General features: G+C 43.4%; 14 protein-coding genes and 1 long non-coding RNA gene across 31 annotated transcripts; 8 read left to right on the forward strand and 7 right to left on the reverse strand.

The window, feature by feature from the left end:
* The first annotated feature begins 3,811 nt into the window (after window positions 1–3,811).
* gpatch1 (G patch domain containing 1) lies at window positions 3,812–23,515 on the forward strand. 2 transcript variants are annotated; one of them, XM_063882218.1, is made up of 19 exons: window positions 3,921–4,133; window positions 5,184–5,318; window positions 5,992–6,077; window positions 6,268–6,428; window positions 9,075–9,172; window positions 9,266–9,306; window positions 9,392–9,631; window positions 11,088–11,238; window positions 11,368–11,447; window positions 11,746–12,241; window positions 12,822–13,009; window positions 14,651–14,778; window positions 14,930–15,018; window positions 15,429–15,610; window positions 16,463–16,766; window positions 17,278–17,346; window positions 19,668–19,765; window positions 19,849–19,937; window positions 23,398–23,515. In XM_063882218.1, the coding sequence occupies exons 1-19, from the start codon at window positions 4,070–4,072 to the stop codon at window positions 23,429–23,431; spliced, it is 2,733 nt and encodes a 910-aa protein (XP_063738288.1). In that variant the 5' UTR covers window positions 3,921–4,069; the 3' UTR covers window positions 23,432–23,515. The 2 variants fall into 2 exon arrangements, with proteins under 2 accessions (XP_063738289.1, XP_063738288.1); XM_063882219.1 differs by lacking the exon at window positions 17,278–17,346 and having other exon boundaries at window positions 3,812–4,133.
* Window positions 23,516–26,095: 2,580 nt separating this feature from the next.
* LOC134863641 (sialidase-like) lies at window positions 26,096–36,190 on the reverse strand. 2 transcript variants are annotated; one of them, XR_010165689.1, is made up of 5 exons: window positions 36,079–36,190; window positions 33,010–33,697; window positions 28,739–29,299; window positions 26,704–27,453; window positions 26,096–26,456 (listed from the first exon to the last, which is right to left on the reverse strand). XR_010165689.1 is itself a non-coding variant. In XM_063882271.1 (4 exons), the coding sequence occupies exons 2-4, from the start codon at window positions 33,194–33,196 to the stop codon at window positions 27,350–27,352; spliced, it is 852 nt and encodes a 283-aa protein (XP_063738341.1). In that variant the 5' UTR covers window positions 33,197–33,697; window positions 36,079–36,190; the 3' UTR covers window positions 26,096–27,349. The 2 variants fall into 2 exon arrangements, 1 of the variants encoding a protein (XP_063738341.1); XM_063882271.1 differs by having other exon boundaries at window positions 26,096–27,453.
* A 982-nt stretch (window positions 36,191–37,172) lies between these two features.
* On the reverse strand, window positions 37,173–40,446 carry LOC134863626 (uncharacterized). The gene is made up of 2 exons (XM_063882252.1): window positions 40,074–40,446; window positions 37,173–38,797 (listed from the first exon to the last, which is right to left on the reverse strand). The coding sequence occupies exon 2, from the start codon at window positions 38,742–38,744 to the stop codon at window positions 37,362–37,364; it is 1,383 nt and encodes a 460-aa protein (XP_063738322.1). The 5' UTR covers window positions 38,745–38,797; window positions 40,074–40,446; the 3' UTR covers window positions 37,173–37,361.
* Window positions 40,447–46,491: 6,045 nt separating this feature from the next.
* On the forward strand, window positions 46,492–55,660 carry LOC134863595 (oocyte zinc finger protein XlCOF7.1-like). The gene is made up of 2 exons (XM_063882186.1): window positions 46,492–46,670; window positions 51,491–55,660. The coding sequence occupies exons 1-2, from the start codon at window positions 46,649–46,651 to the stop codon at window positions 55,348–55,350; spliced, it is 3,882 nt and encodes a 1,293-aa protein (XP_063738256.1). The 5' UTR covers window positions 46,492–46,648; the 3' UTR covers window positions 55,351–55,660.
* A 4,821-nt stretch (window positions 55,661–60,481) lies between these two features.
* On the forward strand, window positions 60,482–62,601 carry LOC134863673 (uncharacterized). The gene is made up of 3 exons (XR_010165698.1): window positions 60,482–60,669; window positions 61,127–61,224; window positions 62,184–62,601. It is a non-coding gene; the product is annotated as an uncharacterized LOC134863673 (long non-coding RNA).
* Window positions 62,602–62,610: 9 nt separating this feature from the next.
* Window positions 62,611–74,276, forward strand: LOC134863613 (zinc finger protein 79-like). 3 transcript variants are annotated; one of them, XM_063882231.1, is made up of 3 exons: window positions 62,611–63,395; window positions 69,128–70,714; window positions 70,751–70,897. In XM_063882231.1, exons 1-3 carry the CDS (start codon window positions 63,209–63,211, stop codon window positions 70,780–70,782), a joined length of 1,806 nt encoding a protein of 601 aa, XP_063738301.1. In that variant the 5' UTR covers window positions 62,611–63,208; the 3' UTR covers window positions 70,783–70,897. The 3 variants fall into 3 exon arrangements, with proteins under 3 accessions (XP_063738301.1, XP_063738300.1, XP_063738299.1); XM_063882230.1 differs by having other exon boundaries at window positions 69,128–70,897; XM_063882229.1 differs by lacking the exon at window positions 62,611–63,395 and having other exon boundaries at window positions 70,267–70,714; window positions 70,751–74,276.
* A 186-nt stretch (window positions 74,277–74,462) lies between these two features.
* On the reverse strand, window positions 74,463–90,147 carry wdr59 (WD repeat domain 59). Of its 3 annotated transcripts, XM_063882201.1 has the most exons (27): window positions 90,068–90,147; window positions 89,017–89,066; window positions 88,114–88,249; window positions 87,937–88,022; window positions 87,164–87,244; window positions 87,044–87,081; window positions 86,559–86,647; window positions 86,272–86,388; window positions 85,872–85,949; window positions 85,523–85,679; window positions 85,275–85,354; window positions 84,970–85,099; window positions 84,756–84,859; window positions 84,483–84,647; window positions 84,132–84,227; window positions 83,944–84,048; window positions 83,700–83,821; window positions 83,325–83,478; window positions 82,411–82,467; window positions 81,206–81,339; window positions 80,648–80,729; window positions 79,498–79,610; window positions 76,897–77,044; window positions 76,677–76,758; window positions 76,392–76,512; window positions 75,869–76,011; window positions 74,463–74,860 (listed from the first exon to the last, which is right to left on the reverse strand). In XM_063882201.1, the coding sequence occupies exons 1-27, from the start codon at window positions 90,119–90,121 to the stop codon at window positions 74,625–74,627; spliced, it is 2,958 nt and encodes a 985-aa protein (XP_063738271.1). In that variant the 5' UTR covers window positions 90,122–90,147; the 3' UTR covers window positions 74,463–74,624. The 3 variants fall into 3 exon arrangements, with proteins under 3 accessions (XP_063738271.1, XP_063738272.1, XP_063738273.1); XM_063882202.1 differs by lacking the exon at window positions 82,411–82,467; XM_063882203.1 differs by lacking the exons at window positions 80,648–80,729; window positions 81,206–81,339; window positions 82,411–82,467.
* A 724-nt stretch (window positions 90,148–90,871) lies between these two features.
* nob1 (NIN1 (RPN12) binding protein 1 homolog) lies at window positions 90,872–98,329 on the forward strand. Its single transcript, XM_063882251.1, has 10 exons — window positions 90,872–90,982; window positions 93,036–93,168; window positions 93,865–93,998; window positions 94,283–94,360; window positions 94,444–94,566; window positions 94,804–94,941; window positions 95,047–95,286; window positions 95,405–95,502; window positions 96,980–97,124; window positions 97,203–98,329. Exons 1-10 carry the CDS (start codon window positions 90,914–90,916, stop codon window positions 97,470–97,472), a joined length of 1,428 nt encoding a protein of 475 aa, XP_063738321.1. The 5' UTR covers window positions 90,872–90,913; the 3' UTR covers window positions 97,473–98,329.
* A 737-nt stretch (window positions 98,330–99,066) lies between these two features.
* On the reverse strand, window positions 99,067–102,912 carry cog8 (component of oligomeric golgi complex 8). The gene is made up of 6 exons (XM_063882241.1): window positions 102,591–102,912; window positions 101,715–101,922; window positions 101,214–101,624; window positions 100,698–101,093; window positions 100,016–100,184; window positions 99,067–99,865 (listed from the first exon to the last, which is right to left on the reverse strand). The coding sequence occupies exons 1-6, from the start codon at window positions 102,899–102,901 to the stop codon at window positions 99,489–99,491; spliced, it is 1,872 nt and encodes a 623-aa protein (XP_063738311.1). The 5' UTR covers window positions 102,902–102,912; the 3' UTR covers window positions 99,067–99,488.
* A 909-nt stretch (window positions 102,913–103,821) lies between these two features.
* Window positions 103,822–111,896, forward strand: katnb1 (katanin p80 (WD repeat containing) subunit B 1). 2 transcript variants are annotated; one of them, XM_063882232.1, is made up of 20 exons: window positions 103,822–103,951; window positions 104,619–104,738; window positions 105,487–105,617; window positions 106,107–106,224; window positions 106,986–107,086; window positions 107,580–107,621; window positions 107,739–107,822; window positions 108,255–108,370; window positions 108,616–108,687; window positions 108,759–108,909; window positions 108,980–109,173; window positions 109,256–109,404; window positions 109,510–109,560; window positions 109,838–109,902; window positions 110,109–110,327; window positions 110,410–110,556; window positions 110,673–110,749; window positions 110,893–110,967; window positions 111,096–111,212; window positions 111,322–111,896. In XM_063882232.1, exons 2-20 carry the CDS (start codon window positions 104,699–104,701, stop codon window positions 111,461–111,463), a joined length of 2,091 nt encoding a protein of 696 aa, XP_063738302.1. In that variant the 5' UTR covers window positions 103,822–103,951; window positions 104,619–104,698; the 3' UTR covers window positions 111,464–111,896. The 2 variants fall into 2 exon arrangements, with proteins under 2 accessions (XP_063738302.1, XP_063738303.1); XM_063882233.1 differs by lacking the exon at window positions 106,107–106,224 and having other exon boundaries at window positions 103,835–103,951.
* Window positions 111,897–112,726: 830 nt separating this feature from the next.
* kifc3 (kinesin family member C3) lies at window positions 112,727–159,319 on the reverse strand. 10 transcript variants are annotated; one of them, XM_063882195.1, is made up of 24 exons: window positions 158,954–159,319; window positions 129,895–130,012; window positions 126,974–127,110; window positions 125,682–125,717; window positions 125,313–125,466; window positions 124,235–124,320; window positions 123,376–123,441; window positions 123,092–123,196; window positions 122,700–122,981; window positions 122,390–122,563; window positions 122,179–122,250; window positions 121,410–121,557; window positions 121,190–121,320; window positions 120,339–120,450; window positions 120,056–120,237; window positions 119,340–119,444; window positions 119,128–119,258; window positions 117,538–117,661; window positions 117,175–117,304; window positions 116,615–116,844; window positions 116,341–116,487; window positions 116,126–116,261; window positions 115,549–115,595; window positions 112,727–113,629 (listed from the first exon to the last, which is right to left on the reverse strand). In XM_063882195.1, exons 2-24 carry the CDS (start codon window positions 129,971–129,973, stop codon window positions 113,621–113,623), a joined length of 2,823 nt encoding a protein of 940 aa, XP_063738265.1. In that variant the 5' UTR covers window positions 129,974–130,012; window positions 158,954–159,319; the 3' UTR covers window positions 112,727–113,620. The 10 variants fall into 10 exon arrangements, with proteins under 10 accessions (XP_063738265.1, XP_063738260.1, XP_063738266.1 ...); XM_063882190.1 differs by lacking the exon at window positions 158,954–159,319 and adding an exon at window positions 146,806–147,756; XM_063882196.1 differs by lacking the exon at window positions 158,954–159,319 and adding an exon at window positions 133,543–133,640.
* A 3,320-nt stretch (window positions 159,320–162,639) lies between these two features.
* cngb1a (cyclic nucleotide gated channel subunit beta 1a) lies at window positions 162,640–195,242 on the reverse strand. Its single transcript, XM_063882187.1, is given in 40 exon segments — window positions 162,640–163,570; window positions 163,645–163,825; window positions 165,041–165,187; window positions 167,085–167,203; window positions 167,280–167,363; window positions 169,284–169,381; window positions 169,890–169,949; window positions 169,952–170,027; window positions 170,029–170,049; window positions 170,253–170,394; window positions 171,056–171,178; window positions 171,555–171,619; window positions 171,697–171,783; window positions 171,996–172,046; window positions 172,435–172,643; window positions 173,344–173,559; window positions 174,050–174,198; window positions 174,288–174,341; window positions 177,140–177,284; window positions 178,846–178,873; window positions 179,327–179,477; window positions 179,969–180,007; window positions 180,256–180,390; window positions 180,621–180,715; window positions 181,603–181,724; window positions 183,311–183,338; window positions 183,530–183,590; window positions 183,906–183,935; window positions 184,914–184,956; window positions 185,054–185,142; window positions 185,540–185,631; window positions 185,826–185,928; window positions 186,420–186,434; window positions 187,015–187,034; window positions 187,321–187,423; window positions 187,691–187,736; window positions 187,843–187,885; window positions 188,359–188,479; window positions 190,785–190,855; window positions 195,202–195,242. Coding segments are annotated over 38 exon segments (3,558 nt in total). The 5' UTR covers window position 188,479; window positions 190,785–190,855; window positions 195,202–195,242; the 3' UTR covers window positions 162,640–163,402.
* A 2,453-nt stretch (window positions 195,243–197,695) lies between these two features.
* On the forward strand, window positions 197,696–207,014 carry LOC134863639 (annexin A2-like). Its single transcript, XM_063882269.1, has 13 exons — window positions 197,696–197,845; window positions 200,965–201,026; window positions 201,505–201,598; window positions 202,359–202,453; window positions 202,828–202,941; window positions 203,343–203,433; window positions 204,180–204,259; window positions 204,469–204,528; window positions 204,787–204,880; window positions 205,784–205,879; window positions 206,020–206,078; window positions 206,287–206,409; window positions 206,789–207,014. Exons 2-13 carry the CDS (start codon window positions 200,976–200,978, stop codon window positions 206,846–206,848), a joined length of 1,017 nt encoding a protein of 338 aa, XP_063738339.1. The 5' UTR covers window positions 197,696–197,845; window positions 200,965–200,975; the 3' UTR covers window positions 206,849–207,014.
* A 6,175-nt stretch (window positions 207,015–213,189) lies between these two features.
* Window positions 213,190–220,389, forward strand: LOC134863597 (NLR family CARD domain-containing protein 3-like). Its single transcript, XM_063882188.1, is given in 13 exon segments — window positions 213,190–214,033; window positions 214,138–214,260; window positions 214,365–214,448; window positions 214,546–214,659; window positions 214,757–214,870; window positions 215,207–215,285; window positions 215,882–216,110; window positions 216,295–218,089; window positions 218,191–218,364; window positions 218,677–218,741; window positions 218,744–218,849; window positions 219,082–219,128; window positions 219,346–220,389. Coding segments are annotated over 13 exon segments (3,543 nt in total). The 5' UTR covers window positions 213,190–213,986; the 3' UTR covers window positions 219,912–220,389.
* Window positions 220,390–270,465: 50,076 nt separating this feature from the next.
* Window positions 270,466–271,494, reverse strand: LOC134863640 (forkhead box protein B1-like). Its single transcript, XM_063882270.1, has one exon. The coding sequence runs from the start codon at window positions 271,348–271,350 to the stop codon at window positions 270,466–270,468; it is 885 nt and encodes a 294-aa protein (XP_063738340.1). The 5' UTR covers window positions 271,351–271,494.
* Between the last annotated feature and the right edge of the window lie 16,094 nt (window positions 271,495–287,588).

Raw genomic sequence — 287,588 nt, forward strand, 5'->3', positions numbered from 1 at the left:
AGTAGAAGTGAAGATTAGATGAGGAAATAGTGAAGGAAAGTATTAGAGATGGGAAGAGAAACAGTCATAAAGACAGAACTAAGGAGGAAGTAAGGAAAGAGAGAAGTGGGAGGGAGTGAAGGAAATACAGAGACATTAACTTCATCTCTTTTACTGAACTATATTTATGTTGTTGTTTTTCAGACGGAGGCTGGCGACCTCTCAACAGGAAGTGAAGAAACTGACCAAGTGTTTCAGTCTGCAGGGCGATGAACTCCTGGAGTTAAAACAACAGAAACTAGAGACAAATAAATATAAATCCTCTGGAATGAGAGAGACTTTAGAGTTAGTCCCCGACAAGAGCTGCGCTTTAAAGAGTCCTCTCCTGCTGATGTTCAGGTGTATATCAGTATGTAGTGTCTCTACTTTAAAGAGTCCTCTCCTGCTGATGTTCAGGTGTATATCAGTATGTAGAGTCTCTACTTTAAAGAGTCCTCTCCTGCTGATGTTCAGGTGTATATCAGTATGTAGTGTCTCTACTTTAAAGAGTCCTCTCCTGCTGATGTTCAGGTGTATATCAGTATGTAGAGTCTCTACTTTAAAGAGTCCTCTCCTGCTGATGTTCAGGTGTATATCAGTATGTAGTGTCTCTACTTTAAAGAGTCCTCTCCTGATGATGTTCAGGTGTATATCAGTATGTAGAGTCTCTACTTTAAAGAGTCCTCTCCTGCTGATGTTCAGGTGTATATCAGTATGTAGTGTCTCTACTTTAAAGAGTCCTCTCCTGCTGATGTTCAGGTGTATATCAGTATGTAGAGTCTCTACTTTAAAGAGTCCTCTCCTGCTGATGTTCAGGTGTATATCAGTATGTAGTGTCTCTACTTTAAAGAGTCCTCTCCTGATGATGTTCAGGTGTATATCAGTATGTAGTGTCTCTACTTTAAAGAGTCCTCTCCTGCTGATGTTCAGGTGTATATCAGTATGTAGAGTCTCTACTTTAAAGAGTCCTCTCCTGCTGATGTTCAGGTGTATATCAGTATGTAGTGTCTCTACTTTAAAGAGTCCTCTCCTGCTGATGTTCAGGTGTATATCAGTATGTAGAGTCTCTACTTTAAAGAGTCCTCTCCTGCTGATGTTCAGGTGTATATCAGTATGTAGAGTCTCTACTTTAAAGAGTCCTCTCCTGCTGATGTTCAGGTGTATATCAGTATGTAGTGTCTCTACTTTAAAGAGTCCTCTCCTGCTGATGTTCAGGTGTATATCAGTATGTAGAGTCTCTACTTTAAAGAGTCCTCTCCTGCTGATGTTCAGGTGTATATCAGTATGTAGTGTCTCTACTTTAAAGAGTCCTCTCCTGCTGATGTTCAGGTGTATATCAGTATGTAGAGTCTCTACTTTAAAGAGTCCTCTCCTGCTGATGTTCAGGTGTATATCAGTATGTAGTGTCTCTACTTTAAAGAGTCCTCTCCTGATGATGTTCAGGTGTATATCAGTATGTAGTGTCTCTACTTTAAAGAGTCCTCTCCTGCTGATGTTCAGGTGTATATCAGTATGTAGAGTCTCTACTTTAAAGAGTCCTCTCCTGCTGATGTTCAGGTGTATATCAGTATGTAGTGTCTCTACTTTAAAGAGTCCTCTCCTGCTGATGTTCAGGTGTATATCAGTATGTAGAGTCTCTACTTTAAAGAGTCCTCTCCTGCTGATGTTCAGGTGTATATCAGTATGTAGAGTCTCTACTTTAAAGAGTCCTCTCCTGCTGATGTTCAGGTGTATATCAGTATGTAGTGTCTCTACTTTAAAGAGTCCTCTCCTGCTGATGTTCAGGTGTATATCAGTATGTAGTGTCTCTACTTTAAAGAGTCCTCTCCTGCTGATGTTCAGGTGTATATCAGTATATAGTGTCTCTACTTTAAAGAGTCCTCTCCTGCTGATGTTCAGGTGTATATCAGTATGTAGAGTCTCTACTTTAAAGAGTCCTCTCCTGCTGATGTTCAGGTGTATATCAGTATGTCGTGTCTCTACTTTAAAGAGTCCTCTCCTGCTGATGTTCAGGTGTATATCAGTATGTAGTGTCTCTACTTTAAAGAGTCCTCTTTATTTTTTTCATACTGCCTGAGCTGCAGCTCCTCTTTTCACCCTCTGTCTGAAACCAGAGCCCAGTCTGCTCTGATTGGTTAGCTGACCTGCTCTGTTGTGATTGGTCAACTGCTTAGAGATGTCCCGCCCCTTAGGTTAAGGGGTCCCTCAGTACTTTAATAAGGAACCAAAACTCAGGGAAGAGGGAACGGATAAAAATAAAGTGAAAGTGACAGAAAGTTAAAATAAGAACAATAAATAATGAATTTGGCCTTTTCCTATTTCTCACTCCCTACCTCCTCCTTTCCTTTCCTACAGTCTTATGTCCTTATGCAACTGATGCAGACTAAACTTTGGGGTCTCATCTCCTGGCTCACACTGCTGTAAAGGAACTATTACCCCCCACCTCCCTCTCCTGACTTCACCTCTTCTCTGCAGCCCTGTTCTCCACCTCCTCTTCCTCCTCTTCTTCCTCCTCTTCTTCCTGGCAGTATTTCGTGTTGTTGCCTCATGCAGCAGAGATCACTCGCCGCTCTAAACTCTTTAGTCATGACTTCTCTCCGGCTTTAATATTTCAGACGCTGCTGCCATGATGACATTCAGAGGAGAGGAGTGCAACGCTGCGAAGGAGAAGGAGAAGAAGAGGGAGAGGAAGAAGAAGAGGAGGAGGAGAAGAAGTCACATCAGGTCAAAATGCATCGTTCATATGTCATTAAAAAATGTATATATTTGACTTGTTGTTTATTTTATTGCATCACAAAGCATGCACCTGCAGGACAAACACATTCACTACGGTCATACAGTGTGCGTGTTGTGGGAGAGGTAGCAGGTGCTTTAGAGAATCATAAATGTATCACCTCCACACAATCTATGTCTCTTTACTATTTTGAATAAATAAAAAATAGTAAATTATATAAAATAATAAGATGTCAGAATATTTCGGCATGAAATTGAATATTTAGAGAAAAAAGTTGGAACATTTTGGGGGAAAATTTAATTTAGTAAAAAACAAATATTTTGTTAAGAAAGTTTGAATTTTGGGTAAAGGACAGGATAACACAGAGGGTGACAGACATACTTCTCACTCTGACTCGACCGGTTTATCTGTATAACTGCAGAGTAACTCCGGTCGCTCATCATGAACGAAGACTTTAAAAGGTCAAATAAACCAGAGCGTTAAATGTGCGCAGAGGGCGCCCCCTGCCGGTCACACCCGATACTACCTTCTCTGCGTTTCTAACTGTGTTGACTCCTAAATTCACTCATTCACATAGGACTCTGTTTAATGTGCAGGGGGTGGGATTCCCGAGGCTGTTCTACCACTTCAACGAGACACTTTAAAAAAAAACTGTCTTCCGTCCAAACTGAGTCCCAGATATCACAGCCCATCGAAACAAAGAATCACTTTCACTCTACTCATCAAAACTATCCGTGCATTTCATGAAAATATATTCCAGATACACTTTTAATATATGACAATACCTGCTAACATGACCCTCCGATGATCCAACCGGTGATGATTATGGAAGAAGTAGAAGATTAACCTTTCTTAATCCCCCAAATTCAGTTTTCACTTTGTTTTTCATGCAGTTCTACATTATCCACACACAGTACACAGGTGGGTGCACGCACGCACATGCATTTTTAAGTACACACAAGCTAGCAAAATAGGTTGGAAAATAAATGCTCTATAATTAACTGAGAAATTATGTTAACGTATAGATAATTGTTAACAGCGGCTGTAGGTAAAAAGTTGGATTTTTTTATTGACTAACTTTGAAGAATTTGTGAAAAAAAGTAAAACATTTTGAGAAAAAAGTTTAAAACATTTGGAGAAAAAAGTTTACAATATAATAATAATCATTAATTGTATCATCTAACAAACACTACCTGTCAACGTGGTAGTTCCAGTTCTCCTCCACCAGGTGTCGCCTTTTCGTCCACGCGACTGATTCCCCTTCGCGTTTCCCCTGTGAAGTGTGCCCCCCCGCGGCTCCTGTAGTCGTAGTAAACCATGGCGTCTGATAGTGAAGAGGACTTCGTGAGTTACGGGGTTCCTCTGGAGCCTCTGGAAGAAGGTACAGCATCACTGAGTGTCTTTATTAAACCTCCGTTTCACTACCAACACTTTCAACCTGTTTTCATCCGGAGGGAAATGAAACTCCGCGCGTTTAACGGGCACTTCAGAGGATGCTAAGCTAACGAGCTAACAACAAGCTAACAGACTCAAAGGGTTTAAATGAAACAGTAGTTTGTAACCCAGACTGAGTGTGTGGTAAATAACGCCTGCAGATATTTGATTGCAGTCTGGTTTAAAAACCATGACAGTAGTTTGGAGTTGTGTGTGAAAGAGTCTCTATTGAAGCTGTTTTATCCGTGGATGAATGAAAACAAGGCAATAATAGTGTCGTTGAAACGGCTGGAGTTATTTAGTGTCCGAGCCGTCAACAGGTTTTCTGTTTCAGAGGAAGGGTGAAGATGAAGAAGTGCAGTGAAAAGAGCAAATTAAACAACTAGAAGAAACACATATGTTCAAATAATGAACGTAAAAACAGTGAATAGAAACGTAGTTTGCGAGTTAATATTTCCCATTGTTGTGAATATTGCACATTGAAACAGAAAGGGTTCGTCATGATGGTAATGGTATTTATATTGCTCATATGGTGGTGTGTTCCCAGTTGTCCTGACTGAAGGGTGGGGGGTGTGATGGGAGGGAGGACCCCCAAACATGCAGTAGTTTTTCCTCGAGCTTGGTTGAGATATGGGTACTTATACCTCACTGTACTGCATTTTCTCATATAGATATTAAGATTCTTAATCCACTGATACATTTACCCGACAGCCTACAGCTACACGGACTGTTATTGCACATTTGAACGTCAACTTGTGTTTATAAATGTGTGAGTATATCTAATATGGTACAACCCTCACAAAAACGAACTCCAGGATCAATAAGAGCTTTGGTTAATTGATTGACACACAGCACTCATAATGAGATACTGAGCTAATTGAATTTGAAGGTAAATGATCCATTAAGAAGGCATTTTAATGTGTGAGGTACTCCGACCTAATTACTCTCTCCCCCAGTGAACATGTTGTGTGAATAAGAGGTGTTTTCTGTTCTGCAGACGAGCCGAGGAAGAAGCCGGTGCCGCTGCACGATCAGACGGTGAAGGACGAGAAGGGACGGTTTCAGAGGTTTCACGGGGCGTTCACTGGAGGCTTTTCAGCGGGATATTTCAACACTGTGGGCACTAAGGAAGGTCAGTGCTGCTTCACTCTGAGGATTACTGAGAAATCCGGACCCAAAGATCTCACGCAATTTGTTAAAATAGAAGTGTTTAAACATCACATTTAAATGAAATATTTTATAGTAAATTCAGGAGTATTTAGTCGGGGGATGTCTCGGCCTAGGGCTATAGATTATTTAATTAAATTATGGGATAGGAAATACTTACTACTAGCTAAGAGTTAATTATTAATATTCAAAACATTGAATTGTTAAGAAATAAATGTGTTTTTAATGAAAGTGCATATAATAATATTATCTGCTCAATTAAACAATTTAGTGGATTTTTGGTTCCAAATTAAATTCACACTTTTTTAATAAAATGTCAAAGAAATTATAAATAAATTCATTTAAATGTATTTTAAACCAAAAGGAGATGAAGTCATTATCAAATATAATAAAATATAATAAAAACACTGACTTAATTATATAATATAAATACTCAGAATAAAAGTAAAATAAATATTTCCAGAAGAAATGGATAAATAGTCCAAATGAAACAGAAAAATGTACCATAATACAAAATGTGTAAATCTGTATTTCTCTCCATCTGTGACACAAATATGAACCTAAATAACATCAAATATGAAGCTCCTGTTGTGTGTCTGCAGCTGTTTAAACATCAGTGTTTTGTTGTTGTTTTTAAGGCTGGGCCCCGTCAACATTTGTGTCGTCACGGGAACAGAAATCTGAGAAGCAAAATGCCCGACCGGAAGATTTCATGGACGAAGAGGTAACGAGGAAACATCAATTAGTGTCTGACGTACATCCGGATACCAGCAGGGGGAAATCAGCCTTAATCTGAACTCATTGTAATGAACATATTTATAGTTGTGTACATATCACCTTGACTTAATGTTGTTGTTGTTGTTGTTGTTGTTGTTGTTGTTGTTGTCGTTGTTGTTGTTGTTGTCGTGCATCAGGACTTTGGCGAGCACGGCATCGCCCCCAGTCAGATCAGCACTTCTCAGGAGTTCACGTCGAGCCGCAGAGACAAAACCAGAGAGACCGCGAGAGCCGTCAACGCTCAGAGCGCCCTGATCCCCGGAGACACCACGCTGAAGCAGCTCATCGCTCCCACACGGTACCTGAACGCACCACGCACCCTGAACACACCACACACTCTGAACACACCACACACTCTGAACACACCACTCTGAACACACCACACACTCTGAACACACCACACCCTCTGAACACACAACACACCACACACCCGGAACACACCACACACCCTGAACACACCACACACCCGGAACACACCACACACCCTGAACACACCACACACTCTGAACACACCACACACTCTGAACACACCACACACCCTGAACACACCACCACTCTGAACGCACCACACACCCTGAACACACCACACACCCGGAACACACCACACACTCTGAACACACCACACACCCTGAACACACCACACACCCGGAACACACCACACACTCTGAACACACCACACACCCTGAACACACCACACACTCTGAACGCACCACACACTCTGAACACATGGCCAGTCACTGAACGCACCACACACTGAACGCACCACACTCTGAACGCACCACACACTGAACACAACACACACTGAACGCATGGCCAGTCACTGAACGCACACCACACTCTGAACGCACCACACATTGAACACACCACACACTGAACACACCACACACCCTGAACACACCACACACTGAACGCACCACACACTGAACACAACACACACTGAACGCACCACACACTGAACGCACCACACACTGAACACAACACACACTGAACACATGGCCAGTCACTGAACGCACCACACACTGAACACCAACACACACTGAACGCACCCCACACTGAACACAACACACACTGAACGCACCCCACACTGAACACACCACACACTGAACACATGGCCAGTCACTGAACGCACCACACACTGAACGCACCACACACTGGAACGCACCCCACACTGAACACACCACACACTGAACACATGGCCAGTCACTGAACACACCACACTCTGAACACACCACAACATTGAACGCACCACACATTGAACACACCACTCACTGAACACACCAGACACTGAACAACGCCACACACTGAATGCACCACACACTGAACACATGGCCAGTCACTGAACGCACCACACACTGAACGCACCACACACTGAACACATGGCCAGTCACTGAACGCACCACACACTGAACGCACCACACACTGAACACACCACACATTGAACGCACCACACATTGAACACACCACACATTGAACACACCACACACTGACACATGGCCAGTCACTGAACGCACCACTCACAGAACACACCACACACTGAACACACCACACACCCTGAACACACCACACACTGAATGCACCACACACTGAACACATGGCCAGTCACTGAACGCACCACACATTGAACGCACCACACATTGAACACACCACTCACTGAACACACCAGACACTGAACACCACACACCCTGAACACACCACACTGAATGCACCAAGCCCACAACGCGGGACCCTCCCCACACCTGAACGCACCACCCCAGAACCTGGCCGTCACTGAACGCACCACACATTTAAACAAAAATGCCCCCCCCTGAACCACCACACACTGAACACATGGCCTGCATAAACCCCAAAAAACACATTTAAACCCAAAATTGACAACCCACTTGAACCCCCACACACTGAACACATGGCCGTCACTGAACCACCACCACTGAACCCCCCCACATTTTTGAACGCACACACCTGACAACCACACACTGAACGCACACCCCACTGAACCCACCACACACCTGAACACATGGCCAGCACTAAACACCCACAAAACTGAAAACCCCACGGGGGGAACACACCACACTGAAACCCCCAAACCCCGAACACAGGCCGTCACTGAACCACCACACATGAACACACCCCCAACTGAACGCACCCAAAACCGAACCACCACACACGAAACACCCACACACTGAAGCACCACAACTGAACACCCCATACGAACCCCCACCAAAAACACCCCTGAACGAAACCACACAGAACAAAAACACCACTGAACACCCCCACACCTGAACACACCACCCTGAACACACCCCTTTGAACACACCACACACTGAACCCCCCACAATTGAACCACCACCACTGAAACCCACACACTGAAACAAACCTGTCCCCCCTTGAACAACCATATGAACCCCCACCCACACTGAAACAAAAATTGCCCCAAACCCACTGAAGACCACACACTGAACACAACAACAAAAAACCCCCTGCACACCACACCGGGAAGCAAAAATGCCCCACTTGAAACACCACCACAAAAACCACCCACACTGAACACACCCACACTTTAAACACACACCAACCTGAACACACCAACACTGAAGCACCCCACACTAAAAACACCAGGGGCCCAACCCCTGAACACACCACACCCTAAACAAAACCCATTACTGAACACACCACACATTTGCACCCCCAAAAAAACACACTGAACACAACACACATTGAAGACACCACACACTGAACACACCACACACTGAACACACCACACACTCTGAACACACCACACATACTGAACACACCACACACTGAACACACCACACACTCTGAACACACCACACACACTGAACACATGGCCAGTCACTGAACACATCACCTGTCTCTGAACACAATTGTAACCAAAGGAAGATGTTTGAAAATAAGAAACTTAATGTAACGTGTGTTTCTCCGTCAGGTCATCCGTCGGGGTGGAGCTGCTGCGCAGGATGGGCTGGAGGGAGGGGCAGGGCGTCGGACCGCGGGTGAAGAGGAAACCCCGTAGGCAGCTGACGGGTACGTTTGATTAGGAGCAGGTATATAATGTGTTTTAACTTGACTCTAATCTTGTGAATGATTCAGTGTTTCTCCTTTGTGTGGTCCTCACAGACGGCTCTCTGCTGCCTCCTGCTGGATCAGAGGAGTCTGATGTAAGGCTAATATTATAACTAAAAATATAATATACATAAATAAACTCCACCCTTCATATTCCCATCACCTCCCCCCTCGCTGCAGGATGACGATGAGTTTGCCCCGGAGAACGTGACCTTTGCCCCCAAAGACGTGACCCCGGTAGATTTCAGGCCCCGGCTGGGGGTGCAGGGTCTGGGTTACCGGGGTCTGGACCCGGGCCGGGCTCTGCAGGGCCGAGCGGCGCCGGATCACATCGACCTGTTCAGACCTCAGTCTGAGGCCAGGAGTCGGCTGTTCGGAGGAGCCGAGAGAGGAGCGAGGAGAGGAGGCGTCGCCGGACAGGTGAGTCACACCTGAAATAATCTCAGGGAGAAACGTCAGAAAGTTATTAATTAATTCAGTAGAAAATAAGATAAAATAAATTATATTTATTAACAAATTAAAACATTACCAATATTTCTTCCAAGAAATATTATTCAAATTCATTTAATAGAATCTAACTTTTAAAAATAGCAGATTTCTTTATTAAAACCTAAAAGAATAAAAAGAATGTAATAAAAAACACTACATTTTATTAAAAGTTAAGTAATATAAATAAAAAACAGTCAAAAGATAAATAACCACATTTGGAAAAAAATAAATGTAAATAAAGTTTTAAAAATCATGTTTTTATTTTATTACCACATCAGTAAAAATGTCGATGATTTCTGGCAACCTTGTTTTAAATTGCTTTTATCTATTTATTTTAAATAGGAATAATTATAAAACAATACAGTCGTGTTACTCCTGTGTCCTTACACTAGAACATAATGTTTAGACAATGAAATAGGAAATAATACTTACCGTATTTTCCGGACTATAAGGCGCACTTAAAAGCCTTACATTTTCTCAAAAAACAACAGTGCGCCTTATATATGGATTACGATAATTCTGGTTGTGCTTACTGACCTCGGAGTGATTTTGTGTGGTACACAGCGCTCACGGCGCTCTGTCAAAATGTTTTAGTACGACTTTGGTAAACTACAAAGCCGCACCGCTTGCAGCATTACGGCTACCGTAGTCAGGAGCGTCGCGGAGTTGCACCAAATGGCACCGGTCAAGAGACACGCTTACGACGCGGACTTCAAACTCGAGGCTATCAGTCACGCAGTAGAACATGGGAATAGAGCAGCTGGGAGAGAATTCAACATTAATGAATCAATGATACGTATTTTACGTGTTATAACTGAACTTATTACTGACTTATCTGACTGTTTTGTTTCTGTTATATAATTAATAATTATATAATATGTATCCGTTTTACGGCATGTAGAAAAGGAGTGTGTAGGAGAGCGACATGCGGGGTGGGCGTGTGTGTGCGGAAGAAGTAGTTTTGGGAAAGTGAAGTTGTTGCCAGGTTGGCTGCGTTGTCGGCGAAGACAATAAAAAAGGATTACTCCAGCTCCGCTGTTTCCCCCTCCTCTTTCCTCAGAGAGTGTCACATACCCAGCTGCTCTTCACTACGGTATAGAGCATAACAACGCTGAAGGTAACAACATTTCGCTTAATGCGCCTTATAGTCCGGTGCGCCTTATATATGAAAACATTTCGAAAATAGACCATTCATTGACAGTGCGCCTTATAGTCCGGAAAATACGGTACTTATTTTAACCCTTTGAATGCCAGGTTTTAAATTGTTTTAATTTATAATTTTCCGTTCATTAAATTCTATGTTCTTTACTTTAGTTTCGCAGTGCATCATATGTCACTGTTACAATGACGCTGGTTTTGATGTCCGCTGCTGCCCTCTGTCCTGCAGGCGTTTGGCATCGGGGCTCTGGAGGATGACGATGATGAAGAGGTGTATCATCGGGACTCCATGTCCCGGTACGACACGGTGCTGGGGGGGGAGGAGCCGGGCGACGGCCTGTACGGCTGGACGGCTCCGCAGCAGTACACCAAAAAGAGAGGTAACACCTTTACTGACGTGATGAAATACTTTTGATAAACACAGACGCTGAGGAAGAACCGTCGGTAATAAAGGAGATGATTCACTTTATATTTATAACTTTGTTTTATCACTTCTGATTTGTTCACAGACAAAAGCAAAGACGCAGCGTACCTGGGAAAAATCCTGGAGGGGTTTACTCTGGCCCAAAAAACCCAGGAGCTGAAAACAGTGAGTCAACAATGAAGAGGCAACTCCAGATTTAAAATAGAGTCCTTCATGAAAACAGTATTCAAAAATAATCATATTTATAAATCTTATCTTATTTGTATTAATAAATATAAAACATTTATTTGTATCTTATTGTTTAAATAAGCTGTGATTAAATAAAGTGTGAAGAAATGTTTTTATTTTTATTAATAAATGTAAAAATAAATGCTTCATTATTTGTCATTTTTAAGAATTAGTATTCAAAGTAAAAATGTGTCTCTGAATCTGAAATAAACTCCTTATCCACTGTTCCCTGCAGATCTTCCCCCCGCCCTCCCTGCCTCGAGACTTCCGTCCCGTCCATCGTTTCCGTCCCGCTGTGGACGTCTCCCACCTGTCGGGGGTGAGTCCGGCCCTGGCTCAGGCTCTGAGGGCCTCCAGGGGCCACATGGTGACAGAGGAGCTCCAGCAGGGAGGCCGTCACCAGCTGGACTCCGGCCAGAGGAGGGCGCTGCTGGGGGAGGACGCCCTGCAGGGTCCCAGTTCAGTCCTGGAGCTCCTGAAGCCTGAAGACAGGGAGCGTCTGCTGTCCCTCCGAGCCTCCGCCGGCGTCCTCCCCCCCAACCCCACCCCGCCAACCTTTTCCCATGATGCCTTGCGGCCTCCGGCTGCGGGGGGCGGCCTGCAGCAGGAGGCTCTGACGGCATGGAGGGGGGCTCAGGCGTCCAATCAGACCTTCAAACCGTTTGACAAGAACCCGAGCAAGCAGGCACGCTACGAGCTGTACGTGAACCGCCTCAAGCAGGGGGACAAAGGTACTATATGTCCCAGCATGCACTCTGATCCTCAGCACACACAACACTGAGCTGCAGGGCTTCTGTCGGCAGACACATATGTTATTTATCCCAGGTTTGTCACAGCAGCATTTTGTCAGTGTACAACCATAACATCATTTCTTATAAATAGAATAAAATTTAAATAAATATTACAAATGAAAAACCCTGTATATATGACAGAAGAAAAAACACACATTTAGAAGAGTATCTACACTAAAACACTCTCTGATATACCCGATCTACTAAACTAAGTGTACTATACATTTAGAATTATGTGCACAGTAGTTTTTAATTAAAGTAATATATATATGGGTGGGCCCTGAAGGCAGCATCTCCCTGGTTCCCTCCACATGAAGCAAATTGGATTTTTGAGTCATGTCAGACGTATAGGAATCCTTCCTGCAGGATTCTGTAGAGAGTTTATTTTAATAAATGATTTTGCTTCAAGGCAAACATTTAAAACTATGAAATATAAAATAATAATAATAATAATAGAAATAAAAAGCTGCTCACGGCGAGGACATCCGCACTCGAGACAGAACTTGCTCTCTGTGTGCAGACGGTCTGGAGCAGAGTCTCGACCCCGGGATGACGGAGTGGGAGCGCAGCAGGGAACGGGATGAGTTTGTGCGAGCCTCCATCCTCTACCGACCGTCCTCCTCCTTCCTGTCGTCCCGCTTCACCAGAGCCAAGAGCGGGGAGGAAGAGGAGAAGGAGGAAGGTGTGGAGGTCAGCAAGGACCATGAGGTACAGCAGGGGGCGCTAATACATGGAAACATACTGTGTAACTGATTCAAGAGCTTTAAAATGTGCAGAAAAACTCATAAAATACTGTAATGCATGCAGTAATACTTGTTAGGTGCTGTAATGCATGCAGTAATACTTGTTAGGTGCTGTAATGCATGCAGTTATACTCATTAGGTACTGTAATGCATGCAGTAATACTAGTTAGGTGCAGTAATGCATGCAGTAATACTCGTTAGGTGCAGTAATGCATGCAGTAATACTCGTTAGGTGCCGTAATGCATGCAGCAATACTCGTTAGGTGCCGTAATGCATGCAGTAATACTCGTTAGGTGCCGTAATGCATGCAGTAATACTTGTTAGGTGCCGTAATGCATGCAGTAATACTCGTTAGGTGCCGTAATGCATGCAGTAATACTCGTTAGGTGCCGTAATGCATGCAGTAATACTTGTTAGGTGCCGTAATGCATGCAGTAATATTAGGTGCCGTAATGCATGCAGTAATACTCGTTAGGTGCCGTAATGCATGCAGTAATACTCGTTAGGTGCCGTAATGCATGCAGTAATACTTGTTAGGTCAGTAATACTCGTTAGGTGCCGTAATGCATGCAGTAATACTCGTTAGGTGCCGTAATGCATGCAGTAATACTCGTTAGGTGCCGTAATGCATGCAGTAATACTCGTTAGGTGCCGTAATGCATGCAGTAATACTTGTTAGGTGCCGTCATGCATGCAGTAATACTCGTTAGGTGCAGTAATGCATGCAGTAATACTCGTTAGGTGCAGTAATGCATGCAGTAATACTCGTTAGGTGCAGTAATGCATGCAGTAATACTCGTTAGGTGCCGTAATGCATGCAGTAATACTCGTTAGGTGCCGTAATGCATGCAGTAATACTTGTTAGGTGCCGTAATGCATGCAGTAATACTTGTTAGGTGCCGTCATGCATGCAGTAATACTCGTTAGGTGCAGTAATGCATGCAGTAATACTCGTTAGGTGCAGTAATGCATGCAGTAATACTCGTTAGGTGCCGTAATGCATGCAGTAATACTCGTTAGGTGCCGTAATGCATGCAGTAATACTCGTTAGGTGCCGTAATGCATGCAGTAATACTTGTTAGGTGCCGTCATGCATGCAGTAATACTTGTTGGGTGCCGTCATGCATGCAGTAATACTCGTTAGGTGCAGTAATGCATGCAGTAATACTCGTTAGGTGCAGTAATGCATGCAGTAATACTCGTTGGGTGCCGTAATGCATGCAGTAATACTCGTTAGGTGCCGTAATGCATGCAGTAATACTCGTTAGGTGCCGTAATGCATGCAGTAAACCTGGTATACCTCTAAACTTCTAGACCACATACTGAAATGCGTATAGAAATGATTTTATTAACCAACACTATTTCTAGTTAAATAAAAGCCTTTCTTTTAAATTGGTTGAATTAGTTTTTATTTTTTAACTTAATTTTCTTTTAATATTAAAATGTTTTGATTATTTTTCAATAAAAATGCAAACCTTTGATGTTTTAAAAAGGCACTTTAACATTTTGGACAACATGAGTTAAACGTCAAAAATATTTAAAATCTTTATTGTTCAGCTGTGTAGTTATAAATCTGTGTTTGTTTGTTTGTTTGTTCATTGTCAGGTTGTCGTGGACGACCAGCAGGCGGCGGTGAACATGAAGATGTTCGGGAAACTGACGAGAGAAACGTTTGAGTGGCATCCGGACAAACTGCTCTGCAAGAGGTTCAACATCCCAGACCCTTACCCTGGGTAACACTCACACACACACACACACGCTCACACACATGCTCACACACACACACACACACACACACACACACACACACACACACACTAGAAATGTGGATTATAAAGCTGGTTTTATTGTGTTGTTGTTGTTGTTGTTGTTGTTGTTGTGCAGCTCTGGGTTTGTGGGTCTCCATAAAGTGAAGAGGGACAAGTTCTCGGTGTTTAACTTCCTGACGGTGACGGAGAGCAGAGACTCAGCAGGTAAACTCCTCAGAAAATCACACCTGGATATAAATCACAGCTATCAACATACACTGTTCCCTCATGTGATGAAACTTCGGTCAGAAGGAGGGACTTTTCTTTACAGGAAGCTCAGGATGAGGCTTATTTTCAAAATAAAACCCAGAAACTTTTAGAGTGTGTTTTGATTGAGGACAAATAGAGCAAGATGGCGCCGAGGATGGCTGCCGTGTCTCGAGCTCCTCACCGCACCATGTATGTGGAGTTGTTGGAGGAGCACGCGACATAAGATTTTCATTGCCAACATATACGCTGTATCTGCTGTGCATATGACAAATAAAACCTTGAAGCCTTGAAGCCTCTGCCATTTATGCGTGTTACTGGACGACATTTTCATCCTCCTCTGTGTTCACTGCTTTCCTCTTTCTCAGCTCCTCCTAAGCCTCCGGACTTGGGGAGGAGGTCCAGGTGGGACGTGTCGCAGCAGAAGAAGGAGGAGCAGAAGCAGAGCGACCCGCTGACAGAGCTGCTCAGCGCCGCGAGAAACCAGACGGAGAGCCGAGCAGATCTGACCTCCGGCACCGAGAGACGGCCTGCAGAGACAGAGGCCGAGGTAACAGCCTCCAACAAATCCATGAGATAAAAAGCTCCAACAGCCTCAGAACAGTGTTCATTTTGGCAGCTATTTTAGATTTAGTCTTAGTCTTTAGATGAAAATGGTTATTAGTTTTAGTCCTTTTCATCCTTCCTGGTTTCAGTCAAAATGTTTTCTCTCTATAAACTAATTCAGTTAGGCAGATAGCGGTATCTGAAATTGGAATCAAGTTGACGGTATCAAGTGTTGAAATTGTAAAGCAACATCTCCCTCTCTCAACACTCTGATACCTGGTGTTCTGCTGTAAGGGTCATACAGAGGAAGAGCGCCCATCCCTTTAAGAGAGAGAGAGGGGCGTGGCGCTGCGTGTGTGTGTGCACGGTAGAGCGAGCGAGAGTGAGCACAACAGCAGCAGATGTGTAACAGGTTTTAATAAATACAACGGCTTCCACAACAAGAGCCTGTCTACCTTATTTTGACAAGTGGGTTATTGAACCCGAAGCCGGAAGGGGAGAATAAAATACCCTGCGTTCTGAATGTCCACCATGAACACTTCAGTCCCGTAAATGAAATAAATGTAGATTTCGTCTTAGCCGTTATTATCAAAAATCTATTTTTAGCTCGTCATCGTCTCGTCTAAGTCACGGTAAAAAGGTCGTTGACAAACTTTTTTCGTCATAGTTTTGGTTGACGAAAAAAGTCTCAGAAATGGGAAATCCAAACATAACCGTCGATGTTTACGGTACAAATGAGTTCTGACCCAGCTAGAATCAAACGGGAAACACCAGAGGTGGCAGGAATAATATATCATGGCTTTCCTCAGACAGAAGTGGAAATAACTGACAGTTTATCACCTCCTATGCTCTTCAGAGGAAGTCAGAGGATCCAGACGAGAAGAAAGCAGGAGGAGAGGAGGAAGAGGAGGAACAGGAGGAGGAGAGCCGGCTTCCATTGGATCTGTTTAAAGCCATCTTCGCCAGCTCCTCTGATGAATCCTCTTCTTCATCAGAGGAGGAGACTAATGAGGAGGAGCAGGAGGGAAGAGAGGAACCGGAAGTAAAGGCTGAGACGCAACTCTTCAACATCAGCTCCTTTTCCTCTTCCATCACCTCCTCCATCACCCCCTCTATCACCTCCTCCATCACCTCCTCTACTTCCAGTCAACAGCAGCACGGTAAACAAGACACTCCTGATTATTTCAACCTGGGTCCTCTACTGGGACATGTCTCCATGCTTAGAGTCTCTACTGGGACATGTCTCCATGCTTAGAGTCTCTACTGGGACATGTCTCCATGCTTAGAGTCTCTACTGGGACATGTCTCCCTGCTTTAATGTCTCATCCTGCCTGTGCTGCAGCTCCTCTTTTCACCCTCTGTCTGAAACCAGAGCCCAGTCTGCTCTGATTGGTCAGCTGTTGTGACGTACGGTCTGCTCTGATTGGTCAGCTGTTGTGACGTACGGTCTGCTCTGATTGGTCAGCTGTTGTGACGTACGGTCTGCTCTGATTGGTCAGCTGTTGTGACGTACGGTCTGCTCTGATTGGTCAGCTGTTGTGACGTACGGTCTGCTCTGATTGGTCAGCTGTTGTGACGTACGGTCTGCTCTGATTGGTCAGCTGTTGTGACGTACGGTCTGCTCTGATTGGTCAGCTGTTGTGATTGTAACTCTGTGTTTTTTTACTAAAGCTTCGTCTCAGAGTGTGAAACAGGAAGAGGAGGAGTTTGGTCCGAAGCTGCCGCCTCCTGCAGCGCTCGGTGAGTCACTGTAAATATAAGAAATACAAATATCTGAGACGTATAATATTCATTAGAGAGGAGTCCGTCCAAAGGTGCAGCAAATACTCAGAGATAAGAAGATTAAAACCATCATTCAAACACTTGCACCCAGAGATGTAATGTGAGAGGGACTCAGACCTCCTGTAATGTGAGAGGAACTCAGACCTCCTGTAATGTGAGAGGGACTCAGACCTCCTGTAATGTGAGAGGAACTCAGACCTCCTGTAATGTGAGAGGGACTCAGACCTCCTGTAATGTGAGAGGGACTCAGACCTCCTGTAATGTGAGAGGGACTCAGACCTCCTGTAATGTGAGAGGGACTCAGACCTCCTGTAATGTGAGAGGGACTCAGACCTCCTGTAATGTGAGAGGGACTCAGACCTCCTGTAATGTGAGAGGAACTCAGACCTCCTGTAATGTGAGAGGAACTCAGACCTCCTGTAATGTGAGAGGAACTCAGACCTCCTGTAATGGGACTCACATATATATGTGAGTCCCTCTCATGTATGTATGTATGTATGTATGTACAGTGGGGCAAAAAAGTATTTAGTCAGCCACCAATTGTGCAAGTTCTCCCATTTAAAAAGATGAGAGGCCTGTAATTTTCATCATAGGTACACTTCAACTATGAGAGACAGAATGAGAAAACAAAATCCAGAAAATCACATTGTAGGATCTTTAATGAATTCATTGTAAATTCCTCGGTAAAATAAGTATTTGGTCACCTACAAACAAGCAAGATTTCTGGCTCTCACAGACCTGTAACTTCTTCTTTAAGAGGCTCCTCTGTCCTCCACTCGTTACCTGTATTAATGACACCTTTTTGAACTCGTTATCAGTATAAAAGACACCTGTCCACAACCTCAAACAGTCATACTCCAAACTCCACTATGGCCAAGACCAAAGAGCTGTCAAAGGAGACCAGAGACAAAATTGTAGACCTGCACCAGGCTGGGAAAACTGAATCTGCAATAGGTAAGCAGCTTGGTGTGAAGAAATCAACTGTGGGAGCAATTATTAGAAAATGGAAGACATACAAGACCACTGCTAATCTCCCTCCATCTGGGGCTCCACGCAAGATCTCACCCCGTGGGGTCAAAATGATCACAAGAACGGTGAGCAAAAATCCCAGAACCACACGGGGGACCTAGTGAATGACCTGCAGAGAGCTGGGACCAAAGTAACAGAGGCTACCATCAGTAACACACTACGCCGCCAGGGACTTAAATCCTGCAGTTCCAGACGTGTCCCCCTGCTTAAGCCAGTACATGTCCAGGCCCGTCTGAAGTTTGCTAGAGGGCATTTGGATGATCCAGAAGAGGATTGGGAGAATGTCATATGGTCAGATGAAACCAAAATAGAACTTTTTGGTAAAAACTCAACTCGTCGTGTTTGGAGGAGAAAGAATGCAGAGTTGCATCCAAAGAACACCATACCTACTGTGAAGCATGGGGGTGGAAACATCAAGCTTTGGGGCTGTTTTTCTGCAAAGGACCAGGACGACTGATCCGTGTAAAGGAAAGAATGAATGGGGCCATGTATCGTGAGATTTTGAGTGAAAACCTCCTTCCATCAGCAAGGGCACTGAAGATGAGGCGTGGCTGGGTCTTTCAGCATGACAGTGATCCCAAACACACCGCCAGGGCAACGAAGGAGTGGCTTCGTAAGAAGCATTTCAAGGTCCTGGAGTGGCCTAGCCAGTCTCCAGATCTCAACCCCATAGAAAATCTTTGGAGGGAGTTGAAAGTCCGTGTTGCCCAGCGACAGCCCCAAAACATCACTGCTTTAGAGGAGATCTGCATGGAGGAATGGGCCAAAATACCAGCAACAGTGTGGAAACCTTGTGAAGACTTACAGAAAACGTTTGACCTCTGTCATTGCCAACAAAGGGTATATAACAAAGTATTGAGATGAACTTTTGTTATTGACCAAATACTTATTTTCCACAATAATCTGAAAATAAATTAATTAAAAATCCTACAATGTGATTTCCTGGATTGTTTCCCCCATTCTGTCTCTCATAGTTGAGGTATACCTATGATAAAATTACAGGCCTCTCTCATCTTATTAAATGGGAGAACTTGCACAATTGGTGGCTGACTAAATACTTTTTTGCCCCACTGTATGTATGTATGTATGTATGTATGTATGTATGTATGTATGTATGTATGTATGTATGTATGTATATATGTGTATGTATGTATGTATGTATGTATGTATGTATGTATGTATGTATGTATGTATGTATGTATGTAAAGGTAGATGGATATATGTTATGTGAGTTCCTTTTGCTCCTGCAGTCAGGGGACGAGCCTCCCGGGAGGAGAAGGGCAGCCAGAGGAGCAAAGACAAGAAACACAAAGACAAGAAGCAGCACAAACACAAGAAGGAGAAGAAGGTAGGAATAAAATCAACAACAACAACAACAACATAAACGTCCTCACTGTCTGGTGCTCTAACGGGACTGTACTTCCACCACAGAAGAAGAAAGGGAAGAAGCAGAAACACAAGGAGAAGAGGAAGGAGGACAGCGACGAGGACACAGTGTCGACTCAGGAGCTGCTCCGGAGGTAACGTTGTTGTTGTTGTTGTTGTTTATAATGAAACTGTCTCAGGGGTTTTCTGTTTTTCATACATAATATCTTTTATATTTTTACTTTTGTTATTATACATTTTTATTTCAGAACCAATTAATATTTATTTGTATTTAAGAAATTAATATTTATTTGTATTTAAGAAATTAATATTTATTTGAATTTAAGAAATTAATATTTATTTGAATTTAAGAAATTAATATTTATTTGTATTTAAGAAATTAATATTTATTTGTATTTAAGAAATTAATATTTATTTGAATTTAAGAAATTAATATTTATTTGTATTTAAGAAATTAATATTTATTTGCTTTTTATTATTTCGCCTTTTTTTTCATCTCATGGCCATCTAGAGAAAAACAAATAGAACGAGGCCACGCTTTACTCATTTGTGCGCTCGAGACATTATTTGAGGCCTCGATTGAATTAAATTGGCTGCTGGGAGTGATGAGAAAGGAAGGGGTTGAACGTTCAGTAAAGTTAGAAAGATATTGACAGATTCGGATCAATAACTCAGGAACATAACGTTTTAAAAATACTAACATCGTGATTTTACAGCCATAGCGGTCGGAACGAGCTACAGATCAGTCTCTATCAGAACAGTTCAGACGCTCCGTCCTCCATTCAGTCCATTCAGTGGTTCTGTCTGCGGAGGACAGACTGTAGGGACCGTCAAAGAACCAACAAACAAACCGGATATTATGATCATCAACTGTTGCTTTTTTTATTTCAAACTATTTTCAATTACTTCCACAATAATGTGGTTCAGCCCAACCCCTGACATCAGAGCAGTTTTATGGAAATACAGTGGGGCAAAAAAGTATTTAGTCAGCCACCAATTGTGAAAGTTCTCCCATTTAAAAAGATGAGAGAGGCCTGTAATTTTTATCATAGGTATACCTCAACTATGCGAGACAGAATGAGAAAACAAAATCCAGGAAATCACATTGTAGGATTTTTAAAGAATTTATTTTCAAATGATTGTGGAAAATAAGTATTTGGTCAATAACAAAAGTTCATCTCAATACTTTGTTATATACCCTTTGTTGGCAATGACAGAGGTCAAACGTTTTCTGTAAGTCTTCACAAGGTTTCCACACTGTTGCTGGTATTTTGGCCCATTCCTCCATGCAGATCTCCTCTAAAGCAGTGATGTTTTGGGGCTGTCGCTGGGCAACACGGACTTTCAACTCCCTCCGAAGATTTTCTATGGGGTTGAGATCTGGAGACTGGCTAGGCCACTCCAGGACCTTGAAATGCTTCTTACGAAGCCACTCCTTCGTTGCCCTGGCGGTGTGTTTGGGATCACTGTCATGCTGAAAGACCCAGCCACGCTTCATCTTCAGTGCCCTTGCTGATGGAAGGAGGTTTTCACTCTAAATCTCACGATACATGGCCCCATTCATTCTTTCCTTTACACGGATCAGTCGTCCTGGTCCCTTTGCAGAAGAACAGCCCCAAAGCATGATGTTTCCACCCCCATGCTTCACAGTAGGTATGGTGTTCTTTGGATGCAACTCTGCATTCTTTCTCCTCCAAACACGACGAGTTGAGTTTTTACCAAAAAGTTCTATTTTGGTTTCATCTGACCATATGACATTCTCCCAATCCTCTTCTGGATCATCCAAATGCCCTCTAGCAAACTTCAGACGGGCCTGGACATGTACTGGCTTAAGCAGGGGGACACGTCTGGAACTGCAGGATTTAAGTCCCTGGCGGCGTAGTGTGTTACTGATGGTAGCCTCTGTTACTTTGGTCCCAGCTCTCTGCAGGTCATTCACTAGGTCCCCCCGTGTGGTTCTGGCATTTTTGCTCACCGTTCTTGTGATCATTTTGACCCCACGGGGTGAGATCTTGCGTGGAGCCCCAGATGGAGGGAGATTAGCAGTGGTCTTGTATGTCTTCCATTTTCTAATAATTGCTCCCACAGTTGATTTCTTCACACCAAGCTGCTAACCTATTGCAGATTCAGTTTTCCCAGCCTGGTGCAGGTCTACCATTTAGTCTCTGGTCTCCTTTGACAGCTCTTTGGTCTTGGCCATAGTGGAGTTTGGAGTATGACTGTTTGAGGTTGTGGACAGGTGTCTTTTATACTGATAACGAGTTCAAAAAGTTGCCATTAATACAGGTAACGAGTGGAGGACAGAGGAGCCTCTTAAAGAAGAAGTTACAGGTCTGTGAGAGCCAGAATCTTGCTTGTTTGTAGGTGACCAAATACTTATTTTACCGAGGAATTTACCAATTAATTCATTAAAAATCCTACAATGTGATTTCCTGGATTTTTTTTTCTCATTTTGTCTCTCATAGTTGAAGTATACCTATGATGAAAATTACAGGCCTCTCTCATCTTTTTAAATGGGAGAACTTGCACAATTGGTGGCTGACTAAATACTTTTTTGCCCCACTGTACACTTTTAAAACATTGTGGAGATTCTGTGATTGATTTACTGATGAACCGTTAACCTGCACTAGTATCATATTGCAACTTATTTCAGACATCAGTAATCTGCTGCTGGTGGCACTAACCCAGCAGCTTTGAAGGAATAGAACATTTTTACTTTGAAGGGCATCCAAACTCCTCCCACATTATGAGACTCCTCCACCTTTATGAGACTCCTCCACTCCTCCACCTTTATGAGACTCCTCCACCTTTATGAGACTCCTCCCACATTGTGAGACTCCTCCACCTTTATGAGACTCCTCCCACATTGTGAGACTCCTCCACCTTTATGAGACTCCTCCCACATTGTGAGACTCCTCCACCTTTATGAGACTCCTCCACCTTTATGAGACTCCTCCACCTTTATGAGACTCCTCCCACATTGTGAGACTCCTCCCACTTAGCTTGAGCTTCACTGCTTTACCGTGTAGCGCAAAGTCCTTTCACACATTAAGGGATCCTGGCTGTTTGGTCTGGTTGAATATGTGCAGTTCTTTGACGGTCCCTACAGTCTGTCCTCCGCAGACAGAACCACTGAATGGACTGAATGGAGGACGGAGCGTCTGAACTGTTCTGATAGAGACTGATCTGTAGCTCGTTCCGACCGCTATGGCTGTAAAATCACGATGTTAGTATTTTTAAAACGTTATGTTCCTGAGTTATTGATCCAAGTTCGAATCTGTCAATATCTTTCTAACTTTACTGAACGTTCAACCCCTTCCTTTCTCATCACTCCCAGCATCTCGTGCGCACTAATCAGTAAAGCGTGGCCTCGTTTTATTTATTTCTCTCTATGGACACTCCCGGGCTCCGTAGTTCTCATATTAATCCTTATTTTGACTTTATCAAGTTCTTTATTTTTTCATGTCTTTAATATATTTACTGTGAACGTAGAAGTGTGTTCAGTTTTAGTAACGTGCTGATAAATCTCCTTTCTTGCTTTCAACTCAATCGTCAGGGATTACTGAAGGTTCATCTTTTTTATTTCATCTGCAGACTGAAGAACGTGAAGTCCCGTGAGACCTGGTGACGAAATGAAGCGTCCTCTGTGAGGACCTCAGGCCTCATTTTACACAACATGTTGTGTTTGAATCAATAAAACTGTTGTCATTAACTGGGATGGTGTGTTTGGTGACTGAGGTTTTTTCCCCTCAGAGGATAATTATTTTCCTGTCATTTAACTGTGAAGATAGCACATCTCTTATAGCTTATTCAAAATAAAGACCTGTGCACACGGGAACACAGAGAGGACCATGATGCATGCAATGTTTGTCGGGGAATTAACTACAATTAAAAGATATCTAAAATGAACAAAAAAAATTCAACTTTTTTTTCCGATCACAGCACTTACTGTAAAGTACAATTTACACTTGGTCATGCTTTACGAAACGTGTTTGTTTTAGGCTCGACACATCAGTGGTGCCATAACGGTTGAAGTGTTATGCAGCTTTGAGAAACAACATTCTTCTGGAGCATCTGTTTGGTCTGTCCGCCCGGGCTATGTTTCTATGTAATCTATGTGAATTTAAATTGAGGTTGTGACCAAAAAAAATGAAAGAGAAGGAGTTCAGACCATGATGCATGCAATGTCAACAGGACTGAGGAACAGAGGCTGCTTTGAGAACCCGACTGAGCGACACTATCCACGTATTGATGATGAAGGCTGTCCTTAATGAGCGTCTGCTGTGGGGAACTACAGCTCCCCTAAAGCTACTGAGAGCCTCTCCTCTGCACCGTGCTCTCTGATGGTGCTGTTTCTGCTTTATGAACCAGGACAGCAGAGAGACAGATACCCCCCCCCCTCCGGTCCTCACGTATTAACCCACATGAATCCAATAGGTATGATTATATGACATATTTATAATAAATACAAATGTGTTATAATAAACTAGTGATGCCTTCAGCTATCACTTTGGATATCACAGTTCAACATGTTGTAAAGGCTTCAGAAACCCCACACAGCTCAGAGACTCTATTGGATCCTTTCAGTAAAAGTACCGTTCATATTTCTCCTTTTGATGAATCCAGAGCTGAACGTTCAGAACAAAGCTCTTTGGAAAGTTACGGTATAAGTTTTAGACTGCTTCATCAGCACCGTAACTTTCACCGAACGCATTTCTCACGATCGGCTGTTTCCGTGAACCGCCGGATGCTGTGTCACGGCAAATGTTGCGGCCGCAAGGCATTGTGGGACAGCATGTTCTCCTTTCCTCTCCTAAAGGAAGGTCCAGTGTTTCCTGAAGGAGGCTATAAAGGAAGCTTCAGAGCTCCTTTCCTATCATCTACTAGAAAACCAGAACAGCTCTTATCATCGCGGCCGCTGAGGTACTTCCGGGTCATTTCACTCCGTTAGGAGTGCCCGATCCGTCCCCCCCGGCTGCACGTGCGCGTAATGACGTAGCGAAAACAACGTTTTCCTGCCCGATTTGTTCCACGCATGTCTACATTTTATGGTACTTGACCAGAGCCAGTGAAAAAGAGAGTTACGAGACTGCATTGACTTCTAGCGGCCAGTAGTTCCACACACTGGAAGTTCCAGCCTTGAACCACATTCATTGTCAGTGTTTCTGAGGCACGAGCCCTGGTAAACGGACGAAATCAGTACATTTTTTAGAATTTTTTGCGGACCTCAAATGAATTTAGTTAATAGCAGTATTTTATATATATAATATATATATATATATATACGTATATATATTATATATATATATATATATATATATTATATATATACGTATATATATATATATATATATATATGTATATACGTATATATATATATATATATATACGTATATATATATATATTATATATATATATACGTATATATATATATATATATATATATACGTATATATATATATATATACGTATATATATATATATAATATATATATATATTATATATATATATATTATATATATAATATATAATATATATATATATACGTATATATATATATATATATATATATATATATATATATATATATATATTATATATATATATATATAATATATATATAATATATATTATATATATATATATATAATATATATATATATAATATATATACATATATATATTATATATATATATATACATATATATATATAATATATATATGTATATATATGTATTTGTTTTGCTTCTTTGTATTTCGCTGCTGCAACGAAAACATTTCCCAGTTTGGGATAAATAAAGTACTTCTGATTCTGAAGAAAAAGGCAATTCATATTATGGGAAATACAGGAATACATTGAAAACACGAGACCCATTTGATATCTAAAAAATATTTTGAAACCTTTTTACTCCAATTTATATTTTGGGAAAGGAGTAATATATCCAGCAAGAGTTTCAGAATCTTGGGAATTGATTGTTAAAAATGTCATAAGTGGGTAAGAAAATGTCCTCTGATTCTGGAAAGACCCAGAAGTTTTACCCCCCACACGCACGCACACGCACACGCAAACACACACGCACACACACACAGTACTGGCAGAGCTCAAAGTCCTCAGAGAGTGAGCCTCTTAATTCTGTTCTCAAACTGCACCAGATGGATTTAACTTTAAAGTGTAGGAGGGGTGCAGCAGTAGCTACATCGGGTCAGATTCTGATCCCAGCGAAACACATTTCGGGACAGAGCAGGAAGAAGTTGTAAGCAGTAGAAAGAGAACACAGCGAGTCCTTCCTTTCAGCAACAGTTCAGTTTATTAGCAACGATTCCTCAAAAGCATCACGTGTCTCATGATTACACGGCAGGATATATCTAGAGGCCATTAAAAGACAGAAATAAAAAAGGTCTGTAAAATTAATTAGACTTGAACCGCAGTATGAAGAATAGTGACATCAACTCAACAATAAGAACAAAGCCGTTGCTTTTACTTTCTCTACAAGTTGGATGCAAACTTCTCCACCATGTTGTGTTGAAAGGAGAAACCACATCACTGTTCAGTGAAAGCTGTGCCTTCCAACTCAAGATACGCTGTCATCATCCCAGGACTCAGCATCCAGTTAGAAGAAGAATTTAGAGGCAGAACATGCGAGGACTGGCTGTGGATGAGATGACAGTTGTGTATATGAACATTAAACTAAGTCAGAAATGTATTTAAGATTTAATCAAGTCACATAAAATAACTACAACCAAAGGTTAGCTGGAATATCACCAACACAGATCCAACACATAAGATCCTCCTGTATGTCTAAAAGGAAACTCTGAGCCCTTAAATCCACAGCCAGTGGTTGTAGTATAAATCAGAGAAGCAGTAAGACACAAACATTAGACATGTTGTCCACTCACAGTATGTTGATAGAGATGGAGGTCACATGGAGTCATGAATATTGTCCAACAGAGTTCATACAGTCAGGCAGGTTTCCTCATCTGAATATTCAAAGTTATAGGAATTGTTGGTTTTTTGGTTCACATTCAGATTTAACTCACAGGTATCACGTTACACACTGACAGGGTCTTTACCACAGAGTTAATCCTGACCATCAGCACTGTCCTCAGTCTCAGGTTCAGAAGAGTCTCCACTGTCCTCAGTCTCAGGTTAGGAAGAGTCTCCACTGTCCTCACTCTCAGGTTCAGAAGAGTCTCCACTGTCCTCAGTCTCAGGTTCAGAAGAGTCTCCACTGTCCTCAGTCTCAGGTTCAGAAGAGTCTCCACTGTCCTCAGTCTCAGGTTCAGAAGAGTCTCCACTGTCCTCAGTCTCAGGTTCAGAAGAGTCTCCACTGTCCTCAGTCTCAGGTTCAGAAGAGTCTCCACTGTCCTCAGTCTCAGGTTCAGAAGAGTCTCCACTGTCCTCAGTCTCAGGTTCAGAAGAGTGTCCACTGTCCTCAGTCTCAGGTTCAGAAGAGTGTCCACTGTCCTCAGTCTCAGGTTCAGAAGAGTGTCCACTGTCCTCAGTCTCAGGTTCAAAAGAGTCTCCACTGTCCTCAGTCTCAGGTTAGGAAGAGTCTCCACTGTCCTCAGTCTCAGGTTCAGAAGAGTCTCCAGGGTTGTCCTCAGTCTCAGGTTCAGAAGAGTCTCCAGGGTTGTCCTCAGTCTCAGGTTAGGAAGAGTCTCCACTGTCCTCAGTCTCAGGTTCAGAGGAGTCTCAACTGTCCTCAGTCTCAGGTTAGGAAGAGTCTCCACTGTCCTCAGTCTCAGGTTAGGAAGAGTCTCCACTGTCCTCAGTCTCAGGTTAGGAAGAGTCTCCACTGTCCTCAGTCTCAGGTTCAGAAGAGTCTCCACTGTCCTCAGTCTCAGGTTAGGAAGAGTCTCCACTGTCCTCAGTCTCAGGTTAGGAAGAGTCTCCACTGTCCTCAGTCTCAGGTTCAGAGGAGTCTCCACTGTCCTCAGTCTCAGGTTAGGAAGAGTCTCCACTGTCCTCAGTCTCAGGTTAGGAAGAGTCTCCACTGTCCTCAGTCTCAGGTTAGGAAGAGTCTCCACTGTCCTCAGTCTCAGGTTCAGAGGAGTCTCCACTGTCCTCAGTCTCAGGTTAGGAAGAGTCTCAACTGTCCTCAGTCTCAGGTTAGGAAGAGTCTCCACTGTCCTCAGTCTCAGGTTAGGAAGAGTCTCCACTGTCCTCAGTCTCAGGTTAGGAAGAGTCTCCACTGTCCTCAGTCTCAGGTTAGGAAGAGTCTCCACTGTCCTCAGTCTCAGGTTCAGAAGAGTCTCCAGGGTTGTCCTCGGTCCCTGGTTGTAAATGTCTCTCTGGATCTGAGTTCCTGGCTGGTTCTGGTCCTCCACAGTCCTCTCCAGCAGCTTCAGTTTCCATGTGTTCAGCTGAGCTGCTGGCTGGAGGATGTGCCTCAGTTTGAGTTTGATGAAGCTGTGAGGACTGACGACCAACACACTTATGGCGATTGACATGATGACTGTGTGTAAATGTTTTGTCACAAACACTGCAGCTGAACGGTTTCTCTCCCGTGTGGATTCTCATGTGTTTCTTTACATTTCCTCTCTGAGCAAAATATTTCTTACAGACTATACAGCTGAATGGTTTCTCTCCCGTGTGGATTCTTGTGTGTTCCTTCAAATCTCTTCTCGATGTAAAAGGTTTCTTACAGACTGAGCAGCTGAATGGTTTCTCTCCTGTGTGGAGTTCTCATGTGTTTCTTCAAATTTCCTCTCTCTATAAAATATTTCTTACAGACTGAGCAGCTGAATGGTTTCTCTCCAGTGTGGATTTTCATATGTCTACTCAGACTGTTTCTGCTTAATATTTTCCCACATTCATAGCAGCTTATTGTTTTCTCACTGGCACTATCACTGACAGGGTCTTGATTCTTTTTCTGAGAGTCTGAACCTGGTTTTCTGGTCTCCTTCCAATCAGCACTGTCCTCAGTCTCAGGTTCAGAAGAGTCTCCAGGGTTGTCCTCAGTCTCAGGTTCAGAAGAGTCTCCAGGGTTGTCTTCAGACTCAGGTTCAGAAGAGTCTCCAGGGTTGTCCTCAGTCTCAGGTTCAGAAGAGTCTCCAGGGTTGTCCTCAGTCTCATGTTCAGAAGAGTCTCCAGGGTTGTCCTCAATCTCAGGTTCAGAAGAGTCTCCAGGGTTGTCCTCAGTCTCAGGTTGTAAATGTCTCTCTGGATCTGAGGTCCTGGCTGGTTCTGGTCCTCCACAGTCCTCTCCAGCAGCTTCTGTTTCCATGTGTTCAGTTTGTCTTTGATGAAGCTGTGAGGACTGAGGTTTCTCTTCATCATCTTCACTCTTCACAAGGACAGGAGTGAATGTGGACTGGGTGATATCAGCCTCCTCCAGCCCTTGAAGCTGCTCTCCCTCCTGACTGCTCCAGATTTCCTCCGGTTCCTCTTTAATGTGTGGGCGGGGCTCTGGGTCCTCCTGGTCCAGACTGGAGTGCAACTCCTCCTGCTCAATGGGAACCTCTTCTTTAACCACCACCAGCTGCGGGGCGTCTGCAGGAAACAGGAAACACACAGTCAGGGAAACTGTAGAGTATGAGAGTTTGAAATCTAACCACCATTCTCTTGGACTAACTTTGCAGTCCTTATCCATTCCTTATTCTAAATGCTCAGTCCCGCCCACTGTGTTCTTCTGTTGGCTCAATAGTCTGTCAATTACACCTTTTTTCCATTCCCTATCTCTCACACTTTACAAAATTCAGAATTTTCAGAAAATATCAGAATTCATGCACTAATACGTGACATGCATACCATCGGTCCACTAATACATGCATGTCTGTGGGAAACACTTCATCCCCGATAAAGATGCTGAAGAGGCTCATGTTCAGTCACAGTAGTTGCTGCATTAAAACATAAAACCCCCAGTACCAGTTTCAGTGCCACTCGTCCACCGGCAGAAACGATCCCCTATTGGTTTAAATCTAAATGTTTTTGTTCAGGAACTCCTGAAAGTCTCAGAATTCTCACTTCTTTCTCAAAATCTCCAAATTATGACCTTTTAATAAAATGTTAAATTTGACTTTTTTCTCAAAATCTTAAAAGATAATCATAAAGAGTCTGTAGAGTGAAAGGTAACCTAATATACAAAATGCACTTTTTGATGTGTTTTATACATAAATATAAAGCAACAATATATGAAGATATGGCGGCACGCACCGGTGCAGCGGCCTTACGCACTCCAGTTCGGTGCAGTGTGTTTTTGTCTGTTTACTCGCTAATGTCATGTTTAGTTGGGCGAACCCAAACTACAGTCGAGTGGATATTTTGAATATCGGACTTGGAAGAACGCAGGCAATTACAAACTAATTACTGAAGCCAAACAGCATACCGGAGGAGATAACCAGAACACCCGGAGGAGATACCCAGAACACCGACTCCGCGGATTATTATCGGCTCAGGCAAGCGACGAAGGCCGTGGGGTCAGAGGAAGCATAAGCGGGGAGGCCGGTCGGGGCTACATGCTATGCTAAAGAAACAAACACAAACAACACACTTCCCAGTGTCTTTCTCACCAACGCCAGATCCATAACCAACAAAACGGATGAACTACACCTACGGACTGCAACAAAGAAACCAGCCATCAGCGGCCTCAACGACTACCGCACAGTTGCACTAACCCCAGTCATCATGCTTTGAGAAGCTGGTCCAAAAGCACATCAAAGCAAGCCTCCTGGACACCTTCGACCCACACCAGTTCACCTAAAGATCTAATAGGTCCACCGAGGACGCCATTACTACAGCCCTACTCACCGCATTGCCCCACCTCGAACGGCAAGGCAGCTATGTGAGAATGCTCTCCATAGACTGCAGCTCCGCATTCATCCTCCCAGACAGACGGGACTCCAAAATGTCTGACTCAGGACTCCAGACTGTCTGACTCGGGACTCCAGACTGTCTGACTCGGGCCTCCAGACTGTCTGACTCGGGCCTCCAGACTGTCTGACTCGGGCCTCCAGACTGTCTGACTCGGGCCTCCAGACTGTCTGACTCGGGCCTCCAGACTGTCTGACTCCAGACTGTCTGACTCAGGACTCCAGACTGTCTTACTCAGGACTCCAGACTGTCTGACTTGGGACTCTCCACAGGAGTCTCCCAAACCACATTTCCTCCACTTTCACACTCAGCACTAGTGCCCCACAAGGCTGTGTGATGAGCCCCCTTCTCTACTCACTCAACACCCACGACTGCGGCCCACTCATCCTACCAACTCCATCATCAAGTTTGCGGATAACGCGACTGTGGTTGGACTAATCTCAGGATATGACGGGACAGCCTACAGAGACGAAGTCCCAAAACTGACTGGGTGGTGTGAGAAACAATCAGGCCCTAAACCCTACAAGAACAAAATAACTCATAACAGACTTCTGGAAACACAGCATGGAGCATTTACCACTACATATCAACGGAGTCTGCGTTGAAAGGGTCCCGGCCTTCAACTTCCTGGGCACGCACATCGCTGAAGACCGCGCCTGGACCACTAACACCACAGCATATAATACATACAGTATAATGGCTGTTGTAGTGGTAAACACTGGAGAATTATGGTCTGTGTTTACATTAGCAAGCAACGCTAGCACTCAGAGCTAACGCTGTACTGGAGAGACTGTGTGTAATATAAAGCTCCTGTCCTCGTGGTAAACCGAGAGAGAAACGTTTGAGCTCCAGACTGTTTCAGAAATAATGCTGGATGTGGTTTGGAACATAATATGGTGTGATAAATAAAGACTGTAAAGAGTGAATACAGAGTGAATACAGAGTGAATACAGAGTGAATACAGAGTGAATAAAGAGTAAATACAGAGTAAATACAGAGTGAATACAGAGTGAATACGGAGTGAATACGGAGTGAATACGGAGTGAATACGGAGTGAATACAGAGTGAATACAGAGTGAATACAGAGTGAATACAGAGTGAATAAAGAGTGAATACAGAGTGAATACAGAGTGAATACAGAGTGAATACAGAGTGAATACAGAGTGAATACAGAGTGAATAAAGAGTGAATACAGAGTGAATACAGAGTGAATACGGAGTGAACACGGAGTGAATAAAGAGTGAATACAGAGTGAATACAGAGTGAATACAGAGTGAATAAAGAGTGAATACAGAGTGAATAAAGAGTGAATAAGGAGTGATACGGAGTGAATACAGAGTGAATACAGAGTGAATACAGAGTGAATAAAGAGTGAATACAGAGTGAATACGGAGTGAACACGGAGTGAACACGGAGTGAATACGGAGTGAATAAAGAGTGAATACAGAGTGAATACAGAGTGAATAAAGAGTGAATACAGAGTGAATACAGAGTGAATAAAGAGTGAATACAGAGTGAATACAGAGTGAATACAGAGTGAATACAGAGTGAATACAGAGTGAATACAGAGTGAATAAAGAGTAAATAAAGAGTGAATACAGAGTGAATAAGAGTGAATAAAGAGTGAATACAGAGTGAATAAAGGGTGAATAAAGAGTGAATACAGAGTGAATAAAGAGTGAATAAAGAGTGAATAAAGAGTGAATACAGAGTGAATACAGAGTGAATAAAGAGTGAATACGGAGTGAATAAAGAGTGAATACAGAGTGAATACAGAGTGAATAAAGAGTGAATAAAGAGTGAATAAAGAGTGAATACAGAGTGAATACAGAGTGAATAAGAGTGAATAAAGAGTGAATACGGAGTGAATACAGAGTGAATAAAGAGTGAATAAAGAGTGAATACAGAGTGAATACAGAGTGAATACAGAGTGAATAAAGAGTGAATAAAGAGTGAATACAGAGTGAATACAGAGTGAATAAAGAGTGAATAAAGAGTGAATAAAGAGTGAATACAGAGTGAATACAGAGTGAATACAGAGTGAATAAAGAGTGAATACGGAGTGAATAAAGAGTGAATACAGAGTGAATAAAGAGTGAATACAGAGTGAATACAGAGTGAATAAAGAGTGAATACGGAGTGAATAAAGAGTGAATACAGAGTGAATAAAGAGTGAATACAGAGTGAATAAAGAGTGAATACAGAGTGAATACGGGGTGAATAAGAGTGAATACAGAGTGAATAAAGAGTGAATACAGAGTGAATACAGAGTGAATAAAGAGTGAATACGGAGTGAATAAAGAGTGAATACAGAGTGAATAAAGAGTGAATACAGAGTGAATACAGAGTGAATACAGAGTGAATACAGAGTGAATAAAGAGTGAACTGACCTGCTCTGTGTATCTGAAGCTGAGGCTGTAAAACAGCGTGCAGTATTTTCCGGTTTCTCTCGTTCTCCTGTTTTGAGCGAGACAGTTCCTCCTCGTACTCTGCTATCGTTCTTTCAAACAGAACAAAGACCTCTTCAGCAGCCGCAGTGAGGCGCTGCTTCACCACCGAGAGCAGCACCTCTCTCATGTTTCCTGAAGCTTCAGTCTCTGTTGAACACTCTGTTTCTCTGAAGCTTCAGTCTCTGTTGAACACTCTGTTTCTCTGAAGCTTCAGTCTCTGTTGAACACTCTGTTTCTCTAAAGCTTCAGTCTCTGTTGAACACTCTGTTTCTCTGAAGCTTCAGTCTCTGTTGAACACTCTGTTTCTCTGAAGCTTCAGTCTCTGTTGAACACTCTGTTTCTCTGAAGCTTCAGTCTCTGTTGAACACTTTGTTTCTCTGAAGCTTCAGTCTCTGTTGAACACTCTGTTTATCTGAAGCTTCAGTCTCTGTTGAACACTCTGTTTCTCTGAAGCTTCAGTCTCTGTTGAACACTCTGTTTCTCTGAAGCTCCTGAGCTGCTGTTCAGCCACATGAAGCAGAGGTCTGGGTGGATGAGGTCTCTGATACTGTTCTGCTTCTCCAGCACCACGGGGGGTCCTGTGTGGATGGCAGCTCCTTCCCCAGCGGATCCAGTCCTCCAGAGTTGTCTAATCCCAGAAAAACCAGAGGATCATATTAAACACAGGGTTGATAAATGATGCTGCAAAATGTAACTCAGCATTACAGACAAATCAATCCCTGAAGGACTATTTCAAAGGACGTACTGTTTAGGTTTTCAAGAGAAGAGAAGTGAACGTCACAGCTCGCATCCCTTTGACAGCACTACAAAAACTAAACCCAAGCAAAAGGCTTCTGCTCATTTCTGACGGTCTTATTATTATGGGATGGGATAAATGAGGTCACTTAACTTTAACATAAGATGATCTAATCAAGTGGGTATCAAATAGTCTTTATTGGCCCTGCCTCAGAGCTGCATGAGCTGAAACAAGAGGTTGTAAAGCTCATCAGCTCACACGTTGCCCCTTTCCCACCAAAGTGGTTCCAGGGCCGGTTCCGGGCTACAGCCTGATTAAGCACCGGTTCTTCCTGTATCTACCCCAACACGGCCGGATCTTGGTCCCAAAAACCGGTTCTTAGCTGGCCCAACTCAAATGTTTGTCCAGAACCAAGAACCAGTACAGGGTGTAGTGCCCTTTAAAACACTGAGGGATGCAAACGGGAGAACTTCTTCCGACGCACGTTCCAGTCCAATAAAACAATATCCATTCAGCAGACATCTTTGAATCTGTCAATCCATTTATTTATAGTTGAACATAATCAGCATTGTGAAGGTAACATTGCTCGGCCTGTTTCCATTCAGTGAACAATGTCTCTGGTATTTACAATTTACTCCATGACACTGTCTTGACATGGTCAAAAACTGTTTGCGTTCCCGTTACACACACACCTGACTCTGATAACCAGGTATTACATTTATGCACTTTGGATGGTCTATCTTGTGGTCAAAAGTCAGAACTGCAGTGAGTGGGCGAGCGAGCGAGAGAGAGAAAGAGAGCACTGGTACTGGTGATTGAATTGTTGTTGTTAGCATCTGGAGCTAGCGGAACTAACAGGTATGAGCTGTTTTATACCAAAGGTTCGCTCCGGTACTTACTTTAAAAAACAGTACTACACTCCTGGTTGCGCGTCACAAGGCCACACAATGAACCCCGGTGTTACGGATTAACGTGTGGCTCGATTAACTGGTGATCTTCTATATGTTACGCAGATGTGTCGGGGGCGTGTTCTTTGAGCAGCCCATGTCGACTAACCAGGAAATACACACTAAATAAAGTAATCAGTCTGGCAACAATAACTGGTTTAAATACTCGCATTGATTGAGCATCAAAGTGTTGATATGGACCCAAATATAGCAGAAGATAAATGTGAGCGACAGAAGAAACGAACCCCCACACATCTTAATCACCAGTTAATCAAGCCACACGTTAATCCGTAACACCGGTACCGTGTTTCCTGGGGTTAGAGCGGTACCGTGTTTCCTGGGGTTAGAGCGGTACCGTGTTTCCTGGAGTTAGATCGGTACCGTGTTTCCTGGGGTTAGAGCGGTACCGTGTTTCCTGGAGTTAGATCGGTACCGTGTTTCCTGGGGTTAGAGCGGTACTGTGTTTCCTGGGGTTAGAACGGTACCGTGTTTCCTGGGGTTAGAACGGTTCCGTGTTTCCTGGGGTTAGAGCGGTACCGTGTTTCCTGGGGTTAGAGCGTTTCCTGGGGTTAGAACGGTACCGTGTTTCCTGGGGTTAGAACGGTTCCGTGTTTCCTGGGGTTAGAACGGTTCCGTGTTTCCTGGGGTTAGAGCGGTACCGTGTTTCCTGGGGTTAGAGCGGTACCGTGTTTCCTGGGGTTAGAGCGGTACCGTGTTTCCTGGGGTTAGAGCGTTTCCTGGGGTTAGAGCGGTACCGTGTTTCCTGGGGTTAGAGGGTTTGTTTACAAACACCGATACTCACATGTGTTTGTGATTCCTCCCGTTGTTGTTGTTGTTGTTGTTGTTGCTTCTAAATACACAAATGGTGATATGTTAAAATCATAGCTTCAAATGCGGGAAAGAAAGCCTCAATCGGAGGAGTCTTTAGGGCACATCTCTCTACCGAAGTGACTGATTCAGTCTCGACGAGACGCCATCTTGTTCCAAATTAGAAACAATGGCGACGGTCACTTCCGGTTTAATCGAGCCACACGTTAATCCGTAACACCGGCTCTCTGGAGAGAAGGATGAGGTTGGTGAAATAGTTCTCTCATTTAATCTGGCTACACCAGCATCGACCCGAAGCAGTCCGCCATTGTTGTTGTTGTGAGCGGAGTTGCTGAGAAAATCAGCCCGGTAAACGGTGGTGTCTGTCTGTCTGTCTGTCTGTCTGTCTGTCTCGTCCGTCCGTCCGTCCGTCCGTCCGTCCGTCTTATAACAGCTTTGAACCGAATAACACATCGCCATCTCCAGACAGAAGGGAGACAGACCTTCAGGAATACTCACATCAGTTTCTCCTCCTCGCGCTGCTGGTTTGTTCTCCTTTGAACAAGAACTCACTCGTCACCGGTTCGCATTGCATCCTGGGAAGCGCTGGGCCGGAAGGGTATGAGAGGATTTCAAAATAAAAGCTGCAAAGGTTCCCTGAGACAGCACGGATATGTTTGAATGGGTTTCTTTATCGACTGATTGTTTTTTAATCAGCCATTCGTTTTTACTCTCGAGCTGCTGCTACTGAGGCTCGCAGCAGAGGACCGTTTATAAATGATTACTACTTTTAAAAACCTCTAAATGTGTGTGCAGGATATCTATATTTTATATGTGATTTTTCAACTCAAACCCTCTGCATCACCAGTGGTATGTCCACCTCGCAACATCCCATATGCTCTGTGTGACAGGCTCAAGGAAGGGTAAGCAGAGACACCAGTAGGGTCCTGCAGCATCTGCCTTGAGCGACGCAGCTCACTCCCAAAAGAACCTATGATGTCACACCCAATCCCAGAACAACCTTGGCAGGTAATAGACACTGATATATTCACACACACTCACAGTAATGACTATAAAGTTGACCATAGATACAAACAATCACCAGCCTCACATCCTCAATAGTCATCCAAAAGCTGCAGGCCATGTCCGCTCACTTTGGAATACCACAGACACTGATCAGCGATAACGGACCTTACACAAGAGTCCAGAGCTTTGTCTCATGCATGGGACTTGCAACACTGAGAATGCACTGTGATTTCTGTTCTGTTTACAGGGATTAAAGCAAAAAAAAATCCTGAGCCTGAACTTTTTAGACTCATGCAAACAACTATATACATGTATGCAGATTATTGTATAGTGTTCACAATGGTTCCCAAACTGGGGGCCATGGCCCCCTTCCGTGGCCGTGACCCCCCTGGTGCCCCCCCTTTTGATAAAAACACTCTTAAATAGTGAATTTTGAGCATGCTGTAGTAAATGCACTCTGAAATTTAGGGTACATTAAAAGGACTGATTTACTTTTCAAACAGTTTTAATAAATCAAATAATTCAACAATTTCAACATTTCAATAACTTTGAACTTTGTTCATCAGAAATAAAATTAAATACACAGATGTTAATAAAACCAATAGAAAGTTATATCAAGTAATATCAAAACAAGTAATCAAAAACATTAACTCCTACATGAAATGATAACTTAAATCAAATAGAAAGAAATAAACAAAGTGCATTTGTATCTCCAAAGTACTTTTTAGTGGGGTTTAAGTTATCAAAACTAGATTCAAAAAATGAAACAAAGTGCTCTATTTTTTCCTCTTTTTTCCGGGTTCTGAGTCATCCGAACTCTTCCTTTTTCCAGAGGTAGTTGAGGCTATTGAAGAGGATTTCTTGGCTGGACCATGAAACAGAGAAAATAACTTTGGTTGCCCAGAGGATGCAGTGGATGGCCCAGAGGAGGAGGCAGAGGGCCCAGATGAGGAAGCAGAGGGCCCAGATGAGAAGGCAGAGGGCCCAGATGAGGAGGCAGAGGGCCCAGATGAGGAGGCAGAGGGCCCAGATGAGGAGGCGGAAGGCTTATTAGTTGCCCCAGACGAGGAGGCAGAGGGCCCAGAGGAGGAGCTGGATGGCTTTTTAGCTGCCCCAGAGGAGGTGGTGGAGGGCCCAGTGGGTCGAAAAGGTCTTGTTTTTGCAGAGGAGATGGTCTTTGGTGAAGGTCTGGTTGGTCTAGGTGAGGCAGCTGGCCTAGTGGAGGAAGAGGATGGCCCTTTTGATTTCTTCGCCTGGGTCACTATTCTGTTTGCCACCGCTGTAGACCTCACCCTCATGGCCTCACTCATCCTTTTCTCCCTCATTCCCTGTTCTCTTGCCTTCTTTTTCTCTAGGTGGAGTTGGTATGTTTTATAGGAGGAAAGGCAAGAATTCCTTAAAGGCTGGTCAATTAACATTGTTGAGGCCGTCCACTTCCTGGCTTTCATTGTTGACTTAATTATGGCGAGGCTCTCATACGTTTCCACATTCATCCTGCACCTGTCTGCCTCCAGTATGTCATCCATTATGTTGAAAGACCCCTCCACCAGCGGGCCTGTGAAAATTGAAAGAAGGGCTTTCACAAGTTTGATCAGGGTTGGGTATCTCACACCTCTTTCTGAATTTCTTAGAAGTGCCACCTGACTCCACCAGTCCACATCCACTCGGCTGTTTTCTTCAACATAGGTATTGGCCAGAGGTACCAGGTCAGCATCTATTTGGTATGCACGAACCTCCTCCCGCAGTGGGCCGAGTGCTTCAGGTGGAACCACATTAGGCAAGGCCTTCCCTAATGCCATGAATGCTGAACCTAAGGAGTCACACTGTATGAGGGATGGGGTCAGAGCCGAGAGTGAGGTGACCATGTGGTTGTCGAGGGGAAGGTTTTTGAGTAGAAACTCTGCTGCCTTCATGTAGCCCTCTCTGAGGGAGTTGTACAAGTTTCCAACCCACAGTGTCTTCGCCACACGGGCCTTGGTCATGGCAGAGTATCCATATTTTCCAACACACAGGGATTTGTTAGGCAGCTGTAACGCTGCATCCCGTACATTGATCTTGAGGATCTCTTTGACACTCAGGGGGATAGCTCCTGGCTTCATGAATTTGCTTAGCAGCTCTCTTACCAGTGCCAACATTTCAACATGCAACAAGTGCACCATTGGTTTCTCATGTTGCAGTTTTTTCAGAAATGCCTGAAATGTTGGAAGGACACCTGTAAACATACAAAAAACATTTAGGCATGTTTCCATTAGTTGTAATTAAAACTTAGAACAAGACATCAGTTACTACTATGCAACTAGGTAATTACAGTACAGTTACTAACTATACAATGCTGTAAGGAATTCTCTTGAGGTGGATTACTTTTGTTGAAAAATAGACCTAACTGTTCCATTTGCACCTTGTCTTAACTAAAAAGCTATGCCATCCAGGAGAGCTGGGCCATTACCACCAAGTAATAAATAAATGTATGTAAACTAGCCATGGATTTTCCTACTCATTCAAGATACCTCTGAACAGGTCAATCAAGACTGTGAGCCTATCAAAATCTGTGAATAGCACAGAGATGCGTTCCTTCCGGCTCTGGTTTGTTTGGGTCCTGGATGCTGTGGCCTGTTCTCCTTGCAGAACCTCTATTCTGGCCCTTTCCTGAGGCGAGACCTCGTGCCTTTCAAGGACTTGTTTGAGTAACTTTCTGGAGTGCACACACACACACACCCACGTTATGCTCCCTCTTATAAAACCATATGGGGATTAAGGCTGCATGTTATAACATACAGCATTATAGACAATACACTAATACATCCCTATTTTATTTTTTTAATGAAAGAAAAACTGTCAGTAATGCAATATTTTTATCATATCATCATACAGCATATAGCTGGCAGTTTCATGTGTTGCATTAACTACAGCAATACTATAAAGCCGTTATAGCCACTATTAAAAAAAAACAGCTTGATTCTGCACTACAACACATTTTCTCATAAGGGAAGGCTATAGGCCAGAATATAACACATGTTCAAAAAAAGAAAAGAAAAAAGCTCCTTAAAAAGGAAGGTCGTTTTATTTTCGCGCAAGACAAAATAGTTATATATCAACTATCAATCCCAACGGGGTGCTGCTGAATGACAGCGCAAGGGATAAGACGCGGCTCGTAGGTGTAGGTTTCGGATGTTGTCAACATTTAAAAGCACGCATGTATGCCAGGTAACCGCACGGGTGAGCAAATAGAGAGGACCTCTGCTGTGTACTCTGTGTTATTTTGTGAAGAGTGCTCATAGAAACGACTAGGCTAAAACTACAGAAGTCCCGACTTTGTGTCCGACTTTTACATTGGGTTTCGCCGCACACAAAGACAATCGCAATTGTCGTAAGGGGGGGTCTCAGCCGAGAATCGGACACGATAGTCGCGTATTTTGAGCCAGGCTGAGAGGCTATACTGTGACAAATACGATTTAATTCACACACATTTTTAAATGCTTTGTACCTACCTGTATTTATGCTCTTCGCCCGGATCCAGTAGGTTGTAGTAGTGCACAATCAGGACATCCAGGAGTTCTCTCACCCTATTGCACACCTCCAACATCTGCAGGAACCTGTTACTGATGGGCCTGATCAAGCTCTTCGGTGTAAGATGGAGTAATCTCTGGAATTCCGAAAATATTTCTTTCTGTTTCGGAGACTTCTCTATGTCATAAAACACATCCGAGCAGAAATCTTCCACCTCTGCCTTGAAAGGGCTCATCATGGCTTTTGCACCGTTAGAAACCATATGGACTGTGTCGCCAGATATATCCAGCAGGTGCGGGTTCTCCCTGCGCAACTGTGTCTCGAGACCGGACTTCTTTCCCCGCATAACCGCACAATTGTCCAGTAAACTACTGGTCACCTGCTGCAGCCCTAAACCATAGGACTGCAGCACATCCTTCAATTCCTGGGTAAGTGCTGCAGCATTGGCTATGTTCATTTTTCGACTAGCGAGGTGTTGCGTTTTAACAGCATTTTCCTCATTGTCAAAAAAACGAACAAGAACATTGAGGACTTTATCCATGTTATTATTGGTGGCCTCGTCGACGTTCAGGGAAAACATGTTGTTTTTCAGTTTGGTGGAAATTTGCCTTTTAAACTCAGGTGTTATCCCGTGAGTGTTGAAATAGCTGGCCAGCTGATTTGAAATGGACATTTTACTTAGTGCAATTTTATCTTCCGCTACTTTTTTACACAGCTCGACCAGGGGTTGTGATAGCGTGAAGGAGAGGTCGTGTTCTGCGAGAAATGCACACACCCGTATTTTTAACTCACACACACGGTCAGTTATGGAAGCCGGTACATCAGATGTTGTTGTTGCTCCTGGTAAACGCGTCGTGTGTGGGATAGCACGAACAGCAGCTAGGTGACGAGGGTCTGATTCGTGTTTACGAAGAACCTTTTTGCCGCTGGATGCATATATTAGCCTCCTGGAGCACAGCGTGCAGAAGCAAGCGCCTGTCTCACTCAACTTCTTACACCAACTGCTAAATGGTTTGCCATCTCGTCCAGCCATACCCAGCGCCATTTATTTTTCAGACCTTTATCTATCTCGAGGGTATTTTCCCCTGGTTTCATGTACTGCATCGCGCCTGCTCCTATGCCCCTCTCTCCATTAACTACAGTCACAGCCTTCGTAGTAAGAGAGTAGGCCTATCTGTGCTACAGTTTAGTTGATCGAGGCGCGTTGTGTTAAGGCCCGCCCCGTTTTGCTTCTGATTGGCTAACACTGTTTAACATCAGAACTGGACAGCGGCGCTTCTTCCCTACCATTGGCAGAGAACGAACAGACTCGAAAGCCGTGGAGTTATCGCGTTTTGGGTTTAAAAAAAAAAATATATATATTTTTTTTTTCCACTCCAAGTCCTGCAGGCCGGAAATCCGGCCCGGGGCCGGAATACTTTAATCCATGTGTTTAGAACCTGAATGAACCCTTTGGTTTCACAGGTTTCATGTTTCATGGTTCATGCTCTGTGGAGTTATTTCCGGGTAACTGTTATGTTCAGAAGGCTAAAGTCATACTGAAGAAGAGTTTGACTAAATGTTGATTAACCAGCCTTATGTTTTCCCTCAGTGATGTGGTACCTGATCACAATTAGTAAATCTAGTGCCTTCAGACTTCCATTTGTTTTGAATGCTTTGAATGCATACGGTTCTTTGGCAGCTCGACTTAGATTTTCTAAAGAAGAAGTTTTCACTGTATCAATAACAAACTGTCTCCGGTCGCCAATATCAAGAAATAAACTCTACAGACAGTTTCTGTGAACTATCAGCTGTTTCCCGTTAGGTAAACTAACTGGCTGCCGTCAAGTAGCGTAAAATGTAGACATGCAAATCAGGCAGGAAAACGTTGAGTTTCCGCCTACGTCCTTACGCGCATGTGCAGCCGGGGGGGAACGGATCCGGCACTGACACGAATTCCTGGGTACGGTCGAATCATAGACTGTATATATATACAGTCTATGGGTCGAATAGTCAGTTTATCCAGAGAACTTTTAATATTGACGAGAACGTTCACTCTCAAAACCGTTCCGGTATGGTACTGCACCTGGGGGGCGCTGGTGGGCCAGTGCAGAATGAATGTGGTCCTAAACGACACATAGCTAGTATTTTATATTCGCTTGATTTTGACTAAAATTAGGTTTTTGTAAATCGGATGACGTCATGCGTGATAAATTGCTTTACGGCACCTTGTGTCTCTCCTTCCCTTTCCTTTCCCTCGCAGCAACAGCTGCATACGATCAGCTGATTTGGCTCCGTGGGACTGATTTGAACTCGGCTCTACATGTTTTGAAAAGGTGTGACATTATTTGATACTCATAATTTACAAATCGTTGTTGATGTTCTGTGGACAGGTACCACAAAGCGTATTCTTCGGTCGTAACCAGTCGTGAGTTCTTCATTGACCAATCGGCTTTCATTAGCCAGATGCTAGCAGAACCTGGGTCGCAACTGCCCAACCTGTAAGAAAACAAAAGGCTATGACCCCCAGATTATTCCACTTTTGACGAAAAATCCCTGTCGACCTCTCGGAAACCACAGTAGTATTTTGGATTTTGTAGACGATATGCTAGGAGAATGATGTAGCTAGCCGCCTAGCTCCATAGGGGTCCATGTATTCTGCACTCGCCCGCGATCGCCCCCTAGGTGAACTGCAGCCAAATTCGGTACAATGGGGGTGAATAGAGAGTGAAGGGGCTTTCCGTAGACGGGCTTTGGTTTATCTAAGGAAGGTTCCAAACGGAGCGAAATGACCCGGAAGTAGCTCAGTGGCCACCATGATAAGAGCTGTTCTGATTCTCTAGATCAGGGGTGTCCAAACTACAGCTCGGGGGCCAAACTACGGCCCGCAGGCCATTTTGAATCGGCCGACTGCACATTCAGTATAATGCAATAAGGCCCACAAATTAAACTTTTGCTTGTCATATATTGTACTTCTCAAATACATATGTTCAGATATATACATTTTTGTTGACTTTTTATTGTTATGTTTGATTAATTCATGTTAACAGAAAAGAGCATGTATACAGATATCGTTTTAAATTAAACTTAAATAGATTCATGGTATATTGTGCATGTACAAACACCCGGTAATTTGCAAATAATATCCATATATACATATATACATTAACTTAGATTGGCATTACATGCACAAGCATACAGACGTACACAAAACGTAATCCTATATCCTTATAAACATGCATGCACACACACTTACATATACACACACGCACGAACGTACGCATGCACAAAAGCATCACGCACACACATATATAATATACTATATTCAGTACCCTTATTTCCCTCCCTGGTGAGTGATCTTCTTGGTTTGATGATTAGGATTCTTTGAAGCTTGTTTTACGCGATTCCAAATAGTTTTCCAAGCTATTTCGGGAGAAATCGAGCTATATTCATTTAGCCAATATTTTGTATTATTTGGGAATACATTGTTGATACGGCTCCCTTGGTATTGTTAGTATTGTACAGTTGTTTTGTAAGGTCATATTTAGGAAGTTCAGAGTTCCTTTCAGGGCGGAACGGAGCTGCAGTTATAGAAAAGAGGAAAACCCTGGTAGATTACACTGTAGCTGCAGTTCCTGGAATGTACGGAGACCATTATTATTGAAAAGCTGTCCAAGTAGATGGATTCCATTATTTGACCATACTGGGTAGGCTACTGTCCGACTGCCAAGCAACAAATTATGGCTGTGAAATATCGGAGTATGGTAATGCCACTTGATTTTTTATTTATTCACTAGTTTCCAAGTTATTAGAACATTTGCAATCATAGGACCCAAACGCAATTTAGCTTGTTTGAGAGGGACATGGAGCGCCAGGATGTGGGGTTTGTGGGGTCCAACCAAGATTTTATAGTACGCAGTACAGAAGACCAATAGTATATTTTAAAATGTGGGACCCCCCCCGTCCTCCAGCTGATTCCTCTCTTTGAAGAGTTGTAAATGTAATCCTTGGTCTTTCGGTGTTCCAGATTAAACTAGTGACTAAACTATGTAATGTATCCCAATAATCAACTTTTGAATTCAAAGGGAGCATAGAGCCAATAAATGTATTGGAGGTAATCCCATCATTTTAATGACTGAGATCCTGGCATCCAGAGATATCGCTCTCCACATTCACTTCCCCAAATCTACTTTGATCTTATTTAAAACTGTACTATAATTATTGATAACTGTGGTTTCTAGAGTTGGGCAAATATCAATTCCAAGATATTTAAATTGATTTACAACTGGAATATTGAATTGGGTCAAATCATCACCAGAGCTGCTTAGAGGTAGAAGAGCAGATTTGTGCCAAGTTATTTTGTGTCTTGAGACGCTACTGAAATCAGAAAATAAGTTTCTGATTTGATTAAGTGACTGAGAGTTTACTAATGAAGAGAAGTACGTCATCTGCATAAAGTGATATATGGTGAATGGTGGAGTTTATTGTAATAGGTGCAATATTGGTGGATTGGCGCACGTTTTGAGCCAGAGGCTCTAAGGATAAAACAAACAACAGGGGAGACAGTGGGCAACCCTGGCGACAACCTCTAGAGATTTGAAAATGTGATGAACAAGTATTGCCTGATAAGACCATTGCGAGTGGGTGTGCGTAGAGCACTTTAATGTATTTAATAAATTGTTTGCCGAGACCCATGTGACCTAATAGGGCCCAGAGATAATCCCATTCTAGTCTGTCCAATGCCTTTTCCGCGACAAGAGTTAAGACTCCACATGTAATAAGAAAGTGTGGCGAGTCTGGAGTGGAATATAGAATATGTAATAATCTCCTTAGATTGTCTGAGCTAAAGCGACCTTTCACAAAGCCTGTTTGATCACGGTGAATACGTTTCCCTAGGTATTTGTTAAGGCGGTGTGCTTTAGCATATATCTTCATGTCTCCATTAATGAATGAAACAGGCCGGTAGCTCGAACATAATGCTGGGTCTTTATGTTTTTTAAGAAGCAATGATATTAATGCTGTATTTGTTTGCTTTAGGAAAGAGCCCTTTCTAATAGAGATACTTATCATTTCCAGAAGCATGGGACCCAATTCAGACGAAAAATGAATATACATCTCAATGGGAATACCATCTGGGCCACGAGATTTAGCTAACTTCATTTCTTGTACTGATTCCCATAATTCATTTAAGGAAATGTCTGCCCCTAAATCTGCTGCTTCTGTTTCAGATAATAATCAGTGAGAAAAGTATTATATCTGTCTTTACTGAAATGTATTTCAGATTTGTAAAATGTCTTATAGAAACATGAAAAAGCTGCATTAATTTCAGCTGGAACAGTTACTATATTGCCGCCTGGAGATTGTATTGCAGAAATACATGCCCGCCGCGCATTAGAGCGGAGCCGAAGGGCTAATTGGTGTGGGGGCCTACTACCAGTAAAAAACTGATGTTCTCTAGACTGCTGAAGGAAGAACTCAGCTTTTGTTCTAAATAATGCATTTGGCTAATTTTTCACCGTGCTAAACTATATAAACTATATTAATGAGCCCAATTTAAAATAAATTCAGTCATTCAGAGTTTAAAACATTTTCTAACAAATGATTTTATTAGAAAAAAACGTTTGATAAAAAAACCCCAATAATTTATTTCTATAACCAGCTTTACATTTAACCTTCATCTTTCCTCTTTTCTCAGCACTCTGAGGCTCCTGTTTTAAGGGATGTAACAGAATAACTTAACCCTAAAGACAAACGGGATGTAGGCTGTTCTTTCTGAAAGCGTTTTCAGGTATCGCACATTACTCTACATTTGATTTGTGTTGCTAACTTATAACTTAACTTATGAGGCGATATCAACCTCTAGAAGTGTCCCAGCTCTCCGTATATTGTTCTGTATGTGGCCCTGTGAAAAAGGTTTGGACACCCCTGCTCTAGATGACAGGAAAGAAGCTCTGAAGCTTCCTTTATGACCTCCTTTAGGAACCACTGGACCTTCCTTTAGGAAAGGAGAGGAGGAAACTTACCGTGACACAAGGAAAAGACGCAAGTGAGGGACGCAGGGATGCAAGTTCAAAGAACTGAGAAGTACCCAAGATCTTTGAGCTGATGGGCTCACGTTGAAGACGTAATGGATGTGCGCAGGTTTATGCAAGGAAATAAAGATGGGCACGCTGAACGAGAGCAGGGTGACACAGTAGTCCGACTCGTCTGTTTATGTAGACAATTACAGGTCCATAGAACAGAATAATACAGATATTAAAAGAAGGTGAACACAGCTGGCGATAGGAGGAGATGGTGACACACTCTGCTGTACAGTAGGTGGCGGTATGCAGCTGAAAGAGGTTTGTAATCCGCCGGTAACCGAGAGAAGAAGAAGAAGGTTTCCGGGTCACCGTTAGCATGTGTGGCTGCGCTAGCATGTTAGCTGCGTGTAAATAAGGACAGGAACACGGTGTACATGCATCCTCCTTTGACTCGATCAGTGGAAAAAGTGTTCGTGTTAAACATCTGTTCGAAAAGCGGCTGATTGGACTTGTATAGACTAAATACCCGGATGTGAGAGGAGCTGTTTGTTTACATGGAGCTGCAGAAAGAGACGGGTCGGTTCCTTTATAATACCAAATACTCATATTATTACTCATACTATTCCATATTACTCCATATACTCATACTATTACTCATACTATTCCATATTATTCCATATACTTATACTATTCCATATTATTCCATATACTCATACTATTCCATATTATTCCATATACTCATACTATTCCATATTATTCCATATACTTATACTATTCCATATTATTCCATATACTCATACTATTCCATATTATTCCATATACTCATACTATTCCATATTATTCCATATACTTATACTATTCCATATTATTCCATATACTCATACTATTCCATATTATTCCATATACTCATACTATTCCATACTATTCCATATTATTACATACTATTCCATATTATTCCATATACTCATATTATTCCACATTATGACTCATATTTAAACTGCTGTTTGTTAACATGGCGCTGAATAGAGAGACTGGTCGGTTCTGCTGAGACACTTTATAATCCGTGCTAAGCTAACGTTAGCCCCACAGCCTGTTAGAAGTGCTGTGGGGCTAAGCTAACGTTAGCTCCACAGCCTGTTAGCTCCTGTTAGCTCCTGCTAACTGCTGGGTGTTTATCAGGCTTTTTGCAGACACTGAATACTCTTAAAAAATGCCCGTTTTAAGGATAGAGTGTCCATGTTTACTCTTTGCGGCTGATTTGGATTAATGTTGAAGGGGACTCTGGGTCAGGTGCCTTTTATTCTGAAAGTAATTGTCCACAGTCTGGTGGACATTGTTCTTTCACACAGCAGACTAAACAATACAATTTAACAGACTGTCTGCTGCGTCCTGCAGGCTTCTCAGGGACAATGTAGGATTCACATCATAATTAATGTATTGCTTCAAATTTAAGGCCCAATCAATGTTTGTTTAGAAAGGATTTCAAACTGTTATTCACTTTTTTACATCCATTCATACACATTTAAAATACAAGTGTTTTTAAACATTGTTTGAGCTCCTTTTCAATCTGAGTTGCATCTTTAATATCTTTGAATATAAAGGACACTTTGATACCGTCTTGTTGTAATAAATATAATATGGTCCTAAAGAAAAGCCCCAACTCTTCCACCAAGCAGCAGTAGGCTCTAACTGCTGGAAACAATCAGGAAGTTTGAATCAAATCAAAGTTATTTATTAAGCCCGAGTTTGACAGACTTTACAGAATAAAACAACAACATTGTAAACAATACAATTACAGGAAACAATGAAAGACTGGATAGAGTGTAAAATGGAAAAAGAATGAATAAGATACAAGACAAAATACAATAAAACTATTAAATGAAATACCATAAACTGTAGGAACAGGGGAACGAACACAGATAACGCTAATGAACTAAAGACTTGATTTCTGAAAACATCATTGTCCTTACTTTAGGATTCCTGCCCCGTGTAGAGAGGGTGTTCAGGTACCAGTACCAATATTCAGAGTGCTCTTTGGACTTCTGAACAAGTTGCTGGGAGAAATGATTCAAAACTTGTAAACTTGAAGTGTTTCAGGCTCAGATCCATTTACTGGTCCCACAGAAGGGAAATGTATGCGCTACAGCAGCAACAGAGCCAGATTTACAGAGCCAGAGACAGATTTACAGAGCCAGAGACAGATTTACAGAGAGACAGATTTACAGAGACAGATTTACAGAGACAGATTTACAGCGACAGATTTACAGAGACAGATTTACAGCGACAGATTTACAGAGACAGATTTACAGCGACAGATTTACAGCGACAGATTTACAGCGACAGATACAGATTTACAGAGACAGAGACAGATTTACAGAGCCAGATTTACAGCGACAGAGACAGCGTTACAGCGACAGAGCCAGAGACAGATTTACAGAGCCAGATTTACAGAGACAGAGACAGATTTACAGAGACAGAGACAGCGTTACAGCGACAGAGCCAGAGACAGATTTACAGAGCCAGATTTACAGCGACAGAGACAGATTTACAGAGACAGAAACAGATTTACAGCGACAGAGACAGATTTACAGAGACAGAGACAGATTTACAGAGACAGAGACAGCTTTACAGAGACAGAGACAGATTTACAGAGACAGATTTACAGAGACAGAGACAGATTTACAGAGACAGAAACAGATTTACAGAGACAGAGACAGCTTTACAGAGACAGAGACAGCTTTACAGCAACATAGACAGATTTACAGAGACAGAGACAGCTGTACAGAGACAGAAACAGCTTCACAGAGACAGAGACAGCTTCACAGAGACAGAGACAGCTGTACAGAGACAGAGACAGCTTCACAGAGACAGAGACAGCTTCACAGAGACAGAGACAGCTGTACAGAGACAGAGACAGATTTACAGAGACAGATTCACAGAGACAGATTCACAGAGACAGAGACAGATTTACAGAGACAGATTCACAGAGACCGAGACAGATTTACAGAGACAGATTTACAGAGACAGAGACAGCTGTACAGAAACAGACAGCTTCCCAGAGACAGATGTACAGAAAGTATGAAGATAATGAAAAACACACGTCCTGAAGGAGATATGCAGCCACGTAAATACTGCAGTTATTGATGATGGCATATTCATGTTTATACTAGTCCGTTTTTTGTTGTATGTGTGGGGGGGGGGGGGGGGGGCATGATGGTTATAGAGTCTGACCGCTGCAGGAAGGAAGGTATCTCTCCCTGAGACACCGCGTGTGCAGCAGCCTGTCGCCGAAGGAGCTGCACAGTGCGGACAGGGTGTCTTGGAGGGGGTGGGACACATTGTACAGCAGGGAGGACAGCTTGGCTGCCATTTTTCTGTCTCCCACCACCTCCACGGGGTCCAGAGGACTCCCCAGGACAGAGCTGGCCTTCCTTATCAGTCTGTTCAGTCTCTTCCTGTCAGCAGCCGAGATGCTGCAGCCCCAGCAGACCACACCATAGAAGGTGGCTGATGCCCCCACAGAGTCAAAGAAGGTCTGAAGAAGTGCCCCCTGCCCCCCTAAAGACCTCCGTCTCCTCAGCAGAAACAGTCTGCTCTGTCCCGTTCTGTAGAGAGCAGCAGAGTTAGTTAGTTTTCTGCTGATTCAGTCTCCGTGTGTCAGCAGTCTCTGCCATTAGAACAGAGGTTCTCAAAGTTTTTCCTCAGCCCCCCCTTGGGTAATGGAAATATTTCCGAGCCCCCGAATATATATCGTGGATTCTGGGTGGCTAGCACACATATCATACCTGCAGCCACTAAGTACACTTACTAAGTACAATTTTGAGATGCTTGTACTTACTTGAGTATTTCAGGTTTTGCTACTGTGTACTTCTACTCCACTATAATTCAGAGGTAAATGGTGTATTTCTACTCCACTACATGTATTTAATCCCTTTAGTTACATTTTTGATTAATGATGTGAAATATAATGAACCCTCAGACTTTAGTTCTTCTCCCACCTTACCCGTAATTGGGGCCACAGAGCTTCGACCTGTGGCAGACAGCTGTGCTTCTCTCCGTCTGAATGATGCCTTTTGGCCAGCTGATGGACAGAGTGCTCCCTGTCCCTGCAGATCTCTGTGTGCACCGGGCTGCAGCGTGTCTGTGAGCGAGCAGCCCCCCCCCCCCCCCCCCCCCACACACACACACACACACACACACACACACACAAGTGAAGAGAGCGGAAATAATGATATTGCAAGAAGTTAGAAACGTATTTGGTTCGATAAAATGTGCAGCAACACTTTATGTAGCAATAAGACATCGCGCCCCCCAGTTTGAGAACCACTGTGTTAGGACAACACATCTGTCCGAGTCAAACACACACACACACACACACACACACACACACACACACACACACACACACACACACACACACACACAGAATGCGTATATACATCCAAGTTTTTATTAAAGTAAAAATAAGTTTTTTTTGTATCTAGAAAGTGTCGCCCGTTGGAAACAGTAATAAGTAAAACCGATTTTCTTATATGTAGCATATTCATTATGTAGAGGATAACTGCTAATGTGTATTATTCAGAAAGAGCTGATCAAAGCATCCCTCCATAAAGTTATCCTTCAGGTAGCTCTCTGTGTCCAAATGGTTTCTGACCCCTGGTCTCAGTTGTCTCAGGGGCTCTCAAACGGTTTTGTCACCATTTATGTTAACAAGTATTTCCAAGGCACACCTTGATATGATCTTTATAGTCAGAGAATAAATGAAAACAGGAATGAAATGATTCAAACTCACAATATATGACACTAAAGTCCTGGTGTGTCTGGTCCCATTACCGGAGTTAATTTTACCCCCCTAAAGGATGTTGGGCCTACCCCCACCTAAAACATGTTGACATAGAAAGGATACCGAATACATTTGCACACTTTTGATTTAGTGACCTAAGTACATGCTTCTGTTTTGTCGTGTGCATGGAAGAATACGCTAGTCGTAGGTGCGCTCCGGTACTTATAAAAATAGGTCTACACCCCTGGTTGCACATCACAAGGCCAACCCTGCTAACTAACATGAGCATGAAAGACATCCAGCAGCTCATATCTGCAAACAGAAAAAGTGAAACTACACCCCCCCCCCCCTCCCTGTCCAAACTACGCAGTGTTGCTCGGTTTTAGATCAGCTACAGAACCAACTCACCTGTTGTCCTGAAACTCTCCAGAGCAGCTGAAAAAAGGTGTAATTGACAGACTATTGAGCCAACAGAAGAACACAGTGGGCGGGACTGAGCATTTAGAATAAGGAATGGATAAGGACTGCAAAGTTAGTCCAAGAGAATGGTGGTTAGATTTCAAACTCTCATACTCTACAGTTTCCCTGACTGTGTGTTTCCTGTTTCCTGCAGATGCCCCGCAGCTGGTGGTGGTTAAAGAAGAGGTTCCCATTGAGCAGGAGGAGTTGCACTCCAGTCTGGACCAGGAGGACCCAGAGCCCCGCCCACACATTAAAGAGGAACCGGAGGAAATCTGGAGCAGTCAGGAGGGAGAGCAGCTTCAAGGGCTGGAGGAGGCTGATATCACCCAGTCCACATTCACTCCTGTCCCTGTGAAGAGTGAAGATGATGAAGAGAAACCTCAGTCCTCACAGCTTCATCAAAGACAAACTGAACACATGGAAACAGAAGCTGCTGGAGAGGACTGTGGAGGACCAGAACCAGCCAGGACCTCAGATCCAGAGAGACATTTACAACCTGAGATTGAGGACAACCCTGGAGACTCTTCTGAACCTGAGACTGAGGACAACCCTGGAGACTCTTCTGAACATGAGATTGAGGACAACCCTGGAGACTCTTCTGAACCTGAGACTGATGAAACGACTACAGACTTTGCAGAATCTGAGACAGAAAAAGACATGAATGATCCTGATGGAAAACCTTTTCGCTGTTTGGTGTGTGCTAAAACATTTAAACACAGGGGAAATTTGAATATACACACGAGGACTCATACAGGAGTGAAGCCTTTTAGATGCTGTTTGTGTGGTAAAACGTTTACTCAAAAAGGAGGACTGGACTACCACTTGAAGATTCACACAGGAGAAAAACCGTTTAGTTGCACACTGTGCGGTAAAACATTTAGACACAAAGGAGCTGTAACGTACCACATGGCGACCCATATGGGGGTGAAACCCTACAGCTGCAGCATTTGTCAAAAAAGGTTCAGGGCCACATCTCAACTCAAACACCATAAGTGTATTGGCGAGTTCTCACATCTTCACAAAAGCAAAAGCGATAAATACGACAAACCACTGAGCTGCTCCGAATGTGATGCCACGTTTCCCAACAATTACCTCCTGGTGACCCACATGAGAATGCATAAAGGAAAGAAACTGTTCACTTGCTCCATTTGTGGTCAAAAGCGACAGTTTAGTTCACATCTGGACATACACATGAGAACCCACACAGGAGAGAAACCGTACAGCTGCTCCGTGTGCGGTAAAAGATTTTCTCAAAGAGGAATAATGTCACAGCACATGGCAGTCCACTCAGGGGTGAAACCATTCAGCTGCACTGTGTGTAGCAGGAGATTCTTCTGGCATTTTCAGATCAAAAAACACAAATGTCTTGGTGAGTCTTCACAGCAGAGCAGAACCGGCTTTAATGGAGAGGACTGTGGAGGACCAGAACCAGCTGACTCAGCTCCGGATAGACATTTCCTACCAGAGACTGATAAAGGTGATGAACCCTCTCTGGAGCCTGACGACCCTGTTGACATTGAGTTTTGGAAAGACACTAGGCAACATCAGTCTGGGTTCACTTATCGAAGAAATAAAAAAGTATCCATAAGTAAAGGATATATTACCAGTGAGAAACCAGTCAGCTGCTCCGAGGACCAGGTTCAAACTGATCCCAGGACCGATGACGGTATTTATCTGTCTACACGGGCCAGGAATTCTCCTTCAGGTCCAAACCATTTGAAAACTGAGGACGTTCCCAGCAGCGAGAAACCATTCAGCTCCTCAGAGCGTAATGACCAATATGACGACGGACAGCTGACACACAAAACAGCTCCCACAAGAGAGGAACCACTCAGTTGCTCAAGTTGCGGTAAATGTTTTGCAACAGCAGGACATCTGACAAGACACATATCCGTCCACACAGAAGGGAAACCAACCAGATGTGAAGTGTGTGAGAAAAGTTTCCCGCTGGAGTCGCAGCTCCTGAACCACGAGGGTGTTGGCGAGCTGTCGCAGCTTCACAATTCCAACACACTGATCGACAGCTCTCAGTGTGGAACGGTATTAGACCGAAAGCACCAGCTGCCGGTTACCGTCAGAATTCAGAAAAGACTGAAATCACACGATGGCTCACTTTGTGGTATCGCTTTCGCCAATTTTGAAAGTTCTCACCTGACGGGCCAATCAGGGGAGAAACCTTTCCGCTGCTCGGTGTGTAACTCAGGTTTCAGTGACAGTGAGGCTTTAGTACAACACATGAGGATCCACACGAGACAGACCCAGTTTACTTGCTCGCTTTGTGGCAAAGAATTTGCCTGGCGCAGATATCTGACCAAACACATGGAAGTCCACAAAGGGCAGAACACTTACTGCACATATTGTAACAGAATTTTCCTCTCGTGTTTTCAGCTGAAACACCATCACTGTGATGGTCAGTCCCCACAGTCTCACCAAACAGAATATGTAGAAACAGAAGCTGATGAGGAGGACTGTGGAGGACCAGAACCAGCTGACTCAGCTCCGGATAGACATTTCCTACCAGAGACTGATAAAGGTGATGAACCCTCTCTGGAGCCTGACGACCCTGTTGACATTGAGTTTTGGAAAGACACTAGGCAACATCAGTCTGGGTTCACTTATCGAAGAAATAAAAAAGTATCCATAAGTAAAGGATATATTACCAGTGAGAAACCAGTCAGCTGCTCCGAGGACCAGGTTCAAACTGATCCCAGGACCGATGACGGTATTTATTACTATGAATGTGATGGTCAGTCCTCACAGCCTCACCAAACTGAATATGTAGAAACAGAAGCTGCTGGAGAGGACTGTGGAGGACCAGAACCATTCAGGAACTCAGAACCAGAGACACATTTACAACCTGAGATTGAGGACAACCCTGGAGACTCTTCTGAGACTGAAGACAGTGGAGACAGTGATTTTTGGACACAGAGCAGTGAACGCCTGTCCGAGTTAAACTCTGTGAAACAAGAGTTTGCCCAGAGTGGTGAAACGTTTAACAACAATCACCAGCGAGACGAACTGCTTATAGAAGGTAGGACTCAAAACCAGTATATGCCAAACCAGGAAGAGCCCGAGCCAGCACCATGCATTAAAGAGGAACAGGAGGAACTCTGGAGCAGTCAGGAGGGAGAGCAGCTTCAAGGGCTGGAGGAGGCTGATATCACCCAGTCTACATTCACTCCTGTCCCTGTGAAGAGTGAAGATGATGAAGAGAAACCTCAGTCCTCACAGCTTCATCAAAGACAAACTGAACACATGGAAACAGAAGCTGCTGAAGAGGACTGTGGAGGACCAGAACCAGCCAGGACCTCAGATCCAGAGAGACATTTACAACCTGAGATTGAGGACAACCCTGGAGACTCTTCTGATGATAGTGTTGATAGTGATTTTTGGAAGGAGACCAGGAAAGGTCCGTCAGGTTTAAACATGTTGAAACAAAATGAAATCACTGACAGCGACTCTGGAAACAAAGTGTTGATCTACCCTGGAGCTGAGAGTGACGACAGTGATTTCTGGAAAGATGACAGGAAACCTCAATCAGGTTTAACGTGTTTAAACGAAAATCAAGTAGCTGAAAGTAAAATGTTCCGTAAAACATTCATGAAACCATACAGCTGCCCCGAATGTGGGAAAAGGTTTCCCCACAATGCCAGCATGAAGAGCCACATGAAGTTGCATACGGGCGAGAAAACTTTCTTCTGTTCTGTTTGTGGTATGCGATGTCTTTACAAATCCCACATGAAGATACACATGAGAATTCACACCAGAGAGAAACCATTCGGATGCCTAGTGTGCGGGAAGAAATATGCACACAAGGCAAGTCTGCAGACCCACATGAACATCCACAATGTGGAGCAACAGTACAGCTGCAGCCAGTGTCACCAAGGCTTTGCCTGGCATTCAGAGCTGAAATACCACCAGTGTGTGGGGGGGTCATCACAGGAAAACACACACAGGGAAACCTCATCTTTAAATGTGATGTTTAAAACTCAGAGAGACTCTGCTGACTGAAGACAAAATAAAGCAGCTAGATCATATTTGAGGATTTGTGAAGCTGTGGATGTTTTTCAGTTTATTCTTAAAGAAAAGGATAGTTCCAAATGTAATTCTGTTTCTCTCTTTTTTCAGTTGAGACATCTCAGCCCTAGGTATTCTCTTAAGTGGTATTATTTGTAAGCAATTTTGTGTTGAATTTGATCCTTTTTGTCATGCTTCTTTCTGTGCTTTATGAAATAATACATGTGTGAAGTACTCATAAACTTTTCATCACAATGGATCTCATTAAATCTACAGAGGCCCATTCAGGGGATTCTGGACTACAATGAAACTGTTTGGTGATCTTCCTATCCGTCTCAGTTTTCTGACCACATGTTACATAAGTTATATTCTTCAGTGTTGATCAATCGAACGGTTTGATTACAGTTCCAGTGTTTTTGGTTCACACTCTCCCCTAAAGGTCAGAACCTGAACTGTAAAGAAGCTTTCAGATTGTGCTGTATTTTATCTGATTTATTTTTTGTAATTGATTTATTCATTTATGTAGTTGGTAGGACGGTGCTCATTGATTAACAGACAAGTTGCTGTAAATAAGCCAGAGTTAGCTGCTATGCTAATTTCCAACTGTTGTCCCTAGCCAGATCTTAAAAGGCACCCTAAGATATAAAAATACATAAACTGATACCAAATAAAACCTTAATTAAAAGACATAAGCACACCCTCAAACAGACACAGGCAATGCACGCCTCTCACTAACCCTCCACATAAAGGTTACAGCATACAGTAGGTTACAGAGGAACAACATCACATGGCTTTAAGCATTTGGTATGTGGTTACAGATGTGATGTTCCCAAATCCAAAATTTGAGTTTGCTTTTGAAAGCTGTAAGGCTGTTACACTCCCTTAATTTATTGGGCAGACCATTCCAATAATTGGTGGCTCTTATTGAGAAGGCTGTGTGTCCAAACTCGCTCTGTCTGTACTGCACTACGCAGTCCCCTCTGGCGGTTGATCTGGTTACTCTATTGACGCTATCTCTCTGTTTTATGAATTGGTACAGTGGGGGTGGAGCAAGCCCATGAAGTACCTTAAAGATGAGACAGGCATCAGAGAATTGTACAAAGTTTTCAAAGTTAAACAAGTTGTGCTTTTTCACTACAAGACAATGGTGATAACTATTTGCCTTACGGTCCAGTGTTTTTAGTGCTTGCTTATAGAGAGATTCAATTGGTTGCAAAGTTGTTTTATTGGCTTGCGAGCAGCTAGTTAAGCATTCAGACAAATGAGAGAAGAGCTCTGCAGCCTTCATTGGCAGGTATGGTCTTATGTGCCTAAAATTTGCCAGGTTAAATTTGCCAGTATTGGCCAGCTTTTTTGAATGCTTTTGAAAGGAGAGTTGTGAGTCTAGGATGATTCCTAAATATTTAAAGTCAGGCACCACTCTGATCTTCTCTTGTTTAACTAGGACAGCAGGGTTATGAGACACAGTAGATTGTTCTGAAAAATACACACAGTTTTGCTTATGTTCAGCTGTAAGCATGAATTGGTTAGCCAGTTGGATACATGGCCCATGGCTTCAGTCAGTTGGTGTGCATGCACATAGAGGACCGTGTCATCTGCATACATTTGTATGTGCACTGATGGACAGACTGTGGGCAGGTCATTGATGTATAGACTGAACAAAAGAGGGCCCAGTATAGATCCTTGAGGGACACCTATTTTACAGGTTAGGTATGTAGACCGGGTGTTATTTATGTACAGTGGGGCAAAATAGTATTTAGTCAGCCACCAATTGTGCAAGTTCTCCCATTTCAAAAGATGAGAGGCCTGTAATTTTATCATAGGTACACTTCAACTATGAGAGACAGAATGGGGGAAACAATCCAGGAAATCACATTGTAGGATTTTAATGAATTTATTTCAAATGATTGTGGAAAATAAGTATTTGGTCAATAACAAAAGTTCATCTCAATACTTTGTTATATACCCTTTGTTGGCAATAACAGAGGTCAAAGGTTTTCTGTAAGTCTTCACAAGGTTTCCACACTGTTGCTGGTATTCTGGCCCATTCCTCCATGCAGATCTCCTCTAAAGCAGTGATGTTTTGGGGCTGTCGCTGGGCAACACGGACTTTCAACTCCCTCCAAAGATTTTCTATGGGGTTGAGATCTGGAGACTGGCAAAGCCACTCCAGGACCTTGAAATGCTTCTTACGAAGCCACTCCTTCGTTGCCCTGGCGGTGTGTTTGGGATCATTGTCATGCTGAAAGACCCAGCCACGCTTCATCTTCAGTGCCCTTGCTGATGGAAGGAGGTTTTCACTCCAAACCTCACGATACATGGCCCCATTCATTCTTTCCTTTCCACGGATCAGTCGTCCTGGTCCCTTTGCAGAAGAACAGCCCCAAAGCTTGATGTTTCCACCCCCATGCTTCACAGTAGGTATGGTGTTCTTTGGAGGCAACTCTGCATTCTTTCTCCTCCAAACACGACCAGTTGAGTTTTTACCAAAAAGTTCTATTTTGGTTTCATCTGACCATATGACATTCTCCCAATCCTCTTCTGGATCATCCAAATGCCCTCTAGCAAACTTCAGACGGGCCTGGACATGTACTGGCTTAAGCAGGGGGACACATCTGGAACTGCAGGATGTAAGTCCCTGGCGGCGTAGTGTGTTACTGATGGTAGCCTCTGTTACTTTGGTCCCAGCTCTCTGCAGGTCATTCACTAGGTCCCCCCGTGTGGTTCTGGGATTTTTGCTCACCGTTCTTGTGATCATTTTGACCCCACGGGGTGAGACCTTGCGTGGAGCCCCAGATGGAGGGAGATTAGCAGTGGTCTTGTATGTCTTCCATTTTCTAATAATTGCTCCCACAGTTGATTTCTTCACACCAAGCTGCTTACCTATTGCACATTCAGTTTTCCCAGCCTGGTGCAGGTCTACCATTTAGTCTCTGGTCTCCTTTGACAGCTCTTTGGTCTTGGCCATAGTGGAGTTTGGAGTATGACTGTTTGAGGTTGTGGACAGGTGTCTTTTATACTGATAACGAGTTCAAAAAGGTGCCATTAATACAGGTAACGAGTGGAGGACAGAGGAGCCTCTTAAAGAAGAAGTTACAGGTCTGTGAGAGCCAGACATCTTGCTTGTTTGTAGGTGACCCAATACTTATTTTACAGAGGAATTTACAATGAATTCATTAAAAATCCTACAATGTGATTTCCTGGATTGTTTCCCCCATTCTGTCTCTCATAGTTGAAGTGTACCTATGATAAGAATGACAGGCCTCTCATCTTTTTAAATGGGAGAACTTGCACAATTGGTGGCTGACTAAATACTTTTTTGCCCCACTGTATGTGCTTTGCTTTCTGTCTATGATTTCATCCATTTGATGGGATCCCCAGAGAAATTAAAGTAAGAAAGTTTTGACAAAAGAACTTCATGATTGACAGTGTCAAAGGCCTTTAACTTTAAAAATACTGCACCCACAATGTTCCTTTATCTAGTTTCATTTTTATATTCTCAGTGAAAAAGCAGTTGGCTGTTTCTGTGGAGTGGTTACTTCAAAAGCCAAACTGCGTTGGGTGCAGTTTGGCCTTTGTTAAAATGAGTGGTCAGCTGCTTCGCCACCCATTTCTCGGCTACCTTGGAGATCACAGGTAGGATACTAATGGGTCTGTAGTTCTCCACCAGTGTTTGATCTCCAGCCTTGAAGATGGGGGTTACCACAGCTGTCTTCGAGGAACTGGGAAAAATGCCTTGTTTTATTGATGAGTTAATTAATTGGGTGATAGGCTGAATTAACGGCTGTATATGAGTTTAAAAAATGTTGAATCAAAGCCATAGGCATCTTTAACTTTTGAATTTCTTAAGGTGTTTATGGTGTTCTCCACCTCTAGTGCACTGATTTCCGCAATTCTGAAAATTGGTTTATCATTATCAATAGGAATGCTCACTATTTTACTAATGTTAAAATTCTGTGCCAATTCCTCAACTGATTGGATACAAGAATTATTAAAAGTGCTACCTATACTGTCATCTTCTGTGGTTATGATTCCATTCAATTTGAGTTCAAGTGCCTTTAAGCAACGTTGAGTGTCTTTTCCAATTAATTTATTGAATTCATGGAAACTGAAGCTGATGGAGAGGACTGTGGAGGACCAGAACCAGCCAGGAACTCAGATCCAGAGAGACATTTACAACCAGGGACTGAGGACAACCCTGGAGACTCTTCTGAACCTGAGACTGAGGACAACCCTGGAGACTCTTCTGAACCTGAGACTGAGGACATCCCTGGAGACTCTTCTGAACCTGAAACTGAGGACAACCCTGGAGACTCTTCTGAACCTGAGACTGAGGACATCCCTGGAGACTCTTCTGAACCTGAGACTGAGGACAACCCTGGAGACTCTTCTACATAAGACTGACTCACTCACTCACTCACTCACTCACTCACTCACTCACTCACTCACTCACTCACTCACTCACTCACTCACTCACTCACTCACTCACTCACTCACTCACTCACTCACTCACTAAATCACTGACTGACTGACTGACTGACTGACTGACTGACTGACTGACTGACTGACTGACTGACTGACTGACTGACTGACTGACTGACTGACTGACTCACTCACTCACTCACTCACTCACTCACTCACTCACTCACTCACTCACTCACTCACTCACTCACTCACTCACTCACTCACTCACTCACTCACTGAATCACTCACTCACTCACTCACTCACTCTGCGAGTTTCCAGGTTTCCCAACGGCACCATCATCATACTTGAAGTTGTACATAAGTTACAGTAGTCAAACCCCAGGATGACATCCACTTCTGCAGACAGAACTCATGGACCCTATTCAGTGATTCTGCCTCGCAGTGTGAACAGTCTTTGCCATCCAGACCAATTTTAATTGGTGGTTCTGTCTGTCTGTCTGTCTGTCTGTCTGTCTGTCTGTCTGTCTGTCTGTCTGTCTGTCTGTCTGTCTGTCTGTCTGTCTGTCTGTCTGTCTGTCTGTCTGTCTGTCTGTCTGTGTATCCATCTCATCAGGGAATCCTTGCAGCTTTTATTTTGAAGTCCAATAATTCAAAGAAACCGGAAGTGGCCGTTGCTATTGTTTCTAACTTGGAACAAGATGGCGTCTCGTCGAGACTGAATCAGTCACTTCGGTAGAGAGATGTGCCCTAAAGACTCCTCCGATTGAGGCTTTCTTTCCCGGATTTGAACCTATGATTTTAACATATCACCATTTGTGTATTTAAAAGCAACAACAACAACAACAACAACAACAACAACAACAACAACGGGAGGAATCACAAACACATGTGAGTATCGGTGTTTGTAAACAAACGTTCTAACCCCAGTAAACACGGTACCGTTCTAACCCCAGTAAACACGGTACCGTTCTAACCCCAGTAAACACGGTACCGTTCTAACCCCAGGAAACACGGTACCGGGGTTACGGATTAACGTGTGGCTCGATTAACTGGTGATCTTTGTAGTATATCAGGGGGGTCCAAACTACGGCCCGGGGGCCACCTTGTATCGGTCCCCTGCACATCCTAAAAGTATAATGGATACGGCCCACAAATGAAACTCCTGCTGCTCTTATTTTGTACTTCTCAGATATATATGTTCGGATATATTAATGAGCCCAATTTAAAATGAATTCAGTCATTTAGAATCTAAAACATCCTCTAACAAATCTGAGTTGATAAAAACCCATCATTTATTTCCATAACCAGCTTGAGATGTGACCTTCATATTTCCTCTGATTCTCAGCACTCTGAGGCTCCTGTTTTAAGGGATGAGCTGCAGCAGAATAAATGAACCCTGAAGACAGACGGGATGTAGGCTGTTCTTTCTGAAAGCGTTTTCAGGTATTGCACATTACTCCCCTACATTTGTATGTGGCCCTCTGTGAAAACAGTTTGGACACCCCTGTGTTACGCAGATGTGTGGGGGTGTGTACTTTGAGCAGCCCATGTCGACTAACCAGGAAAAACACTGTGGTCGTTTCTTCTGTCGCTCACCTTTATCTTTTGCTATATTTGGGTCCATAAGAACACGTTGATGCTCAATCAGTGCGAGTATTTAAACCAGCTATTTTTGCCAGACTGATTACTTTATATCTGAATATGATGCCAGGTCCGCCTGAGAGCTGTACACCTTACAGGTGAGGCACACAGAGAACTCACAGTAAGCAGCGTGGAGAGTCTTCAGCTGTGGAGCTGGGATCCGTTTCATTGAGATACTACAGCGCTGAAATGTGTAGAGGATCCCTGAGCCCTCGTCTGTCCTCAGGGAGAAACCCCTGTAGTGACTTGCGTGGAGGACGGTGCCTATCAGAGTGTTTGGTAGCTCTGTTTCTGTAGCTTGTTGTCTACCTTACTATGAATGTAAAGTCACATTTCTCCTTTTTTGAATCCCTTTAGTTTCTTTACAGATCTGGATTAATGCTGTGAAATATAAGCAGCCCTTAAATCAGACTTTAGTTCAGCTGGAGTAAATTCAGCAGCTACCCTGCAGTATACAAAGGGATATGGATACCCACTTGATTAGATCATCTTATGTTAAAGTTAAGTGACCTCATTTATCCCATCCCATAATAATAAGGCCGTCAGAAATGAGCAGAAGCCTTTTGCTTGGGTTTAGTTTTTGTAGTGCTGTCAAAGGGATGCGAGCTGTGACGTTCACTTCTCTTCTCTTGAAAACCTAAACAGTACGTCCTTTGAAATAGTCCTTCAGGGGTTGATTTGTCTGTAATGCTGAGTTACATTTTGCAGCATCATTTATCAACCCTGTGTTTAATATGATCCTCTGGTTTTTCTGGGATTAGACAACTCTGGAGGACTGGATCCGCTGGGGAAGGAGCTGCCATCCACACAGGACCCCCCGTGGTGCTGGAGAAGCAGAACAGCATCAGAGACATCATCCACCCAGACCTCTGCTTCCTGTGGCTGAACAGCAGCTCAGGAGCTTCAGAGAAACAGAGTGTTCAACAGAGACTGAAGCTTCAGAGAAACAGAGTGTTCAACAGAGACTGAAGCTTCAGAGAAACAGAGTGTTCAACAGAGACTGAAGCTTCAGAGAAACAGAGCTGTTCAACAGAGACTGAAGCTTCAGAGAAACAGAGTGTTCAACAGAGACTGAAGCTTCAGAGAAACAGAGTGTTCAACAGAGACTGAAGCTTCAGAGAAACAGAGTGTTCAACAGAGACTGAAGCTTCAGAGAAACAGAGTGTTCAACAGAGGCTGAAGCTTCAGAGAACAGAGTGTTCAACAGAGACTGAAGCTTCAGAGAAACAGAGTGTTCAACAGAGACTGAAGCTTCAGAGAAACAGAGTGTTCAACAGAGACTGAAGCTTCAGAGAAACAGAGTGTTCAACAGAGACTGAAGCTTCAGAGAAACAGAGTGTTCAACAGAGACTGAAGCTTCAGAGAAACAGAGTGTTCAACAGAGACTGAAGCTTCAGAGAAACAGAGTGTTCAACAGAGACTGAAGCTTCAGAGAAACAGAGTGTTCAACAGAGACTGAAGCTTAGAGAAACAGAGTGTTCAACAGAGACTGAAGCTTTAGAGAAACAGAGTGTTCAACAGAGACTGAAGCTTTAGAGAAACAGAGTGTTCAACAGAGACTGAAGCTTCAGAGAAACAGAGTGTTCAACAGAGACTGAAGCTTCAGAGAAACAGAGTGTTCAACAGAGACTGAAGCTTCAGAGAAACAGAGTGTTCAACAGAGACTGAAGCTTCAGAGAAACAGAGTGTTCAACAGAGACTGAAGCTTCAGATAAACAGAGTGTTCAACAGAGACTGAAGCTTCAGAGAAACAGAGTGTTCAACAGAGACTGAAGCTTCAGGAAACATGAGAGAGGTGCTGCTCTCGGCGGTGAAGCAGCGCCTCACTGCGGCTGCTGAAGAGGTCTTTGTTCTGTTTGAAAGAACGATAGCAGAGTACGAGGAGGAACTGTCTCGCTCAAAACAGGAGAACGAGAGACACCGGAAACTACTGCACGCTGTTTTACAGCCTCAGCTTCAGATACACAGAGCAGGTCAGTTCACTCTTTATTCACTCTGTATTCACTCTGTATTCACTCTGTATTCACTCTTTATTCACTCTTTATTCACTCTGTATTCACTCTGTATTCACTCTTTATTCACTCTGTATTCACTCTTTATTCACTCTTTATTCACTCTGTATTCACTCTGTATTCACTCTGTATTCACTCTTTATTCACTCTGTATTCACTCTTTATTCACTCTGTATTCACTCTGTATTCACTCTGTATTTACTCTTTATTCACTCTGTATTCACTCTGTATTCACTCTTTATTCACTCTTTATGAACTCTGTATTCACTCTGTATTCACTCTTTATTCACTCTGTATTCACTCTTTATTCACTCTGTATTCACTCTGTATTCACTCTTTATTCACTCTTTATTTACTCTTTATTACTCTGTATTCACTCTGTATTCACTCTGTATTCACTCTGTATTCACTCTTTATTCACTCTTTATTCACTCTTTATTCACTCTGTATTCACTCTTTATTCACTCTGTATTCACTCTGTATCACTCTTTATTCACTCTGTATTCACTCTGTATTCACTCTGTATTCACTCTTTATTCACTCTGTATTCACTCTGTATTCACTCTTTATTCACTCTGTATTCACTCTTTATTCACTCTGTATTCACTCTGTATTCACTCTGTATTCACTCTGTATTCACTCTTTATTCACTCTGTATTCACTCTGTATTCACTCTGTATTCTACTCTGTATTCACTCTGTATTCACTCTTTATTCACTCTGTATTCACTCTGTATTCACTCTGTATTCACTCTTTATTCACTCTGTATTCACTCTGTATTCACTCTTTATTCACTCTGTATTCACTCTGTATTCACTCTGTATTCACTCTGTATTCACTCTTTATTCACTCTGTATTCACTCTGTATTCACTCTGTATTCACTCTTTATTCACTCTGTATTCACTCTGTATTCACTCTGTATTCACTCTGTATTCACTCTGTATTCACTCTGTATTCACTCTTTATTCACTCTGTATTCACTCTGTATTCACTCTTTATTCACTCTGTATTCACTCTGTATTCACTCTTTATTCACTCTGTATTCACTCTGTATTCACTCTGTATTCACTCTTTATTCACTCTGTATTCACTCTGTATTCACTCTGTATTCACTCTGTATTCACTCTTTATTCACTCTGTATTCACTCTGTATTCACTCTGTATTCACTCTGTATTCACTCTGTATTCACTCTTTATTCACTCTTTATTCACTCTGTATTCACTCTGTATTCACTCTGTATTCACTCTGTATTCACTCTTTATTCACTCTGTATTCACTCTGTATTCACTCTTTATTCACTCTGTATTCACTCTGTATTCACTCTTTATTCACTCTGTATTCACTCTGTATTCACTCTGTATTCACTCTTTATTCACTCTGTATTCACTCTGTATTCACTCTGTATTCACTCTTTATTCACTCTGTATTCACTCTGTATTCACTCTTTATTCACTCTGTATTCACTCTGTATTCACTCTGTATTCACTCTTTATTCACTCTGTATTCACTCTGTATTCACTCTGTATTCACTCTGTATTCACTCTGTATTCACTCTTTATTCACTCTGTATTCACTCTTTATTCACTCTGTATTCACTCTTTATTCACTCTGTATTCACTCTGTATTCACTCTTTATTCACTCTGTATTCACTCTTTATTCACTCTGTATTCACTCTGTATTCACTCTTTATTCACTCTGTATTCACTCTGTATTCACTCTGTATTCACTCTTTATTCACTCTGTATTCACTCTTTATTCACTCTGTATTCACTCTGTATTCACTCTGTATTCACTCTTTATTCACTCTGTATTCACTCTGTATTCACTCTTTATTCACTCTGTATTCACTCTTTATTCACTCTCTATTCACTCTTTATTCACTCTTTATTCACTCTGTATTCACTTTTTCACTCTGTATTCACTCTTTATTCACTCTTTATTCACTCTTTATTCACTCTTTATTCACTCTTTATTCACTCTGTATTCACTCTTTATTCACTCTGTATTCACTCTTTATTCACTCTTTATTCACTCTGTATTCACTCTGTATTCACTCTTTCACTCTGTATTCACTCTTTATTCACTCTTTATTCACTCTGTATTCACTCTTTATTCACTCTGTATTCACTCTTTATTCACTCTTTATTCACTCTGTATTCACTCTGTATTCACTCTTTCACTCTGTATTCACTCTTTATTCACTCTGTATTCACTCTGTATTCACTCTTTATTCACTCTGTATTCACTCTGTATTCACTCTTTATTCACTCTTTATTCACTCTGTATTCACTCTGTATTCACTCTTTATTCACTCTTTATTCACTCTGTATTCACTCTGTATTCACTCTTTATTCACTCTGTATTCACTCTTTATTCACTCTGTATTCACTCTTTATTCACTCTGTATTCACTCTGTATTCACTCTGTATTCACTCTGTATTCACTCTGTATTCACTCTTTATTCACTCTTTATTCACTCTGTATTCACTCTGTATTCACTCTTTATTCACTCTGTATTCACTCTGTATTCACTCTGTTTTCACTCTTTATTCACTCTGTATTCACTCTTTATTCACTCTCTATTCACTCTTTATTCACTCTTTATTCACTCTGTATTCACTCTTTATTCACTCTGTATTCACTTTTTCACTCTGTATTCACTCTTTATTCACTCTGTATTCACTCTTTATTCACTCTGTATTCACTCTTTATTCACTCTGTATTCACTCTTTCACTCTGTATTCACTCTTTATTCACTCTGTATTCACTCTGTATTCACTCTGTATTCACTCTTTCACTCTTTATTCACTCTGTATTCACTCTGTATTCACTCTTTATTCACTCTGTATTCACTCTTTATTCACTCTGTATTCACTCTGTATTCACTCTTTATTCACTCTTTATTCACTCTGTATTCACTCTGTATTCACTCTGTATTCACTCTTTCACTCTTTATTCACTCTGTATTCACTCTGTATTCACTCTTTCACTCTGTATTCACTCTTTATTCACTCTGTATTCACTCTGTATTCACTCTTTCACTCTGTATTTACTCTGTATTCACTCTTTATTCACTCTTTCACTCTTTATTCACTCTTTATTCACTCTTTATTCACTCTGTATTCACTCTTTATTCACTCTGTATTCACTCTGTATTCACTCTGTATTCACTCTTTCACTCTGTATTTACTCTGTATTCACTCTTTATTCACTCTTTCACTCTGTATTCACTCTGTATTCACTCTTTCACTCTTTATTCACTCTTTATTCACTCTGTATTCACTCTGTATTCACTCTTTCACTCTGTATTCACTCTTTATTCACTCTGTATTCACTCTGTATTCACTCTGTATTCACTCTTTCACTCTGTATTTACTCTGTATTCACTCTTTATTCACTCTTTCACTCTGTATTCACTCTGTATTCACTCTTTCACTCTTTATTCACTCTTTATTCACTCTGTATTCACTCTGTATTCACTCTTTCACTCTGTATTCACTCTTTATTCACTCTTTATTCACTCTTTATTCACTCTGTATTCACTCTTTATTCACTCTGTATTCACTCTGTATTCACTCTGTATTCACTCTTTCACTCTGTATTCACTCTTTATTCACTCTTTATTCACTCTTTCACTCTGTATTCACTCTTTATTCACTCTGTATTCACTCTGTATTCACTCTGTATTCACTCTGTATTCACTCTTTCACTCTGTATTTACTCTGTATTCACTCTGTATTCACTCTGTATTCACTCTTTATTCACTCTTTCACTCTTTATTCACTCTGTATTCACTCTTTATTCACTCTTTCACTCTGTATTCACTCTTTATTCACTCTTTCACTCTTTATTCACTCTTTATTCACTCTTTATTCACTCTGTATTCACTCTGTACTAACTCTATAGACCATTTATCTGACAGAATCCATCATTTTAAGATTTTTTGAAAGTCCCAATTTTGAAACGAAAGTCCAGAATTTTGGGGAAAAAGTAATAATCTCAGATCTTCTGAAAGGTCTGAGTTCCTGCCACTGCAATAACACTTCACAATAACTCCCCTCTGGCTGGCAGACTACTCACGGCTCCGTAGCCTCTCTGTGAACTGGACATAACATGCACACTTTACTCTATTATTGTTTTGCTTCATATTGTATTTTGCTGCTGTAACGAAACAAGTTCCCAGTTTGGCATGAATAAATAATTTCTGATCTGAACAATATTCTTTTTTTTTTAAAGGTCCAGAAAACAATCTTAATTTTGGGGATATTCCAGTATTTTAAGATCTTCAGAGAATTCAGACTTTTGAGGATAATGCTCAGGATTTTGAAGAAAAAAAGTCTGCATTGTTTTAAGTCATCATTTCATGAAAAAAATCATAATTTTGAGAGTCCCGAAATGTTTGAATTTTTATAATTACTTTTCATAAAAAACCCTTTTGAGAGTTATTGAACATTCCAGCAGTGTTAACATATTGTAGCAGTCCCCAAACGTACATCTAAATCAATATGGTCTGCTGGTGGACCAGTGGCAAGCTTATATTGAAACTGGTTCAGTGTTTGAATCCTTAGCATCACTAGCCTCATTAGCTCTGATGAAGTGTTTGCCACAGCCAACATGTATTCACTGACCGTCTCCCGTCGGTCCAACTACAGTTTCTACATTGACTTTGACATTTGAGAAAAGACTACTAAAATAGTGTTTTGAGAAAGTCGGGATTTTAATAAAAAGTCTGAATTGTGACAGTTTAAATCAGTAGGGGAGCAGTGCATGGAGCATGCCTACACTTAAACTGGTTCTAATAATTACATTTATGGCCCGAGAGAGATGAAACCCGTCCAGTGTAGCATTAGTGTCCGGGGTTAGCTCCGTTAGCTCCGTCTCTGTAAACACCATGATGCTGCTCTCCTGATACCCCCTCTGATGCCGGGTCAACGCCGCTAGCTCGCCCATCTTGTTAGGGAGAGATCTTGCGTTCCCCATGATGACGGAAGGACGGACAGGTCTGTATCGTCTCCTCCTTGCTCGCAGGGAACAACGGGTCTATCGCCGGTTAGCATCGCCATGCTACAGGAAGCTAACAGCTAACAGCGAGTGTAAACAATGGGACGTTCACTGCACGAGGAAATCCCGGACACCGTAGTGAGCAGAAAAAACAAAAGTGATGTGCTTGGCGTCCATTATGTGAAAAAGAAAGCGCTTTATACAATAAAAAAACAAAAGAGTTAAATAAGTAAATATAAGGAAACTACTCAGGGATGAGTAGGAGCTGCTGGAACAGGCTGCCACTCCGTGCGGCGCCGGAACCCTACTTTCAAAACATCCCCATAAAGGTATCAGCTCATTCAGCCAGTAAATATAGAGCTAACACGACTAACTAACATTAGCCTGAATTAGATCCAGTAACTCATGAAGACTATGCCCCCCCCTCCCTGTCCAAACTACACAGTGTTACTCGGTTTTAGATCAGCTACAGAACCAACTCACCTGTTGTCCTGAAACTCTCCAGAGCAGCTGGAAAAAAGGTGTAATTGACAGACTATTGAGCCAACAGAAGAACACAGTGGGCGGGACTGAGCATTTAAAATAAGGAATGGATAAGGACTGCAAAGTTAGTCCAAGAGAATGGTGGTTAGATTTCAAACTCTCATACTCTACAGTTTCCCTGACTGTGTGTTTCCTGTTTCCTGCAGACGCCCCGCAGCTGGTGGTGGTTAAAGAAGAGGTTCCCATTGAGCAGGAGGAGTTGCACTCCAGTCTGGACCAGGAGGACCCAGAGCCCCGCCCAGACATTAAAGAGGAACCGGAGGAAATCTGGAGCAGTCAGGAGGGAGAGCAGCTTCAAGGGCTGGAGGAGGCTGATATCACCCAGTCCACATTCACTCCTGTCCTTGTGAAGAGTGAAGATGATGAAGAGAAACCTCAGTCCTCACAGCTTCATCAAAGACAAACTGAACACATGGAAACAGAAGCTGCTGGAGAGGACTGTGGAGGACCAGAACCAGCCAGGACCTCAGATCCAGAGAGACATTTACAACCTGAGATTGAGGACAACCCTGGAGACTCTTCTGAACCTGAGATTGAGGACAACCCTGGAGACTCTTCTGAACCTGAGATTGAGGACAACCCTGGAGACTCTTCTGAACATGAGATTGAAGACAACCCTGGAGACTCTTCTGAACCTGAGACTGAGGACAACCCTGGAGACTCTTCTGAACCTGAGACTGAAGACAACCCTGGAGACTCTTCTGAACCTGAGACTGAGGACAGTGCTGATTGGAAGGAGACCAGAAAACCCCGTTCAGACTCTCAGAAAAAGAATCAAGACCCTGTCAGTGATAGTGCCAGTGAGAAAACAATAAGCTGCTATGAATGTGGGAAAATATTAAGCAGAAACAGTCTGAGTAGACATATGAAAATCCACACTGGAGAGAAACCATTCAGCTGCTCAGTCTGTAAGAAATATTTTATAGAGAGAGGAAATTTGAAGAAACACATGAGAACTCATACAGGAGAGAAACCATTCAGCTGCTCAGTCTGTAAGAAACCTTTTACACATAATAGAAATTTAAAGGACCACATGAGAACTCATACTGGAGGGAAACCATTTAGCTGCTCAGTCTGTAAGAAAGCTTTTAGACGGAGTGGAAATTTAAAGGAACACATGAGAATTCACACAGGAGAGAAACCATTCAGCTGCAGTGTTTGTAACAAATCTTTTACACAGAGAAGATGTTTAAAGATACACTTGAGAATCCACACGGGAGAGAAACCATTCAGCTGCTCAGTTTGTAAGAAACCTTTTACACAGAGTGGACATTTAAAGGAACACATGAGAACTCATACTGGAGGGAAACCATTCAGCTGCTCAGTCTGTAAGAAAGCCTTTACACGGAGTGGAGATTTAAAGATACACATGAGAAAACACACAGGAGAGAAACCATTCAGCTGCTCAGTGTGTAACACATCTTTTACTCAGCGAGGATGTTTAAAGCAACACATGAGAATCCACACGGGAGAGAAACCGTTCAGCTGCAGTGTTTGTGACAAAACATTTACACGTAGTCATCATGTCAAACGCCATAAGTGTGTTGGTCGTCAGTCCTCACAGCTTCATCAAACTCAAACTGAGGCACATCCTCCAGCCAGCAGCTCAGCTGAACACATGGAAACTGAAGCTGATGGAGAGGACTGTGGAGGACCAGAACCAGCCAGGAACTCGGATCCAGAGAGACATTTACAACCAGGGACCGAGGACAACCCTGGAGACTCTTCTGAACCTGAGAGTGAGGACAACCCTGGAGACTCTTCTGAACCTGAGACTGAGGACAGTGGAGACTCTTCCTAACCTGAGACTGAGGACAGTGGAGACTCTTCTGAACCTGAGACTGAGGACAGTGGAGACTCTTCCTAACCTGAGACTGAGGACAGTGGAGACTCTTCCTAACCTGAGACTGAGGACAGTGGAGACTCTTCTGAACCTGAGACTGAGGACAGTGGAGACTCTTCTGAACCTGAGACTGAGGACAGTGGAGACTCTTCTGAACCTGAGACTGAGGACAGTGGAGACTCTTCCTAACCTGAGACTGAGGACAGTGGAGACTCTTCTGAACCTGAGACTGAGGACAGTGGAGACTCTTCCTAACCTGAGACTGAGGACAGTGGAGACCCTTCCTAACCTGAGACTGAGGACAGTGGAGACTCTTCCTAACCTGAGACTGAGGACAGTGGAGACTCTTCTGAACCTGAGACTGAGGACAGTGGAGACTCTTCTGAACCTGAGACTGAGGACAGTGGAGACTCTTCCTAACCTGAGACTGAGGACAGTGGAGACTCTTCCTAACCTGAGACTGAGGACAGTGGAGACTCTTCCTAACCTGAGACTGAGGACAGTGGAGACTCTTTTGAACCTGAGACTGAGGACAGTGGAGACTCTTCTGAACCTGGGACTGAGGACAGTGGAGACTCTTCTGAACCTGAGACTGAGGACAGTGGAGACTCTTCCTAACCTGAGACTGAGGACAGTGGAGACTCTTCCGAACCTGAGACTGAGGACAGTGGAGACTCTTCCTAACCTGAGACTGAGGACAGTGGAGACTCTTCCTAACCTGAGACTGAGGACAGTGGAGACTCTTCCTAACCTGAGACTGAGGACAGTGGAGACTCTTCTGAACCTGAGACTGAGGACAGTGGAGACTCTTCTGAACCTGAGACTGAGGACAGTGGAGACTCTTCTGAACCTGAGACTGAGGACAGTGGAGACTCTTCCTAACCTGAGACTGAGGACAGTGGAGACTCTTCTGAACCTGAGACTGAGGACAGTGGAGACTCTTCCTAACCTGAGACTGAGGACAGTGGAGACCCTTCCTAACCTGAGACTGAGGACAGTGGAGACTCTTCCTAACCTGAGACTGAGGACAGTGGAGACTCTTCTGAACCTGAGACTGAGGACAGTGGAGACTCTTCTGAACCTGAGACTGAGGACAGTGGAGACTCTTCCTAACCTGAGACTGAGGACAGTGGAGACTCTTCCTAACCTGAGACTGAGGACAGTGGAGACTCTTCCTAACCTGAGACTGAGGACAGTGGAGACTCTTCTGAACCTGAGACTGAGGACAGTGGAGACTCTTCCTAACCTGAGACTGAGGACAGTGGAGACTCTTCCTAACCTGAGACTGAGGACAGTGGAGACTCTTCTGAACCTGAGACTGAGGACAGTGGAGACTCTTCCTAACCTGAGACTGAGGACAGTGGAGACTCTTTTGAACCTGAGACTGAGGACAGTGGAGACTCTTCTGAACCTGGGACTGAGGACAGTGGAGACTCTTCTGAACCTGAGACTGAGGACAGTGGAGACTCTTCCTAACCTGAGACTGAGGACAGTGGAGACTCTTCCGAACCTGAGACTGAGGACAGTGGAGACTCTTCTGAACCTGAGACTGAGGACAGTGGAGACTCTTCTGAACCTGAGACTGAGGACAGTGGAGACTCTTCCTAACCTGAGACTGAGGACAGTGGAGACTCTTCCTAACCTGAGACTGAGGACAGTGGAGACTCTTCTGAACCTGAGACTGAGGACAGTGGAGACTCTTCTGAACCTGAGACTGAGGACAGTGGAGACTCTTCTGAACCTGAGACTGAGGACAGTGGAGACTCTTCTGAACCTGAGACTGAGGACAGTGGAGACTCTTCCTAACCTGAGACTGAGGACAGTGGAGACTCTTCTGAACCTGAGACTGAGGACAGTGGAGACTCTTCTGAACCTGAGACTGAGGACAGTGCTGATGGTCAGGATTAAACTCTGTGGTAAAGACCCTGTCAGTGTGTAACGTGATACCTGTGAGTTAAATCTGAATGTGCATCAAAAAACCAACAATTCGTATAACTTTGAATATTCAGATGAGGAAACCTGCCTGACTGTATGAACTCTGTTGGACAATATTCATGACTCCATGTGACCTCCATCTCTATCAACATACTGTGAGTGGACAACATGTCTAATGTTTGTGTCTTACTGCTTCTCTGATTTATACTACAACCACTGGCTGTGGATTTAAGGGCTCAGAGTTTCCTTTTAGACATACAGGAGGATCTTATGTGTTGGATCTGTGTTGGTGATATTCCAGCTAACCTTTGGTTGTAGTTATTTCATGTCAGTATTTTATGTGACTTGATTAAATCTTAAATACTTTCTCCTTAAAAAAATCATAATGTTGTAAGTAGAGCTTAAAACTGCAAAAAGTAGAAACAGGAGCAAGAGACCAAAAATACGCAATTGATTGAAAACTGAATTTAAGCTGCAGGCTGTTCATCAGCTGGTCAAAAGTTTAAGACCACATCTGAAAAAAAACAGAACTCAAAGGTTAGTATTAAGTGGCCCCACAGTTCTTGTTGATAACGTGTTTGATGCGAGTGTTTCCAGGAGGCTGGCTGGAAAGTTCCTCCATGGCTTCACTAAGGGCTCCCACGGTCTGCAACTGGGAGAGTAAAATAATTTCCCACCTAATTTCAAACAAATCCCAAGGTGTTATTCAGTAGCGTTAACTCTGGCCCCGCCCCCAGGACCAGCATCCACATGTCTCCGGCTAAGTGTGACTCATTTTTACATTTCTTTATTAGCAAAGTTCAGGATGTTAGATTGAACATCATCCTCCATCATTTTCCAGTATCGTACCATTACCAAAATCAAGCCGTTTCTCTCCTCCATTGACCTTTATCTCGTCCTGTTTAGAATACTGCGACGCCTTCTATACTGGGTCAGTCATCCCTGTCCCACCTGCAACTGGTCCAGAACGCAGCCAGGCTCCTCACAGGAAAAGGGACCATATTACCCCCAATCTGGCAGCCAGTGCGCCTCAGAATTGATTTTAAACTTGTCCTGTTTGTGTTTAAAGCCCTAAATGGGCAGTGCCCCTCTTATGTTGCAGACCTCCTTATCCAGTATTCCAGCTCCAGGCCCCTCAGGTCGACTCACCTGGTTGTCCCACGCTCCAGACGTAAACTCAGGGGCGACCGAGCCTTTTCTATTGCAGCCCCAAGACTGTGGACCAGCCTCCCCCTCCCTGTCAGATCAGCCCCTCCATTGACTGCTTTAAATGCTATACACACACTTTTATACTATTTGGTGTCTTTAAATGTGCTTTATTAATAAATAGGATTGATTGATTGATTATCGACCACTTTTGTGAACTTCCCTTTGCCGTCCAACCCCAAACGTTCTCAATGGGATTAAGATCAGGGGAACCCACAGGTCCAAAAGAGCGACGTCTTTGATCATATTAACTGTCCAAAAATCTGCCAAATAAACACATTTATAAACAACAAACTCATTTCTTTATAATAACAATTTAAAGAGCAAAAATCTAACCGAGTTCCCGAGTCGCAAAAGTCATCCACAGTGCACGTGACTTTGTTTATGGACACACGTTTGCTCTTTTTCGTAACAATTCTTAGTTATTAGTTACATTTTCTAAATATCTTTTATATAAAACTGCCAAAATAAAGTAAAAGGGAACGACCCATTTCAGATACTCTTATGATTTTATTTTGAACTTAAATTAGAAGACATCAGATACTCCAATTCAGCAGAAGGTGTGTTTGTTTCCGTCCCGGGGCCTCCCTGTGCTGTCAGAAAGTTCCTCCCTGCAGGATGGGGTGCATTTGTTTCCGTCCCGGGTCGTCCCTGTGCTGTCAGAAGGTGCTCTGCAGCAGGCAGTGGCAGCCGCAGCCGGCCGGACACTCGTCCTGCCGCCTGAACCAGTCCATCATGTGACTCGTGTGTCCGCCATGTCCGCAGCTCAGGCAGAAGTTGGAGGATCCCCGAACGGCGACGTGGCAGACGGCGCACTGGAACGTGAGGCGTTTACAGACGGCGCACTGAGTCCCACGAGCCTGACTGCGGCAGTGACAGCAGTACACACCGAACTCTGCAGAGGGACAACACACACTCTGGTTCTTTAAAAAAAATACTATTGTATAAAAACCAAACATAAGAATTACCCAGCTTAGTTAAATTCCTGATCCTGATTGGTCTGATTCAGACCTTCAGAGGTTGTTAATACTCAATAATGTAACTCAAAATAAAGGTTAAAAGACAGAGACGTCAGAAAAATCACCAGAAGAAGACAGACAGGAAGTCAACACAAGGGAACAGCAGAAGAAGACAGACAGGAAGTCAACACAAGGGAACAGCAGAAGAAGACAGACAGGAAGTCAACACAAGGGAACAGCAGAAGAAGACAGACAGGAAGTCAACACAAGTGAACAGCAGAAGAAGACAGACAGGAAGTCAACACAAGGGAACAGCAGAAGAAGACAGGAAGTCAACACAAGGGAACAGCAGAAGAAGACAGACAGGAAGTCAACACAAGGGAACAGCAGAAGAAGACAGGAAGTCAACACAAGGGAACAGCAGAAGAAGACAGACAGGAAGTCAACACAAGGGAACAGCAGAAGAAGACAGACAGGAAGTCAACACAAGGGAACAGCAGAAGAAGACAGGAAGTCAACACAAGGGAACAGCAGAAGAAGACAGACAGGAAGTCAACACAAGGGAACAGCAGAAGAAGACAGGAAGTCAACACAAGGGAACAGCAGAAGAAGAAGACAGGAAGTCAACACAAGGGAACAGCAGAAGAAGAAGACAGGAAGTCAACACAAGGGAACAGCAGAAGAAGACAGACAGGAAGTCAACACAAGGGAACAGCAGAAGAAGAAGACAGGAAGTCAACACAAGGGAACAGCAGAAGAAGAAGACAGGAAGTCGAGTCGTTACTTGGTTTAGTATGTGGCTGAGTCATAAGTGGGACTCAGGCTGATCAAGACTCCACTTCCTGTGGATTCTTCTTCGTTTAAGGAGGGATCGCTGCACATCTATCTAGATATATACTATAGGACAAACAGGACGTCTCTGCAGCAGAGCTAGAGGGACGTACCGATGCCTTTGTGGGGCTCGGGGGGGCAGGAGGCGAACTTGAGGACGTCGGCTCTCTTCTCCCTCAGACCCCAGCGGTGAAGGATTTCTCCGTAACACTTCTTGAAGTCGTCGAACTGCAGCGTGTTGGTCGGGTCCAGCAGTCTGGTGAGGAGGGGACGTCACAAAGCAAACTGTATTACACATCGCACCTTAGGACAGGCGGTTCTGGATGATACATCCGTGCTATTTCAAACCTTACATAAAAACCACAAATGCTCCAGGAATGAACCATGTTTGTTAAATAAATGAATTCATATAAAATACATATTTAAAAATGTGAACACTAATAAAGAATATATACACACTTAAATATCACTTGGCCGAACAAACAGAAACCTCCAAAGTGATATATTCAAACTCTTCCAAAGATATATGTGAAAATGTTAAATGCTTTAATATTTCTTTAGATATAAATATATATATTTAAAACTCAAAACTTTTGGCACATTATTTGTGACAGAAACGTCCGCTATGTTTCCCACCTCTTGTTCATGTCGTGCTGCTCGCGCTCTCGTTCCCGGGGGTCGCTCGGCCCAAGGGAGCCAGAGCGGTGATCGTCTGGAGAGGACTCGCCCCACAGGTTGACCTGCTCACAGTCTCTACCTGCAGACGGTTATAATATATCCATGGGTAAAGAATTGAACACTGAAAATAAAGATATGCATATTCACAAATAAACACTTGAAATAAAATGTTTAAAAAGTCAATCAATAAATAAGATGAATACATTAACAACCAAACGGCTTTATGTCAACATGGAGACTCACCTGTGCTCCAGGGGACGGCAGTGATGGAGTCCGAGGTGCTGGAGCAGGAGCCAGAGGTGACGGAGCTGGACGTATAGCTGGACTACAAATACACAACAGTTATTAGACTGAGAAACACCAAGGGAACTGACAGACCACGTTATAAATACTGCCCAGCGGTCAACGTGTGGAGGTATCAGGATAACTGAGGAGGGGAACTCAGGGGGGCCGGTACACTCACATATCGACAGTGGTGAGCGGGGAAGACGGTGGGTCGTGAGGGGTGATGTCCGTACAGAGAGTAGGCGTCAGCGGGGGTCTGAGCTCTGAACACACTGCACAGCATGGCCAGAGTCTGCACGTCACTCATGTGGCTGTAGTGATCCAGACTGCAGAGAAACACACACACACACACACACACACACACACACACACACACACACACACACACACACACACACACACACACACACACACACACACACACACACACACACACACACACACACACACACACACACACACACACACACACACACACACACACACACACACACACACACACACACACACACACACACACACACACACACACACACACACACCAGCTTTACAGCCACACATCGACCCTCTCTTTGTTCCTCTCCAGCTGTGAGTAAAGTCTCACCAAAACTCAAACTCTCCGTCTCTGAGTTTTATTTGTTGAGTTTGTTCGTTTAAGTAAAACGCTCCCGTCTCTTTCCTAAAGTCTTCAGTATTAATGTACATATTTGGCCTCAGAAGAGACAAAGTGCAAATAACTCCAACAGTTGCAAAGACACATCCACAAGCAAATAGCAACATACAGATACCAGCTGCTCAACACGCTTCCTGTTTCCTCCCCTCCAGATCTACAGTCTGAAGATGGGTGTGACTAACACGCTGCTGCAGGAACAGAGCTGCACACACATGCTGTTCAGATCAGAGCTCAGTCTGGTTTCATAGTTCAGGGAAACCCTCTCTGTCTCTCTGGATCTACCGAAGGTGGTTATACCCTGACCTTATCATTAAACACCTGAAGCATCCACAGAAGCGGTGGTGGAGGTTTTAATATCAACTTAGTTGTGTTTTGCTCATTCAAGTGTCTTAAACATGAGGGGGGGGAGTCCTTCTTCCTAGCACAACACACCGATATGTTTTAATTAACAACCAGATGTGTAGCTCTGTATCACCACAGAGGGAGCTGGTTTTGCAGCGGGTCGGCAGGGTCTCAACGAATCCATGTTAACCAGATGCAACCCGAGCAATCCTCATTCAGGCTGTGAGAAGCGTACTTAATATTAAAAGACAATCTGTTGATTTGAATCTCTATCCAAAGGAGATATTTCCACCACAGAACACTGATCCGTATCATGAAGCACTGAGAAATCAGTGGAAGCTCTTCAAAGCTTGGCTGTTGCGAGCTGAAAGTCAGATGTAAGAGGTCAGATTTTGTTTCCTGCGATGTAAGGACTGATGTGCTGCGATGTAAGGACTGATGTGCCGCGATGTAAGGACTGATGTGCTGCGATGTAAGGACAGATGTGCTGCGATGTAAGGACTGATGTGCTGTGATGTAAGGACTGATGTGCCGCGATGTAAGGACTGATGTGCTGCGATGTAAGGACAGATGTGCTGCGATGTAAGGACTGATGTGCTGTGATGTGCTGCGATGTAAGGACTGATGTGCTGCGATGTAAGGACTGATGTGCTGCGATGTAAGGACTGATGTGCTGCGATGTAAGGACTGATGTGCTGCGAGGCCGGCATTATGAAGGGAACACCACCTCATCACGATAGGAGCTCCATGATCATGAAGGACCGCCCGGTTGCACTTTATCCTGCGGAATTATTGATTATGGCTTCCATGGAAAACATAGTCTGTTACTTCCTGTCTCTCTTCTTCTGCTGTTCCCTTTAGAGTTTACTTCCTGTCTCTCTTCTTCTGCTGTTCCCTTTAGAGTTTACTTCCTGTCTCTCTTCTTCTGCTGTTCCCTTTAGAGTTTACTTCCTGTCTGTCTTCTTCTGCTGTTCCCTTTAGAGTTTACTTCCTGTCTGTCTTCTTCTGCTGTTCCCTTTAGAGTTTACTTCCTGTCTGTCTTCTTCTACTGTTCCCTTTAGTGTTTACTTCCTATCTCTCTTCTTCTGCTGTTCCCTTTAGAGTTTACTTCCTGTCTGTCTTCTTCTGCTGTTCCCTTTAGTGTTTACTTCCTGTCTGTCTTCTTCTGCTGTTCCCTTTAGTGTTTACTTCCTGTCTGTTTTCTTCTGCTGTTCCCTTTAGTGTTTACTTCCTGTCTGTCTTCTTCTACTGTTCCCTTTAGTGTTTACTTCCTGTCTGTCTTCTTCTGCTGTTCCCTTTAGAGTTTACTTCCTGTCTCTCTTCTTCTGCTGTTCCCTTTAGAGTTTACTTCCTGTCTGTTTTCTTCTGCTGTTCCCTTTAGTGTTTACTTCCTGTCTGTCTTCTTCTGCTGTTCCCTTTAGTGTTTACTTCCTGTCTGTTTTCTTCTGCTGTTCCCTGTAGTGTTCACTGCACTACTTCCTGGATCGTGTTGAATGCACTGGAGAAATCAAAGAGGGTGATTCTCACAGTGCATCCCGACCCCTCCAGGTACGAGTGAGCACGCTGCAGCAGGTAGATAATGGCATCGTCCACCCCCAGGTGAGGCTTGTCGGTAAAACTCGGCATAAAAATGGATTTTCTGAGTGTTTGATATTTTACTCTGTAGTTCTAGAACTTTTTTCTGAAGATATTGATCTGAGTACTTCTGCCACCTCTGCACAAAGCTGCAGAATAAACGTAATTGTTGGAAGTACGTGAACTCACAGTGTCTCCAGCAGGTGGCGCCCGAACGGGTGTCTGGCCCATGGCGTCTCAGTGTCCGGGTCCGAATCCGGACTCAGGTCCTTGCTGGTGGCTGCAGACGCCAGGGCCCAAACCTGCAGCACAAAAGAAAAGGAAGTGGAAGGGGTCTCACGTTGCTCATAAAAGCCTAAGGTTTATTGAGCGGCTCTCAGTGTTTTACAGGAGACTCTCGGTTCTGTAGGCTCAAATATTTTCTAGTTTTATGGCTTCTTGTAGAAAAAAGGTAAGAAATTAGTAAAAAAATGTTCCGTTTATGAAAGTACGTGACATTGAGAGAAAAGGTTTGAAATATTACGGTGATACCGTGAAAGGCAGAATAACATGAAGGATTATAATTAAAATGGTTGGAGATTATTTTCCCGCTGAGAGAAAAGTGTCTAAAATCTGTCTGGAAAAATGTCCCAAATATATATAAAATGTCGGAAAAGGGCCCCTGCCCCGGCGCGACTGTCTGGGGCCCCTGCACCGTACGCTGGTGACCCGGGTTCGATTCCCGACCCCTGGTCCTTTCCGGATCCCACCCCGACTCTCTCTCCCACTCGCTTCCTGTCCTCCACTGTCCTCTCCGATTAAAGGCAAAAAACCCCCAAAATATCTTTAAAATGTCCAGTAAGTAAATTTAAATGAAAACCACAGAACATATCTTTAAAATGTCTGAGAAGCATTTGATAAATGTCCACTCCAGTGTCTCAGAGTCCATGGTGTCTAAAGATATTCCCTCTAACATAAACAGACAGCAGATCTTCAGATGAGGACATTTCTGCAGGAAAAACTACAAAGATTATTAGTGATTATTTATTTGTGTTTCAGTCTTTTCTATTTATGTCATTTAAAAAGTGGATCACAAAATGAGACAGAATAAGAGATAAGCAAAAACATAAGTGCAAAATCTACGTTACCCTTCAGAAAGGTTTGAAACTTCTTTCTTTCAGAAACTTTAAACCTTTCGTTCTTTTCACATAACATCTCAAGGGCGTTCGATATCTCATAGGGGAGTTTTAAATAATGAATAAAATAGCTGTTTAAAAATATGTCCACTGGTTCTGATTTCAAAATATTCTGAAACGCCACAAAAACAAAAAGGAAGGAAACAGAAAGATGAAAATGAAACCTTGGCCACGTCTCTGCGTCCGACAGTCAGCGACGCCGCTGCGTTCTTCTGACACGTTTCCTGGATGTCGTTCATGTTCAGGCTGGGGGGGGGGGGGGGGGGGGGGGGGCATCGGCAGATATTACATACATAGAAACACTGCACACACATCAAGGTGGGTGTGACTTCATGCAGGCAGTATCACTCTCTCTTGAATATACGACTTTCAACATTTGAACGACTTTGAATGTTTTTAGGTCTTTTTCTTCAATGTGTGTGTTTCCACAAAGTCTGAATGAATTGAGTCATTCCTCTCAGAACTCCTTGGTGAGTTTGGTTCATTTAGGAGCTTAACCTGAGTTTCAAAAAACTCATGGAGTTGAAATGTTAAAATTCCAGGTTTATTTTTGAGGTGTTTTTCTGTTTCTGGCGCGTTCCATTTGTTGTTGTAGTCTTTCTGTTCAACGTGTTGTAGGATGTTGATGCGTGTTGAAGCGTGTTGTAACGTGTTGTAGCGTGTCACTGCGTGTTGAAGCATGTTGTAGTGTGTTGTAGCGTGTTGAAGGCAGCGTGTCTCACATGTAGCTCTCTCCCAGGGCTTTGTGGACGGGCAGCAGGCAAGAGATCTCCTGAATGATCACTTTCCCCGCCAGCTTGATGGGGCGGTGACCGTAGTCCATCCCCTCTCTCTTTGTCTTAAAGCGACGGGATTTCTGACAGACAGACAGACAGACAGACAGACAGACAGACAGACAGACAGACAGACAGACAGACAGACAGACAGACAGACAGACAGACAGACAGACAGAACCACTTAATTAAAAGTGGTCTGGATGGCAATGACTGTTCACACTGCGAGGCAGAATCACTGAATAGGGTCCATGAGTTCTGTCTGCAGAAGTGGATGTCACCCTGGGGTTTGACTACTGTAACTTATGTACAACTTCAAGTATGATGATGGTGCCCGTTGGGAAACCTGGAAACTCGCAGAGTGAACATGGTGAGTGTTCGGTTTCTCATATGGAGCCTGAACAGCCAAATTACCTTCAAAATGTTTAAAATGAAGCTCTGAAATGTTGGGGACTTACCTGCAGGGTTAAACGTTAGTGAACATTAGAGCGCAGAGCAGACAGGAGGTCAGTTATCGGTTCTGAATTTGAAGTCTGATGCTCCTCAAAGTATCCGCGCTGAAATGTGTAATAATTACTAGTTATATATCTGTTGGTCATTTAAATAACGGTGCGTTTCCTCTGGTCTCCTAAGATGGTGCAGATCTCCTTTGAGCATCTTTCAGCGCTTTCTGTCATCAACTGAATATTTATTCACTTTAAAGCCATGTTCACCACACACTCTTTTGCATGTTGGTGCTTTAAACAATATTTAACATGATGAAGGATGAAGGAATGTAGTGATGCTACATCTGGATCTGAAGCTCTACAGGAACAAGCTGAGCGAACGATTGTTAGCTGGAAGTCACTTGGTCAAGTTTCCACCAGAAAAACAGATTTCTCAACAAAAAAAACTGAACACTGAAACAATCTTTAACGGAGAACGCTTAAGACTACAACTCCCATGATGCACCACACTATCGTCTTCATTCAGACACCAACGACATCGATTGCTGTTTCAAATTCAGAACGCAGGTCAGTTCACTGTTAGTGGCGACGACGGCAGCCAATCAGAGACATGCAAAAAAACACAATCATAAACGGTGTGACGAGGAACAGCCCAAAGAAGAAGAAGAAGAGCGACGGAGAAAAAGGAAGCAGGGTCAGTTTCAGTACCGGCCAATCACGGAGGGTTTGGACCGACCAGCGGCGGGAGGCAGAGATTGGGAGCTTCTGATTGGAGGAGAATAGGAAGGAGGCGTGGCCCACAGCAGGGGATTGGCAGGTGAAATAAAACAACACAATAAAATAAAACAAAAACAAAACAAAAAAAGAGGCTCGTCAGGGAGACGTACAATCACACCACATCAGACGTTAGGGTGAGCGCTCCACATTCCCAGGCCCCCTGAACTACCCTCAGTGTATTTGGGAATGTGCCTTTGTATGGAAGCTGGTTCAGGACCAAACTAATTCAACTTTCTCCATGTTGTCTTTATTAAATATTAAAGGTTAGACTTCCTGCCACACATCTCTCCTGTTGTTGGTTTAACAGAAGATTATTCAGCTGTTTAAAAAGGTATGTCCTTTAAAACTTGATCAGCTTTTTAACCAAACAGGTTTAAAAAGAATATGTGTTTTTAAACATCGAGAAAAAAGGTTCATTATAAAGTTAAAAAGTAATGGCTGCAATTTTGCTATTTATGTCATTTAAAACTGGATCACCAAATAAGCCATAAAACCAAAACAAATATAATTATTTTTATAAAAAGAAAATCTATTTATAAATGAATCTCAAAAGTTCAGCTTTTTCATAGATCAAAGAAAATAAATCAGTAAAAATATAATCTAAAAAGGACTTCTCTACAACTATTTAAAGCTTTCGCTCTTTTGAAATACTTCACACCTCAAGGACTAACGACGTGAAGGGGCGTAACAAAGGAAGGGTACCCGCTCTCATCAGCAGCTCAATGAACTTCCATACAGTTCACACGTTTCCAGAAGTACAGAAAGAGACAAACTGACGAAAACACACCAGTGGGGATAGACCAGTATGTGTGTGTGTGTGTGTGTGTGTGTGTGTGTGAGTTTACCCGCTCTTTGTAGTAGAAGGAGGAGATGGACACAGTGTCTTTGTCGGAGCGCGTCGGACTGCCGCTGTAGAGCCGCAGCGTGCTCTGAGACTCTGAACGCATCTTCATCGGAGTCAGCACTCCGCTGTGATAGGCCGACAGAGCTGACAGAGACCTGACACATACACACACACACACACACACACACACACACACACACACACACACACAATGAAATACATGTTTAATAAATATTGATATAATTTAAAACTGAATCAATGTGTGTGTGTGTGTGTGTGTGTGTGTGTGTGTGTGTGTGTGTGTGTGTGTGTGTGTGTGTGTGTGTGTGTGTGTGTGTGTGTGTGTGTGTGTGTGTGTGTGTGTGTGTGTGTGTACCTGGGGGTGGGCTCAGTGGGTGGGACTGAGCGGTGCATGGTGATTGGTCGGGTGAAGTACACCAGGCAGCCGGTGCCGCAGAACCGAGCGCCGGAGGTCCGAGGGAATGGGATGTTGGCGTCCTGCGGGAAAACGTCCGGAGTTTAAGATGTCAGTTGAAACAGAGTAGCATGTGTGTGTTATGCAGGTGTGTGTGTGTTATGCAGGTGTGTGTGTGTGTGTTCTGCAGATGTATGTTTGTTACCTGGTAGGACCCGTAGGTGTTGGTGACCCGGGGGAAGGCCTGCATGGCGGGAGTGACGGGGTTAGAGAGGACGAAGGGTCCAGAGGAGGGACCGTCCTCCTGAGTCTGAGAGAGAAAACACACTCTGTCAGCTGTGTGTGTTACAGTGTGGATGTATGTGTGTGTGTGTGTGTGTGTGTGTGTGTCACCATGTCTGAGTCCAGGCAGGACACCAGTTGTCGGACACACGGCTCCAGACAGTTCTGGTTCCTCTTCACTTTCTGCAGCGACGTGTCCGTCAGAATCTGAAAAGAACCACAAATATTTGACTTCACTCTGGAAAATAAAATACAGCGGATGTGTTTGAATTATTCTCTAAAAATGTAGGCAAATCATTATTTATATAGAAACAAAAAGTAAATCTGGGTTATTATCTGTTCATTTTGCACAGAATAAATACGTATGTATGTTGATGTCAGTGGATCTCTGCAGGGAGTTATTCCAGGGAAAATTCTGCCTGTGTTTTGTGTCTGCCGTGGTGCGTTCAGGAGCGTCGGTACCTTCTGGATCTTGGTCTTCATGGCGGAGGGGATGGTGGTGGGGGGCACAAACAGGAAGCTGGGGGCTGCGTTGTTGGGATACTGAGCGGGAAACTTGACCACCAGGTGGACCTGATGGCTGCCGCAGTGAGCCGACACCATGCAGCTGCGGTTCACCGCGTCCATCTGCAAAACACAGCGTGATGTCACATCCTGTTCCCGTATATCGGACGTCCCTGAACACAACGTCCTTCTTTGACCTCACAGCGTTTCTGTTACAGGCTTTATCTTCACCTCCACGTTGACGTTTCTGATCTGCAGATTGACCAGAGAGAATTCCTGCTGTAACGTCTGAGGGACGCCTGAACCCCCCGCGGAGCTCAGAGCGCCATCCTGATCTGAGAGACGAGCAGCAAACATTATTTACTTCACATCGAGTCGTCATTTTGTCGTTTATTTCTTTGATTCTTATTCATTTCTGTTGATTTTCTGCTGAATTGTTTCTCACCCGTCAGGTTTTCTGCAGCGAGGCCGACGCTGTACTGACCGTCCGGCTCCCGAGAGGACAGAGACTTCTCCGACTCCACGGTGAGAGACATCCCCTCCATCAGCTCCTCCCCCATGTCACTGACACATAGCTGCACACACACACACACACACACACACACACACACACACACACACACACACACACACACACACACACACACACAGGACTTTACCATTTGAATATTGATTTCTATTATTTTTCCAGTTCATTTCTCTTGAGTTCACATGCTTTGTTTGTTATTGATAATAAAATGTGAGGCTGACCTTCTGCAGCTGAGGGTCCACCCTCCAGATCCTCAGAGTCTGATCTCTGGACCAGGTCACCAGCTGGTAGTCCTTTGAGCCTGGAGAGGAGAAAACACATAAATTAACAACAAGAAGAAAATGCTGCAAACAACACATGAACAAAAACCTCCAAACAGGAAGACAAACACTGTGTGTGTGTGTGTGTGTGTGTGTGTGTGTGTGTGTGTGTGTGTGTGTGTGTGTGTGTGTGCGTGTGTGTGTCCTGCCTTCTTTCTGCGGCCTCCACTGGAACTCCAGCACCACGTCGTCGTGTCCCACGAAGGCGTGGACCGGACTGTTGAGGTCGAGTGACGACCAGAGCAGCAAACTGTTCTCTCTCCTCAGCTGAGGAACCATCACTGTAACCAGACCGTTAGAGAAGGGCTACACACACACACACACACACACACACACACACACACACACACACACACACACACACACACACACACACACACACACACACACACACACACACACACACACACACACACACACACACACACACGAAATTGTAAGATTGAAAGCTACTTGCATTTTAAGTATCTAAATAAAGTTTTGAGAGTTTGAACTCACGGTGTACCGGGCTTTCCACACAGGCACTTGACAGGAGAGGATGTTCAGGTACTTCCTGGGCTGTCGGTAATCCCAGAACTGAACACAAAGCCAAGAGAAAACACTTCTGACTGAGACAACACCTTTCATCAGAGCAAGCCATTGAACGCATCACAGTCAGTGAGAGATTGCATCGCATAGAGAGCAACACAGAGACATGAATGCATCGTAGACAGTCAGTGAACGCATCACAGAGTCAGTGAACGCCACAGAGACAGTGAATGCATCACAGAGTCAGTGAACGCATCAAAGAGTCAGTGAACGCCTCACAGAGACAGTGAACGCCTCACAGAGACAGTGAACACCTCTGATTTGGATAGGTTTAAAGTCTCCTCCCTCGGAGTGCGTTTGTTTTCCTCACCCTGACGGAGTTGTCCTGGCTCGACGTGGCGAAGACGAACTCATTATCGGGATGCCAGTCGAGGCCGTGGATCTTTGAGAGGTGAGCTGCCACGTACTCTACCGCCGTGCTCGGCTTCTGAAGCACAGAAACACACTCATCTTTATTTCCGCTGACAACAACTTCTTTCTTGCCGCTACATAAACAAAGCTGCAGTGTGTGTGTGTGTGTGTGTGTGTGTGTGTGTGTGTGTGTGTGTGTGTGTGTGTGTGTGTGTGTGTGTGTGTGTGTGTGTGTGTGTGTCTCACTCTTTTATCCCAGATGCGAACGTCTCCATCATGACTCGACCCCAGCAGGTTCTGGTTCTTCTTGTTCCACTTCACCTGAGACGCCCCCGCTGCAGAAACACATTAAATTAAATAAAAAATATAAACTTTAAAAATGGCACTAAATAAATAAATACATGTGAATCATTTAAGTAAGTTCAAACTCAAATACTAAATTCAATGTAAATAATTGAAGTGTGTGTAATAAAAGAAAACATCTATAGAAAACACAAAAAGTGAAAAATATTCTCAAACATTCTAAAGTGATTTATAATATCTGAGTACAATTTCAAAAGCTCTGCGATATTTAAGAGTTAGTTTTGTGCAGAAATAGTTTTAAATGAATGAATGGAAAAGTAATGCTTTGGAGGAATTTCTGGATCAAATTCAATAAAGAGAAATAAAACACTGACAGGACGGAGGAGAATTTCATTTCAAATATTCAAACACCGTCCTTCAAAACTCACCGACAGCAGACAGCGCCACCGTGGGTTTCCTCGTGTCTCTGTGGAGGTCGATTCAAATCCTCTTAATATCTCTTTCATTTAACATTAAGTATCTAATACTGAGAGAGTGTTCCCGCTGACCTGGTGTCCCAGATGTAGATGTACGTGTCCACTGAGCTGGTGACCAGAAGCTCCGGTTCAAAACAGGACCAGTCCAGATCACTGAGGACATGAACGCACCACAGAGTCAGTGAACGCGTCACAGAGAGTAAGTCATTGTTCACAGAGTCAGTGAACGCATCAGAGAGTAAGTCATTGTTCACAGAGTCAGTGAACGCATCAGAGAGTAAGTCATTGTTCACAGAGTCAGTGAACGCATCAGAGAGTAAGTCATTGTTCACAGAGTCAGTGAACGCATCACAGAGTAAGTCATTGTTCAAAGAGTCAGTGAACGCATCACAGAGTAAGTCATTGTTCACAGAGTCAGTGAACGCATCACAGAGTAAGTCATTGTTTACAGAGTCAGTGAACGCATCACAGAGTACGTCATTGTTCACAGAGTCAGTGAACGCATCACAGAGTAAGTCATTGTTCACAGAGTCAGTGAACGCATCACAGAGTAAGTCATTGTTCACAGAGTCAGTGAACGCATCACAGAGTAAGTCATTGTTCACAGAGTCAGTGAACGCATCACAGAGAGTAAGTCATTGTTCACAGAGTCAGTGAACGCATCACAGAGTAAGTCATTGTTCACAGAGTCAGTGAATGTTGCAGACAGCAGAGGAATTGCAAAATCAAAAGAAAACAACATTTGGAGATGGAAAGTGTGAACTTATAAAGAAGATGATTAGGGCCACAGGAAGAGTTAGAATAATGAGAAAATAGTGGGACATTTTTGCGTTTGTTTCTGTTACCTGATGACCCGGGTGTGTCCCTGCAGGGAGGAGTGAATTTCTCCACAGCCGTCCCTCCACGAGTACAGGTCCACGCGCTGGTTACTCTGAAAACACACAGAGACAGTCGTTGTGTGGAGGATTTATTTGTGTCAGACCTCTCAGTGTTTGCTCTCGATGGCGAGCAGTAGAACTCACGGAGGCGGCGAAGACGTGAGCCTCGTCCCGGTGAGGCTTCCACTGGACCGTCCCCACGTCCCACTTACTCTGACGGCCGATCTTCCTCGGCTGCTCGGACGGAGCCTCCAGGTTCACCATGTACAGGAACCGCCGCCTGAGACGCGGGACACAGACGCTTAAGCTCAAACTGACACATGATTTTATATCTGTGGTGCGTTCAGGGACACAGACGCTTTAGATCAAACTGACACATGATTTTATATCTGTGGTGCGTTCAGGGACACAGACGCTTTAGATCAAACTGAGACATGATTTTATATCTGTGGTGCGTTCAGGGACACAGACGCTTTAGATCAAACTGACACATGATTTTATATCTGTGGTGCGTTCAGGGACACAGACGCTTTAGATCAAACTGACGCATGATTTTATATCTGTGGTGCGTTCAGGGACACAGACGCTTTAGATCAAACTGACACATGATTTTATATCTGTGGTGCGTTCAGGGACACAGACGCTTTAGATCAAACTGACACATGATTTTATATCTGTGGTGCGTTCAGGGACACAGACGCTTTAGATCAAACTGAGACATGATTTTATATCTGTGGTGCGTTCAGGGACACAGACGCTTTAGATCAAACTGACACATGATTTTATATCTGTGGTGCGTTCAGGGACACAGACGCTTTAGATCAAACTGACGCATGATTTTATATCTGTGGTGCGTTCAGGGACACAGACGCTTTAGATCAAACTGACACATGATTTTATATCTGTGGTGCGTTCAGGGACACAGACGCTTTAGATCAAACTGAGACATGATTTTATATCTGTGGTGCGTTCAGGGACACAGACGCTTTAGATCAAACTGAGACATGATTTTATATCTGTGGTGCGTTCAGGGACACTTAAACTTACCCGGAAAGCACGGCGTGAGAACCCAGGCAGTCCACTGACATAGCGGTAGCCTGAAAACATAGAAGGAGGAGAAGAGGAGGAGGAGGAGGAAGAACAGGCAGAGGAGGACGAAGAAAAGGGAGGGGGTGGAGGAGGAGGAAGAAAAAGAGGCAGAGGAGGAGGAAGAGGGAGGGGGAGGAGGGGGAGGAGGAAGTGTTATATTTGTGATGTTGAAATTACCTCCAAAATGAATTTGGATAATAACGGCATCAAAGGTTTCAAATAAAAATTGACAAAATAATTGGGAATCAATATTTAATGGAGACAAATTCACTGACTGATTTTGTAAGAACTGTTTAATTAATTACAAAAAAACAACAACACATTTTATGCATTCCTTCAAATGTTTGTGTGCAGAAATCTAACATACATCATTTTGTATGTATGTTAGATTACTGTTGAATATTTAAATAAAGGCAGTTAAAGTAGAAATAGGGCTGCAAATAAAATACTTGTTTACTTCTTAATTTTGCATATCACTATCATAAAGGCAGTAAATGACCTCACACTGGAAAAGTAACTCCTGATTCATATTTTACTTTAATTCATCGATGAAATCACTTTATGTAATGCTACTTAATATTCCGATAATGCATTCAATACAATAATCAAGTTTTAAATCTGTAGATTAAATGTTGTGTCCTTAAAAAAGTTGCAAATCACTTTTATTAACATTATGAACTATCTCTTCATTTTGGATTATTTTCTCCAATCTGAAATAATTAACTCTTAATTTCAGAACAAAGCTGTGAACATTATTTGTGTAATGTTCCTTTAAAAACTGTAATTAAGGATAAATGAACTTTTAAATTGACGCAAAACTGAAATTAAAGTGTGATTAATGTAAAGTATTTGGGAGTGAACTCTGAAGGTGTCCGGCTCCCCTCCTCCGGCTCCCCTCCTCCGGCTCCCCTCCTGCGGCTCCCCTCCTCCTGCTCCCCTCCTGCGGCTCCCCTCCTCCTGCTCCCCTGTCCGTCTCTTTAGTTTCTTAAAGTCTCTAATGTTCTAATACCTGAGCATCTCGGAACTCCACCACCACAGTCTCGCTGCTCCAGCGCGCCGCCATCTCTCCTTCTTCTACCGTCAACAACCCATCACGTGATTCAAATGTCACGTGGGGCCGCGTTCAAGGTCCCCGGGAGATAAAGATTGGTCAAAACAATTCATGAGAAATAAGATGATTCTGTTTACAAATTAAAAATAAATACATAATAATAAATAACAGTAATAATAATAAAAACAACAGTAATAATATCAATATTGATCATGTAAACATCGAGTGAATAACAATGCATCTATCATTGTCATGTTCATGCTATTATATTTAATTTGTATTGTATGTTCATATGTTATTTAATAATCAAATTAATGCAACTAATAATATGAATAGTAACGATAATGATGATAATCATATTTGTATTATTTATTTATGATTGATTGAAAAAGCACCTATTATTGTTTTTATTTGATTTGTGCTGCTGTATTTAATAATCAAATAATCGATAATAATAATAATACTATTAATAATAATGATATTATCAATTTATTTTTGAGTGATTGAAAATTGAAACATATACTCTCATGTTTATTTATTTTTATATTTATTTATTAAAAATCAAATTGGAAAAGAATAGACATTATTTTTATTTTTACCATATTATCATCCTTATTTAATAATGTTTTCTTAGATTTAAAGTATATTTTTTGACAATGAACACAATAAGAAATATTACGTTTATATCAGTAAAAACATTTAAACAGTTCTTTTTGATAAATCTCCGAAAGTTAGAGAGTTCCTGAACGCATCAAGTTTCCTCTCTTCTGATTGGTCGGCCCTGTCCGGCGTCACAGATCCAAGATGGCGCCTACCTTGGTTGCGCATGTTGTCGCAGATGCTGGAGCGTTCCTGAAGAAAGCTCCTCTGCAGGTGAGACAGACTTTAAATCAGATCCAGAAACACCTTTACATCAAGACCCGACCCCCCCGGTGAGAGGGGATCCGGTAGAGACCCGGGTCTGAGGCCGGAGAGGAGAGAGCTAAAGGCCGCAGAGGAAGAGGAGGCATGGTGGTGGGGGGGGGGGGGTAAACATCCAAACATCCAAACATCCAAACGGGATAAACATTGAAACTGAGACTTCATTTTGTTATGTTTGACTTTAGACAGGATTTATAATGTTTATAATTCTCTAAATGATGTCAAAATCCAAGTTTACCTTCATGACGTCATTTTGCACTCGAACAGGAGGATGGTGATCATTAAAACTGAGTCTTTACTTCATTATAGTGTTGCTATATTTACCTTTAGAGCGCATTCATTACAGGGGCCTGTACTACGAACGGAGTTCAACCTACTTAGAACTAACTCAGGGTTTCCGCGGTAACCCGGGGTTGACTAAACCTGGACATCTTGATTGGTCTTAAACGGTACTACGACGCTGATTATGAAGTTGATCAGCTGAACCTGTGTTCACTCAACCAGAGTTACTGCGCGTTCACATAAAAGGGGTGGTACCAGCGCAAAAAAACACTCTCGATCATGGCGCGCTCTCCCTATTTCACAGAAGAGGAATGCGAGATCATAATGAGGAGTTATGAAGAGTATAAACCGACCCTGGCTGCTAAATCCAACACCGCGGCAGCAAACAAGGCGCGACTGGGGTGCACTGATAGGAATGTGCGTACAATCAATGGCTCCAATTACTCTTGGGAAACCTAGATATTTTGTTAGTCAAATCAGTTGCCAGTCACAATTATGAAATGTGCAAATTACCTATTTTTAGATTAGTGGCATATTACCAGCGATTGCATAGAACCCTTCTTTTATCTGACGTGCAGGCAAATGGCCAGGGAATACAACAAATGCATCCACCAGTTTAGTGAGAGCAAGTACCACCTTCCGTATCACCCGGCATACAGTGTTCTTACTCAGGTTTTCAGCATCACCGATGGAATACATATATTGTCCGCTGGCGAAATAGCGCAATGAAAGACATAACATTTGCTCGATTGTGAGGGCCTGACTTCGGCGGGTTACATTAGAGACGTCCGCCTCGAGCAGCTGGCATAGGTAACGAATTCCCTCAGCTGAGAATCTATATCTTTCATGGAGAACATCGTCCGGGTACGCCAGCGGATTGTGGCGGTCTCTAAATACCCTCGCCCTCCGAAGAGAGCCCCTCACAATCTGCGCGCCTATATCGTACGGATCGTCCAGGTATGCTGGCATTGTCTTTAGGGGACATGTCGGTGGAGGAGTGGTGTCTAAATAGGGTGTGGTTAATCGGAAAGCTAGGGTTAACCAAGAACTAAAACTGGGAAGACCAGTTTTGGGATCCTACGTATGTTGCCATGGCAGCATACCTCGGTTTTAACATATCCAACTTTCGTAGTATGGGTTAACCAGCAACATACGCTGCACGTGACCAAGTTACTCTCGAAGTTACCCCGGTAAGCCAGAAAACCAGCTTCGTAGTACAGGCTGCTAGGGTTAACCAAGAACTAAAACTGGGAAGACCAGTTTTGGGATCCTACGTATGTTGCCATGGCAGCATACCTCGGTTTTAACATATCCAACTTTCGTAGTATGGGTTAACCAGCAACATACGCTGCACGTGACCAAGTTACTCTCGAAGTTACCCCGGTAAGCCAGAAAACCAGCTTCGTAGTACAGGCCCCAGGTCTGTAAATATGTCAAAACAAACACGTGTTTACATTTGTGACGTCACAACAACAGAGCGCTTTTTAAATGTATTATTATTGTTGTTGTTGTTGTTGTTGTTGTTGTTGTTGTTGTTGTTGTTGTTGTTGTTGTATAAAAACCCTTATTCCGGATATATAATAATTGATTTGACTATATCCAAGTTTACAACAGAGGGTCTTAGTCATGATGGTATGATGCACCCTGAACTGAGACCTCTGTCAGGTCTTCGGTTTACATTCTTAATTGTATTTTTGAAAGTTTATTTTTTAATTGTTTTTAGGAAATCGGCAGCACAATCTACACCCTGAAGGACGTGGTGGATGAGATCAGAGACAAACCGACTAGGAGGAGTTTAGCCTTCCTCCCGTACCAACTGCACTTCAAAGAGCCGCACCCTGAACACATCAGACATGGTAAACACAATGTCCCTGAACACATCACACTGTGACACTGAACATATCAGACTGTGTCCCTGAACACATTACACTGTGTCCCTGAACACATCAGACTGTGTCCCTGAACACATCAGACTGTGTCCCTGAACACATCAGATTGTGTCCCTGAACACATCACACTGTGTCCCTGAACACACCACACTGTGTCCCTGAACACATCAGACTGTGTCCCTGAACACACCACACTGTGTCCCTGAACACATCAGACTGTGTCCCTGAACACACCACACTGTGTCCCTGAACACACCACACTGTGTCCCTGAACACATCAGACTGTGTCCCTGAACACACCACACTGTGTCCCTGAACACACCACACTGTGTCCCTGAACACATCACACTGTGTCCCTGACACATCAGACGGGTTGAGTCATGGCTTTCTAATAAACTGTATTTTTTAATGTTTTGTTCTTTTTTAAACTGTTTTTAGTTTTATTCCGGTAGCTTTTCTTCCAGCCTTCAGATAATACGATTGTATTCCTTAAATTTGGAAGCCGTTTTTTCTGTGAGAATGAAAAATAATAAAAGATTTGATCTTTTTTTAATAAATAGATTTTGCTAATAAATTGGTGTTATTGTTTGAGGATCTCATTCCAGCTTTAAAAAACCCAGATCTTTCCAACAGATTTGATGAATTCTCTGTTTCCTGTTTCAGTGACGGAGTTCTCTAAGAAGACCGGAGATTACCCGAGTCTGTCGGCGACCGACATCAAAGTCCTCGCTCTGACCTACCAGCTGGAGCTGGAGCACGTCGGGTCCAAACACCTGAAGAAAGAGCCCGAAGTTAAGGTACAGAATTATGAAGAACATTTGTCGTCTTATTTCTAAATTATTTAAAAACCCTTTTCACAATTTCCCCCAAAGATGCAGAATTTATTGAAGTTATTGAAGTTATTGAAGTTCTTTGCAGAAAATGGTCAAAACCTCCTATAAGATGCAGTGGCTTCAGACCTTAAATAATGCTAATAAGTTCAGTATTGAGTAGGAGTCTGTATTTGCTGGACAGCCCAGATGTTATGTTTTACAGCCTGTTCCAGACCTCTGTGGTCTAATGTGGATATTTTGTGTTCCAGGTGAACATCCACAGCACTCAGCGCCACCCGGAGACTCCGGTCAACGTCGCCGGGTTCTTCTTACCCTCCAAAGAAAAGGTAAGCGACGCTTTCTCTCGAGGATCTGAAGTCTGATCTGAAGTCCTGTTTGGGTCGTTCCTCAGTTCCTTTCTCCTCTCCAGAAGTCTTCAGAGAGCGATACTGTACGACAGACTCGCACGTTTCCAGACGGAGATCCCTTCAACAGCTTCCAGTTCTGGAGGCCGACGCTGCCGACCGTGGACCGAGAGCTGCTGCAGCTGCTGGTGAGCGCACACACACACACACACACACACACACACACACACACACACACACACACACACACACACACACACACACACACACACACACACACACACACACACACACACACACACACACACACACTCACTCACTTTCAGATCTTGAAATGAAAAGGCCCTGCAGAAGCTTCAGGTGAAAGGTGTGAGGCTGTTGTTCAGATGACTGTGAAGCCTTTGACTTTGTCTGTCCTCCTGCAGGATCCTCAGGAGGTTTCAGATCCAAAGATCAGAGAGAAGCAGACGGACAGACAGACGGAAACATCTTCAGAAGCCTTCAACGCCTTCCAGTTCTGGAGGCCGCCGCTCGCCTCCATCGACTCCCTGATGCACCTGCTGGTGAGGATTAGTAATAACACCCATTTATCCGATGGCATCAGGCTGCTGAGTCATGTCAGGGTTTAGGACTCTGGTGCTGACTGGGATTCTGTGGTTTTCCTGCAGAATTTGGACGATGTGTCAGATCACAGAGGCGACTCGTCTCTGCAGACGGAGGACGAGGACAAAGAGAACGAGCCTGAAGAGGAGGAGGAAAATGAAGATGAAGAGGAGGAGGAGGATGAGGATGATGGTGGAGGATGGATCACTCCCAGTAACATCAACCAGGTGAAGTTGGAGTCCTCTGATTGGACGGCTCCCGCTGATGTCACAGTCGGGTGTCTGACCACCGACTTCGCCATGCAGGTAACACCTCAGTGAAGAGGCATCGTGTCTGGAGCGAGGACTCCAACAAATCACCGATTGTTGCGGTGAGACTTTTCTGCACATTGAGAGATAAAGGATTTATGTTTCATGTTTCCAGAACGTTCTGATCCAGATCGGGCTTCACGTTCTGTCCGTGAACGGCATGCTGATCAAACAGGCGAGGAACTACATCCTGAGGTGCCACGCCTGCTTCAAGTGAGTGGAAAGCATGAAGTCCCCCAGCAGACTTTAATATCTTTTACGGTTTGTTTCAATCGCTAAAACGCTGTGTGTGAAAGCAGCTCATTTTCTCAAAGCACTAAACACAATTCACAAAACCACACTCTCAAAGTGCAAAACGAAGCACTGCACCAGCCCTCCGTCCACACTTAACAAAACCAGACGTTAGCACCAAACGGCACACACTGCATTTATAGTAAAGGCACTCTGTCCAACCAACTCCCCACGGATGAGATCGGTCTGAAGCACTCATCTTGATGGGCTCTTTCTGTGTGGGGAGGATTCTGCACCAAAGAAAATGTGCAGAAACACAAATATTCAGTTGAAACCAACCTTTTTATTTTGCATGCATGCACTGCACATTCAGGTACAGTTGTGTGAACGAATCTGTGCTCAACGTCAAAGACAGGAAATAGAAAGAAAACTTTGAGGAAAAATCCAAAAACCTTTCTCTAAAAGATGGAGAAATGTTTAGGCTGCCTTTGACCTCCTGGCTGGGTCTGGCCTCATCATCAACAGGAACATCTTCCCTGCAGACATGGAGGGAAGAAGCTAGATCTGTCACCATCTACACACTGCTGCTCTCATTCTGAAGACTCTCATCTGGCTGGCAGATGGCTCAGTGGTTAGCGCTGGTGGCCTGTACACAGAAAACTTTAGCCCAGTAGGCTGGTTCCAGTACCGAGCCGGCTGGACATTTCTGGCGACGACCTCCCTTTTACTCTAACATCTCCAGCATTTTCATATTGGTTTTGTTCTGAAAATCTTTGTGGAAATATGTGCAGTAACCCCGATATACAGCTGGAACTAAACACACCACCACGCATCCTCAGGGAGAGTTGTGAGAACACAAACACGCTTTCTATCAAATACAGTCAATTGAAAAGTAACTTTGAGCTAAAAATATAGAGATGTTTTTATTCAAGACATTTGTGGCCCAGCACCTCCTCCCCCTCACAGAGGATATCTCCCCTCTCTCCCACTGCCCGTAGAAGAGGAGGAACACTGGGCGGACGCTCATACAGCTCCATGCTGAAAACCTCCATCACTAGATCTCCCTCTCGCTCTTCCTCTCGCTGCGATGTCCATATTTCCATTGTTGCTGTAAAAAGTTATGACCTGAAGTCTTTTCCAGCGTCCTGATTATTGTGTCCAGAATAAAGCGGTGTTATGGTCATTTGGTGCGTGTGTTTGTTAACTGGTTCATGTGTGTCGCATTTTTAATGGCAGGGTTTTGAAAATGGCAAACAAGTGAATCAGATTTCTGTCTTCCTGAGAGAACTGTGTGCAGTGTTTTACAAAAAGTCCCAAGGTGAATTCAGAATGGAGTGCAAAGCTGAGAATGTGTTCAGAGTTTTGGAGACTTGAGCTGAGGTCTTTCTCTTTGAGTGTGAGATAAAAGAAATGGTGTCATTTTAGTGTTAGCAGTGGATAACATCTGTAAATCTTTCAGGACGACGAGCAACATGAGTAAAGTGTTCTGTCCTCACTGCGGGAACCGGACTCTGAAGAAGATCGCAGTCACCATCACCGAGGACGGCAGCAAACAGATGCACTTCTCCAAGAACCCAAAGGTGCTGAACAGCAAAGGACTGAGGGTGAGACTGACACACACACACACACACACACACGATTTGCTGTATTACATTTATTTTACGTTGTTGTTGTTGTTGCAGCACTCTCTGCCGCTGCCTCAGGGCGGGAAGCACGGGAACAACCCTCAGCTGGTGGAGGATCAGCGCTTCCCGCAGCAGAGACTCTCCCGGAAAGCCCGGCAGAAGACGAACGTGTTCGACCCGGACTACGTCTCCGGAGCGTCGCCCTTCAGCCAGAACGACATCTACAGCCGCGCCGCTAACCTGCAGATCCGCGACGGGCAGGGGGGCGGCGGCCGGCGGCGCGCTAACCCCAACGCCGCGCACAAGAAGTTTGTGAAGAAGAACTGAGAGACACCGGGCTGCACATTTAATTAATGGGCCCAAACACCACTGCACATCTGGGACATTAGAGGGCTGGGCGATGGATGCTATAACCATTTGACTTAATATCCGGTTATACTTTGGATATGGTAATGTCTTAAAGTCAGTCATTTCACATAAATGATCATTCATCCCGAAACTCAGCGTGTTAATATTCTCTTAAGGCACTAAAAACCTATTCATTGGCAATATCACAATGTGTCTCAGGAATTACGTTTTCATTATTTTCAAATATTAACTACATAAAGTGGTTAAATAATCTATAGTTATATATTGCTTCATTATACTACCATATATAATAGAAATCATGGCTGCAGGATATGAAGTCAGATATCGTGATCATTTTTGAGAGAATACTTCAAATCCAAAACGGTTGGATAACCCCATTATCAGATGTAGTGGCTAAAGGGTAATTGATAACAAGGCAATAACAGTCTAGAGAATGACATGCTATAACTGTCATTTAGTTTAAAACCAGGAGAAGACGTGGATGTTATCAGAAACCTATGAGTTGATGTGTTATAAATAGTGCCCAGCCTGGTTGCGGGTAAAGAGTGTGCTACAGAGCCAGGGGAGCTGGGTATATGAAACAAGAAGGTCACAAGTTTGTTAGAAACACGTATTTTTGTCAGGGAACCGAATAATCTAAATTATATATTTTAACCCCCCCCCCCCCCCCGGCTCTGTGATGTATTTTTAAACCCTAATAAGCGGTTCTGCATGTTCAGTATAACACAGTAAAGCATGCGACCTGCAGAACGGCCCGGTACCAGCAACAGAAACATGATCCATTCTACACCAATAAAGGTTCCAACTGCATCTGATGCTGAGCTTCTCCTTTGTGTCCACGCTTTGATACTTCAATCCCAGGGAGGAACTTTTGGAGAAGTCTGTCTGTTTTTATGCTAAGCTAGGCTAACAGTTTCCCCCTGATTTCAGCCTTTGTGCTAAGCTAGGCTAACAGTTTCCCCCTGGTACCAGCCTTTGTGCTAAGCTAGGCTAACAGTTTCCCCCTGATTCCAGCCTTTGTGCTAAGCTAGGCTAACAGTTTCCCCCCGATTTCAGCCTTTGTGCTAAGCTAGGCTAACAGTTTCCCCCTGGTACCAGCCTTTGTGCTAAGCTAGGCTAACAGTTTCCCCCTGATTCCAGCCTTTGTGCTAAGCTAGGCTAACAGTTTCCCCCTGGTACCAGCCTTTGTGCTAAGCTAGGCTAACAGTTTCCCCGATTTCAGCCTTTGTGCTAAGCTAGGCTAACAGTTTCCCCCTGATTCCAGCCTTTGTGCTAAGCTAGGCTAACAGTTTCCCCCCGATTTCAGCCTTTGTGCTAAGCTAGGCTAACAGTTTCCCCCTGGTACCAGCCTTTGTGCTAAGCTAGGCTAACAGTTTCCCCCTAAGCTAGGCTAACAGTTTCCCCCTGGTACCAGCCTTTGTGCTAAGCTAGGCTAACAGTTTCCCCCTGATTCCAGCCTTTGTGCTAAGCTAGGCTAACAGTTTCCCCCTGATTCCAGCCTGTGTGCTAAGCTAGGCTAACAATAATAAGACAGAAGTACGAGTCCTCAGGCTGTGAGTTATTGCCTTTTTTTTTTTTACTTGTTTGAAAGTGTGAACACCTGCTGAGGATAAATCCAGTCAGCTAGGTTTCCAAAACCCTCCAAACAGAATATAATCATGAAAATGTACAAATAAATTGCATTGAGAATAATTTGGTCATTCATTACTCGTTAAAGTCACATCTTTTATCCAAACACCAACTTCACACCTCAGCCAAAAGAAAAACACTTTATAAAAATATCTCAAGATGATCTGGAACTTCAGGGCAGGTGCATAAAAAGAGGAAAACAGACTCCCCGTTACCTTAAATAAGAGTCTTTCATTTCCAATAAATCATTCAAATGTCCCGTCACCACAGCAGGAAGTGATTCGTCTCCGAGTTCCTCCCGGCTGGAGATTATTATTATTATACGAGTGATTTAAGTCATCGCCGTCACTCCAGAGAAAAGCTTTCGTCCTGATACTCAGCATCTCCCGTTTCCTCTCCCTGCGTCTCCACTTCCTCTCCCTGCGTCTCCACTTCCTCTCCCTGCGTCTCCACTTCCTGCTGCGGTGTCTCCACTTCCTCTCCCTGCGTCTCCACTTCCTCTTGCTGCATCTCCACTTCCTGCTGCGGTGTCTCCACTTCCTCTCCCTGCGTCCCCAACGTGAGGCCGCTGAGTTCGGGAGCGATATCGGAGGAGATGTCTGGGAGTTGGCTCTCCGGCAGCGGCTCGGTGAGCGGCAGCAGGAAGCTGAGAGGCTGCAGGACGTCAGCGAGGTCGATGCTTCCCAGACTACCGAACCTGTGCAGCTGAGAGACGGGCACTCCTGCAGAGAGACAGTCACACCTCGTCAGTAACAGACTGTGGAGTTTATTCAAGCTGCTGTGAGATACGAACAGTTCCTAAAGTATCATAAAGCCAACATGTGAGTGTGTTGTGATATCTAACAGGAGATGTGATTGGACGTCCTCCTCACCCAGGATGAGGGCGATCTGAGCGGGGGGGAAGAGCAGCTGCAGGCAGCGGTTGATGAAGGGCAGCAGACTCTCGGCGTAGGAGCAGCAGAACGACAGGAAGAGGTCCTTCTCTCGCCCGCTGAACGCCGACTCCTCCGCACGGTGGAACAACAACACCTGCCGCGTCACCTGACAGGAAGTAAACACATCACGGTTAACACAACAACAACACCACCTGACAGGAAGTAAACACATCACGGTTAACACAACAACACCTGACAGGAAGTAAACACATCACGGTTAACACAACAACAACACCACCTGACAGGAAGTAAACACATCACGGTTATCACAACAACAACACCTGACAGGAAGTAAACACATCACGGTTAACACAACAACAACACCACCTGACAGGAAGTAAACACATCACGGTTATCACAACAACAACACCTGACAGGAAGTAAACACATCACGGTTAACACAACAACAACACCACCTGACAGGAAGTAAACACATCACGGTTAACACAACAACAACACCACCTGACAGGAAGTAAACACATCACGGTTAACACAGCAACAACACCTGACAGGAAGTAAACACATCACGGTTATCACAACAACAACACCTGACAGGAAGTAAACACATCACGGTTATCACAACAACAACAGCTGACAGGAAACAGGAAGTGGGACTCACGGTGCTCATGGCGTCCTGCAGGCAGGCACTGACGTCCTGAGCCAGGCCGATGGGGCAGCACAGCCTCAGGTCGTTGAAGGCGCTCAGGAAGTTGTTGAGGAGGCAGGCCAGCGGCGTGAAGTCCAGCAGGGACATAGGGGGCTGCAGGGTGCCGGGCTGGGGGGTCTGCTGCGGGGGGATGGAGCCCCCCAGCACGGAGGGCATGGAGATCAGGGTGTAGACGTTCATGTCCTCCTTGAACCGCTCCACCGCCTCCGACACGGCGCTGCGGAACGTCTCCGCTGCCGTGCGCTGGAACAGGGGGGCCAACTGGCCGCGGAAGTCCGCCCCCACCCGGCTGAAGGACAAGCCGAAGTACATGCACTGCCCCAGCAGGGAGTCCAGGCGCCCCCCCACCTGACAAACATCAAGAACATTAGAACCAAACATGCCGTCAGATAGAGGGGGTCCTGTGTGTGTGTGTGTGTGTGTGTGTGTGTGTGTGTGTGTATGTGTACACACTCAGAGCTCACTGACCCCCCGCTGCAGGTCCCTCTCCAGCGTCTGCAGGAACTCGGACACCTTCTGCACCACCCAGCCGTGGAAGATGGCCGCCTCGTTCACCTGGCTGGTGGGCAGCGGGTCGTCGTCGGAGAAGACGGCGCGGTATTGCGTGATGATGTCGAACAGGTGCACGCGGCACGCCTCGATAGTCTTGGTGACGTGGAAGTAGGGGTCGTCATCGGGCACGGCGGCGAGGATGGAGCTCAGCCAGGAGCCTCGGGCCTGCAGGAACTTCACCCGGAGCTCCGCCTCCGTGAACACGTCCATGCGCCGCAGGTAGCCAATCACACGCAGGCAGACGGGCAGCTGGGAGTTACTGCGCAGCTGCTGCAGGAGCTGGTTCAGCATCAGAGAGGTGGACTGACGCACCTCACGCACGATTCCCTGAGGGACGGGAAGTACATGACATGAGAATAGATCAGAGAATTTGGTGCTTTACTCCGAGTCATCCAGGTGTTTGAGGCGCTATCTCACCTGGATGACGGGCAGAGACGAGTGTTTCCTATCCAGCCTCTTCACGTACGCTGCCAGCTCCAGAGCCTCCTCGTAGTATCCGTTACGGACGCAGGTGTCCATGAGCTGAGGGATCTCCAGGATCTCCAGGATCTCCGTGTGCCGGTTCAGCGTCAGGCTGTTCATCCGCCGGCTCGACCCGATCTCCTCTGCCTCCTTCATGAAGCCCCTACACACACACACACACACACACACACACACACACACACACACACACACACACACACACACACACACACACACACACACACACACACACACACAATAACACTGCCTGTAAATAAAAACGCTGTGCAATTCAAACTTTCGATTCACTTCACTGCGTTTACAATCTGCACATTAGATAAGCACTGGTTGTTGTTTACTGGTTAGTTACTGGTCTCTAATCTGCCCCTCCAGGCAGCTTGCTGATCAGCCGGTTCTCTCTAGTTACTGGTTGTTAGTGATGGTTTTTGTTAGTTAAGACTGGTTGCTGGTTGTTAGTTACTGGTTCTTGGTTGTCACTGGTTAGTTATTGGTTGTTACTGGTTATTGGCTGTCACTGGTTAGTTATTGGTTGTAACTGGTTAGCTATTGGTTGTTAATGGTTGTCACTGGTTGTTACTAGTTAGTTACTGGTTATTGGTTGTTAGTTACTGGTTGTCACTGGTTAGTTATTGGTTGTCACTGGTTAGTTATTGGTTGTCACTGGTTAGTTACTGGTTGTCACTGGTTAGTTATTGGTTGTCACTGGTTGTCACTGGTTAGTTACTGGTTGTCACTGGTTGTCACTGGTTGTCACTGGTTGTCACTGGTTAGTTATTGGTTGTCACTGGTTAGTTACTGGTTGTCACTAACCTGCATCTCTCCCCCAGCCCGGGCAGCTTGCTGATCAGCCGGTTCACACTGCCCTCCACCCGGCTGAAGTCCCGGTAGATGAGCTCCGTGCAGTCAGCGGTCCGGATGAAGGTCTGGTAGTTCCTGAAGGCCAGCTCCCGGGTCTGCTGGAGGATCAGAGCCCGGTCCTCTTGCAGACGCTCCGGCTCCCGGACCAGCTGCTCCAGCCTCAGGGAGCTCAGCTCGGAAAGATAGGAGTTGCAGTCAGGGGAGAAGCGGTCCTTAAAGATGGAGGCCAGGAGACTCTCGTCCTCCACGTCCACCGCCGCCATGTTTGTTTATAGTGTCCTTCTTCTTCTGGCGGTCTAATAGCGGGTGACAAACAGCGTGACGGTGCATTAGCGCCACCTGCTGGAGGGGGTGTGGACCGGAATGATCAAAATATACACACCAGTATGTTTTGATCTAATTGAGCCATAGTGCACTGGAAACAAAACTACTGGAAACCCAAATAGATAAGATATATAGAAATACAAACATTTAACATATTTCTCACTCATTTCTTATGTTTCCTTTTTTTAAATATACAAAACTGATTTAGTCACAGCACAATGAAAAACCCCCTCAAATAGATAGTCCCACAGAGGGGAAATATGCATTATTACTGCAGAAAGAGCCAGAGACAGCTTAATGTTTCACACACATACTAAATATATATACAGGAATCACACAATTTACCAAATACACAAAAATAAATGTATAGTATATATACAGTATATATTTTACTGTACTCAGTTTCTTACATATGTGTGTTTTGTATAAAACAGCTTTAAGTGACTTAAAGCTGAGTAATAATAATTATAATAATACTTGTTATTTATATGGTGGTTTTCCTGGGGCTCAATGCGCTTTACAAGCAAGTAAAGAAAAATAACAACAAAAGTCAAAAGTGCTTAACCAGTGAAAGAGGTGTGAGAGGACTGGAGTGTGGATCAACACGGTCCAACCCTACATCCATAATGTAATCCCTGTCCTAATACCAAATTAAATATTTCCAATTCATATATTTTATTGATTAATAAGATGTCATTCGGAGAAAGTTCCTTTGGTTGGCCCTTGTTTTTAAAAACATGAAGTGAATAATAATAGATGAGGAACTGGGGTGGTCTAAGGGTCTTCGGGGTCCCCCTTCTCTTTTGATTAGTTGTTTCTCAAACATAAAAATGTTCCAGCGGAAATGTGTTTACGTGATGACGTCACCGGAATTGACGCCAGTTTGTTGCTAAGCTGCAGCGGAGCAGCGACCGTTCAACAAGGGAGCGAGACAGTTTACGGTTTAACGGTGTCCGGTCTCGCAGAGGATCACCGACAGACAGACGGAGGTAAACGGACCGCTCAGTCATTTCTAACGGATCAGATATCAACTGGTGTTAGCTTAGCGTTCATTAGACCTGCTAACTGACAGCTAGCCTTGAAGCTAACGATAACGACTGTAAGTCACCCGGATGTAAGGCTAACTAGCTCGGGTTAAAGTTTGTTTATCAACTTTATTCTGCAGGATTTCACTACGAAGAGTCGTGTAAAGTAACTAAGTACATTTACTCAAGTACTGTACTCAAGTACTGATTTTGAGGTACTTGTACTTGAGTATTTCCATTTTATGCTACTGTGTACTTTTACTCCACTTCATGTATTTAATACCTTTAGTTATTTACAGATCTGGATTAATGATGGTAAATATAATCTCCCTTAAATCAGACTGTAGTTCACCTGCAGTAAATCCAGCAGCTACCCTGCAGTATACAAAGCCATTCAAACTAGCTGCACCTTTACCAGCTCTGAGAACACTTTAATGATCAATCATTATAAAACATATCAGAGATATTATTCTGAAATTGACCAATCAAACAATGACTACTTTTACTGTCACTACTTCAGCTTGTGTGTATAGGGCCTGTATGTCTACCACAGGGAGCTGCTAGCCGTGTTTCTGGTGCTGGAGTTTATGTCACACACCTTTAATCTGCAGGTGTGTGTTGTGTCTATCAGGGCAGACGGTGGAGCAGCAGCCGATGTCTGACCTCACCGATCCGGACTGAAGTGGATGAATTAACGTCAGCTCGGGTCCAATGGCTGCATCCAGCAGCACCAAGATCTCATGGAGACTGCGTGAGTTTATCTGAAATATCCTCGCCGGTTCACACCGGAAACACTGATAGACTGAGCATCCTCACCTGATGGGAAGAAATGCTACTTGATTTGTTTTGGACAATTGTTATACTTCATTAACCTCTAATCCTCCGATTTCTGTCCCTAGCAGTGACTACTATAAGACTTGGTAGGTTCAGCTCTGAGGAAAGCTCTCACAGGCATTTAGGGGTGCTATAGGAGAGGCTGACCATATATTAGACCTAGCTGACGGTGTGCAGCTGCGTCTCAGTGGTGTGTTTGTGTGTCTGTATTCCCAGGTGAGCAAAGGTAATAAAAGACAAGTAGTGACACAGATGTTAAATAAAGGTGTCAGTTTATCAGACTCCTGTCAACCAGATGTGAGATTTGAAATTGCAGTGATGAAGTTTCTCACCATAATAACAATCAGTTGTGTATCTGTAGTTTTAGAACTAAACGAGGTGAAAGGTATATAGAAAAGAACGTTCATATTCATGCCCTAATCACCTCTAAGTCCAATTCAAAGTTTGAATGATGAGTGAGAGGTACGCAGACACCACAGTATCCTCCTGACAGAGACTTTAAATCTCTAAAAATGTTCAGTAACTCATCAATCCCTGTGCTGCACCAAAGTGGTTGAGGGAAGTTATCTTGAGACTAACACCAGATTAGACAAATGCTTCATAAGTAATAGAAGCAGCATGTCCTCAGACAGAGCTAAAAGTGTCCCTCCCTTGTTGCCGTACAGAGGAGTTCGAGGCGCACTCCAGCAGCGTGTCCTGCCTGTCTCTAGGGAAGAGTTCAGGCCGCCTGCTGGCAACAGGAGGGGAGGACTGCAGGGTGAACATCTGGGCTGTGAGCAAGGCCAACTGCATCATGGTGAGACCCCCCCCCACGCACTTTACACACTGAGACACTCCTCTGATCTCATCTGAGACCACCCCTCCCTCTTAAAACTGCTGCAGCTCTGCAGGGTGTGAGCCAGAGGCAGGCCGTCCTCTTACTGTAGAAGAACTACGCTTGTTCAAAAGGAATGCAAAGATGTGAATACTCTCCCCTTTTCCCTGCCGGTCGCTGTGGTCTCTGCGGTGTGTTCACTGACAGTTGGTTGATATTGATCTGGTGTGTGAGCCTTAGAGAAGAAACACTGTGGGACTGAGGATGAAGTCTTATTCTGGCCTCTAATTTTAAATTGTAGGCGACAAAATCTTAAATATGTCATGTTTCCAAAGTCGAGGAGTGATCCCGAGCGGCAGGGGTGACGTATTCCTGTGTTGGTCCCTGAAGGCAGCGCCTCCCTGCTCCAATGGATCCTGTCAGAAATGGATCTCTGTGGCATTATGGTGTTCACATGTTTTGTTCTACCAGAGTTTGACGGGCCATAAGACCCCGGTGGAGTGTGTGCAGTTCAACATGTCTGAGGAGCAGGTGGTAGCCGGATCCCAGTCTGGATCCATACGAGTCTGGGACCTGGAGGCTGCCAAGAGTGAGACCTCCTCTCTTCTTTAACATCTGTACACTCCTGTCTCTCCACAAACACACACTCATACACCCACAAACATTTCAAACATGTGTGTGAACTAGGGATGGACCGATTCAAAAAATGTTGGTCGATGTCAATGTTAAGACTAACAGACTGCCAGTACCGATGTTTTACTATGTAAACGGTAAAGGTAGCATAATGCAGATAAGGCAGCCTATCCCTTTAAGAGAGAGGGTGGGGGTACCTGTGTGCATGTTTAAGAGCGAGTGAGAGGTTGGGCGAGCGAGAGAGAGGTTGAGCGAGCCATAGCACATTTCTGGGAGTTAACGGGAGTAGCAGCAAGTATAACAAAGTCACAGATATAAACGTCTCCCAAGAACACTGAAGGATGGATTTAATTACCGATCCTGCAGACACCCGTACAGTCACTGATATAATCCTTGAAATGATGCCCTGACTTCAAATTTGGTCCATCAGATAAAAAAAACCCGACACTAACGCGTTTCTCCCGCTCACATAGCAAAACATAAACATCGGCGATGTCTCCTTTTTTACCGATGTGCCGATGGTGGTAAAGAGGACTAACATCGGCCGATGCCTCACCGATGTATCGGTGCATCCCTAATGTGAAAGCTTCAGAGTAACTGTGTGTGTGTGTGTGTGTGTGTGTGTGTGTGTGTGTGTGTGTGTGTGTGTGTGTGTGTGTGTGTGTGTGTGTGTGTGTGTGTGTGTGTGTGTGTGTGTGTGTGTGTGTGTGTGTCCAGTTTTAAGGACTCTGATGGGACATAAGTCCAACATCACCAGTCTGGGTTTCCATCCCTTCGGAGACTTCCTCGCCTCCAGCTCCACCGACACAAACATCAAGGTGTGTGTGTGTGTGTGTGTGTGTGTGTGTGTGTGTGTGTGTGTGTGTGTGTGTGTGTGTGTGTGTGTGTGTGTGTGTGTGTGTGTGTGTGTGTGTGTGTGTGTGTGTGTGTGTGTGTGTGTGTGTGTGTGTGTGTGTGTGTGTGTGTGTGTGTGTGTGTGTGTATTATTTGATAAGACGTTAATATGACTTTTAATTTGTTCCTTTTTATATTTTATAATCTCTTTATTTCGTTTAGCAGAGTTCTTTTGTTTCATCAGAATGGAATAATATCTTTCAGTTGACACATTTTGATTTTATTAATTGATTATTTTACCTCTGCATTATTTTACCTCTGCATTATTTGCTCATTTATTTTCTTATTAAACTCATTCATTGAAGTATACATTTATTTCAGCATTTCTTCCTCCTGTTGCAAATGAAGGGCTCTGACGTGTGCTGTTTGTGTTTAAAAGTGCACTAATGAAATCTCTCTTATCTGAACGTGTGAAAGCTGTGGGATGTTCGGAGGAAAGGATATGTGTTCAGATACAAGGTAGGAACTCTGGACACAATGAAATATTTCTGAAGACAAAGAGTCTCCCCACAGCTTCCTGTGTGAGAGGACATCCTGCCAGGTTTCAGAATAAAAGCTTCTGTGTTCGTGCTTCAGGGTCACACTCAGGCGGTGAGGAGTCTGGCCTTCAGTCCCGACGGGAAGTGGTTAGCTTCAGCCAGCGACGACTGCACCGTCAAGGTAACAACAACAACAACAACAACAACAACAACAATAAAAAAACATTACAAAAATATGACATTTACAAGTTGAGGATCAGAAACTAAAGTACTAAAATAATACTTGGTATTTATAAAGCACGTTTCCCTGGTGCTCAGAGATGCTTGCTTGGCAACAAAATGTTAAAATAGGGTAAGAGTATTTCTGTAAACCTCAGCTTTAAGGATAAAATGTGCAATTAGAAAATAGAAATGCATTAAAATCTTTATGTGAAATCAGAAGTAAAATATAAAGATAAAGTATTTATATAAAGAAATATATAAAAGCAACAGGTTTAAAATGTGCTCATTACATTATACACAGCATTAGTAATCATTCTGGGGATGTTCCCTCTGCAGCACTTAATATGTATCAATCCGCCGCTGAAAGTAGTCCCTCTCTGTTGTCCCTCAGCTGTGGGACCTGACGCAGGGGAAGACCATCACCGAGTTCAAGTCTCACACCGGCCCTGTCAACATCGTGCAGTTTCACCCCAACGAGTACCTGCTGGCCTCAGGCAGCTCCGACAGGTACACACACACACACACACACACACACACACACACACACACACACACACACACACACACCCCCACACACACACTTTAATCTCTGACAATATCAAGGTGTACTATTTTAGTGTGTGTGTGTGTGTGTGTGTGTGTGTGTGTGTGTGTGTGTGTGTGTGTGTGTGTGTGTGTGTGTGTGTGTGTGTGTGTGTGTGTGTGTGTGTGTGTGTGTGTGTGTGTGTGTGTTTGCGTGCGTGTGTGTGTAGGACGGTGAAGCTGTGGGATCTGGAGAAGTTCAGGATGATCGGCTCGTTGGAGGGAGACACATCTGCAGTGCGGTGAGTTCCTCAACAGGCTGCATGCCTCTGACCTCTGACCTCTCTGACCTCTGACCCCTGTTTGTGTGCAGGTGTGTGTCCTTCAGCACTGACGGCAGCTGTCTGTACAGCGGGGCCACAGACACTCTGAGGGTCTTCGGCTGGGAGCCCGACCGCTGCTTCGACGTGGTGCCGGTGGGCTGGGGGAAGCTGTCAGACCTGGCCGTCTGCAACCAGCAGCTGGTGAGAACTGCTCTCTGGCTGATCAGTCCTGCTATGGATCAACAGCTGATTGTGTGTGATCCCCCGTTAGATCGGCGTCTCCCACCAGCTGTCCAGCGTGTCGTCCTTTGTCGTGGATCTGAAGCGAGTGAAGAAGAGCGCCGGCGCTGCTCTGCAGGGAGTCATCCAGGACAACCAGCCGATCCCGGAGCACAAAGATCCCAAATCTGCCGCCCTGCGCAGGAACTACGAGCGCCCCTCCACCACCTGCAGCCCCTCCCAGAGGTACCAGGGGAGAGCAGTGACTGCTAGGAGGAATACGCCTGCTCTTCTTGTCGACATTACCTCTCGTTTTCTCCCCCCTCAGGGTGAAGCAGCACTCTGAGGCTGAGAGGCGGAGCCCCGAGGGCGAGAGGCGGAGTCAGAGCGATGAGGAGGCGGACGAGAAGCTGTCGTCAGCGGAAATCCACAACGCTGAAGACTTCAAGGAGATCTTCCAGCCCAAGAACGCCATCTGTAGGTCCACACACACACACACACACACACACACACACACACACACACACACACACACACACACACACACCTGAAGCTCTGGTCTCACATTGTTTCTGTGTTCAGCTCGAACTCCTCCAAAGATATCAGAGCCATTCCCTGCTCCTCCAGAGGACGGTGAGTTCACTGACACTCATCAGGCAGCATCTATATAATGACAGCTGTGTGTGTGTGTGTGTGTGTGTGTGTGTGTGTGTGTGTGTGTGTGTGTGTGTGTGTGTGTGTGTGTGTGTGTGTGTGTGTGTGTGTCTGATACACACTGATCAGCTGACTCTTTATAGTCTCAGCTCTTTGTGTGTTTCCACTTTAGGTCAAAGGCCTTCATATATTCTCATTTCATTTGGAAATTGTTGTTCATCATCATCCTCTTCCTCCTCCTCTTCCTCCTCCTCAGATACAGTGTTAGCGGTCGGCCGTCAGCTGAAGGACCTCGTGTCTCCTTTTCCAGAGAAGATGCCGGTCAGTGAACGCAGCAGCACTCAGTATTCAGCAAGGTGAGATGCTCAAGTGGATCTGAGATAACTGTGTGTGTGTGTGTGTGTGTGTGTGTGTGTGTGTGTGTGTGTGTGTGTGTGTGTGTGTGTGTGTGTGTGTGTGTGTGTGTGTGTGTGTGTGTGTGTGTGTGTGTGTGTGTGTGTGTGTGTGTGTGTGTGTGTGTGTTGCAGGCTGCTCCTCTGGCCTCCTCCACCCCGGTGCAGAGGGTGGAGCCTACGGTGGTTTCATGTGTGAAGCGTTCGGCTCCTCCCTCCGTCCCCGCCACCTCCTCCTCTTCTGTACCCCCCCTTCCTCCCTCTCAGCCCCCCCTCAAGTCCAAACCGCCCCCTAAAATCATCCCGAGCAACAGGAACGAGCCGATCGGACTCAACGTGGCCGACTTCCTGCCTGTGAGTATGACGACTGCAGCTTGGGAGAAACACGTCAGTGTTTATAATATCTAAACGTGTGTGTGTGTGTGTGTGTGTGTAGTCCTCTCCTAACCGGGGGGGTGCTCTGAGTGATGATGAGGCTCTCTCTCAGCTGAAGAAGGGTCACGACACCATGTGTGTTATGCTGCGCAGCCGACACCGCAACCTGGAGACGGTGAGGGGGGTGTGGGCCCGGCAGGATATCAAGGTGAGACACAATAACAACAACAACAACAACAACAACAACAACAACCTTATTTTCAACACTGCTCATGCACAGACAAAACTAGCCGATAATAACCAGTGAGCTCCTCCTCCTCTCAGAGCGCACTGGACGCTGCCGCCTCCATGAACGATCTGTCCATCGTCGTGGACATCCTGAACATCATCAACCTGCAGCCGTGAGACACACACACACACACACACACACACACACACACACACACACACACACACACACACACACACACACACACACACACACACACACACACACACACACACACAGATTATTGTGATGATTATGATGATGTGTTTTCTCCAGGTCTCTGTGGAAGCTGGACCTCTGCACCACGGTTCTCCCTCAGATCGAGCAGCTGCTGCAGAGTAAATACGAGAGGTGACGAGCATCCCCTCTCCTCTGAACAACGAGGCTCTTATTCAGGGCTTTATAAGGGAAGCTGGTGTTGAACTGTGTGTGTGTGTGTGTGTGTGTGTGTGTGTGTGTGTGTGTGTGTGTGTGTGCAGCTACATTCAGACAGGCTGCTCCTCCCTGAAGTTGATCATGAAGCATTTCTGGAAGCTGATTTCTGAGACGCTGAGAGCCACGCCGTCTGTGGGGGTGGACATCACACGAGAGGAGCGGTGAGGGGGGGGGGGGGGGCGTCATCACTTCTGTTTGTATTTATTGGTTTACTTTACACCCTTCATACGTGTGTGAAACAGTCCTGATGCTGTGTGTGTGTCCCTGCAGACACCAGAAGTGCAGGCTCTGCTGCCGGCAGCTGCAGAACCTCAGCAACATGGTGAAGACCCGGGCGGGGGGGGTGGGTCGCCACGGCAGCACCTTCAGGGAGCTGACGCTGCTGATGGCGCCGCTGGACGACGACATCTGAGGCTCCGTGACCGACTCCACGCTGCAGATCTGAGGAGTGTTATTAAAGACGCCCTGCAGGAAATCCCTTCGCCCACACTGAGGCGGGTCGGAACACGTCTTCAAGGCAGCACAGTGCACCTGAAAACCACACACACACACTGTAGGTGTGTGAGTGTGAAGACAATCAGCTGCATCCCACCTGCAGAACAAACTGATTTAAAGGAGCAGTCTGACATCCTCCTGTCACTAACACTACCGTTGTGCAATAAACACGAAGCTGCTGCCGGTTAGCTTAGCTTAGCATAAAGACTGGAAGCAGGGGGAACAGCTAGCCACCAGACTCCACCAATCAGCACTTCTGAAGCTCAGAGACGACCTATTTGTTTCTGTTCTCTGAATAGGGCATCTGTTCTTCTGTTCTGGCTGTCGATGTAAATAAAGTTGTGATTCAACAGAGTCTCCTTTGTACCAGCAGGGGGCAGCATCTGCTTTCTACCCTCATCAACACCTGTACCAAATACAATCAGTTATTTTACTGTGGGACGGTTTCATTTGAACTTCAGTTAATTACAAACGATGAATCTTGACTTCATGGCATCCTGGCGTACATGTAGATGCTCGGCAACCTTTGGAGCAACTCTCTCCGGCAGAAACAGGAATGCTGTAACTTCCTGAACGTCGGTTTCAGATCAGCATCTCTTGCAGAAAAATAACAATAATTCAAATCTTTAATGCTGTTTCTTCATTGGCAAGCCTCTTTTGTTTTTAAAATATGACGTTCACAAGCTGCGCAATTATTAAACTCACACCGGCCTCAGAGACGGGGCCTGCCTCTACCCTTTCATCGGTAGGACGACGTTAAGGTGTCTGTTGTTCGACGCAGTTTACCAGGAGAACTGAATGTTTGCAGGAACTCTTTTCGACATACTTTCTAAAAAACCTTTGAGGACTTTCACAAAAAACTATACTTTCTTTATGACATACAATACTATCAGTGTTCTCTCTCATGATGTGAGGACTTTACACAACACGCTTTAATAGACTCTACGACAAACTGTACCAGGACTCATTCTCAAATACTAGACCATGAATGTTCATAACACATGAAACCTTTATGACGTACTATACTCTGACTTATAACACAATAAGCCATCAGTTGTTATGTCTTATGTCGTAGGACTTTAAGGACTTTATGACATACTATATTTTTTTCTCTACTATGCGTCTAAAATACCTTCGACAGGTTTCCAGAACTTTGTCCAAAGGAAACGGGGCGACATGATGTTTGTTTTGGATGATCTTTATTTAAAAAGGGAATACAAAAACAACAGCGTAGAGATGTAGAGACAAAGCAAGCAGACATGTTCATCAACGACACAGCAGCTCAGCGCCTTTTAGCATTTCCTGTTCACTACGACTACGGCTAACTACTGGCTCCAGCTACACACCTGTCCCAGGTCAAAGGTCACCTGTGGTTTCCTACGGTTGTTTTCTAACAGAGGTGACTCAGCCGGAGCTTAACGAGAAACAAAGTAAAGATTTTACTTTTTGTTCGGCAAGCTTTAGGAAGACTAAGCCTCGTTAGCATGAAGAATGTAAAATGTGTGGAGCACCCTGATTGGATAAAGGACACAAAGCCTTCGTTAGAAAACTACAGAAGGCGATAAATACGTGATGAAAGGTTCATTTATACATCCTGAGAGTAAAAGAAAGGAAGCGCTTTCATCTCAGAATGTTCAAATTAACCCCTCATCACGGGGTCCACATCTTCAATCAAAGAGGGCAAAAAAATCCCTAAATAAAACAAGATTAAAGCGAGTCAAACATAAATACATAACCATATTATGCATATATTATAAATCAACCACATCTGGAACTGTGGGTTAGAAAATAATCTCAAAATTTAAAGTGCGACTTTACAAAGAAACGATAGAGAAATACTGAGATTGGAAAGCGTATACTGTCGGGATCATCAGAGAATCAGTCCAGACGGGAGGAGCGAGAGCTTTGAGATGTCCATCAACACGGCAAGAAAAAACGTTTAGCGCCAGGCCATGTTGGGATCAACCCGTGAAGGTCCCAGCAGTCTCAGCTCCTGCCTCCCGTGGCTGAAGAGGGAATCATGGAGAACCGAGCGTCTAACGGCACCGCCACCGGGTTCCTTACGCCGTCATCTTCAGTCGTCCTGCAGAGGAAACCAGAGCTTCAGACAGCAGCCCAACACATCCTTTACTCAGTAACTTCCCCTTAAGTCTTTTTAAAGCAGGGGTGTCCACACCTTTTTCACTGAGGGCCACATACAGAACAATACACAGAGAGCTGGGCCCCTGATATGGGCTCTTCTAGAGGTGAATATCGCCTCATAAGTTCAGTTATACGTTAGCAACACAAATCAAATGTAGGAGAGTAATGTGCGATACTCTAAACTGCTTTCAGAAAGAACAGCCTACATCCCGTCTGTCTTCAGGGTTCATTTATTCTGCTGCAGCTCATCCCTTAAAGCAGGAGCCTCAGAGTGCTGAGAATCAGAGGAAACATGAAGGTCACATCTCAAGCTGGTTATGGAAATAAATGATGGGTTTTTTTATCAACTCAGATTTGTTAGAGGATGTTTTAGATTCTAAATGACTGCATTCATTTTAAATTGGGCTCATTAATATATCTGAACATATATATCTGAGAAGTACAAAATAAGAGCAGCAGGAGTTTCATTTGTGGGCCGTATCCATTATACTTTTAGGATGTGCAGGGGACCGATTCAAGGTGGCCCCCGGGCCGTAGTTTGGACCCCCTGCTTTAAATCCTATTCAGTCCACCTCTTCCTCAGTGATACAATACACGGTTCATTTCCCTCAGTTCTTATATTTTAAGGCCTATATGTTTTCATGACAGTCTGGTCATTTCTAAGGGTATTATCAACCTTTATTGCTCCCACCACGTATCAAAGCAGAGCGTGTTACTCTTATGACTGAATTACTGTGATTTTATCTGACTGCGGGTCCATCGGAGAGCAGTCCGGACCAGATGTTCTTTATTGTTAGTCTTAGGGAAAGGAAACTGCTTTAAATTCTGGGCATGGTTCTTTGTTTTGGTGAAGAGAACCAGTCCATCAGACAGCAGCCCCAACACAACTTTTCCACCCTAAGTATTAGTTTTGAATCATAACTACTAACCTCATTTCTTTTTTAAAGTCACCTCATTTTGAGTCTCAGCGAAGCTTCATTTGATAAAGAAGAAGAACTAAGAAGCTGGATTTCTCTTAATGAGATGAGCATAGAATTTACAATCAATCATTCTCATCTTAGCCAGAGAGAACCGTCAGAGAGCAGCCCACCGTTAATGGCACCAGAACAAACCCATATCTTTCCAGATCTTTGTTCTCCACCTGAGTATTCTTTAAGCTACACAAACCTTTACTTATCAAAAAAAATCCAGCAACGTAAGGACACCAACTCAACCACAACGCCCCATCGCTGTGAAGTCACAAGGAGAGGATTCAAAGCGCCCGCCTTACTTCAGGGGCTTTCTAATCCGAGTTGTTTCGGATGGGTGGAGTCAGGAGTAGTGAAAGTCAGCTCCGATAATTAAGTGTTTATCCAAAAAGGTCCCGATTAAAAGCCAGATTTATTAAAGTCCTTTTCAAATGACATTAACTTGACATTTGGACGTAAACTTTGAACGGTTTACTTTTTTTCAGATTGATTTGAATGAGTTAGTGTTGAATAACCAAGGATACACCGCCCTTGTGTTTTCGGGCATTTATTTTCAAAGTGAGGCACAAGGGTTAAAGAAAGCTATTAAAAGAGCTCCAGGAAGGGACGAGCCTAGCTTAGCACAACATTTGTATTATATCGTTAGGCGCCGGACCGCTACTCCCAACGAGGAGAGGGTTCATTGGAGTTTAATGTCCTTGTGACTTGACCTCGGAGACGATGGGGAACAGGAGACACAAACAGCACGCAGCCTGCAGGCAGAAGCAGCTCTGTGGCCACAGGTGGGGTGGGGGGGAGGGGTTATTGAGGGGGGGAGGGGGGGGGGGGCACCATGCCATGCTGAGCGCTTCCATGCCAAGCTGTCCACCAATCAGCATTCACCCCCACCTACCTGCCCACCGTCCCCCACCAATGGGCTGGCTCTGTCTACCTGCCTGTCTGCAAACCAACCAATCACAGCACAGCGTGAGGACACACAGGAAGTGGAAGGAGGGTTCCTACATTTCCCACAATGCCTTTGGTCAGACTCCAGAAAACTGGTGAGAAGAGTACTGAATACCAGAGGGCATCAATATGTGTATTTATACTTGGAATGTACTGCATGTGTTCAGCTGTGTGTATTTATATTGAGTGTATGTAGTACCTGCAGACAGCTGTGTGTACTGTGTGTATTTGTACTGCTGTACTGTGTGTACTGGTGTACCTGCAGACAGCTGTGTGTACTGTGTGTATTTGTACTGCATACTGTGTGTATTTGTACTGTGTACTGTGTGTATTTGTACTGCATACTGTGTGTATTTGTACTGCGTACTGTGTGTACTGGTGTACCTGCAGACAGCTGTGTGTACTGTGTGTATTTGTACTGCGTACTGTGTGTACTGTAGTACCTTCAGACAGCTGTGTGTACTGTGTGTATTTGTACTGCGTACTGTGTGTATTTGTACTGCGTACTGTGTGTACTGGTGTACCTGCAGACAGCTGGGACTGGGATCTCCTCCTGGAGCTGCTGGGAGTTCTGGAGTTGGAGGAGAGAGAGAGGGAGGAGCCAGCGCTGCTCGCCCGAGAGATGGGGAGTGGGAGGGGGGTCACCGGGGGGGAGTCCAGCTGAGGAGGGGGACACGACAGAGAGACTTAATAAAAAAAATTGGAAACAGTAATCTTCGTTTCTCTGACGCCGCGTTACCTCGACGCTGTCGTGCGTCGGCGAGGACGAGGTGGACGAGTTCTCGTGTTTCCTGGAGGACGAGGCGCTGAGCTCCACGCTGCGAACGCGCTGAGCGAACTTCAGCGAGCAGACCGACTCGCTCACGTTCACGGGCAGCGGAGACACCTGAACGCACCACAGGGAGACATTTGAACAAGTAACATTTTGAAGCATTTGGGTTTGGTTTTTCAGTTTCCTATTCCGTTTGAACTGAAGCCAAGACCTGGTCCTTTAATGGTCCTCAGGGTCTCACCTGCACCATCATCAGGGTCTTGCTGTCTCCGTTCAGAGAGTCCTGCAGCAGGTAAGTGAGGCGGGAGTTCCTGAAGGGGACGTGGGAGTGTTTGCCTCGCAGAGCGTTGATGACGTCACCGAGAGCCGACAGTGATTTGTTGATGCACTGCGCCTCCCGCAGGCGGCTGCCCTCAGCGCCAGACTTACCGATCCGCTCCGAGCCCGCCAGGTCCACCAGGTTCAGCTTTCCTGCAGCAGAAGACACACTCAGATATTCAGTCATTTGGAGAGCGTCGGTACCGTTAGCATGTGTGGAGGTACCACACGGCTCTGTACTGGGTCCTGTAATATTTATATTTGATAACATCCGCTTTAACGCAGATGATAACAAATCTGAAACAAAACCGTCCTTCTTTGGACCTCCCAGCAGAACCTCAGACACAAAATGGGTTTTATTTTGAAGGGCCCCGAATAAAAGATAACTTAGTCAAATAAATAAAAAAGGATTTAGATTTCTAAACAAACAAGAACCTCTGAGTGTGTGTGTGTGTGTGTGTGTGTGTGTGTGTGTGTGTGTACCCAGTGTGCGGTTCCCAGTAGCGGCGTTGAATCCCGACACGGTGATGATGAGCAGAGCGTGGGAGCGAGAGCTGTGTTCGTTCAGGTTGGTGCAGGCCGTCGCTCTGTTCATGTGACCCAGCTCAAACACCTGACACACACACACACACACACACACACACACACACACACAGTATTGTTGGGTGTTCTATAGGTTTTTGTGGATGTAAACGGTTTGCAAGGGCTGAAAAAAAAGACTGTCTCCCACACTAATAATACAAACAACAACAACAACAACAACAACAACAACAACAGTAATAATGATAATAATAAGCAGCAGCTGGCCGGAGCCGTTTTACTCTGAAAGGGACAGGAAGTGCTCACCTGGTTGATGTCCTCGGGGCTCTGGACGGTGAACTCGGTCAGACCGGGGACGTAAAGCTGTCCGCTGCCGTCAGGATTCAACTTAATGTCCAACTTATCGGAGGGGTTCTCCCCCAGCAGGTTCCTGATCAACCACAGACAGAGGGGGGGCGTCAGGATAACTGAGGGTCTGTAATAATACTTTAATGTAGCGCTCCTCTAGGTACGTAAAGTCTCAGACTGTATCTGACTCAGAGTTCAGGTCCAGATGTTCAGGCTTTACACAGATGTTACACAATCTGGAGATCAACACATGACTTTAATATGATCCCCTTCACATACCTGCTCTGATCTGCAGGAGGTCTGGATCCTGCAGCAGGGAAACACCTCTCTCTTTAACCCGTTTCTCTTCTGCTCTCGTTTACTATTTTCACAGTTGTACAAATTCACCAACCAGCTTATATTGGGAGTTTGTTTTCTCTGTATTTCAGCAGGATTTCTGAAAAACTACCGTCCTGATTTACACGACCCTTGGTGGAAGGGTGAAACTTGGACCAACGAGGATACTCTGATTATATTTCACTTTGTTAAGTTGGCGGAGGACTGTGACGCGTTCCTGTCTATCGGAGCTCATCCCGGTCTTTGTGCTGTCGTGGATTTCTTAAGGACTTTTTATCACACACACATCGTGCATCATGTTGACGCAGCTTCAAGCCACAGACTCCATGTTTCTCTCTTACGTCACAGAGAATATTCTGCACGTTTCACAAACTTTAAACCAAAACTCAGTTAGTGGTTTGTAAATGTATCATACCTAATGGTCTGAGAAATGTCAATAAAAAACATCTAAAAAGTTTTGGAAAATATCTGAAAATATCTGAAAATATCTGAAAATATCTGAAAATATCTGAAAATATCTGAAAATATCTGAAATATCTGAAAATATCTGAAATGTCGACAAAAATATCAAATATTCCCAAAAATGTGTGAAAAATAAAGATGTTTAAAAAAAGTGAATGGCACAAAGATTGTGCGTTATGTTTTCTCTCCATGTTTCTGTGTGTTTGCATCATTACGTCCGATGAACGTATTGTACATCTATCCAAAACTCTGTTGATTAATCATAGCACATTTTTAGAAATTAGCCGAAAATATCTAATGTTTCTGAAAAGTTTAAATCTCTTAAAATAATTAGAAAAATGTCCACAAAAAATATCAAATAAATGCCCAAAATATATGAAAAATACATTGACATTTCTAAAAGTCCATAAAAATATCTTGAGTATGATGTTATGACTCCATCGTTTCCCACACATTCACCCAGAACCTGAAGTACTCAGCACCACGTCGCTGTTGATCTTTTTACCTTTTCTTTGAAATCCCTTCCTCACTCGACGTTCAATCAAGGTTTCATCCACAGAACGTAACAACACGTGCATCAACCATGAAGTGGGTGTGGCTCAGTGAGTTAGCTTCCAATCAGCCGGACCCTTTCAATAGCTGGAGCTCGTTCCACTAATTCTAAACCAGTTTAGAGGACGTCCTTCAGATAGGTGCAGGATCTTTGGGAACCTTGAGATCTGGACCAGGTGTTGATATAAAGTTTCTCACCGCAGCGTCTCGTTGTAGATCTCCACCATGCTGACGGAGATCTTGTAGTCCCAGTCCGGAGCTTTCTCCGTCACCTCGGAGAAGAGCAGGCGGAGAGCGCGCTGGTTGATGCCGGGGTTATCCCCCGCCCCCTGAACACACCACACAGATACAGGTTTAACACCACAGAAGAAGAAGAGGAGGACCACATGTTCCTGGGGAAACCACTGTACCTCCATGGTGTAGGTCTTCCCCGAGCCCGTCTGCCCGTAGGCGAAGATGCAGACGTTAAAGCCATCGATGCAGGAAGTGACCAGAGACTGGACCTCCTGGAACACCTGAGCACCAATCAGAGAGGAGATAGACAATCTGTTCATGATGATGTAAAACTACAGCTTCCAGAGGTGAATGCTGGGAGTCGAAGGCATTTCTGCTTTCAAAACGTGTTGATTATCAAAACTGTTGGATAATTGTTCAGTTGATTAATCGTAGCAGCTCAGTACCAATGTCTAAAACCTTTTCTGGAAAAAAAGAGGAAAGATGTCCGAAGTTTATTGAAAATGTCCCAAAACGAAATAAATAAAAGAGGCAGAGAATTAAGTTAAACATGCACGGAAGAAATATCTGAAATATATCCAAAATATGTAGATTGTTTTGTGGTTGGTTGAGTAATTGTAGCAGCTCCATTAAAATGTCCAAAAATGTTAGGAAAAGTAGCGTCTGTCAGGAAAAAATCCCCAAAATGTCCGAGAAATATATTAAAATGTGAAAAAAAAAATATCTGAGAATAATATACGGAAAATGTCCAGAAATGATATTAAATATATCTGGAACGCAGGAGAAAAACTATTCCAGAACCCAACCCTTTGATTGCTACAAATCAGAGAAAAGCAGCAAATCCAAAATCAAACAATATTTAACCCATCACCGTTCATGACCCCCTCCTCACCTCCTCCTGCGTGGCGTGCGGAGCGAACACCTTGTCCAGGTCGAAGGTCATGGTCTTGCCCTTGCTGCAGAGGTAGAGCACGGCGTCGTCCTCCGAGTCGAAGCTCAGCATCGTCTTGGAGTCGGCGGAGTCCTGCTCCTCCTGACTGACCGGACGCACCCGGCAGAACACCCGGATGTTACCTGGCAGGCGGAGAGAGGGGCAGCGTTAACGCAAACGCCTGGACGTCCCTGAAGAGACAATAATAATCAGAAAGTCAGATTTTCTTTTGAAAGCGTCCGACCTTTGAGCCGCACCAGCTCGTTGTGGCACTTCTTCCTCAGGTTCATCTCTCGTTTGTATTTCCGCAGCAGCTCCTCGTTGGTGCTGCTCACATCGCTGATCACCTGGCAGATCTGACACACAAAAGACCTTTCAGAATAAAAGCTCAAACTGAAAGAATGAAAAACATTTATTTTGAAAGTCTTTTTTCAGGAATTTATAAAAACTTCTGTGTTATTAAATGTACCTTTTATAAACTTCACATATTCCTGAATTTCACTTCAGTATTTAATTATTGTTCATGCAATGTGTTGGTTTTGCTCTGTTTTGAAATGATATGAAAATGTCTAAAAATACATCAGAAAATAATTGGGAAATATTTGAAAAAAAGTCCAAGAAAAAGAGAGACGTGTGTGTGTGTGTGTGTGTGTGTATTATTTGATAAGACGTTAATATGACTTTTAATTTGTTCCTTTTTATATTTTATAATCTCTTTATTTCGTTTAGCAGAGTTCTTTTGTTTCATCAGAATGTGATAATATCTTTCAGTCACATTTTGATTTTATTAATTCATTATTTTTACCTCTGCATTATTTTACCTCTGCATTATTTTACCTCTGCATTATTTTACCTCTGCATTATTTTACCTCTGCATTATTTGCTCATTTATTTTCTTAAACTCATTCATTGAAGTATACATTTATTTTGTGTAAACAAAACCGTTGTATCTCCTCTGCTTCGGACATTTAAATATGTCCTTTAAATTCCTCTGAAACTATGACTGGTTGCAAACATGTCTTCTGTCTTCAGATTTTATTCTACAGTCATCTCCCCTCCCCCTCCCTCCCTCCTCCTCCCTCGCTCCCCCCTCACCTCCTGCTTGGCCTCGCTGATGGCCTTCTCCAGCATGAAGGGGAACTCCTGCACCTGCCTCTTCAGACTGTTGTAGTCCGAGGTGAGGGTCCGGAGCGCCGGCTGCAGACTCAGCAGGTTCATCCGGACCCCTGCAACACAAACACCGTGAGAACACACACACACACACACCAGACACACACACACACACACACACACACACAGACACACACAGACAGACCGGCCAGGTTCTCGTGCACGGCCTTCATCTCGCTCTCGGCCCGGATGAACGCCTCCTCGATGACCCGGTTCTTCTCCTCCTCCAGATTCTGCATCTCCACCTCCAGCTGACCCTGAGCGCGCTCCATCTCCCCCTCGTACACCAGGATCTGAGGGACACACACACACACAACACACACACCAGTGAGAGGACGGACCCTGATCTCTGCGTGGCGGTACTTTTTTCCCCCTTCTGTTTTGAGAGAGTTTGTGTCTGATTAAGGATCATTACCTTCTCAGGTATGACGCGACTCACGCTCCGGTTTATGCACACACTGTGAGAGGCACTATGATAGCGTCAGGGTGTGTTCACCTGGTAAATGACGTGCTTCTCCAGGTTGGAAGAACCCCTTTTATCTCAGTAAACTGTAAACTGGCCGTAGCACAGAATAGGATTTACAAACGCAATCTCAGAAAGTCAGTCCAAAAAGAACTTTGTCCATAATCTGCATCGATAGACATTTGAGATCAAATCCAGACCATAAACTTCACCCCACCAACACAAACAGCAGCTACTACAGGAACCAGATCAACACAACGGAAGATCTAACTGCAGGTGAGCGAGGATCAGGAGGAGGGCAGGGACCACTAATGAATCAGCTGTTAGTCACAGAGCCTCGGTGCTGCTGAGGGACCTGCTGGGAGTTCTGGGAGTCTTTACTGGGTTTGTATCACAGCGCAATCTAGCAACTCTAACACTGATGATGTCACAGGGAGGGGGCGGGGCCAACCTTAGGCGGTGTGCAAACCGCCTCGTCGCCGCCGGAGAGGAAGTCACCGAGACGTTGGTGATCAGAGATCATCTGCAGCCGAGCGCCAGAGAGCAGAGTTAGTGGGGGGGTCAGTCCTGGGGGCATTTTCCCCATGGGTAGCGTGTTGTGTTAGCATGTTGTTACCGGTGTTAGCGTGTTGTGTTAGCGCGTTGTGTTAGCGTGTTGTTACCTGTGTGCGCAGCTGGGCGCAGGTCCTCTGTGAGTCGTGCAGCTGCGTCTCCAGCTCCCTCAGCAGCGCCCTCTGCAGGCCGAGCTGCTCCTGCAGCCCGAAGCTCTTCTTCTGCAGCTCCAGCAGCGCCTGCTGGGACTCCGCAGACTCCACCTCCACCGTCTGCGTCACCAGCTGCAGGAGGAGCACGTCATACTGGTTTAATACTGGTGTAATCCTGGTGTAATACTGGTGTAATACTGGTGTAATACTGGTGTAACTGCAGCTGATCTCTGGCTTTGGTTCATGCTGTGTCTCTGATTCTCCTCACCTTGACCCTGGGGGGCGTGGCTGCCTGTCTGCAGAGCTCCTCCTCACACTCTTGCAGCCGGAGACAGAGTTTCTGCTCGGTCTCCTGCTGCCTCCTCCTGGCCTCCTCCTGCAGCCGGGTGGAGTCCTCCAGCTGCCGGGTGGAGTCGTCCAGCTGTCGGCGGAGGCTCTCCACCCTGGAACTCTTCTCCAGCAGCTCCCGCTCCAGCTCGGCCAGCCGGCGCTCCCTCTGCCGGGCCTGGCTCTCCCAGCGGGACACCTCCCTCCGCAGAGACTCCGCATCCTGCAGCAAAGAGGGGGGGCTTTCACTGAGAGGACGGAGGTCCCACAGAGGCATGCAGCTCCCCGTATATATGTACATGCAGTATTAGTATACAGAGTGTGTATTAGTACCTGACTGTGGGCGCAGTGGGGGCTCCTGCAGGAGTTGAGCTCCTGCTTCAGACGCTGGTTCTCCACCACCAGCAGCTCCAGCTGCTTCTCCAGGTCTGTCGCCCCCTACAGGACACAAAGAGATGTAATTCAATTACTTTTAATTTCCAAAGTCTGTGTGTGTGTGTGTGTGTGTGTGTGTGTGTGTGTGTGTGTGTGTGTGTGTGTGTGTGTGTGTGTGTGTGTGTGTGTGTGTGTGTGTGTGTGTGTGTGTGTGTGAGGAATGTGCTGCAGCAGGCTCTCACCAGCTCAGAGCGAAGTCTCTCCACCTCCTGGGTCTGATCCACCAGCTTCTCCTCCAGCTCCTCCACCTGCACACACCAACCGTCAGCACAACATTTGTTAGGAGCATGGGGACCCCACGTCACCGGGTTGAGTCCCAGTAAATCCCTTTTTAAATAAGAAACATCTTACTCTAAGCGTGTTAAATAACTCCGCAACGCTTTCGTTTCTAAAACATCTTCGTGTTTTTGTTTCATTTCTCTTTCTTTGTGTGTTGCATTGAATGCATTGTTTTACCCATAGTGTTGTTTAACAGAAGGGAGGTATGCAACATCTTTTCAGCTCCCTTCAGTGACCCCCCCTCACTCCTCACAGCTGATTGGAGCTGAGCGCGCTGACAGCGGAGTCTGTGATATAATGAATCTGTCACACTGGTTTCACACGCTGCGGCTGAGAGGAAGCTGCTGCACAGCGCTGAGAATAAAGAGCGTCTGAGCTTCAGTCAGCAGGGGTCACTGCAGCACAGGGGGGCAGATATTCAGAGAGAAAAGGGAAAGACATGCAGCTGTCTCTAATTTGACCAAAGACCAAAAGATTACAATCAGAGTCAATGGTATGAAGAAGTGTACGCCTCCTCTCCTGAATGGGCGTGGTCTAATGGACTTATTTCCATTAAGCTAACATTCAATCAACTCACTCAAAGTTATTCGTTACCTCGGGGATTTGTTGAACGTTGGTTGACGTAAAGCTCCCAAAAGGTTGACAGTTTAGCTAACGTTAGCGCCTAAACAGACTAACTGTCCGGATGTTTTGAGGATGTGTGTCTTGTGGTAAATGTGTGTTTGTGTTCCCGTTCACTCAGGACCGGCCCGTCTGACGTACCTTTTTTTGCAGCCGTGTAACGAGCTGCCCTTCTTCTGGACTTCTGGAACAATCTGACGGTTGTTCACCAGGCAACACCCTCACACCTACACACATTACATTATTATTTTTGAATGATCTGCAAAATCTCTGATGTTTGCCATGTGTGTATCTGTGTAATGACTCAAGATCTACCATCTGCAATCTACCATCTGCAACGTATCTGACATCTGCAACCTCGCTTATTCCTCCGATGTCCCTAACGTCTGCCATGTCTCTCATCACACCTGCAACCACTACGTATCTGACATCTGCAACCTCGCTTTATTCATTTATGTAGTTGGTAGGGACGGTGCTCATTGATTAACAGACAAGTTGCTGTAAATAAGCCAGAGTTAGCTGCTATGCTAATTTCCATCTGTTGTCCCTAGCCAGATCTTAAAAGGCACCCTAAGATATAAAAATACATAAACTGATACCAAATAAAACCATAATTAAAAGACATAAGCACACCCTCAAACAGACACAGGCAATGCACGCCTCTCACTAACCCTCCACATAAAGGTTACAGCATACAGTAGGTTACAGAGGAACAACATCACATGGCTTTAAGCATTTGGTATGTGGTTACAGATGTGATGTTCCCAAATCCAAAATTTGAGTTTGCTTTTGAAAGCTGTAAGGCTGTTACACTCCCTTAATTCATTGGGCAGACCATTCCAATAATTGGTGGCTCTTATTCCTCTGATGTCCCCAACGTCTGCAATGTCTCTCATCACACCTGCAACCACACAGTATCTGACGTCTGCAACCTCTCTTATTTCTCCAACAACTAAAACCCCTTTCACTCTGTTTCTCCCCTGCATAACTGCAATCACTGCAACATGTCTAACGTGCAACGTCTCTTATTTCTCTAGGGTCTCTCATGACTGCAAGGTAGCTCACATCCCAAACACTTGCAACCCATCCCTAACGTCTGCAACCTCGCTCACGTCCCTCTCGTCTGCAACACGCCATCTGAAATGTCTACCCTCCCTTTGTGTGGTCTGCAAAATGTCTCATGTCTGTAACATCTGAAACAGCTGTTGCTCTGTCTCACCGTTGGGCGGGGGTTGCGGCCGCTCCTCCGGCGGCTCCTGAACGTTCGTCTTCTCCTGATCGCTCTGCTGCTGCAGCTGCTGGAGCAGGAGGTGACGAGAGACTTCCTCAGAGCGAAGACGAGCCTGAAACTCACACACTTTGTCCTGTAGAGTCTACACACACACACACACACACACACACACACACACAACCATCATTTAGTGATGATGTCATCTGGCACTAAGGAGCTTATTCTAGGGAGAGGAAGCTGCAGAAATCACATCTACATCTGTGGGGGACTGAAGAGAAGAGGACGGCTAGACAGATAGAGGAAGAGGAGGCTGTGAGTGAAGGCAGCAGGAGCTACGGGGCAGATTCATGTCTTTACGTTGGCAGGAGTCCAGCAGCAGGACCAGGTGACCCTCTGCAGCCCGGGGAGAGACGCAGCACAGATGGAGAACGAGGCAGTGAGAGAGGAAGCAACAGAGACTTAATGACAGACAGGAGGGGGGGGAGAGAGAGAGAGAGAGAGAGAGAGAGAGAGAGAGAGAGAGAGAGAGAGGGAGAACGAGACAGACAGACAGACAGAGCATTCAGACTCCCGCCTCTAATCCTGCCTATCATTTCTGCTTCACATTGTGATGTCATTACAACCTTCACCAAGGACCTTAGGTTTATGGTTTGGCTCGTTTTTTGCTCCCTCTTAAATGGTAGTGTAACAAGTGTGTGTGTGTGTGTGTGTGTGTGTGTGTGTGTGTGTGTGTGTGTGTGTGTGTGTGTGTGTGTGTGTGTGTGGGAGAGACTTGCAGACTAACTGAAACATCAGGGTGGATCAACAGTGAAGTGTCTGATTTGACGAGCATGTCGACAGGAGGTCCCGGTCCCCCCCCCCCCCCCCGGGGTGTAAACACAGTTTGTGCTGAGTCAGCAGTGAGTCAGCAGTGAGTCAGCAGTGAGTCAGCAGTGAGTCAGCAGTGAGTCAGCAGTGAGTCAGCAGTGAGTCAGCAGTGAGTCAGCAGTGAGTCAGCAGTGAGTCAGCAGTGAGTCAGCAGTGAGTCAGCAGTGAGTCAGCAGTGAGTCAGCAGTTTTCACTTTTTTTTTATCGTCTGCAATAAACAGAAAACTATAAGCAGTCACGTGCACTTTGTTTCCTGTCACAAAGATAAATGATGATCAGGATATTTGAAGTCCTTCATTAGACCTGGTCACCTGCTCGTTAACACATCTAATCAGCCAATCACAGGGCAGCAACTCAATGCATGTAGACATGGTGGAGAGGACAGAGCATCAGGAGGGGGGAGGGGTGCTCTCTCTCTGTCTCTTAACTTCTATCTTTTTCAATTAGGGGAGAAAAAGTGCTAAATTAAACGTTTCATTTTTATGTTTCATTTCTCTTGGTTTCATCTTTGTTGCATTGAAATGAAATGAATGCAACATCACTATTCCATACTTTGGTTTTCTAGTGCTTTAATAACTAGCTCTTCACAGAGGCTGGTTCTCTGGGGAAATGCCAGAGGTCAGTGGTCAGAGGAGAGTGGGCAGACTGGTTCAGGATGATAGACAGCCAGCAGCATCTCAAATAACCACTCGTTACAGCCAAGGTGCAGGAGACCCTCTCTGATGATGTCATCACTCAGGTATAATCTCACACACACACACACACACACACACACACACTACCTGTATGAGCAACTGCTGGCTGGGTACGCTTGTTTCGCTCAGCTCTGCACTCAGAGAGGGGCGGTGCGAGAGGCTGGGCAGAGACAGGAAGGAGGCGTCGTCTTCACCATCACTCATCAGGAAGTCCAGAGAGCTCGCTGCAACACAGAGAATCAGAAGTGTGTGAAGGTGGAGCAACCTGCAGACACTCTCAGCATCTTTAGCATTTGGGCTGCACTGGAGAGCAGGAAACCGTTCATTATTTGAATCTTAACTCTCAATTTAAGACTGAAGCACCAACCCTGGTGTAATGTAAGAGCTAAATTAAGGATGGAGGTTCCTGGAAGCACAGCTCTGTTTAATCTTAAAGTGAGAGGCAAACATTTTGAGATGAAATCCAATCTAAAATGTTTCAGCTTTCTGGAATACAGATGAGCCAGAGGTCCTTTTCATTTAGTTCTTGTATGTATTTAAATGAGGTGTAGCGCTTTGAGTAAAGAGGAAGCGTCTTAGGAGAAACTTCAGGAAACAAAGAACGTCAAAGTTAAGTTAAAATAATGCATTTAAATTCTCTCTAAAACTGAGGTTTTGGTGTGATCATAAATCCATTTTATAAAAATCACGGGTACGACCGGGATTTACATCATCACACATTATATAGAGACAGCTGCTCAGACCCCCTGATGTATGGAGGAGTGGAAATCCCTCCAGGAGAGCAGAGTTAGTGAGTCAGCAAATTTAGTGAGTCAGCTGCTTTAGTGAGTCAGCAGATTTAATGAGTCAGCAGATTTAGTGAGTCGGCTGCTTTAGTGAGTCAGCAAATTTAGTGAGTCAGCTGCTTTAGTGAGTCAGCAAATTTAGTGAGTCAGCTGCTTTAGTGAGTCAGCAAATTTAGTGAGTCAGCTGATTTAGTGAGTCAGCTGCTTTAGAGTCAGCTGATTTAATGAGTCAGCTGCTTTAATGAGTCAGCTGCTTTAGAGTCAGCTGCTTTAATGAGTCAGCTGCTTTAGTGAATCAGCTGCTTTAGAGTCAGCTGATTTAATGAGTCAGCAGAGTTAGTGAGTCAGCAGAGTTAGTGAGTCAGCAGAGTTAGTGAGTCAGCTGATTTAATGAGTCAGCTGATTTAGTGAGTCAGCTGATTTAATGAGTCAGCTGATTTAGTGAGTCAGCTGATTTAATGAGTCAGCTGCTTTAGTGAGTCAGCTGATTTAGTGAGTCAGCTGATTTGATGAGTCAGCTGATTTAGTGAGTCAGCTGATTTAGTGAGTCAGCTGCTTTAGTGAGTCAGCTGATTTGATGAGTCAGCTGATTTGATGAGTCAGCTGATTTAGTGAGTCAGCTGATTTAGTGAGTCAGCTGATTTGATGAGTCAGCTGATTTAGTGAGTCAGCTGATTTGATGAGTCAGCTGATTTAGTGAGTCAGCTGATTTAGTGAGTCAGCTGATTTAGTGAGTCAGCAGAGTTAATGAGTCAGCTGATGTAACGAGTCAGCTGATTTAGTGAGTCAGCTGATTTAGTGAGTCAGCTGATTTGATGAGTCAGCTGATTTAGTGAGTCAGCAGAGTTAACGAGTCAGCTGATGTAACGAGTCAGCTGATTATCAGTCACCGCAGAAAGAGAACACAGAGAACCTGAAACACGTTCCTCCTAATGGTCCCGAGGTCACCTGAACGCCTCACCACCATGAGAACCAGTCCGACCAGACAACAGGTGATAGCAGCTGAGTGTGTGTGTGTGTGTGTGAGGAGGGGGGTCACATTTTCAACTAGGCCTCACCAAATCTTATCGACCTGAGAACAATCTGCACTCTGTGAGAGAAATCTGAGCTTTACACAGACTTACCCCACGCACACACACACACACACACACACACACACACACGTGGACAGAAACACAATGTAGAGCTGAGGCGACACACTGACAGACCAGAGAACAGGATTACAAACACACATAGTTGCATTAAAAAAAAAGTGACGCGTGTTAGCTTTTTCAGGAAAGTTGACGCTGCTGAACACACACACACACACACACACACACACACACACACACACACACACACACACACACACACACACACACACACACACACACACACACACACACACACACACACACACACACACACACACACACACACACACACACACACACACACACACACACACACACACACACACACACACACACACACACACAGTATATATGGATAAAATAACACGTGTTGTGAGTTGTGGTCTGTTTACGGAGTCTCTGTTTCTGTTAGTAAATGAATGTGTTCATGAATTCAACCTGCTTCAAAGGGACTGACAATATTTACTGTTCCCAGCTTCAGGTGTTTGTAAAGGTTTGCTGTTTCTATGATTTTCAAACTGATATTTTGGGGCTTCTTTGGTCAAGAATAGAAAACGTCCAACGACTTATTTCTTCGATTAAATCCCCAGAAATGCAGATGAATAAAAAACTAATTATAAAGTTTACAGAGGAATACAAGGGAGTAGGTAGAAAGCTAATCTGCTTTTTCTCGTCTAATCCTTTAATCGTTATGTCAGGAAAAATTCTGAAATGCCTCGTCTGTTTTCGTCCAGAATGGAAAACAGAAGAAATATAGAAACGGTTTGGAGAGAAACTGACAGAAACTGGTTATCAAATCAGCTCCAGCAGGACCAGCTCTCAGGATGAGAGGACAAGCCTCGGTGGTGAACCTGATCCGTCTCCAGGGACGAAAGACAATCCGCTGGGAAACATGCGGAGAGCGCACAACAACAACACATAAATAATAAACAAATAAAAGGTGACATTTTCTGCTCACCTGTGTGCTGGAGCTCAGGTTCCCTCTCACTGTCGAGCTCCATTCATCACACACACTCACACACACACAGCTGTCATCCCAAAAATGCAGCCATGCTGGTGTTTTGTGAAGCCCCGCCCCCCTCTGACTCACCGTCCAATGAGATGTCTTTCTTCCAGAGCTCCAGGCAGGGGGCGTGGCCGAGGTCCCAGGTCTTTCTGGTGCTGAACATGGCCGCCGGGCTGAGCAGAGCGCAGGACCGCGGCACCGGCTGCACACACACACACACACACACACACACACACACACACACACACACACACACACACACACACACACACACACACACACACACACACACACACACACACACACACACACACACACACACACACACACACACACACACACACACACACACACACACACACACACACACACACACACACACACACACACACACACACACACACACACACACACACACACACACACACACACACACACACACACACACACACACACACACACACACACACACACAAAGACAACAGAGTTACTCCGGGATTTTCAGAATAAAAGAGGATTAGGGGAATGTTGTTCTTCATGTGCAAATTCAAGATGTTCAGGATCACACACACACACACACACACACACAGTTTTTCAGAATAAAGGACCTCTCAGGAAGCTCAACCATGGATGTACATCAGTGGTGCAGGAATTGTGCTTAATCAAAGCCACGTACAATAAATCCACTAAACCATGAAGAACCGACTCAAGAGAGCAATGCTGCAGGTCTCCATCAGCAGAACCTCTGCACCTCCTCGTTTTAATTGGCCACACCTTTGTGACCGCTTGGTACAGGAGTTCTTACGTCTGTATTTATTGACAAAGCCTTCAAAACTACCCCTAACCGTGTTGGTGCCGTCCTCAAACGCGCTACCCCCCGCTGCCCTGAAGCTTTGGTCCGAAGAGACAACAGGGGAGCAGCCGCGAAGAGGGAGCTGTTCAAACTGCTGTCAGAATATCTGAGAGCGCCTCAGCAGCCCCTCACCTCTCTAGACTCTGTCCTCGCCCGTCCACCGCAAGGCTTCCTCTCCGGCGGGGGGGCGTAGCGCTCCCTGTCCAGCCAGCTCTGGTTGAGCAGCGTTCCCACCCAGCACAGCATGCTGCCTGCTCTGCAGCCTCACATCCTGCAGACCCACAGCCAGCCGGACCCTCACCTGCAGGATTACCCGCACCTGATCCCGGGCGTAAGCTGCTAATCCCCGGGCAGAGGGCGTCTTTAACCCCCCGCTGACCGCAGCGTCAGACTGATCTACTCACAGCACACCAACAGGGTAATGAAGGCAACCTATAACTCTCTCTGTGAGGACTCAGACTCACTTTCCACTCAAATCAGGTCTGAACCTGGTACACACACACACACACACACACACACACACACACACACACACACACACACACACACACACACACACACACACACACACACACACACACACACACACACACACACACACACACACACACACACACACACACACACACACACACACACACACACACACACACACACACACACACACACACACACACACACACACACACACACACACACACACACACACACACACCCCTGCATCACTTCCTCTCTTTAGATCCTCCTCCTCTGAAACTGGGTCAAATCTTCCCTTTCTGTTTTTATTCAGTCTCCATGTGCTCACAGTCACACACAGAGTCACACACAGAGTCACACACACACACACAGTCACTAACGAGGAGGGAGTCGGATCTTTTGTGTTTTTTCTCCACAACACACACCCTGATGCAACAAGAGTCCGTGCATAAAAGGGTCAATAAAAACAGGCTAAAAATGGAGATACTGCTTATTTTTTCCCCTGAAATATACACAAAAAGGTCCAAAAATTGACCCCAGTTTGAAGCAATAACCGACTGCTGTTTGAGAAGCTGATGAAATCCAGAGGAGACCTTATCCCCTCTTCACATTTTGAACAGCCTCTGTAGCCAGATTTAGTCTAGAATATCAAGAAATAAAGCCCCTACTGACACAGACATCCATCGGACCCTAAAGGCATCATACTGCTTGCAATAAATAAAAAATGGACGTCAAATTCTGTCTGGTAAAGACAAAGGTCACAAGAGAGAGTTTACCCAGCACACTGGAGGAGCTGGAACCAGTGTGTTTGGTTCTTTATCTGAAGAATGACTTCAATATGTTTCATATTCAGGTATTTATCACTGACTTTCTACTGTTCAAAGGAGGTAAGATGCTGCTGGAACAACCAACCCGTGTCCTGTGTTTAGGCTTTAAGGACGTAAAGAAGTCCCACACACACTTTTCTACAAGGAAACATCCTGGGGTCAGCTCAAGCACACCTGAACACCCGGGCTGCAGACCCTCCTTGTCTTCTACTACATAGGAGTCGTGCAGCCCAACACACCACTTCCTGTTATGGAGTTACGGCCGGAGACATGTGCTGCAGACACGCGGAGACATAACGGGTTACCGGACCAATCCTGAAGATCTCTTCCTCAGTCGGAGGTTTTAAATAGTTCAGAGTGTATAACCAACAAGACGAAACACACGGGGCACTGAACCTAACTAAAGAGGTCATCCGTGGCCGAAAGAATGTACGACAGCAGGACCTACGCACCCCATAGGAAGGACTCCCAGAGGTCCACGAACATTAGACTCAGGGCAGGTGGTGCTCCGTCACAAACTGGAAAGCCAGAGCAGCTCCTCCTAAAGAGAGGTAGCAGCCATGGGTAAAGACAGAGTGATGGATGGGTTGAAGGTATCAGAAGGTAGCTCCACACTGTGCTGAAATGTCGATCATCCATCCTCACGTGCACTGAGACCCTGTTTCTGTCAGGCGTGGCATCCACCGTATGGTTCAATACTGAAGCTTTAAATAAGGGAAAGCTTTCTGCAAGTTGGAGGAGCTATAGGTGATGACTATTAGGACAGGACGTCAGAGACTGTATACCAGCAGCTCTTAAGGACAATCTGTGTCTGAGGATGAGGATGAGGAAGAAGAAAGGTCATTCTCACCAACAAATCTGGAGAAACACAGCAGGAGACCCTCAGTGTTTCCAGGGAGAGAGACAGCAAGAAGGTAAGAAAAATCAAGTATGCAAGGGTGAAGAGGAAGAGTGATGTGCACCACGATGGCAGAGAAAACCCTCAGACAGATTCCAGGTACGCAGAGAGACGCGTTACGGCTACGTGAGCGGGGTCTGATCGGAATATTTCCAGGAAGTGGAAACGCTTCTGACGTGGAGGATCTGCTGCTCTGCGCTACAGGAGAGAGAGAGGGAGCGAGAGAGAGAGACCCTGCAGACCTGATCCTTCAGAGGCAAGATATAGATATTCAATGAGATGAATATTTAAAAAAGGATATTAAAAATCCAGTCAGAGGACGACATCCATCAGATGAGCTCACTGCCCAGCCCTAGCATCAATGAGCCTTAAAGCGGCCGTTTGTCCTGCACCTGAACGCATCATCTGGTGCAGGATTCCACAGAAAAAGGCCAACGGGAAGATAAAAGCAGAATACATTCAGACCTGTCAGAGCGCCACATCCAGAGCCCCCCGCAGCGTGAGCAGATTACCGTCCAGACAGGAAGCCGAACAGAGTGAGAGCCCGGCGCTCTGACACACGGCAGTATCCAGGTCATCGCTCTGCATCAGGTTACAGACCTCCACCCAACACGTCTCCCTCCCTTCCCCCCCTCACAGGACCTCCATACCTCCCTCTTTGTGTCCCCCGTCCTTACCTCGCCGTCCGCATCATCGCTGCATCCTCCCGCTGCTGCAGCTTCACACTCTGCAGGATCAGTGTCCCCACACACACACACACACACACACACACACAGCTTCCTCCCTCTCTGTTCCCCTAGCAACAGCACAGCAGCATCACACCTCCTCTAGCACCGCCTCTCCACCCATCCTCCCTTTCTCCCCCCTTGCCGCCAACGGATAAATATTTCAGCCTCAACTGAAGCGTAAGAGCGGCTCCTCCCCCCCTGCAATATGCAACAGCAAAGTGTGTGTGTGTGTGTGTGTGTGTGTGTGTGTGTGTGTGTGTGTGTGTGTGTGTGTGTGTGTGTGTGTGTGTGTGTGTGAGCATGCAATTAGGGGCATAGTGAATTGCTCGATAGCTGCAGCCAAAATGTCCACAATAATAATAAAGGAACAAAACGTAAAAAGGCTAAAAATCGCCTAAAACAGCAAAACAAAGAAAATATTCGACTTCCTGTTGGTTCAGAGTTTGTCTCCAAGAGGCCGTCTGACCACGACACACAGAGTGTGTACCATAATAAGTGGAAGTGAAAGTTACATTTGGGGGCTTTTATTTTGAAAACCGTTAGGGGAGGGGCTTATGCATTTTTTGTTAAATCAAATTCCAGCAGATTTAAAGGATTTAAGAAATGATGCAACTCTTTGAGTATCCAAAAGACCCAAAAAATGTGAGGAAAAACAAGAATCAGACGAATAAAAATAATGACTAACTAATTGTTTTATTCATTAGCTTTTTTAATTATGGTCTGCTAACTTCTGCCTCTTCTTTAAAAACAACAATGAACCTGATTTTCAATGAAACACTTTAGTTTGATAACATTTACAGTTTGTTTTGTTTACAGATTATAACTTATTCAATTCAATCCGTTTCAGATTGTTGTTTTATCTGAAGTTTATGTTTGAATTCTTTTCATGTTTAGTAACTGCAGCGTCATTTTCTTATCGGATTAAAAAAGTTCAATAAATCAAAAAAAACTGTTCTTAAATATTTAAAACCAAACTTCTGTTCATTATAGTTCACATTTGACTGTTTCAAATTAAAGTCTACCGTCACACAAAATTTCAAGTAAGTTTAAAACCTTTTAAAAAGGTTAAAATTTTGTAAATGACTTAGAACGTTCAATTTACAATAAAACTTAAAACTATAAATAAAGGTTTAACACCTTGTGTTCAAATAAAGTTCCTAAAACAGACTTTTCTAAGTAAATATTCCACCTAGACGTCTAAGAATACATCCTCTTGCTGACGCAAATAAAGTTTAAACTAGACATGTCGTATTCTCCCACACCTAGATTTGTCTTCTTTAAAAATAAAAGGGAAAGAAAAAATCACTAACCTCTTGATGTAAGTAAAACAATCCATTAATTTTAAAGTAAAATTTACTAAAACCAAGACGTTCAAATAAATTACAAAAAAGCCAACGAAAGTAGCTAAAACCCTTAATCAAATAAAGAACAAAGGGCCACTTAAAACTTTCAAAAAAAGCCCAACACAAGGCCCAAGTTAAATTACAATAAACAAGACGCCCAAATAAACCTTCCATAAACCCCCAAAGAAAAGTTCACATAACCTTCAACATAAAGAAACAAACCACTAAACCTCAAATAAAAGCCAGACAAGGTCCGATCCCCCCCCCCCCCCCCCCCCCCCCCCCCCCCCCCCCCCCCCCCCCCCCCCCCCCCCACTTAACTGTACTAAGTAAGTTACAAAACGCTTAACTGTCAACAAGTAAAATTACTTCATTTAGAGTTTGTCTCCAAGAAAGCGTTACAACACACACAGAGTGTTCTAAAGGGAGTAAAGTTACTAATAAAAACTTAGGAGCTGTTTTTTAATCAAATTACTAATGGATTTGTGAGATTTTGGTATCAAAGTAAATGTTAGAAACACTTAGACGTATAAAGAAATTACTAACAATTGTTTTAGCATGTTTTTAATTATGGTTGCTAATCAGCCTCTTCTTTAAAAAACAAAAACCTGATGTTCAATGAAAGTTGATCATTTACAGTTGTTTTGTTTACAGATTATAAATTCAATTAACTGTTTCAAATTTTTGTTATAAATTAAGATTGTTTGAAGTCTTCATTTTTATAATGCACTTAGATTTAAAAAATTTCTGCCAGGTTAAATGCAAATATAGACAAGTCTGTTTTTAAATCATTAAAATCCAAAGTTCAGTTCTAAGTTATATCGTTAACTAAGAGCATTAGTACTGTTCTTAACAAGTTACAGATTTACTATTCTTAGACTTTCTAAAAAGGTCAGCCTTGGATTTGTAATAACGATTTTGAAACGGATCTTTCCTTCAAAGTAATATAACAACGTTAACTGTCAGTAAAGTTATAATACACATTAGACTGTTCAAAGTAAAGTTTACTATACACTTAGACTGTCTACGTATAGTTACAAGACCTTAGATTTCTAAAGTAAAGTTACTAACACTTGACTGTTTAAAGAGAGTTACAATTCACTTAACTGTTCTAAAGAAGTACAACACTTAGACGTTCTAAAGTAAAGTACTAATCACTAGACTGTTCAGGTAAAGTTACTAAGCCTACGTTCCAAGTAAGTTACTAACACACTTAGCCAAGTAAAGTTATAACACACTTAGACTGTTCTAAGAAAGTTACTAATGCACTAGAAGTCAAAGAAATTACAAACACTAACGTTCTAAAGTATGTTACTTAACAACTTAACGTTTAAATAAGTTACAACACTTAGACGGTCTAAAGTAAAGTTACAATAAAAGCATAGACGTAAAAGTAAAGTTACAATCACACAGACTTTCAAATAAATACTCCAACGACATAGACTGTTCTACAGCAAATTACAACAACTTAGACTCTAAGTAAAGTTACTAACACTGAGAGTGTTCTAATAATTACTGAACACCTTAGACTTCAATTTATAATACCTTAGACGTTTAAGTAAAGTTATAAACCTTGACGTAAAAAAGACCAACAAACTGTTAAAGAAAGTTACAAGCATTAGACGTTCAATAAATAAAACCTAACTGTTCTAAAGTGTTTACATACACTTCTTTCTAAATAAAGTTACTAAACACTTAGAGTTCTAGTAAAGTTACAATCATTAGCTGTTCTAAGTAAAGTTACAATCACAACTGTTCAAAGTAAAGTAAATGACTTGACTTCTACGTAAAGTTATATGCCTTAACTGTTCAAAGTAAAGTTTATAAACCATAGTCTTTCTAAGAAGTTAAAGCACAACGTCTAAAGGATAAAGTTATAATAATAGAACTTTCTGTAAATTACTAAAACTTAGATGCTAATAAAGTTACTCATTTAGACTGTTCTAAAGAAAGTTACTATACCTTAGACTGTTCTGTAAAGTTACAACATTAGACGTTCTAAGTAAGTACAAACTGATGTTCTAATAAAGTACAAACACTTAGACTGTTCTAAAGTAAAGTTACTAATGCACTTAGGATGTTCTAAAGTAAAGTTACTAACACACTTAGACTGCCTTCTAAAGTAAAGTTAACTAATACACTTAGGACTGTACTAAAGGTACAAGTTACTAACAGCACTTAGACTGTATCTAAAGGTAAAGATACTAACAGCACTTAGACTGTTCAAAAGTTAAAGTACTATGCACTTAGACTGTTCTAAAGTAAAGTTACTAACACACTTAGACTGTTCTAAGGTAAAGTTACTAATACACTTAGACTGTTCTAAAGTAAAGTTACTAACACACTTAGACTGTTCTAAAGTAAAGTTACTAATACACTTAGACTGTTCTAAAGTAAAGTTACTAATACACTTAGACTGTTCTAAAGTAAAGTTACTAATACACTTAGACTGTTCTAAAGTAAAGTTACTACACACTTAGACTGTTCTAAAGTAAAGTTACTAACACACTTAGACTGTTCTAAAGTAAAGTTACTAATACACTTAGACTGTTCTAAAGTAAAGTTACTAATGCACTTAGACTGTTCTAAAGTAAAGTTACTAATACACTTAGACTGTTCTAAAGTAAAGTTACTAATACACTTAGACTGTTCTAAAGTAAAGTTACTAATACACTTAGACTGTTCTAAAGTAAAGTTACTAATACACTTAGACTGTTCTAAAGTAAAGTTACTAATACACTTAGACTGTTCTAAAGTAAAGTTACTAATACACTTAGACTGTTCTAAAGTAAAGTTACTAATACACTTAGACTGTTCTAAAGTAAAGTTACTAATACACTTAGACTGTTCTAAAGTAAAGTTACTAATACACTTAGACTGTTCTAAAGTAAAGTTACTAATACACTTAGACTGTTCTAAAGTAAAGTTACTAATACACTTAGACTGTTCTAAAGTAAAGTTACTAATACACTTAGACTGTTCTAAAGTAAAGTTACTAATACACTTAGACTGTTCTAAAGTAAAGTTACTAATACACTTAGACTGTTCTAAAGTAAAGTTACTAATACACTTAGACTGTTCTAAAGTAAAGTTACTAATACACTTAGACTGTTCTAAAGTAAAGTTACTAATACACTTAGACTGTTCTAAAGTAAAGTTACTAATACACTTAGACTGTTCTAAAGTAAAGTTACTAATACACTTAGACTGTTCTAAAGTAAAGTTACTAATACACTTAGACTGTTCTAAAGTAAAGTTACTAATACACTTAGACTGTTCTAAAGTAAAGTTACTAATACACTTAGACTGTTCTAAAGTAAAGTTACTAATACACTTAGACTGTTCTAAAGTAAAGTTACTAATACACTTAGACTGTTCTAAAGTAAAGTTACTAATACACTTAGACTGTTCTAAAGTAAAGTTACTAATACACTTAGACTGTTCTAAAGTAAAGTTACTAATACACTTAGACTGTTCTAAAGTAAAGTTACTAACACACTTAGACTGTTCTAAAGTAAAGTTACTAATACACTTAGACTGTTCTAAAGTAAAGTTACTAATACACTTAGACTGTTCTAAAGTAAAGTTACTAATACACTTAGACTGTTCTAAAGTAAAGTTACTAATACACTTAGACTGTTCTAAAGTAAAGTTACTAATACACTTAGACTGTTCTAAAGTAAAGTTACTAATGCACTTAGACTGTTCTAAAGTAAAGTTACTAATACACTTAGACTGTTCTAAAGTAAAGTTACTAATACACTTAGACTGTTCTAAAGTAAAGTTACTAATACACTTAGACTGTTCTAAAGTAAAGTTACTAATACACTTAGACTGTTCTAAAGTAAAGTTACTAATACACTTAGACTGTTCTAAAGTAAAGTTACTAATACACTTAGACTGTTCTAAAGTAAAGTTACTAATACACTTAGACTGTTCTAAAGTAAAGTTACTAATACACTTAGACTGTTCTAAAGTAAAGTTACTAATACACTTAGACTGTTCTAAAGTAAAGTTACTAATACACTTAGACTGTTCTAAAGTAAAGTTACTAATACACTTAGACTGTTCTAAAGTAAAGTTACTAATACACTTAGACTGTTCTAAAGTAAAGTTACTAACACACTTAGACTGTTCTAAAGTAAAGTTACTAATACACTTAGACTGTTCTAAAGTAAAGTTACTAATACACTTAGACTGTTCTAAAGTAAAGTTACTAATACACTTAGACTGTTCTAAAGTAAAGTTACTAATGCACTTAGACTGTTCTAAAGTAAAGTTACTAATACACTTAGACTGTTCTAAAGTAAAGTTACTAATACACTTAGACTGTTCTAAAGTAAAGTTACTAATACACTTAGACTGTTCTAAAGTAAAGTTACTAAACACTTAGACTGTTCTAAAGTAAAGTTACTAACACACTTAGACTGTTCTAAAGTAAAGTTACTAATACACTTAGACTGTTCTAAAGTAAAGTTACTAATACACTTAGACTGTTCTAAAGTAAAGTTACTAACACACTTAGACTGTTCTAAAGTAAAGTTACTAACACACTTAGACTGTTCTAAAGTAAAGTTACTAATACACTTAGACTGTTCTAAAGTAAAGTTACTAATACACTTAGACTGTTCTAAAGTAAAGTTACTAATGCACTTAGACTGTTCTAAAGTAAAGTTACTAATGCACTTAGACTGTTCTAAAGTAAAGTTACTAATACACTTAGACTGTTCTAAAGTAAAGTTACTAATGCACTTAGACTGTTCTAAAGTAAAGTTACTAATACACTTAGACTGTTCTAAAGTAAAGTTACTAACACACTTAGACTGTTCTAAAGTAAAGTTACTAATACACTTAGACTGTTCTAAAGTAAAGTTACTAATACACTTAGACTGTTCTAAAGTAAAGTTACTAATACACTTAGACTGTTCTAAAGTAAAGTTACTAATACACTTAGACTGTTCTAAAGTAAAGTTACTAATGCACTTAGACTGTTCTAAAGTAAAGTTACTAATACACTTAGACTGTTCTAAAGTAAAGTTACTAATACACTTAGACTGTTCTAAAGTAAAGTTACTAATGCACTTAGACTGTTCTAAAGTAAAGTTACTAATACACTTAGACTGTTCTAAAGTAAAGTTACTAATACACTTAGACTGTTCTAAAGTAAAGTTACTAATACACTTAGACTGTTCTAAAGTAAAGTTACTAATACACTTAGACTGTTCTAAAGTAAAGTTACTAACACACTTAGACTGTTCTAAAGTAAAGTTACTAATACACTTAGACTGTTCTAAGTAAAGTTACTAATACACTTAGACTGTTCTAAAGTAAAGTTACTAATACACTTAGACTGTTCTAAAGTAAAGTTACTAATACACTTAGACTGTTCTAAAGTAAAGTTACTAATGCACTTAGACTGTTCTAAAGTAAAGTTACTAATACACTTAGACTGTTCTAAAGTAAAGTTACTAATACACTTAGACTGTTCTAAAGTAAAGTTACTAATACACTTAGACTGTTCTAAAGTAAAGTTACTAATACACTTAGACTGTTCTAAAGTAAAGTTACTAATACACTTAGACTGTTCTAAAGTAAAGTTACTAATACACTTAGACTGTTCTAAAGTAAAGTTACTAATACACTTAGACTGTTCTAAAGTAAAGTTACTAATACACTTAGACTGTTCTAAAGTAAAGTTACTAATGCACTTAGACTGTTCTAAAGTAAAGTTACTAATACACTTAGACTGTTCTAAAGTAAAGTTACTAACACACTTAGACTGTTCTAAAGTAAAGTTACTAATACACTTAGACTGTTCTAAAGTAAAGTTACTAATACACTTAGACTGTTCTAAAGTAAAGTTACTAACACACTTAGACTGTTCTAAAGTAAAGTTACTAACACACTTAGACTGTTCTAAAGTAAAGTTACTAACACACTTAGACTGTTCTAAAGTAAAGTTACTAATACACTTAGACTGTTCTAAAGTAAAGTTACTAATACACTTAGACTGTTCTAAAGTAAAGTTACTAACACACTTAGACTGTTCTAAAGTAAAGTTACTAACACACTTAGACTGTTCTAAAGTAAAGTTACTAATACACTTAGACTGTTCTAAAGTAAAGTTACTAACACACTTAGACTGTTCTAAAGTAAAGTTACTAATACACTTAGACTGTTCTAAAGTAAAGTTACTAATACACTTAGACTGTTCTAAAGTAAAGTTACTAATACACTTAGACTGTTCTAAGGTAAAGTTACTAATACACTTAGACTGTTCTAAAGTAAAGTTACTAACACACTTAGACTGTTCTAAAGTAAAGTTACTAACACACTTAGACTGTTCTAAAGTAAAGTTACTAACACACTTAGACTGTTCTAAAGTAAAGTTACTAACACACTTAGACTGTTCTAAAGTAAAGTTACTAATACACTTAGACTGTTCTAAAGTAAAGTTACTAATACACTTAGACTGTTCTAAAGTAAAGTTACTAACACACTTAGACTGTTCTAAAGTAAAGTTACTAACACACTTAGACTGTTCTAAAGTAAAGTTACTAACACACTTAGACTGTTCTAAAGTAAAGTTACTAATACACTTAGACTGTTCTAAGGTAAAGTTACTAATGCACTTAGACTGTTCTAAGGTAAAGTTACTAACACACTTAGACTGTTCTAAAGTAAAGTTACTAATGCACTTAGACTGTTCTAAAGTAAAGTTACTAACACACTTAGACTGTTCTAAAGTAAAGTTACTAATGCACTTAGACTGTTCTAAAGTAAAGTTACTAATGCACTTAGACTGTTCTAAAGTAAAGTTACTAATGCACTTAGACTGTTCTAAAGTAAAGTTACTAATGCACTTAGACTGTTCTAAAGTAAAGTTACTAACACACTTAGACTGTTCTAAAGTAAAGTTACTAACACACTTAGACTGTTCTAAAGTAAAGTTACTAATGCACTTAGACTGTTCTAAAGTAAAGTTACTAACACACTTAGACTGTTCTAAAGTAAAGTTACTAACACACTTAGACTGTTCTAAAGTAAAGTTACTAATGCACTTAGACTGTTCTAAAGTAAAGTTACTAACACACTTAGACTGTTCTAAAGTAAAGTTACTAATGCACTTAGACTGTTCTAAGGTAAAGTTACTAATGCACTTAGACTGTTCTAAAGTAAAGTTACTAATGCACTTAGACTGTTCTAAAGTAAAGTTACTAACACACTTAGACTGTTCTAAAGTAAAGTTACTAACACACTTAGACTGTTCTAAAGTAAAGTTACTAATGCACTTAGACTGTTCTAAAGTAAAGTTACTAACACACTTAGACTGTTCTAAAGTAAAGTTACTAACACACTTAGACTGTTCTAAAGTAAAGTTACTAACACACTTAGACTGTTCTAAGTAAAGTTACTAATGCACTTAGACTGTTCTAAAGTAAAGTTACTAATGCACTTAGACTGTTCTAAAGTAAAGTTACTAACACACTTAGACTGTTCTAAAGTAAAGTTACTAACACACTTAGACTGTTCTAAGGTAAAGTTACTAATACACTTAGACTGTTCTAAAGTAAAGTTACTAATGCACTTAGACTGTTCTAAAGTAAAGTTACTAATGCACTTAGACTGTTCTAAGGTAAAGTTACTAACACACTTAGACTGTTCTAAAGTAAAGTTACTAATGCACTTAGACTGTTCTAAGGTAAAGTTACTAATGCACTTAGACTGTTCTAAAGTAAAGTTACTAACACACTTAGACTGTTCTAAAGTAAAGTTACTAATGCACTTAGACTGTTCTAAAGTAAAGTTACTAACACACTTAGACTGTTCTAAGGTAAAGTTACTAATGCACTTAGACTGTTCTAAAGTAAAGTTACTAATGCACTTAGACTGTTCTAAAGTAAAGTTACTAACACACTTAGACTGTTCTAAGGTAAAGTTACTAATACACTTAGACTGTTCTAAGGTAAAGTTACTAATACACTTAGACTGTTCTAAAGTAAAGTTACTAATACACTTAGACTGTTCTAAAGTAAAGTTACTAATACACTTAGACTGTTCTAAGGTAAAGTTACTAATACACTTAGACTGTTCTAAAGTAAAGTTACTAATACACTTAGACTGTTCTAAAGTAAAGTTACTAATACACTTAGACTGTTCTAAAGTAAAGTTACTAACACACTTAGACTGTTCTAAAGTAAAGTTACTAATACACTTAGACTGTTCTAAAGTAAAGTTACTAATACACTTAGACTGTTCTAAAGTAAAGTTACTAATACACTTAGACTGTTCTAAAGTAAAGTTACTAATGCACTTAGACTGTTCTAAAGTAAAGTTACTAACACACTTAGACTGTTCTAAGTAAAGTTACTAATGCACTTAGACTGTTCTAAAGTAAAGTTACTAATACACTTAGACTGTTCTAAAGTAAAGTTACTAATACACTTAGACTGTTCTAAAGTAAAGTTACTAATACACTTAGACTGTTCTAAAGTAAAGTTACTAATACACTTAGACTGTTCTAAAGTAAAGTTACTAATGCACTTAGACTGTTCTAAGGTAAAGTTACTAATGCACTTAGACTGTTCTAAAGTAAAGTTACTAATACACTTAGACTGTTCTAAAGTAAAGTTACTAACACACTTAGACTGTTCTAAAGTAAAGTTACTAATGCACTTAGACTGTTCTAAAGTAAAGTTACTAATGCACTTAGACTGTTCTAAAGTAAAGTTACTAATGCACTTAGACTGTTCTAAAGTAAAGTTACTAATACACTTAGACTGTTCTAAAGTAAAGTTACTAACACACTTAGACTGTTCTAAGGTAAAGTTACTAATGCACTTAGACTGTTCTAAAGTAAAGTTACTAATGCACTTAGACTGTTCTAAAGTAAAGTTACTAACACACTTAGACTGTTCTAAGGTAAAGTTACTAATACACTTAGACTGTTCTAAGGTAAAGTTACTAATACACTTAGACTGTTCTAAAGTAAAGTTACTAATACACTTAGACTGTTCTAAAGTAAAGTTACTAATACACTTAGACTGTTCTAAGGTAAAGTTACTAATACACTTAGACTGTTCTAAAGTAAAGTTACTAATACACTTAGACTGTTCTAAAGTAAAGTTACTAATACACTTAGACTGTTCTAAAGTAAAGTTACTAACACACTTAGACTGTTCTAAAGTAAAGTTACTAATACACTTAGACTGTTCTAAAGTAAAGTTACTAATACACTTAGACTGTTCTAAAGTAAAGTTACTAATACACTTAGACTGTTCTAAGTAAAGTTACTAATACACTTAGACTGTTCTAAAGTAAAGTTACTAACACACTTAGACTGTTCTAAAGTAAAGTTACTAATACACTTAGACTGTTCTAAAGTAAAGTTACTAATACACTTAGACTGTTCTAAGGTAAAGTTACTAATACACTTAGACTGTTCTAAGGTAAAGTTACTAATACACTTAGACTGTTCTAAAGTAAAGTTACTAATACACTTAGACTGTTCTAAAGTAAAGTTACTAATACACTTAGACTGTTCTAAGGTAAAGTTACTAATACACTTAGACTGTTCTAAAGTAAAGTTACTAATACACTTAGACTGTTCTAAAGTAAAGTTACTAATACACTTAGACTGTTCTAAAGTAAAGTTACTAAACACTTAGACTGTTCTAAAGTAAAGTTACTAATACACTTAGACTGTTCTAAAGTAAAGTTACTAATACACTTAGACTGTTCTAAAGTAAAGTTACTAATACACTTAGACTGTTCTAAGGTAAAGTTACTAATACACTTAGACTGTTCTAAAGTAAAGTTACTAACACACTTAGACTGTTCTAAAGTAAAGTTACTAATACACTTAGACTGTTCTAAAGTAAAGTTACTAATACACTTAGACTGTTCTAAAGTAAAGTTACTAATACACTTAGACTGTTCTAAAGTAAAGTTACTAATACACTTAGACTGTTCTAAAGTAAAGTTACTAATGCACTTAGACTGTTCTAAAGTAAAGTTACTAATACACTTAGACTGTTCTAAGGTAAAGTTACTAACACACTTAGACTGTTCTAAAGTAAAGTTACTAACACACTTAGATTGTTCTAAGGTAAAGTTACTAATGCACTTAGACTGTTCTAAAGTAAAGTTACTAACACACTTAGACTGTTCTAAAGTAAAGTTACTAATACACTTAGACTGTTCTAAAGTAAAGTTACTAATACACTTAGACTGTTCTAAAGTAAAGTTACTAACACACTTAGACTGTTCTAAAGTAAAGTTACTAATGCACTTAGACTGTTCTAAGGTAAAGTTACTAACACACTTAGACTGTTCTAAAGTAAAGTTACTAACACACTTAGACTGTTCTAAAGTAAAGTTACTAATACACTTAGACTGTTCTAAAGTAAAGTTACTAATACACTTAGACTGTTCTAAAGTAAAGTTACTAACACACTTAGACTGTTCTAAAGTAAAGTTACTAATACACTTAGACTGTTCTAAAGTAAAGTTACTAATGCACTTAGACTGTTCTAAAGTAAAGTTACTAACACACTTAGACTGTTCTAAAGTAAAGTTACTAACACACTTAGACTGTTCTAAAGTAAAGTTACTAACACACTTAGACTGTTCTAAAGTAAAGTTACTAATGCACTTAGACTGTTCTAAAGTAAAGTTACTAATGCACTTAGACTGTTCTAAGTAAAGTTACTAATGCACTTAGACTGTTCTAAAGTAAAGTTACTAATACACTTAGACTGTTCTAAAGTAAAGTTACTAATACACTTAGACTGTTCTAAAGTAAAGTTACTAATACACTTAGACTGTTCTAAGGTAAAGTTACTAATACACTTAGACTGTTCTAAAGTAAAGTTACTAATACACTTAGACTGTTCTAAAGTAAAGTTACTAATGCACTTAGACTGTTCTAAAGTAAAGTTACTAATACACTTAGACTGTTCTAAAGTAAAGTTACTAACACACTTAGACTGTTCTAAAGTAAAGTTACTAACACACTTAGACTGTTCTAAAGTAAAGTTACTAATACACTTAGACTGTTCTAAAGTAAAGTTACTAACACACTTAGACTGTTCTAAAGTAAAGTTACTAACACACTTAGACTGTTCTAAGGTAAAGTTACTAATACACTTAGACTGTTCTAAAGTAAAGTTACTAATACACTTAGACTGTTCTAAAGTAAAGTTACTAACACACTTAGACTGTTCTAAAGTAAAGTTACTAATGCACTTAGACTGTTCTAAGGTAAAGTTACTAATGCACTTAGACTGTTCTAAAGTAAAGTTACTAACACACTTAGACTGTTCTAAAGTAAAGTTACTAACACACTTAGACTGTTCTAAGGTAAAGTTACTAATACACTTAGACTGTTCTAAAGTAAAGTTACTAACACACTTAGACTGTTCTAAAGTAAAGTTACTAACACACTTAGACTGTTCTAAAGTAAAGTTACTAACACACTTAGACTGTTCTAAAGTAAAGTTACTAACACACTTAGACTGTTCTAAAGTAAAGTTACTAACACACTTAGACTGTTCTAAAGTAAAGTTACTAATACACTTAGACTGTTCTAAAGTAAAGTTACTAATGCACTTAGACTGTTCTAAGGTAAAGTTACTAACACACTTAGACTGTTCTAAAGTAAAGTTACTAACACACTTAGACTGTTCTAAAGTAAAGTTACTAACACACTTAGACTGTTCTAAAGTAAAGTTACTAATGCACTTAGACTGTTCTAAAGTAAAGTTGGCTGCATGATTTCATTTCTTCATAAATGTGTAACTTGTTGGGTAAAACACTGAAAATAGAGAGACGGTGTTTTTTTGCCTGAACCTGATCTCCATCTGCTCACCTGCCCTGGCCTCCTGCTGTCGTTACCTCCTCCTCTTCCTGCTCTTCCTCCTCTCCTGCAGATCCTAGGTCTCTTCTTCCCCAGAGACCCTGCCTCCCCCCCACTCAGCTCCCCGGGCTCCACCTCCCTGTGGTTCCAGCGCCGGAGGAGGCCATGCAGGGTGAGGACAGCCAGGGTGCATAAAACGAACATCCCCACGAACAGCGTGAGAAACAGGGTCACTGTGAGGCCTCCAGAGGAAGGGGGCTCAGCTCCACGACCCCCCCGACGAGTCAGAGTTACATCTTCTCAGAGAGAAGCCAGCTGTGTGTTTAATCCGCTCTTTATGCAACGCTCTACCTGCTCTCCTCACCTCTGAGTCCCTGTTCCACAGAGCTGATAACCGCTGGACTTTGTCCTCGTCACGTCCTCAGCTTTGATCTGAAAGCAGAGCCGGCAGCTCCAGTTTCTCTACGTAAGTCAAGACTCCCCTGCACACCCCGCTGAGTCTGAGTGTTTTAATTTAATGAAAGACAAACTCGGGGACAGTACTGTTTGACTTTACTTAGTGCCAATAAAGGTTCCCCACAAATTGTGTGACATTATTATTCTACAAGTTTCTGCCGGGATTTGGTGACTTCTGTTCCATAAACACTAATTATCTTAATAAAACCGACCACTCCGATTTAAATCACGGATATAAGAATCCAAAGAGAGAGATGAGAGCGTGACGGGGAGAGCCAAACTCTAAATAATCTGTAAAGTCAACTTCCCTCCGCGGTTCTCCCATGCCTCGTTAGTCCATCGGTTTATCCTCGTTATAGTCCATCATCAGTCCCCAATTTGATCCTTGTTGTTGGTCACACATTGGTCTCTCGTTAGCCCCTCTTCAGTTTCTCGTTAGCCCCTCTTCAGTTTCTCGTTAGCCCCTCTTCAGTTTCTCGTTAGCCCCCCTTCAGTTTCTCGTTAGCCCCCCTTCAGTTTCTCGTTAGCCCCTCTTTGGTGAAGTTTTCGTTCCGATAGGAGCAGGAACTGTCCTCTCTCTGCGGCGTCATGCTGTGACAGTCCAGCAGATTAAATCAGAGCAGGTCTTCACCTCCATCAGGGGGAGAGAGAGAGAGAGTGTAACCCCCCCCGCCCTGGGACCATCTGTTGTTCCAGGATAAAACTCTGATTATGTAACGTGGAGATAGTCCCTCATGTGTTCATGGGAGAGTTTAATATCTGCACGACAGGAAGGCTTTCAGAGAACGCCATGTCAGAGTCTCCATCACTTTACATCATGGAGATAAATCCAATCACTCATTCAAATCACTTTCACCTGCTCTGATGTTTTACTATCTGAGGTTCTCACTGTTGTTGTCGTTGTTGTTGTTGTTGTTGTTGTTGTTGTTGTTGTTGTTGTCATTATTTGTATCAGATATGCTTCTGTTTGTAAACATGCATTTCTATATTTGAGTTATTCCTTTATGGACACACCTGCATATTGGGATGATTCCTAACAGTTTCTCAGCACTATGAAACGGAGAAGGAGAATGGATCAGGACTCAGGATGCAAACAGTTTCCAGGACAGACCCTCGTCTCAGCGTAGGGCTGATACTGGACTCTCGTCTCAGCGTAGGACTGATACTGGACCCTCGTCTCAGCGTAGGACTGATACTGGACTCTCGTCTCAGCGTAGGACTGATACTGGACCCTCGTCTCAGCGTAGGGCTGATACTGGACTCTCGTCTCAGCGTAGGACTGATACTGGACTCTCGTCTCAGCGTAGGACTGATACTGGACTCCCGTCTCAGCGTAGGGCTGATACTGGACTCTCGTCTCAGCGTAGGGCTGATACTGGACTCTCGTCTCAGCGTAGGACTGATACTGGACTCTCGTCTCAGCGTAGGGCTGATACTGGACTCTCGTCTCAGCGTAGGACTGATACTGGACTCTCGTCTCAGCGTAGGGCTGATACTGGACTCTCGTCTCAGCGTAGGGCTGATACTGGACTCTCGTCTCAGCGTAGGGCTGATACTGGACTCTCGTCTCAGCGTAGGACTGATACTGGACTCTCGTCTCAGCGTAGGACTGATACTGGACTCTCGTCTCAGCGTAGGGCTGATACTGGACTCTTGTCTCAGCGTAGGGCTGATACTGGACTCTCGTCTCAGCGTAGGGCTGATACTGGACTCTTGTCTCAGCGTAGGGCTGATACTGGACTCACGTCTCAGCGTAGGACTGATACTGGACTCACGTCTCAGCGTAGGACTGATACTGGACTCACGTCTCAGCGTAGGACTGATACTGGACTCACGTCTCAGCGTAGGACTGATACTGGACTCACGTCTCAGCTTAGGACTGATACTGGACTCTCGTCTCAGCGTAGGACTAATACTGGACTCTTGAAGACTTTAACTCTTCTACAGGAAGCTGAACCGTTTTGTAGATGATTGAATTAAGTTTTTGTTCTCCTGGTCCTGGTTGATCAGTGTCCTCTATACGTGACGGAACAAGTGGGGCGGGGGGGACCCGGGGTCTCAGTGGGGGGTTCCGACATTCTGAATCAGGATCCATCGCTCACTGTACATCCAGTAAAGCAGATCTCCAGGATTTCTGGAAACCGTCCGGCGGAAACAAAAGAAGTTTCCGGTCCACTGAGCGCTTTCAGGGTCCTAATGAGGGGGCGGAGTCACAGCGGGGGTCACATGGTGCAAAGCATCCAATAAGATGCCAAACTCCCATTTACAGGGAGGGTCCTGGAGAGAGGGTACAGAGTTCCTGAGGGGATTCAACGGTCTCTAACGAGTGGTAGGGATGTGGAAGTCCTTAAATGCTCAACAGATGAACAAGAAAGTCCCTGAGTCAGGAAATGTGGTTCAACTTAACAAACACACTGCTTATCGTAGGCTTAGTGGAAGGTATCACGTTTTATTATACATCTGCTTCTTCAGTACGCTGTCAACCCCTCACCGAGTACAGGAGACGCACAACACTTCTCCAAAACTGTGAACAACTAATCTGTGTACAATCTGCAGGATAGCTTCGCTTAGATCTTAGCTAGCCGTGGAACACAGTTCTATAGCGGTACACTGTGAGGTGTTCTTTGGTCTGTTTAGTAAGATTGAATTGTGTGCATTTATGAGTTACAGCCACAATAAAAGCCCAACAACAAAGGTCCAGCATCAAAACCTTCACAATAAAAGCCCAACGATAGAGGTCCAGCATCAAAACCTTCACAATAAAAGCCCAACGATAGAGGTCCAGCATCAAAACCTTCACAATAAAAGCCCAACGATAGAGGTCCAGCATCAAAACCTTCACAATAAAAGCCCAACGATAGAGGTCCAGCATCAAAACCTTCACAATAAAAGCCCAACAACAAAGGTCCAGCATCAAAACCTTCACAATAAAAGCCCAACGACAGAGGTCCAGCATCAAAACCTTCACAATAAAAGCCCAACGATAGAGGTCCAGCATCAAAACCTTCAAAGGTCCAGCATCAAAATCTTCACAATAAAAGCCCAGTGAAACTCACCGGCAGAATATGACGCGTTCATGCTCTATGAAAGTACAAAAATACTACTTTGTGAATGTAAATTACAACCTCTGTGAAACGTAGTTTCTTGAATACATCCTGATGTTGTCAGCGCAAAACAAACGAGATGTTAGTGGGATTATGATCTGTTTAACGGCCTGACGGAAACCAGCGTGCTACTGTTGAAGTGCATGGGATTTAGTCTTTCCTTTTTAGTTTTGGTGACGACTACTATATTCTGGATTCCTGACATGCCTAATCTACACCATGTGACTGACACAAAGGCTGATAACACATAGATGTTCTCTAATTTAAGTTTAATCAAAAACACATCACCAGCAGTTCTGAGAAGGGAATGAGCTTTCATTGTAACCCAGGAGTGGTTTGTTTTTAGGGTTATGGTTATATTCCCCCCCGACTCAGCGTGCACAGCCAGTTCACAGTCCCTGATAAAGTTCCAGAGAAAGTAAACAAGGTCTGATTCTGGTTAAAGTCCAACACAGGTTATCAGATCAGACTGATCTCTGAGTCACATTTCAAGGTAGATGTCTGGCTGCAGGTGTGTGTTGGATCTGAAGGCATCAGGTGTGTTGAGTGAAATATAAAAAGCTCTGAAGACTTGGGATTAAAAACATGTTCCTGTTTATATTTAAGGAGCTTTTAGGAACTACAATCTGACAGGAAATGTCCCCACATTTATTTTTCCTCTGGAGATCACCTCAGATTTATACCTGTTGGGATTTAATGGGGTCTATAAATCATTCCTCCAGCTGATTGATAATTCATACCATCTTTTTTCTAAACGTTGGGTATCTCTACAACTCTGAAATGGTTAAACATTTGACAGAATGCTTGTATCTTATAATTAATTAAAGCTGTTGTGAAAGTAAACATCTCAAAATGTGCACATTTGCATAGTTTGCAGGATATGTAAAAGGGATTAATAAAAAGGACCAAAACTCTTCCATCAGCAGAGAGACTCTGCAGCTTCAGAGAAGAAGCAGATATAGAAACACACATCAGAAGTCTGCAGAAACATCTACAGCAGCTCTTCAACACATGCAGAAACATCTGCAGCAGCTCTTCAACACATGCAGCATCTAGAGAACATTCAGCAGAGGAAACATGAGCAGTTTACTAAAAGCTGCAGAAACCAAACGCTGCAAGAAGCTCCAACACAACGGAGACCAGGGGACACTAAAGAGAGACGCACACAGCTGGAGACCAGGGGACACTAAAGAGAGACGCACACAGCTGGAGACCAGGGGACACTAAAGAGAGACGCACACAGCTGGAGACCAGGGGACACTAAAGAGAGACGCACACAGCTGGAGACCAGGGGACACTAAAGAGAGACACACACAGCTGGAGACCAGGGGACACTAAAGAGAGACGCACACAGCTGGAGACCAGGGGACACTAAAGAGAGACGCACACAGCTGGAGACCAGGGGACACTAAAGAGAGACGCACACAGCTGGAGACCAGGGGACACTAAAGAGAGACGCACACAGCTGGAGACCAGGGGACACTAAAGAGAGACGCACACAGCTGGACACTGTGTGCGTCAAGGGGACACTAAAGAGGAGACCAAGGGGACACTAAAGAGAGACGCACACAGCTGGAGACCAGGGGACACTAAAGAGAGACGCACACAGCTGGAGACCAGGGGACACTAAAGAGAGACGCACACAGCTGGACACCAGGGGACACTAAAGAGAGACGCACACAGCTGGAGACCAGGGGACACTAAAGAGAGACGCACACAGCTGGAGACCAGGGGACACTAAAGAGAGACGCACACAGCTGGAGACCAGGGGACACTAAAGAGAGACGCACACAGCTGGAGACCAGGGGACACTAAAGAGAGACGCACACAGCTGGAGACCAGGGGACACTAAAGAGAGACGCAACCAGCTGGAGACCAGGGGACACTAAAGAGAGACGCACACAGCTGGAGACCAGGGGACACTAAAGAGAGACGCACACAGCTGGAGACCAGGGGACACTAAAGAGAGACGCACACAGCTGGAGACCAGGGGACACTAAAGAGAGACGCACACAGCTGGAGACCAGGGGACACTAAAGAGAGACGCACACAGCTGGAGACCAGGGGACACTAAAGAGAGACGCACACAGCTGGAGAACAGGGGACACTAAAGAGAGACGCACACAGCTGGAGACCAGGGGACACTAAAGAGAGACGCACACAGCTGGAGACCAGGGGACACTAAAGAGAGACGCACACAGCTGGAGACCAGGGGACACTAAATAGAGACGCACACAGCTGGAGACCAGGGGACACTAAATAGAGACGCACACAGCTGCAGACCAGGGGACACTCAAGAGAGACGCACACAGCTGGAGACCAGGGGACACTAAAGAGAGACGCATACAGCTGGAGACCAGGGGACACTCAAGAGAGACACACACAGCTGGAGACCAGGGGACACTAAAGAGAGACGCATACAGCTGGAGACCAGGGGACACTAAAGAGAGACACACACAGCTGCAGACCAGGGGACACTCAAGAGAGACACACACAGCTGGAGACCAGGGGACACTAAAGAGAGACGCACACAGCTGGAGACCAGGGGACACTAAAGAGAGACGCATACAGCTGGAGACCAGGGGACACTAAAGAGAGACACACACAGCTGGAGACCAGGGGACACTAAAGAGAGACGCACACAGCTGGAGACCAGGGGACACTAAAGAGAGACGCACACAGCTGGAGACCAGGGGACACTATAGAGAGACGCACACAGCTGGAGACCAGGGGACACTAAAGAGAGACGCACACAGCTGGAGACCAGGGGACACTAAAGAGAGACGCACACAGCTGGAGACCAGGGGACACTAAAGAGAGACGCACACAGCTGGGGGACACTAAAGAGAGACGCACACAGCCGGAGACCAGGGGACACTAAAGAGAGACGCACACAGCTGGGTGACTATCAGGATCAGAGCTGTTTCTAAGACCTGTAGTCTAGTGTAGAAAAAGAGGTTTGGATTGAGTGGTTTTCAAAAGTCCCACAATGCATCTCACACACTCATTACAGCAGAGCTATTCTAGGAGGAAATTACAGTACACACACACACACACACACACACACACACACACACACACACACACACACACACACACACACACACACACACACACACACACACACACACACACACACACACACACACACACACACACACACACACACACACACACACACACACACACACACACACACACACACACACACACACACACACACACACACACACACACACACACACACACACCTACCTTCTGGTTTAAAGACGCCCCTCACACGGTTCCACCCCCCTGAAATGCGCTGTGGAATATTACATTAATGGATAAATAGTTCCATTGTTACAGCTGCAGGGAGAGGGGCTGCAGGGAGAGGGGCTGCAGGGAGAGGGGCTGCAGGGAGAGGAGAGGGGCTGCAGGGAGAGGGGCTGCAGGGAGAGGGGCTGCAGGGAGAGGGGCTGCAGGGAGAGGGGCTGCGCCTCAGGAAATAAACACAAACATTTTGTCGGGGTTTTCTTCAGCGACGGCTCCCCCTGCTGGACACCCAATCAGTGTGCAGCGTCTGGTTTTAATCACACACACACACAGCCTACATAACAGCTGAGTGAGACACACACACACTCCCTGCACCACAGTGACTCACACACACTGCACAGTGTTCTGGTGGAACTGGTTCCCTACAGTTACAGTGATTTTCCTCTGGATGAAGAAGATCTGACGTCAGGATGATGGAGAGTAAAAAGACGTTGAGTTTAAAGAACCACACCCACACCCACACCCACACCCACACACACACCCACACCCACACCCACACACACACACACACACCTGACAGACTTAAATCAAACACACTTCAGTGGGAGGAATCTGTAGAGCTTCAGGTGTCAGCTTTATAAAGAGAGTTTGAGCTCTGTACTGGGACATGTCTCCATGCTTTAGTGTCTCTACTGGGACATGTCTCCATGCTTTAGAGTCTGTACTGGGACATGTCTCCATGCTTTAGAGTCTGTACTGGGACATGTCTCCATGCTTTAGAGTCTCTACTGGGACATGTCTCCATGCTTTAGAGTCTCTACTGGGACATGTCTCCATGCTGTAGAGTCTCTACTGGGACATGTCTCCATGCTGTAGAGTCTCTACTGGGACATGTCTCCATGCTTTAGAGTCTCTACTGGGACATGTCTCCATGCTGTAGAGTCTCATACTGCCTGTGCTGCAGCTCCTCTTTTCACCCTCTGTCTGAAACCAGAGCCCAGTCTGCTCTGATTGGTTAGCTGGCCGGCTCTGTTGTGATTGGTTAACCAGCTTACAGATGTCCCGCCCCTTAGCCTATCACGTACAATGTGTTGGAGCGCTAACCAATAGGAGTGTGAGTGTTAGAAGTGAGGCCAAGATTATTTTCCTGGCGTGAGAATATTGATTAGTCGGGTCATTGCACCAGGTCCAGATAAATGTGGCTGAAAGGATTTGAAAAATGTCCAAAATAAGTCATCACAGTCTGTTAGAGTCAAAGGTCCAGGGTTCAGTCCAAGACCCAGAGATAGTCCCACTGAATGAATCCTCACATCTCCACAGCTGAGGGAACCTCATGATGCTGCTGATCAATCTGAACGAGCGTTAGTGAGAAACTCCGGCCGCTTTTCTGCACAGATATCAGCACAAATATTAGCTCTCAGCAGCGGTGACCCTGAACGCAGCACACACCGTTAATCTTTAACAAACCACTGCAGGAATGTGTTTGTAAAGCAGCAGGAACTCTCTGTCAGTGAGGGAGGGGTTTCCATCCAATAAATACGGAGCTGTAAAAAAAACAACCCAATCTACGTTAACGCATTTTGATCCAATTCTGCTACTCATGACCTTAACTCTAGCAAAGGAGTTAAACTGATCCTCCTCAGAAACGGGTCGATAACATACAAACTAAATGAAATATTAAATACTATTGTTTTCCCTTTGATATTTCCTTAGGACACACGAGACAAACCCCAGAACCGCTCAGCTCAGCATGAAGTCCAGCTTCTGTTTGAAGTGGAAACACAAACGCACCGTTTTTAAATTCAAACATTATTTTCGGTTCGTTGACTTACACTCAGTAACCCTCCTATCAGATCGAAACATTTAAATCAGTTTGAAATTTACGAAAAGTGTTCATTCAGTCAAAGTGTAGCTGAATGACCAAAGGGAAAAATGTCCATAAAGCATAACAACAAAATCCAAGCATACATGGAAACACTTTGAAATACACGTGGGAAATGTGCAAAAGGTATCTAAACGGCCTGTAAAAAAACTGTGAAAATACACGGAAATATCTGTAAAGGAAATGTGGATTAAATGTTGGGATTTGAAAATGAAATGTCGGAAATATTTGTGGAAGATGTCACAAAACGTACGAGTAAAATGTCTGAAAAAGTTTCAAAACGATGAAACTACACATTCAATAATCATTTGGGCTCCTCACACTGTAGCTCACAACCTGGTTAAAAAAGGCCCGTTTCAGACACCCTTTCCTCCTGCACGGATAAAAGTGTTTGCACTAAAATGTGTTTCTTAATGATTCTAAAATAAAGAAAGTTCTACAAATAACTGGCTCTGATCAAACTGTGTGCAGGATAACTGTCCCTCAGCAGCAAGCTCGCGCTGCTGTTGGAGACTAAATAAAGACTTTCTTTCGAGTTGTTTCTGAGGTTCTGATAAAGCTAGAGAGGAGCTTTGGTTCAGAGAGAGATCCTCAGCTCCACGTCACTAAAACCTCTGGCGGGTGATGTGGCCACTGCAGCAAGAAACTGCCGACAAAACCAGGATTATTTATAGAAAAGTCCCTCTGCAGACACACCCCACACACACACACACACACACACACACACACACATTCTTACACACAGCAGGAACAGGAAACAGGGAGAGTGTCTGCGTCCCAAATGTCCTCACAAGGAAAGAGAAATAAATCCTGCAGAGAGAGGACAGCTTCTCCAACGTGCCGTCTTCAGTTAGAAGCTGGAATAACTCAATAATTAACGGAGGGACGCAGGAGAAAGCCAACAGGAAATAACCCCCACCATCTCCCCAGTCCTCCAGGTTTCCTTTAAAGCAAGAAAAGACAAATATCGGACGATTCTAGCTTCTTAAAAAGTGGGGACCGGCTGCTTCTCCTTCTTCTAGGTTGAATATACTCTGTGTTTTGCAACTTTGGACAGAAAACCAAAGACATTTACAGACATGACTTTAGTTTTTTGGAAACTATGATGGATATTTTAAAGTCTTCTGGGAATGAACTAGTAGGACTTGCCTCTGAGACACACTCAGCATGAACAGGAAACAGGGAGAGAGTCTGTATCCCAAATCTCCTCACAAGGAAAGAGAAATGAATCCTGCAGGGAGAGTAGTACACCAATCCACAACTGAATAAACGTTGTGTTTTGGATCTTGGGTTGGAAGACATTTAAAGACGTCACTTAAGGTTCTTGGAACTCTGATGGACATTATTCACAGTTTTCTGAGACCTTATAGGACAAACTCGCTCAGCACAGGACAGGAAACAGGGAGAGGGTCTGCAGGGAAACCAAAACATCCTCTGGACCGCTTTCAGTTGACTGTTGAGTTCAGGGTCTGTGTTTTTAATCAGGAGCGTGCTGCTGGAGCGTCCTCCGAACATCTGCTTTCTACAGACGTGTTTTGACTCCGCAGGATCTCAGCTAACAGCGCTTTGCTTTGTGAGGACTCAGTTCATGCAGAATGCGGAAAGACAGCTGCAGCTGGAAACAGACAGGAAGTGAGCAGCAGAAACAAACGGGCGGCAGGATTTGGATAAAAACCACTGAATGTGATGATTGAGTCTGATCGTGCACCTCCTTCAGATTCTTATTATGGTGCAGCATTAATTCAAACCTAGCTGCTCAAAGAGAATAAAGCGCTGCCATCACTCTGCTGGGTTTGTCTCTGAGCAACATTTTTACAGATTCTTCCAGAACAAATCCTATTTGTGTGCAGCTTCAATGCATGTTGAACACTTGGCCTTAATGCTGAGATAATTAGCCAATCATCAACTGTTTATTTGCAGACCTGTTTAATCAGTTTGTCCTAAATTAAGCAATAAATGATAACTGTGATTATTTGATTGATAGATATTGACAATATTGGAGCTTTTATTGCTTTTTAACCTTTTGTAAATGTGATTTAGGTTTGAGGCTGTTGGCCGATTGAGGACTTTCACAAACTTTTGGGACATTATTTTATTATTATGGAAACACGGCTGAAATACCTATTGATGACACACCTCGACATTAAGACGATAGTTTAAGGTTAACCGTCGATGCTTTGACTCAATATTTATACAACAAGACATTTAGATAAATAACTATCAGTCATGTGGATTTATTGACCAAGTAGAGGAATAATAAAAACCGTTTGTTCAACTTTTGTACGAAAAGTATACCGTGACGTGAATGTCCAAAAAGCAAACCTGAAAACACTGCAAAAGATACGGCCAAATATCTACACAGTGTTTCTGGAATCAGTGGAAACGTACGTAAAGAAGTCAGAATATTTTAAATGGAAACAGACAAACATTGCTGAAAGAATGTGTGAAAGTTGTTCGAACAATAGACGTGATGACAGCCGGAAAAATTGTTCAAAGAGTAAGTGAAACAGTGGTAAACATGCTTCAATAGTATGTGGAAATTAAATCAGACGTGATGAATCACAGAAGTATCACAGAGCATTAATAATATATTAGCTATGTGGATTCAATTAAGAAAACGGTCATCATGTTCTGTTTCACTGCCTTCAAACCCAGAAAATACCCCTTTACCAAAGATAGAATGAATCATGCAACAACATAATATTGATGTATTGCCAAATTTCACAAGGACACGGAGATATCGTCCACAATGATTGCAATACGTCTTCAAAACCAGGAGAACACACCTACAATATTATAGGGTCCAGTCTCATATCGCGGTATACTGGGACAGCTGGAAGCCAGGGCCGATAACCAATACATATTTTCCACCAGCACTGGCAGACAAACACCAACACGTGTGTGTGTGTGTGTGTGTGTGTGTGTGTGTGTGTGTGTGTGTGTGTGTGTGTGTGTGTGTGTGTGTGTGTGTGTGTGTGTGTGTGGACCAGGTGAGGCTCCTTTGTCACACACAGAAAGGCTTTGCGCGGTGGAAGCTGCTGGACGGCCGCATGAAAAGAGTGAGAGGTGAATCAGATCTGCACTGTGTGACAATTTCACCCGCTGGTTCATTTAGAGGACACACACACACACACACACACACACACACACACACACACACACACACACACACACACACACACACACACACACACACACACACACACACACACACACACACACACACACACACACACACACACACACACACACACACACACGGACAGTCCCTCATGTGGGGGTCAGTGTCCCTGTAACCCACATAAACCCGGCAGTGTGTGTGTGTGTGTGTGTGTGTGTGTGTGTGTGTGTGTGTGTGTGTGTGTGTGTGTGTGTGTGTGTGTGTGTGTGTGTGTGTGTGTGTGTGTGTGTGTGTGTGGAGGGACAGAGACACAAAGTTTCAAGACGCAAAACTGTTCCTCACCTCCGGTCCGAAGCAGCGACTCCTCTGCCTCCTCTTCCCCCGCCTCTACACGCTTCTTCCCCGCAGTAAATCCTTCCAGTGTCACCCGGGTACAGAGTTCAGATGTTCCACAGTGACTTCAGAGTAAAAACCCCTCCAGTTGTCAGGCTGTTTCTGGAGGTTTTTCGGATGTTTCTGAGAGTCTCCGCCGCGGAGGAGTCACTGCTGCCTGTCTGAGCTGCTGCTGCCTTCACGGACTGTCGGACGTGTGGGGATTCAGCTGCGCATGGGCGGGGAGGAACAGAACATTTATAGACCGGGTCGGATCCGCGGACTCGGACCACATGAGACAAATGTTCCAGGATTCAAACGAGGAGAAACATGTGACCAAGGCATGACACTGATCTATGTTCGCGCTGACTCCGTGCACCTGGATGTCAGCAAACTACACATTCTGTACACACATTAAACTAGATAGACCAGATGTAAACTGTGTGTGTGTGTGTGTGTGTGTGTGTGTGTGTGTGTGTGTGTGTGTGTGTGTGTGTGTGTGTGTGTGTACTTGTATTGCACTTCTCAATTATCATAATGTATACATCTTATTTGTGCAAACATATTTTCATTATTAAATCAAATGTAATGATCGGCATGACAACATATTGACAATGTTAGAGGTTTGATATCTTTACAGGGTCGGTAAATATGACTTAATTGGGGTTTTTTTTGGCTTGTGAACTATAGACCTTCTGGTTCCCAAGCTCAGTCCCTATGTACTTTGCCCCCCGCCCTAACATATTATGCAGATCGTTATCATTATTCTGATAATTTAACAGCTTTTTGTGCAATAAAACTATCATGTTTATAAAGTAAAATATATATAGTTATTTGTAAATCTTATTTTCATGAGTCCATTTGATTGTATAGCTGTGTGTGTGTGTGTGTGTGTGTGTGTGTGTGTGTGTGTGTGTGTGTGTGTGTGTGTGTGTGTGTGTGTGTGTGTGTGCTCTCTTGTGCACAAATATTCCCAGAATGAATCAAACATATTATCTATACAGCTTATAACCCTACACTAATAACCTGCTCATATTTCAGTATCACAACTCTTCTCTTTTCCTGACACACATCATTCGGTGTTTGTTGAAAGTGTGATGAAAAGGTGAAAGCAGTTTATCTACCGGGGAGTTATCTGCTGGATCTATTTTATGACGATTAATCGCGTATCCATCCGCCAGTGCAGGTTACTCCCAGTGAATTGCTTGGTAATGTGTGACCCCTGTTGGTCAGTGTAGCATCATCAGAGATGTTCATTAGTTATATCTGTCAAATGTTCCCATTGGTCTTGAGCCCCTCGCCTCCTTCTTCTATTCTGCGGTGATGAGGAAGCTTCCTGTGTCAGCTCTGCGTTGTTTTTATTTCCCAGCCTTTTCTTATTTTCTCTCCTCAGTCTGTCTTCCTCTTCGGCTCAGACGGACACAATGAGAGTTCCCTGGACTTCCTGAAGCTTTTCCTGCATTTCTGAATGTGTGAGGCCCTGTGTCTGCAGACCGACAGCGCCCCCTAGCTGCAGGCAGTGCAGCATACCTGCACGTGTATACAAATAAAACTATACTTTTTATGAAAGACATCACACACAATCATACAAACAAACACACGTAACCAGTTCTGGTGAGGTGACAGACAGTTTAGAAAAGGTAAGCATCATCAGCTAAACGCACTGAAAGTCAAAGTTATCATTCTGCAGATAAATGCCTAAAAAACAGAACAGAACAAATGTTATTTACGAAGAATATTTTTTAGAAAAGAAGCAAACAGGAGCCTCCCATAAAGGGTGATTACTGACAAGCTGCCAGGCGGATGCTGTTAACCTCGTTAGCTAAATTAGAAACGCTAACCGGCGTCTGCAGATCATCCTCACGCACTTCTTAATCTCTGAGTCTGAGCGGAGTTTGGAAGATCATCAGAAGCAGACTTTTCCTTAATATGGACTTTTAAAAATGTCCCACTATCTTCTCATTATTCTATTTCCTTCATGTGGCCCTCATCATCATCCTCATCCTCATCCTCATCCTCATCATCATCCTCATCATCCTCTTTTAAAAACTCACAGTTTTTGTTTTTACCCCAAATTTCCACTTTTTTTAATTTCCGACTATTTCTTCAAAAAGCTGTTCTGATCTGTTCTGATCTGTTCTGTTCTGTTCTGATCTGTTCTGATCTGTTCTGTTCTGTTCTGATCTGTTCTGATCTGTTCTGATCTGATCTGATCTGTTCTGATCTGTTCTGTTCTGATCTGATCTGATCTGATCTGATCTGTTCTGTTCTGATCTGATCTGATCTGTTCTGTTCTGTTCTGTTCTGATCTGATCTGATCTGTTCTGTTCTGATCTGATCTGATCTGTTCTGTTCTGTTCTGTTCTGTTCTGTTCTGTTCTGATCTGATCTGATCTGATCTGTTCTGTTCTGTTCTGTTCTGTTCTGTTCTGTTCTGTTCTGTTCTGTTCTGATCTGTTCTGATCTGTTCTGATCTGATCTGTTCTGTTCTGTTCTGATCTGTTCTGATCTGTTCTGTTCTGATCTGATCTGATCTGTTCTGTTCTGTTCTGTTCTGATCTGATCTGATCTGTTCTGTTCTGATCTGATCTGATCTGATCTGTTCTGTTCTGTTCTGTTCTGTTCTGTTCTGTTCTGTTCTGATCTGATCTGTTCTGTTCTGTTCTGTTCTGTTCTGTTCTGTTCTGTTCTGTTCTGTTCTGTTCTGTTCTGTTCTGATCTGATCTGTTCTGTTCTGTTCTGTTCTGTTCTGTTCTGATCTGTTCTGATCTGTTCTGATCTGATCTGATCTGTTCTGATCTGTTCTGTTCTGTTCTGTTCTGATCTGATCTGATCTGATCTGTTCTGTTCTGTTCTGTTCTGTTCTGTTCTGTTCTGTTCTGATCTGTTCTGATCTGATCTGTTCTGTTCTGTTCTGTTCTGTTCTGTTCTGTAGGCTCAAATAAAAAATAAAATTCTATAATGTAAAAAGCACCAGAAAACACAAACTTTCCCTTTAACACAGACTGTGAAATAAACACACACACACACACACACACACACACACACACACACACACACACACACACACACACACACACACACACACACACACACTGACCTGGAAACAGCAGAGTGAAATCATTGAGTCGTTAGAGCTCAGCCTGAGTTATTGAGCAGTGGAAAACCAGAATCAGGAGACAGCTCCATTGACCTCTTGACCTCTGCAGAGCTGTGTTATCTGTTTATTTATTACTTACCTTTACAGATGATGAAGATGGTTTTAGAAATCAACAAAAGGATACATCCTCACCATCAAATGTAAACACGAATCTGCTCCTTAAAAAAAATAACCACCTCAAATAGGCCACAGTGCTGAGCAGAAGGGATTCTGGGAAATGTAGTTTCATAAACATGTTGATCTAACCTTGCTTCTTACTAAATCACATTCCTTTGCCACTAACCCGTTTTCTTTGTGAGGTTTCAGGTAAACAAACTGCTGCTGATTCAGCATTCAAGTGGTGCTAATGCTGCATTCAAGTGGTGCCAAAGATAAATGGAAAAATGTGTTTCTGACTCGTAGGCTAAAGTCCAAACAACTCTAAGCGTTGGTGAAAATGTAGCTACAAGACTTTCTGAGTTCACGTCACGTTAAGCAGAAACATGAAGGACGCAGATTAAAGTTTGGTTCCTACATTTTTATTATTTCATAAACTGCATATCAATCTGTAATAGATTTAAATAAGTAATTGATGTCCATGTAACACGAGCAAGATGAGTAAGAAAGGTTATCTGTAAGCATTGATGCTGGAAGAAGATGTGACTACTTGAGCAGTAGATCAAATATGAAGTGCATGACGGAGCGGGGGAGGGGCAGCTAGAGTCCAAAATCACTCCCTGATTTTAAAATGGTAAATAAATGAGAAAAAACGATGAAATTCACGAAAACAAATAAATATTCTCTGAGAGGTAGATTCATGAAGAGAAACCCAGGAATATATGAGAACAACCCTCTGTACTGTGAAGTAGTAAACGAACTAATGAAGTCGCTATTTAACGAAAACAAACCTGGATATTCTCTGAGATCAGAGGATCCTTCACACACTCCTGTGTATTAACCTTTGATGTTCAGTTCATCACATTATTATTAAATGCAGAAAATGTCATCATCATTAGAAAAACTGACGCTCATTTCACTAAGTAATGTTCCCTAATGAGAAGGGTCCGCTGAGGAAAGGGATTCAGTAAATCAAGAAAAGGTTTATCATCACTTATGAATTCAAAAGGTGTCGAACCAAGGAGGATGAAGAAGAAGCAGAGAGCAGTTTGTACACAGAGACCATAATGCACTGGGGTTTGTAGTCTTCCTCTCGAGGTCTGAAAGCCATGTCACTTCCCTCAAGGTTGCTGAAATGCATTGTGGGAAACAGAGTCTTTTCCTCAGTCTTTCTTCGGCACCTCCACAGACAGCGTCTCCTCGCCCTGCAGCCGCGGCGTCATCCGGATGGTGATCGATGCGTCGGGCGTCTCCGACACGGCGTCCTCTCCGTCCTGCACCGTGACACGTGGGATCGGACTGCGGCGGTGCATCGGAGAGGGGGGGGGCATCTGAGAAAGAGGAAGAAATAAGTATAGAAAGAAAGACAGACAGGAAGTTAAATAAAACTATAATGATGTCTCACCTCGGCCGTTCCTTCCGAGGTTTTGTAGGTTTTCCTCAGAGTGGAGAAGGTTCCCTGTAGTCCCTGCTGCTGCGACATCTTCAGTGCCGCCGTGAACATTTTGGGGGTGTCTGCTCGGGGTGGGAGGACCTCTTTGACCGCCACCTTCTCGTCTGGCTTCTTATCCTTGGACAGCATCGTCCTGGACAAACACAGAGACACAGGGACGGGTTGAAGCAGGATATAAAGCAGAAACACAGATCACATAATACTGCTGCAGAAACAGATGTGTACATGTCACCCACAACGACTATGATAAGGGGCATTACAACTACAAATACCGACAGGAAATACACAAGATAACCTCAAAGAGACACTAGATGTCTTCGAACAGATACAACAAGACCTCAAAGACACACCAGACAACCTTTAGAGACATCAAACTACTTCAAAGAAAACCCTCAACCACCTCAGAGACACAACACTATTACACAGACACTCAAAATGACACGCAACAACCTCAGAAACACATAGCAGCCACTAAAGGACACAAAAGACCTCAAAGAACCACAGAATAAAGACAGAGACCCACAAGAGCTATGTCACGGCAAACAACCACGAAGAGACTCCACGAAACTACAAGGAAACAAATAACCACTTAAAAAGACCTCAAATTAAAACTCAATGTTTAAAATCACAAAAGCCAGTAGAAAGAGACACAAACAACTACAGACACACAAGCTGTTCCACTACACAGCTCTGCCAAAGGTCCTATAAACCCATAATCTGCCCTTGTTAAGAACATGTACATTTACAACCTCTCTTCCTCCACAAACAGCCACACAAAGACTACATTTAAATCCCTGGAGGTCCCGTACCAACAACCGCTCCAGGTCCAGCACATCTAGCCGCTCTGCTGCAGCTCCATGACGGATCTGACCTCCTAACGCAGGGCCACCTGAGAGAGGATTACCGAGACCTGACTAATCCTGTCCAGAGAGATCTACCGGGAGGGGCACGAGTCCGAAGATTTTCAATCATCATGGACTAAAGACTGTGCATGTTGCAGGACAGCCGGTTTATCTTTAAACTAGCTGTTGCAATCCAGTGCAATACCCCTGCAACGTGCGACCCTGTTTTATGCATTGTGTTGTGCAATAATCACTGTTATGTGAAAAACATGCATTTGATGTCTCAACACCAGAATATGTGACTTAGTTTTTTAATTGCTTCTCCATGGTTGTCTACTTGTTTGTAGGGTGTGCCTCTTTGTCCTCTATACTAATACGTTAGCTTCGTCTTTATCACTCCGGTTCTGATCGTATGTCATGAACAACACAGTTTAGCCGCTTCCCTTTTTCTCTATATATTCAATATACACTTTATTGCCCAGTGACCCATGAAAGGACTCTCTTACTTGGCCTTCTTGCGCAGGAGTTTCTGGGACTCGGGGTAGTGCACCAGGATCTCTGCCAGGTCCTTCTTGTCCAGGATGAAGAGGTTAGCGAAGCCGTGCGCCCTCACGTCGGCCGTACGCCGGTTTCCACCGCCGCCCGCCAGCAAACTGACCAACCACAGAGGAGGGGGTCAGCAGGTTTCAGAGAAAATAATTTAGATTTTCAGAGTTATGGAGTTTGTGCAGTAAGTATTTCTGTAGTGGACCCTGAAGGCAACATCTCCGTGGTAATCCACCAGTGGGGTATTTACTGATTTCTATGTGGTGAAACAAAACGTTAAAATCTCTCCAGCTTGTGTCAACCACCATCTTTAATTTTGTATTATTTATTTAAGTAAATATTATACTTGAAGTATCACTGTATGTAACATGTAACATTTAGCACATGTGCAAGCAGACCATTAGCATGTTAACATCCTTACAGTTGACATGCTCTTTACCAATTAAAGGATTTGGATTTGCAGCCCCGTTAGCAAGTGAAGGATAACTTTACAACATTTAACATACTAGCTAGTTAACACGCTAACATTAACAAGTTACAATAGTTTTCTCTCTGCTGTACCAGAGTTCCTTTATAGCCCAACATTAGCCTCCTTTAGCTTAGCGGTGGAGACGTGAAGTCATGTGACCGTACTGTAGTTCCTTTATAGCCCAACATTAGCCTCCTTTAGCTTAGCGGTGGAGACGTGAAGTCATGTGACCGTGCTATAGTTCCTATATAGCCCAACATTAGCCGCCTTTAGCTTAGCGGTGGAGACGTGAAGTCATGTGACCGTACTGTAGTTCCTTTATAGCCCAACATTAGCCTCCTTTAGCTTAGCGGTGGAGACGTGAAGTCATGTGACCGTGCTATAGTTCCTATATAGCCCAACATTAGCCTCCTTTAGCTTAGCGGTGGAGACGTGAAGTCATGTGACCGTGCTATAGTTCCTATATAGCCCAACATTAGCCTCCTTAAACTTAGCGGTAGAGACTTGAAGTCATGTGACCGTGCTTTAGTTCCTATATAGCCCAACATTAGCCTCCTTTAGCTTAGCGGTGGAGACGTGAAGTCATGTGACCGTGCTGTAGTTCCTTTATAGCCCAACATTAGCCTCCTTTAGCTTGGCGGTGGAGACGTGAAGTCATGTGACCGTGCTGTAGTTCCTACATAGCCCAACATTAGCCTCCTTTAGCTTAGCGGTGGAGACTTGAAGTCATGTGACCGTACTGTAGTTCCTTTATAGCCCAACATTAGCCTCCTTTAGCTTAGCGGTGGAGACGTGAAGTCATGTGACCGTGCTGTAGTTCCTTTATAGCCCAACATTAGCCTCCTTTAGCTTAGCGGTGGAGACGTGAAGTCATGTGACCGTGCTATAGTTCCTATATAGCCCAACATTAGCCTCCTTTAGCTTAGCGGTGGTGACGTGAAGTCATGTGACCGTGCTGTAGTTCCTTTATAGCCCAACGTTAGCCTCCTTTAGCTTAGCGGTGGAGACGTGAAGTCATGTGACCGTGCTGTAGTTCCTTTATAGCCCAACATTAGCCTCCTTTAGCTTAGCGGTGGAGACGTGAAGTCATGTGACCGTGCTGTAGTTCCTTTATAGCCCAACATTAGCCTCCTTTAGCTTAGCGGTGGAGACGTGAGTCAGGTCACCGTGCTGTAGTTCCTTTATAGCCCAACGTTAGCTTTTTACTTCAGAAATCATGAAGAGGTGTGAGAGAAGAGAAGATGTAGAGATTTTCCTGCTGAACTAAACCTGTAAATATCATCAACAGTTTTTTTTAAACAGAGATTATTTTCTCCAATCATCTAAAACCTCATGGAGGAATCCCATTGGACCAGGGAGATGCTGCCTTCAGGGTCAAAGTTATTTCCCCTCCAATAAAGGACTCTGATATTGTGTAGACTGCAGTTCACTGATCTCTGCAGTGCACTCTGGGAACTCTCTCTCTGTACAGTGTCTTTAAAGAGGTAACAGGATTACAGGACATTACTGTGACGCACACAGGGACCGGCTCTGACCTGATCTCCCCGAACACAGCACCCGCTCTGATGGTGACAAACACCGTCTGCAGGTCCGGACCCCCCACCACCTGCACCGCCCCCTGCTGGATGATGTACATCTGCCGGCCTATCTCCCCCTGCAGAACACACACAGGTTAATACACACAAGTATACACTCATACACTCACACACTCACAGAAAGGTGTGTGTTACCTTCGTGCAGACGAAGTCTCCAGGCAGGTAGACGACAGATTTGAGTCTCGTCAGCAAGTCGAACATCATCTGTCTGTCACAGCCCTTAAAGGCAGAACAAAATGTATAGTTAATAAATATTTAAATAAAAATAAATATTTAAATAAACAGTTAAATAAATAAATATTTAAATAAATAAATAGTTAAACAAATATTTAAATAAACAGTTAAATAAATAAATAGTTAAATAAATAAATAGTTAAATAAATATTTAAATAAACAGTTAAATAAATAAATATTTAAATAAATAAATAGTTAAATAAATATTTAAATAAACAGTTAAATAAATAAATATTTAAATAAACAGTTAAATAAATAGTTAAATAAATAAATATTTAAATAAACAGTTAAATAAATAAATAGTTAAATAAATATTTAAATAAACAGTTAAATAAATAAATATTTAAATAAATAAATAGTTAAATAAATATTTAAATAAACAGTTAAATAAATAGTTAAATAAATAAATATTTAAATAAACAGTTAAATAAATAAATAGTTAAATAAATAAATAGTTAAATAAATATTTAAATAAACAGTTAAATAAATAAATATTTAAATAAACAGTAAAATAAATAAACAGTTAAATAAATATTTAAATAAACAGTTAAATAAATAAATATTTAAATAAATAAATAGTTAAATAAATATTTAAATAAACAGTTAAATAAATAAAAATTTAAATAAATATTTAAATAAACAGTTAAATAAATAGTTAAATAAATAAATATTTAAATAAACAGTTAAATAAATAAATAGTTAAATAAATATTTAAATAAACAGTTAAATAAATAAATATTTAAATAAATAAATAGTTAAATAAATATTTAAATAACAGTTAAATAAATAAATAGTTAAATAAATAAATAGTTAAATAAATATTTAAATAAACAGTTAAATAAATAAATATTTAAATAAACAGTAAAATAAATAAACAGTTAAATAAGTATTTAAATAAACAGTTAAATAAATAAATATTTAAATAATAATAAATATTAAATAAATATTAAATAAAAATTAATAAATAAATAAATATTTAAATAAACAGTTAAATAAATAGTTAAATAAATAAATATTTAAATAAACAGTTAAATAAATAAATAGTTAAATAAATATTTAAATAAACAGTTAAATAAATAGTTAAATAAATAAATATTTAAATAAACAGTTAAATAAATAAATAGTTAAATAAATAAATAGTTAAATAAATATTTAAATAAACAGTTAAATAAATAAATATTTAAATAAACAGTAAAATAAATAAACAGTTAAATAAATATTTAAATAAACAGTTAAATAAATAAATATTTAAATAAAAATTTAAAAAATAAATATTTAAATAAATAAATATTTAAATAAAAATTTAATAAATAAATAAATATTTAAATAAACAGTTAAATAAATAGTTAAATAAATAAATATTTAAATAAACAGTTAAATAAATAAATAGTTAAATAAATATTTAAATAAACAGTTAAATAAATAGTTAAATAAATAAATATTTAAATAAACAGTTAAATAAATAAATAGTTAAATAAATAAATAGTTAAATAAATATTTAAATAAACAGTTAAATAAATAAATATTTAAATAAACAGTAAAATAAATAAACAGTTAAATAAATATTTAAATAAACAGTTAAATAAATAAATATTTAAATAAAAATTTAATAAATAAATAGTTAAATAAATAAATATTTAAATAAACAGTAAAATAAATAAATAGTTAAATCAATATATACTTAAATAAATAAATAGTTAAATAAATAAACAGTTAAATAAATAAATAGTTAAATCAATAAATATAAAATAATCCCCTTAATATTTTCCCCTTTAAATAAAAATGCTAAATTATTAAATCGCTTTTGCGTTTCACATTGAACAGAAACATAACTTCCATGCTGTCCCAAAGCAAATGTAAATATTTATTTAGTTTATTTTTATGACAGAGATTCTGTCTGCTGACCTGGAACAGAGCCACTTTACTAACGATGGCATAGTTGACGTCCACAGCGATGTCCAGCCTCATCTTGACAGGAAGCTGCACCAGGAGCTCCTGCTCATCTGCAGAGAAAACATCCAAACACTCTCAGTGTCCCTGAACGCACCACGAGACCTTTAGGGACACATTAACTTCTGTATATGTCACTTTCTTTAAATAAAACTGCTAAAATCTTCAACTGCAGTACTAAAATTATGAGGTACTATACTTTAATATTTACTACAATTTGAATTTTCACATAAGTCTTTACATAATATTTATGATTTAACACTTTATACTTTATAACACATATTTAGCTTTTCTTAATATGTTGAAGAGTTGATTATTCAGGGAGTACACTCCTGTACTCAAAACACACATCAAATATTTAAATGAGCACCATTAAACCAACATTAAATAAAGAGTACATGTAAATGCATCATTATTAATAATTCAAACGTAAACTATTGAACATTTAAAACTACAGATCTCCATTTCCCATAACTTCCCCTTTGATATTTTAAGAATGATTTGACTTTAAGTCTTGCGCTGTGCTATTACTCATGCATAGTTTTTAATGATGTATGTTACCCAGCATGCCCTGGCTCTTCCAGGTGTAGTCGTACCAGGTGCGGATGCGGTTCTGGACTTCTGGGGGATTTTGTAAGAGTTCATGTACTTCATCGTGCTGTCCATACACGCTCGGTAGTAATTCTCCCCGGCCGTCGCTGGCCCCGACCACATCTCTCATCTGAGACAAAGAGGGGCCGTCTCAGGAATCCTGATTCTAGTAGTTCAGACTCTAGGATTTAGGTGGGGAGTAAAACAAAACGTGGTTTTGGAAAGAATAAAGAACAAATGAATAAAACCGTTCTTCAGCCCTGATCTTTACGGACATGTTCCCTTTTACTAATCTGAATACATATATCTCAGACAGGAGGAAGTGGGTCCGACCTGCCCGATCATGATGGAAAACGCAAAGACGCCGACAAAGTAGTTGAGTAGCTGGAAGCAGATTTCGAAGACGGTGGTGGGGTCGGGCAGTCCTCCGATGGTGATCAACGTCTTCACCGCAAAGTAGTAGCAGCGGATATAACTGTAAAAAAAACATGTGGAATCACCTTAAACCTGGTGTCAGACAGAGGGGGAGAAGAGGAGCTGCAGCACAGGAGAGGACTCTTTAAAGTAGAGACGCTATACTGATATACACCTGAACATCAGCAGGAGAGGACTCTTTAAAGTAGAGACACTACATACTGATATACACCTGAACATCAGCAGGAGAGGACTCTTTAAAGTAGAGACGCTACATACTGATATACACCTGAACATCAGCAGGAGAGGACTCTTTAAAGTGGAGACACTACATACTGATATACACCTGAACATCAGCAGGAGAGGACTCTTTAAAGTAGAGACTCTACATACTGATATACACCTGAACATCAGCAGGAGAGGACTCTTTAAAGTAGAGACACTACATACTGATATACACCTGAACATCAGCAGGAGAGGACTCTTTAAAGTAGAGACTCTACATACTGATATACACCTGAACATCAGCAGAGAGGACTCTTTAAAGTAGAGACTCTACATACTGATATACACCTGAACATCAGCAGGAGAGGACTCTTTAAAGTAGAGACTCTACATACTGATATACACCTGAACATCAGCAGGAGAGGACTCTTTAAAGTAGAGAGGACTCTTTAAAGTCACTGTTTATGTTTATAACGATGGTGACGGTGGGTTCTTACGCGTTGCCTTTCCCGTTGTAGACCCACTTGGTGGAGCCCAGTCCTTCATAGTCGGAGCCCCAGTAGAAGAGGCAGGCGTTGATGTGCAGAGAGTACAGCAGGTAGGTGGAGGTTCGGATCACCCTGACACACACAACAACAACAACAACAACAACAACAACAACAACAAAGGACAAACATTTAGTTGTTTGAAAGCAACGTAACACATGCACCAACAAAAATACAAGAGTATATCGATATCAAGTGTGACCAAATGTAAACGATAAGGAGCCTCACAAAGTTAGTATTGCCTCCGGTCGTTATCGAGCTACACAGATCACACACTTTATAGTAAACGCCACAAAGCAGGATTTTCTAAATCATTTTATGTGAAAAGCGGTGGAGGTACCAAACATCCAATTCAAATACATTGTTTTGTAAACTGTGTTTCTGTTCACCAATAACAGATAACAGCTCCACCAGCTGTTGTGAGTTTGGGGTATTAACGAGATAGTCTCACCTGTAGATGTACGCTTTCTTCATCACAGCCTCCATTCTGTCGTTGAACTCAAAGAAAGCCATGTACTGAGGGAGAGGAACAAGGAAAGAGTCAGTGTTTGTCTTTATGATCGGGCTAAACATAAAGACAAACACCTGCAGACCTTCAGCAGGCGAGGGAATCTGAGCAGGGAGTTCACTCCGGTGAAATAGTAAAATATCTCCATGGGAAACAGACTGCAGACGTCCATCTGAGGACACAGAGAAAGAGGAAGAGGACCCTTTAATAATCCCCGGGGGGAATTCAGCTGTCCTCTACACACAGCAGACATGTTGTAGGAATGAAGAAGCTGCCCGGTTCTCCTGTACCAGGGAGAAGTTGGAATTTCAGTGCCTAGCTCAAGGACGTGTCGGCAGAACCAAGGAGGTAAACTGGCATCAAGTCGGGTATTTCTGGTCTTACCTTGAATCTCTCGGTCTTCATGTAGTTTTCTCTCATGTCCTTTTTTTCACACTGAAATAAAAAAGGTTCCACGTTAAAAAAGCGTCCTCGGCCCCGGCCGTTGTGCAACTGGCTGGGGCCGACCCGTGGTTCTTTCCGGATCCCACCCCGACTCTCTCTCCCACTTTCCTGTCACTCTCCACTGTCCTCTCCGATTAAAGGCAAAAAGCCCCAAAAATTTACTTAAAAAAAGAAAAGCGTCCTCCAGTTTTGTCAGTCCAACGACCATCCATGGGATTTCATAAATCACATGTTGAGCTGTCAGTTTCCTTATTTGAAATGATGTTTAAAAGGATTATTGCTCTAACTGATTTATCAAAACATTATTGGGATATTTAAACTTAATTTTGGATTGAGTTTAAATATCCCAAACATTTTAAGAAAGTCATGGAAAGTTTACCACGATGTCTCCTCCACGGACGAACTGCAGGCGCGGCTGGAAGACGAGGATGTCGGTGATGTAGATGAAGTCGCAGGTGTAGTCGGCCAGCAGCCACAGGTGGACGTTATCAGGGGTCTGGTACGGAAACGCCCAGCGGACCGGGATCAACCAAACGTTCCAGTTCCACGCCGCCACCACGAAGAAGAGCCAGATCACGTAGATCAGATCTGAGGAGATGAATCAGTTCAATGCAAGGTGGCGTTTCAACAAGAACAGGAAATACGTCAGAAGCCCGGACGGGACGTATGCAGCAGCCAGTTCAGAAGAAGGAGTGAAGTTTAGAAAGCTGTTACCGCACATTTCAACGTTTTTACAGAAGAACAGAATGTTGTTGGAGAAACGTGGGAAGATGAGAAGAAGAGTAGAAACTGGAGGAAAGTAAAACGTAATTTGAGAATGGAAAGAAGAAGTGATTAGAGAAGAGTAGAAAGAGGCTAGAACGTGAGCAAACATTAACCAGGCATACACACACACACACACACACACACACACACACACACACACACACACACACACACACACACACACACACACACACACACACACACACACACACATATGCACTTCACAGCTCACTGTGGGGGCTCTCAGGGATTCATACCGGGGCCCTTCACCTCTCATTTAGAAACAAGTGAAAGTCCAGCAGTTCAAAAAGGATTGGGTGCCAGACACTGTAAGAATGCCTCTCACACACACACACACACACACACACACACACACACACACACACACACACACACACACACACACACACACACACACACACACACACACACACACACACACACACACACACACACACACACACACACACACACACACACCTGGATGATTACGGACTTTAATTTTGATGCGTATTTTCCTCACCGGTGAAGGGGTCGATGCTGGAGGGGAAGCGGTACTCCACGATGGGTCGGAGCCAGTCCGGCATCGCAGGAAGTTTGGGAATTTTCACCGAATGTCCCAAAATTTCAAAGGGGAGTAAAAAATCCTCCTCATCCTCCTCCTCTTCATCTTCATCTGCAGGAGAGTCCTTCTTCTCCTCTGGAGGAGGAGGAGGAGGGGGAGGGGCTTTGCTCGGAGCTGCAGACATCATTTAGATTTGGAATATTTCACAATTAGAGTTTGCATTCAACATTTCCTTTTTCACTTCTCCATCACCAACCACTTTGTATATTGTGAACATGTAAGTTTAAAATGTAAGTTAACCTTTAATTTATGCATTTATGTAACATTTAAAAAATACAACACTTTGGTTTAACATGTATATGGTTTTGCAATAGACAATGCATTTCAAATAACAATTGAATGTGTAGAGTTAGCATTTATATTTCACATGAAGACGAAACAATTTGCATTTATTTTACATATCACATTTCTGTCTAAATATGAGAACAATCGTCAACTTTTGGGGAAAGAGAGCTAAATATTTACAATTTCAGCTAGAAAAGTGTACCCACATATTCACATTCAACACCTCATAGAAAAAACTCAACACCATGACAACAAGAGGAAACACGAGAGAAATGTATTAAAATAAATCTAAATAAAGGACAGTCTTCTCCTCACTCACTGGCTGCAGGACTGTCCTCCTCGGAGTCGTCGATGTCCATCAGACGCTCCTTCTGACGCTCCGTTCGACCTTTGAACATCTGGACCAGCTGCACCAGACGGTCCTGCAGCGCCATGCTGCTGACGCTAGCTGCAGACAGAGGACGCATCCTGCAGGACAGACGGCACAGCACGAGTCAACACGGAGGACGGACGGGACCAGAGGAGAGGTGTTTGTTTGTGTGTGGAGTTTCTCTCACTCATTGTCTTTGAGACCATCCTCCATTCCTTCCTCTCTGTGGTCACCTGCAGCACTGAGGGGACACCAAGACATCAAGAAATGAGGAAAAGAAGTTGATGATGTGAAGGCCTCTGTTTTACTGCCGAAATGTAGCCAGTTTGGGGTTTTTCAGGGGCTGGGAATATAGCGGTTCAGGAATGTGGTATTTCTGTGTTGCACCCTGAAGGCAGCGTCTCCCTGGTTCAATGGGATTTTTCGATGGGATTTTAGATTATGACAGAAAATAATCTCTGAGTCAAACAGACGTTTATGATACTATCTACTATAGTTTTGTTCAGCAGGAACTACAGCACGGTCACATGACTCCACGTCTCTAGACAAGTACTTTATTGATCCCAATTTGGGAAATGTTGCAGCAGAATAAAAACAGAAGGCGTTGTACGGTCAAATTAAAAGACTAGAAATAAACAATTCAAAATGTTCATCATCTAGAAATAAAATATTAAAGAAAAAGTAGAAAATGTAGAATATAAGACTTTAAGCAGAGTATACAGCAGAGTATAAAGCAGAGTATAAAGCAGAGTATAAAGCAGAGTATACAGCAGAGTATATAGCAGAGTATACAGCAGAGTATACAGCAGAGTATACAGCAGAGTATAAAGCAGAGTATACAGCAGAGTATAAAGCAGAGTATACAGCAGAGTATACAGCAGAGTATACAGCAGAGTATAAAGCAGAGTATACAGCAGAGTATAAAGCAGAGTATACAGCAGAGTATACAGCAGAGTATAAAGCAGAGTATACAGCAGAGTATAAAGCAGAGTATACAGCAGAGTATAAAGCAGAGTATACAGCAGAGTATACAGCAGAGTATAAAGCAGAGTATACAGCAGAGTATACAGCAGAGTATACAGCAGAGTATACAGCAGAGTATACAGCAGAGTATACAGCAGAGTATAAAGCAGAGTATACAGCAGAGTATAAAGCAGAGTATACAGCAGAGTATACAGCAGAGTATAAAGCAGAGTATACAGCAGAGTATAAAGCAGAGTATACAGCAGAGTATAAAGCAGAGTATACAGCAGAGTATACAGCAGAGTATAAAGCAGAGTATACAGCAGAGTATACAGCAGAGTATACAGCAGAGTATACAGCAGAGTATACAGCAGAGTATAAAGCAGAGTATAAAGCAGAGTATACAGCAGAGTATAAAGCAGAGTATACAGCAGAGTATACAGCAGAGTATACAGCAGAGTATAAAGCAGAGTATAAAGCAGAGTATACAGCAGAGTATAAAGCAGAGTATAAAGCAGAGTATAAAGCAGAGTATAAAGCAGAGTATACAGCAGAGTATACAGCAGAGTATACAGCAGAGTATAAAGCAGAGTATAAAGCAGAGTATAAAGCAGAGTATAAAGCAGAGTATAAAGCAGAGTATAAAGCAGAGTATACAGCAGAGTATACAGCAGAGTATAAAGCAGAGTATACAGCAGAGTATACAGCAGAGTATAAAGCAGAGTATAAAGCAGAGTATACAGCAGAGTATAAAGCAGAGTATAAAGCAGAGTATAAAGCAGAGTATACAGCAGAGTATAAAGCAGAGTATACAGCAGAGTATACAGCAGAGTATAAAGCAGAGTATAAAGCAGAGTATAAAGCAGAGTATACAGCAGAGTATACAGCAGAGTATACAGCAGAGTATAAAGCAGAGTATACAGCAGAGTATACAGCAGAGTATAAAGCAGAGTATACAGCAGAGTATTAAGCAGAGTATACAGCAGAGTATACAGCAGAGTATACAGCAGAGTATAAAGCAGAGTATAAAGCAGAGTATAAAGCAGAGTATAAAGCAGAGTATAAAGCAGAGTATAAAGCAGAGTATAAAGCAGAGTATACAGCAGAGTATACAGCAGAGTATACAGCAGAGTATACAGCAGAGTATAAAGCAGAGTATACAGCAGAGTATAAAGCAGAGTATAAAGCAGAGTATACAGCAGAGTATACAGCAGAGTATACAGCAGAGTATAAAGCAGAGTATAAAGCAGAGTATACAGCAGAGTATACAGCAGAGTATAAAGCAGAGTATACAGCAGAGTATACAGCAGAGTATAAAGCAGAGTATACAGCAGAGTATACAGCAGAGTATAAAGCAGAGTATAAAGCAGAGTATACAGCAGAGTATAAAGCAGAGTATAAAGCAGAGTATACAGCAGAGTATAAAGCAGAGTATAAAGCAGAGTATAAAGCAGAGTATACAGCAGAGTATAAAGCAGAGTATAAAGCAGAGTATACAGCAGAGTATACAGCAGAGTATACAGCAGAGTATACAGCAGAGTATAAAGCAGAGTATACAGCAGAGTATAAAGCAGAGTATACAGCAGAGTATACAGCAGAGTATAAAGCAGAGTATAAAGCAGAGTATACAGCAGAGTATAAAGCAGAGTATAAAGCAGAGTATACAGCAGAGTATACAGCAGAGTATAAAGCAGAGTATAAAGCAGAGTATACAGCAGAGTATACAGCAGAGTATAAAGCAGAGTATACAGCAGAGTATACAGCAGAGTATAAAGCAGAGTATAAAGCAGAGTATACAGCAGAGTATACAGCAGAGTATAAAGCAGAGTATACAGCAGAGTATACAGCAGAGTATAAAGCAGAGTATACAGCAGAGTATAAAGCAGAGTATACAGCAGAGTATAAAGCAGAGTATACAGCAGAGTATACAGCAGAGTATACAGCAGAGTATACAGCAGAGTATACAGCAGAGTATAAAGCAGAGTATACAACAGAGTATACAGCAGAGTATACAGCAGAGTACACACCTGGCTAAACAGATCTAAGGTCTGTCATCAGCAGATGAAAGCCTGTTACCTGAGCAGTGACATAGGGGCGGTGACCTCTGGTTCTGGAGTATTGATCATTTCAGGGATGTTCAAGCTTCTTTCCTGCCCTTCTTCCCAGTCCACATCCTCCACCCTCAGCAGCGGAGCTCCAACCAAACCATGAGCACAGCTTCCTGCAGGACAGAGCAGAACATCTGCGGCTTCAGGTACCGTCTGCAGTGTGAGGTCCTTTATAGTCTACATCTCAGAGAGACATAACGTACTTTCTGCTGACTGCATTCATTTGGTTGCTACCAATGAATATGGTGAACTTAATGGTTTAATTGTCAGCTAGCGGCCCCTTATTTCTGTAACCAGGGTAAAATGAAAGCAAAGAACAAAAATACATTCAGAGAACCATTGACCTCCAGACCAGGGGACAGGAAGTGGTATACAACTGATCATTTCCGAGGTTTAAGGACTCGCTCCTGCACCCCTTTATAGCAAACAGAAGCACAAACATCCACTTCCTGTAGGATCACCTGTTCAGCCCGTGGTGAAGCCGTGCAGAGCAGCAGTGCATGATGGGAGTGATGATAATAAGGATCACTGGTTTATTTTGGCACTTAAAGGTTCTGTATCTACTTCCAATGAGGCGGCTATAAGGTTTCTCTAGAGGGTGTGCTGCAGGAGGAGGTCGGGGTTAAGGCTGCTGAGGATGCTGGGAGTTGGGGTTAAGGCGTGCGAGGCGGCTGGCGATGCTCGTGCAGCACTGCCGCGCCTGCGTGGAAAGCTGCTGCAGCTCCTGGGTCAGCATGGCGAGCTCCGGTGGCGGGGTCGGCATGGACAGCGCAGGGGGGGCCAGGTTATGGTCGTGCATCAGCTTCCTGCCGCGCTCCAGGCACTCAGCAGCGAGCGGGAATCGAAGCAGAAAGCTCTTTATCGGGATACAAACTTCGGGAACTGCACGGAGAAACAGTCAAGATTCAAAGGACACTCATTCGTTTAGAGAGACACTTTAATATATGGCCACATGTAAATATGAACTTTATGTAAAGATAGGTTGACAAACTACGCATTTGATTGATTGCTGAAATAGAACAGGTAGCGGACCCTTATTTATGTAACCACTGTAGCATGAAAGCATGGCGCCATTAGCAAGCTAACCATCCAGCTGCTTAACAAAAAGCTTCTTCATTCTAGGGGTTAGAGCTGGCAGCCCCTGATAGAAGACGAAGAAGACATACTTTTATTACTCCCTTACAGGGAAATTGCTTTCTCTACTCTGTTGTGTTGACACACATAGGATATACATGCACAAACACCACATGCAGAGGAGAGGTGGCAGAGCAGAGAGGCAGCCAGGTACCCGGCGCCAAGGGAGCAGATAGAGGTTAGGTGCCTTGCTCAAGGAGGAGAACTGGCACCTCTCCAGCTACCAGCTCACTCCATATTTATATTGGTCCGATCGGGACGTGAACCGGCGACCCAAGTCCCTACTGACTGAGCCACTGCCGCCCCCAAATACTATATATACTGTATATATATTAGAATCCTGAACCAGTCGAGCAATTAAACAATGTCCTCCATTCTGTCTCCCCTTCTCACTCTAACATCTCCTATGAAGACCCTCTGGCCCAAAAAACCTTTAAATAAACCAGTCAGGATTCAAGGAAGAGGCATTTAGGTTGGAGAACCCTCCTCTGGTCTGTGTTATTCATTAGTGATGAGGCTGCTCATATTCTCTCTCCTTACCTCCACATTCACTTTCTGCTGCCTCGACCTAAAGAAGAAGAACAAACATACAGACTTGTTAAAATGCTATTAGAGCTGCCGACCCGTGGCTTAGTTACTATTATTACTGCTTACACAAGTGTTTCAGGCGATAGACGTTCGTTAATTGTAACTACAGTAAGCTGCATTCCATTTGATTGAACAGTTCTGTTTGATAGTGTATTTGAACTCTAGACAGAACGTTCATTTGATTGTAGGGAAAGGCCTTTGAAATAGACAATAAAATCCAGTCAATAGCAAAGCAGCAAATATCAATCAGGTGCTAATCTGTAAAACAACATAAACCTGTGCAATGGTTTTATAACTGATGGGAAAAGCAATGAGTTAAAGTCTTAATGATCCAGAATGATCCTCGATCTGTTGCGTTGTCAATGTCTTCTTTAAACCAAGATACGACGGGAACAGTAAGAGGAGCTGCTGCTGGATCCACAGACTGCCATACCTGATCTGTGGTGGTGGTTTCTGCTGTTGGTGACTCTGGTTCTGGGGGGATGGTTTTGGGACTCTCCAGGTCTCTCTTCTCCGATGCTGGCTCCACATGAGTTGAAGGAGGAGAGGTCTTTTCTTCAGCCGGACTGTCCTCCTTCACACTCCTGGTGAAGAAGAGGCAGAATGAACCTCGTGAGGAACTGTAGCTCAGGTCCACTTCTGGATCCACCTTGATTGGCTTTCTTGTATAACTGATAAGGTGTGTTCAATTACAGTAAGTAAAGCACAATTAAGAGGAGTTGCAAATGAATACAAAGAGAAGTAGGTTCAAACAAGACAAGGCGAATAAACACAACTGAATTGATGATACTCTACATTTCTTGACAAGGCTTTTTGGAAATGGAAGCTCAGGAAATATTCTGAGGGTCCGAAAACAAGGAAGGAAAAGTAAGGTATCAAAGAAATGATCCTCTGATGGAAAAACTCCTCTTCTTGTGTCGACAGGAAATGCCTTTCTAAGCATCATGGTGTCACGTGAAAGTAGTCCACTCCGAAGACTTGAGTCAAAGACTTGCGTTATTTCTCTGGGCTTTCTTAAGAGCAGCTTCTCTAAATCGAGAGGGCGATGGTGTGTGTTTCATCAAGACGGACTTACTTCAGGTCTTCGTTCTCCTCCTCCTGGATGTTGGGTAGTCTGTAGAGAAGACAGTGTCTCAGATCAGTGTGTTTTAATCTGTACGTGTAGCATTTAGTGTATGTGCACTGTAAGTATTATTTGTCTTAAATGAATCCGTTTCAGATTAAGCCTTTCCTGAAACAGAAAACCAAATCAGCCTTTGCAGTGAGATACTTACTTGAGACTCAGGCTCATAATAAGGGTCTCTCCGTTTGAGATGCAGGGTTTAAACCGGACATATATATATCTGCTGTTCCGTGACTTACTGCTCGTGGCACACTGGCAGCATTTCCATGCTTTTGGCCGACTGCTCCATCTGCAGCTGCCGGACTGCTTCCTCCGCTGCCCTCCTGGCGATCTCCTCTGCGATGCGGGCCGCCTCCAGCGGATCCTGCTGTGGTCTGCAACACAGGGAAGAGCTCGGATACTCACCAGGGAATTGCTCTTTTGCATAAAGAGTCGACTCAGACAAAAGAAACCATGCTGGTGTTCAATAAGCTGCACATTTGATGACGTCGCTGACATGTCCCATATGGACCAACGCTTTTAAAGCAACCGAAAGCAGACGTTTCATTCTGAGTGGACAGAGAGGAAGAAGGGAGTCATTTATCCAGAGAACATAGTAACTAACCGTTCCTCCAGGTTAGCCTCTTCAGCCTCCTTCTTGGCGCTGTGCATCACTGGAGTGGATTGATCCATCTGGGTCTCTGCGTCTCGACTCTGCAACTATCCACAGGATGTCATTTACTTCACAAGCACTGTTTAAAAGGATCAGTAAGGTATGCTCAGATGCTCCTTTCTCAGATGTCAATACAAATGTTCAGAGTAACTTTGCCTCTGCCGTTATTTTTGGGCTTATTTTATTACCTTTTGATTCAGGGAAAGAAATACATCTTGATCTTAATCTATTCCTCTCATCCAAATCATTTTCGGTACCAAAGTCCCTACCTGGTATTACCATTGATCCCCGCTAACATGAAGCTTTCCACAGGATCTTTTCTGGTGGCACTAAGGGATGAGCATAGTATCCCTGAGCCAAAATGCTATATCCAACAAGTTAGTACCCTTTCAGCTACTCTGGAACTCCCTTAGTACCCTTTCCCACAGTATTATCTGATTCACCAAGGTACACACACTGTTTTTTACCTTGCCTTGTACCCTAACTGAAGCTCTATTGTACCCACTCTGGCGCTAGCATCGTACCCTGAAGAGCCATGGTGCAGACCCTAAAGAAAGACCATAGGGCCTTTCCTATTATGGAACACAGTATCTATTTGTGCACTACCATGGTACACTACAAAGTTTACTAAGCTATCAACATGCATGGCAACTATTGGATGTAAACATGCTACCATTAGCCTGTTAGCAAGCCACTGTGCCCTGGAATAATTTGAGGTAAATTCAGTTATTTTTTGAATGATCCTTTTAGGACCATGAGCGATTGAAAACAACTTCATGGCTCGTTGTCTGCTGATTAAAAATGATCAGCATCTCCAGACCTGAGTAACAATCACCGGTGCAGAGCAAGGCATTTATATGACATAAGGAGTAAGATATCAAAGACGATTGCATCAGGACAACCGGTTGTTATGGTTCTGTGATTTCCCTCTCACCTTCTTCTCATTCTGCTTGTCGTCGATGTTCTCGTCCTGTTCCACTTCCTGTTCCACGTCCTGTTCCACTTCCTGTTCCACATCCTCCAGCAACAGATCGGTCTTCTGCTGCACGATGCTGACTGTGCGCCACATAGCAGGAGAAAAACAAGGCTGAGGATTTCTAAAGAGAAAGTAATGAATCTTGTGTTTCCGATTTAGATATTCTGGAGTGAACCATGAAGGGTTGGACTTCGTTTATCAAAGGAATTCAGATTTAGATTTCTGCCGCTGTAAGGAAGTCAAGAACTGAAGTAGTAATCCACATGTTCAATCTGATCTGCAGCGAACACCCTGCATGTTGATATCAAGACGGGATTAGACAACATTTGTTTGATAGAACTGTGATTGATTGGTTGATTGGTTGGTTGACTGGTTGATTGATTGGTTGGTTGGTTGGTTGGTTGATTGATTGGTTGATTGACTGGTTGATTGGTTGATTGATTGATTGGTTGGTTGACTGGTTAATTGATTGATTGGTTGGTTGGTTGATTGACTGGTTGATTGATTGGTTGGTTGGTTGGTTGGTTGATTGATTGGTTGATTGACTGGTTGGTTGACTGGTTGATTGATTGATTGGTTGGTTGGTTGGTTGATTGATTGGTTGACTGGTTGATTGACTGGTTGATTGATTGGTTGATTGATTGGTTGGTTGATTGATTGGTTGGTTGACTGGTTGATTGACTGGTTGATTGACTGGTTGATTGGTTGATTGATTGATTGGTTGGTTGACTGGTTAATTGACTGGTTGATAGATTGGTTAATTGATTGATTGGTTGGTTGACTGGTTAATTGACTGGTTGATTGATTGGTTGATTGATTGACTGGTTGGTTGACTGGTTGATTGACTGGTTGATTGATTGGTTGATTGATTGGTTGATTGATTGGTTGGTTGATTTACACTCCCTGTAGGTTCTGTTTTATCAACGAACACAAAACACTCAACAAACATGACGTTCTTTCCATTTTTATTTATTTTCGTAAACAAAGAGCAACAGGCTTTAAGCTGCTATATACCAGCGCTTGTAAAAAAGTCCACATTTCATTTCAGTTTCTAAAAGCTTATGTGAGTTTGCAGTGTAAAGTCTGATCTGTGCTGATTATTCTGCAGCATGCATTATCAAACAGGCCAATGAGGACCTTCTGACTGATCTGTGGGATTAACACTGTATGTTCATCATTGGCAAAATCAGAGAGACTCCTGAAGAAATCTTATTAAAGTTCATTTCATGCAATCATTGTCCTGATCTTTGATTCAGTGGTCTTTGGTCTAAAAGATGTGTTTGCTGCAGCTTTGTGGAGCAGCTATAGATCTTTGTCAGTGTTTAAAGAACATCTGTCTGTCCTTCAGATAAAGAGAACTGCTGTCAGTGTGAGCGACTCCCTTCTCCTTTTTTTTTAAGGGGTTCTTGCTGCCTTATCCCCCTGAAACAGAAGGAGAAGAGCAGCTGAGTTAGAGTCCGCCTCAGCACCGACAGCAACCCTGCCAGGTTAATGCCCAGCTGGTAAAAAAACCACCAAGAGATCAATTAGTAACTAACCAATCAACTAACCAATTAACCAATGAATCAATCAATCAATCAATGAACGTGGCGGTGCAAACTGTTGCTGTATCAATGTTCAGCGTAAGAGTTGAATATAGTCTCAGCTGTGGAGAGGGTCTACTTACTGTTCTGCACCTCGTCACCGCCTGCGTCCTGCAGCAGAACAGATGTTGAGATCACATCAGAGATAACAACAACAACAACAACAACAACAACAACAACGATGATAATAATAACAATGTCTTTCTTTACGCTTCTGAATATCCTCCATTGATGCTCGTTGATGGCCTGCTGTCCTAACCTGGATTTAAACGTGGGAGATGAATGTGTGTGCAGAGACTCACCATTTTCAGCGCAGGTTGAGGAAGCATGCGGCCGAGCTCACTGACGACCCATCCCATAATACTGTCAACACAACAGCCAGGAGTCAGGACAGAACCAACTGTTTATTCCCAGTGATTAAAAACAGGATTATCTGAGGCTGTTAGTGATGAGGTTGAATATCTGATGCTATGAACGCCATGTTTCTACCTGAGGATTTAAATATCGACCTGTAATTTGCTGCACTGTGGAGAGGCTCGGCTTACTACATTCAGGCTGTTATAAAGGACCGCAAAGACGCACGTAAAAGGTGAGCATTTAGTTGAACAGAGCCGTTAGCGTTGTGATATCCCTTTTAGATATCAGAGTTAACCTGTGGAAGAAACTGTGAACACTCACTTGGCCTTCAGCTCTCCTTCTTTCAAAGACCTAAAGAATAGAAAAGAGAGTAAATGATTCATCCAGAATAAACAACAAGGTTCAAATGTGTATTTTCTCTTTCACCTCTAAATGTGATTCAGTGAGCTCTGAGGAAGAGACTTCACCTTTAAAACATTTGAAATATATCCACCCTGTAGACAAAAGATGTTTGGGACAAAGACTTCACATTTGTTTGACTCTCTGAAAAGTCAGATTTGAACATATGTGTCTCTCAGTGATTGGCCATTTCTTTTTGGCATTTTCATTCATTTAGTTGTGAGGTATTTTCTCAGATGTTCTTTACCTTTTTTATTTCATTGTGTTTCAAACATTTCAGGTCTTTCGGTGTTTTCATTTCACCCAATTTATGGACATTTGAAGGAAAGTTTTAAGACCTTTCCCCCTCTTTTTGCAGACATGTTTTGGACATTTCTCACATTTGAATGGCTCATATCTGGTTCCTTTTTTTCCCAACCTGTTGGTAATGTTAGTTTTTTCATTTTGGACTTTTTTGAAGTTTTTTCCAACACATTTACATATTTATAGAAAAGCTAATCCTGAATCCTGTTTTTCTGTTGCAAAACAACAAGAAAGATGCATAAATTAGAGTCAGAGGATGAAACCCTCTTTACTGTCACATGCACACAGCAGAGCACACAGTGAAATGTGTCCTCTGCATTTAACCCATCCTAGTACTAGGAGCAGTGGGCAGCTATTGTGCAGCGCCCGGGGAGCAATGGGGAGGGGGGATTGGAGGTGTCCGGCACCACAGCAGGGCCTAGGAGGTGAACTGCGACCTCTCCAAGTAGCAGTCCACTTTCCATATTTCAAGTCTGTTTGGGGACTTGAACCGGCAACCCTATGATTCCCACTCCAAGCCCCTACTGACTGAGCCACTGCTGGAGAGCCTCTTACTGTACATTTTTATCCCTCTTTCAAATTCTAAATAATGCATACCATGATCTCAGGACAGACTGATGTACTCACTTCTCAGTGTTAGCTGCTTTGGGTTCTGGAGCTGGTTCTGGTGCTGTTTGGAGGATATGCAGGTTACATATTCAGTCTGTATTCTGTAACGTTAGTGTGAGACACACGGTATTCATCAGCAATGATAATGACACGCTGACCTTTAGCCGCAGCAGGAGCTTCTGCCTTTGGGCGACTCTCCGGCTGAGGAACGACTTTCTCTAAGCCCTGTTTGATCCAGTCCATCATCCTGTCACAAAACAAACATCATGATTTACAACATCGACTTTGAACACTTCCTCAACTTTCCTAGTCTTACTGTTCATGGTTTGCATTTCGACATGAAATGCGCCACGTTTAAAAACAGCTGTTGCTAACAAGAGTCTAAAGGACACGCTGAAGACCAACGTTTGATAACCGTGGAAGAGGATTTCTGTCCTGACTGGGTTGACAGTATTATGGGTTGGGTCGTCACTGAGATCGGGGGCATGCTTCCTCAGCCTGCACGCACATTCATCATCTACGTTTAAATCCAAGTTTGGGCAAGTTGTGTTCTGTGGAGATCCTCCTGCTGTATCATAAGTGTGTGTTTGCCACAGAACGACACACACACACACACACACACACACACACACACACACACACACCTGGGGGGGAGGGGTCTGCTGTGAGTGTGTTCCTCTCGCTCCTCCACGGTGATCTGAGGCTCTGCAGGTTTCTCTGGAGCTGCCGCAGAAGCCTGAGGAGAACACACACTCTCATTATAGAAGTACCACAACAGCTGTGTTGATCAAGAGTCTGCAGTTTGGTTTCACTTGGTCTTCATACACACTATTCCTGGGTTTCACGTGTGTATTTAAGTGAGATTTTGAAGGTAACTCAGGTCATGCTAACCCTAACCCTAAAACCCCACCCTGCAGTAACAGCTGATACCTCGGTGTGCTGCTCGGGTTCTGCCGGGGTTTCCTTCCTCTTCAGGTCGGGCTGAGGAACGACTTTCTCCAAACCCCCGGAGATCCAGGCAATCATCCCTTTCCTGAAGGGAAATGAAAACAGAAACACAACGACAGAATTCTTCATCAGGAGAGACTGACATACTAATAATAAGGGTGGCTCACTGTTTGGCAGTATGCCATCAGACGGGCATATACAGCAGCCCAGTATCAGTCAGCCAGCCGAGGGGTTTGGTAAGCATGCTCACTATTTGGCATTATGCAGGATGATGGATTTATAAAGAAGCCCACTATTTGATGGGCATTTAGAGAAGCTCACTATTTCACTATTAGTCCGTCTGTTGATGGGTTTAAAAGCGGCTCAGTATTTGGCAGCTTGCCTATTGGCGGGTTTATACAGGAGCTCATTCTTCTGCTAATAGGTATCAAACCGGCTCAGTATTTGGCAGTTTGCAAACTGATGGCAGTTTTTTGCAGTCTGTTTGTTGATAGGCATTTAAAGCAGCTCAGTATTTGGCAGCCTATGGCTAAGCAGCTCAGTATTTAGCACTATCTGTTTCCTGTCGTTACTCACTCGTCTTCAGGTTTACTGTTAACAGAGAGGAAGGAACACAGAGGAAACATCAGTACACTTTTATCACTGGGACACATCTGGAAACCTTCAGTCCACATTTCTGAGGAACAGTAATTACAAATCAGATCGATATCGAGTTTGGGTATTTTATTTGAAATATCTTTATCCCTGAGCCACAAGAGTCAGGATCAATCATAGCACAACAACTGCTGCTTTATGTTTACTTCACAATGTGAATGAAGCCTTGCCAAAGTCCATAGGGACTTGGCTTGGGCTCCAGAAGGTCACGGATCAAGTCTCCGAAACACCAAGTGCTACCGAGGTGTCCCTGAGCAAGGCAGCGTCCTCTACACTGCTCCCTGGGTGCCGTGCATAATGGCTGCTCCTGTGTATTCTTCTTCCTCTCCAACCGTAAAAACTCAAGTGTTGTTAGTATAGGTGTACGACAGGGATCCATTCCTCCTTTACACACACACACACACACACACACACACACACACACACACACACACACACACACACACACACACACACACACACACACACACACACACACACACACACACACACACACACACACACACACAATATTTACCTGGTTGTTGTGTTTTCCTCCTGGAATTAAGCAGAAGACACAAAAACATTATGGGGACCTTCAGGTGGACTCAGTACGGCCATCTGTTTCAGGATCTGATCCTGGGTCAGTTTTTGGTCCTGGGTAAGTATCTTGTGTTTGGTCAGTATGTAGTCCTGGGGCAGTTTCTGGTCCCAGGTTAATATCTGGTCCTGGGTGGATATGCAGGATCGTGGGCCAGTATCAGGTCCACGATCAGTTTTTCGGTCCCAGGTTGGTGCCTGGTCTCGGGAAGTATCTGGTGCTGGGTCAGTCTCTGGTACTCACCTTGGTGATGGAGTTGGCCCGGCACAGGTTTGGTGAGAGTGCGGGTTTGGGCACAGAGGAGTTGAACCACATGAACACTCCGGACTGAGCGACAGGCTCCGGGCTGAGAGGAAACACTGAGTTAAATGAAGGCGACAAACTGAAATGAAATACAGCAAATAAGCTTTATGATTGTTTCTATAATACACCAGAGTATAGTTCAGGGGGGGGGGGACATTATTTCTGAAATCCTAATGCTGATCATCAAACCCTGTATTGAGAGGATGGAGGAAAAGGGAAACACATGACCCTAAACCTGAATTACAATCACCAGAACTTTCCTGAAGCAACTATTATATTTAACAGGATTGAGTTTGTCAGATCCTCTCACCCGTTCTCCCCCGCCGCCTGTACTTCCTGTTTGTCATCTTTCAGAGCTGTAAACGACACACACACACACACACACACACACACGCGTTATTAATGTTCAGCAAGAAGAAGAAAACCAAACTGAGCCGTGAGGTGTTCACGGTGCCGTCTTACCCTCCTGCTTGCACTCATCCACAAACGTCACTCTCTTCTCCTGCTGAAACACACAATGATTTACAGGAATGCAGTTCAGGTCTATTGACGTGTTTTAAACACAAGATCATTTGCTTTGTTACATACAACACACTAAAGAGGAATTATGCTGTACATACAACTTATTTAAAAACTGCCATAGTAATATGATATATATAATAATATAATACAGAATAGGAAATACAATAACAGCTTCCATTTGACTCTAAAATAAAAATCAAGTATGTGCATTATTATACAGTATAACAAATACACACATACATATCTATATATATGTATGTGTGTATTTTTTTATTCTATATCTTAAATTAAAGTCACCACTGAAACTCAAACGGAAAGTTCTGAGTCTTCAAACAAATGTGTTTAAATGTTCTTTATTTTCCACGTGTGCTCCCCCTGGTAGTACATAGAGACCCTCTGGTTGTGGCTGTAGTTCATAACTGGAATGTGCGCAAAAGTAAAATGGGCGGGGCTTACACTTGGGGGAGGAGTCGCGGCAGGGGGCGGGGCCACCGGTTTCTCGAGCTTCTGCTCTTCAACTTTTTTGGGCGGAGGCTCCGGCGGCTTCGGAACGACTTTAACCACCCAGCTAAACATCCTGCAGAACAAACACACCATCAGAGGAAAACTGAGGTATATGGGGTGGTGCAGGGATGTCGTATTTCCTTGTAGGTCCCTGAAGGCAGCATCTCACTGGATCTGTCAGATGGATTTTGGATTATTGCAGGAAATAATCTCTGTGTCAAATAAAGGTTTATGATATTTACAGATTTAGTTCAGAAGGATACTCTCCACATATGTACACCACTTTACGGTTTCTGAAGTAAAAAGCTAACGTAAAGGGAATGGGGTTACACTTGGGTTTAAGGACTCATTCCTGCACCACCTACAACCTCTGGGCTAATCTGTATCTGTATCGAAGGTTGCTCTTAATTTATCTCATCGTTTCTCTTTTAAAACAAACTCAGATAAAGGCTGACTTTGACCCTCTTGACTCCTTTTCCCCTCGCATTTATAAATGAATACTGCCAATGACACCGTTATCTCACCACAAGATGCTTTAGCCACTTTTACATCAATTAAAACAAAAAGCCCGGACACAAGTGTGCATGTTAATTACGACTGCACCAGTCCCAAACCACCAAGAGTTCTAGGAAACTCTCTCTCTATTGGCTCAGTGTTTAGATCAGTTCTGGCTCAGTGTCAGCTTAGTTAGCGCTGACTGACCATGACCCTAATCCTCCACAGGAGGTCGGCCGCAGAAGCTGCGTCACTGTGCTGACAAACGCATTTAAACTGGAGTCCAGTCACTTGCACTTTCCAGTTAGCTCTTTAGCCATTTAGCTAGCCTGTTGTCATCAGCCAGGGTTACGTTCAGCGAAATATTCATTTGAAACGACTTGGATTTATAGACCCTAATATCAGATTAGCATCGGTATCTTTTACAACACTTTCTTTGGACCCTGCAGCGGGTCAGGAAAAACTCCCAAAACAAACAGAAGGAAGTTGCTTCCCTGCAACAAAACATCTCAAACAGATCACTTTAAAACCTGTTTGTCACTTTCCCTTCGACCAGTGTTCAGTTAGTTAGCTTTCCAGTTGGCTCGTGAGTCATTTAGCTATTTTCTAAATCAGCCAGAACATATTTGAGCTATTTAGTCAGCTAGCTAGATGCTAAGTCAACCATTCAATCATTGTGTTAGCTTCACAGGTCGCTCTTGAACCATTTACTCAGGTGCTACTTTGACCAGTAAGTTAGCTCTTCATCTTTCAAGTTAGCTATTCAGTTAGTAAGCTAGATTCTAAGTTGACCAGTAAGTTGGTTAGTAAGCTTCACATGTAGCTCGTTAGATATTTGGCTTGTTGCTAAATTGACCAGGAACATTTCTATTAGCTCTAAATCAGTTCTAAATCAGGCCGTTGGATTGGTCGATCAAAATCTAATCTGATTATTTATATTGATCAGTATCTCTGCTTTTTACGATGTGATGCCAGAGCTTAGCCCTGCACTTCGTACAGGCTCAGCAGCTGTTCATCAGGGCTTGAATTTCTTCGTTAAGGATAACTGTGCATTGATTTTGAAGTATTGCCTTCGATAAAAAACCATAATCATGAAAACAGAAATCACAACTCAAGTTACAAAGGAGGTTTACTTTCAGGAGGGGCCTAAATAAAGATGGTCATGCAGCTGGTTAACTCATTTGATGGTTAATTATCATCCACTCAAAATAGACATGTTGGCTAGTTTATTAACCAGGTAACGTGCTACAAAATCAGCAGCAGTGAGTAAATAATATCGTGGACGAGCAAAAATAAATCTGCCTCTAAAATCATTTGAGAAAAGTAGGTCACTTCATTAGATCCAATTACTGATGCATTACATTCAAACCAAGTGAAGAACAATAATAAAGAGGAGCTGAAACAAAAGGGGTGTGTGTGTGTGTGTGTGTGTGTGTGTGTGTGTGTGTGTGTGTGTGTGTGTGTGTGTGTGTGTGTGTGTGTGTGTGTGTGTGAATACAGACTGCTAGACAATCAGATGTGAGCATGGCAGAATATTAGCTATATTAGAGAGGTGTGTATCCCAGTGTCAGGGAACAGAACATATGAAAAATGTTCTGTAAAAAACAAACTATTAGAAGTCAAATGAAATGAAAACTAGAGCATGTACAGAAGTAACACACACTGCAAATCAGCTGTATTTGTCTGTTAGCACGTTAGCTCGTTAGCAAATGTTGTTTACTTGCCACAAACTGCACACTCAGATAATCTGAACTGAGCCTCGATGCTCTGCAGCACTTCCCCACCTGTGAGGTAATAATTGGGGCTGTTTTGTGAAGGTGGATGGGGTCTATGTTAGGGTGTTTTGTGGAGCCGGGGTGGGGTCTGTGTGCTGGTGGTCCTACCTGAGTAGTTAGCGAGGGTCCGGCAGCGTCCCAGAGAAGAAGAACCGTGAAGCCCTGCAGGGATCTGAGCGCTGCGGGATTACAGAGGAACTAACAGGATTAGTGAGGACGTAAAGGACAGAGGGGGACACACAGATTACCCTGCAAAATCTAACACACACACACACACACACACACACACACACACACACACACACACACACACACACACACACACACACACACACACACACACACACACACACACACACACACACACACACACACCGGTCCAACGCAGTAAGAAAATAACATTAAGCAAAGAGAGGAATTCGACCTTCAGATATTTTGCGGCCTCTTCCAGACTGACAGTTTAATCCGTTTTATATTTCGTCTCTTTTTCAGATCGAGATGATTGCTGGACTTTGTTTCACATCTACATTCAACATTGCTATTTGAGACAGTACGCCATTCTTTGCACACTTAATGCAAATCTTCCTACCTTCAAATGTTGTTGTATTTATTTAACTTTTAACTTCTGTTTTATTTTATAATTTCAGATGTTTATATTCTATGTAATTTTTTTATGCAAAGCCTTGTTTTAATGTTGGAATTAATAAAGTATATCTTATCTTACACTCGCGCTCCTATTGGCTAGCGCTCCAACACGTTGTTAAAGGGGCGGGACATCTCGAAGAAGTTGACCAATCACAACGGAGCCAACCCGATAACCGGTCAGAGCAGACTGGGTTCTGGCTTCAGACAGAAGCTTTAAGCCACCATAAATCATTTCAAAATGAAAAATCTGACAAAAGGTTTTTCTCTGGTTGTGTCTTCAGGCTTTAGGTTCCTTGTGCGCAGACTCAGAAGTTAGCGTCACAAGGGTTTCCTCCCAAAAAGCCAGTGGTATTTTCCATTTCATGGTTATTATAGTTTATTCTTTTAGATTGTTTAAGTAAAACGCGAAGGTAAGTTTGTAAAAGGAAATGCAGAACGGGCACCACCACTAAGATAAAGGCGGCTAATGTTTGGTGTGACGGCGTCTCATATACACACTCATTAAAGTGCCGGTTTTGGGACTCATCCCGGCACAACTCCATCATGTCACAGTATCTTAACAATATTTTCAGTGTTTTACCATCATGACCTCGGCTCAGGGTCACACAGATTTGTTTCTGCTCATGCTGCAGCGTCTGCAGGCTGAAGCTGTTAACGAGCAGATGATCCGCTAACGAGGTTAATCAGTGTCAGCTAAACGAGGATGAGCTGCAGAAACCTGGCCGGGTCAAAGACAGGTGTGATGCATCATGAGAACAAACTCCTAGTACGGTGGCCGACAGGTGCAAACGCTTTCTTTAGCAGAAACACTCTGCAGCTTCAGAGAAGAAGCAGATACAGAAACACAAATCAGAACTCATGCAGAAACCAAACGCTGCAAGAAGCTCCAACACAACGGAGACCAGGGGACACTGAGAGCGCACACAGAGCCAGGGACAAAAAGAGAACTAACAGGTATGAGGACTAAAGAGAGAGGACACACAGTCCTGCAAAACCAACGGACACAAGAAACACACACACGGAGACCAGGGGCACACTAACACAGACCACACACACAACCAACACAACAGAACACACACAGCAGACCAGACACACAACAAGACGCACACCGTGTCAACCAGTAGGGACAAAAATTAGAGCCAAGAGCTGGAATCGACCTAAAGAGAGACGGCCACTTCCGGGACTGACAGTTTAATTCCGTTTTATATTCGTCTCTTTTCAGATCGAGATGATGCTGGATTGTTTCACATAATCAACATTGTTTTGAGACGTAGCATCTCACACTTAATCAAATCTTGCACCTTCAAATGTGTGATTATTTAACTTTTACACTCTGTTTATTCATAATTTCAGATGTTATATCTATGTAATTTTTAGCAAAGCCTGTTTTAATGAGGATATAAAGCTATATTATCTTACATCGCGCTCATTGGCAGCGCTAAAGTTGTAAAGGAGGGACATCTCGAAGAAGTATACAATAACAAGGAGCAAACCGATAACCGTAGGCAGATGGTGAATTCAGACAGAAGCTTTAACCACCATAAACATTTCAAAATGAAAATCCGACAAAAGTTTTCTCCGGTTGTTTCTTAGGCTTTAGCCTTGGCAAGATCAGAATTACGTCACATCTAAAAAGCCTAGGATTTCATTCCCATGGTATTATAGTTTACTTTTAGATGTTAAGTAGAAGCGAAGTAGTTGAAAAGGTGCAGGGGCACCAACTAAGAAGGCGGCTAACGTTGGTGTGACGCTCTCATATGGCAACACTCTGTAAGTGCTTTGACAGCACCACTCCATCTGTCACAGTTCTTAACGTATTTGAGGGTTTTAACTCATACCAGGCTCAGGTAAGATTGCTGCCAGCTCAGCTCTGCAGGTGAACTGTAAGAGCAGAGATCCCTAACGAGTTAACAGTGTCCAGCCTAAAGAGGATGAGCTGCAGAAACCTGGCCGGTAAGACCAGGGGGTGATGCCATCATGAGAAAAACTCCTAGTAACGGTGGGACCTGCAAACGCTTTCTTACAACACTCTGCACTTCAAGAAGCAGTCAGAAATACTCTGCAGCTTTCAAAGAAGCAGATACAGACACAATCAACTCCTGCACGAAACATCGCAGCGCTTTAACAATGCAGCATCTAGAGAATTGAAGGAAATGTTTACTAAAAGCGCAGAACCAACCTGCAAGTAACTCCAACACAACGAGACCGTCATAAAGGGACTCACCAGCATGAGCCGGCCAGAAACTGAAAACAGCTGGAGTGGGCACACGACAGATACCTAGCGGAGAACAGGGACACTAAAGGAGACGCACACAGCGAGACCACACTAAAGAGAGAGCACACAGTTTGGAGACCAGGGACACTAAAGAGAGATCCACCACTGAACCGCACATGACCTAAGGAGATGCCACAGTCTGAGAACAACATGAAACCCTACACTAGAGGGCACTAGAGAGACGCACAGCAGCCTGAGACCTTAATGGGACCTAAAGGAGGCGCACACACTGGAGTTGAACACTAGACGAGCACAAGGGGAACAGGGCATTCAAAAGAAGTTTCCTCCTGGAGACCAGGGACAAAAGAGATGACGCAACAGCTGAGCCGAGTGGACACCTAAAGAGAGCCGCACAAGCAGGGGTCCAGGGACACTAAGAGGAGTGACACAACAGCTTGAGACTAACACTAAGAGAGAGCCACTACTGAGACTAGGGGACTAGAGAGAGCCACAGCTGGGGGACACTAAAGAGAGACGCACACAGCTGGAGACCAGGGGACACTAAAGAGAGACGCACACAGCTGGGGGACACTAAAGAGAGACGCACACAGCTGGGGGACACTAACAGCATATCAGTAAATATGGTTGTTTAGGATCTGACAGAATACATTTCTTTAACAATTGTATTCACGATGAAGAACCTCAGGTATCATCTTATTTCAGACCTGGTGCCTACATTACCCACAATGCAACATGACACCCAATAGCTGGATCACAGGTTGTGATGAATTGGGTTTCTCAGTTACCTTCTCTATGGATTGTAAGAGTATTTGTTTCTCCGACAGAAAGTCCAGCCCCTCTGTGAATCCTCCATCCCTCCATAAAGGTTTTAGTTACGGTTGATTTCGGGTTCAAACGTCTTTATTCTCTGCTGCTCTGAAGTTACTGTATCAGGAGTTAAAGTGTGTCTCACTTCATGCAGACTGAGGTAAGATGAGCTCGCGCTGCTCCCCTGTGGAGAGACCGGGTTACTGCAGAGTTAGCCATCAGGTTTAAAATCAGACCTCTGCAGGAAGACTTGGTTACAGCTCCTGTCCTCCAATCTAAGTGTCAAACTACGATATCTCCCACAGCATGTTTATTCAAAGTCCTTATAATGATCTAGAGCAGGGGCGTCCAAACTGCTTTCACTGAGGGAAAGACTTACGAGGGTCTGGGCCCCTCACTAGAGGAGAGGTGTATCGCCCCTTAAGTTCAGTTTTAAGTCAGCAAAATAAGTCCGATGTAGGTAATATGCTTGATGCCTGAGTGTGTTCACACCATACAGTTCATAGTGTTCACTTACATTATGACATCACTTACACTTCACTAACCCTCTACGGATTACAACACTGCATGCTGCTGAGTTTCTCACACACACACACACACACACACACACACACACACACACACACACACACACACACACACACACACACACACACACACACACACACACACACACACACACACACACACAGCACACTTTGGTGATGTTCATACATTACACGCTGCAGGGGGGATGGAACCAGTGAGCCAAAGAGTGGCACATTAACCCACTGAGCCACAGCCTCCCTGACACTATTACTAATATTGCTGTTGCTTGCATATTTAACTCTTTCGTACCTGCTGAACAACACACACAGTACCAACATCTGTCAAAAATCCTTCAGATCACTTCCTGTATCTCCTGTCTTGTGTCCGCCTGTTCTCTATACCAGAATAACATGAGCCTCTCGCTGCTCAGTCCCGCCCCCACTTCCTGTCTCTAAAGGAATGACATCACAACCAAACCTCTCTTTTCACTGGAAGTCTTTCCACATATTTATTGGGCTGTGTTATATCTCTGATGAAACACAGCTTTGAGTCCAGGTCACATTCCTCTGGAGTACTCCACTGTATCCTCATCCATCAGAGAGACTGTGTGAGCAGGAGTTACTGAAGGATTTCAGCTCTGTACGGTCAGAGTGATGAGAACAATCTGAATTCCCTTCATGTTTCCTATCTCCGAACTGTAGAAAGAGTCTGTGTATGTTTAATAAAGAGCATTATCACCGAACACCAGAGGGTCTCTCTTGAGATCCAGTGGTTTCTCCCTAGATTTGGAGCCAAAACGTTATCAGGAATATAATACATGAGCTCCATCCTCCGTCTTATTCCACCAAGCAGAGAAACAAACTACCCAACGCGAGTTATTCAGCGTGCAGAACATCCCTTCTTTGAGCTCACTGAATTTCAACTCCTGCTTTGCCTCTGTTCTATCGGGAGTCCGTTGTCATGTTGTTGTCGTTGGAGGTTCAAAAATAAAAGCACAAAAAACAATGGAGCTTTCCGCTCTGCATTAACTGCAGGAGTTTCCTCTGTGAGGGGAAGAGATGTGAGTTACGTAACGGAGGAAAGAATGCAGAGTCCAGCTGATCTCAGAGGATCATAAAACTGCAGGGTCTGTTTCTGCGGAGGCCGACTGACGCGCTGCAGCTTCATCTAAAGCTCTGTAACTGTAGGAGAAACATCATGCTTTAGGGTATTTAAAGGTGCCCTATCATCCTCTTCTTCATCAATATATTCCAGAGCCTGTCTCTGATTGGCTGAAACACAGATCATTGTCCCATAACCCCCTCTGTTTCAGCCCTGTTCCTTAAGTGCTGATTCTGTGTCTGTAGCTTTAAATGCTAATGAGCTGCTGCTGGCCACGACCCTCTGAGAGCTGATTGGTTTACAAAAACACAACGGTGCTCTGGAAGGAGACTCAGGTGATCAGGTGGGGGGGTACCTTGGTTTGTTAGTGGCTAATGGTTGCACCTTCAGATATTAGCATGCTACACGTACACACGTTAGCTTTATTAGCCTAGCACGGTGGGGCAGATACCACACCTGTCGTAAAGGTTACTTCCTGCAGTGATTCACCTGCACCCTCACCTGGGCTGGGTTGGGGTTGTCCTCTAACATAATGACTTTGTTCAGATCCATAAAACACCACCCTACCCCACCACACCCTCTTTATCTCTCTCTGTCTGGATAAATATTAGCAGAGTGAGTACCCAGGTCCACCATCAACGCCCTCTCTACCTTTTCTAACTCTCTAACAGCCGGCTGTACAACCCTGGACTCTGAGCTCCAAAGGGGTTCTACAAAAGGGACGGAAGAATTCCTTTATTAGTCCCAAATAACAGAGGCATTCCGATTCAGAGACAAAACCACCTGTTTGGTGTAGGAAAAGGTCCCTCTCACGTCCAGAGCCTCGGATACCTCTGCTAATGTCCCACCTGAGGCCTTCCTGCAGAACACTGTTAGGGCGTGTCCTGAGGAATGCACCGGCCACATTTCAGGGTTCAATGCACTTAATGTTGGGGATGAGCTGTAACGTGACCTTGATGATGAGGTTGTCTCTCCAACAACTGAATGTGTGTTTCAGAGGCGTGCAGAGGCTCCGCTGACACTGAATCTAGCTGAGTGTGAATTTGGCAAGGCCACTGTTGCATCTTTATAGGCAAACAAGTGGGTGGTGGGCAGGAGAGCCCGTTATGGACCAATGAGTGAACATTCAGATGTTTTTTAAACGTGCTTAAACTGAAGTGAAGGCCAGCATACCTTTAGCATGCAAAGCTAACGTCCACTTTCCACGCAGCTTGTTCAGAATGTGAATTTGGACCTTTGTTTGCTGAAAATAACAAAACGGTTGATGAAATGAATAAGAATGAGCGCTCTGTTATACTTTCTTTATTTGGTGATGAAATCAAAGCCTTGTGTCTTAAGATGATGATATTTGGAGTTTCTGGATCTCTCTCTATCTGAATGGTAGCCAACCTACAGCAGCATGAGGAGTTAGAGTCAGTAGGAGAAATAACAAAACACGGTAAAGGTTTCTGACTCTCAAGCCACAATTAAAAGGGTCAAAGAACCTCGTTGTGCATTGGTTGAGTTGCGCCTCTCCCCTCTCCCAGTAATGAGTTGTTAGCTCTCATTATTAATGTGCTGTTTAAAGGTTTAGCTGCTTTAATGGACACCCGCCAACCAATCAGAGAGCAGAGATCAGCAGGCGAGGCGATCTGAACCTGAGTGAGGAATTTATGTCCATGAGTAAAAGTTTCGACCACTGAGTCATACGGGGCACTCAGATAGGGCGGTGTGTGTGTGTGTGTGTGTGTGTGTGTGTGTGTGTGTGTGCGTGTGAGTCAGCTGCTATTTAAACAGTACACACCCTGTACCGTCCCGGATCATAACGGAGCTGCTGCTGCTCGCTGCCTCACTGCTGCTGCTCCTGCTGAAGGTAAGGGAACACAGATCACATGCTGAGAGAATCTGCAGCTTTCTTCCACAGGAGATCAAATCCTTCAAACACAGAGCGTGTAGCTGGGAGGGTGGTTCTTTAATCTGCAAGAAATGTCTGTTGCTAAACTCTGAATTTAGCTGTAATGTTGGGATGTTAGTGTGACATGTTGCTGATGTGCTGACAGCCGGCTGTGGATGGGTGCGGCGGGTAAAGTCCTCCCTGCAGACCCTCTCTGTCGGCCTGTAATTACCATGGTATCATGTTGGTGTCATAAACCAAGGGGGGGTCACAGAGAGGTGATGCTCATTATCTGCAAGCAGAGAAAAGTGTTTATGAGACTGTACGGATACAGCAGAAGTGCACGTCTTATTTCCTTACATTAGAAACAACAACCAGACGATTCTGAACCCAAACATCCATTCATAAACAGGCAGACAGAAAGACAACTCAAATCTGACTGAAGGCTTTTATTTTGAAGGGGGAAAGATTCATTGAGAAGTATTTTGTGAGCAGCTGATACTAAACATGCTTTTGTACATTTCTGACAGCTGGAGTAACTCTAAACACAGCTGAAGGCTCCCAGGAACTTTCAAAATAAAAGTCTGACAAGTGCTGCTGGGATTTCACTTGTAAATCCCAGGATCAAAATGTGGATGGGAAGTGATGATGTATAATACCCCTTCTCCCCACCAGACCTCTTGATAAACAACACCTTTAATTGCTGCTCTAAATTGTAATGCAACGCCGGCTGTAAAGGAGCCATTGTTAAAGTTATTCTAGTCCGATTGAATGGAAGTCTATGAGAAAATGCTCCTACTTCTCTCCTAATTTATCACAGGGTTTATGGTCTCCACCTGTAGTTTCCAGGCCTCTCCACACAGCGAGAGGTTCATTTAGTAAATGATGGTCCCATTTGGAGAAAACATACGATGCATTAGTGTATGCTTTAGGGCGGGCTACATGTTTTTGTGCTTCCTTTATAAAAATCTATGAGGAGAACTAAATGTCCGCTTCGACAAACATCACTCTTTCTGCATTTCAGTTCATGCTCCTACATCTGTGGCTGAGATTTACTTGCAGGCAGTAATGTGCTTGAATGCAACGCAATGGGACTAACATCTTCCACATGTCCCTCACTGGAACACCCCGTAATCATGGCAAAGTGGGTAATGAAGAACAGAACACAGAATGAACAAAAGCAATGGGAATAGACTTTACTTCAAAAGAATTATAGATATTATTTGACAGCTCAGGGAAAGAGAGATGGTCATTTAACAGCTGTAGTCACAAAGCAAATATAAACAGTTTAACTTTTTTTATCTAGCTGCAGCGTCATGTATTTAAACCTTATTGTTCTTCCAGCTTTGTGCCAACAGTTTAAGATAGTCCCTGCTTTAGCCTAACAGAAGAATACCCACTATTTGAATCACATGCAAGACGAAACAGAAGGAAAAGTACCTGAAACATGTTGTTCTCATATTGTATTAACGTGAACCTCTGGACGAATCAATAACATGTGCAGGCTTTCAGTCTGGCTCATGACTACAATGAACCAATAATGATGACATTTATTTGACGCTCTTTATAATTTCATTAAAGCGTCCAGATACTTTTGGCCATGCAGCCTGGAAGGCTCAGCTCAGGGCAGTTAAACCCACCAGCTCTGTGTGATCTGTTATCAGAGAGATGAAGGGGGGGGGGTCCTCTATCATTTCCAATAAACGGAGGAATATCTCTGGCTGTGGGAGTGTGTGTATCAGGTGTTGCTAACGAACCGTCGCCAACACTTCCTGTTAGTGTTTAAAAAGAGGTCAAAGGTCGGGAGGGCTTTCCAGACTCTAGCACTAAATCATTAATCATTTAGTTACGCAACGAGACTTTACATCTAGGAAGTGTGTGTGTGTGTGTGTGTGTGTGTGTGTGTGTGTGTGTGTGTGTGTGTGTGTGTGTGTTGTGTGTGTTGTGTGTGTGTGTGTGTGTTCCTTATCTGCCCTCCATACTGACACACCCAGTGGAATGTCCTGTTCAATAAATAAAGCACACCTATGTGAAGCGTTCAATGGCGGCTGGATTCTGCAGCGCTCGGCGTTCACACACTATTGTTCGCTCGTCCATTTTTAGAAACCTGAAGAGGAAACCTGAAGTGCTTCCAGCGGGAGGAGATCTGTCCCGAGATTAAAGCTCAACAGACTTTGTGGACTCTCCTTCCTCACAGATTTATGCAGATTTCCAGTTTGTGCACAAAAGTCTTTTTTTAGTAAAGGTATTTGAATATGAGACGGACGAGGGATGAAGGAAACATCTGTTTACTAAGCATTAGACATTATAACTCTGATGTTTACTCCTTTATTAACCAATCAGTGCACACAAACTTACAAACACTGATATTGATCTGTCCAACATCAGAAGTGTACATCGGTAACCGAAAAAATAAAGGATGTCAATGTGTATTCGTTGTCGAATGCATTTGGCATTGAATAGCTGCAACGATTAGCCAATCAATCAATCAATCAATCAATCAATCAATCAATCAATCAATCAATCAATCAATCAATCAATCAATCAAGCTGTTAGCATTAAATCATTCGGCAAATAATTGGAAAGTCAATTTATCTGTTTGGTCACTTTTCAAACATCTGCAGGTTTCCGCTTCATACAGGTGGGCTCTAAGGTGGGCTCTAAGGTGGGCTTTAAGGTGGGCTCTAAGGTGGGCTCTAAGGTGGGCTTTAAGGTGGGCTCTAAGGTGGGCTCTAAGGTGGGCTCTAAGGTGGGCTTTAAGGTGGGCTCTAAGGTGGGCTCTAAGGTGGGCTCTAAGGTGGGCTCTAAGGTGGGCTTTAAGGTGGGCTTTAAGGTGGGCTCTAAGGTGGGCTCTAAGGTGGGCTCTAAGGTAATGTAATATGTGAATACCTCTCTCTGGAGTTTTAGAGACCAAACAGCAAAGGGAAATTGATATTCCAGATATTTGTTGCGGCAGTCAGTATTATTCTCACGCTGGTTTTTCATGCCAGCATTTAAGCATGAACCAGGAGAGAGCCCAACAGACGGGCGACTCTGCAGAGATGGATCCGTTGCGATGGTGCTGAATAAATCAGACTCTCCAACCGTGTTTCCTGCAGGTGAACTCAACATGGCGCTGGTTTCTGAGTTTCTGGGTCAACTGACGCTGTCGTACGGAGGGGTGAGTGAGAAACCGGACCAGAGAATAACAGCCACAGATATAATCATTGTGCGTTTGGATATTAAATCCGAGCTTTGATCTACACCCACAGAAAACGTGTTTACGCTTTTCTGTGAACATCTTTTATCAATTGCTAAAAACCTTTAATTTGAATACGAAAATAACATTTTCTACCAGTCCTTATTTATTGGTAGTCTGATAAATGTCACTACTTCTCTATCTGGTTTTATTTTCTCACTGTTGGACGTTACAAATCCTCCTCCTTGAAGATCTATGTAGAAGATTTCATGTTCGTTCAGATTTACATCTCTTTACAGCCTGAGAGGATCCACAGTCTGGAGCTCTGTAGTTTTACTGCCCCGTTACACAGATACAGCTCTGCCCCCCCCCCCCCCAACATTCATGCTGACACCACACCTTCAAGCAACAGCACACTTTTCCTGGAGCTCTGCACTGAAATCCTTCATATATTCTGCAGGAGGCGGAGCCTAAATTCCCCACCGTCGTGCCGGCACGAGACTTCGACCCGGGTAGGGACGCCACCCGGATCGAGACCGCCATCAAGACTAAAGGTGAGAGGAGTCAGAAGCATCCCTCGACTCTGTGTTGGTGTTCGAGAGAAACAAACCTATAGAGCACACTACAGGAAAGGGAAACCCCCAAAGCAGGAAAGGGCCCCTGTAACAGTTTCCCGTGTTAAAGTGTATCTGCAAACTAAACACTAAGCTGACTGCTGTGTTCCACAATTTCTCTACGAGGCAAGGCGTCCACACGAAGTGGTGAGGTTAAAATTAAGCTGATTTATTTCCAGCTGTGATAGGGAGACACATTCTCAATATTGAGGTCCCTGGGCTTCATTCCCACCTGGAGCCTCGACATGTGACATCACACCATCTCTGTACTTTGTGAAAGAGAGAAGGGGCGGTCCCTTATGACATGTTACATGTATATTTTTGAGTGTGGTGCCTGTTGGTTTCTGGTTGGAGGACAGGCAGAGTCCTCTTCTCTTGGCTTCACGAGTTCCCGGGTCTGCATCCTATCCTCTAATCCTCCTCTACTCTATCATAACTCTCCTGTCTCGTGCAGTACCCAGTGCCTGGCACCGCTATCTCCTGCTGTCCCTCTCTCTGCCTTCTCCCACAGTTCTGGAATATGCAGTTAGTGTTCTCTGTGAATAAAGTAGCAGAATGCAGTTCCTTTCTCAGGTTTTAGCTCACCTTTAACTCTGTCATGAAGCTCACTTCTCTTCTTAGTTTGAAACCCTCTCTGCTTTTATACATAAACATGTCTTCATGAGCAAGCAATAATATATCCTTCAATGTGTGTCTGCAGGAGTGGACGAGCAGACAGTCATCGACATCCTGACGAGACGCAGCACAGAGCAGCGGAGAGAGATCGCCTTCGAGTACGAACGGATCGCAAAGAAGGTTCAAAACGTTTCTGATTTAATGAACATATTTAAATATACTGGAATGAAACTGTAGATTATTTCACCTCTGAGGCATAACCTAATCCTGGTAATCTAATCTGGTTTAGACAGACTAGAGGAAAGAAAACATCCTAATCCCCTTCCAGGAGTTTATTCTATTAATGTGGTCGTTGCTGTGTGCAGACTTCTCTTAAATTGACCAAAAGTTAGCATTGCATAACGCCTCTTTGCATATCCAAACACAACATTTAGGAGATCTTGTAATATAAAAGATGACTGTGCTAAAGTCAGTCCGGAAGTGAAGAAGTTTCATGGTCATATCTGCTTGTAACATTTTTGACCCCATTCACCTGAAGTGCTTTTTTCTCCCAGGATCTGAGCGTGGCCCTGAAGGGGGCGCTGTCCGGCTCCCTGGAGGCTCTGATGTTGGGTCTGATGAAGACCACCGCTCAGTACGACGCCTCCGAGCTCAAGGCCTCCATGAAGGTCAGACACGTTCCCCCTCTCAACGAACATACGGTCCTTTCAGTGTCCGGGCTCTTTCCACATTTTGACTTTAAGAGAACAAACACAGAGGAGTCTGAAGAACAACCTCCCAAACCTGATATCCACATGATACAGAGCACATCTCTAGCCATTAGAAGATGCTTCACAGCATGTTGTGCTATTTAATCACACTTTGATGCATCGGCTCTTGACATTAAGATAAGATGTACTTTTATGGATGCCCGTGGGGAAGCTCAGGGGTATTCTAGATTAGATCAATCACAGCGGACACTGTTCTGCAGGAGAACATCTTTGACCAATCAGAAAGCTCTGCAGAATAACTTCTTATGTAATAGTGTTCTTAGCATAATGAATAAAGTCTAACCTGTGTGTGTTTTCAGGGCCTGGGGACGGACGAGGAGACGCTCATCGAGATCGTCTGCTCCAGAAACAACGAGGAGCTGCTGGAGATAAAGAGGGTTTACAAAGACAGTACGTTTGAAATACAGAATTACATTTCTGACTTTCTAAAACGCTGTGAGTACTGCTGCGTACATTACAACCAATATCAGTGAGGTTTAGTTAAACTGTTGAACAATCTGTCCTTTCTGTTCTGTAAGTGGGCAGGGTTTGAATTCAATTAGCAGGACAAAAGTTGGGCAATTAACATTAGCCTGCATATTTCATTGAACAATTACCAAAAAAGGATATCTGAAATACTGATTCTATAAGTGAATCAACACATTTTACAATAAAATGTGCTCTCCTTTGTTTCATCAAGTGTTTCATTTACTGATCACCTAAAGATGAATATCAATAGTTTAGTAATCTTATCAAAAAGTCACTTTGATATCTAATATTGCAATACTCAGTGACATAACAATGATCTCTAATACATTTAGCAGTTTAAGAGGAAAAGGACAAATACGTTAAAGAAACGTTGCAGTAATGACAATATATGTGTGTGTGTGTGTGTGTGTTATCAATAAGTGGTTATGGTTTGATGATATCTATCGCTTAATAATTGAGATTAAATGATGGAAAATGATTAAGTTAGTAGCGCTAAAATGCCGCTGTACATACAGTATATTTAAGCTGTTAGCACGTTAGCTCGCTGACCTTTACTATCATAACAACTATAAACATCTGGCTAGTTAGCTCCCGTGGCTAACAGGAGCTACATCATATGTCGTGTTCAACCTGTGATTGTTTTGCATCTCTCTTCTTTCTGTCTGCAGTGTTTAAGAAGGACTTGGATAAAGACGTAGCCGGAGACACTTCAGGAGACTTCGCTAAACTGCTGCTAGCGCTGGTTCAGGTAGCGCGATGCTAACCCGTGTTTGACCTTTGTCTCTTTGGGGTAATATCAAATACCCACAAACCCTCTGCAGGTGTTGTCCCTTTGTCAGGATATGTGATATATTAAGGCTAAATGATGAGCATGACACACAAGGAAAGAAAATCCAAGTTGTTCAAATGTAGTTTCACATCTGAACTCTGATATGCATTTTGATTCTTCACATGCAGACAAAGAGAGACGAGCCCTCTAACGTGGTGGACTACGAGAAGATCGACGAGGACGCCCGAGTGAGTGGAACAGCGCACCTTTATGGAGTTCTTCCTCAAAACACTTTCAAACACACTGGATTTCTGGAGGGAAATCTCAGTTTTTAGGTTTCAGTCTGCATGATCCAACACTCACTGTTTCATTTCATTTATAGCTACTAATGAACAGTACACACACCTACACACACATACAGTACACACACCTACAGTACACACACCTACAGTACACACACCTACTGTACTGTACAGTAAGGTGACTGTAACTCTCTCCCCTCTCAGTGTCTGTATGAAGCCGGCGTTCAGAGGAAGGGCACCGACGTGGCAACCTGGATCTCCATCATGTCCCAGAGGAGCGTCCCCCACCTGCAGAAAGGTGACACGCGCACACACACACACACACACACACACACACACACACACACACACACACACACACACACACACACACACACACACACACACACACACACACACACACACACACACACACACACACACACAGCATTCCCTTACTGTTATTAACCTGACTTTAAGCCCAGTCTTGATCCTGAAGGTCATTGACGTTATGTGCACTGGCATTTTGACCCCAAAACGAAGCCTTACCATGACAGTGTTTACTTCAGAGCATGTTACACTGACCATTGACTTCCATTTATTTACTGCATACTGAAAATGTGCCCCAACCAGAAACAGTGCTTGCTCAATCCTCAACCTAACTTTGATGATTCGGGGACATGCATTTGGTCCCGAAAAGGACCGCATTACATTGGTGTCCCCACAATGTGAGCAAGACAATCCCGCACACACACAGTTATATTGCCATTACATTAGATGACCTCACATTGACTTACATTCATTTACTGGATGTGAGATGTTTTCAATGTCGATATTTCTTTTTGAGAGTCGGATGAAGCACATTGATATGTTCAATCCCAACGCCCTGCCAAAGCCTTTTCCCTCTAACATGAAATAAATACATTTTCCATTCAGCTTCTTGATGTTCAATTTTATTTTTTCTCAAACTTACTTCTAAACCATTCCTTTTTTTACTGTCAAAACATTTTTATGACTAATGGCAACTTATTTCTTAAACATATTGTACGTAAAACACCTCTAAAAACACAACGCTCATGAAACAATATGAGCTTTAAGTTGTTTTTGTGTGTGTGTGTGTGTGTGTGTGTGTGTGTGTGTGTGTGTGTGTGTGTGTGTGTGTGTGTGTGTGTGTGTGTGTGTGTGTGTGTGTGTGTGTGTGTGTGTGTGTGTGTGTGCGCAGTGTTTGACCGTTACAAGAGCTACAGTCCATACGACATGAAGGAGAGCATCAGGAAGGAGGTGAAGGGAGACCTGGAGAAATCCTTCCTCACTCTGGGTAAAACCCCACGCTGATGTTTGTAACCTCAGAGTAAAAGCACAGAACCACATTTATAGCTTTCCAAAATAAAATACTGTTGCATAAGATGTAATGGTTTAATGTGTACTACATGAATGTGCGTTTCTCCTCTCTCACAGTCGAGTGCTTTGAGAACAGACAGCTGTACTTTGCCAACAGACTCAATGAAGCCATGAAGGTACAGATCAGTCACCTTCAAATCAGTCTGAAGTTATAAGAGGGTTTTAAATACCTTATGTTTTTTCATTTATTGCTATTCTCCGATTAAAGTAACCAGTGTGTGTGTGTGTGTGTGTGTGTGTGTGTGTGTGTGTGTGTGTGTGTGTGTGTGTGTGTGTGTGTGTGTGTGTGCGTGCGTGCGTGCGTGCGTGTGTGTGTGTGCGCAGAGTAAAGGAGCGAAGGAGAAGGTGGTGACGAGGATCATGGTCTCTCGCTGTGAAGTCGACCTGATGAAAATCCGCTCAGAGTTCAAGAAGACGCACAAGAGAAGCCTGTACCAGACCATCGCTGTGAGTGACAGCTGCATTGAAGCTGATAACTATTGCAGCCAGAGCTCAGAGCACCTACACAGCCAAACCACGGCAGCCCTGTAACTCTAACTACCAAACTACACACTAAACACAACCCAAAAATCTGCCTACTCACCACACCATCCAAGCCAATCAACGGTACACGCCTCATTCACACCGATACAGCTGTCGACTAAGCAACAGCTGATCTGGGTGTTGAGATCAGTCTTGGCCCATCAATCATTTCTCAAAGGGCCCGATTCGCCCTTTGGGGTGTTCCCTTTCCTGTAGTGTGTTATATAATGTAGGTTTTAGTGCATGTAAATGGTCCTCAAAGTCTGAAATCCCTCATTATAACTATAGTTGTCTTGTGTTTCAGGAGCACACTAAAGGGGACTACCAAAAGGCTCTGCTGAGTCTGTGCGGAGGAGATGACTGAGCTCTGAGTGGACTCTGTTTCCCAGAAGGCCGCTGGGTCTTAAAAGCTGACTGCAGATTTTTTTTAACTCCGTCTATAAGATCCTTTCTGTTTTTACTTCTCTGTTTAACAGATCACCTCCATCTCTCTGAGCAGCTTCAGTTTGAAATAAAATCATTTCACCAGATTGTGTTTAGTTTTTGGATGTTTGATGAAACGGCCACCAGAGGTCAGCAGAGACACAGTGAAAACAAAGAATGATGTTTTCACAAATGCATTTACATAAGTTAGTTACTCTTTCTTTACTTAACTCTTTTGTTTCTTACACTACTTTCTACATTTGTGAAATTAGTTCTCCCAGGTTTTGTATAGGCACTCAAAGAAATAAGTTATACGTGGACCAAATATCAGACATGTGACACAAAGACTGGAGTGCTGTGGATTTGAGGGAATATCCTAGTTTTCAGACTGCTGCGTCGAGGCCTGGCACTGGCCACAATGAGCCATCCTAAGCATAGCAGATTTCAGGGGACTATGCTAACTAGTGGGACTGTTATGTGTAGGCCTGGGACCAGCCACAATGAGCCATTCTGTGCAGTTTGGAATCGGCCTCCATGAGCTATTCCCCTTAAGCAGCGTGGGTTTGAGGGGAGAGTACCATCTCGTGAGACTTCTATGTGTAGGCCTGGGACCAGCCAAAATGAGCCGTTCTGTCTAGTTCTGATTGTGTAGGTTGAGCTTCATGTGGTGAGCAGACAGCCACAGAGAGATGAAAGGAGTCGACAGACAGGTTTGGAAGCAAATGCATTGTAGTGAGAGATGATGTTCAGAGCAACTTTTGGCAAAGACTGGAAAAGAGATATACTGTATACACCCATTTACCATGCAGTTCATTTACTTTAACTGCCCTGCATCTCAGTGAGCAATAAAGTACTTCTAGTAGTTTTTACGTTACATGGTTTTGTAATAATTCAAAACCATATGCATTTTTGTAAACATGTTGGGTACAAAACAAACATTTCTTGAGTCATGAGATCATGGACAGATTATTTTGTCTTCAAACATTTATTGAACTTAATAACCATTATTTCATTATTAGCAGCTATTAAATGCTGCTCTAATCAAAGCTTTATTAAACTGCATATATGTCACAGCAGTTCCACAACAAGTTCAGCCAGAGGAGATCATTTCTACATTTTACAAAGAAATAAAAGAAACAGCGTATTTTAATGCGAAGTGTATTACAAAACAATACAAATACTTGTGACAATGTGCAAAAGAAACATTAAAAAAACGTGCTTCTATACATTGATAACATTTATTAAAAAGTCAAGTGTGAGACAAGGTTTCAAGGTTTCAAGGTTTCAAGGTTTTATTGGTCATATGCACAGCAGATACAGCGTATATGTTGGCAATGAAAATCTTATGTCGCGTGCTCCTCCAACAACTCAACATACATGGTGCAGATAACATAAATAAAATAGTGCAAAAAGAGAGAAGAATATTTACAATAACAACAATAAAGATTTGAGGATGTGAAATATATACATATGTGGAATACATTGAGAGTATTTACACACTTTACACTGTTGAATGAGGAGGTATGGACAGATGCATGTATTATGTATAACAGATGTATATGGCAGATATGTATAATATATAGATATGTGTACTATAAACAGATATGTATGGCAGATGTGTATAATATATATATATATGTATGTGTGTACTATAAACAGATGTGAGTAGACATTCACAGAGCTCAGGAGTTCAGTAGTCTTATAGCCTGTGGTATAAAACTGTCTCTGAGTCTGGTGGTCTTGGTCCGGATGCTGCGGTACCGTCTGCCAGACGGCAGCAGACAGAACAGATTGTTGCTGGGGTGATGGGGGTCCTTTAATATCCTACCGGCCTTCTTCCTACACCGCTGGGTGTAGAGGTCCTCCATGGATGGCAGCTCCGTCCTGGTGATGTGCTGAGCAGTTTTCACCACCCTCTGTAGAGTCTTACGGTTGAGGGCGGTGCAACTGCCATACCAGGCGGTGATGCAGCCAGTCAGGATGCTCTCGATGGTGCACCTGTAGAAGTTGCAGAGTATCCTGGAGTCCATGTTGAACTTCCGCAGCCTGCGGAGGAAGAAGAGCCGCTGTCGAGCCGTCTTGGATATGACCCTGGTGTGATGTGTCCATGTCAGCTCCTCACTGATGTTTACCCCGAGGAACCTGAACCTGCTGACTCTCTCCACAGGAGTCCCGTCGATGGTGATGGGTGTGTGTGCCTCTCTCTGCCTCTTCCTGTAGTCCACAATCAGCTCCTTTGTTTTGCTGACGTTGAGATGGAGGTTGTTGTCCTGGCACCAAGATGTCAGGGCTCTGACCTCCTCTCTGTACGCCGTCTCGTCGCCGTCTGTGATCAGGCCGATGACGGTCGTGTCGTCAGCAAACTTGATGATGGTGTTGGAGCTGTGTGTGGCCACGCAGTCGTGCGTGAACAGGGAGTAGAGGAGAGGGCTGAGCACACAACCCTGAGGGGCTCCGGTGTTGAGGGTCAAGGTGGAGGATGTGATGTTCCCCATCCGCACTGCCTGGGATCTGCCCGTCAGGAAGCTCATGATCCAGTCACAGAGGGCGCTGTTGAGCCCAAGGTCCCTGAGCTTAATGATGAGCTTGGAGGGCACAATGGTGTTGAATGCTGAACTGTAGTCAATGAACAGCATTCTCACATAAGTGTTCCTCTGGTCCAGGTGGGAGAGGGCAGTGTGGAGGGTGAGGGAGATGGCATCATCCGTGGACCTGTTTGCTCTGTAGGCAAACTGCAGGGGGTCCAGTGAGTCAGGGAGGGAGGAGGTGATAAAAGTTTTGACTAACCGCTCAAAGCACTTCATGACAGACAAGTGATTATACCAGATATACGGAGCATTATAACTTAATGCTGCTTCTCCATGTGAAGGCACAATCATGGAGCCAAATGTTAAGATCATGCATTTTAGCCATGCCCATATCCTCTGTTTCAGTCCTGCTCCTGAAGTGCTGATTCTGTGACTGTCGCTTTAAATTTGAGCAGAGCTGAAGCTGACCACGCCCCTTTGGAGGGCCAGCTGACCACGCTCCTTTGGAGGGCCAGCTGACCACGCCCCTTTGGAGATGCTGCTGACCACGCCCCTTTAGAGCGTCATGCAAGCGGTGAGCTCTGTGAAAAAACCGGTGTCTACCGGCAGAAACTCAGCTAAACGCTGCCAAGATTAAACACCATATTATGTTCCAAACCACATCCAGCATTATCTCTGAAACAGTCTGGAGCTCAAACATTTCTCTCTCGGTTTACCACGAGGACAGGAGCTTTATATCACACACAGTCTCTCCAGTACAGCGTTAGCTCTGAGTGCTAGGATGCCTGCTAATGTAAACACAGATCATATTACTTCCAGAACACGGGGCGCATTGTTTCTGATACAGCACATCAGATGTTCTTTCTCCAGTGTTTACCACTAGAACAGTGACATTATATTATATTTATATATATAGAGTCCCTGCTGCAGACATCCTGCTGAACACAGACACACACCTGGGGGCGGGGGGTTCAGCTGCTGACTGTATATGGGGGACGATAGGTTGGGACGTTGCCTGGAGTTCAATGTAAACCCAGCCCACATTTCCCGGCCAAGCTAAACAGTTAAGACGAGTTAAACAACAGCAAACATAACTGCAAAATAACAACATCATCCAATAATCGATACTGTATATACTTCATGAAGGAAAGGAACAACTAGCATCTCCAGTCACCAAGGTTTAACCAAGGAGAAGCCTTCACTATCTACAACATTTAGACCAGGAGGGGAAGTGATCTCCTCCTACAGAGAACACAGAGACACTGAGGAACCAGGCCAGCACCCAAACCCAGCATAGAGAGGTTCAGTGAATGTGGTTCTGAAGGTGTGGAGGTGGATCAGTGTGTCAGAGGAGACTCTGTAGAAGGAGAGAGAGCCAGCAGGATGATCCAGATACACTGCTACTCTACCAGAGGAGGAGGAGGAGGATAGGAAGGAGGAGAAGAAGGAAAAGGAGGAGGAGGAGGAGGAGGAGATGTGTGTTCCAGTTTTATTGTGCCAGACACAGTAACCCTCATCAGAGCAGCTCAAACTCCAGGACTGATTATTCCCTCCAAACCTACAGTCCTCTCTCTCTCCTCTCCTCCTGATTCCTCTGTAAGTCACTGATATAGAAACCCTTCCTCTCCACTCGACCTTTAACAGGTCTAAAAAACTGATCAACGGGACTGAGGCACTTTTATGTTTGAACACCTGATGTGACGTGCTGGCATTAAACGTGCAGGGTTCAAATAAAGCTGTCTGTTAGGATAATGGCATTCCTCAATTAGTCTCCAAACAGAGGAGTGTAGATTGAATTCAGAACAGAATTACTCCAAAATGTCAGATTAAAAAGAGTCCTTTTAACTTCTGTCTTAATTTGAAAACACAGACGTCAGTTTATCTCTGCTCCCATAGATACCATTAAACCATTTATGGAATATGTGGGGATTGTTACAGAATAAAATGTAGTTTCTGTTACAGGTTTTAAAGTTTGGGATTACACATTTGGGGATGAATATGACGAGGTAGTTTCCTAACCTATGGAAGTACCGTGGTTACTTTAGCTTAACCAATGTAAAGCTAAGGAACAAAGGTTTCACAGGAAGGAGTAAATCTGACAGAAATGTGTTCCAAGTCAAAGTGTGTTTGAAGAAGTGGAAACAGAACTAGCAGCCTGAGCTTCTTGGGGTTCCAGGTTTGTGGCTCTGGCTGCTGTGATGTGTTTTTACCTGCTGATCTGAACTTCTTTGTCAGTTAGCACCATCTAGTGGACAGCTAGTGGAACTACATCACCTCTCACTGACTGGGTTTCTGAAACTGGTTCCACTGGTTTCTACGTGACTCTGATGTGTTTCGATTCTCTGGAGTTATGAGGGAGTGACAGCGTCCTCAGATCAGATGCAGACAGACTCAGGACTGAAGAGGAAGACAGGAGCAGACCTTTCTCCACACATGAAGGACTCTGAGTTGACCTGAAGGGAATTCAACAGGTGAGAATATGATTTGGGATTATACATTTAGAGATAAATAGTAACCCGAGCTAACCACCGAGTTTCAGCAACTCAAACTCAGTCCATCAGTAAGGAATCCTACCAGAGGATATGTGTTATGGTCAGGATGGCTCTGATGGACTGAGCTGAATCCCTGATGAACTGAGCAGGTCTGATTCAGGCGGACTCTATATTCTAAAGTCTCATATATTGGAGTTAAAGACGGAGGGTTTCAGAAGCTCTTCCTTGAACTGGTGAGTTTCTTGGCAGCAGTTTGGTTGTAATCTGAGTTCCTATCATCAGTGCTGTGAGGGAGTGTCTGATCCGGATCAAGGTGTGAACATACCAGGCATGTTATAAACCTCCATTGTGTTGTCCTCTCATCCACTGCGTGTCAAAGGCCTTCCTGTGTTGGATCACACTGCATTCAGAGCCGCTCCGTGCTCATGTCAGCCGGACTTGAAACGGTTCGATGGAGCATTGAGACTGCTGATGTAATGTTTGTGAGAGGGAGTAAAGCGAGAGTGAGGGTCTCTCACTCAGAGGCTCTGTCCCTGCAGCTGCGTAGATGGGTTTTGGGGCTGGGGGGGGTGGTTAGGAGACCGGCTGAGGTGGATCTGAGGGACTGCTGGGGTCTGGTAGCCCACTGCTCCCAACACTAGGATGGGTCTAGCAGAATGTAACTCTCCCCTCTGTGGGACCAGTAAGAGCTCCTCAGCATCTGATTACAATACAGGAGAAACAGACCAATCAGAATGCAGTATTTGACTCGGACATTTCAAAGAGCCAGTGACTTCCTGTCCCGGTGAGAGCTGAACGTAACCTGAGAATATGCTGCTGTCTCTGCACTGTGTGTTCAAGCACAACTATTTGGCCCGGGCACTGGGAAGGCGGGTTTGGAGGGGAATTCCACGGTGATCCGTCCCATTGTTTATCGTCCTTTGACGATTCAAATGAAAATTGAGCTCATAAATGAAATGTATTGTGTACATGGAGCTCTGTTTCTGAGTTCCCCCTCTCATCAGTCCTACCAGAGGATATGTTCTATAATCAGGATGACTCTGATCATATTGTGCTGATCACCATTTAAATGAGCAGGACTGAATATCTGTTCTGAAGTGTTGTGGGGAATGTCTTTCAGAAACACTTCCTCTAAAGGTCACGTTTTTTGGCAGCAGTTTGATTACATTCCGAGTAAGCATCGTAGTGCTGGGAGGGACCGGAAGAACCGGACTGACGGCTCGGATCAACGTGACGGAGGTGTTTTTATTTCCTTATCTTTGAAGCAGTTATAAAACCTCCTTTGTGGTCTCTCCACATTCCCTGCTGCTAGGGCCTTTCTGTCTTTAATGTCCTCCAGAGACGCTCCAGTGGAGGCTCAGGTTAGCTGGACTCTGTATTTGAAATGACGGCAGCACTGATCCAGCTGTTCTGTAACTCTTCAAGTCTGTTCATTGTTGGTGTGCTACACATTGAGACGACCTAAGACATATACGCTCAATGCTGTGTGCCTGGGTGGATCTGGGGGCTGTGCGGCACATGCTGGGGTCACCTGATCCTGTCCAGGACTCCTAAATACCAGGATGTTCGAGTGCAGCTGGTTGCAGTGTGCAGTCTGTAAACCAGCCTGCCTTTCTGGCTACTCTTACCCACAATCCTTTGCATAGTGGATTTTTGAACAAGTGGGTCAAGGTGCAATGTTGTGAAGAAGGAGAACTGAATGCCTGTTGCATGAGAGAGCAGACACTTTTTAAAGGCGGCAGCGAGACATACGACAAGAAAAAACCAAAAGACTTTGACTTCCTACAGCTGACATCCACCCTGCACATGCACCACACACTCCTCTCCTCTCTGATCCCCTCTCCAGTGTTCATCTGAGTTTCAGTTGAATAAGTTGTGTTTGTTTCAGAGTAAGCTCTCACCAACTCTCTGCGGGTTGAGTCAGTTTGCAGCAGAGAGGAAGGAGCACAGGTGAGCACGGTGTTGTGTTTGTGTGCAGGTACGACTGTGATGAATCAGTGAGGACAACAACTAGACCTGGACCTGACACCACAACAGATCCACTAAGAGTCTCCAGAGGATGTCTGACCCTGCTGAAGTCAAAGATGGAGCCCCCTCTGATCAGAAGTAAAGTGAACCTCACAGTTTGTTAGTTTAACGTTAAAAAGTTAAGATCCTTTCAGCAGAATTTTAGAGCACCTTTGCATTCATCATGTTTGTGATTCTATCAGGGTCTGCCAAGAGGGACCAGACTCTCCTGGACCTGGACCTGGACCTGGACCCAGCTGTGATTCCATTGATAGGGACTGGTCTACTAATCCATTTATTCAGAGACGTCATTCTGATGGTTCAATGTAAGGCTTCATATTTACTGTTTTCTGTAGAAACGTTTGCAATTCTAAATTATTCTCAGCAGCATTTATCAGTTATTGCTTTAAAACTGAGCATCCTTTCCTAGACCCAGCTGTGTGTCCATGAAGAGTGACTGGTCTATGCCTCGACCTATTGAGTTTAAAGATGGACAGCATTCTGATGATCCATGGTAAGAACACCAGAAGTTATTTATGTTTTAAATTGAACGTTAAAGAGTCTCTCTTCAGCAGCGTTTATCTTCTGAACATTGACTGTGTTTCTATCAGGATCCAACATGAGGGACCAGACGCTCCTGGACCCAGCTGTGTGTCCCTGAAGAGTGACTGGTCTATGCTTCAACCTGTTGTGTTTAAAGATGGACAGCATTCTGATGATCCATGGTAAGAACACCAGAAGTTATTTATGTTTTAAATTGAACGTTAAAGAGTCTCTCTTCAGCAGCGTTTATCTTCTGAACATTGACTGTGTTTCTATCAGGATCCAACATGAGGGACCAGACCCTCCTGGACCCAGCTGTGTGTCCATGAAAAGTGACTGGTCTATGTCTCAACCTATTGAGTTTAAAGATGGACAGCATGATGATGGTCCACGGTAAGAACTTTAACTGGTCTTTATGTTTGTTATCTGGTCTTACATGTTTCATAACCCCAGATCATTCCCTGCAGTGTTTTCTCTCCTGCACATTTATCAGTGATTGAGTTTCTGTCTGATTGACAGTTGTGTTCCAACATGAGAGGCCGGTCCAGCTGACACTCAGCTGTGTTCAAACAAATGATTAAATGTATTATTTTAAAGGTGGTTAACCCAGAGAAACTGTAAAGAGTGTGTGCATCACATCTAAACTGTGTCCTGTTTGTAGGAGGATCCACTGACACAGCCTCTGCTTTATTTCCTGTATTTGTTCAAATCCTCTTCTCTGCTCCACAGAGTTCTTCAGCAGAGACCAGAGGCTCCCAGTGGTCAGTCCTCCCAGCAGCATCACACTGACCTGGACTCCATATTTATGGTGAGTAGATGAACCAGCACAGCTCCTCCTGCTGACTCCAGCACACACACTCAGCCCTGAGCCACTGATTCAGACTGGGTGTGTGTACTTCTGTGTTTACCATCGTTGTTTTGATCGCCCTCATGGCTTCATTTCAGCAGTGGCAGAACCAGCCGGTGTTTCTGGGTTTCCCGGTTATTATAAAATATAATGAATGATCATAGTTTTTATATATTTAGGTAACGTACCACTTTATATATGCTGTATATAACGCTGCTGACTCGCTCACTGCTCACTAACCCGGAAAAAACCCAACTGGCTTTTGTGTCTCGGCCTCAATACTTCCTCCTGGTTTCTGCTCAAGAAATGTTCATCCCAAACTAAGCTGAAGAGCCTATACTGAAACACATTTATCCACTGTCTCAAATGAAGAGCATCAATTAATTACAGCGTGTGAAGCTGTGCCCACTTAGTCCTCTATTAATGCCACACCTTTACAGGTAGGAACCGTAGTTATGCAGAGTAGCTGTAAGAAACAGAAAGAGATCAAAGCAGGAACACGCTCTGATGTTTCCTGCTCTCTGATAAAGTCTACATCTCATTCTGTTCTGTTCCAGCTGCTGGAGGAGAACATCTTCACTTTTGTGAAGAACGAGCTGAAGAACATCCAGACAGTCCTGACTTCAGATTACCCAGGATGCTTAGAGAGTCAGAGGGAGGATGAGGAGGTTTTGGACAGTGAGGATGAAGAGCAGAGGAGGAGCAGCAGAGAGGCATTTCTGAGGATCACACTGCACCTCCTGAGGAGCATGAAGCAGGAGGAGCTGGCTGAGCGTCTGCAGAGCAGTAAGAGGGTTTCTATAAAGATCTCAGGCGCTGAGAGAGGAACTTCACTCTAAAATGCGTTAACGTTCCTGAATAATCTGGGAACCTTAAGAAAGCTCAGATGAATCACACCAACCTTTATGTGTTTGTTGACTCTGAGTGACATCTTACTGACCTTAATTACATTTCTTGTTCGTCCAATCAGGATCTAATGCTGCAGTCTGTCAGCGTAAACTCAAGTCCTCCCTGAAGGAGAAGTTCCAGTGTGTGTTTGAGGGCATTGCTAAAGCAGGAAACCCAACCCCTCTGAACCAGATCTACACAGAGCTCTACATCACAGAGGGGGGGGCTGCAGAGGTCAATGAGGAACATGAGGTTAGACAGATTGAAACAGCATCCAGGAAACCAGACAGACCAGAAACCCCCACCAGACAAGAAGAGCTCTTTAAAGCCTCACCTGGAAGAGATGCACCAATCAGAGCAGTGCTGACAAAGGGAGTGGCTGGCATTGGGAAAACAGTCCTAACTCAGAAGTTCACTCTGGACTGGGCTGAAGGCAAAGCCCACCAGGACATCCAGTTCACATTCCCATTCACCTTCAGAGAGCTGAATGTGCTGGGAGAGAACCAGTACAGCTTGGTGGGACTTGTTCATCACTTCTTCCCTGAAACCAGAGACGCAGGAATCTGCAGCTTTGATCAGTTCCCGGTTGTGTTCATCTTTGACGGTCTGGATGAGTGTCGACTTCCTCTGGACTTCCACAACACTGAGGTCCTGACTGATGTCACAGAGTCCACCTCAGTGGATGTGCTGCTGACAAACCTCATCAGGGGGAAGCTGCTTCCCTCTGCTCGCCTCTGGATAACCACACGACCTGCAGCAGCCAATCAGATCCCTCCTAAGTGTGTGGACTTGGTGACAGAGGTCCGAGGGTTCACTGACCCCCAGAAGGAGGAGTACTTCAGGAAGAGGTTCAGAGATCAGGAGCCGGCCGGCACCATCATCTCCCACATCAAGACCTCACGAAGCCTCCACATCATGTGCCACATCCCAGTCTTCTGCTGGATCTCTGCTACAGTTCTGGATGAGGTGCTGAAGACCAGAGAGGGAGGAGAGCTGCCCGAGACCCTGACTGAGATGTACATCCACTTCCTGGTGGTTCAGTCCAAAGTGAAGAACATCAAGTATGATGGAGGAGCTGAGACAGATCCACACTGGAGTCCAGAGAGCAGGGAGATGATGGAGTCTCTGGGAAAACTGGCTTTTGAGCAGCTGCAGAAAGGCCACCTGATCTTCTATGAGTCCGACCTGACAGAGTGTGGCATCGATATCAGAGCAGCCTCAGTGTACTCAGGAGTGTTCACACAGGTCTTTAGAGAGGAGAGAGGACTGTACCAGGACCAGGTGTTCTGCTTCGTCCATCTGAGCGTTCAGGAGTTTCTGGCTGCTCTTCATGTCCATCTGACCTTCATCAAGTCTGGAGTCAACCTGCTGTCAGAAGAACCAACAACCTCCAGGCTGTATGAAGACAAACCTAAACTAACACATCTCTACCAGAGAGCTGTGGACCAGGCCTTACAGAGTCCAAATGGACACCTGGACTTGTTCCTCCGCTTCCTCCTGGGTCTTTCACTGCAGACCAATCAGAAACTCCTTCAAGGCCTGCTGACAGAGACAGGAAGTAGTTCAGAGACCAATCAGGAAACAGTCCAGTACATCAAGAAGAAGATGGAAGAGGATCTGTGTCCAGAGAGGAGCATCAACCTGTTCCACTGTCTGAATGAACTGGATGATCGTTCTCTGGTGGAGCAGATCCAACAGTCCCTGAGTTCAGGAAGTCTCTCCACGGATGATCTGTCTCCTGCTCAGTGGTCAGCTCTGGGCTTCATCTTACTGTCATCAGGAGAAGATCTGGACGTGTTTGACCTGCAGAAATACTCTGCTTCAGAGGAGGCTCTCCTGAGGCTGCTGCCAGTGGTCAAAGCCTCCAACAAAGCTCTGTACGTGATGGAGAGAAAAGAACACCAACTCATCAAACTTATTTATGTGTCATGGAAGAGAAATAATCCTTAACTTTGATTGATTCTAAATAATCCTTCAGGCTGAGTGGCTGTAACCTGTCAGAGAGAAGCTGTGCAGCTCTGTCCTCAGTCCTCAGCTCCCAGTCCTCTAGTCTGAGAGAGCTGGACCTGAGTAACAACGACCTGCAGGACTCAGGAGTGAAGCTGCTGTCTGCTGGACTGGAGAGTCCACACTGTAATCTGGAGACCCTCAGGTCAGTACTCAACTATTCTGACCCGTCTACTCATTAAGCTTTCATTGGCTCAATATATTTCATTATTGAGTTGACTCTCTATGGAGCCTCTTCAGACTGAGAGGACTTTAGTATACTGAGCAGCACCAACATGCCAGGGTTCTGGTGTTAGCACCTCAGGAGACTCTCAGGTTAGATGAATGGATTGTGTGTGTGTGTGTGTGTGTGTGTGTGTGTGTGTGTGTGTGTGTGTGTGTGTGTGTGTGTGTGTGTGTGTGTGTGTGTGTGTGTGTGTGTGTGTGTGTGTGTGTGTGTGTGTGTGTGTGTGTGTAGGCTCTCAGGCTGTCTGGTCACAGAGGCAGGCTGTGGAGCTCTGTCCTCAGCCTTGGTAACCAACCCCTCCATCTGAGAGAGCTGGACCTGAGCTACAATCATCCAGGACCCTCAGGACAGAGGCTGCTGTCTGCTGTATTGGAGGATCCCCTCTGGAGACTGGAGACCCTCAGGTATGGACCGACCACACACACTGCAGGGTCCTCTCGTGTGAAGTCCTTCTGTGCTGATCCGTCATCATGAAAGATCTCTCTCTCTTGATTCTGTTCTCAGGCTGTAGGGTCTGAGTGTCACATCAATCATCAAGGCATGGAGACATGTCTCCACAGAGTCTCTAAATACTGATATGGACCTGAGATGATCAGGATAGGGCCCCTTTAACTTCCACTGTGTTTCTTCCTCCAGGATGGACCATGGTGGAGAGCAGTGGTTGAAACCTGGCCTGAGGAAATGTAAGTGGTTCTGTTGAGTTGAATATTAGTTCACTATCAGGGACTTGGCTTCAGAACCGAAGGGTTGTTCATGTCCCGATTGGACCAAATCAATAAAGGGTGTGGACTGGTTATCGGGGAGGTGCCAGTTCCCCTCCTGGGCCCAGCTGAGGGGCTACACACAGAATAAAGCCTGCATACTGTCTGATGATGAACTGCTGTCTGTGTCTCTCTTCAGATTCCTGTGAAATCTCTCTGGACTCAAACACAGCTCACAGAGAACTCAGACTGTCTGACAACAACAGGAAGGTGAGACGTGTGTGGGAGGAGCAGCCCTATCCTGATCATCCAGAGAGGTTTGACTCCTGTCCTCAGCTGATGTGTAGAGAAGCTCTGACTGGTCGTTGTTACTGGGAGGTCGAGTGGAGAGGAAGGGTTTCTATATCAGTGACTTACAGAGGAATCAGCAGGAGAGGAGACAGAGAGGACTGTAGGTTTGGAGGGAGTGATCAGTCCTGGAGTCTGAGAGGCTCTGGTGGTCGTTACTCTGTCTGGCACAATAACAGAGAAACACACACACCCTCCCCCTCCTCCTCCCCCTTCTCTCCCTCTCCCTCTGGTAGAGTAGCAGTGTATGTGGATCATCCTGCTGGCTCTCTGTCCTTCTACAGAGTCTCCTCTGACACACTGATCCACATCCACACCTTCAGAACCACATTCACCGAACCTCTCTATGCTGGGTTTGGGTTCTGGCCTGGGTTAGGGTGCTGGCCTGGTTCCTCAGTGTCTCTGTGTTCTCTGTAGGAGGAGATCACTTCCCCTCCTGGTCTAAATGTTGTAGATAGTGAAAGCTTCTCCTTGGTTAAACCTTGGCTCCATGATTGTGTTAACATGGAGAAGCAGCATTTAGTGATTGTGCTCCATCTGTCTGAAATAATGTCCCCTTCATCAACCGTCTCAAACTTCTAGTTCCTGAATGTTTCTAAATGTATTCCTGTGTGATTTATAATGTGCTTCATCTGCAAACTGAGTCATTGCTTTAATGTTTCTCTGAAGCTCTTGTAATGTCCTTGTTTAAATGTAGATACACTTTATTTGCTGGCAGAAATGTTAGTTCTCTTCCTGTAAACGGGGAATGATCTCAGGGCTGAACTAGTTGGGTCCAAACCAATGTGACCCATCTGCATCTCAGTAAAGCTGTGTTTGGATCAGCATTTAAAAGCTGCTAATAATCTATGTACTTATTGTGATGAAGTTCAATAAAGGTTTGAAGACAGAACAACGTGTCAGTGATCTCATGACTCTGAGGAATGGTTTCTACATCAACATGTTTGTCATGATCCTTGCTTTGTGTCTGTTTCCTGCTTTATTTTGAAATGTGGTCCCTCTTGTGTCATGTTTAGCTTCACTTCCTGTCTGCGTTTCCCTCCTGAGCCTGATTGTGTCATGGTGTTCACCTGTGGCCCCTGTGTTTCTCCTCCCCCTCCAGCTGTGTCTTGTCTTGTGATTACCCATGTGTATTTAGTCTCTCTCTTTTGTCTCTTGTTTGGTTGTTGTCATTTCCCACCTGGTTTAGTCCGTGTTACCTGCCTGCTCCTGTCCGTCCTTCATGTGTCAAGCTAAGTCTTTCATGTCCTGTATTCCCAAAGCTTAAGTCTTTTTTTTAATACTGCTCGCCTTTTTTTTGGACCCCTACCTGCCTCCCCTTGTTTTACTGTGCTTGTGTCCTATTTCCCCAACCCCTGACACATGTTCCAATAAATGTTTAGAGATTGAAACTGGAAAAGCACAAAGGTGTCACCTCACTAAAACTCTACAGAAGTTCTGGACTGCTCACTGAGATGCAGTCACAGTAAATCAACTGCATGATGAATATATATCATATATAAAGCTCTGTTCCAAGCCAACTCCTCTTGTCCTCTGGGAACATCAACCAGGACAAATGTTCAGAGCAGAAAGGAAGCAGAGCTCTAACATCACAACCACTGCAGACACAAAGACTCCACATCTGACCTGGGATTGACCTCTGTATTTAAGGTGAGGGTTGACCGTTGCAGAGTCTCATCAGATAAACTGAACTTTAGATTTACTGAACTCTGATAGTTCCTTCAATAAATACAACCACCAAACAGCTAGCTAGTGGTAGCTTGCAGCTAGCTTCTTTAATGCTTTATAAGCATGGACAACAGTTCCACTTCAAGGCTGGAGATAAAATAAACACAGAACAGCTTCAGTGGTTACCCCCCCCCTCCTGTCGACTCAACCTGAACCCCAAATAATATGTTTACATGTAAATACTGGAACGTATAAAACAAGGAGCAGGTGGCACATTAAAAAAAAGAACAATACCCACCCACCCCCACCCCTTATCCCCCACCCCTATCCCATTAGGTCCTGATCGCAATATATAGGGACAAATAAAATAATACATAAATAACTCAAATCACAAATAGCAGGAATACAGAAAATTCCCGTTAAATACAAATAACTAAGACATGGGAGAACGATGAAGGATGCACAGAGCAATGGTCAATATTTTGAGAGGAACAGGAAGAAGGAAAGTATGGGACTCTGAACACATGTCTGAATAACTGCAGAGGACCCTGGAAAGACTTTATGGTATCTGCAGGTTTTTTGGCAGCAGTTTGATGTAATGTGAGATCCCATCATCAGGGAAATGCAGGGAGTGTCTGAACCGGTCTGACGGCTCCAATCAACGTGCTTTTAACTCTTAATACTCTATAGTTAAATGCAGTGGCGGGCCGTGCATTTCACACCTAGGCCTTCAGTGATGTCCTACACAGTCCTACCTGAATTATTCCACCTCTTAATACCATCATTATGACGCCATGGCTCTAGAAACTATACATTTAGACAGAAACGCAGTATAACCGGGCGTTGCATCACCTTGTGCGGTGGTGGCAAAGTCCATAGGGGGTTGGCCTGGGAACTGGAAGGTCACCAGTTCAAGTCCCCGAAAGACCAAGTGCCACCGTGGTGTCCCTGAGCAAGACACTGGTTACCTACACTGCTCCCCGGGCGCCGTACATAATGGCAGCCCACTGCTCCTAACACTAGGATGGGTCAAATGCAGAGACCGCATTTCGTTGTCCTAGTACTTGTACTCTGTGCAATGACAATAAAAGTCGAATCTTTTTTTTACATTTTTTTAGTCAAGTACAACAGAGTTATATTAATATTTCTGAAGCATTTATAATCAATACATCAGCATTTACAGTTAACTCAATGAATCAGATTATCTGACAAACCGCTCCTTGACACCTGTCTGTCACATAACGCAGGACAAGTGCCAGCTGTGCTACATTACCCACATCTGACGTCTCGTCCACCATAACAGCGACAAAGGGTGCTTTTTGAATCTTCATTTTGATCTCTTCTCCCATCAAACACCAAATCGATCAGTTGCAAATACCAGGCATTCCCGGCAGTACAATTTGCAGTGCCTCTCGGAGGCTGTGAGCCAGGGGTACCGCTCGTAGTTTCCCTGCTGTGCTAGGCTCGCTAGCGTTGGAGTTGGCCGTTCCCTTCTCAAGAGGTGTAGCTTTACTTGAAAAGTTCGTTTTGAAAATGGCGTTGTAATTATATCTTCGACCAAATTGATCTCTTCTCCTCCTTCAGCCATTGTGGGTTGAAAAAAATAGCTTGTAGAAATCTACACAAATTAGCTCGCTCAAGTTCTAGTTCTGTTTGCTAGCTTTGCCCATAGACTGTATGGCTCTGCCTACTGCCTAGCTCTGCCTCTCAATAGTGCGTATCCAATCAGAAGATGTGCACGTGCTAACGTTAGCGTACGCCTGCTAGCTGGCCCGTTGTCGCCACCTCGAAATCTGATTGGTTAACGCCACAATTTTGTTTGCGTTCACTTTAAGCTACAGCCGCCCGCACTGTTGATTCTGAAGGCCTAAGGGCAGATTTCTTTGACCCTAGCAACACATTATGGCTGAAATATGATTGGATAAAAGCTCTAACATAAAGGCCAGCCCTCCAAATCTCGTTCTGAGGCTGGAAGCAGCGCAGCCAAGACGAACGCTATAAAATGAAGAGAATAGACTATGGGGAATAATTCAATACGTATTTGTGGAAAAAATATATCAACATTTAATTTATATTCTGATGATGTTTAGGCCAGCAGAGAAGGCCTTGCTGGCCCTGACGGCCCACCACTGGTTAAATGTGAAGGGCTCAAAACAACCATCCTCAAACCCTGAGAATGATCAGAGATAAACTGTCCTGTGGGTGAGAAACTCCCTCTGGAGGGTTAGCCTTTGCAAACCATTTACATGCACTAAAACCTATAGAACACGCTACAGGAGAGGGAACAAACCAAAAAGCAGAACAGGGCCTCTTCAAACCTACGTCTGTAACTGGAATGACGGATCAGACGTATTAAAACCGAAACCATGATTCCTTCAGAAAACCAGTCTGCCTTTGTTCTGGATCTGTTCCACAGCTTGTGTTTACTTCTGCATAATCTAACAGTTTCTATCGGAGTCAAGAAGACTTTGAGAATGATACGCAGTCAGTGTTAAACTTTATCAACTACAACCAACAGCAGATTTGAATTAGAACGCAAATAAAAAAACTGTGTCTGAATACTTCAATGAACCTCCGACTGAGGGAACACTTTAAAACAAGCAGTTCATTCACAGAGTTGAAGTCTTCACTGTGTGTGTGTGTGTGTGTGTGTGTGTGTGTGTGTGTGTGTGTGTGTGTGCCCACCAGAGGTCAGCAGAGACCTAGAATAACAGCAGAGTTTCAGTAGCTTCTCTGCACACTCTCTATAAATGAACAACCTGTTTACAGCGATGTGTTTACGACAACACACTTAACCTTCATTAAACGGACATGTTTACGGGGCTGATGCACAGAATCAAGAAGAGTAAAACTAATCCTCAGAAGGTGTTTCCTAACAGTAGATGCACAAGCCGTGTGTGAAGCCGTGCCTTCAGATTGAAGCAGAACTAGTTTTTAAAGGACAGAATAACTCCACACTCACTACGAACATTTAGTCTGTGCTTTATCTTTTCAGCTTCTTCATGTGAAGGACACACAACGGAACTTTCCTCCAGGTGAAAGCTATCCTTTTTGAAAATGTAAATTCAGTTTTGGTCAGACTTCAGGTGAAACAGTTTTCAGGTGTCTGAGTCTTCAGTGTGTGAGAGCAGTTTGACTCACAGTGGCATTCGTCCTAAACTTGAGGCTGAAAGATAGATATTAGAGTCAAGGCTTTTTACAGATTTACGTATTGCTCCAAAATACTGCCATAAAAACTCATTCAGTCAAAAGGATTTCAAGAAAGAAAATCAATGACATTTGAAAGTTTTAGTAAAGTCATAGTAAATCTTCTGAGGGAGTACGGTAAAATATTTGGAGAAAAGTCAAATGGAGAAAATGACATTTTATGGAAGCGAAATACTCAAAAACTGGACTGGACTAAAAACAGGTCAGAGTCGCCTGTGCTTCCTCAGGAGTCTCAGGTCCTTCAACCACCGAGGAGCACCACAGGAGGTCTTTGCCTCCCAGTGGCCATCACACTGTATAACTCCTCCCCCTTCCATCGGGAGAACTGGGAACACACCAGTGTGCAATATAAAAATCACAAACACTTCCTGCTTTCTGCCTAAAGTTCTCAGCCGCTGTAAAAACACACGACCCGTTAACCCGGATCCATTCAGTGTTCAGATGTGACAGAAATCTCCCAGAAAACACAGGAAGGCCTTTGTTTGGGAGAGGATGAGTGAAGTCCTGAACATGCAGAAAGTGAAAGAGCAGTGATGAAATACATCAGTGTTTTCTGAAACAGAGATCAGAGTCCGGATTGAAGTGAAAGTATTGGTTATTAACCCCCCCCCCCCCCCCCGAGCAGACACACATAGACACGTATTTGAGATGTGTAAATTATGTTTGATAATTAAATCCAGATAAGAAGGTTCCTCGGCTGCCTGCGGGATGCTTCTCCTTTAATCGTTCGTATGTTTTGTGATGTTTGTTTGCTGCTAATTTTTTAATCAAAGATGCTAATTCCACCTCCAGCAAGAGTCGCTCATTTGCATTTCTGAAAAAAACAAAAACAGCTTTTATTGATTCTGACAGGAGGCAGAGGAAAGAGTTACAACCAGGTTGCAATGATCAATATTCTATTATAAAGTGACTTTCTGAAAGGTGAACGCAGAGCATTACTCTGAGCTGAAGTCCTCTTTGAGCTCCTCTTCCTTTAAACATGTTTACTTTTAATCTGCATTTATTCAAATGGCTTTCAACAACAACATTACGCCGCAGGTCAGACTGCTCTCAAACAAACAACCAAACAAATAAAGTTTGGTTGTTTGTTTTCAGTGTTTTACAAGTCTTAACATACTACACAAGATACTGGAGACACAAGGTTTTTACTTTAGTAAGGTTTTCAAAATCTAAAACATGAAAATCAACAGGCCTTTAATTCTGCATTAGCCACCTTTAGCTTAGCGGTGGAGACGTGAAGTCATGTGACCGTGCTGTAGTTCCTTTATAGCCCAACATTAGCCTCCTTTAGCTTAGCGGTGGTGACGTGAAGTCATGTGACCGTGCTGTAGTTCCTTTATAGCCCAACATTAGCCTCCTTTAGCTTAGCGGTGGTGACGTGAAGTCATGTGACCGTGCTGTAGTTCCTTTATAGCCCAACATTAGCCTCCTTTAGCTTAGCGGTGGAGACGTGAAGTCATGTGACCGTGCTGTAGTTCCTTTATAGCCCAACATTAGCCTCCTTTAGCTTAGCGGTGGAGACGTGAAGTCATGTGACCGTGCTGTAGTTCCTCTATAGCCCAACATTAGCCTCCTTTAGCTTAGCGGTGGTGACGTGAAGTCATGTGACCGTGCTGTAGTTCCTTTATAGCCCAACATTAGCCTCCTTTAGCTTAGCGGTGGTGACGTGAAGTCATGTGACCGTGCTGTAGTTCCTTTATAGCCCAACATTAGCCTCCTTTAGCTTAGCGGTGGTGACGTGAAGTCATGTGACCGTGCTGTAGTTCCTTTATAGCCCAACATTAAAGAAAGATGAAAGATTCAACTTGTCATTGCACAGAGTACAAGTACTAGGACAACGAAATGTGGTCTCTGCATTTGACCCATCCTAGTGTTAGGAGCAGTGGGCTGCCATTATGTACGGCGCCCGGGGAGCAGTGTAGGTAACCAGTGTCTTGCTCAGGGACACCACGGTGGCACTTGGTCTTTCGGGGACTTGAACTGGTGACCTTCCAGTTCCCAGGCCAAGCCCCTATGGACTTCGCCACCACCGCCCTAATTAGCCTCCTTTAGCTTAGCGGTGGAGACGTGAAGTCAAGTGACCGTGCTGTAGTTCCTTTATAGCCCAACATTAGCCTCCTTTAGCTTAGCGGTGGTGACGTGAAGCCATGTGACCGTGCTGTAGTTCCTTTATAGCCCAACATTAGCCTCCTTTAGCTTAGCGGTGGAGACGTGAAGTCAAGTGACCGTGCTGTAGTTCCTTTATAGCCCAACATTAGCTTTTTCCTTCAGAAATCCTGAAGTGGTGTTAATCTGTGGAGATTATCCTGCTGAACTAAACGTGTAAATAAGAGTAAGAGAAACCCCATTGGACCAGGGAGATGCTGCGTTCAGGGTCCAACACCGAAACACGACCTCCTGCAGCTCTATACATGATAAAGCTGGTTACTTTAGCTCAGCAGCTCGATGTCTAACAGGTGACAGTAGGGAGTTTCTGTCTCAGACTGACGGAGTGTTAATGAAGTCAGCAGTGGCTCTCCTCTAGTGTTGATCTGCCGACCTGCACGAGTGCTGTTTGTTTAAAGCTCAGCTAATCCTCAATTGTCATGCTCCCATAATCCCATCACCGGCCTTCCTTTTCAATCCCATCACACCCCCCCCCCCTCCTCCCTTTCATCCCCTCTCACTCCCCCACCTGCAGACGGCGAGCAGAAATCAGTACGACGGCCACTCCAACATGAACCAAATGTCAGCCGCCGTGCAGCCGCAGACGGGCAAGGTAATTACAGCCGCCGCTCGGCAGAGACAACATGTGAAGGACAGTGAAGGTGACACCAGGTAGAGGGGGGGGGGGGGGATATGAGTTTAACATTAATCCACTTTAAAATCTCAAGTGTCTCTGAATCCACAAGTCACGGAACATATTATAGAAGATGGAGATTTGCTGACGATGTTTTTCCTGCCGCTGGATCATCGACCCGCAGCGAGACCAGGTTTCTGAGGAAGAGAGGCGGGAGGATTTTAAATTGGAAAATGTAGAAGTGTGCAAGGACAGCAAGCAAGAAAAGTTTTCAGTCTGTCTTTGGGAAATACTGGGAATGGCAGAGTGCATTTTAGTATTTATTGCAGCAGTAGATGTCACAGTTTGAAAGGGACTCACTTTACAAACTTGAAATATGTTGAGGTCAAATATTGAACACAAATCCTTAATTCCTGTAAAATAAGAAGACATTAAAATATGAGACAAACTTCTCTGCAACTCAAGAAATGTAATAAAGTCCTTCATATTATATTCTCACTTATTCATCCTCATCTTGTCTCAATTCATTTCACTCTGGGTTTACACACACACACACACACACACACACACACACACACACACACACACACACACACACACACACACACACACACACACACACACACACACACACACACACACACACACACACACACACACACACACACACACTTTGGACTTGTAGCGGCCACACAGTATTTGGTATTGTTGAATTCATCTCGGTAAAGATCAGAGTACTTCTTCCACCTCTGCACAGTACTGGAACAACAATGCAGTTCATTATCGGATCAGATGTGCAAAAAAAAGCAGTCAATTTAAAGTAGAAACGTACTTTAGAATAAATGAGATAAAATGAAGGAAGGATATGAAAAAGATATGCAAGGTTTGTAAAGCAGTCATAACTTTAAGACACAAACTAAATGTAAAGGATTTGGACTCACACATTCACAATGATTCATACTTCTGTTTTTATCCATCTGTTACTTCTGTTTTTATTCCCTTTATCCTCGTGTGAACTCCTGACACCTGACTCCCCCTATGGGGATTTTAAAGCAGCTTTATCCTTAAATACCCCCCCCCCCAAAAAAAAAAGATCCAGAATATGCTCCTCCAGATCTACAAAAAGCTGATTGTTTTAAGTAATAAATCATCATAAATCATCTCGTAAGCACTGAGCGTTATCTGGCAGCCCCCTGTGGAGCTGCCCTGCAGGGGATGGTAGTGGGTTGGTGCCCCCCCCCCCCCCCATATCATCCCGCCTCAGGTTCAGTTTTAATGGAGATGAGCAGAAAATGCAGATTGTTGTCTGTTTGTCTTTCCGCCTCGAGTCCTGACGCCACCCTCGGACATTGTGTCATTAGCTCTTTATTCCAGATCGATTTAGATTGAGCCTTTTCTCTGCACTGACGCTCTGCCCTGTTCCGACTCCTGTTCTGCAAATACTGCCACTGGACGTAGATTCTGCATGTGATCAAAAAGCATTATGATGGCCAAACTACTCAAATTCAGATGTTCACAAAAATAAGTTGGGTGTTTGTCGTGTTTTTGGTTTTCATGCCAGGAAAATGTGACGCTCTCGCTCACATGGGCACTGGCCGAGAGAAAGGAATAGGAAAAGACAGAATTTTGAGATTTTCAGGAATAAATTAAATAAGAAAAGTAAGAACTTTACACAAATGTCCGAATTCCAAGGAAATGTTTGAAAAAGTCAGAAATCTGTGATTTTAAGAAAAGTATCACGTGTACAAAATGTGTTTTATCAGAGATGATTCTCAGCTCCTCTGAGGGGATGGTTTCACAGCATGCAGCTACGAGAAGAACCAGAACATATGAGCCGGACTGCAGACTGAATAACTCTCACTGACAGAAGACACAAAAAGGTCCATTTAGAGAAAAAGTCAGAATGTTGGAGCATTTCTGAAAAACGGAGATTTGAGATTTCAAAAAACTCTCAACATTTTAAGATTTTGAGAAAAAAGTGATTTTTTTTAGGAAAAAACAAAAGAAACTGAAATTGAGAAAACATTTCAGAAAGTCAGAATTTTTACAACAAAGTCTGAAGATATTTGTGAGGACTGAGAATCAGACTTATTAAATGATTGCATTAATGTGTTCATCTCCATTTGAATGACTTTATGTACTACTAGAACACATATCTGAAAACTAGGGAGTAACTGATGCTGTACATCAAATGTAGTGCAGGAAGAGGATCAACATTTTCCTGCAGAATGTAATCTAAAACACTCCGTTCAAGTACCTCATGTTTACCTTCATTACAGTACCTGAGGAAATGTACGCAATTTCAATTTTCTGTTGGATAAACACAAAGATTTCTGGTTCTGATCGAAGATCTTCCAGGAAGAAGACGTTTCTGTGAGATTTCAAAAGAGATTAAAGCTCTACAACAAATCACTCATGCATAATGCAACGCAACAGACTTCAGGAGGCTCCCAGTTAAACCATTTAGTGTCTTTTCAGCTCGAATCAGAGCTCCCAGTCATGAATTATGATGAGCTCTTGCACACTCCCCCGATCTGTAAGATGAACAATTAAGAAGCGCGGCGCTAATTAAGCGTGGAGATCAAGCGTCTCTCTCTGCTCGCCCTGAAGGAGGCTCTTCTTCTGGGCCTTTCATCAAAGCCACGCCCGAGGACGGAGCCTCCTCCTCCTGCGGCTGAACGCGGATTAACACGCCTCTGACAAAAGCAGAGGGTTTTAACAGAAAGCTAAAAACCGACACAGGCTGATAACATCACAAATATTTCCTGCCAAACACGAGGCATGAAAGAGATGTGTTGAATCATTATTAGAGGGAGACACAGAAACACAAAGAGGCTGTGCTCCACATGCTAATGAAGCCAGGCGCTCAAATCTTTATTTATGCCCGCCGACTGAGTGGCACACGTTTAATCTCCTCATTCTTCTTCTTCTGCTGCTGCTGCTCTTGTTCTTGGGGAATATGCAAAGTTTGTCAGGCCTGCATCCTGACTTTCATGACTGATTGAGGAGTCAGGTAGAAGCAGCGTCGGCCCGCGGCGGTGAGTCAGCGCCGTGACGCCCGTGTCTGCTAATTCGCCGCGACGTGCTCCTGATGCCAGCGCTTCATTATAAATACTTTTAAAGGCGCTGCGACCTTCTGCGCGCCGTCCGGGACCCGGCGCCGGTGCACGGGCCTTTGATTCCTGCTGCTCGGCGGGTTTCAGCTCGTCAGTGTGACAGCGGCGCCCTGACAGCTCCTCATCACACGCCTCTTGTCGTCTTTTGTGGGAAGTTTTGCAACAATTAGCATAAATATTTCATGTGATTCTGCCCCGCGTCACCCCTGCTGCTGAAACAGGATCCGGCGTGCCAGAGATGTCACGGAGCTGCCGGAGAACGACAAACCTTTGTAAAGTGTGCTTTTTCTCCCCATTAACATACAAAGACGAGGCAAACAGCCAAACATATGTACCCTTTGTGGAATCTTTTATTGAACATATTTGGGAGCAAAGTTTGATTACGAGCTGCAGGAGCCTCGGCGGGTTGCGGCCTGCGAGTATGCAAATCTCCCTTCTGCATTTATGAGATATACTTGTACACATTATTTATTTCACACCAACTTATTTACATTCTAGATGGAAAGCAATCCGCTGGAAGTTTACTGAGGGAATAGTGTCTCCCCGCCGTGCATTGTTGCTCACTCCCAGTTCTGACGAGTGGGAGAAAGTCAAGAAACTTTCAGGTAAGTTCTGCAGGAACTAACCGTCTGTCTTTTAAACAAAGTTTCGTCTCCGATCCTTCAGCCTGCTCATAATGAAGGTGCAGCAGCTTTATAAGGGCACGCGATGCTGTGCCAATTAATCTGTGAATGCGCCCGCAGCTAAATTAAATATATACTTACATGTGATTTCAAAGCAGCCGTAAACCCTCTCTGGCTCCGCTGTGGAAGACTTTACTTAAGCTCGAGGAAGAGCATCATTAAAATGAGAGTGAGAGGAACATTTGAGCAGTCGAGCCGCCGGCTACTGTTCAGCACTTCAAAACGAACTGCAGGGGCGGACGCTCCACTTCACTATTTGATGTTGTTTGTAGGCGAGGAGTTGATTAGCTCCCCCAATGAAACATTCAGATTACACAGAGAACACCCTCCAAAAAACACAGAAGAGAAACACAGGAGCGCGGACTACAACCATCAACACAGAGACACTAATGAGGCCTCCGATACTCAGAGACGCTGACAGAGACGTAATTAACAATCAGACCTTCAACGGAAGCTTTTAATTTCCACCAGAGAGATAAATGGAACAATGGTGCTCAGCTTTGTGTCATTGGATATGTCTGTGTCTGTTTCACTGAAGGGGGAACAATGTGTAGACCTTAGAAAAGGCCATGAAGGAAGGAAGGAAGACTGGGTGTACTTTCCTTCACGCTGCATATAATCAGCTCATCATGGGCGCTGTCTTTCAACCAATCACATTTCCCCACATCTCTAGCAGCCAATCATCGTGCTGCAGTCAAGCTTTAAAATGGTTCTCCTCTCTGTCATCATGTCCAGCTCACATGTGGAGAGCGAATCCAAAGAGCTCATCACACTTCCTCTTCAAATCCAGATCTTCCCCGGGGGTCTAGACACTGGTGGACACTGCAACTCCATTTGCTAGCATCAAAAATAAACTGAAGAACACTGGAGCATGTACTACTACCAACTCCAGTGAGGCCTCTGATCCTCAGGTGTGTAAAGACACACAGATTTAGAGATAATTCAACAATCACACACCATCAGATAACACACTGGTTTTCAGTTTGTTGTTACTGGTAAGTCTGGTGTTCATCTGGGTTTTTCAAAAGGGTCTCCAGCACTTCCATGACCTGGCTCTTATTGGTCTTTAACTTTACCGTGTTGATTTTGACATTTCGTTTGTGCTGCTGTGGTCTAATCCTCTCCTGGGTTTTAATCTGGACTTTAATCTGGACTTTAATGTAGTTATTTACTTAGTATTTTAGTTCTTCTATATTTTAACAGAGCTTTTAAAATAATTTTATGAAATTCTTTGAGTTTTTGAGAACGTTTTTAACATTCCTTTATCCCAGTGTAACCCTAACCCCAGTACAGACCCTAACACCTTTTTCCTGTCTGTCTGAATCTGATAACGTCTTTGTGTTCAGGCGTTTTGACGATGCAACAATCTGAAAAAACCTTGTATGAAATCTTCCAAAGTCTTAGCATTTTGAATGGAGACATTTTAATACCAATCAAGGCCTTAAAGGTTACCGAGTTCAACGCCTTTTAGGACGCTTTCAAAGTATCCCCAACCATTTGAGACGCTCTTTGTTGGTCTGTGTATAAGATCTGTAGATAATAGGACAAGTCTAGAACGACACACACCTGAAGTGGAAACCTGAATCGGTCAAGAACTAATTTAAAGAGAATTGCATATCCAGATCTTTGAGTGGTGGAAACCAGTGCTTTCTGACAACAGATTTGACCTGAAACTAAAGAATCCTCACAATCAAACTTCCTTCTTACGTTTCCCTTTGATTGTAAATCCAGTCTGCACGGAGTAGCTGTAAAAACAGAGGCGGAACTTAAAGAAAAGCTTCCCTCTGAAGGCCTTGCATCATCACAGCGGCCATCTTGCCTTCCCTCTGCTTTCTTCATGGATTATGGAACAAGGCGCTCCCATTATTGCCAAGCTGTGACTCCAGAGGATGGAGACTCTGCAGAAGCTCAAGTTAAACAAAGGGAAGAGTATCAGCATGCTGCCACTTCAAAAAGACACCAATGTGACTCGCTGGCATCTGAAAGCAGGCGGAGCTTTGATCTGCACACTTCCTGTTAGCATTTTTCACCTCATTGTCTTCCAAACATCTTAACCTCTTCCACCCCGAGCTGCAATGTCACATTTAGATATTCTGTATGTCCTCATTTTTTAACATTTCCCTGTTAATTTTTTATCTGAATCTGCGCCGCTGTCGCCGGGCGGATTATTATCTGTCACTGAACTTCCTAACAAAGCCGTCATGTAAATGGACTCAGTCAGCCGTGTCCTCCATCTCTGCACCTCCTCTCCAATACATATATCATCCACATAATCACCCCCATCCACCCAACCCACCCCGCCTCTGGGTGACCACAAGACCTCCCGCCCCCCCCACCTCCTCCTCCAGGCACCTACTGGGATTTATTACCAGAGACATACATCCCATCAGACCGGGTTTAACCTGTTATTCTGGCTTCCTTCAGACAGCTGAGTGAAACACTATAAAGAACCTGAAACGGTCCTGGTTTTTATATCAGTGCAAACAATCCCAATGAGCCTCACTGGTAAACCACTTTTGTGACCCACAACTTCAGCCAACCATTAGCATGCTAATGCTAGCTGAGTTCTACAAGGTGTTTAAATATCCAACCTGGTGAAACCAATAGTCCAAATAGTGTGCTGAAATCCACCCACTGAAACAACCTTTATCACCAACGTCTGGAGGAGAGAAATCAACCATTAGCATGCTAACGCTAGCTGATTAGCTGTGGGTATGTCATTAGTTCTGCAGGTAGGAAAAATGAGGATCTGATGATGGTGCCAAATGAAAAACCTGAGGATTACCAGTCGCGTTTGTCCTCTGAGAAACACAAATGTCCTTACATAAATAAACTGCAATCCATCTGCTGGTTAGGTCTACGAGATATTAGCATCCATCGAGAATCCAAATGTTGGGTAGGTGAAACGTAACGCTGTTTTTTTTCACCTGTACGATCTTCCCGAGGTGTCAAAAGTATGATGAAGCAATCATTTTAGGGTCATGAACGTAGATTTAATAAGCTGTAACCCTGGCACCAAAATCACAAGTCTAGTCTCTATTTTAAGACACAATACCAGCCCTCAATTTGACGTCACAAGCCGGAAACCCTTCTTCCTCCTGTCCAAACATCAGCGCTGGATATGGAGTTAAAAACAGATTAACTTTCTGTGATTAAAAAAGCAGTTGGTGTGCAGAAGTAAAAAAAAGGATCGAAACTATTTGTTAAAAACTATACCTGTGTACTTGTAAATGAGGCCTTAGAAATCCTGAGGAAACAGGTAGTGGGGTGGGCTTAATTTGAACTGCAAGACTTCCCTGAAACTGCATCTAAACAACCTAAAACTCTCCTTCCGCAGGACCAAAGTGTGCAGAGTCCATCTGAACTATAATGAACTCAACAGGAAGGTACGGAATCTCAGGATATGAAAGCATACACAATAAAATGAAGACAGGAAGGTAAAACCCTAAATAATTCTCATTTTTCAGCCTAGTTCGCAGGGTCTTCCTCCTGGTTTTATCAGTCTTCCCCGCTCTGTGTCCTCATCTTTCCTCCCTGCAGCCCGAGCCCGGCCCAATGAGTTATTATTACCCCCTGAGAATATGCAAATTGAAGCAGCTCGACGGTGTGTGTTTTTGATGGAAGAATACAAATCACCGCAGACATGACACTTTTTTAATTTTCCTGATGAATGCAATGCTTCAGAAAGAGGAAGGATTGATGACGGGGCGTAATGAACTCTTTAGCACGGAGAGATTCTTCGGAGGCTTTTCATTACACTGTCCTGTGAAGACGCCCGTCCACAAATCTGTCCGGATAGATCGTCGCTGAGACGCCGCCGCAGGCCGCTAGCTAACGTGCTCCTTCATGAGTCAGGGGTGGAAACAGTAAGGTATACTACATTAAAATACTCTAATAAGAAACAACTGCTGCATTTCAAATGTTATGGAAGCCTTTACATCGGAATGATTCACAATAGAATAACCCGCTTCTGAAAAACTATTTGATGCACAAACAAAAATATCCAGGTGAAAAGGGTGAAGCAATTAACGGACAGATACCACCATGAAACTTCCCCTCTTAATTACTGACATTAGCCCTCTTACTATTTATATTACAAGGTTTCTGACATGCAAATGAGGCGTGATGCTGACGTTCAGTGAATACATGAGAAATCTACAGACACTAACACACCAAATTAGGGTTAGGGTTAGGGTTAGCCCCGGACTGTGGATTTTTGATGTGTTCTTTCCAATAGATGGAAGGAGCAGATGTTAGGGAGGCAATTTAGCCCAAAAAGCCAATAAAAAATAATAACCTGAGTGGTATCTTTGAGGACTCCTTAGGGTTAGGGTTAGGGTTAGGGTTAGGCCCTGACTGTGGATTTTGGACGTTTTCTTCACACTGGTTGGAAAGAAGACATGTTAGGGAGGCACAATAACCAAAAGATTTACGCCCTAGAATCTATCCAGAAAATCGGAGTTTCTATATCTCCTTTTTAAAATCTTTTTTCACCAAAACAGTAAAAATAAATGTAAATCTCCACAAATTGTCAAAGATTTTGAGCCGTCTTCCAATCGATTATGGCTACAAACAGAGAAAGTTACCCAGTGTCGGACCGGGTTGGATCTGAGGTTGATCCTCGCTGTGGCGTTTTAGGAAGGAGACCTCTGACTAACTGTGTTCCTCAATAACCTGTCATTTATCCTCACTAAGAATAAATCAATAACAGCAAGGCAAGAAATGTCTATTAGGGTTTAAAACGGTACCTATGGCTGAACATCAGCAGGTATCACACACCTCCCAAACTAACCGGTGGTTTTCTATCCCAAAATGAAAATCAATGGGATTCAGTTCGAGGGGGGGGGGGTTGTCCTAAACTGTGTCCCTACTTCCTGTTAGCCTCGTCTCAAACTCTATCTGCTTGTTCAACTTTTTATCCAGATAGGAGCTTTAAAAAACACAGAGTTCACTTTCTGCAATAATCAAAAATCCAATGGAGGGATCCCATTGGGCCGGGAGATGCTGCCTTCAGGGACCAACACAGAAACACCCCATTACTGCACCACTCTGTAAAGATCTGCTTCAAGCAGCGCCTCCACTCTTTGTGTTTGCTTGGACACACAAAGGGAAACCTTCAGTCAGCCTTTGTGTAGCCCTGTGTGTGTGTGTGTGTGTGTGTGTGTGTGTGTGTGTGTGTGTGTGTGTGTGTGTTTTTACAGAGTAATGGCCTCTATTCATTATGAGGCCAGTTGATTTTCATTTACTCTCGTGGCTCCGACAATTAAAGGGAGCAGCTGAGGAGGAGATGGAGAGACCGGGACGCCCAGAGGTCGCCGAACACTTTAAGTGATAAATTAAATACTATTATCGAGACCCCCCCCCCCCCCTTCACCTCCACACATGCACACACACACACACACACACACACACACACACACACACACACACACACACACACACACACACACACACACACACACACACACACACACACACACACACACACACACACACACACACACACACACACACACACACACCACTGTAACTGAAACACAAAGGACCAGTCACATCGAGACACTTGAAGCTTAATATATAAATGGATTTCTGAAAGAAGAAGACCTGCAAAACTGATGGAGCTGTGATTCAAAGGTGGAGTCCAGCATAGACCTTAAAGAATTGGACAAAGATGACAGCCTGCTGCCAGCCACTCGTCCACCGGCAGACCCACCGGACATCCATCCTATATCGATTAAATCAAACCCTAAATCTGGATCTGGATCTGGATTCATACCGGGCAAAACCCAGAGGTATCCCCTCAGTGGTGGATGAATAATCCACCATTATCTCTATTCATATTAGCCGGAAGCCCTCCAGACTCGGTTCCCCTCTCGACGCCGATCATCCATCTCCTATGACACTTGTTGTCATTGTTTACCTGTCGGACCGTCAGAACCGGGCTCCTCGTAGATTAGAATAAGTATTATATATAAAGTATTAAACTTTTCTCAATCTGTATTTAGCGCCATTCAAATGACAACGAGTGTTTTCACCCAAAAGGGGGCGTGGCCTTGCGTTGGGGGAAAGTGCCAGGATGTGTTGGTGGTTTTGGCAACACAATTCAAGACTCAATTAAATCCAGTCCACAGAAGACTCACTTTGGGCCTTTGACCTTTGACCTTTGAAATGTGTACCAGGAGACATTTTCGGCGACCGAAATTGATTTGGAAACACGAACGGTGAAAGGGGTTGTAAGACGAGAACAAGGGCGTCACTGTCGTAGAGACCTGTCAATCACAGGTAGCCCCGCCCCCAAGATGCTTTGGCATCTATTTGATTCCAAATTGGGATAAAAATGATTCTCTAAATGAACTTCATGTGGAAGAAGACTCGATCTAGAGACTGAAACATGAACTCATCAGGTCCACTATGTCTCTCATTCTGTCCTTCTGTCTCTCTTTAATGTCTCATCACTCATGATGTCCATGATTGTGTCTTCTTTGCTGTCCTTCTCTCCATCTCATACTGTCTTCTTTGACGTTTAGTATGTCTTCCCATGTCCTTCTTTCTTCCTGTTGTCTTACCATCAGTCTGTCTCATGATGTCTTTTTGTCCTTTCGGTACTCTGACTCTGTCTTATAGTATTGTCCACCATGTCCTCTTTTCTGTCCTTTGGTCCTGTCCTCCCTTTTCTCTTGTCACCATAAATGTCTCATCATCTTGTCCACCGTGTCCTTTTGTTCTTTGTTATGTCTTCCTTCCTCTTATCTTTTATTGTCTGCAGTTTTTCAGTTGTCCTTGCATGTCTTTCTGTCATCCTTCTTGTCTTTTGTTTTGTTGTCCTCTTCATGTTGTCTTCTTTGTCATATCATTTCTCTATATATCGTCTCGTGTTACCCTCCATGTCTTCTCTTCTCCTTCTGTCTTCCTTTTTTTGTCTCATCATGTCTTGTGGTCCTTTCAGTCCTCTGATGTCTTCTAGTATTGTTGAATTACTTGTTGTCCTTTGTCATGTCTTCCCTTCTCTTATCTTTTTGTGTCCGTAGTTTCTCAGCTGTCCTTTAGTCCTCCTCTCGATCTCAAATTGTCCTCTTTGACGTTTCATCACTTGTGTCTTCTCATGTTACCGTCCTGGTCTTTCTGTTTCCTCTTGTTGTCTCATAATGTCCCCCTCTCATGTTGTCTTATCCATCACCTCTGTCTACTTTTTCTTGTCCCCTCTTACTGCAGTCTCAACATGACCCCCAGTGTGTCTCCCCTGCTCTCCCTGTCTCTGAATCTGCTGGTGTGACAGAAACCTGGACTGAGATCCGAGTCCAGCGGCGCCTCGTCCACAACAAAACACATATTAGCATTAGAGAGCAAACTAACATATTAGCGAGCACTTCATCTGCCGGGACGGGCTCCTCGGGACAATTAGTCATCCGGCGGGGGGACAAACACAATTACAGCGAGGCAATAACTGAGTGTGAATAAAAACTCCTGACCTCTGCATCTCGTCTGGTTGCATTAGTATCACAGTGTGAAAGACAAAGCTAATGGAAGCGCGGCAGAGACAGGCTGCTGATTGGACGTGATATAATTAGAATAATATCCCGTCCGGCGTTAATAACTGAGGGGGAGATAAATAACGGGGATCCGTTAATAGCCGGCTGCGTCTTAAATATGCCGAGGCCAGCGCTTCTTCCTGTTTACTCATGGCCCGCTGATCGCCTGGATATTGATGTGGCGGAGCGATGGCCGCCGAAGGATCCTCCGCTCCCGGGCGAGGGGGGGCTCTTCATCTTGATTATTCCTCTTGATAAATACATAAAGACGGGCAAAATTACGGCTGTTTTTCAGGATTATCCCGCCCGTGAATAAGGCTGATAGATGCTCACACTTTACTTTGGAGGATTCTCTGCATCCACAAATATTCATTTAGCTCCTGACAGGAAGGGAGGCGTTGTTTTGGTCCAAAGTCTTTTAATTGTTTTCCAACCCAGAGGGAAATATTATTTTTCACTTTTAGGAAATGATCAGTGAGCTGCAGCAGCTGCTAATGAATGAATCTGAAGTCTGACAGGTTTAGTTAGCCGACGTCTATGATTCAGTTTCAGAAGAAGTAAACAAGTATGGTTTGGGTTTCTGTCTGCGGTTCAAACATGGACTTCTATCCCTAATTAAAGCTCGTCTTTAGAGCCTTTCAGTCATGTTTCAACAGTACAAGAAAGAGATTGATGCACGTTAACCGTTTCAAATGTGATTTATTAGCCGCACTACAAAGCTTAAAATCAACATTTGTCTTCGACTTATTCATCCACATTTCGACTTGTGCGCTTTGAGACCAAACACACATCTTATCCGTCTATTATTCCCTGTAGGAGTCGGGGCGTTAATGACACTAAATGACCTCTGACTGACACTTTCAATCACACTCAATTCACTTTCATCAATCAATTGTGACTAATTAATTTACACCAACTCTGTTCTTTGTTTAGTGACCTTCTGATGTGATGTGTGAAGGAACACATACAGTTTAAATCCAGTATCTTTATTGATAACCTTTAAACAAAGAAAGCAGATTTACTGACGAGTTTCTGTCATCCTGAAGTTTTAGTTTAAGGAAAAAGAGAATCAAACAATTCACTTCAAATTCTGATTCCTGGAGCTAGTTTAGTCCGTTTATAGTCAAATGAAAGTTCCTAATCAGAGTTTTTTCAATTAAATACAGCGTGAGGCGCTGACGTCACTGCCGGTCTAAATTAAGCCCCGCCCACTTTCAGGTTAAAATCCTGCATTAAAATAATAGTGTCTTCATGTCTTAAAGCTGTGAGTCATATATTGCACCTCCAACAACAAATAGATCCAGAGTTCCTTTACTTCCTCTCCAGAAGAAAGGAGAGTAAAGAAAGGATCAGAAATCTCAGTCTCAGTGTCAGCCTGCTGCCTGCCACTCGTCCCCCGCAGACCCACCGGACATCCATCCCCTATTTATCCTCCGTAAGCTGTCTCCGCCGTCTGACCAGACATCTGACCCCATCTCCATATCTCTGGACTCAGTAAACCCTTTCTGACCAGCAGAGAGATTGTTTCCTGGCAGCACTTTAACGGACAGACATTATCATATATTAATACATTGGGCCCTTTACAGATTTAGGTTATAAGACGGTCCCTCAAAGGAATGATCACTGAGCACATTGAGGAGCAGGATTGCTTCCATTACATTACTTTCTGACACCTAATAAAATTCACATATATATACTGTGAAATAAAATGATGTATACTGTCACGGATTATGTCCCATTTACCAAATGTGCACAGCATGAACATGCATAAGATTTAGAGACTAAACATCAGAAGGATTATAAAAATAATGTCATGTAAAGCTGAAAGAGAAATGTGAGAGCAGGGTCCGTCTCTGTAGGCCGGTCATCCAGTGGAACGTCAACAGATTGAAATAAACAGAAGTTTGAAATTCTTGCTGTAAAGTTGAGAAACATCATCCTCTACTCGTGCCTTTATTACTTCTCTTGCACTTTCAGGTAGTATGAGGAGTGTGTGTGAGTGTGTGTGGACGTGAGAAGCAGAGAGCGTATGAACCCGGTGAGAGGAACCTCATTACTGTCACATCCTGCAGCGATTCACGCCCCGCACACTTCACCTGCAGGAGGAAATACGGGAGGGAACACGGCGAGAAGACGTGAACATCCATCGCACTTCAAATATTATCTCACGGCGTCAGGACTGATGGAGCTCCGGGCCGCGGTGACGCTCCCATCATCCATCTGTGCAGGAGCAAGGACTCCATTACTCTACCTCTGCCGCCGCTCCCTGATAGTGTGCACGTTTGCATCAATCAACAGAGAGCATTCTGATCACAGCGTAATGCTTTATGAGAGGCGGGAGGACACATAATGACTCCCCTCTCGTTCTGCCCCGCAGGATTAATCCGGGCCTCGGCGGCGAGAGGAAGAGGAAGAGGAAGGGGCCGCCTGCTCGATGACTTCCTGTTAATAATATTCCTACACGCGGCCGAGGAGAAGATCTTGAATTGTTCCGCTCGATGTTAGCGTTGACTGAATTAACCCCGCCCTCCCCAGAGTGAGTTAGAGGCGACCCCACAGGATTAAAGCAGTGTTCATCCTCAGAGTGTGTGTGTGTGTGTGTGTGTGTGTGTGTGTGTGTGTGTGTGTGTGTGTGTGTGTGTGTGTGTGTGTGTGTGTGTGAGTGCTGCACTGCAGAAGTAGTTCCGTGTCTTATTTTAGTGCCAGCGCTGCCAATTAAGTTTCCACAGATATGGAAATAAAAGTGACAGACGTGGTAGAGCTCCTCTTTCTCAAATCCAGAAATCAGCTCTATTTTCTGCTTCTAATAAACTCAGATCTAGTTGGATGTGTTCCGCTGCCAACAAACGGGACGGGCAGTGTTTTATTTCCAAGAACTACGAGGGAATTAGAGATTAAAGATAAAGTCTGCTAATTAACGATCAGCAGCAAAAGAGCGGGAACACACGTTGGTACCAAAACAGAACGCATGAAGACGTGTGTGTGTGTGTAACGTGTGTGTGTTCTACTGTCCACTGTCGGTTGGTGTTTATATTTTAGAACTGTTTATTTCTACTCATTTAATTTCTAATGATGTGCAATGCCTTGTTCAACTTGGGTGTAACATGGCTGTAATAACAGACTGTGATTGGGCTTTGATAGGGGTGTATTAATGTGTAATATGGAGGTAATGTAGAAAAAACCAATCGAGTCATTTTGTAATTGATTTTCCATTGAAGGATTGAAGCATTCAGGCTCATTTCACTCAAAGTCTTCATTTAAAGTCCTGTAAATGTGTGTCAGTGTATCGACGAGCTAAATATCACCGATAATCAATCAATGAAACAGGGATCAGATGTTTTGATGAAATGACGTGTTCTTTATTCAAGTGCTCGTCTGTTTTCCATAGAGATGCAGAGTGAGCCTCTTGAAATCAGAAGAAGCAGCACATGTTTAATTCATCCCCCCGTTGATCCACCGCGGGCCCTGTTTATCTCCGCTCTGTACTTCTGTTTAAAGCCAGTTGTTGACAACTCTTGAGCATGTCAAACTATCACCGCTAATAATTGCTTAAGGAGCTGGAACTTTCTGCAAATGTTGGTTCCAGCACAAAACACTCCGCCTCCTCGCGCCCCTGAACGCCTCTCAGATGCATTTTTAAATTTCCTCTTCAACTCTCAGCGAAAAAGATTCCCTCTGTAATTCAAAGCGATGGCTGCGAGAGGAAGGAATGAAAAAGAATAATGCAGCGCCTTCTTCCGAGACGTGGCGCTCGGCGAGGAGGAAACTGTCAAGTGCTGCTCTTTTCTGATTAGTTTCCATTCTCCCTCGCTGTGGCTTTTTGTTCTTGACCCAGGAATCCTAAAGAGCTTCTTCTTCTGTGGTGGGAATAATAATGTTATGCTGAGGAAGATGAATGGGTACAAGCGCTGGCCCCAGGCGGTACACACCTCTCTCTCTGGGTCAGCGGCGCTCCTCTTCACACGGAGCTGCCAGTTGATTAATCCCAATTAGACGGGCTGTCACTTTCCTGCAGAGAGCGGAGGACGGAGGAACAGGAAGGAGGATTTTACCGCCCGTCTGTCAGATAATGAGTGTCTCACAGAAACAGACTTTAAACATCTCCCTCACCGAGGAGGAGACAGGAAGCAGACATTTACCCAGCGCCAGGGCGGTACTCTTTCTGGAGAACACATCTAATGACTGTTTGATAACTGCAGGAAAATAAAACACGATGCGGCACGAAGAAGCAGAACGGTTGGGATCTTAGTTTCAGTTCAGAAACATCGGCAATAACCAGCAGATCAAAAGAGAGCTTTAAAGTATTGGGTCCTGGTCTCACGGCCAACCACTGTGTGATGTGTGCTAACCACAGCGTGTCTGACTCACCACAATCAGCTAGGTGCGCTAACCTTAGCACGTGTTGCTAACCTTAGCACGTGTTGCTCATCATGAGTCTGAGTCTGAGTCTTCATCATGAGTCTGAGTCTTCATCATGAGTCTGAGTCTTCATCATGAGTTTGAGTCTTCATCATGAGCCTGAGTCTTCATTATGAGCCTGAGTCTTCATCATGAGCCTGAGTCTTCATTATGAGCCTGAGTCTTCATCATGAGTCTGAGTCTTCATCATGAGTCTGAGTCTTCATCATGAGTCTGAGTCTTCATCATGAGTCTGAGTCTTCGTCATGAGTCTGAGTCTTCATCCTGAGCCTGAGTCTTCATCATGAGTCTTCATCATGAGTCTGAGTCTTCATCATGAGCCTTCATCATGAGCCTTAGCCTGACTCTTCATCATGAGTTTGAGTCTTCATGAGTCTCAGTCTTCATCATGAGCCTGAGTCTTCATCATGAGCCTGAGACTGAGTCTTCATCATGAGTCTGAGTCTTCATCATGAGCCTGAGTCTTCATCATGAGTCTGAGTCTTCATCATGAGTCTGAGTCTTCATCCTGAGCCTGAGTCTTCATCATGAGGTTGAGTCTTCATCATGAGTCTGAGTCTTCATCATGAGCCTGAGTCTTCATCCTGAGCCTGAGTCTTCATCCTGAGTCTGAGTCTTCATCATGAGCCTGAGTCTTCATCCTGAGCCTGAGTCTTCATCATGAGCCTGAGTCTTCATCATGAGCCTGAGTTTTCATCCTGAGCCTGAGTCTTCATCCTGAGTCTGAGTCTTCATCATGAGTCTGAGTCTTCATCATGAGTCTGAGTCTTCATCATGAGTCTGAGTCTTCATCCTGAGCCTGAGTCTTCATCATGAGTCTGAGTCTTCATCATGAGTCTGAGTCTTCATCATGAGTCTGAGTCTTCATACTGAGCCTGAGTCTTCATCATGAGTCTGAGTCTTCATCCTGAGCCTGAGTCTTCATCCTGAGCCTGAGTCTTCATCCTGAGTCTGAGTCTTCATCATGAGTCTGAGTCTTCATCCTGAGCCTGAGTCTTCATCCTGAGCCTGAGTTTTCCTCATGAGTCTGAGTCTTCATCCTGAGCCTGAGTCTTCATCATGAGTCTGAGTCTTCATCATGAGCCTGAGTCTTCATCATGAGTCTGAGTCTTCATCATGAGCCTGAGTCTTCATCATGAGCCTGAGTCTTCATCCTGAGCCTGAGTCTTCATCCTGAGCCTGAGTTTTCCTCATGAGTCTGAGTCTTCATCCTGAGCCTGAGTCTTCATCATGAGTCTGAGTCTTCATCATGAGCCTGAGTCTGAGTCTTCATCATGAGCCTGAGTCTTCGTCATGAGCCTGAGTCTTCATCCTGAGCCTGAGTCTTCATCATGAGCCTGAGTCTGAGTCTGAGTCTTCATCATGAGCCTGAGTCTTCAGAGGGTCTCTGTGCTGTGGAGGACATCCTGACCCTAACCACACTTATTTCAGGACGACAACCAAAAACACATTCAGAAAACCATTGACCTCCAGACCAGGGGACAGGAAGTTCTAACACGCTGAGTCTTGTCAGGGTTCAGGACTCGTACCCCTCTACTCCCCCCAGGTGTAAAGGACTTTTCCACAGACTTCCATAAGGCCTCTCGCTGCAGGACTTCTCTTTTCTCCCGCTCAGCTTCAGCAGGAACTGAGGACTGCAGAACGCTGCTTCTCATAACGCCGTCTCTAAATACAGACCTGGTGTTTATCTGCAGAACGCTGCAGCTGCTCTCTACCCGGCTTCTGTTGGAACAATAAAGCCGGCGTTGTGTTGTTTGTGTGTTTGCCCGGGTGTCTCACTCTGTCTTCCTGTAATGAACTGAGTGAAGAGCTGAGCGTCTCCTGGCGGCTCGGAGGTTAGCTTTAATGCTCCCTGTTGTCTTTCTGCTTTCCGCAGGCTGTAAACAACACACTGATAGTCTTTATATTACAGCTCATTAAATATTCATGCAGCTTCTCCTGCGAGAGTCAACAGGGTGTTTGTCTTTAACGGCAGCGAGACGGCAAATATTTAAAGCTGCATGCAGACAGATGTTTTTCTGGGGAAATGAGTTCACTTTTTCTGCACTGAACGTCTCTCTGTGCTCTTCAGACGGAGACACATCAGGTTAGAGCAAATAGATTCATCAGAGGCAGCTGATTGGTTCAATCCCATTAAACACACACAACAACACAATGACCAAATGTTTAAACACGCAAAATGCAAAATGTCCTGGAAGTGGACTGCCTGTTCACGTCCATTCAAACGGGTAAAACCAGACACACGTCTGCAGTGATATCTTCTGTATATTTAAAGTCCACGGACATTAACGGGTCTTCCTCAGAACTTTTTGCTGCCGATAAACAGTTCCTTTCAGGAGCATCAGATCCCATTTGAACTCCAGTGTTCAGCCACAAAAAGCATTACGCAGATTTAAGTCGGCCTTAAAGAGCGCTGTGGCGGCGGCTCCATCACGGAGAGCAAACAGCACTTTAGGAAACGAGGCGGCGTCTCTGATGGATCTGCCTCCGCGGCCAGACGCCTCATTTCGGCGGTGCTGGCCCGGCGTTATGGCCGCCATCATCAGATTAATAACCTCCGCTCTGGACCGGTGCGGCGATTCAGCCACGGGTTAATTAAACATTTACATATAGATGCCCGGCGATCTATTGTAGCGGGGGATAATTTATACCATCAATATGCACTTTAATCAGGAGCTGCGGGAGGCGTGTGTTAGCGCCCCGTGCTAATTGGCACCATGCTGGCGGCTGTTTTGGAGCTCAGAGACAAACAGAGTTCACTCTCCACTCACACCGTCTCCTCTCTAATGTTTATCCACCTGATGTGTGCTCTTATTCTGACGGGACTCTCCTCCTCCTCCTCGTGCCCCCCGGATGAACCAAAACACGTTTAAATGTCTTTTATTTGTTCGTTAAGTGCAGATGAATCCTCCGTTAAGGTGTCAGGGCGCTGAGGGTCGGTGTCGGGGGCTTTTAAAGGAGGAGGCTGCAGTAATTAAGAGACTTTTGAGGCATTTCTTGCACACAGTGGGGTTATTAATGCGGAGAGACGCAGCCAATGACCCCGGACTGATTCCTTAATTAAACCGTCTCTCACAAAGTGAGAAACAAGGGGTCCCAAGATTAAACTTTTATTGGCATATTCCTGTCTCTCTGAATTCTGTCTTTGTGGCATAGACCTGGGCTGAGTGTGTGTGTGTGTGTGTGTGTGTGTGTGTGTGTGTGTGTGTCCATCAGTCTAACAGTCCTGTGCTCATTAATGACTATGCGCTGAATGCTCGTGGTGATACAGACCTTTTTAAAAACATACTTTTGGCAGTTTTACTCCAACATCGACGTGTGTGTAGTAGAGTGTATTTACTACATTTACATACGTTTACAGCAGCTTTATGGCAAGCTCTACGACCTTTAATTACCCATAACACCTTTCTCTGGGTTCACAAAGATGTTTATGTGTCGTTAGAGAAGCCTGACTGCAGCTGGAGAAGAAGGAACGTGCTGCAGCTTCAGAGAGGATGCAGACACAGAAACACAAATCAGACTCATGCAGAAACATCTGCAGCAAGTTTCCATCAGCAGAGACAGAGACCAGCTTCATGATCCTGAACGTCCCAGCTGTGTGCGTCTCTCTTTAGTGTCCCCTGGTCTCCAGCTGTGTGTGTCTCTCTTTAGTGTCCCCTGGTCTCCAGCTGTGTGCGTCTCTCTTTAGTGTCCCCTGGTCTCCAGCTGTGTGCGTCTCTCTTTAGTGTCCCCTGGTCTCCAGCTGTGTGTGTCTCTCTTTAGTGTCCCCTGGTCTCCAGCTGTGTGCGTCTCTTTTTAGTGTCCCCTGGTCTCCAGCTGTGTGCGTCTCTCTTTAGTGTCCCCTGGTCTCCAGCTGTGTGCGTCTCTCTGTAGTGTCCCCTGGTCTCCAGCTCTGTAGGTCTCTCTTTAGTGTCCCCTGGTCTCCAGCTCTGTGCGTCTCTCTTTAGTGTCCCCTGGTCTCCAGCTCTGTGCGTCTCTCTTTAGTGTCCCCTGGTCTCCAGCTGTGTGCGTCTCTCTTTAGTGTCCCCTGGTCTCCAGCTCTGTGCGTCTCTCTTTAGTGTCCCCTGGTCTCCAGCTGTGTGAGTCTCTCTTTAGTGTCCCCTGGTCTCCAGCTGTGTGAGTCTCTCTTTAGTGTCCCCTGGTCTCCAGCTGTGTGAGTCTCTCTTTAGTGTCCCCTGGTCTCCAGCTGTGTGTCTCTCTTTAGTGTCCCCTGGTCTCCAGCTGTGTGTCTCTCTTTAGTGTCCCCTGGTCTCCGTTGTGTTTGGAGCTCTAATATGATTGGGTGAAACAAGATAAATGTCCTGACATGAATTGGTTATTAACCCCAACTTGAAGCCCCGCCCACTGAGCACTGGAGTCGCAGCGTGTCACTTCCTGTCTGCTCAGGGTTTATTCATGTGAACAGGTGGAGCTGAATTAATGAGTCTCCCTCCCCTCTGTTTGAGGCTGGGCGGAGCAGCTCGTTAAGCTCGTTAGGCTTGTTAACGCCTAAGGAGGTGAGCTGAGGGTGGAGGAGTCTCCATGGTATCCTCTCCTCCTTCCTTCCTCTTCCCTTCCTTCTACTTGATATCTACAAATCTGAGCGTATCTTCTTCTCCTCCCTTTGTCCTCCCCTCCTGCTGTCTTTCCTTGTCTTCTTTCCTTTCTCTCTTCCTCTCCTTCCAACTAACTTCTTTTCCTCCTCTTCTCCTTCTCTCACCTCTCTCTTCCTCCTTCAATGTATTCTTCCTTCCTGTCCGTCCTTCTGCCCTTCTTGTTCCCTTGCTTCTTTTTCTCCTTTCCTTCCATCCCACTTCTTTTCCTCCTCTTTCCTTTTTCCTGATATCTAGTCTCCTCCCTTGTCTCATTCTTACATTTTCTCTTCCTCTTCTACCCCAAAACCTCCTTGCTTCCTTATCTTCTCGTTTACACCCTCCCTCACTCTCCTTCCGTCCTCCTTTTCCTCACCGTTTGTTTTCCTTACTTTCTCTCCTCTCTCCTAAACTTCTTTGTCATCTTCATTTCTCTACCCTTTAATTCCTCCTTGTCTCCTTCCATCCTTTCCTTTCTTGTTCTCACGTCTCAGAGAAATGCCCGCTGTCGGCAGTCCACACAGCGCCGGGTAAACAACACCGTCTTCCTCCCTGCAACAACAACAACGAGGAGCCTCCCAGCTCAGAGAAATCATTCATTTGTGGATATATTTTAATATTTATGAAACCAAACAGAGTTCAGGCTGTTTACCGAGCGAGAGGACGAAGAGGAAACACATTTACCGTCTCCACGTTCCACTCTCAAACAGCCCAAACACCTCCAATGGGAAAGACTCTTATTTTGAAGGAGACACGTCTGAAAACATTTACAACAATAAAAGACGAATAAAATAAGGAAGTGTGTTTTACAAATAACACCACTGCCCTTTAGAAGCCGACTGTTGAGAGAAATGGAAATACTTACATTTTAATTCTCAAAAAATATTTGAAAATACAAATAAATAAAAAATGGAACAGAACCAAAGATTTATAAAAAGTAAAATACCAATCATCTGCATGTCAGTGTCCCGCCACACGCTTTGAGAGAGTAAAGTAAATAACAAATAGTGGTTTGTATTTTTTCTTACTAAATATTCTCCAGTTTTGGAAAATATAAAAGTATCAGGATAGTTTTCTGAAGTAACGACGAATTATGAGCAGACTTGTGAGAGTTCATCCGAAATAAATGGAGAAAATATTTATTTGCAGGATTCATTTATGTAGATCCATTTCTGAGAAACGCAGCAACAATCAGAGAGGTGTTTATAATTAGTCGGACTTTGACTTTGCCAAACGATGAGATAATCATAATTATGAGACATTAAATGATAATGCAATGCAATTAACTTCATCAAGATGCCTTTACTCTTATTCCTGATGCATCACTGTATTGTCCTTCATGGGCTTCCATAGCGTCCAGTGTTTGTGCTGAAGTCCGGAGTCTGCAGAGAGTCCAAGTTTGTGTTTATACCCTGCAGTAAACAAACTGCTCGCTGTTAATTGATGGAGCTCAGTGGATATTTAATGTTGCATGTGATGATACTCTGGCTTTTATTACTGGACTTAATGGCTTTTTTGTCCTTTGTTTTCTCTGCAGAGCAGAAAGCCGACAGAGGAGAAACGTCACCTTTCAATTTGAGTTCTTCTCTGCAGGACGGAAGAGGAGGAACCGGGAGATATTTATTTCATTTACTGCAGTTTTTTGACTGTGCACTACTCCAATCACTCAGGACCTGTAACCCTACTACACAACACTCAGGGTCTAAGTATAAGTAGTATACATATTCTGGTTTTAACTCAACTATTTTTGTGGGTTTAACGCACAAATCAGGATTCATTGGCAACACGTTAGTTCAATTAAAGTGTATTTTTGTACCTTTTGATTCATTTTCATCAGCAAAACACTTTTTAAATCTATGGTTTGTTCATGTTTTTTATACATTTTGAGACGCTTGAGAAACTTTATATTTCCTAGAAAAACAATTATTTCTAAATGTAATTAAAAAGGAAAATGTGAATAAAGACACATTTTTTTACTTTTGAGATATTTTTTTTTACCCTTAAAGCTCAATATTTGTTTTAATATTTGTAATTAAAACTTTGAATGTATTTCGGACTTAACTTTGGGAGATGTATTATATCATTTGATGTGTTTAACTGGTTTATTTCAGGTGTGCATATTTGTGTTTCTGTGTATGTGATGAGCTTCATTATCTCATTTAATGTATTCTTTTATTTCACGGGGCTCATCCAGAGTGAAGACAGGACAATGGAGTGTGTGTGTGTGTGTGTGTGTGTGTCACACTCGGCTTTAATTAAGATTAATTGTACCTGTGAAGAGTCCTCCGGCGGCGTTTAGCATGGACGCTGTCAGAATGACGAGGGGGGGTGGGGGGGTTTAATTTGTGGAACTTGTTTCACTTTATTTATTTTCCTGATTATTTCTGAGTAAATGCAGCACAGATTCAGGAGGGGAGTCAGCTGAAAGACAAACTTTAGGACAAAGCAGAAGAAGTCAGGTGATGAATGAGTGATGGACAGAAATCATTTTCTTAAACCAGAGAAAAGTCTTTTCATATTTACATGTTTTTTAGATTTATTTTGAATTCCTCAAAAGAGACAATTCTAAATCTAAATATTTAGAATATTGTTTTTACCAAAAAGTCAAAAACTGACTTTCAAATCTTAAATCCTAATTTTTAAAATAGTTTCTTGCTTCAGAAATGAAAAGAATTCTTCAAGGTTTTTATTCTTCTTAAAATCATAAATGCCATTATTTTATATACAGTATTAGCTGTAAACATCGTGCTTTGTCCTAAAACCTGAAATATTTAGCGCTCTCCGCTGACTGCAGCTCGTTCCTCGCCGAGGATAAACGGGTGGGATGGGGGGGGGGGGACATGTCCCATGAGTCCGTCTGTCTCAGCAGACCCGTCCCATCTTAATCTGTTCTGCATGCTAAGCAGCCCCCCCTCCCTCAGATTGTTATAAATGCTGTTTATGGTCCTGCTATGACAACTGTGAAGGGCACAGGGGGGGGGGGGGGGGGGTATCCTGGGTGAAGGAGGGGATGAGTCCGGGGGGACTAGAGGAGACAGAGGCTGCTGTTATTAACATTATTATTAATAATAAGAGCACAGGTAGACTCAGTGCTGTTTGTTTGTTGTTGTTTACTCTGCAGTAAACAGCTGTTTACATCACATCAGGGTCAGATCTAAACACCCTATTTATCCCGGGGGGGGGGGACACGGTTGCTCCATTTCAACATAAGGAGTAAAAACGTTTAAAAAAAAGAAATACAAAAATGAAAGTTTAAATAAAAATAGAATTAAAATATTTATAAAAACAGGAGTTAAAATAAGAATGCTACAACAAATAATGGATATAAATATATAACATATATAAATATATGTCATATATAAATATATAACATATATAAATATATGAGGGTAAAGTAAAATAAAAAGGAAAAATTAACATATTTATTAATATTTAAGTAAAATGTGCGATAAAAATAAAATACAACACAAATATTAATTAAAATATATATGAAGCAAAATGTTGGTGTTGATTTGTAAGAAAACAAATGAATTTTGTACAAAATTGCTGAAAACTCGAATATTGTTCAAGTGATCTGTGAGGAAATGCAAAATAGGTCAGAATTCAATCAGAATTTCAGAAACGTTATTAATAGGCACTGTCCAAACGGCCAGAGATAAACGTCAAGCAGCAACATGTTAGCCCTGAAGCTAACTCAGAACATCGCTCACCAGTAAAGTTAAAGTCATAAACAAAGCTGCAACACAACACTCACACACAGTGTTTGGAGAAAGTGTGTGAGTGTGTGTTTGCTCCCAGGTCTGGTATCAATAATGCAGAGTCAGCGTTTGGATCTGGGCGAATAGAAACGCTCGGTTCTGTAAACCAGGTCAGGAACACAGCTGTCCTCTGCCAAATGTCGAACACTTCAACGCGCCAAGAAATCCGTCCCGTGTTTGTTATCCCGAGCATATGGCGGCGGGAAGGCGTGGCCCCGAAGTCCACCAACCCCCCCCTCCAATACCAATGCCCCCCCCCCGGGCCCCGGACCCCTCGGGGTGTCAGTTTTTAGAGCCGTGCCACTACAAAGACAGCAGCACTGCTAAAGTGGTTCAAGTCCACACGTGTAAACAGAAGAACACGCCAACAACCGGGAGAGTTCTGGGAGACGTGACGAGGAAAATCAGAGCTCAGAACCAGAAGGAGGACAAGAGAACCTCCAAACACACAGAACCTCCTCCAGAACCATGTATTTAATGACCTTCTCACAGCAGCTGATGTCCTCCTGATTCTTCTCGTGTCTCCTCTTTGCCTTATTTGGTGTTCCAACCTTTGTTAGCATAGCATAGCCAGCTTTCTCAACATGTACAACACGTTTCAACGCTTTTTTAAAGATCTGTTATGAAGTTTCAACACTTTTCATGCCAGAAGTAACAGTTACATGTGTGAAATATGTGATTTGTTGATCCAAATCTTGCATATTTGGGAATTTACACAGAGGTTCGGAGCTGCTGGTGTTACACTTTTAAGAATGACGCTGTGGCCGATCCACACTGAATTGTATCCCTGTAGGAACAGGAACAGGAACACATGGATATCAGTCCTCAGCGTCTGTGTTGCTCTGCATTACTCCAACCGTCTGACGTATCCTCTACGTTCACCAAAAACAGTCATAAACTTTAATACTGAAACCAACTTTTCCATATAAACTCTTACTTTGAAACGCAACAGAAACCCATGTTGAATATACCTTCATGCACGGCGGCTCGGCTAAGGTTAGCATCTGTGTCATTAGCCTTCGCTTATTCACACAAATACAGCTTTTTAAACCTTTTCACATCACCCATTAGCAAGAGCTAGCCTCGAGCTATCCTCCCTGTTTGTGGTTTTATTTACTGTTGCACATGTCTCACTTTAGAACACATAGCTCGTTTTCTATATCATTAGCGTCGTCCGCCATTTTGAACTACTATCCGTTACTAAGGGCTCACTCGGCACCATTCAAAGTCACGTTCAAAATCACTACATGTCAGAGTCTACGCTTTCACACGGTATAATGTTTTCAGATTTCATTCCGGTTACGATGTCTGAGCATCTTACCTGTAGGAACAGAAACACATACCAGTCCTCAGAGTCTGTGTCGCTCTGCATTACTCGTACCGCCTGAGGTCTCACTCTACTAGTGTCTGGCGTCAGCTATCGATACCTTATGCACACAGCGCCTCCTGCTGACCAGGTACTCCAACCAGGTAACATGTAACCAGAGCAGCTAGAGAATTAATGAAATCACACAGAAAATATCAATCGAGTCATTTTAACCTGTTGTAAAGTCCTTAGCTGTTTTGACACTTTTGATGTCTCTGCAAACACTCAGTGCCACACTGGCTGTCTTGAGACATATGCCTTTTGAAACTACTCTCACCTTCAGGAAACTCCACAAAGGTCCAAACTGTAATTTTAACCAAGGATATTAAATAATTGAATAAGACGGCTTAGTTGAATACTGGATTCTGATTGGTTATTTCCCTACAAGTGACACGTTGTTAATACAGTGCAGGCCGCTGTCAAGGACTATAATGGCCGTTGTTAAGGAGGATCGAGAAACAGAACGAGGTTAAAAGATGGATATTGTCTCAACAAGTCTCAGGTTAAACTCCCATCTGCTCCCCGTCGGTGCCCGGACCATAAAGGGATGTAAACGCAGATTAAACAGACAGCCTGTAAACCAGCGGAGAAACAAAGCAGCCTAATCCCTGAGAACGCTGACACTTTAAATATTTAATGAGCTCAAAGAGAGTGAATCCCATGAGACCCCCAAGACTCACTGAGATCGAGAGGAGGAACTCCATGAAACGGTTTAATATCTGCTGGCAGGATAAAGTCAGTTTTACGGGATAGACTTGCAGTAGAAGCAATAAAGATATCTGACTGTGAGTAAACAAGTACACATATAAGGACGCCCATTATTTGAGCCGCGTTAAGAGGTCCATGCTTAATCCCTTTAAAATATAGAGTTAAAAACCACTCAAATGTGGCTTCAACTGGATAACACGTCTATTTATAACAGCTTCTGGTAGGAAACACGTAAGGTTTATTATCAACACACAATAAAAATCTGTTTAAGTTTCAGTTAAATATGATGAACTTGCACTATAGTTAAAAAGTTTAAAAAAACTCTAAAAGTTTATTTTAAAAATGTGGATTAAAAGTTCCTTTATAACAGCCTCTGGAAGGAAACTGCAAACAAGAGGATTTCCTGGTTAAAAAACACCTCACATTCACTGCCTGGCCCAACAATAGGTCACTCTGATATCCGTGGGACCGCCTTTAGCTTACGGCACGCATTCTCTATGGCATCGTTTCCACGAGCTTCTGCGACGTCTCAACATTTATTTCTGTCCTGCATTATTTATATTTTGATCTTGTATTGATGACGGGAGATTCGGACCACTGCGCAAAGTCTTCTCCAGCACATCCCAAAGATTCTCCATCAGGTTCAGGTCTGGACTCTGTGGGGGCCTCATGCTCCCTGAACCACTCTCTCACAGTCTGAGCCCGATGGATCCTGGCATTGTCCTCTTGGAACATGCCCGCTCCATCAGGGGAGAAGAGATCCATGGATGGAATAACCTGGTCCTTCAGGATATTCAGGGAGTCAGCTTTTGGGACGTTGCTGAACCTAGACCAGACCAACTGCAGCAGCACCAGATCATAGCCCTAGTTAATAATGTAGATGTGTGTACGTCCCGGTACAAGGTGCAGAGTTCTTTGGAAACCAAAGCTCGTGTTGGACGATCTTAAAAATGATTTCCATCAGCTGTGTCTTTTTTAACAGTGGATTTTCTACAGTAATCCGTTGGTGGGAAGTTGTCAGAATAAAGGTGATTAACGGCGACAGCCTTGCAGTAAAAAGCTTAAAGTTGTCAGACTGATTTAAAGAAAGGAGATGAATACTGATTGGTCGACACTGATTTACAAGGAGCAGGTTTTGGAGTCTGGAGCTTGTGGCTGTTTCTGAGATCCATAATGAAGATGTCCCCTTGAATGATGAATAAAGGGGTCTCTCTGTCAGAGCCGCAGCTTTCAATCCCCTGAGCTCTTCCTTCTCACGGTCCGCCTCCCTCTGCAGAGCCTCCTGTGTCCCGCTGCATGCTTTACCGTCCTCACTTAAACATCTTAGGGCTGTTATTAAAGCGGCGGCGCGGTGTCTGTCGCGGGGAGCCGTGGCGTTCTCTCTCTGTGACGGCCAGACGTATTTTATCATAATGTGCCGAGGCCTTGTACACATCATTGGCTTTTCCTGCTCGGTTAGAGGCTGAAGGTCAGAGTTCCTCCGCTGTTCTGGATGTTTAACTTTAAACCGCAGGCCATTTATTCTCCCCGACAAGCAGAAAAATGAGGAGGCAAAAGATGGTTTTGATCAGACCATCGATCAATCCTTAAGGTGTCGTTAAGATCTACATATTCAGTGTTTCAGGATGAGAGGAGATTTAGAAGTTAAAGCTCCGTGTCACCGGCTGGGGGCGGGGTCTGTTACAGGTGTGCTCTGAACCATCAGGTAGGTTTGAACCAGGAGAAATTATGTCCCATAATTACAGTTTCTACTTTACATGAGGAAATACAACGACACGAGAAGAAACGTAGACTTTGGGATGCAAAACTCAAAAAGTCTGGTCAGATTTGATCAAATATTTCCAGGTTTGAATAAAAAAAAAAGAGGATTTCAATTAAAAATCCACATTTTCTTAAAGAATTGTGATATTATTACAAAGAAATGCAAAATAATATATATTTCTTTATACAAAAATGCAAAACATCATTTAAATTAAAAAAATGTGTTTATTTTTTACAAAATTGCAAAAAGAGTTGATTTAATTTGGTTTATTCAAATGCTTTTTGTTGTCTTTGAGGAACACATTGATTTCCCTCAAAGACAATATCCACTGGTATCTGCATCCACAGCTAGTCCAATTATACCAGCTGTAAGTCATTTAAAAGCCCATAATTCACCGGATAACGACGTGAACCCAAGTGACCTAACTTCCTCTGCAGCGTGAGGATGGATCAAAGTGTCCTGCCTTCATTTTGAGGCGGGAAGTTTGAAGTTCATCTCATATCTCCACCGCTCCTCATGTCCTCACTGAGTTCTTTCCTGCACAAAAATCACAAAATCTTAAAAAAATGTAAAACAGTTTATTATCCACAAGAGGTCGCTGGACTGGAGGTGAGCTTTTATTGTGAAAGAGCAACAGGAAGTGATCAGCGGCTTCCTGCTTCTGCTCCATTACATGAGTACTGGGAAACTGACTTACAGAGTACTTTACAGTGTATTAATATGTACAAACTACAATATTAAAAGGCTTTACATGTATTTGTAATTTTCATACATTATATGAAACGTTGCAAGTAGTTTTGCTTTGAAACTAGGAAGTGCATTTAGCTGATCACACTTCCAACCTTCTATTTTTAGATTGTAGTTTTCCACTTTTACTTAAATAAAGCTACTAAAAAGTCAAATTAAAGTGACCTGCATTCTCGTTGATGTCCAGCAGCGGGCGACTCCTCTGATCGTGTAGAAGTCTATGAAAAGAATCATCACATTGTCCTGTGCTGAGACATTTAACTAGCTCAATTCAAACTGTGTAATGTAAGTCAGATTTTATAGAAGTCTATGAGAAAATGACCATACTTCTCATTTAAAACTAAAATAAGTGCTTAGAGCTTCAATAAAAAAGGTCCAGTGTTAATTTTTAAGTAGATTTACGTATTTTAATGTGTAACCAACTATGAAGTATTAGCAACCACAGATATAAAACAAATGAACTGAATCTGTCGTTTAGGAACGAGAAGATACCATAAAACCATTCTTAATGCAGAGTGTATGAACAGTATCCACACTGACTGAGCCCTGGCCTCCACTCACACACAACAGTTGTGTTTTTCTGACCTCTGACCCTTGACAGCTTTACACTCATGCTTGAAATTTGTTTGGAAGTCCTCGAGGGATTATAAAAAAAAACAGTCAGAGAGAAAAGACTAAGAAACAGTCTCACTCTGCAGGAGAGCCCCGAGGAAAAGAATGACCTCGCTGTGTGTGTGTGTGTGTGTGTGTGTGTGTGTGTGTGTGTGTGTGTGTGTGTGTGTGTGTGTGTGTGTGTGGTCCCTTCAGTCGGGGAGCTGTCAGCGGCTGGATGGCGGCTGAACCCCGGCTGGGAGGAGGAGGCTTTCTTCGGCGCTGACACCTCCTTTGAGTCTGAGGGCAGCCGTGAAATAAAGCTGAGGAGGCCGAGAGAAAGGACGAGACGGAGCCGGTAGTTTATTTTGTGGAAACAAAACGTTGAGACCCACTCGTGATTGAACCGGGCTTTGTGTCCGGCTGAATGGCCGAGAGTAAATACGGCTGGAAGTGCTCTGTTAGTTTTACAGATTCTGACTGAGAGCAGGGAGGACAGCGGAGAGGGAAAGTGACTGTTTACTCAAGAAGTGTGAAGACAGGTTTCTCAGAAAACAGTCGGTCTGCTTTAAAGCAGCGTAGAGACAAGCCTTCGTGATTAACAGAAGGACTCATAGGGCGACTGATAAACAGTCTGATTGTTTTTCCAAAATCATTTCTTGAAATGTATTTTTAATAAAACATTCGGATTTTTTTCTAAATTTTAAAAATGATCCACGGTCTTCTCATTATTCTAACTCCTTCATGTGCCCCTCATCATCAGTGCAGGTATTTGGACCTACATTTAAAGTTTGACACTTTTACTGTTGTCACTGGAGCACAAGTAGAATAGAATAGAACAGAAAATACCATGAACACTTACACAGAGAGCCACATACAGAAACACATACGAAGGTCTGGACCCAGAGGTGAGGTGTATCGCCGCATAGGTGAAATTATAAGATAGCAAAACCAATCAAACGGAGGGTGATAACTGAATATGCTTTAAGAAACATCTCCGCTCTCCGGAGGGTTCACTTCATTTGTTCGAAGCTCATTCCTTAAAACAGAAGCTCAGATTGCGGATAATAGGGGAAATATGACGGGTCTATTTCAGGCTTGTTGTGCAAATCCTTAATTTTTGCACATAAAGAAATCTGAGCCAATTAAATGCAGAATGTTGTGTGTCCCAAAGATAGAGTTCGGAAGTCTTTTTGGGGAATATTTGAATGAAAAAAGCAATAATAGTTAGTGACGTTCTGAAAAAATCCGAGCCGATAAAGACTTGTCAACTGATCATCCAAGTCTAGTGGCAGTCCTACAAAAATCATTGTTGAGACACTGGACCAAAAATCTCAGACGAGTCCTGCAGGATTTTAGTGGTGTCATGAGTCTCAGGTCTTCGGACCCCTTCCTGAGACCCTATATAAATACACTCAGGAAACACAAACGGTACAAATGTCCTGGGGTCAGAAGTCGCCTGTCAGCGTCCAGTGTTTTGATTCCAGCTGGAAAAGACGGAGTAATTAAAGAGCTGCAGACAGACAGTGCATTAAGAGGACTGGCTTCTGAATTAGCTCTTCAGTGAAACACAAAGGCCTGTGTTCTCGTGCTGCCTTTCAGCCTTCAGGAGTCCTTTCACAACCCCCCCCACCCAGCCCTGCAGAGAGAAAGGAGGCTGGATTGGGCCTAATCTCCTCCTTGTACGGCTGGATGTGTGCGGCCGCCGCTGACCGTCCTCCCCGGCTGATAAAAAGCTCCAGGTGCAGGACGGAGGGTCGTAAAAAAAAAGAGACAAAGAGAAAGTAGAGAAAGAAAGGCGGAGAGGAAGAGGCTTTGATGCTGCATGCCTGGTGCTGGACGCTGGGCTCTGGTCGCCGGGCAGATTAACAACACCACCAACAAACCCACAAAGTGCAGGCCGGTGGTGTTTCACCTTTCTAAATACAGGGACCATTCTCCATACAGGCTGACCCATGTCTCCACCACAGATGCATCAAGCACTTGAAACCCCTCTGATCACATGGTCCCCTCACTGTCGGGTCAGCTGGTCATGTGTTCAAATACACTTGTCCTCTAGAAAGGTCTTCCCTGCCTCTCAAATCTGGAATACGTGCAGCTTTTTTCAGTTTGAATAGAACTGTGAGACAATTCTACTAGTAAGACACTTTTTTGTCCCATTTTCCTTTCGCCTGATTACGAGTTTTAATATATCTTTAAGACCTGCTGCGACGAGTCGGTCCACAGCTCAAACGTCCACCACAGTTTCTCTAATCGCTCAATCGGTGAAGACGTTTTTCCTGCAGAAATGCCTCTGAAATCTTTGGATTGTTGCTTTTCTCTGCTATGTTTTATATTGAAATGATGATCTTACATTAAAACAAATCCCACAGGACTCTGGGAAAACTGGAATGGACATTTTCCAGCCTCTCACACCTGAGATCTCCAGGTTTGAAATCATATTCATGTGAATATCTTCGGGCTTTTGGACAAAACAACACATTTAAAGTCTTTGAAAAACTGCTGTTTTGGATTTCCTGGCATTTATCAGACACCTGTCAGACATTTCTTCTGGAACTGATATGATGGATCGACCCATCGATAGCTCCTACAGAAAAATCAGCTTCACAAATACTTTATAAGCGAAAAGTTGTGATGAAAACGTCGGCTTCTGCAGTTTGAGCCTCAGATCCGAAGCCTTGCTGTGCTTTTGTTTCATATTATATTAAAGCGTGTTGATGGGACGGACATTCGTTTACATTTGATGCTTTTTTCTAGAACTGGTACGGTGAGTTGACAGAACACCAGGTCGATCGACAGAAATATATCACGTTTTTGGACATTTTAGTTTTCTTTTGCATTTCTCAGTTTTTCGTTTTATTTTAGAGGAAATCTTCTGGTTTTTGGACAAAACAAGACATTTAAAGACATCCCCTTGGACCAGGGGTGTCCACACCTTTTTCACTGAGGGCCACATACAGAACAATACACAGAGAGCTGGGCCCCTGATATGGGCTCTTCTAGAGGTGAATATCGCCTCATAAGTTCAGTTATACGTTAGCAACACAAATCAAATGTAGGAGAGTAATGTGCGATACTCTAAACTGCTTTCAGAAAGAACAGCCTACATCCCGTCTGTCTTCAGGGTTCATTTATTCTGCTGCAGCTCATCCCTTAAAGCAGGAGCCTCAGAGTGCTGAGAATCAGAGGAGATATGAAGGTTACATCTCAAGCTGGTTATGGAAATAAATGATGGGTTTTTTTATCAACTCAGATTTGTTAGAGGATGTTTTAGATTCTAAATGACTGCATTCATTTTAAATTGGGCTCATTAATATCTGAACATATATATCTGAGAAGTACAAAATAAGAGCAGCAGGAGTTTCATTTGTGGGCCGTATCCATTATACTTTTAGGATGTGCAGGGGACCGATTCAAGGTGGCCCCCGGGCCGTAGTTTGGACCCCTCTGCTTTGGACTTTATGAAACTGGAATGGACATTCTTTCTTGTTTTCTGACTTTAATAACAGTTTTAGAACTTTTTCAAGTCTTTGTTGAATCCGCTAATTAAGAAAGAAGAATAATCTTCAACTTTTTGGATAATGGATAAAGTCTGGTTAAACCCTAAACCCAGAAACGTCTTTAGGGTGGAAACACTTTAAAAATCAGAACGACAATTAGTTGACAAATCGTCTGAGAAAAAATAGGAAAATCTATAAAAATGGGACAAAATTTACAGAAAATATGGAGAAAAAAAACCCAAAAAAGGGGAAAAATGGATGAATTGGACAAAAAAAGAATTGCTACGTTAAAGGAAACAATCATTTCTCTGCGTCCCTCAGCTGATACCTGCTGCTGGAGGTAGGAGCAGGTGATTGATGGCTCACCTGTATGGGACCTTCGACTCGCTGACACCCCCCCCCCCTCTCAGGGTGTTAACAGCGCTGCTGGAGAAACAATCTTCAAAGCAGAGCTCTCACTTCAAAGTCTGCAGTCTGTCCCTGCCGTCCCCGAGGACATGACTGATGCGTCGCTCCGTCCTCTGATTGGACGCATTCCTCAAAACACTCGTTTCAGTTTTGGCTCGAGGTGCGAGACGAGGCGGCGGACTTTCTCCGAACTCAGGAGAGATTCACAAGAGTTCATTGCCGGCGGCTGAAGCAGCTCAAGACATCAGAGACGGAGACGTGATGGATAGGGAGGGAGACGGAGACGTTTACCTTGAACCTCTGGAACCCAGCCCTCTCTGATCCACTCCTGACAGGTTACTGCTGATTGGGTGGGGGTCAGGGGTTAAATAACTATTGGCTAAGCTACAGCTGGCTCACTGTGTGCTCGGTACAGTCCATGGTTCACGGTCAAAGGGACATTCTGTCATTTTGTGAATAGCTCCTCGTAGTTCCTCTGAGTAGAACGAAACGTCAGGCTGTGTTTAGCCTAGCTTAACACAGAGACACATGCTGTATCTCAATGTGGACGCCTCCCTCAGTAAACTGCCTGTCGTCCACATTTTCTCAGCTGCCACTCCACTGGAGGTCACAGTTAGCCAGCGTTCAACGTTGGTGTGCCAGATCTTTTCGGGCGGCTCAATTAACCTCGGCTTCTTTTTGAACAGACAGAGGTGTCTTTCCATTCCCTTCACATCATGTGATATTCCAGTTGTGTCCCATGAATGATTTCTTTTATTGACGCTGCATCAGAAGGACATAAAGCTTTACTGGATGAGAGTCTTTAATTTACGGTTAATAAATCTACTTATCAAACATTAGATTCGTCTCATTTCAAAAGCTCACTACTTGTTGAAGTCCATCGGAGAAACCTGCCCGATGAATGGGAAATCTAATAAAGCTACCGTTTGTATTTTACATTGAGTCTTTAAGCTAAGCTAGGCTAACCGTCTCTCCTCTCTCGTCTCCCTCCGGCCCCGTCGGCACATCACCAAGATCTCAATCTGTCGCCGTGCCGACCGGCTGCCAGCTCTGAATAAAACATGGTCAGCTGGAGCGGTTTGATTTCATGACCCACATAACAGAGGGTGTGTGTGTGTGTGTGTGTGTGTGTGTGTGTGTGTGTGTGTGTGTGTGGGGGATAATAACAACACTGTGATTTTGTTTTTATACTTCTGCAGGAAATGCACGAGCTCTCAAAGCTTCTCCTGCAGAATATGATGTATTTTAGATTTTGTAAAAGCTGAAGTGAGATGGTTCGGGGATCTTGGGTTGGACGGAATACAGGAATATAGAAAACTGAAGAGCACAGACGGGAGTTTACCAACCTCTGTGGGTTTCCAAAGTAAAATCCCATCAAATATCTGAATAACTAAAGAGTACAGATCTACAAACTAAGGTACGTTTGTCATGTTGAAGTTCAAGAAATCGACCTCTCTCAGCTCTTTGGTAGAAATAGATTTAGACGTGGCATAATGTTTATCCATCATTACCTTATTATCAAATAATAATTCAGGTTTATTGATTTCAGGCAGTGTTTAGTAGTTGGGTCTTTATTTAGAAGCAGTTTGCATGAATTAAAACTGTCTAATCAACTCAAAAAGAGGCTGAAATGCAGAAAGTAATCTTGCTATCTGTTGGACACGTCCGTCCTCATGTAATCACAGAGACAGGATATCCAGTTTCTTCCTGATTCCTCTCTTATATTTGTGGAGTTGCACCAATGCTAAAGGACCCTTTTCTGGGCTCATGTGCAGGTCAGACCCTCCTTATCTTTTTGAGCAGTTTGCAGAGCGGTCTATCTATACAGCAGCTTCCAACACAAGGGAGTCCAAAGTGCTTCAGAGAGGTGAAAGGCGTAATAAAAGGGCGTTCAAACGCAGCCAAAGAGAATCAAACAGAACAAGAGGATACAAAGAAGATGGACAGAGCTGCAGAGCAGTGTGCGTTAAGGAGAGTTATGGTCTGGATTTAAAAGCAATCATTTATTTCTGAATATTTTGAGAAAAGTTTCTTTTTATCTGGTTTTCAGATTCTTCTTTACTCCCAAGTTTTAAATGTTGTCCTTCATCTTCTTCTTTTGTCCCGTGTCAAAGTCTCTTTGATCCAGATCTTTGGAGCATGATAACTTCTCCATGGTTCTGACTCAGGAAGAGGGGGGGACAGGAAGAAGCAGACCCAGTTGACTCCTAGAGCAGCAGCAGATCAGAACAAACCAGTCAGAGCTCCAGGAACCAGCAGCTGATCTGACAGGGACTAAAGGAGCGGGCCTCACAGACCGAGCGTCCTCTGCTTTAAGAGTCTCTGGATCTGAAACAGAGCGGACAGTCTTTAGTTTGCACGAAGAACAACCCTCTTAAAATGAAGACCCCACTGAAGGCGGACCCTCCGGACGCCTGATCGATAAAGAACGTTTTATTCTGACTCTATGACTCCACCCCCCCCCCCCTCCTGTGGCTCAGTGTTTATGATGATGCTGATTAGTGGGGGTCTAACAGAACCCCCCCATGTCTGACAATTAGTCGCAGGAGGGGGAGGAGTCGCTGCCTGGGAACAGAGATGCGGGGGGGTGGGGGGCGGGTGGTTTATTGCCAATGAATTAGTGTCGTTTTCTTTTCACACGCCCACTAACTAACCTCCCCCCCCCCCTCTAAATGGTTTGTGGCAGGCAGCTCCACCCTCCCATCATGCACCTGTGTGTGATGATGATTGGGGGTAGGGGTGGGGGGGCTCCCTGCAGCCGTCAGGTGATCAGCAGGTAGTAAAGAGACGACCTGCTGAACCCAGAGACGGTTTCCTCCCTCTGGGTTCTGATTCTCTTTCTTTGAGTTCTGAAAAACAAACGGGACGGGGTTTGTTGGATTTCCTGTTTATAGTTTTAAGCTGAAATGTTATCCCATTTTTCCTTTTACTCCCAGGTTTCAAATGTTGACCCTGTTTTATTAAATGCTGTCCTATTTCAAAATCTGTCAATGTTTGGAGTTTTTGCAAAAACGTTACCGTTGAATGTTGTCACGTTTTTTGCATTTTTGAATATATTTTGAAAAACATTTGATTTAAATTGTTTCCCATTTTTCTTTTTTGTGTTATTACGTTCTTTTAAATGTGTAGATTTATTCAAATATATTGTATTTTTGTCCCAGTTTTTCTTAAAGTTTTGACCACTTTTTTCTTACTATGTTCAAACATTTGAATTCTCTGTAAATTTTACCCCGAAATGTTGTCCAAAGTTTTCTTTTAACCCCACGTCATATTTTACCCAATTTAATACAAATAGCTGTCCCATGTTAAACATCTTTAACACATTTCTTCCCACTTTGATTTGTTCTCCACTTTTTTATTCAATACTTCTTAAATAGTGCCATGGTTTTTATACTGATGAGTTTGTTCCTGGTCATTTTGGGATTCATTAAAGGTCCAAACTTTGAAAGTGAACAGTGGTGTTGAAGTTCAGAGAAAGCTTTTGGCCGGTTTAAACCAAGGTGTGTTTCCCGGTACATCTCTTCTAGTTTGGTTATATTTTGCAGCTGTGACCCTCAAACATGCAGGATTTCACTGGAAACATTACGTCAGGCTCAGAGTAATTCAGATCAGATGCAATCAACTATCCTCTGCACCCCCCCTCAGATATTTGGCAGCAGCTGTGTGTACTGTGTATAACGGATGTTCTTGTACAGTGTGTGTGTGTGTGTGTGTGTGTGTGTGTGTGTGTGTGTGTGTGTGTGTGTGTGTGTGTGTGTGTGTGTGTGTGTGTGTGTGTGTGTGTGTGTGCAGCTCCTCCTGTATGTGGAGAATGTGTGAGGTGATAACAGACGCTGTCAGCATAACGACCGCTCTCTGTTTCCCCTCCAGCTTTTACCTGAGTGGCTTTAATTTACGGCCTCAGAGGAATCTTATCTGCAGCGCCGTAAACTCACACCTCTCACACACACCTCTCACACACCTCTCACACACCTCTCACACACACTTCAAAGAGCAGAGGTGAGAACCGCAGTTTAGAGGAAGATGTGCAGATAGGGAGGTGTCGTAGATTATCGTCGGGAGGAGGAAACACTCAGAGAAGGAGTAGCTGAAGGTTCCTGCAGCTGGGGAAAGGCCAGCGCCGCCCCGAGGGTCCGGAGAGGTTCACCAGGAAGAGCAGCTTCCACGGGGGGGGGGGGGGGGGGGCAGTCTGCACCTCAGGACACACACCTCCACAGTCCAATATTCAGGTCTTTTCCCTGAAAATTTCCTGAGGTTACAAAGTCTTAAACTAACTGGTAAAAATCAAGAAATATTCTCTGAGTGTGTCAAATGTCCAATAAAAGAACTGAATAACAATGCAAGCAGGGTTACAATAAGTCCCTAACTGTTCCCGCAGCCCCGAGGGTTCGGAGAAGTTCACCAGGAAGAGCAGCTTCCATTGGGGGGGGGGGGGGGCAGTCTCCACCTCAGATCCTTTCCAAATCACAACAACGCAGTACAGGGCAGTTCAGAGCGTAACACCTCCAGGATTAAAGGCAGAACCTGAGCAGAACAGAACAGATGATCTCTGAGAGCAAAGATCCAGATGATCTCTGAGAGCAAAGATCCAGATGATCTCTGAGAGCAAAGATCCAGATGATCTCTGAGAGCAAAGATCCAGATGATCTCTGAGAGCAAAGATCCAGATGATCTCTGAGAGCAAAGATCCAGATGATCTCTGAGAGGTTGTTATTAAGGGGAAAGAACTTGAATAAACTGAGGTTATAAAGACAGGACATACAGCGGTAACAACTACAAATATCCTCTGGCATCATAGAGTCAAACTTCTGAGTCAAATTTAGAAGAAGAAATTCTGAGAGAAAATCTGAAATTTAAAAGGATACAGTTTGATATTCCCTGAGGTTATAAAACCACAGATGTACAGGAACCAACGAGAGGACATGATGATGAAGATAAATAATCCAGCAATGCTCTTCTTCAAAAACTCTCTGCTCTTCTTCAAAAACTCTCTGCTCTTCTTAGAGAACTCTCTGCTCTTCTTAGAGAACTTTCTGCTCTTCTTAGAGAACTTTCTGCTCTTCTTCAAAAACGTTCTGCTCTTCTTAGAGAACTTTCTGCTCTTCTTAGAGAACTCTCTGCTCTTCTTCTTAGAGAACTTTCTGCTCTTCTTAGAGAACGTTCTGCTCTTCTTAGAGAACTTTCTGCTCTTCTTAGAGAACTTTCTGCTCTTCTTAGAGAACTTTCTGCTCTTCTTAGAGAACTTTCTGCTCTTCTTCAAAAACGTTCTGCTCTTCTTCTTAGAGAACTTTCTGCTCTTCTTAGAGAACTTTCTGCTCTTCTTCTTAGAGAACTTTCTGCTCTTCTTAGAGAACTTTCTGCTCTTCTTAGAGAACGTTCTGCTCTTCTTCTTAGAGAACTTTCTGCTCTTCTTAGAGAACTCTCTGCTCTTCTTAGAGAACTCTCTGCTCTTCTTAGAGAACTCTCCGATCCTTTAAAATAACTTTATACTCTTAGAGAACTCTCTGCTCTTCTTCTTAGAGAACTCTCCGATCCTTTAAAATAACTTTATACTCTTAGAGAACTCTCCGATCCTTTAAAATAACTGTATACTCTTAGAGAACTTTCTGCTCTTCTTAGAGAACTCTCTGCTCTTCTTAGAGAACTCTACGATCCTTTAAAATAACTTTATACTCTTAGAGAACTTTCTGCTCTTCTCCCACGTCTTTAAACACTTTTTAAGTAAAACTGATTTAAGTGAAAAGGAGTCAAAGAGAAACTGAAGGCCTCAGAAAGCCGCTGCCTGTTTGCTGATGAACACAGATGTTCCTCTCTCAGGTCTCTCGTGTTGAGGACGTCTCAGTCTGAACCGGAGTCTCCCGCAGAGCCAGTTTCTATGCGTTTCATCATCCGATAATTTAATTCATCACGGAGAATAACACATGAGCAGTCTGGATCGGGCAACGGCTCCTCCTCCTCCTCCTCCTCCTCCTCCTCCTCCTCCTCCTCCTCCTCCTCAGTGTTTTGTCTGTCTGTTTGTTCATCAGTGTTTTGTTGAGGACCTCCAGCACGCCTCTCCCTGAAGCCTCTAATTGAGCCTCCCAAACGTTGAGGGGCTGGTGATTAATCACAGCTCAGCGTCCGGACGATATTTAGCTTGAATTGTGTCTGTGATGTTTCCACTTCACTGAAGCTGTGAGACGTTGGTGTCAAACAGAAGCAGACGTTTCCCTGCAGCTCTATTAAAACATGGTGTTGGTGCTCCTGAACCCGTGCTGGTCTGGTTCACTCTCATGTGTTTCGTGCTGCCTTTTCCCACTGAAATGATTGAATTAAATGCAGGTTTTTTAGAGACTTGAGGCCTAAAAGGTAAACAGCCCTTTCTTGTTTTTCTGTCCCGACTGACGCCTTGAAAACGGCGTAAAGCAGGTCAGAAAACATTTTGATATCTGTAACTTAATCGGTGTCTCTTTCAAACCCTCCAACCAGAGATGGAATCGTGAACACTGGAACGACAAAAAAAAAAAGGTTTCTGATGAAAAGTGTGTTTTGTTCACGTAGACGTTGGCTAGGAGAGAACAGTACGCTAACCACTTATAATATTTGTCTCAGGGTTCAGTCTCTCACCCAATGACACATCCACATGCTGACTGCAGGGCTGGGATCCAACCAGCAACCTACTGGTTGAATGTCGACCACGCCACAGCCACAGTCGCCCATAGTGGAGCTTTTAGCTGCTGAGAGACGGATGTTTCAGGTGGAGGAGACCAAAACAGAGCTGAAAGAGAGACTATTGGACGTAGATTCATGGGGACCAACTCAGACTTCTAATGAATCCTCTCGTTGTCCCAGCTGGACATCCAAATAAGAAAGATCAACAACCACTACCAATCCAGAAAGTACTGAGAGGTAGATACTGTTTATGTATTTGTGTATTCATTGTGTATTTAGCGCTTTGATAACCTGCTCTAAAAAGAAGTTCAGACTTTGGGATGAATGAAGGAGATCCATGTCTACGTCTCCGTTTACAAATGTGAATTAAAATACAAAACAGGTGAAAAATAAATGCATTGAATTGACTTTGCATTAAAAAGGTGTGTGTGTGTGTGTGTGTGTGTGTGTGTGTGTGTGTGTGTGTGTGTGTGTGTTGCAGTGTGTCCTCTGAGTAGCGACCCTTTTTAAACCTCCCCTGTTTTACTGTGTGTGGTCACAAAGCTGGGGGGGGGGGGCCGTTCACAGAGTGACATTTTTAGGGTAACAGTCTCCGTCTCTGGGCAACATACACACACACACACACACACACACACACACACACACACACACACACACACACACCCTCTACACACACAATGATTGTGTGAGGCAGCGGGGAAGTGTTAACTGGATAATCCCCTCAGTGTTTACTCAGCGGGCCTCCGTCACTCCGGGAGTAAAGAAACCTGCAGAATGAAAACCTGCAGAATGAAAACCTGCAGAATGAAAACCTGCAGACTTTTCTCTCCGTCCGTCTCGGCACTCGGAGAAACTGAGAGTCCGTTAGAGAGGAGCCAGAAGCTGTGAGGCTCACACACACCTGCAGGTTTCACTCTGTAAACGTGAGGATCTCTGGGGTTTGAAGCTTCAAACGTTAGGAAGATCAACGGGAAAACTAAACGCGTTTAAACCCAGAGGTTTCATCTGATTCTGAATTAACGGCTCGTTAGCTCAGAGTCTTCTTTAAAGGATGAGCCTGATTTAATGTCCATTATTTTAATGAAACTGCAGGACATGATTGGAAGGAAGGTCTTATATGTGTATCCCCTCTTTGTTGGTCTAAAACTCACCCATAAAACCTTTTCGACAAAGAAAAATACAAGTGATTTTTTCCAGCGACGGAGAAATGGTGTGGTTTGAACACAGGATTATCTCAGTGTTTGTAATGAACCTGCAGGACATGTTGGAGTTAAAGAAGCTCTCACTGAAGAGAGGAGACATACGCAACGAACCCTCGTTTAAAATCTGTTCCGGGTCATAAAAGACATTTACATTATAAAAAACTTCTTTCAGCAACGGACTCTTTGTTCGATTTGAGGTTTGAAAATGATTGTCTTATTTTTCTGTAATGAACCTGCAGGACATGTGGATCAGAGGATGCATTCCCCATTTACAAATACAACTCATTAAATATGACACTTCAATTTGTGTACTTAATGTATATAAACTATAAATACAACGGATGAATTACCCCTACTGTAGTATTTATTATTATCACTGATGTGTGATTAGTCTTTCTGAAGTGCGGATCTATTTTATATAGTTGAAAATATTTTAGGTGTAAAATGCTTCAGTTTGTATTTCAGGAGAACATGTCAGTGTTTCCACATCTGCCTCTATAACTCATCCAGCCTCTTGTAGCTCTGCCGCACTAATTGAGTAATTGATTAGCAGGTTTAAATCTATTTGCACAGAATGGGTCATTTGTGTAATTGGAAGTGTTTTATAAACATTGAGATCGCTGAAAGTATTAGAGGCACAGGATGCATGCGATGGAAATACTCTGCTGCGCTCCAGCTTTGTATTTAAGTAGAACATGAGCTGCCCATCACAGCGTCTGTGTCGTAGCTCTGAAACACTAATTGATTAATTGATTAGCAGGTTTAAATGTGTTTGCACAGAATGTGAAAGTGCATTGAATGTCTCAAAATGTGCGTGGAAGATTTTCAGATTTCCAACTTCTAATGAAATATTAAAATGTGCAGTTCAGCCCGCAGGAATCGTGCGGGTCATTACATTTATATATAAAATGACTGTTCATTTGTGAATAAATTGTGTCATTACAGGCATTTAAAAAACAAGGATTTAGGTTCAGTTTCAGCGTTAAATATCAGCGTCCGACGACGATCCTGTTACTTCAGTTCTGGAGATTTTTAGCTGAAGGATTTAAAGACCGAACGAGTTCCGATAAAACTAGAATACCCATCAGAGCAGATTCATGACAGCAATCTGAATCACAGTAAAGAAAACGAAATGTTAGTAAGTTTATCTTTTAGAAAAACACTTTAAAAAAAACTATTCAGATGTTGCTGGTATTTAATGTTTCTCATTTATTTAGAAAAAGTTGATAATTTCAATGAAAAATGAAGCGACCGTGAACGAAATATTTAAACCACAAGGAGAGTGTGTGTGTGTGTGTGTGTGTGTGTGTGTGTGTGTGTGTGTGTGTGTGTGAATAACAGGCCTTATCACAGCTTTTTAAAGTATTTTTTGAGGAAGGTTTTTTAATGGATGTGGATGAGCAGACGAGGCTCAGGGAATAGAAAGCCCACGCTGGTCATGTTCATGCTTTATGCTTCAGAAACTCACAAACACTGAAATATTTCACACAGCAGGAGCATGCAGCAGGACACTCACACACACACACACACACACACACACACACACACACACACACACACACACACACACACACACATCTGAACACCACGGCTTCTTAGAAAACGTTAAATTAAACCCACAGATACTGAATAAAAAACATTTAGATCTCTTTTTTTTAAAAGTGCATCAGAGCGTTGCATTCATGGTCCAATATCTCCAGTGGTTTTAAACTATGCAGAACCTCTGACATAAATATATGGTTTCAAGTCTCTAAGATTGTTCATGTCCATAATAACCAGCAGGACGTTTTAAAACAGGAGCATTATTTGGCTGATTTGCATTTTTATGAAGTTTTTCCTCCTCTGCTTTTATCTGGGAACAAAAGTCCTGCAAGTGGAAAAAGAGAAGCTTCCTTCAGGGTTTTGTTTGAGCAGCAGAAAGGAAACTGAAGTGAAGTGGAAACAAATCTTAAAGAGTCATTAATCTGAGGGTGGCTTTCAGCCCCGAAGAAAAGGCTGCAAACACAAAAGATCCACAACAATTTGTCAGAGCCACCGGGACCACCGGGCGGAGGAATGCGAGGAGAGCCGCGGGAATAAACCGGAATAAAAAGGGTGAAATAACTGTCATTACTCTCGCTGTTTGGAGTTCAGAGGTCAAGCTTTCTCTTCACGTGATGGTGAATTTATCTCTTATTAGAAATACAAAATAAAAGCACAAGATAATAAAACACATCCTCACATGTTGCACACTCCTGGACATGAAGCTTTGGAGTCGAAGAAGTCTTTCCCTTTTTAAAGAGTTCGTTTTATATAAAAAAGTTCCGTCAGTGCACCGACACCTGCAGCGCTGCGGAGGCCGAGGAGGAGAGCGCCTCCCCGGGGGCGGCGGGGCTGCTCTGCCCGGTCTGCGGGGAGCTGGGGCTCAGGGACTGGGGGGGGGAGTGCGCCAGGAAGGCCGGGAGGTGAGTGTGCAGCATTGACCCGGGGGAGGGCTTGATGGGCACCGGGATTGCGGGTAGAGTCTGCAGGCTGTAGGCCGGGTAGTCGCTGCTCATTATGGGGCTGTCCATCATCCCGGAGCCGTACACCGACCAGGGGGGGGGCAGCTGCTGGTGCAGCGGGAACCCGGCGGGGGAGAAGGCCGCCAGCCCACCGGGCATCTTGTACTCTCGGGCGATGATGTTCTCGATGGCGAACGGGTGTTTGAACCCGGAAGCCGGCGGCACGGAGCTCATGTATCCGCCCGGCGGCAGGTGCGCGTGCAGCGCGCTGAGCCGCAGCTTGGCCTCGCGCTGCTGCTGCTGCAGGAAGTGCACTGCCGCGTCCTGAGACTTGCTGCTGACCGTCATCGGGTCCGGCAGCAGCAACCCCCCTCCCAGCTTAAAGCGCTTCCTGCGCCGGAGGAAGCTCCCGTTCTCGAACATGTCCCCGCAGCTCGGGTGCAGAGCCCAGAAGCTCCCCTTGCCCGGCTGGTCCGGCCTGCGCGGGATCTTGATGAAGCAGTCGTTGAAGGACAGGTTGTGTCGCAGGGAGTTCTGCCAGCGCTGCGTATTCTCGCGGTAGTAGGGGAAGCGGTCCATGATGAACTTGTAGATCTCGCTGAGCGGCAGCATCTTCTCCGGGCAGCCCTGGATGGCCATGGCCGTGAGGGAGATGTAGGAGTAGGGCGGCTTCTGGTCGCTGTACGTGTTCCTGCCGGGCCGAGGCATCCTGAAACTCTGTCACTGACTCCAACTCTTTAAAACAGCTTTACGCACGAGGACAGGCTCTCCTGGTGTTTGGCGCGCATCGCTCCGGCTCTCTTCACGCGCAGGACTAAAGTTAGAGTTGATCTGCGGCAGGTGCGGCGTCTCTGCTCCATCCCTCTGTCCCCCAGCGAGGAGCCTCATTAATGGGCCACTTCTGCTCCATCACATGATGTCAGGGCGGGGAGGGAGGGGCTCAAGAGGGGAGGGTGGTAGGATGGGGGGGGCGTTACAATGTGGTTTCAGTTACTTTACGTTCACTTTCATTTGAAGCCAAAACCCGGGAGAGGAGCCTGGTGTCCGGGAGGAGTGAGCCGCGCTGTGGAGGTATGTTTGGACACATTTTACGCACAGTGTGTGTGTGTGTGTGTGTGTGTGTGTGTGTGTGTGTGTGTGTGTGTGTGTGTGTGTGTGTGTGTGTGTGTGTGTGTGTGTGTGTGTGTGTGTGTGTGTATTAAAGGGGGGGTGCTGGGTGCCCCTCACCAATTTGCATTGACAAATAGAGCCGCTGTTTGAGGCTCTAACAGCTTAGTTCGTGCTTCACAGACAGGAGCAAATCATCATCACAATTAAATAAATAAACAGATTTAAAAGACAAATTATCGGACTGTTCGAATGTCTTAATGCTCTTCATTTTCTGGTATTATTTTACACTGAATTAAACAAACATCTTCTAAAATAAATGGTACATTGTTTTAAATTGCTGCTCATTTTCCTTCTTCATTTGGCCGTTTTAAGGCTTCTGTTTGCACCTTAAATGTTCCTGGAATGCTGAAGTTAAGGAGCTGTAAAGGGTTATTTAAAGGACTAAATGCACTTGTTTTAAATCGCTGAATTAAAGCGTTCTGTTTGGCCTCTCCGCTGAGCTGTTAATCAGTCATTCTAAAAGACCAGCTGAAGGTTTCTATTTCGGTTTAATGAAGATCCATTTTTAGCGTTTTGCCGCTTTTTCCTTTTGGGTTTTTTGGATTTAATTATCTTTTTTTGTAAAATGACTTTAGATGATTCGATTGTTACAAATACTGTATTTTAAAACGCCTGTATTTTTATTTTCCAGAGTTTATTGTCTGTGAATGTAAAGAGATTTAGGTGTTTTGGGTTTAAAAAAAAAGAGGAAATACATTTATTCGCAGACATACGGCACCATACACACACAGGCTTGTTGTTATTATTATTATTATTATTATTATTATTATTAGTATTATTATTATTATTATTATTATTATTATTATTATTATTATTATCATTATTATTAGTATTATTATTATTAGTATTGTGGAAATAATGTACAATTTAGTCCCGTTTTTATTAGCGCTATTATACGCAATAAATAATACAGCACTTCATTAATGAGATCATGGTGTATAAGTGTGAGAGTCGTTAGTTAATTAACAGACTGTTTATAAATTAAGGAGAAAAATCCATAATTCTATTTTTTCGATTATAATAAAAAAACAATAAAATAAATAAAATGTTTTTTAAGAATTACAATTTGTTTTAGGTCCCTGAACGCAGCACATGTTTCATTGTGTTTCTGAAAAATGATTTAAACTGGGGGGTATTCCCTGGGGAGGGTGTGTGTGTGTGTGTGTGTGTGTGTGTGTGTAGCAAACAGCCACTTTGACATGTCTGACCTCTGACCCTCTGATCTGATAGTGTGTGTGTGTGTGTGTGTGTGTGTGTGTGTGTGTTCAGGATGCAGGGACACGCTCCGTCGCTCTGCAGCAGAAGACACAGTGAATTCCCGCTTTAATTATAAAATAAATCTCAGTTTCTTTTTGTGTTTTTTAGAATAATATGTATTTGTTTGTTTTTGTTTACCTGCATTAATCATATGTTTGTAGACAGATGTTGTTATTTGTGTTGTGTTTAGAAATGATTGGTACGAAACCTTTATTTTGTTGGATGTTTTTATGTTGTATTTGTATTTTCAGAATGATGTTGTTTTTCTGAACATTAGAAAATAAAGGTGAGAACTTCATCTTATTTTCTGTTGAAATCTTTTGCCCTGACATTCCTTTATTTGAAGACGCAAAGACGAGTCCTTTTGTTGACTTAATGCATCTGATTTGTGTTTGTATGGAATTGAATAATGAATCTGCTTCTGTATTTAATGGTGTATATCATAACCTCTGATCTGAACCGGATTCCCTGCAGCTCTGATGGAGAATTCAGTAGAAATGTTGTCCTTTATATTGTCCTTCTTAAATATGTGAGTAAACAGATATTAGACAGTAGTACTGATGTGTTACTGAGCCCGCTTTACAAATAAATTCAGCCAATAAAACAAATCTTAACTGATCAAAAAGCCCAATAACTAAACACCATAAAAAGCTTGAAACAGACCCTTCCCCTTATTTAAACCGACCTGAGGCTCCTGATTTAAGGAATGAGCTGCACCACAGCCGTGCCCAGTTTGGGATGAATGAATGACTTCCTGTCTTTTCTCTAGAATCATTTACCTACGTCTGACCCTCAGTGAGAACAGGTTGGACCCCCTGCTGTAAATATTTGATGAATGAAATGTCATTTAAAGTGTACATTTTAAAGCCTCGCTTTCATCCTCATCCTGCTCTCTGATTGGTCACACTGCAGCCAATCAGAGAGCAGGAACTGCAATTACAACACACATAATGATCTCCTCCTCCTAGCACAGAAATATAAATATGAAATGTTATATATCCAGATTTACTGTAAATGAGTGATAATTAAAAGATGCATTCAGTTATTTTAGTGGCAACAACAAACGTCAGTTTTTAACTAAATTATTAACAAATGTAGTTTAAAAATAAAACAATTATAAAGAAGTGGAAGCAGCTGCACACAAACACAGGATGTATGAATAAAGTTGCACCAAATTGAATTAAATACTTACAAAAAAACAATATTTTCACTAATAATTCCAACATTTCACTTTAGAGAGAACTGAGAGTTGAAGAAGCGGAAAATCATTCATCATCAGGATCAATCGGGGAGATGTATTATAACCAGTCAGCCTGTTTGATAACTAGGGTGTGTGTGTGTGTGTGTGTGTGTGTGTGTGTGTGTGTGTGTGTGTGTGTGTCTTTTTGTCTTGCAGAAACTCCGCAGAGATCTGGATGGACACACATGTAGTTTTTGTTCTTCCTCCTTTAAACCACTCTGTATTTATCATGTGTTGTCTGTTGAATATAAAATGGTATCGAGCCTCAGTGTCCTTCCTTTGTGAGTCCAGCCTTATAAATATAACTCTACATCACACACACTGATTCAGAGACGTTGGGAGACACTGATTCTGCGGCACGAGATTCAGAAGACAGAAACAAGATCACAAATAAATGAATCTGCCTCAGGGGATTCCACAATCCGTACAGCACCCTCTGTCCCCCACTCAGGACAGAAGAGACGGAGAGCAGAGGACGGCCGCTCTTCAGGGCGGACGGACATGGGAGAGTGGATCAAAAATCAGGATAACTGGGGGTCATGTGACCTTGTATGAACCCCAAAAGTGCCCTTAAATATGGACTCACATTTAATAACTCATGAAATAAAACCTGTGTCTAACAGAATGACGCTCCCATGAACTGCATCCTCCAATCAGACGACCCTGCACCTGGTCCGCTCAAAAGCATGCATTTTAAATCCTGCAGAACACGATTCAGATGAATTCAAGATCACAAATCACTCATCCGGCTGAGGGGATTTCAGATCTGTAAATCAGACACCGGCTCCGATCCAAATGATCTGAAAGACTCTAAAAAATGTGAAGCAAACCATCAACAATCAAACAGAGTAAAGTCGACTCAACCAAAACGTTCAGATCAGTTTCACACGTGTTATTTATTTAACTTCACAATCAATCTGTTGTTTCTGAAGGAACCATGAACACACACATTTATATTCTTCCTCAGTCCTCAGGCTGTCCTCCTGAATATCATGTTTAGAGATCAGGAAACACTCGAAGCAGCCGAGAAGCTAGGGATTAATGACCGTGTGTGTGTGTGTGTGTGTCTTTAAAATGCAGAACAGCAGCGGTGCTTCATCACGCTCCTCATCATCTCACACTTCAGCTGCAATCAGAGACAGACAGCAGGCACACACACACACACACACACACACACACACACACACACACACACACACACACACACACACACACACACACACACACACACACACACACACACACACACACACACACACACACACACACACACACACACACACACACACACACACACACACACACACACACACACACACACACGCGCTGGAGCTCCAGAGAGATGGTGAATGACCTGACGACAAACAAACCTCATATTTAACAATGATCACACACTCAGGGGTCAGAGGTCAGGTACACTCGTGAGCCCTTCACTGTCGGTGTGTAACTCAGAGCTCCGTGAGCATCTCTTTCAGCTTTCTGAGGTCACATGACCCGCTGAGACACGTTCAGCGGAGACGTGGGAGCTGCGATCACAAACATACTGAAACACACGGCTGTGTTTCTAATAATAAATCCCTGCCCTGAGTGATGTCTCTCAGGCTGTACTCCACCAGGCAGGTAATTAAAGCCTGAAGGCAAAATACTGGGTTAAAAAGCCACTGATAGCTACTTCCTGTTTTACATTTAAAGTGGAAAAGTTTGGGTTCGATACCCAGTAGCTTCAGCAGGTGTGTGTGTGTGTGTGTGTGTGTGTGCTCGAGTGGCTCTCCGTATCACTTCAATTAAACGCTGATTAAGCAGATTGGAGCTGATTAGTCTTCAGGAGCTCGTTAGCGAGGGCGATTAGCGTCTGAAGAGCAGCGGCGCTCGTTAAAAGATCATTGTCCCCGAGAGGAGAGGAGAGGAGGAGAGAGGAGAAAAGAGGAGAGGAGAGGAGAGGAGGGGAGAAGAGTGGAGAGGAGAGGAGAGGAGAGGAGAGGAGAGGAGAGGAGAGGAGAGGAGAGGAGAGGAGAGGAGAGGAGAGGAGAGGAGAGGAGAGGAGAGGAGAGGAGAGGAGAGGAGTGGAGAGAGGAGAGGAGAGGAGAGGAGAGGAGAGGAGAGGAGAGGGGAGGAGTGGAGAGGAGAGGAGAGGAGTGGAGAGAGGAGAGGAGAGGAGAGGAGAGGACAGAGAGGAGCTCTGAGTTTATATTTCTATGGTAATGTTAAAGCTTCCTCAGCAGAAAGACTTCATTCTGGAAGAAGTCCGCTGAGACTAGATCTGACGAAGAAGCGACACAGCGCGTCATTCATCTTAGGGGAGGGACGTCACAGGTGAGTCCCTCTCAGGTGAGTCCCTCTCAGGTGAGTCCCTCTCAGGTGAGTCCCTCTCAGGTGCTGCACTCAATATCAAATCCAGACCGGTGAGTTCTGGTTTAAGCTCCGAGTCCTTTGAAAGACTCGACTCGATCTGTAGTTTCCCGCTGCAGACCGCCCCCCCCCCCCCTCCCCTCAGTGGTGATCAGCTGTTTTGGAAACAAAGACTGGCTGAACCCTTTAACTGGGAACCATCAGGACCGTCAGTGGTATGGCGTAGTTTTCACCCGGCTGCCATTCTTGAGTTGAGGGACACAAAATAGAAGGTGATTGCTATGGATGCTACTTAGCTTTTTTAATATGCCCTGGCTCAGTCTGTAGGGACTCGTCTGGGAACCGTAGGGTCGCCGGTTCAAGTCCCCAACAGACCTAGACATTGACTGGAACTTGTAGAGGTGCCCTTGAGCAAGGCCATTGGGTTCAATGCAGAGGTTACATTTCACAGTGTGCCGTACATGTGTGAGAAAGGAAGAGGGGTTCATCCTCCGGTTCTAATCCAAGTAAACTCAAGGGGAAACTCAACTGCGCATGCTCTCTGACAGCAAGGCATGATGGGTAATTTGTGATGGTTTGCTCTCGATAATCTCAGGCCATTTCCTTTTATGGATCAGTACCAGGCCTCCTCCTCATGGCTCGGTCCTGTAACCGGCTCTGATGTCTGATTCTCACACACAGATCTTAGAGACGTCTTAAAGGGAATGACTGGATAAAGAAAGTGGATTCAGGAAATACTTTGAATACACACGCTGTTTCTCTGTGATTACAGATGGAACTAAAGTCCCTTTTCCGGTCTTAAGGCACTTTCAGCCCAATCTCCCAAAACTATCATAGTTGTTTGTTTGTATGGATTTTGTACGTTAGCTATAATGTTTTCAGTAGCATGAGGACAGTTCCTCAGGCTCAGCAACGTTGACTTCTCCGTGAATCCTTCCTGGATTCTGATTGGTTGGTTCAGAGAGGACCACGTTAATGGTATTTAAATGTAGGAATGTGTCACGCTTTTAAAATAACTTACTTTTGAATCTGTGGAAGATATCAAAGGGAGAACAACGAGGTGCAGATCTGTTTGGATTTTGTCCTGGCCTTCAGTGTGTTCATGTTGGGCGTGTGTGTGTGTGTGTGTGTGTGTGTGTGTGTGTGTGTGTGTGTGAGAGAGATCCCCAGCCTCTTGACTGTGAGTGCTCGTGTTTCTTCATCAAGCCTCAGATGAACCGCTCCGCCCGTCACCCGGGATCACTCTCCGTTACACTCGGCCCGCGCTCTAATTATTCCGTCTGCTCGGACCTGGGTGCCGTTTGGAGGCGAGGTAATTCGGCGTGGTACAACTCAATTAAATTCCTCCTGACTGGGATTTATGGAGCATCGCGGCTCCTCAGTGGGACCAATGGGAGCGCTGCTTATTTATCCCCGAGTCCTCCTGATGGTGCATTCCTGCAGCTCAATTAAAGACCCGAGCGGTGAGGATGTTCCGGAGAGCGTAATGAGGAGGGACGCAGAATTAGCGGGAGCTCAGCACTCGTTAGCTCGCAAATTAGCTTTTACAAATGGAAGGAAGTGTCCAATCTGATAGGATAAGTTCCGTTTTTATCGACTTCTGTTGGTATTTAGGGGTTTTATTGATCACAGAGGCTTGGGGTGGTCTGTAGGACTTGCAGGGGGGGGGGGTGATGGGGTTTCTTTTGGATTGTGAAGCACTTTGTGTCACCTTTAGTGTAAAACAGATTGCCCGCCAAGCATCCAAAACACACAGACTGTATTCAGGGTGGAAACTTGTCTCGTGCATCTTACTTCAAACTTCTTATCCACTAAAGTCAAACACATAGAGGAAGGGTTCAGATCCTCTGCTGCAGTAAAAACACTACACACAGAAGAGGAGCATGTTTAAAGTCCTGCAGTAAATCAGTAAACACAGTACAGTCATCAGTTAAATCTGTTCCAAAGCCATTCCGAAGTCCTCTGAACATCACGAGTCCTTAGCTTTATCAATATTAGTTCAGAGTCTGAAGCCGAGACGCTGCATTGAGAGGGTCATGGTGTTACCCAGAGGTCAGAGGTCACCAACACATGACTCCATCACACAGTCTGACAGGCTTTCAGGGGCTTATTATCCGGCTCTGAATCCAACACGACACACAGCTCCTTCAAAATAAGATGCAGGTGTAGCAGATCTAAGGGACGTAACGGTTTCCAAAAATAAATTCTGGTTTCTTTTTTTAAAACAGGTTTAAGGAGCCCAGAAGAAACACCTAAAGACCACCACTAACGACCCATAATAAACACAAAGACATTACTAAAAATGGAGCAAAATAATCAGGATCATGGTTTTTGTCATAATCGAACAGACAGGGAAAAGGCAGAAAGACTTAAAACAACTCAGAAAAGTGTATGCAACAGTCAGGAGATGACCTGAAGGAGGTGTAAAATGACCAGACACTAGATAAGGATGTACAGAGAGCAATCACGAAAAGACCAAGAGGACGAGAAAGAAACATAAATGCATCCACATAGGATCACAAAATGATGACGAATGTCCCAGAATGAATATAAAAGAGAAGCAAAATGACAGTAAAGAGAGGCAGAGTTAGCAAAAAAAACCACCTATGCAGAAATGAAATACAAAAGCATCAAAGGAGGTGCAAAATAACCGAGAATCAAAGCTAAAACAGGACTACAAAGAGGTTAGTGCCTACAAACGACACATAATAACCACAGAGACATAAAACATAATCAGGATTTTGGTTTTAGTCATAATCGAACAGACAAGGATATGCCAAAAAAAACTTAAAACAACTCAGAAAAAAAGTGTATGCAACAGTCAGGAATGACCTGAAGGAGGTGTAAAATGACTAGAGGGAGATAAGGATGTAACAGAGAGCAAAACAAACACAAGAAGACCAAAAGAGGACGAGAAAGAATCACAGCTACGCTTCCAAATATGATCACAAGGTGATGACGAATGTCCCACAATGAATATCAAACAGATGCAAAATGACATCACAGAGATACTACAAGCAGGAAATGAAACACCTACGCCAGAAGGATCAGAAAGGGCCAACAAATGAGAACACATATTTGCAAAAGCACTAAAGCAGATGCAAAATGACCAAAAATAGATTCAAAAACATGAGTCAAAAGAGGAGCCTACAGACCACACAGTGAGTCTGATCCTGGACAGATGGGACAGGGGATCTGCTTGTGATTAACGAGGGAGGAACAGAATCCAACAGGTTCAGCCCGTCTGATTCTGCTCTCAGGGAGACAGTCAGTCGGAGTGTGAGAGCAGAGCAGAAGCACTCGGAGCTGCTCGTGTTTCGCTCGTTATGAAGGATGTCAGAGGGAAGCCGTGTGAGGGCGGCTCGCAGCGACACCATGAATATTTAATTAATAATTAGTCATGTAATTCCTCCTCAGGAGTTATTATCCCTCACACCGGCTGGGGAATCTAATTATTAGCAGCCTTTTTTGTTTCCACGCCGCCCTCATTACTGTCAGGATGGATGTAACACAAACTTCATTAAAAATTAAAGTGGGGTTCTTTAATTACGGGGGCCAGAATTAGCCAACTCAGTGAAGTGCAAATGAGAGCATTATTTAAGGAAGGCGCTGGAAGTGGTTATGCTAATCCTGCGGGTTCACAGCGGCAGACCTCTGCATATTCATTAAGCGCACCATGCAAATGTGATGCAGCAGCCTCCGTAATGCCCTGTTAATTTATTCAGATTTATCGAGTAACACTTGTAAAAAGTACCAATTTAATTAGCCCGTCTCCGTGGTGATCGGCGAGCTTCTTAAGGAGACGCGTCGGAGGAAGGGAACATCAGAGCGTCGTGTTTTACAATCCAGGGTTTAAAGAGGCACGTTAGCTCGGAGAGAAATCACTTAAACTGCGGCTCTGATCCCGGGGGAGGGGGGGGGAGTCCGCAGGTCTCATGCTGAAATGACACCGGAGAGCCCCCCCCACCCCTTTTACTTTCACTTAGAATATGAAATGTGTGGCATGAAGAGAGGCAGGCCTTTAAACTAACAGGACGTCGGATATTTTTACAGCAGTGTGAAATTGAGCATCATTTCCTCATTCTACAGGGAGTGAGTCCGGAGGCCTGCAGCTTCAGAAGCAGACAGCATCAGATGTACCTTTATTAATCCCTGTGGGGAAGCTCCAGCGTTGAAGCAGCAACAGAGAAGAGGAGAAACAGAGCAGCTTCACACAGGATATGAAACACACATTCAAATACAAAATAATACATTTAAAAAACCAAACAAAAATATCCAGATGAGTAACGAGAGCATCGTTAAAGATATCCACATGTGTGTGTTCAGAAAGACAGCAGCTTGGTGTGCAGTCGGTTACTGTCAGTGGGTCACATGGTTAACCCCTTGAGTCTGTGGCTGAACGTACTCCTCATCTTCACTAGCTCTGCATGGAGGGGGGGAGGGGTTATCCAGGATACTGTCCAGTGTCCTCCTCGTCCTCCCCTCAGCCACCTCCTCCAGATTGTCCAGTTTAACTCCAACTACAGAGCTAGCCTTCCTCACCAGCTTGTTCCGCCTGTCAGCATCCCTTTGGTTGGTGTTCCCCCCCAGCACACAGAAGAGCACACTGGCCCCCACAGACTGGTAGAGCGTCTGCAGCAGCCTCGTGCACACGCTGAAGGACCTGAGCCCCCTCAGGAGGAACAGCTTGCTCTGTCCCTTCCTGCAGAGAGCATCAGTGTTGTCTCTCCAGTCCAGTTTACTGTTCAGGTGCACGCCCAGGAACTTGTAGCTGTTCACCACCTCCACCTCCTCCCCCCTGAGGGTGATGAGGGTTAGAGACCTCTGCGTACTCCGCCTGAAGTCCACCTCCAGCTCCTTAGTCTTGCTGATGGTGAGCTGAGGTGGTTGTTGTCACACCAGCCTACGGAGTTCTCCCCCAGGGCCCTGTACTCCTCCTCGCTGTCATCTGTGATGCAGCTGACGATGGAGGAGTCATTGGAGAACTTCTGTAGGTGGCATGAGCCGGAGTGGAAGTGGAGGTCAGAGGTGTAGAGGGTGAACAGGAAGGGTGACAGCACAGTTCCTTGGGGGGCTCCAGTGTTGCTCACATCAGACCCGCTGCCCTGCAGTCTGACATACTGAGGTCTGCTGGTGAGGTAGTCAGAGATCCAGGCCACCAAGCTCTGATCCACCTGCATCAGGGACAGCTTCTCAGAGGGCAGGTGTGGCTGGATGGTGTTGAAGGCGCTGGAGAAGTGGAAGAACAGGGTTCTTAGTGAGCTAGATACAGAAACACACATCAGAACTCATGCAGAAACTCATGCAGCATGTAGAGAACATTCAGCAGAGGAAACATGAGCAGTTTACTGAAAGCTGCAGAAACCAAACGCTGCAAGAAGCTCCAACACAACGGAGACCAGGGGACACTAAAGAGAGACGCACACAGCTGGAGACCAGGGGACACTAAAGAGAGACGCACACAGCTGGAGACCAGGGGACACTAAAGAGAGACGCACACAGCTGGAGACCAGGGGACACTAAAGAGAGACGCACACAGCTGGAGACCAGGGGACACTAAAGAGAGAGGCACACAGCTGGAGACCAGGGGACACTAAAGAGAGACGCACACAGCTGGAGACCAGGGGACACTAAAGAGAGACGCACACAGCTGGAGACCAGGGGACACTAAAGAGAGACGCACACAGCTGGAGACCAGGGACCAGGGGACACTAAAGAGAGACGCACACAGCTGGAGACCAGGGGACACTAAAGAGAGACGCACACAGCTGGAGACCAGGGGACACTAAAGATGTTCCTCTAAATGTTAGTGTTGTCTGCATGTGTTGAAGAGATGCTGGAGATGTTTCTGGGCCGTTGTGGTGTGTTTGCACGGGCCAGGAAGTTCTTTAAATGACATAGTAAACCAGAGGCTCAAAATGATCAGCCTCACATGTGAGTGGCTCAAAGTGTTTCTTGCTGACAGATCTTCTTTCGTATTCAAAGTTAATGGGAGAAACATTTCAACTGAGGCACCATTACGGAAACCACCATTACGGAAACCACCGTTACAAGACCGACAAGAGAGCCCTTACCAGGTCCACTAAAGTATTCAGTGAAATAATAACTGTTTGCTGTGCCACATGTCAGTGTTGCAGTTCTGAAACCAGACTGAAGCCGATCTGTGCTCCTGAGTTTGTGGGAGTGTCTGCAGGGTTCAAACTGATCGACCTGGAAGTGTTTCTGCAGCAGATCTCCGGAGTATAGACCGCTCTGTGTGTGTGTCGTCCATCTGGAAACAGATTGGAGACTCACAGAGTTAAACCCGCAGAGAAAAGGCTTCTGTAAAGTTCCTGATTTGTTATTTCCGAGGACGTAAACGCTCGCTAACAAATGGCTGCTGATTGCTCTGCTCCGGCTATTCCATTAAGGGCATTATTTTGGTGTTAAGTACCCCGACTTGAAGACCTGAAAGTGAACTTTGTAAATGTGTTGGTGACGCTTTTACCCAAAATGACTAACATTGTGAGCGCATTGAACCATGAAGGTACCAACTGAAAGAGCAGAAATGGTGCATTGGCTAACAGGAACAGGAGTGAGATCATACTGATCTTCTGTATGTGTTGCAGCTCTTCTGGCATCTTCTGAAACTAAATTGAACCTCAAAAGAAAACCAGAGGCAGATGTGTGTTCCTGTGTTCGCCTCGTCTTGTTTTGGGGATGAAAGTGTCTGCAGGTGAATGTGATCCACCTCTGATGAGAAGTAATTCTGCAGCAGATCTCCGGGGTATTGACTCTGAGGAACAGCCGCTCCGTGTCGTTCGTCAGGAAACAGATTGCAGACTCACAGAGTTAAACCCACAGATTTCCTGCAGGAAGTCCCGGCGGCCGGCGCTCTCACTGGAAGAAAAATGGAGTGACGGCTTCTTTAAGGTCAAGATTTGCTGTGGGGGGGCTCGGCTCAGGTTTAAACGCGGGGCTGCTGATTGCTTCGCTCTCTAGTCGATGTCAATTTTTGTCCGAGGAGCGTCGAGGGCCCTCGTCTCCGCCGCCTGCAGATGAGTCGCAAAGCCGGCTCTATTACAGCCGAGCGAATCACATTACAGCGTTAATGTCTCCGATACACAAGGCGCCCCCATCCAATCCCCCCCCCCCCAATCCCTGCTCAAGCTTTCTGTTTTCCTCCGGTTGTTGTTCGGTCACAGCCAGACTCGCCGCATTAATCTCAACATGGCCCCCAACGCGGGGCGGCCGACAGGAAGTGATTAGAGAGGATGAATCTGTAGTATTTACTCCTCTGTTACGCAATAATAAAGACGGAGGAGGAGCGGGACAAAGGAGGGGGGGGGGGCACTGAGATTCATCTGTTCACAAACATTTGTGTTAATGCAAAACCAGCATCTTTACATTTCCCACTACAGTTCAGAGGTAAACTGTGTACTGTTACGCCACTACTTGTATTTAGTACCTTTAGTTGCTAGGCAGATTAGGATTACTGATGGTAAATATAATCCCTTAAATCAGACTGTAGTTCACCTGCAGTAAGTACTTCAAGTACATTTACACATCTGAGTACTTCTACTTTACTCAAGAACAAGACCTGAGTACTTCTACTTTACTCAAGTACAAGACCTGAGTACTTCTACTTTACTCAAGTACAAGACCTGAGTACTTCTACTTTACTCAAGTACAAGACCTGAGTACTTCTACTTTACTCAGGTACAAGGCTCTGAGTACTTCTACTTTACTCAAGTACAAGACCTGAGTACTTCTACTTTACTCAAGTACAAGATCTGAGTACTTCTACTTTACTCAAGTACAAGACCTGAGTACTTCTACTTTACTCAAGTACAAGACCTGAGTACTTCTACTTTACTCAAGTACAAGACCTGAGTACTTCTACTTTACTCAAGTACAAGACCTGAGTACTTCTACTTTACTCAAGTACAAGACCTGAGTACTTCTACTTTACTCAGGTACAAGGCCTGAGTACTTCTACTTTACTCAGGTACAAGGCCTGAGTACTTCTACTTTACTCAGGTACAAGGCCTGAGTACTTCTACTTTACTCAAGTACAAGACCTGAGTACTTCTACTTTACTCAAGTACAAGACCTGAGTACTTCTACTTTACTCAAGTACAAGATCTGAGTACTTCTACTTTACTCAAGAACAAGACCTGAGTACTTCTACTTTACTCAAGAACAAGACCTGAGTACTTCTACTTTACTCAAGTACAAGACCTGAGTACTTCTACTTTACTCAAGTACAAGACCTGAGTACTTCTACTTTACTCAAGAACAAGATCTGAGTACTTTTACTTTTACTCAAGTACAAGATCTGAGTACTTCTACTTTACTCAAGTACAAGATCTGACTACTTCTACTTTACTCAAGTACAAGACCTGAGTACTTCTACTTTACTCAAGTACAAGACCTGAGTACTTCTACTTTACTCAAGTACAAGACCTGAGTACTTCTACTTTACTCAGGTACAAGACCTGAGTACTTCTACTTTACTCAAGAACAAGACCTGAGTACTTCTACTTTACTCAAGTACAAGACCTGAGTACTTCTACTTTACTCAAGTACAAGACCTGAGTACTTCTACTTTACTCAGGTACAAGGCCTGAGTACTTCTACTTTACTCAAGTACAAGACCTGAGTACTTCTACTTTACTCAAGTACAAGACCTGAGTACTTCTACTTTACTCAAGAACAAGACCTGAGTACTTCTACTTTACTCAAGTACAAGATCTGACTACTTCTACTTTACTCAAGAACAAGACCTGAGTACTTCTACTTTACTCAAGTACAAGACCTGAGTACTTCTACTTTACTCAAGTACAAGACCTGAGTACTTCTAATTTACTCAAGTACAAGACCTGAGTACTTCTACTTTACTCAGGTACAAGGCCTGAGTACTTCTACTTTACTCAAGTACAAGACCTGAGTACTTCTACTTTACTCAAGTACAAGACCTGAGTACTTCTACTTTACTCAAGTACAAGACCTGAGTACTTCTACTTTACTCAAGTACAAGACCTGAGTACTTCTACTTTACTCAGGTACAAGGCCTGAGTACTTCTACTTTACTCAAGTACAAGACCTGAGTACTTCTACTTTACTCAGGTACAAGACCTGAGTACTTCTACTTTACTCAAGTACAAGACCTGAGTACTTCTACTTTACTCAAGTACAAGATCTGACTACTTCTACTTTACTCAAGTACAAGACCTGAGTACTTCTACTTTACTCAAGTACAAGACCTGAGTACTTCTACTTTACTCAAGAACAAGACCTGAGTACTTCTAGTTTTACTCAAGTACAAGACCTGAGTACTTCTACTTTACTCAAGTACAAGATCTGAGTACTTCTACTTTACTCAAGTACAAGATCTGAGTACTTCTACTTTACTCAAGTACAAGACCTGAGTACTTCTACTTTACTCAAGTACAAGATCTGAGTACTTCTACTTTACTCAAGTACAAGATCTGAGTACTTCTACTTTACTCAAGTACAAGATCTGAGTACTTCTAGTTTTACTCAAGTACAAGATCTGAGTACTTCATACTTTACTCAAGTACAAGACCTGAGTACTTCTACTTTACCTCAAGTACAAGACCTGAGTACTTCTACTTACTCAAGTACAAGACCTGAGTACTTCTACTTTACTCAAGTACAAGGACCTGAGTACTTCTACTTTACTCAAGTACAAGACCTGAGTACTTCTACTTTACTCAAGTACAAGATCTGAGTACTTCTACTTTACTCAAGTACAAGACCTGAGTACTTCTACTTTACTCAAGTACAAGATCTGAGTACTTCTACTTTACTCAAGTACAAGATCTGAGTACTTTTACTTTTACTCAAGTACAAGATCTGAGTACTTCTACTTTACTCAAGAACAAGACCTGAGTACTTCTACTTTCACTCACGTCCCAAGACCCCTGACGTACTTCTACTTTACTCAAGTACAAAGATCTGAGTACTTCTACTTTACTCAAGAACAAGACCTGAGTACTTCTACTTTACTCAAGTACAAGACTGAGTACTTCTACTTTACTCAAGTACAAGATCTGACTACTTCTACTTTACTCAAGTACAAGACCTGAGTACTTCTACTTTACTCAAGTACAAGATCTGACTACTTCTACTTTACTCAAGAACAAGACCTGAGTACTTCTACTTTACTCAAGTACAAGACCTGAGTACTTCTACTTACTCAAGAACAAGACCTGAGTACTTCTACTTTACTCAAGTACAAGACCTGAGTACTTCTACTTTACTCAAGTACAAGATCTGAGTACTTCTACTTTACTCAAGAACAAGACCTGAGTACTTCTACTTTACTCAAGTACAAGACCTGAGTACTTCTACTTTACTCAAGAACAAGACCTGAGTACTTCTACTTTACTCAAGTACAAGACCTGAGTACTTCTACTTTACTCAAGTACAAGACCTGAGTACTTCTACTTTACTCAAGTACAAGACCTGAGTACTTCTACTTTACTCAAGTACAAGATCTGAGTACTTCTACTTTACTCAAGTACAAGACCTGAGTACTTCTACTTTACTCAAGTACAAGACCTGAGTACTTCTACTTCTACTCAAGTACAAGATCTGAGTACTTCTACTTTACTCAAGTACAAGATCTGTGTACTTTTACTTTTACTCAAGTACAAGATCTGAGTACTTCTACTTACTCAAGAACAAGACCTGAGTACTTCTACTTTACTCAAGTACAAGACCTGAGTACTTCTACTTTACTCAAGTACAGATCTGAGTACTTCTACTTTACTCAAGAACAAGACCTGAGTACTTCTACTTTACTCAAGTACAAGACCTGAGTACTTCTACTTTACTCAAGTTACAAGATCTGAGTACTTCTACTTTAACTCAAGAACAAGACCTGAGTACTTCTACTTACTCAAGAACAAGACCTGAGTACTTC

Source organism: Eleginops maclovinus, chromosome 4 (genome assembly GCF_036324505.1).
Source record: "Eleginops maclovinus isolate JMC-PN-2008 ecotype Puerto Natales chromosome 4, JC_Emac_rtc_rv5, whole genome shotgun sequence".
NCBI lineage: Eukaryota > Metazoa > Chordata > Actinopteri > Perciformes > Eleginopidae > Eleginops > Eleginops maclovinus.

Excerpts from the sequence above, each read along its gene's own strand:
- wdr59 (XM_063882201.1), bottom strand. The coding sequence starts at position 90,121 with ATGGCGGCGCGCTGGAGCAGCGAGACTGTGGTGGTGGAGTTCCGAGAT. Across the intron at positions 85,355-85,522 it reads GTGGAGGCCGCAGAAAGAAG|GCTCAAAGGACTACCAGCTG; the intron begins GCAGGACACACA and ends TCTCCTCTCCAG. Across the intron at positions 80,730-81,205 it reads GCCCTGGGAGAGAGCTACAT|CCTGAACATGAACGACATCC; the intron begins GTGAGACACGCT and ends CCCCCCCCCCAG.
- LOC134863613 (XM_063882229.1), top strand. The coding sequence starts at position 70,505 with ATGTCAAACGCCATAAGTGTGTTGGTCGTCAGTCCTCACAGCTTCATC. Across the intron at positions 70,715-70,750 it reads CCCTGGAGACTCTTCTGAAC|CTGAGACTGAGGACAGTGGA; the intron begins CTGAGAGTGAGG and ends ACTCTTCTGAAC.
- LOC134863641 (XM_063882271.1), bottom strand. The coding sequence starts at position 33,196 with ATGAGAGAGGTGCTGCTCTCGGTGGTGAAGCAGCGCCTCACTGCGGCT. Across the intron at positions 29,300-33,009 it reads GCTTCAGATACACAGAGCAG|ACGCCCCGCAGCTGGTGGTG; the intron begins GTCAGTTCACTC and ends TGTTTCCTGCAG. Across the intron at positions 27,454-28,738 it reads CCCTGGAGACTCTTCTGAAC|CTGAGACTGAGGACAACCCT; the intron begins CTGAGACTGAGG and ends ACTCTTCCTAAC.
- LOC134863639 (XM_063882269.1), top strand. The coding sequence starts at position 200,976 with ATGGCGCTGGTTTCTGAGTTTCTGGGTCAACTGACGCTGTCGTACGGA. Across the intron at positions 205,880-206,019 it reads GAAATCCTTCCTCACTCTGG|TCGAGTGCTTTGAGAACAGA; the intron begins GTAAAACCCCAC and ends CCTCTCTCACAG. Across the intron at positions 206,410-206,788 it reads GCCTGTACCAGACCATCGCT|GAGCACACTAAAGGGGACTA; the intron begins GTGAGTGACAGC and ends CTTGTGTTTCAG.
- nob1 (XM_063882251.1), top strand. The coding sequence starts at position 90,914 with ATGGCGCCTACCTTGGTTGCGCATGTTGTCGCAGATGCTGGAGCGTTC. Across the intron at positions 90,983-93,035 it reads TGAAGAAAGCTCCTCTGCAG|GAAATCGGCAGCACAATCTA; the intron begins GTGAGACAGACT and ends AATTGTTTTTAG. Across the intron at positions 95,287-95,404 it reads CCACCGACTTCGCCATGCAG|AACGTTCTGATCCAGATCGG; the intron begins GTAACACCTCAG and ends TCATGTTTCCAG.
- LOC134863626 (XM_063882252.1), bottom strand. The coding sequence starts at position 38,744 with ATGGTGCACTTGTTGCATGTTGAAATGTTGGCACTGGTAAGAGAGCTG.
- LOC134863595 (XM_063882186.1), top strand. The coding sequence starts at position 46,649 with ATGGAGCTGCAGAAAGAGACGG. Across the intron at positions 46,671-51,490 it reads GGAGCTGCAGAAAGAGACGG|ATGCCCCGCAGCTGGTGGTG; the intron begins GTCGGTTCCTTT and ends TGTTTCCTGCAG.
- katnb1 (XM_063882232.1), top strand. The coding sequence starts at position 104,699 with ATGGCTGCATCCAGCAGCACCAAGATCTCATGGAGACTGC. Across the intron at positions 110,750-110,892 it reads AACATCATCAACCTGCAGCC|GTCTCTGTGGAAGCTGGACC; the intron begins GTGAGACACACA and ends TGTTTTCTCCAG. Across the intron at positions 110,968-111,095 it reads CTGCAGAGTAAATACGAGAG|CTACATTCAGACAGGCTGCT; the intron begins GTGACGAGCATC and ends GTGTGTGTGCAG.
- kifc3 (XM_063882190.1), bottom strand. The coding sequence starts at position 146,997 with ATGTTCGTTTTATGCACCCTGGCTGTCCTCACCCTGCATGGCCTCCTC. Across the intron at positions 125,467-125,681 it reads GCTGCTGGACTCCTGCCAAC|ACTCTACAGGACAAAGTGTG; the intron begins GTAAAGACATGA and ends GTGTGTGTGTAG. Across the intron at positions 120,451-121,189 it reads TCAGCGAGGCCAAGCAGGAG|ATCTGCCAGGTGATCAGCGA; the intron begins GTGAGGGGGGAG and ends TTTGTGTGTCAG.
- cog8 (XM_063882241.1), bottom strand. The coding sequence starts at position 102,901 with ATGGCGGCGGTGGACGTGGAGGACGAGAGTCTCCTGGCCTCCATCTTT. Across the intron at positions 101,625-101,714 it reads CGTCTCTGCCCGTCATCCAG|GGAATCGTGCGTGAGGTGCG; the intron begins GTGAGATAGCGC and ends CCCGTCCCTCAG. Across the intron at positions 101,094-101,213 it reads AGAGGGACCTGCAGCGGGGG|GTGGGGGGGCGCCTGGACTC; the intron begins GTCAGTGAGCTC and ends GATGTTTGTCAG.
- gpatch1 (XM_063882218.1), top strand. The coding sequence starts at position 4,070 with ATGGCGTCTGATAGTGAAGAGGACTTCGTGAGTTACGGGGTTCCTCTG. Across the intron at positions 11,239-11,367 it reads GCAGTACACCAAAAAGAGAG|ACAAAAGCAAAGACGCAGCG; the intron begins GTAACACCTTTA and ends ATTTGTTCACAG. Across the intron at positions 14,779-14,929 it reads ATCCCAGACCCTTACCCTGG|CTCTGGGTTTGTGGGTCTCC; the intron begins GTAACACTCACA and ends GTTGTTGTGCAG.
- LOC134863640 (XM_063882270.1), bottom strand. The coding sequence starts at position 271,350 with ATGCCTCGGCCCGGCAGGAACACGTACAGCGACCAGAAGCCGCCCTAC.